Source organism: Cucumis melo, chromosome 5 (assembly GCF_025177605.1).
Source record: "Cucumis melo cultivar AY chromosome 5, USDA_Cmelo_AY_1.0, whole genome shotgun sequence".
NCBI lineage: Eukaryota > Viridiplantae > Streptophyta > Magnoliopsida > Cucurbitales > Cucurbitaceae > Cucumis > Cucumis melo.
In genome coordinates this window covers 26,085,651-26,364,490 of record NC_066861.1, presented here as the reverse complement: position 1 = coordinate 26,364,490, position 278,840 = coordinate 26,085,651, and the positions used below count along the sequence as shown (strand labels likewise).

The 278,840-nt window shown below is 32.1% G+C and overlaps 31 protein-coding genes, 4 long non-coding RNA genes and 8 other non-coding genes across 92 annotated transcripts; 18 read left to right on the top strand and 25 right to left on the bottom strand.

The window, feature by feature from the left end:
• Positions 1 to 8,105: 8,105 nt before the first annotated feature.
• LOC103494482 (probable protein phosphatase 2C 34) lies at positions 8,106 to 11,818 on the top strand. The gene is made up of 6 exons (XM_008455685.3): positions 8,106 to 8,409; positions 9,808 to 10,131; positions 10,213 to 10,515; positions 10,922 to 11,039; positions 11,122 to 11,345; positions 11,503 to 11,818. The coding sequence occupies exons 2-6, from the start codon at positions 9,880 to 9,882 to the stop codon at positions 11,707 to 11,709; spliced, it is 1,104 nt and encodes a 367-aa protein (XP_008453907.1). The 5' UTR covers positions 8,106 to 8,409; positions 9,808 to 9,879; the 3' UTR covers positions 11,710 to 11,818.
• Positions 11,819 to 20,437: 8,619 nt separating this feature from the next.
• LOC103494476 (topless-related protein 3-like) lies at positions 20,438 to 29,883 on the top strand. Its single transcript, XM_008455674.3, has 25 exons — positions 20,438 to 20,886; positions 21,559 to 21,738; positions 21,829 to 21,942; positions 22,148 to 22,306; positions 22,526 to 22,691; positions 22,776 to 22,905; positions 23,526 to 23,641; positions 24,080 to 24,215; positions 24,338 to 24,447; positions 24,595 to 24,664; positions 24,768 to 24,841; positions 24,931 to 25,026; positions 25,124 to 25,216; positions 25,381 to 25,508; positions 25,992 to 26,226; positions 26,314 to 26,478; positions 26,585 to 26,671; positions 26,989 to 27,141; positions 27,217 to 27,327; positions 27,495 to 27,674; positions 27,757 to 27,885; positions 28,194 to 28,289; positions 28,892 to 29,074; positions 29,157 to 29,332; positions 29,472 to 29,883. The coding sequence occupies exons 1-25, from the start codon at positions 20,807 to 20,809 to the stop codon at positions 29,686 to 29,688; spliced, it is 3,384 nt and encodes a 1,127-aa protein (XP_008453896.2). The 5' UTR covers positions 20,438 to 20,806; the 3' UTR covers positions 29,689 to 29,883.
• A 3,126-nt stretch (positions 29,884 to 33,009) lies between these two features.
• Positions 33,010 to 35,688, bottom strand: LOC127149411 (uncharacterized). Its single transcript, XR_007820971.1, has 2 exons — positions 35,516 to 35,688; positions 33,010 to 33,409 (listed from the first exon to the last, which is right to left on the bottom strand). It is a non-coding gene; the product is annotated as an uncharacterized LOC127149411 (long non-coding RNA).
• Positions 35,689 to 40,889: 5,201 nt separating this feature from the next.
• On the bottom strand, positions 40,890 to 44,357 carry LOC103494470 (pre-mRNA-splicing factor 38). The gene is made up of 6 exons (XM_008455666.3): positions 43,766 to 44,357; positions 43,157 to 43,278; positions 42,922 to 43,012; positions 42,543 to 42,672; positions 42,384 to 42,454; positions 40,890 to 41,565 (listed from the first exon to the last, which is right to left on the bottom strand). The coding sequence occupies exons 1-6, from the start codon at positions 44,053 to 44,055 to the stop codon at positions 41,076 to 41,078; spliced, it is 1,194 nt and encodes a 397-aa protein (XP_008453888.1). The 5' UTR covers positions 44,056 to 44,357; the 3' UTR covers positions 40,890 to 41,075.
• An 850-nt stretch (positions 44,358 to 45,207) lies between these two features.
• LOC103494462 (syntaxin-43) lies at positions 45,208 to 49,459 on the top strand. Its single transcript, XM_008455652.3, has 8 exons — positions 45,208 to 45,706; positions 46,784 to 47,060; positions 47,854 to 47,943; positions 48,105 to 48,185; positions 48,323 to 48,400; positions 48,509 to 48,574; positions 48,735 to 48,815; positions 48,937 to 49,459. Exons 1-8 carry the CDS (start codon positions 45,498 to 45,500, stop codon positions 49,042 to 49,044), a joined length of 990 nt encoding a protein of 329 aa, XP_008453874.1. The 5' UTR covers positions 45,208 to 45,497; the 3' UTR covers positions 49,045 to 49,459.
• An 889-nt stretch (positions 49,460 to 50,348) lies between these two features.
• LOC103494458 (importin subunit alpha-2) lies at positions 50,349 to 55,949 on the bottom strand. Its single transcript, XM_008455638.2, has 11 exons — positions 55,505 to 55,949; positions 54,667 to 54,763; positions 54,501 to 54,592; positions 54,282 to 54,413; positions 53,814 to 53,999; positions 53,406 to 53,569; positions 53,250 to 53,328; positions 51,572 to 51,700; positions 51,347 to 51,474; positions 50,882 to 51,258; positions 50,349 to 50,763 (listed from the first exon to the last, which is right to left on the bottom strand). Exons 1-10 carry the CDS (start codon positions 55,712 to 55,714, stop codon positions 50,886 to 50,888), a joined length of 1,590 nt encoding a protein of 529 aa, XP_008453860.1. The 5' UTR covers positions 55,715 to 55,949; the 3' UTR covers positions 50,349 to 50,763; positions 50,882 to 50,885.
• Positions 55,950 to 62,309: 6,360 nt separating this feature from the next.
• On the bottom strand, positions 62,310 to 65,484 carry LOC103494448 (uncharacterized). Its single transcript, XM_008455626.3, has 5 exons — positions 65,056 to 65,484; positions 64,883 to 64,970; positions 64,680 to 64,750; positions 62,779 to 62,835; positions 62,310 to 62,681 (listed from the first exon to the last, which is right to left on the bottom strand). Exons 1-5 carry the CDS (start codon positions 65,164 to 65,166, stop codon positions 62,523 to 62,525), a joined length of 486 nt encoding a protein of 161 aa, XP_008453848.1. The 5' UTR covers positions 65,167 to 65,484; the 3' UTR covers positions 62,310 to 62,522.
• Positions 65,485 to 67,313: 1,829 nt separating this feature from the next.
• On the bottom strand, positions 67,314 to 72,130 carry LOC103494415 (calmodulin-binding protein 60 B-like). Of its 6 annotated transcripts, none has more exons than XM_008455575.3 (9): positions 71,713 to 72,130; positions 70,984 to 71,063; positions 70,835 to 70,889; positions 70,155 to 70,207; positions 69,382 to 69,875; positions 69,075 to 69,235; positions 68,814 to 68,921; positions 68,458 to 68,614; positions 67,314 to 68,004 (listed from the first exon to the last, which is right to left on the bottom strand). In XM_008455575.3, the coding sequence occupies exons 1-9, from the start codon at positions 71,746 to 71,748 to the stop codon at positions 67,715 to 67,717; spliced, it is 1,434 nt and encodes a 477-aa protein (XP_008453797.2). In that variant the 5' UTR covers positions 71,749 to 72,130; the 3' UTR covers positions 67,314 to 67,714. The 6 variants fall into 6 exon arrangements, with proteins under 6 accessions (XP_008453797.2, XP_016902564.2, XP_008453812.2 ...); XM_017047075.2 differs by having other exon boundaries at positions 70,984 to 71,060; positions 71,876 to 72,130; XM_008455590.3 differs by having other exon boundaries at positions 71,876 to 72,129.
• Positions 72,131 to 77,372: 5,242 nt separating this feature from the next.
• LOC103494405 (ATP-dependent DNA helicase Q-like 1) lies at positions 77,373 to 87,366 on the top strand. Of its 3 annotated transcripts, XR_007820970.1 has the most exons (12): positions 77,375 to 77,563; positions 78,544 to 78,917; positions 79,199 to 79,459; positions 80,112 to 80,280; positions 80,574 to 80,662; positions 80,771 to 80,814; positions 82,062 to 82,176; positions 82,256 to 82,609; positions 83,152 to 83,376; positions 83,531 to 83,812; positions 86,825 to 86,895; positions 87,042 to 87,366. XR_007820970.1 is itself a non-coding variant. In XM_051084674.1 (10 exons), exons 1-10 carry the CDS (start codon positions 77,449 to 77,451, stop codon positions 83,639 to 83,641), a joined length of 1,806 nt encoding a protein of 601 aa, XP_050940631.1. In that variant the 5' UTR covers positions 77,373 to 77,448; the 3' UTR covers positions 83,642 to 84,046. The 3 variants fall into 3 exon arrangements, 2 of the variants coding, with proteins under 2 accessions (XP_050940631.1, XP_050940630.1); XM_051084674.1 differs by lacking the exons at positions 86,825 to 86,895; positions 87,042 to 87,366 and having other exon boundaries at positions 77,373 to 77,563; positions 83,203 to 83,376; positions 83,531 to 84,046; XM_051084673.1 differs by lacking the exons at positions 86,825 to 86,895; positions 87,042 to 87,366 and having other exon boundaries at positions 83,531 to 84,046.
• Positions 87,367 to 89,929: 2,563 nt separating this feature from the next.
• LOC103494396 (uncharacterized) lies at positions 89,930 to 94,881 on the top strand. 2 transcript variants are annotated; one of them, XM_008455535.3, is made up of 6 exons: positions 89,930 to 90,388; positions 90,952 to 91,073; positions 91,214 to 91,269; positions 91,351 to 93,087; positions 93,173 to 93,290; positions 93,953 to 94,881. In XM_008455535.3, exons 2-6 carry the CDS (start codon positions 90,971 to 90,973, stop codon positions 94,618 to 94,620), a joined length of 2,682 nt encoding a protein of 893 aa, XP_008453757.2. In that variant the 5' UTR covers positions 89,930 to 90,388; positions 90,952 to 90,970; the 3' UTR covers positions 94,621 to 94,881. The 2 variants fall into 2 exon arrangements, with proteins under 2 accessions (XP_008453757.2, XP_008453767.2); XM_008455545.3 differs by having other exon boundaries at positions 89,931 to 90,388; positions 93,179 to 93,290.
• A 5,927-nt stretch (positions 94,882 to 100,808) lies between these two features.
• LOC103494386 (uncharacterized) lies at positions 100,809 to 104,154 on the top strand. The gene has a single exon (XM_008455522.3). The coding sequence runs from the start codon at positions 100,897 to 100,899 to the stop codon at positions 102,112 to 102,114; it is 1,218 nt and encodes a 405-aa protein (XP_008453744.1). The 5' UTR covers positions 100,809 to 100,896; the 3' UTR covers positions 102,115 to 104,154.
• Positions 104,155 to 110,462: 6,308 nt separating this feature from the next.
• Positions 110,463 to 113,663, top strand: LOC103494358 (uncharacterized). 3 transcript variants are annotated; one of them, XM_008455502.3, is made up of 11 exons: positions 110,463 to 110,742; positions 110,893 to 110,965; positions 111,145 to 111,225; positions 111,339 to 111,363; positions 111,482 to 111,564; positions 112,200 to 112,232; positions 112,501 to 112,579; positions 112,678 to 112,730; positions 112,839 to 112,899; positions 113,098 to 113,180; positions 113,276 to 113,663. In XM_008455502.3, exons 2-11 carry the CDS (start codon positions 110,945 to 110,947, stop codon positions 113,363 to 113,365), a joined length of 609 nt encoding a protein of 202 aa, XP_008453724.1. In that variant the 5' UTR covers positions 110,463 to 110,742; positions 110,893 to 110,944; the 3' UTR covers positions 113,366 to 113,663. The 3 variants fall into 3 exon arrangements, with proteins under 3 accessions (XP_008453724.1, XP_008453709.1, XP_008453717.1); XM_008455487.3 differs by having other exon boundaries at positions 110,463 to 110,778; XM_008455495.3 differs by having other exon boundaries at positions 110,463 to 110,789.
• TRNAP-CGG (transfer RNA proline (anticodon CGG)) lies at positions 110,670 to 110,741 on the bottom strand. The gene has a single exon. It is a non-coding gene; the product is annotated as a tRNA-Pro (tRNA).
• Positions 113,664 to 118,207: 4,544 nt separating the features above from the next.
• Positions 118,208 to 138,005, top strand: LOC103494355 (uncharacterized). 3 transcript variants are annotated; one of them, XR_001763067.2, is made up of 5 exons: positions 118,218 to 118,417; positions 118,671 to 118,766; positions 119,415 to 119,514; positions 135,940 to 136,199; positions 137,015 to 138,005. It is a non-coding gene; the product is annotated as an uncharacterized LOC103494355 (long non-coding RNA). The 3 variants fall into 3 exon arrangements; XR_007820969.1 differs by having other exon boundaries at positions 118,219 to 118,417; positions 135,940 to 136,112; XR_538633.3 differs by lacking the exon at positions 137,015 to 138,005 and having other exon boundaries at positions 118,208 to 118,417; positions 135,940 to 136,921.
• A 1,145-nt stretch (positions 138,006 to 139,150) lies between these two features.
• Positions 139,151 to 141,595, top strand: LOC103494345 (pentatricopeptide repeat-containing protein At1g09190). Its single transcript, XM_008455478.3, has one exon. It carries the CDS (start codon positions 139,561 to 139,563, stop codon positions 141,013 to 141,015), a length of 1,455 nt encoding a protein of 484 aa, XP_008453700.2. The 5' UTR covers positions 139,151 to 139,560; the 3' UTR covers positions 141,016 to 141,595.
• A 53-nt stretch (positions 141,596 to 141,648) lies between these two features.
• Positions 141,649 to 141,721, bottom strand: TRNAA-AGC (transfer RNA alanine (anticodon AGC)). Its single transcript has one exon. It is a non-coding gene; the product is annotated as a tRNA-Ala (tRNA).
• Positions 141,722 to 141,998: 277 nt separating this feature from the next.
• On the bottom strand, positions 141,999 to 142,071 carry TRNAA-AGC (transfer RNA alanine (anticodon AGC)). Its single transcript has one exon. It is a non-coding gene; the product is annotated as a tRNA-Ala (tRNA).
• Positions 142,072 to 142,652: 581 nt separating this feature from the next.
• LOC103494335 (GTP-binding protein SAR1A) lies at positions 142,653 to 145,961 on the bottom strand. Its single transcript, XM_008455468.3, has 3 exons — positions 145,593 to 145,961; positions 145,106 to 145,237; positions 142,653 to 143,148 (listed from the first exon to the last, which is right to left on the bottom strand). The coding sequence occupies exons 1-3, from the start codon at positions 145,719 to 145,721 to the stop codon at positions 142,828 to 142,830; spliced, it is 582 nt and encodes a 193-aa protein (XP_008453690.1). The 5' UTR covers positions 145,722 to 145,961; the 3' UTR covers positions 142,653 to 142,827.
• LOC127149651 (small nucleolar RNA snoR83) lies at positions 143,500 to 143,620 on the bottom strand. The gene has a single exon (XR_007821352.1). It is a non-coding gene; the product is annotated as a small nucleolar RNA snoR83 (small nucleolar RNA).
• LOC127149650 (small nucleolar RNA snoR83) lies at positions 143,794 to 143,913 on the bottom strand. The gene has a single exon (XR_007821351.1). It is a non-coding gene; the product is annotated as a small nucleolar RNA snoR83 (small nucleolar RNA).
• LOC127149649 (small nucleolar RNA snoR83) lies at positions 144,133 to 144,252 on the bottom strand. Its single transcript, XR_007821350.1, has one exon. It is a non-coding gene; the product is annotated as a small nucleolar RNA snoR83 (small nucleolar RNA).
• Positions 144,331 to 144,452, bottom strand: LOC127149653 (small nucleolar RNA snoR83). The gene has a single exon (XR_007821354.1). It is a non-coding gene; the product is annotated as a small nucleolar RNA snoR83 (small nucleolar RNA).
• Positions 144,817 to 144,934, bottom strand: LOC127149652 (small nucleolar RNA snoR83). Its single transcript, XR_007821353.1, has one exon. It is a non-coding gene; the product is annotated as a small nucleolar RNA snoR83 (small nucleolar RNA).
• Positions 145,962 to 150,463: 4,502 nt separating the features above from the next.
• On the top strand, positions 150,464 to 152,076 carry LOC107991338 (universal stress protein A-like protein). Of its 2 annotated transcripts, XM_051084671.1 has the most exons (5): positions 150,464 to 150,749; positions 151,196 to 151,237; positions 151,349 to 151,455; positions 151,602 to 151,720; positions 151,839 to 152,076. In XM_051084671.1, the coding sequence occupies exons 1-5, from the start codon at positions 150,572 to 150,574 to the stop codon at positions 151,930 to 151,932; spliced, it is 540 nt and encodes a 179-aa protein (XP_050940628.1). In that variant the 5' UTR covers positions 150,464 to 150,571; the 3' UTR covers positions 151,933 to 152,076. The 2 variants fall into 2 exon arrangements, with proteins under 2 accessions (XP_050940628.1, XP_050940629.1); XM_051084672.1 differs by lacking the exon at positions 151,196 to 151,237 and having other exon boundaries at positions 150,467 to 150,749.
• A 2,491-nt stretch (positions 152,077 to 154,567) lies between these two features.
• Positions 154,568 to 157,963, bottom strand: LOC103494317 (calreticulin). The gene is made up of 13 exons (XM_008455449.3): positions 157,786 to 157,963; positions 157,070 to 157,177; positions 156,730 to 156,922; positions 156,362 to 156,620; positions 156,209 to 156,265; positions 156,061 to 156,108; positions 155,711 to 155,797; positions 155,551 to 155,608; positions 155,386 to 155,453; positions 155,209 to 155,304; positions 155,076 to 155,123; positions 154,958 to 154,987; positions 154,568 to 154,846 (listed from the first exon to the last, which is right to left on the bottom strand). Exons 1-13 carry the CDS (start codon positions 157,883 to 157,885, stop codon positions 154,739 to 154,741), a joined length of 1,260 nt encoding a protein of 419 aa, XP_008453671.1. The 5' UTR covers positions 157,886 to 157,963; the 3' UTR covers positions 154,568 to 154,738.
• A 3,772-nt stretch (positions 157,964 to 161,735) lies between these two features.
• LOC103494311 (pyrophosphate-energized vacuolar membrane proton pump 1-like) lies at positions 161,736 to 168,556 on the bottom strand. Its single transcript, XM_008455439.3, has 8 exons — positions 168,079 to 168,556; positions 166,373 to 166,947; positions 165,902 to 166,281; positions 165,731 to 165,817; positions 164,585 to 164,915; positions 163,868 to 164,278; positions 163,365 to 163,424; positions 161,736 to 162,081 (listed from the first exon to the last, which is right to left on the bottom strand). Exons 1-8 carry the CDS (start codon positions 168,305 to 168,307, stop codon positions 161,875 to 161,877), a joined length of 2,280 nt encoding a protein of 759 aa, XP_008453661.1. The 5' UTR covers positions 168,308 to 168,556; the 3' UTR covers positions 161,736 to 161,874.
• A 1,652-nt stretch (positions 168,557 to 170,208) lies between these two features.
• Positions 170,209 to 172,826, bottom strand: LOC103494301 (RNA pseudouridine synthase 1). The gene is made up of 2 exons (XM_008455429.3): positions 172,442 to 172,826; positions 170,209 to 171,480 (listed from the first exon to the last, which is right to left on the bottom strand). Exons 1-2 carry the CDS (start codon positions 172,713 to 172,715, stop codon positions 170,768 to 170,770), a joined length of 987 nt encoding a protein of 328 aa, XP_008453651.1. The 5' UTR covers positions 172,716 to 172,826; the 3' UTR covers positions 170,209 to 170,767.
• Positions 172,827 to 173,986: 1,160 nt separating this feature from the next.
• Positions 173,987 to 177,428, top strand: LOC103494285 (uncharacterized). Of its 9 annotated transcripts, none has more exons than XM_051084667.1 (6): positions 174,161 to 174,293; positions 174,397 to 174,468; positions 174,714 to 174,771; positions 175,078 to 175,222; positions 175,737 to 175,852; positions 176,686 to 177,428. In XM_051084667.1, the coding sequence occupies exons 4-6, from the start codon at positions 175,115 to 175,117 to the stop codon at positions 177,026 to 177,028; spliced, it is 567 nt and encodes a 188-aa protein (XP_050940624.1). In that variant the 5' UTR covers positions 174,161 to 174,293; positions 174,397 to 174,468; positions 174,714 to 174,771; positions 175,078 to 175,114; the 3' UTR covers positions 177,029 to 177,428. The 9 variants fall into 9 exon arrangements, with proteins under 9 accessions (XP_050940627.1, XP_050940626.1, XP_050940625.1 ...); XM_051084666.1 differs by having other exon boundaries at positions 174,706 to 174,771; XM_051084665.1 differs by having other exon boundaries at positions 174,182 to 174,259.
• An 844-nt stretch (positions 177,429 to 178,272) lies between these two features.
• On the bottom strand, positions 178,273 to 193,334 carry LOC103499387 (lon protease homolog 1, mitochondrial). 10 transcript variants are annotated; one of them, XM_051084655.1, is made up of 20 exons: positions 192,726 to 193,172; positions 192,246 to 192,311; positions 191,837 to 192,028; positions 191,673 to 191,738; positions 191,456 to 191,497; positions 191,249 to 191,371; positions 190,932 to 191,030; positions 190,641 to 190,706; positions 190,203 to 190,289; positions 190,031 to 190,070; positions 189,386 to 189,557; positions 189,151 to 189,275; positions 188,546 to 188,676; positions 188,361 to 188,465; positions 188,045 to 188,158; positions 187,727 to 187,894; positions 187,546 to 187,647; positions 187,091 to 187,345; positions 186,407 to 186,904; positions 178,273 to 178,699 (listed from the first exon to the last, which is right to left on the bottom strand). In XM_051084655.1, exons 1-20 carry the CDS (start codon positions 193,014 to 193,016, stop codon positions 178,523 to 178,525), a joined length of 2,919 nt encoding a protein of 972 aa, XP_050940612.1. In that variant the 5' UTR covers positions 193,017 to 193,172; the 3' UTR covers positions 178,273 to 178,522. The 10 variants fall into 10 exon arrangements, with proteins under 10 accessions (XP_050940612.1, XP_050940607.1, XP_050940613.1 ...); XM_051084650.1 differs by lacking the exon at positions 186,407 to 186,904 and adding an exon at positions 179,147 to 179,644; XM_051084656.1 differs by lacking the exons at positions 186,407 to 186,904; positions 187,091 to 187,345 and adding exons at positions 179,147 to 179,644; positions 179,834 to 180,088.
• On the bottom strand, positions 182,614 to 184,729 carry LOC103494267 (urease accessory protein F). Of its 4 annotated transcripts, none has more exons than XM_008455398.3 (2): positions 184,562 to 184,729; positions 182,614 to 183,569 (listed from the first exon to the last, which is right to left on the bottom strand). In XM_008455398.3, the coding sequence occupies exon 2, from the start codon at positions 183,541 to 183,543 to the stop codon at positions 182,857 to 182,859; it is 687 nt and encodes a 228-aa protein (XP_008453620.2). In that variant the 5' UTR covers positions 183,544 to 183,569; positions 184,562 to 184,729; the 3' UTR covers positions 182,614 to 182,856. The 4 variants fall into 4 exon arrangements, with proteins under 4 accessions (XP_008453620.2, XP_050940619.1, XP_050940618.1 ...); XM_051084662.1 differs by lacking the exon at positions 184,562 to 184,729 and adding an exon at positions 184,483 to 184,559; XM_051084661.1 differs by lacking the exon at positions 184,562 to 184,729 and adding an exon at positions 184,293 to 184,557.
• On the top strand, positions 187,806 to 188,404 carry LOC127149410 (uncharacterized). Its single transcript, XR_007820968.1, has 2 exons — positions 187,806 to 187,916; positions 188,011 to 188,404. It is a non-coding gene; the product is annotated as an uncharacterized LOC127149410 (long non-coding RNA).
• Positions 193,335 to 195,796: 2,462 nt separating the features above from the next.
• LOC103494244 (pentatricopeptide repeat-containing protein At1g09820) lies at positions 195,797 to 198,885 on the top strand. The gene is made up of 2 exons (XM_008455359.3): positions 195,797 to 197,959; positions 198,277 to 198,885. Exon 1 carries the CDS (start codon positions 196,018 to 196,020, stop codon positions 197,851 to 197,853), a length of 1,836 nt encoding a protein of 611 aa, XP_008453581.2. The 5' UTR covers positions 195,797 to 196,017; the 3' UTR covers positions 197,854 to 197,959; positions 198,277 to 198,885.
• Positions 198,570 to 201,603, top strand: LOC103494253 (uncharacterized). The gene is made up of 3 exons (XM_008455378.3): positions 198,570 to 198,718; positions 199,312 to 199,461; positions 200,674 to 201,603. The coding sequence occupies exons 2-3, from the start codon at positions 199,380 to 199,382 to the stop codon at positions 201,405 to 201,407; spliced, it is 816 nt and encodes a 271-aa protein (XP_008453600.1). The 5' UTR covers positions 198,570 to 198,718; positions 199,312 to 199,379; the 3' UTR covers positions 201,408 to 201,603.
• Positions 201,604 to 202,843: 1,240 nt separating this feature from the next.
• LOC103494196 (zinc finger BED domain-containing protein DAYSLEEPER) lies at positions 202,844 to 210,137 on the top strand. 11 transcript variants are annotated; one of them, XM_008455300.3, is made up of 6 exons: positions 202,844 to 203,424; positions 204,778 to 204,846; positions 205,421 to 205,667; positions 205,757 to 206,673; positions 207,579 to 208,522; positions 209,674 to 210,137. In XM_008455300.3, exons 2-5 carry the CDS (start codon positions 204,826 to 204,828, stop codon positions 208,491 to 208,493), a joined length of 2,100 nt encoding a protein of 699 aa, XP_008453522.2. In that variant the 5' UTR covers positions 202,844 to 203,424; positions 204,778 to 204,825; the 3' UTR covers positions 208,494 to 208,522; positions 209,674 to 210,137. The 11 variants fall into 11 exon arrangements, with proteins under 11 accessions (XP_008453522.2, XP_008453542.2, XP_008453506.2 ...); XM_051084649.1 differs by having other exon boundaries at positions 202,853 to 203,424; positions 205,446 to 205,667; positions 205,802 to 206,673; XM_008455320.3 differs by lacking the exon at positions 209,674 to 210,137 and having other exon boundaries at positions 202,845 to 203,424; positions 205,769 to 206,673; positions 207,579 to 208,772.
• Positions 210,138 to 212,729: 2,592 nt separating this feature from the next.
• LOC103494189 (nicotianamine synthase 1-like) lies at positions 212,730 to 213,601 on the top strand. Its single transcript, XM_008455272.3, has one exon. It carries the CDS (start codon positions 212,762 to 212,764, stop codon positions 213,599 to 213,601), a length of 840 nt encoding a protein of 279 aa, XP_008453494.1. The 5' UTR covers positions 212,730 to 212,761.
• A 9,552-nt stretch (positions 213,602 to 223,153) lies between these two features.
• On the top strand, positions 223,154 to 225,302 carry LOC103494174 (probable nicotianamine synthase 4). The gene is made up of 2 exons (XM_008455260.3): positions 223,154 to 223,703; positions 224,493 to 225,302. Exons 1-2 carry the CDS (start codon positions 223,229 to 223,231, stop codon positions 225,032 to 225,034), a joined length of 1,017 nt encoding a protein of 338 aa, XP_008453482.2. The 5' UTR covers positions 223,154 to 223,228; the 3' UTR covers positions 225,035 to 225,302.
• A 2,013-nt stretch (positions 225,303 to 227,315) lies between these two features.
• On the top strand, positions 227,316 to 237,886 carry LOC127149409 (uncharacterized). The gene is made up of 3 exons (XR_007820967.1): positions 227,316 to 227,432; positions 232,485 to 232,552; positions 237,717 to 237,886. It is a non-coding gene; the product is annotated as an uncharacterized LOC127149409 (long non-coding RNA).
• On the bottom strand, positions 227,610 to 231,453 carry LOC103494157 (histidine kinase CKI1). The gene is made up of 5 exons (XM_008455234.3): positions 230,739 to 231,453; positions 230,240 to 230,615; positions 229,578 to 230,158; positions 228,110 to 229,426; positions 227,610 to 227,930 (listed from the first exon to the last, which is right to left on the bottom strand). The coding sequence occupies exons 1-5, from the start codon at positions 231,447 to 231,449 to the stop codon at positions 227,721 to 227,723; spliced, it is 3,195 nt and encodes a 1,064-aa protein (XP_008453456.3). The 5' UTR covers positions 231,450 to 231,453; the 3' UTR covers positions 227,610 to 227,720.
• Positions 234,408 to 236,585, bottom strand: LOC103494147 (pentatricopeptide repeat-containing protein At3g62470, mitochondrial-like). The gene has a single exon (XM_008455223.3). It carries the CDS (start codon positions 236,397 to 236,399, stop codon positions 234,525 to 234,527), a length of 1,875 nt encoding a protein of 624 aa, XP_008453445.2. The 5' UTR covers positions 236,400 to 236,585; the 3' UTR covers positions 234,408 to 234,524.
• Positions 237,887 to 239,253: 1,367 nt separating the features above from the next.
• LOC103494133 (homeobox protein knotted-1-like 1) lies at positions 239,254 to 242,629 on the bottom strand. The gene is made up of 5 exons (XM_008455194.3): positions 242,296 to 242,629; positions 242,072 to 242,182; positions 240,907 to 241,060; positions 240,030 to 240,283; positions 239,254 to 239,679 (listed from the first exon to the last, which is right to left on the bottom strand). Exons 1-5 carry the CDS (start codon positions 242,539 to 242,541, stop codon positions 239,479 to 239,481), a joined length of 966 nt encoding a protein of 321 aa, XP_008453416.2. The 5' UTR covers positions 242,542 to 242,629; the 3' UTR covers positions 239,254 to 239,478.
• Positions 242,630 to 248,018: 5,389 nt separating this feature from the next.
• Positions 248,019 to 256,754, bottom strand: LOC103494111 (protein SEMI-ROLLED LEAF 2). Its single transcript, XM_008455163.3, has 21 exons — positions 256,514 to 256,754; positions 256,266 to 256,313; positions 255,438 to 255,575; positions 254,901 to 254,975; positions 254,665 to 254,780; positions 254,309 to 254,423; positions 253,633 to 253,761; positions 253,284 to 253,331; positions 252,657 to 252,853; positions 252,371 to 252,567; positions 251,998 to 252,281; positions 251,776 to 251,922; positions 250,815 to 251,216; positions 250,583 to 250,732; positions 250,274 to 250,352; positions 250,064 to 250,188; positions 249,722 to 249,913; positions 249,494 to 249,634; positions 249,168 to 249,302; positions 248,842 to 249,048; positions 248,019 to 248,650 (listed from the first exon to the last, which is right to left on the bottom strand). The coding sequence occupies exons 3-21, from the start codon at positions 255,570 to 255,572 to the stop codon at positions 248,534 to 248,536; spliced, it is 2,991 nt and encodes a 996-aa protein (XP_008453385.2). The 5' UTR covers positions 255,573 to 255,575; positions 256,266 to 256,313; positions 256,514 to 256,754; the 3' UTR covers positions 248,019 to 248,533.
• Positions 256,755 to 261,260: 4,506 nt separating this feature from the next.
• Positions 261,261 to 267,114, bottom strand: LOC103494093 (uncharacterized). Of its 7 annotated transcripts, none has more exons than XM_051084644.1 (12): positions 266,902 to 267,114; positions 266,392 to 266,490; positions 265,985 to 266,098; positions 265,750 to 265,874; positions 265,390 to 265,511; positions 265,230 to 265,312; positions 264,915 to 265,070; positions 264,137 to 264,280; positions 262,837 to 263,019; positions 262,526 to 262,620; positions 262,334 to 262,431; positions 261,261 to 261,505 (listed from the first exon to the last, which is right to left on the bottom strand). In XM_051084644.1, exons 1-12 carry the CDS (start codon positions 266,941 to 266,943, stop codon positions 261,402 to 261,404), a joined length of 1,365 nt encoding a protein of 454 aa, XP_050940601.1. In that variant the 5' UTR covers positions 266,944 to 267,114; the 3' UTR covers positions 261,261 to 261,401. The 7 variants fall into 7 exon arrangements, with proteins under 7 accessions (XP_050940601.1, XP_050940602.1, XP_008453348.3 ...); XM_051084645.1 differs by having other exon boundaries at positions 266,392 to 266,460; XM_008455126.3 differs by having other exon boundaries at positions 265,985 to 266,110; positions 266,902 to 267,113.
• Positions 267,115 to 270,366: 3,252 nt separating this feature from the next.
• LOC103494083 (acyl-CoA-binding domain-containing protein 4) lies at positions 270,367 to 274,946 on the bottom strand. Its single transcript, XM_008455114.3, has 9 exons — positions 273,647 to 274,946; positions 272,424 to 272,951; positions 272,272 to 272,337; positions 271,961 to 272,127; positions 271,707 to 271,863; positions 271,520 to 271,613; positions 271,043 to 271,434; positions 270,842 to 270,946; positions 270,367 to 270,750 (listed from the first exon to the last, which is right to left on the bottom strand). Exons 1-9 carry the CDS (start codon positions 273,737 to 273,739, stop codon positions 270,460 to 270,462), a joined length of 1,893 nt encoding a protein of 630 aa, XP_008453336.2. The 5' UTR covers positions 273,740 to 274,946; the 3' UTR covers positions 270,367 to 270,459.
• Between the last annotated feature and the right edge of the window lie 3,894 nt (positions 274,947 to 278,840).

Genomic DNA, 278,840 nt, shown 5'->3' with positions numbered 1-278,840 from the left:
CATATTTCAAATAATTTTTTTAAAGTTCAAACTTATCCCTCAATTACAACGATGGAAGTTCCATAATTTTATTTTGGATATAAAAAGATTAAAATTAAAAAAAAAAAAAAACTCTTAAAAATATTCAAAAATTTCATATTCTATTGATGATAGACCCCGTAATTATAAACAAAAATATTAATAATTAATTTCATTTTTAATTAAATTAATTTTATTTCAACCATGTGAATTTATTTCAAAATTTATAAAAAAATTTAGTATATGTTTATTTTCATTTAACAATCTAGCAATAAATATAATATTTGACTAAATTAGAAAAATCGTCCAAGATAACAAAATAAACAAATAATTTATATTTTATAACAAAATTAAATGTAATGAATTTTTTTTTGTCTTTTCAGTGATTTTTTTTGTCATAAGCCTAAATAGTTTGTATTTTTTATTATTTTTGAAAAAACCTAACAAAAAATTTAAAAATATTATATAAACAAAAATAATATTTCAATACAATAATTGTAATTGAAGAATAATGAAGTGATTGGAGTAACTTTTTATTTAATTTTTTTTATTTTCTAATTGATGTGACAATTAAAACAACAAACAAAAATTGAGACCCACATCCACATGTGTCTTTCTTTTAACTTTGTGGATGAAATTTTCTTTGCTTTTCAATCCTCTTTTCAGTCAAAATTTTCAATTATATTCCTAACTGGACCATCCATTCTCTGACACGTGTACCCTTATACACCCAAACATTTAACCCTAAACCTTTTCTTTTCCTCTCTCAATCAATACATATACATATACATATACATATATATCATCCTTAGATTTGGATAATATAATAACTTAACAACAAAGGAGAGGTTACACTTTTAGGGCTCCACGCACTATGTATTTATCAAAATTAATTAATAAGTTAGTATCGTGTTCTTATCTCATTTATTATTGAGTAGTTTAGAAGTTTACGAGATTTGTTACCATTATACTTTTGAACTTTTAATCTGATAAATTAGGTTATCGATTATTGTAATTTGTTACAGATTACCGTTATATCTCTAATAACAGTTAGCTTCTAGATGATGTGACTATTTTTTCTATAATTGCACAAATCGTTCTTAAACAATGAAGTTTATTACAATTACATTGCTATTGCTAAACTTTTAATTCAGGAGTGTTTCCCTCTAAATATTCTGCTACCCTATTATGTGCTTTTCTTTTGTTTTTCATTTCGAGTTGTGGAATCCCTTCATTGTCATATAATAACATGTATTACCTCTGAAATGACGAATGATGAAAAAGAAAATGGAGTGATTTGTGGGCACCGTATTAGTTGATGGCGACCCCCACTTTCCTTTTGGGGGCAATAATTATGAACGTCAAACTCCAATGGCATCCGCACCCTCGACGCGACTATCCCCCCTTTTCTTTTTTGCAACAAAACTGTTTATACTCTTTCTTTACATATAAATTCCTATCCATTTTTATTTTTTTTTAAACCATAACAATATTTTCATCAAATGTTGATATATTTTGTCCAAAACGAAAGAAAAAAAACTCAAATAAAGCTTTGCAATTAATTTTGTGTACCAAATATTCTACAATTTCAAAGTAAAATTCTTTCTCTCATGAATATATTACGATGCAAAAGAATTTTTTTTATTTATGAGACGTGTTTGTTGCGTTCTTTATTAGAAAGTAAGAAAACCATCCATTATTTTTTTCGAAAAAAAACTAGGAATCAACTAACTAAATTTTTCTTTTTGTAGTGATTGTTTATAGTGAAATTCAACATTATTGGACCAATTAATAGTGGAAAGATTAAAAAGAATATTACTTTATTTGTTATTCACAATTATGTTTAAACATCTTTAATGATTTAAGAAACGAATAAAATAAATTATCCAAATATAAACCTTTGGTATTGTTTTTAATTGAGGGAATCCGATCCTTTTAAAAGTGGCTTTAAATTTACTTTAATAATATAATTTTTGATCTCCACTTTCCATGGCCTAATAATATATATAAAATATAATATATATATATATATATATATATATATATATATATATATATATAAAAACCAATATATTTTCAATACCTTAGAATTCAAATCAACAATGAGAATTAATATATAGATATCCAAAAATAGAGCTTAGGAAATCTTGTGGACTTATCTCAAAAAAGAAAAGATCAAGAAAAGCAATCAAAATTGGGTTTTCTTTCCTTAAAAGAATTAACAAAAATAATTGGGTCCATTGTGTATATATAATTTTGATATTTTCTTTTCCAATAATAATAATAATAATCAAACCACTTTAAATGTTAATTAAAATTTGGTTACGTTGAAGGCATACTTTAGTCAATAATATATATATATATATATATATATATATATATATATATATATATATATATATATATATACATATATGCTTCTTCGACATCAGTTATTGATGTGATCACATTTTTAAAGATTATATAATTGCTTAGTTTTTTAAGAATACGTATGTTTGATCTCCAAATTGTTAAATCATATATTTTGTTGTTACTGAAAATTTTTACTTTTTATAATAACTTTATTTTGATTCTTTTAACTTTTTAGAATACATATTTTAGTATATGAATTTTTAGAAAATGGGTTTAGAAGTCCATACGATAAATTTGTGTTGTTATTTTTAAATCTAGGAAATAGTTTTTAGAAAGGCTATTTTTTTCAAAAAAAAAAAAAATGTAATAAATCGACAAAATATTTATAAATGTATAGTAATTTTGAAAATGGAAAAAACTCACGAGCCCACAAAGTAAAATAGCAAAATTATCCTAGTTAACACACGATAAATTGGCTACACGCGCGCGATACAAGATTGTATATTTTAGCTATTTTACATGTGTAGATTCAGTAAAATTTGAACCTGGATTGGAAAGGGTCAGTCAGAATAACCACTAAGCTAGCTATAAATATTAAAAAATTAAATAGTTTTCTTTATATATATTATATAAAGACAATAAAGTTGAGGGGGCTCGAGCCTCCTAGGTCTATGCTAAATCCGCTGGTGTGTAGATTTTGATATACGATCTCGAGCATACTATGCTTTAAGATGCTCTCTAGGATGAAAGAATTGATCTTCATTTAGTTATATATCGTATCTTGGGCCTTAGTAGCACCGAAATGACTTGGAATAAAAGAATTATGTTTTTATTTTATTCGATCTCAAGCATACATTGCTCCAAGATATCCCGGCATGAAAGGCTTATGCCTTTAATTATTCGATCTTGAACCTTAATTGCATTGAGATGAAAGAATTCTACCTTTATTTTATTCGTTCTCGACCATATATTACCTCGAGATATTTTGGGATGAAAGACTTCTGGCTTTAGTTATTCGATCCCGAACCTTAATTGCATCGAGATGAATTTTATTTAGGTGGTCTTATCATGATTTGAATCTTATTTATTTCAAATTTAAATGGCTAATGTTTTCTTTCTCTTTTTTGTAAAACACACATTTTGCTTGCCTTTCCTCTTGTATAAAGCATATATTATGTTATTGGAGCTTGATAGTTTTGTATCTTAATTTCCACAAACCAACATTATCAAAATGATTATAAGTTGGAAAAATGAAAAGAGAAAAAGTGTTCAATTATCTCTAATGAAATATACTTGTCCATCAACTATTGGCCCATGCAAAGATTTTTATTTTGTTATCAATAATATAGTACTTAATATATATATATATATATATATATATGTATATGTGTGTGTGTGTATAATCATTCTTATCTTTTACTTTATGTTTTGTTTGGTCTTTTAATATTTATGGAAAGTAGGATACAAAATTCAAACACTTCAAAATTTTGATTATTTTAAAAGAAAATTTTGCATTATCATTTTCTTAATAAATTTTAAATATAATTGTGTTCATTTTAAGTTATCTTTTTTACAAATAATAATAATAATTATTGTTGTTGTTATTAGTTCTTTCTCAAAAAATCTATTACGATGATATCAACGTTTATATAATGATATTTTTTTTTCAAGTAAAATTATTAAACTCATTAATATAATATGGATACAACCTTTTGAAATATTTAAAAAATATAACAAAATTATTTGATAAATATTTTGACTTATTTTAAAATATATTTATATATAAAAAAAAATATCTCACATTCCAATAAAAATTTGGTATAAAAAAGATTATGATTAGTATTTAATGTATCGAGAGGTGGAAGATTTGTTATTTAAAAAATCAAATAAATAAGTTTGCATGGTTTAATTTGGTGTAAGAAACCATATACAGGTTGGCATATTATGATTGGGTTGTCTTTGTTATCATACTAACAAACCAAAATTAAATCATTTATATTCTCTTTGTTACAAATATTTTATATTTTCTTAATCCTTCAAAGAACAATAATTATATGCTTAATTAATCAAAGTTATGAACCAAAATTCAAAGCATATATTAAATTGTGAAGATCTGGACGGTGCCGTTTTATTAGTGCCTGGTGAATAACCTGCCACGTGTAAAGTTGATTTCTTGGGAAAAGCATTTTTGGGTGTTTATATATTTAAATTATCGTCTACTTTTATGCTTCAAAGTTTTACTAAATTACAAAATTATTATAAAAAAAAAAAAAAAAAAAGCCTCAAAAAGCTCGAACTTAATTTAGGTGGACTTTTAAAAAATATAAAAAGGTGGGGAAGTATTAACAATTTCGAAAACAGAAAAAGTCTAAAATCATATCGTGTAAAATAGTAAAAATGTTCTGTCAATTACGCCGTCAATAATATGTACGTAATATATTTGCTACACGATCGTTTAGATTTGACAATTATTTAATTCATGATCGTTTAGATGAGGCTACAATTTATTTTTTCAATTATATCGTTTAATTTTGTCATACAATCATTTAATTTGGTTACGTTTAAATTTAGTTACATGACTATTTAGATTTGATCGTATCCAAATCTAAACGATTTTTTTCTTCAAAATTTGGTTACACGATCGTTTAGGTTTGGCTAAACGATTTTTTTTTTAAAAAAATCTTTTGCTATACAATTTAGTTTTGGCTAAACGATTTTTTTAATTCTTTTGGTACACGATCGTTTACATTTGTCTAGCTCATGATTTATTTTTTTTACACGACCATTTACATTTGGCTCCAATCTAAATGATCTTTTTTAAGATTCTTTATACACGATCTTTTAGATTTTGCTACTTTTTTGTACATAGTCGTTTAAATTTGGTTACGTAAATTTAAACGACGTAAAAAAGAGGAGGAAAAGAAGAAAGACGATGGAAAGAAATTGCAGCAGAAAAAAAAAAAGGAAAAGAAGAAAGACAATAGAAAGATTAAACGACGTAAAAAAAGAATTAGAAAAGAAGAAAGACGATGGAAAGAAATCGCTGCAGAAAAAAAGAGGAGGAAAATAAGAAAGACGATGAATCACAGCGAGGAGGAAGACGATGAAAGAATCGCAGCGAGAAAAAGAAAGAAAGGTGGAAGAGCAAACCTGAAATATTAAAAAAATGGCTAATTTCATGGTCTTTATTACACGAACCGTAAAATAGTTTGGTGTTTTGTTACATTTATGAAAGTTTCCCTTAATTTAAACTCATTATAATTATTTGAATATATATATATATAACATAAAATTAAAGAAAATATTTATAGAATATAACAAAAAAATATATGATCAAATGATACAAGTTTTTACCTTATCAAAGGGGTAAACACGATAGATCGAAAACCGAGCCGATTGACCAAACCAAAGTCGGTCGGTTAGAAAATAAGAAAGATCAATCTGGGTTAGTTTCGAAAAGTTTTAAATTGAGAATTTGTAAATATTATTTTTAAGTTTTAAATCGATCCAATCGATCCACCCTTACTCTTCGATGTTGAGGTTGATTTAATACTTTACCAAATCAACTTAGGTTCATTTTTGTCAAAAACCAACTTCGACCGACGATCACCCCTAACTTACAGGATATTTAAAATATATTTTTAAAATGTTTTATTTTAAAAAATCATTTTCTTTAAAATGACAAAATAAATTTTCTTCTCAAATATATTTTGTTTTACTCTAATCAATTTGGATTGAAGATTGAATTCTACAAGCTACTAATTTTTCTTTTTGGAGAGGAAAATGCTTTCTATAATCTGGATTTATATTCTTTCTTAAATAAATGTTGAGTTTTTTTTTTAATTATTTTGTAATATAATGTACTTTTTTTTTTTTAATATTACCTTTAATTTATTTGATCTTTTTAATTATTTTTATTTTCTTTAAAATATGGTGATGCGTTTTTAAATACATCAAAATTGAACTAAAATATTTACAAAATACTATGATATCAATATTATCTTCAAATGATAGAATCGAAAGTTTGTTAATCTTTATTATTTATTTTATTATTCGGATATTGATTAATCTTTATTTCAACCTTTAATTACATCGACAAAAGATTATACAATACATATTAAATTAAACGATGTAGTCTTAAAGTTGAAGAATACAAAATATAACTGTGTCACGGATTAATATATAACTTATCATTACGAAACACAATCACCGTCATTAATTATTACATATACTTTACTTAATTGGTCTCACAAATTACGTACTTCATTTTATAAATCAAGATAACTCAATTACGCATCTAAATTTCTTTAACATCATCGTTCAAATGATAGCATGCATCAATCTCAATAAGATATTGAATAATAGTTTAAGACGTTTTCAACTTTAAACTAATAAAATATTGCTGTTGTTTTTAATTATATGAAAAACATAATACAACTTCTTAGACACATATTATAAAAATAGTTTGACACATCCAAAGTTTTACTTAAAAAAATTGTTGCCCAAAGTTGACCCAACCCTAATCAATTGGAACACTGCACATTTTGAAGACATTATTTACTTTTAATAACATATATTCTCACAACTGAATTATTTCATGATTGTTTTTATATAAAATCTTCTTATTCTTTTAAGGGTTTATTTTAGTGACATTTCATATTTCTAAAATTAAATAGGTTTGTTAGACAATTATTTAGGTTTAATTTGTTGGGTTTTTTTCAATAAACATCTTAAAATTCTTACCAAAATTTTGGAAAAAAATTAACAATTTTTTTTAAAAAAATATTCACTAAATTTGACTCCAATTTTTTTTCTTCTAAAAGATGGATAAAAACATAATATTAAAAGAATGAAAAACTTAAATCGTAATCGTACGAGGGTCGTGACTCTTCTATTTTGGAAGATGTTGGGTATGACTTCCGACTTTTTTTAGTAAGGGTGAGCTTTGATTGATTGAAGTCGCTTTTTTTTACTAAATTATTACTGAACTCATGGTAGTCGGTTTAGTAAATGTTTAAACCAACTCCGACCACGACCATAAAGAAGCACAAATGATCAATGGTTGGTCAATTTAGAGTGTTGTCGATTTGGATTTTTTCCAAACCAACAATGACCAATTACCTCCTTATCTCCAACCGATAATCTTTGATTTTGTCAACTTAATTTTTCAATCTGTCATGCTCACTCACATCTTGGTAACTTATTATTTCCTTTACTTACATGAGTTGAGATTTAAAGAGATTTTTTTTTTCTTTTTCCAAGAGATCGTTATTGGAATTTTGGGACTTGTTAAAATGATATTGTATTTTTTTGAATATCTAAATTTAACTACCGTCGTCTCAATCAATCTAAAATATAATTTATACATCGGTCTTTATTCCATTTTTTACCCAAACAAATATACTACCTATTCGAGAAACATTAATACCATAAAAATTATTATAATTGTCTAACTAATTTTGAGAAAAGAAAAAGGAACTTTAAAATTTATTAAAGTGAAATAACCTGTTGTAGTATTTTAACTTTATCTACACTTTAAATCTTAAAAAGACCAAATTGAGAATCGACTAGAAACACAAAATACAAAATAAATAACGATAATAATTGTTATTATTATCATTATTTTGTGAATTTTTTATTATTAGAATATGATAATATTTTTAAAATTTTAAATTATAATATTTGGTTTTGATTTTATTTGTTTTTCCAAAGTGAGTAAGGAATAAAAATAGAGCACATTTTACATCACATATAACCACACCACTCGATTACAGTTTTTCGTCGTACGTCCACTTTCGGTTTTTTCTTCCATTTTCTTCCTCATAAAATCCACACCCAATTATCATATCAAACACTCCATCAATCTCGGATTCCTTCTTCTTTCTTTCTTTCTTTCTTTCTTATGGATTCTCATCAATTCCTCTCCTTCTTCACTCCCACTTCCGACCCACTTCGCCGGAATCCCCACCCTCGCTCTCTTTTCCGGTCATTTCTTTGGATTTCGGCTCTCTGACTTGCCTCTCTTCTGAGAAATCCAAGGTTGCTTTTCTCGGATTTTTTTTTTTTTTTACTTTTGTTTTTGTTTTTGAGTTTTGGGTTTTTAATGGCTTTGATTTTTGTTCTTTTTTGGTATGTGAACCTGTTGATAGAATCAAAGTTATGAAATCTGGATTTTGATTTTTTTGATTTTCTTTTTTGTCTTCTCCTCAAATTTTCCTTCCCCTGTTAGTTGTTTGGTGAGTGAGAAAATTTTGAAGTGATTTTCTTTTGTGGGGGTTTTTTTTTTGGTTGGAGTTGGGGGAGGGGGGATTGTTCTAAGGGATTCTGCAATTTGGAGTTCTGATTGGAGAGTTTTTTTTAAGTGTTTGTGAAGTATGTAAGGTTAAAACTTTGTTCTACAAATCAGAGCATATGTTTTTGTTTGGGAGCTGAGAAATTTTTCAAAATAGTAATAATGGGAAAGTTTCCTCACAGTGAAAGTTGGGAAAATTTTCTCATAGGCGAAAAAGCTTTTGAAAAGTTATATCGATTAACAACAGGAAAAAAATTTCTCACAGTGAGAGAGAATGAATAGCTTTTTCTGTTTGGGAGCCGAGAAAAGTTCTTTAAGAAATAACAATAGAAAAAGAATTTCTCACTGTGAAAGAGAGAATGAATTACCTTAGCTTTTCTGTTTGCAAGCTGAGAAAAGTTAAAAAAAAATATGAACAGGAAAATAAGTTCTCACAGTGGAAGAGAGAATGAATACTTTTCTGTTTGGGAGCTGAGAAAAGTTCAAAAGACAAACAACAGGAAAATTTTCCACAGTGAAAGACAGAATAGTTTCTCTTCTTGGAGGATGAGAAAAGTTCAAAAGATCTATAAACAACAGGAACATTTTCTCACAGTGGAAGAAAGAAAGAATAGACTTTCTTCTGAACTGAGATGATATGTTGTGTATAACAAAGTTTCCCTCCTTGAATATCAAACAAGTGGGTTGATTTTTTTATTGATCCTTAGGCAAGTTGAGGATAGAAAATTTGTTTAACTTTCCAGCATTCTTGTCCTTTTTGTCTTGCATTTCTTCTTTTTTCTTAGCAGACCTACTCTATATTTTTTACTATATTCTTTCGGGTTTCAGCTGTTTATTGAGAATTCATGTTTACAGGCTTTGCATATACATTATGATAATGTCCTTACAAATTCACTGTGACATGTCATTTCCTGTTATAAAAAGTATAAGATTCTTAACTTTCTGAGTCGGATCCTGTCTTTTACTCAATAAAACCATTCCTTTTGACTCTCATGTCTCATAAACAACTGTTGTAAGTTTTGAGGCTGTTTGGAAGCTGTTTTTGCCCAACAGCTCTCTTTTTAATCTTTTTCTAATCTACAGTTTCTTAGTGCACATGCACATGGAATTGGATTTAAACTGATTTTAAGCAATTTGATGGTCAGAAATTGATTCTTTAAAAGGAAGAACCAAAGTTTGGGATCAGTGGGGTTGTGAAAATTGGAATTGTTGAACTGATGGGGCATTTCTCCACCATGTTCAATGGGCTCGCAAGGTCATTTTCGTTCAAGAAAGGTAGAAATTCCGGAAGTCTCGATGACGGGGGAGGGCGAGAATCTGCAAAAGCCATGTTAAAGGATGCCAAAAGGAAAGACTCGATATTATGCACCTCCGGTGTCCTCAATTCAGAAGGTTCGGATACTTTTGCTTCAGTGTTTTCAAAGAAAGGCGAAAAAGGAGTAAACCAAGACTGCTGCATTGTATGGGAGGTAAGAGAATCAATTGAATAAAGTAAAGCTTGTGAGGGTTTCCTTGTGCTAATATAAAAATTGCTTGTTTATTTTGTTTAGGAATTTGGTTGCCAAGAAGACATGATATTCTGTGGGATTTTCGATGGGCATGGACCATGGGGTCATTTTGTTGCTAAGACGGTAAGAGAATCATTGCCACCTTCTTTGCTGTGCCATTGGCAGCAAGGACTTGCTCAAGCTTTTCTTGACCCAGAATTGGATTTAGAAAAGAAGCATCAACGATATGATATATGGAAGCATTCTTATTTAAGAACTTGTGCTGCCATCGATCGCGAACTCGAGCAGCACCGTAAAATCGATACATTTTACAGTGGAACAACTGCCCTGTCCATTGTTAAACAGGTAAAATGGAGTTTTCTTTTTTAGTTGCTGATTATTGATCCAATTTGGTTTTATGTTTCTTGAGTAGGAAGAGTATCATAATCATCTATTGAAATTCTACCAACTCTGCATCCAACTCTGCATCTCTAATGCTATTCCAATATGTAGTCCAAGGATCTAGAAGATGAATGTTGGAAGATTAATTGGTTTATGTTTCACTTGGCTGAGTTGAATGTTAAAATACAAATACATCCGTTACTTCTTCTTCCAGACCTGCATCGGTGATATGTTTAACTATGCAATCGAATTCTAAATTGATGTTTTAGTTGACTGAATTCATATACTTTTGGCTTTTGATCTTCTTGGCAAGTAAGGACATTGATGCTTTGTTGTTCTGAAAAAACCAATCATTGTTATTCTTTTCCAGGGCGAACTAGTCGTTTTGGCCAATGTAGGTGACTCCCGAGCAGTTTTAGCTACTACTTCAGATGATGGAAGTGTAGTAGCGGTTCAGCTCACAGTTGATTTCAAACCAAACCTACCTCGTGAGTCTCTCTCTTCTCTCTATCTGGAAAATAAATGAAGTAGTTCGACTTTGTTTACTTATTGATCTTTAACCGTCTCCAGAGGAGGCCGAACGGATAATTCAATGCAATGGGAGGGTGTTTTGTTTAAGTGACGAGCCAGGAGTTCATAGAGTTTGGCTTCCAAACGAGGAATCACCAGGATTGGCGATGTCGAGAGCCTTTGGTGATTATTGTATTAAAGACTTTGGACTCATTTCTGTGCCAGAAGTGACACATAGAAGTATAACAAGCAGAGACCAATTCATTATATTGGCCACTGATGGGGTAAGTAAGAAGAACCATTTGTTTTGCAGCCAAAGGACTTTGTGATGACTTTACAAGACACCACATTAGTGTCTTCATAACTCGAAAATGACATCCCGAAAATTCAAAAAACTATTGAGAATTACGTGATAAACATAACTTTATTTATTTTCTTTAGGTATGGGATGTTGTCACCAACCAAGAAGCAGTGGAAATTGTATCGTCGACACCAGATAGAGCAAAAGCGTCAAAACGTCTGGTCGAGTGTGCAGTTCGGGCATGGAAGCGGAAGAGACGAGGCATTGCAATGGATGATATCTCAGCTATTTGCCTCTTCTTCCACTCCTCATCAGAGCAAGAACATCACCTTGTATCCCCACTATAGGAGAAAAGAACCAATAAGCAAAACATATTGTTGCTCTCCTTATTCCAATTGTAATATCATCATTTTTAATAGTTCATTAGAAAATGTCCAATTTTTCTCTTTTTTGTTGTTCACATATTAGCATTTCAATAGTTTCTTTTTGAGAATTTAAAGCCTTTCTTGGAAGCCAAAATAGATTAAAATTTCAATGTTATACCATCTTTGGCTTGGCATGCCCAAAAAGCTAAGATAAAGAAAATCTTTGACACTCAAAATTTTAATCCAAAAATAGTTCTTATGATTTGATAAAATCGTCATATTTAGTCCCACAAAATTAAACATAACCCAAGTAATTTGAACTCAATGGTTTATTAACCCAAGTAGTTGGAACTCAATAGTTTATTTTGTTCGGTAATATTAAATTTTTTAGAAACCCTACATATTCCACCAATAAACAAAAATATATTAATGATCACAGAACAAAAAATTTCATGATTTCAATTGTGAAAAATGCATTGTTCATTTTCTCTTATTTTCTTTGTTTTTTCCCCCACCAAATTGGCCCTACAAATTTTATGTGTCCATGTGGAATTTCAACACTTGGAAGAGGAATATAAATTAAAGCAATTTGCTTTATGGCAAGTGGGAAAGGAAAGGACTTAGATTGATGGATAGCACACTAAACAAGAACATTAAATTATATTTAGTGAATGAGATTAATTTGGATTTTTTAATTTTAAAATTTTAAAAATTTAGTACAAGATTCTCAAATGCACACAAGAAGATGACATAGGCATGGAATGACAAAGAGAAAAATGAATAATAAAAATGCTACTTGATAGTGAATTTTGCAAGATTAGTTGCACTTAATCATTATAAATAATTATTCCCAATGTCACAAAGCTTCAAATTGGTCATGAAATCATATGATCGGTCTTCATATTTGAATTTTGTTCCTTCATTTTTGGCTTTTTGCTTCTTTTAATTATTTCTCTTTCTTTAATATAAATCTATATAGAGTAAGATTGTTTTTCTAAGTTTTAACATTTTGAGAAGAATCATGATAAAATAATTCAACCCCCTTTTGAAAAATATTTTTTTCTTTTCAGTTTTAAATATTAAAAAGATTAATTATCGTCGAAATCTTATAGAATTGATGCAATGATGTGACAGATGACGTGTTAAAATTGGCTATGTAAATAATATTAACGATGATGTTTTTTTAGATGAAATAAATCATAACAACTAATTGTAAATATGTCAATTTCTATCATTTATTTGAGTGATATTTTCAAAATTCATTAATGTTTTCAAAAAATAAATTTTAAAATTCAAGAATAAAATCGAAACTTTATAAGGTCTACACAAATAATTGGAACATATCTTAAAAGTTTTGGAATTTTGATTTAATTTAACCTTCGATATTACTAAAATCGAAAGCTTCGTGATCTATTTTAATAGTATTTATATTCTTTCAAAAGTTGTAATACTCTCTTTTGAGTTTTCATTAGCATTTGAAAACTCCCTTTTGGAGCAGAAAGTCATAAGAGCGTTGGAATAAAAATCGTCATCCGTCTTAAAATGTATGAAAAATTAAGGATGATTTTGCAATTTTCAGCTGAGATTAACGGATAACACTATAGAGTAAATGTTTATTAAATGAGGTCTTTTGTTTGCTCACTGTTCATTTAAACTTTTAATCTATTTTTGAAAAAGAGATGTGTAAAAAGAGTTATCGGAATTTAGAACCGAAACAATAAGTATGTCACTCAAACAATTTCTTGTTTCTAGCTTGTCGTTCTACCTTCTTGCTCATTTTTCTTGTTCCTCACCGTACACAACTTTATTTTTTTTTTTTCTTTGTTTAGCTTCTTGTTCTAGCTCCTCACTTCTTTCATCAGATATAATTATAAGGTTTTTTTCGATTTTTTGTTGAGCTTCTTCCTTTAGTTTTCCGTTCTAGCTTTTCACTCCCTCCTCTTGTTTTTCATCAAACGTAACTATAGTTTTTTTTTATATATATATACTTAATTAAACGAAACTATTGGACTTTTGCTCGCGTTATCAAGAAAATAAAATATTTGATTACTCATCATTAGGTCTCGTTGGATAATACATATTGCTATTGATTTCTCTTTCTTTATAAAATTTGGAATTTTTCAAAGCTATTCTTTTTTCAGATTTTGTTCAATAATTATTTGATTTTTTTGAAAATCTTTTAACATTTATTTTCATTTTCCCTTGAAAAAAATTGTTTTCACATCAAAATTTAAGAAATTAAAAAATATATATATTTTTTCAAAATTTGATATGAAATATGAAAACGTGTAGATTTTTGTGTAATATCTAAAAAAACAAATGATTATAACCAAACGAAAGCTTAGCCTTTAAACCTTGACTTAATTTTCTATAACAAATTTTCGAAAAGTGGATAATAAAAAAGAAAAGAAAACGCACAATACGTATAAGTAATATTTATAAATGTTTTTCAAAATCCTTTCAAAATCTTTTTATTGAAAACTAAAAACCAATGGATTATCAACCCAACCCTAAATCATTAACAAATAATCTTAAGTTTTTTTTAAAAAAAAAAAACTTGTCCATCCAATGAGCCCTACAAGAGACAAACATTTCAAAAATAGAATTAAGACCTCAAGATCATAAAATAGCCAATGGATCCCACCAAAGATTTGGTGATGTTATAGATATTGTTCGATAATCTTTTTTTATGTGCATAAAAAAGGAGACATCAAAATATCATTTTTATTTTTATTAATCGAACCATTTTTTTTACCTTTAATCTCATCGTATCAATATATATAGTTAAATCAAATAACATTGACGGTATAATATGACTCGATGTCAATTTTTTTTCTCTTTTGAATAATCATCACTCATATTTAATGCGATTAAATTAGATTTTATAGAGATATGATATAACATATTCATACTAATTTTTAAAATTTATTTAGCTTAATTATATTTGATTGTTTAATAGGGTAGGTTTGAAAACCATACGTTAAAACATCTTATGACATTTATTTCTCTTGCGATTCTATTCTCGTTATTTTACTTACAGCTCTATCGTAGGTTTGAAAATTGAATTATGAGTATTATATTATCGATTTAAATTATATTTGAATAGAGTTGAACCTTCATCGTTACGTATAATTTGTAGGTTTGAATTTCAAGAAGTTTGGTTAGGTTAGATCTCTCGTCAATTTTTCAATATATATATATATATATATATATATATATTTGTTTTGTTTATGTCATTATTTTATAATGCAATAATTAATTTGCATTACTTTGCAATTTCATGTGCATAAATGTCCAATCAATTTCAATAATAATCATAATGATAGATGCTTAAAATGAAAAGAGAATCCCAAATTTAGAATAAAAGCTAAATTGGAAATTGCTTAATGACCACACTCATTAAGGCAATATGCTTCCCAATAAATTTCTCTCTTTAGAATTTCAATTCATTTTTAAAATGGTAATTTTTGCTATTTATATTCCCCCTTTTTTTTCTTTTTTCTTTTTTGCCAAATGAGACAATGCAATCACCATCCATTTTGAAGAATAAATTCAATTGATTTTATCATCACATAAATCCTTTTTCAATTTGATTTTGTTTTTCTACAAATTTAGAATTTTACATAAAATAAGAAACGTTTGTTATTAGGTAACAATTAGGTTTTTGGTTTTCTATTTCTAAAAATTAAATTATAACATTCTTTCGACAATTTTTTTTAATTTATCTATTTTTTGTCGATATTTTTAAAAATCAAGTCGATTCTAAAAACTTAAAAAGGAAAAGTTAAATTGAAATATGTATAATTTAATATATTATAAAGTGTATATAACTCTAAACTAATAATTATACATTATCTAAAAGAAGGAAGGTTTATAAATGAATTAATTATAGTTTGCCTAAATATTATAAAGTATATTATCTCTTGAAAATAATTGTTTAGATTAAGATCAAATTTATGAACCTAGACTTAACACAAATACAAACATGTCTTTTTTTTTTTTTTTTAATATAACTTTGTAATCTCAAATTCAAAAATTAGCCAAAAACAAAAAGTTTATTTAAAATTTTTACACATATATATGTAAAGATACAACACTAAAATAAATAAGAAAATAAAAATTATTAAAATAGAAAATGTTAGAAATTTGAAATTTTCTGGAAATTTCAATTAATACATGTATCTTACGAAACTCACTAAACGGCAATGGCTAATTCAATAAGATGGATTACATAAACACTAAGTTTGGTATATTCGAGACATGTGACGATGCATAAATAGAGAGGGAGGAAACGACGGATAACATATTAACACTGAAATTGAATGATATTATTATCTAAAAATTTCAATTAATAAGTGTATCTTACAAAACTCACTAAACGACAATGGTCAATTTAATAAGGTGGATTACATAAACACTAAGTTTGGTATCTTCGAGACATGTGATGATGTATAAATAGAGAAGAAGGAAACGACGGATAACATATTAACAGTGAAATTTAATGATATTATTATCTGAAAATTTCATTTAATACATGTATCTTACAAAACTCGCTAAATGACAATGACCAATTTAATAAGGTGGATTACATAAACACTAAGTTAGGTATCTTCGAGACATGTGACGCTGCATAAATAGAGAGAGAGGAAACGAAAGATAACATACTAACACTGAAATTGAATGATATTATTATCTGAAAATTTCAATTAATAAGTGTATCTTACAAAACTTACTAAACGACAATGGCCAATTTAATAAGGTGAATTACGTATACTAAGTTTGGTATCTTCGAGACATGTGATTATGTGTAAATAGAGAAGGAGGAAACAACGGATAACATATTAACGGTGAAATTTAATGATATTATCATCTGAAAATTTCAATTAACAAGTGTATCTTACAAAACTCACTAAATGACAATGGCCAATTTAATAAGGTGGATTACATAAACACTAAGTTTGGTATCTTTGAGACATGTGACGATGCATAAATAGAGAGGGAGGAAACGACAGCTAACATATTAATACTGCAATTTAATGATATTATCTGAAAATTTCAATTAATAAGTGTATCTTACAAAACTCACTAAACGACAATGGTCAATTTAATAAGGTGGATTACATAAATACTAAGTTTGGTATCTTCGAGACATGTGACGATGCATAAATAGAGAGGGAGAAAACGACGGATAACATATTAACACTGAATTTTAATGATATTATCTGGAAATTTGAATTAATAAGTGTATCTTACAAAACTCACTAAACGACAATGACCAATTTAATAAGATGGATTACACAAACACTAAGTTTGGTATCTTCGAGACATGTGAGGGTGCATAAATAGAGAGGGAGAAAACGACGGATAACATATTAACACTGAAATTGAATGATATTATTATCTGAAAATCTCAATTAATAAGTGTATCTTACAAAACTCACTAAACGACAATGGACAATTTAAGAAAGTGGATTACATAAACCTAAGTTTGGTATCTTTCGAGATATGTGATGATGCATAAATAGAAAACGGAAGAAGAAGCAACGGATAACATATTAGCATTGAAATTTAATAATATAGTTATAATAAAATCCATTTGATGAATCATACAAAAAAAGCTCTAAAGTTCTCGAAATTACGAGAAGGATAAAATGGCGTATGAATCATCTCGCGAGAAATTAAAGAAAAAAGAATAGAAAAAGAGAAAAGCCTTTGTATTGGTGCCATCATGACGCAAACACAACGCGCGTAGCATGTGCTTTCCGCTTCACTAAATAAGACGAGCAGTTAAAGGAGCGTGAGGGGGTGGAGTTAAGGAAGTCCCACCACGTGGCAAATAAGTGTGGTCCCTAGAAATTTGTAGGCCCCTACTTGAAAGGACATGCAACTCGGGTTGAGTTGTTGCTTCCTTCTTCTTAAGCTTTTAAAAAGGGTTTTCTTTTTTCTTTTTTTTTTTTTTAAAAAAAATAATAATTATACTATATAATTAAATAATGAAATAATTAAAAATGAGAAAATGAAATTCCGCACCAACTACAACTAGAAACCTTATCTTTTTATATATAATGAGACAAATGATGTTTCATTATTTTGAACCAAATATTTAATGTAAAAACAATAAAAGAAAAAGCTGTCATTTTTTTTCTTCTTTCTATTTTATTTTATTATATACTTTAACATGTTGCTGTGTCGAGACGTGCTCAATGTTTTCAACAAAACGTGTGAGCATGACATTCCATTTCTTCTTTTAATTTCATTTTTTATAACAAAATTAGGAAATTTGTTACCGGTAAAAATAAATATTAAAAACTATTTACAAAATATAGCAAAATTCATTGGACTCTCGAAAATTCATTTAATTATTTTACAAAATATATCAATTTTTTTATTATTGAAAATATTATTAAATATATCAAAATTTCAGATTCTATAAATATTTATCGACTTAAACATATATTTATCTTTTAAAGATTTAATTACACGTTTTATATATGTGATTTGAAAAAAAGTTATAAATTTGGTATATATAGTTTAAAAGTTTTGAATTTAAGTTTCCATGATTTGATGAAATCATAAATAGCACTTATTATTTGTTTAATATTAAGAATTTTATATAGTTATATGGACTAAATTTTAATTATAAATTATGGGAAGTAAAAAATATGGATGAATACAAAGTGTGGTTGACCATCTTGTTCTATTCTTTGAACTTATAAATAAGAAAATTAATTATTATAATTAAATTTAAATTATATTTCGATTATTTTTTTTTTTTTTTATTTTTGTGAGTTTAGTAGGGATGAGGGTTATGTGATTAATTTTTCTAATTTACACTTAATCTAAAGATGAAGCACTTGATTTAAAATAAAGATTTGTGAAAAGAGAAGATGGTGAAGTGGAATTGTTTTATATTTATGGAGTTGAGATGATGACTACCACTTACCTTATTTATTCTTTACTAAATTATCTTAATTCTTATTTATTAAGATATCTCTAGGTACTAATTATATAATTTTATAACTTATGTTCAAATTGTAGCTTAAAAAAAATTTGAGGACACATTCATTTAGTTTGAAAGATGTTTTTTTTTTCTTTTTTAATAAAAAAGACAATTTGATTATAAAAATTTTTGAATTTTGAATTTTGTGTTGAATTGATCTTTGAACATTAATTAAAGTAAAATGCGTTTAGTAGACCATTCTTTAGATTTGTGTCCATAATAGAATTTTGCATCTTCAATTTGTATCCAACAATATATGAGTTTATCTTCAAAAAAGTTTCCGACAATAAAGTTTAAATTCGAAAAACTACAACGTATCTAATAAAAAACACAATACTTGTAACATAATGACACAAAACAACTAAAAAAATTGATATCAAATAATAACATTATAGACAACAGAAAAAACCTAGTTTGTTGCAATATTATCTACCTTTGGGGCTATTCGTTCGATGAAAATAAAGAGTTTAACAAGTGCAAAGAAATTATTATACGATAAAAACTGTTCTTTAGTTTTAGCTTAGATGTACTTCCTTTAAATTTTAGGTCATCTCTCACTTCCACACAAAAACGTTGTCTCTCAAAGCCTTTTATGAGATTCTCTTAATGCTATATAGATATGATTCCCTTGAGTGTGTGATTCTCCACTTTACAAGCAATCTTTTGTTAAGTAATTTTGATCGACATCTCTTCAATATACAGCATCAAGACTCTATCATAAAGTTCTTACTTACTCCATAAGTGGTTTTCTATTCTCACACCAACATGTTCAATTAAACTCCATTGGCATTTATAACAAACCCACGATTAAAAAAAAAGATAGAACTTTTTTTCAATAAATAAAGGTTAAAGCTTATACAAACTCTAAATTCAAAATTTCAAATACACACCGAAAAATAGTAACAATTCTTTTTAATGTACTAGTTGATAGACAACTTTCAAAATGTTAAGATCCTAAGAATCTACTAATTTGTTAGACAAAATTGAAAAATGGACAACTATAAAATATGAAAACTATTTTATGTTAACAAAAACACTAAATTTACGTTTGAAAACCGTTTGGATTCCACAAGAAAAGAGATTTAAGATAACATTTCTAATTTAAAATATTAAATAAATAATAAAATGTATTAACTTTTTAAATTTCTAACATTTAAAAATTTCCCATCATTTTTACAAATTATGGAAATGTACATTAAAATTTAATATTTTATGGAAATGATAAACACAAAATTTATCTAATTGGAAGTAAAAGAAAAAAAAAAGTAATAATAATAATAATAATAAATGAAAAATTTGAAGATGAATTAAAAAAAAGAGCAAAAGAAGAGGCATCAAGGTGGGACCCACAGTGAGAACTCAAATCCAATCCGTTAGGGAAAGCATCAATACCTCGCGAGTGAAGACTCTTTTTACTTTTTAGGAAAATTAGAAACAAAAAAACAAAAAGAAAAGTACCACAAAAACTCGGGAATAAATCGCGATAACTACGGCGATAATTAATTATGTAAAGCCGATTAATTCCAAAACCGAAAGCGACAGTACGAAAAGAGCTATGAGGATGAGAGAGAGAGAGAGGAGAGAGAGAGTAGGGTACGACTGGACGTGTGTCACGAATATTCACTAGATTTGAATTAGTGGTTCGAATCCGCAACACGGACTCTTAATTGCTCTTATCTCACATAACTCATAACTCACTCCACTTATCAATAAGCAGTATAACAGTTCTGATAAGTTATCGAAAATGGTTATCAAAGTTTTTTTTGTCACTGATAGGCATGTAGAAAAAGAGAGACCTCTGTACAACGCATCGAAGATAGCGAGACCAAGTCCTCTTCTCTCTCGTCTCTGCAGCCTTCTGAAACCCTAGAATTCCTTGGAATTCGCTCCCAGTGATGCTTCAAACCTTCATGATTCTTTGTGTTTTCAGGATTTCCAGTAAGTCTGACCATCGATTTGGTTGTTGCTTTTGATATTGGACTGGATTCGTTCGTCTTTGGTGTGAATTTGAACTCTCCGCTTCGAGGTTTGGTTTTTGGACGGTGAGGTTTTGCCTTCTGAGATTATTGGTTGGAAGAAATGTCGTCTTTAAGCAGAGAATTGGTGTTTCTTATACTTCAATTCCTTGAGGAGGAGAAGTTCAAGGAATCGGTGCATAGGTGAGTTTTTTCTTACTGTGTTCTTTGTTAATTCTGTGTTGGAGTCGTTGAATTTGGTTGTAATGGAATTAAATAGGATGAAAGGAAGTAGAATTTGTGAATCTGAATTATATGTTTGTTTGGTGTGTGTTGAATTTAATGTTGAAACGCATTACTTATTGTTGTTGCAGGCTGGTTTCTCATCTGGCTAGTATATGCTTAAAGCAGATTTGAATTAATTCTTTTAGCGCTTTTTTTCCTCTTTTTCTCTTTTTATTTATTATTTTTTTTATCGAGGATTTTGAATTAATTTTTACATTTGATGTCTGATTGTTGGGGAAAATAGTGGGGGAGGGGGGATTTTTATCTAGCTGACTTTGTATGTAGCATGTACCACTACAGAATGCTGACATTCTGTTTCGTAGTGAAAGATGTGAAAAGATATCCTGGATTTAGATTCTTAATGTTGGTTTCATTTTAAGCAAAAGTTTCTGTTGCTAGGAATCGGCGAAATGACAGTTAAAGACGTAATAGAACCAAAAGATTTCCTTTATGGCATGATGCTTTTCTTGTAATTATTATCATTACTTCAATTATTAGCATTATAGTTTAATTTGTGACATTTTTTCCCTCAAAGTGAATAGTTTGGAGTTTTGCTGATGTTTTGTTTGAGGAAGTATTTTTTATGTGTAGACTGGAGAAAGAATCTGGGTTTTACTTCAATATGAAGTACTTTGAGGATAAAGTTCAAGCTGGAGAATGGGAGGAAGTTGAAAAGTACTTATCTGGATATACTAAAGTCGATGATAACAGATACTCGATGAAGATATTTTTCGAGATAAGGAAGCAGAAGTATCTTGAAGCCCTTGACCGGTACTTAAGCTCTTTCTTCATAGTTCATACGTACAAGAATTTAACTCTCTTATAATGATATATAACTTGTCCTGTTTGATGATGTTGAAGGAGTGACAAAGCAAAGGCTGTGGAGATATTGGTAAGCGACTTGAAAGTTTTCTCAACATTTAATGAGGAGTTGTACAAAGAAATTACTCAGCTTTTGACTCTTACTAATTTTAGGTAAGTTATTGCGCGTACATTATTAATAAGCAACCTAAATTGATTGAATATCCTTCCTTGATATAGATGATATGGAGGAAATGTACATAGATTGCATATAAAAGAATGGCTTGATGAAATTATTCATAACGCTTGGGATGAATTTATCAATTTTTTGGGGTTTATTTACCGAGTCTTGCTACTTCTTTGAATAAACTATTACCAGGGAAAATGAGCAGCTTTCCAAGTATGGTGACACAAAAGCTGCTCGTAGTATAATGTTGATAGAGCTGAAAAAGCTTATAGAGGCAAATCCTCTTTTCAGAGACAAGCTCGTTTTCCCAGCCTTGAAGTCATCAAGATTACGAACACTTATCAATCAAAGGTTAGAATCCTAGTTGTTGATGAGAGTTTCAACCTTTGGCATTGAACCTTACTCCTTGATTTCACTAATTTATATTAATGTAAAAATTGCCTCCTTAGTAATTAAAATGCTAGTGATACAACACCGAATCATTAACGCATTAGTAGATGATAGTGGCTGTAGATGCTGAGGTACTTGTTCTTTTAATTCCATACCATTGATAATACTTGTTTTATGCAGCTTGAACTGGCAGCATCAGTTATGCAAGAACCCACGGCCAAATCCTGATATCAAGACTTTATTCATGGACCATACATGTTCGCCACCAAACGGTCCTCTGGCACCAACACCCGTCAATCTTCCTGTTGCAAAACCGGCACCTTATGCCCCACTAGGAGCCCACAGTGTATGGGTGTTACATATTCCTCTCCTTGGATGCATCTGAATATTAAGTTATTTCTAAATTCCTTTTTATGTTATTATCAAACAGCCGTTCCCACCAACTGGAGGTGCAGCTAATGCCAATGCTTTAGCTGGCTGGATGGCAAATGCTTCAGCTTCTTCGTCTGTCCAAGCAGCTGTGGTTACTGCATCATCCATTCCTGTTCCACAAAATCAAGGTTTGATCTCTTCTTCAATTTGCCTATTCCTCTCTCTGCTTCAACTTGAGTATATAAAGTATATAGGGAGCTGTAAAGCAATGTATTTAAAATGAAGAATTCTTTTGACAGTTGATCACAAGATAGGTAGAAAAAGGTATCCTCCCAACTTAAAAGCCAAAACGAGATTGTAAGGAAAGGTTGCAATTGGCCTGAATCGAGCACAGTAATCCCAGAGACCTTAGATAAGGAGTTCAATCCCAGATCGTGAAATAAAATATCCTCAATTCCAAAATTATACCAAGCCAAATAATTCAACAAGCTTCCATAGTAACATTAATGCGGAACAACTTATAGTTTTTCTTTCAAAAGATTAGCTTGTAAGAGTTTGTGCTAGAGGTTTTTTAATTGGAAGGCAGCACCACCTGAAATTTAAAATTTGCAACACTTCTATGAAACCTTTTAAAAAAAGAGGCATTCATATAAAATAATCACAATGTTTACAGGAAAATAGAGGCATTCATATAAAATATTTTGTTAGAACCCTCTTCTGTCACAGAACACACGCCTGGGTAAAGCAATTTTATAAATATATTGTCCTGAATCCGGACAATAACTTTCCATTATTGTTGCACATGCAGTCTCAATTTTGAAACATGCAAGAACACCTCCATCAAATCCAGGTATGGTTGATTATCAGAATCCTGAGCACGATCAATTAATGAAGCGATTGCGGTCTGCTCAATCTGTTGAGGAGGTAACTTTTTCCATAATCCTTATATTATTATGTAAATGCAGCTCTTTATCTTCTTTAATTTGGTCTTTGTGTGACTTTTGATGATTTAAGATTTCTTAATGTTCTTATTAAACTGCCAATTCATCCCAAAGCTTAAGTCGGTGGTTGAAGGTAAATTTAATTATATATCACTAACACTCCCCCTCACCTGTGGCTTGAAATATTTGAAAGACCCAACAAGTGGAAATCAATTTTGTGGGCTGAAATGTTTGAAAGGCTCAACAAGTGGAAATTAATTTTTAATTGGGGAGGAAACGACAATGCAGGGCTTGAACACAGGATCTTCCTGGACCACTTGCTCTGATACCATATTAAACTGCCAATTCACCCAAAAGCTTAAGCCGGTGGTTAAAGGCAAATTTAATTATATATCACCAACAATTCTCTATATTTTTTCAGGTCACATACCCAGCACCCCGACAGCAAGCTTCTTGGTCAATTGAAGACCTTCCGAGAACAGTAGCTTTGACATTGCACCAAGGGTCCACTGTCACTAGCATGGATTTCCATCCTACTCACCACACTTTACTTCTTGGTATGTTTATGTACCAAATGAACCAACTCGGATCTAAAGTTCTATGTCTGATTTCTTAGTCCAAGTTTTGAGATATTTTCTTCCTTTCTTGTTATACCTTACCTATTGGGTCTTCCGGGCAGTTGGTTCTAACAATGGTGAAGTTACACTTTGGGAGCTTGGTATACGGGAGAGATTGATTTCGAAGCCTTTCAAGCTTTGGGATTTATCATCTAGGTCATTGGCATTTCAGGTTTTGTTCTAATTTGGACCTTTTGGTAGTCTGATTTTATGTTAATATTCTCTTTGGGAACATCAAAGTTGTCCCGTTTTATGTTAATATGTGGAATTTATTTGAAGTCATGACCTGATATTACTGTCTTACTAAATATGCTTGCAGGCTGCCATTGTAAAAGACACTCCAATATCTGTCAGCCGAGTTACATGGAGTCCAGATGGGACTTTTGTTGGTACGTTCAGTTTGACTACGGGAAAATGTGTTGCTATATCTTAGTCATAGGTGGTAACCAATTATAGGTGCCCAATTGATTATCTCACTTCTTTTTGTTGCAGGGGTTGCATTTACCAAACATTTAGTTCACTTATACTCATATAATAGTTCAAATGAACTAAACCAACAAACGGAGGTGTGATTATACTTTTGTTTGTCTTCTACAGATTTAATACAATAACTTCATATTCTATTAACCTACCATTTCTTACCTTTCCTTTCCAGATTGATGCCCACATAGGTGGAGTGAATGACTTGGCTTTTGCCCATCCAAATAAACAGCTTTGTGTGGTAACTTGTGGAGAAGATAAGCTCATAAAGGTAGGGTGATCATCACTCTTACTTTAAGAAATCTTTATTTATGTGTAACTTTTTTAGGCGAACTTGGCTTTTGCTTATAATTTGAGAAATTGTGCAGGTCTGGGATATAAGTGGACGAAAACTGTTTACCTTTGAAGGGCATGAAGCATCGGTGTATTCCATATGTCCTCATCACAAGGAGAACATTCAAGTGAGTTCATGCTAGATATAAAAATGTTAATTGAACATGCTACCAGTTAGGGAAATCTATCGACTTTTTTTTGGATTCCTTTGAATCTATTGTGTATGATAAGTCATTCATTGGATATGATTCACTGGGAGCTTAATGTTCCATGTTGACTTGTTGCTTTGCAGTTCATATTTTCAACAGCTCTTGATGGAAAGATAAAGGCATGGCTCTATGATCATATGGGTTCAAGAGTTGATTATGAAGCCCCCGGGAAGTGGTGTACAACGATGCTTTATAGTGCGGATGGGAGTAGGTATGTTGTCATATTGATGCATGAAATGGGGAAAACTTGGCGCTATTACATTAGAATATCAACAAACTTATTATATTCAATTAATTTTCTTCTTATGTTTCAGATTGATTGTTGTTTCTAATTTCAATCACTTGCGTTAATTTTTATGACTCTGCAAAAAGGTGCTCACAGTCATGTGATTGTTTGTTTTGGCTATTAAGATTAATTGAACTATTGAGTTTTTGTCATCATGTCATCTCTTGATCCAATTCCCTTCTCCTATCATGTTTTACCATTTTTTCTCTCTTGCCTCATTCTATTTTTCCTCAAATCCCACATTGCTAGGTTCTGTATATCTCTGGACTATTACTATGAATCTATTAGTTTGTGTTCCAATTTTCATTCTCTATTTTGTTTGTCCATGTTTGTACTTCCTATTTTTCATTTCGACTATTCTTGAATATACCATAATTTTAATTATTATTTTTCTTTTCATTTTTTCAGATTATTTTCCTGTGGAACAAGTAAAGAGGGAGATTCTTATCTAGTTGAATGGAACGAGAGTGAGGGAGCAATAAAGAGGACATATCTTGGATTTAGGAAGAAATCAACTGGTGTTGTGCAGTTTGATACAACCCAGAATCACTTTTTGGCTGTGGGTGAAGATAGTCAAATTAAGTTCTGGGATATGGATAACGTCAATGTTCTCACTTATACTGATGCAGAAGGTGGACTTCCGGTTAGTATATTTTGTATTGTTTCGTTTATATCACATGTTTATTCTACTATCCTGGTCATCAATGAATTAAGATGTGTGCTTGTTCAGAGTCTTCCTCGTTTGAGGTTCAATAAGGAAGGGAATCTTCTTGCTGTTACAACGGATAATGGGTTTAAGATACTTGCCAATGCTGTGGGAATGAGATCATTAAAGGCAATTGAATCCACCACCCCTTTTGAAGCGTTGAGGTCGCCCATGGAATCTGCCTTGAAGGTTCATACCTACATTTACTCTGTTGTTGTTATAGGATTATTCTTTATTTGACCTTTTTTAAAAACTTCTGATTTGATCTTCAAAACTCACAAATATGCACGTTTAGGTCTCCGGCCCATCTGCCGTTACAAGCGTTAGTCCAGTTAATTGCAAAGTAGAAAGAAGTTCCCCAGCCAGACCTCCTTCAATTATCGTAAGTTGTGTTTGCCTCTGAAATTTTGTAGTTTTTTCTAGTAACATACTCCAATTTAGCAGTGACAAGTTGAGCGGTTATGAATTGGCTCCTTTCATAAGTCCTGTTTCTTTGGACCTTGCTTTTAATTTTATTCTCTTGTGGTGGAAGTTTTAGATATCATTGTCATTGGACAAATCTTTCTTCTGCAGGAAAAAGACACTTGTTGTTCAAGAATGTCATCCCTAATTTCTTCTATGCTTTTAATTTGTTTGTCATTTAGCGTATTTTGCTGCTAGAATTATTGACCATTTTAATTTATCAACCACTTTCTGAAGAATGGAGTCGAAGGTTTGGGGAGAAATTTGGACAAAGCAAGAACTGTAGAAGATGCAAATGATAAAGCCAAACCCTGGCAGTTGGCTGAAATTGTTGATCCAGCTAGTTGCCGGTTGGTCACCATGCCTGACAATGCGGATTCCTCCCACAAGGTTTGTTATCTGTTCAAATTCTTTGAGATCTTAGATAATATTTCCCACATGGCTCAATTCTTTCGTATCATTCAGGTCGTTAGACTTCTGTATACAAATTCCGGTGTTGGTCTTTTGGCCCTTGGGTCAAATGGAATCCAGAAGCTCTGGAAATGGACACGCAATGAACAGAATCCAAGTGGAAAGGTACTAGCTCGAACAGCTTTCGGCATACATATGCCAATTTCCTTTAGTTTCTTGAGATTCATTAGCAGATACACTAGTTTCTATCGGCATTCATAAATTTACATCTTTTCTTCACTCTTTTTTCTCATCCATTTTGAAGACAATTCTCTTAACCTTTGAGTTTTTAGGCCACCGCCAATGTTGTTCCGCAGCATTGGCAACCAAACAGTGGTCTTCTCATGACTAATGACGTCTTAGGTGTAAACCTTGAAGAAGCTGTCCCATGTATAGCACTATCGAAAAATGACTCGTACGTAATGTCAGCATCCGGTGGAAAGGTTTCATTATTTAACATGATGACATTCAAGGTATATTATCCAAAACGTACTAAATTCTTTTTAACCTATAGTTCTTTTTTTCCTGTTGGTGATGAATTGCTTTGATTTGTAGGTTATGACAACATTCATGCCTCCTCCCCCAGCTTCTACTTTCCTAGCTTTCCACCCTCAAGATAACAACATTATTGCCATAGGAATGGAGGATTCAACCATTCACATATACAATGTCAGAGTGGATGAGGTATTTCCCTTTGAAAGTTGCAGTGGAAAATTTTATACACCACGCGTAGTCCCTCCATTTATTGTGTCACATCAACATGTTTTAAAAATAGAGTGGATCCACTAATATTTATAAAAGCAATTTTACAGTGAGAAGCAGTCATAGTGCAAGAAATTTTCTTTAGTTGCTTCCATAGTCTTTTCTAGGGAGTTGGTTCTCAATATTCATGCATTATCCCTAAGCCTACCAGGTTTCGCAATATAGCTTTCATCCTATGTTAATTTTCTCTCTTATATGCATGAATGGCATTTTATGTCTTCCCTTTTCAGGTAAAATCAAAATTGAAGGGTCACCAGAAGCGGATAACAGGTCTAGCCTTCTCCACCAGTCTCAATATTTTGGTTTCTTCTGGTGCTGATGCTCAAGTGAGTGATTTTATTTTCTAGTCATTCTATTATCCTCTGTTAAGAAACAATTATAAAGTCAAACGTTTGTTCTTTTGCACTATCGTTTTTTATTTGGCTCATCGTAATCTGCAAGGTTCTGAGCTCTGCAAGAACAATGTTATACAACTTCACTGTCCTGGTGATTTAGTTAATCTTTACTTTCTCCCTTGGGGTTTTTATTATTTTCCTTCTCTTACGGCTTTACCATGCGTTTCTCAAAATTAGTTTTTTAATTTATTATATATATCCAACCTCGAAATTAGTATATTTATTATCATGTCTGCTCTTACCTTCAAACCACCACTCTTTTTTTTTTCTCTCTTAAGTTTATTTCCATCATTTAAAGCAGTATGATTTTCGTCCTTACGACTAGAAGCTTATTAAAAAGGGGAATAAAATAATGGTATCAGGTCAATTCTTTTGCCCAAATTCTTATAAATGTTTTGGTTCTACAAGATTGTGGTGTGTTGTGGCTTTTGGACGTTTATGTAATTTTTTCTTTACCTCCATGAATAAAAACATTGGTTCTTACTTCTTTCTTTTCTCCATCTTTTACCAATAATAATTCCTCAACTCTGCAGCTGTGTTTGTGGAGCATTGACACTTGGGAAAAGAGGAAATCCATAACAATTCAGCTCCCAGCAGGAAAGGCACCCATCGGTGATACTCGTGTCCAGTTCCATTCTGATCAGATACGCTTGTTGGTAGTCCACGAGACCCAGATAGCTATATATGATGCCTCGAAAATGGATCGTATTCGGCAGGTACAGATTTTTACCAACGTCATTGATTCCATGATATCAATAAGTATATGGTTGTTCCTAACTCTTAGGTTCTTCTCCTCAGTGGGTTCCACAAGACGCCCTTCCTGCTCCTATTTCCTACGCAGCATATTCGTGCAATAGCCAATTGGTCTATGCAACATTTTGCGATGGTAATATCGGAGTGTTTGATGCCGATACCCTTCGACTAAGATGTCGCATCGCCCCATCAGTGTACTTGCCACCTACAATGTTGAATTCGTAAGTAACTGAAATTTATGTTTTTGCAAAATGATTACAACACTAAAGCTTAAGATTTCTTTTTATCAAATTCTACCATTCCTCGTAATCGTTGTATGAGTGATATAACGTTTCTTTTTGTCGTTTCAAACTTATGTAGAAGCCAAGCTATATACCCGCTCGTCGTTGCCACACATCCATTAGATCCAAACCAATTAGCCATTGGGTTGTCGGACGGATCTGTTAAAGTAATCGAGCCAACAGAATCAGAAGGGAAATGGGGAGTAAGTCCGCCAATGGACAATGGAATCCTGAACGGTAGAACGGCTTCGTCGTCGACCACCAGCAACCACACACCGGATCAGATACAAAGATGAGATTTGTAGGTGTCTTTTGTAATTTTATGCCTATAGGTCACTTGAAAGTGTAGGTTCTCTTTGTTCTCTTCCATTTCATCCTTTGCTAAAAAAAAAAAATGTAAGTTTTTGGATATCGATTATATAAATGGTCAGGACATACATTCTTATATTCTTATTTATTGTAATTAACTCATAATTGAATATTCTACTCAACATCCCTCTCTACATCAAATATTTCCTCTCCCTATCCAATTACCTTTTTTTCTTTTTTTTTTTGTATTTATCCAAATATTTCATCTCTAAGATCAAATGTTTTTCTTTAAATTATTTTTACCTTATGTGATCTATTTATTTTGGATAAAAATGTGTAGGTCATGTATTTATTAAATAAATGTAATATAAAGGAAATACTAACTTGATGGAATTGAGAAAAAAATTGGGTAAGGGACGAAACAGTTTCATAGTTCATTTTGGGTGAAGTTAGATTTTTGTTAGTTAATTGAACATAAAATAATGGGGCAGAATTTATCCAAATATAAATCAAGTAGATAACTTAAAGACATTCATCCTCAATAAATAACTTTAGAAAAAGAAAAAGTACTTTTGGGAAAAGTCCGTTCTAAAGGTAAAAAAGTGAACTTATAAATATAACAAAATATAGATTTTATAATGTCTTTCATGGATAGACAAGAAAATATTTTTAATAATTTTGTCAATTTTTTGATATCGTTATTTTTTTTAATTATTTATTCAAACATTTTAAAAAGAAAACTTAAACGAGATTAAAAAAGAGAGAACAAGTCAAATATTTAATTGTCAATTATAACGATTTGAATTCGCTTCCCAAATGTTTAATACAATTTCTTTTTGCAACTTAGCGTAATAAAACTATAATTTTAATTTTTTTTTTGTCTTTTTTTTTTTTTTTTTTTTTTTTTTTGCACTTTCACTCACCCAATCGAACCCACCCTTGAAAGTTCTTTTTGACCCTATATCTACTTTTTAAGAATGGAAAAGTGAGTGAATGTGGGTCTCCCATTCTGATCATAAGCAACTTTATTTTATATTTAACTTTCTTTTCCCTTTTGTATGGTGCACTTAGTCAATTTTATATTCTACTTTGTTTTATAAGATGAGTCTTTGGAAATTGGACTGTCCTTTTTATAGGATCCCTCTCTTTCTTTTTCTTGGGCAAAGATTCCATCGTGAAATGGTTATAGCACTTGCCACTCCACTAGCCTTATGTGTGTGTACTACAAACCTTCTCCTAACATTATAATCTATATTTTAATTTCAACCAAATTTAACCTTTAGAATATATGTTTGGTCTATTAACTTCATACACACGTCCGTGTTAAGCAACTTTAACTTTAGTGAACATTATTGAAATTTGCACATTTATCCAATAACTTTATGTTCTTCTCTCTCTTTATTTTTTACATCTTTTGAAGAACTTCATCTTTCTTTTTTTATATATATTTATCGAGTAATTTCATCTTTTCATTTTTTTTCCGCTCTCTTCTTTTCATATTTATAAACAAAACTTCACTTTATAACTCTATACCTCAATAAAAACTTATTAACTCAACTTAGTAGGTAAAATGACGTCTTAGAGAGTGTTTGGTTTACCAACTTCCTTAAATAACTCAATTTTAAAAGTAAATACTTAATTCCACCTTAAAACTTTGCATTTCAAACACAAACTTCCTAACACCAACATATTAACTAACGTACTTTATCGATTAACTTCAGTGCTCCAAAGGGGTGTGTTTGACTTAAAATATCAGGAGATATTTCTTGTCGGACTTGATTTTTTTCTTTATGCACTTATGTATTATTTCATTCATCTCAATCAAAGTGTAGTTTCGATGAGACTAACCTTTGTGGTTGTGCAAAAGTAAATGTAACAATCCCTGTTTTCTGCAATTTAAGGGAAAGAGTAAAACAAAAGTTCGTACATCATTTTGCAATGCAACACTTGAACAATAAATGAGTAATAACATTTGGTGGAACACCAAAAGATCATGAACCATATTCCGAGTATCATTATTTCCAGAAAACAAAATTGCATACCTGAATCAAGAACAGGATGAAGATTTCATATTCTTCCATATGGCGTTCTTTTATTCACTACCATTTCTTATAATGTTGAACTAAACATTCTATTTTCATGGAAACGAGATAATTATCAAGCATGTGATACATAAACAAAAACTATACCATCAGGACCAATCATGTATTGTAAATTCCTTCTCATCACTGAGTGTTATATTCAGGTACAAGGAACCTTTTATAGAGCCTTTTTTGTAACTTACCTTGGACTAGTACTGGAGCTGAAGTGTCTATTCTCCCATTGTTTTGTTTGGAAGGATGTTTTATCCCTCACAACAACCTACTTTGAATATATATGTGGTGAAAAAAGAGGCCATACTGTTCAAGTTTGGTTTCAGATTATGACATGATTTTATATAAGCAGTCAAAAAGAGGTTCCTTTCTGCCTAAAAATAAAAGTTTATTTTATTTGAGATCCAAAATCAAGCGGAAAGCTCTAAAAGATTGCAACAATCTAATCCAACCGTGCGTTTTTTGAAGAATTCTAACTCTTCAAAAGAGTAAGTCACCCTTTTTCTTACCTCTTCCAGATGCATTGAAGACCCCAAGTGGACACCACCTAGGCAGATAGACACACCTTTTTAGACGAACTCTTTAACATGCATGATTGTATGGAATGCATGTCTAAGAGTCTAAAAATCTTTCATTAACACATATAAAATATTTTTTAAAGTGCTTGAAAAGTTATTCCAAACATACTTAAAATCCTATCGTCATTAAAAGATCGGCTGCTAAAATGTTTTACTGTGGAAGTGATGAATTGGACAAAGTGTCCGTTTAATAAGACTTCAAATTGTTGGTTGAAGATGCCAACAACCCTATTGTCATGATATGATATTGGATCTTTTATTTTTTATATTCATCCCCTAGCCACTATTTTTTCTCTCTCTCTTCGGGATATTTCTAGGCATATAACTTAATAGTTCATGCGTCAGGACCTAGCAAAATCTTTCTTTGCTTCATTTTAGTTTTGTTTAGTTGAATGCTTATTGGACTTGGAGTCCATTTAGAGCCTTTGCAATCACCCCTTTAGTATTGTTAAGAGCGAGCCGGAGTATCCATTGTCTCTTAGTTTTGAATTAACCCTCGCAAGTCAATAATGGAAAAAAAAAAGGCCAGGCCACCCTCTTTAAGTTTGGCCTTAGATTATCATAATAAGCGTTTTACCGTACCACCATACCACCTTAGACATCTAATATAATGTACATAATAATGAAGGGGAAAAAAGGGATAGAATTATAGAGCATGCATTAGCATTGAGCATCAAAACAAAATAGGGAATGAAAACCAAACAATGAAGTACATGGCAGGTAACAAAAAGTAATAAAAAAGCTTTCATCAACCAGTAAAATGAAAAACACACCACAAAAAAAGACTAAAAAGAACCAGCATATATCCCAGAAACTTATTTTAGTTTGGGGGGATCCATTGCAATTCAATTCCATATTTCCAGGTTTCAACTGAATCGCCAGGTTTAAAATTGACCACAGAAGTGTAAGCAGTGCACCCTCCAATTCTGACTCTTATCATGTGGGCAGTCATGGCTGAATCTTTCAAGTACGTACAGCAAAGGGTGTTCTTGCACCCACCTGATTCCTTAATTTTCTCCTCAAACTGCCTACAAGGGCTGTTTATTGAACAATTCAGGGGCGAGTTTATAAGATTATTTGAGCAATTTAGCAGCATGACAGTATTGTGCGTAGAAACATTGAAAGGCAAATTTTCATCTAGCCTTAAACCTCCTAAAGAGAGATCAGAAGAGAAACAACTCCCTTTCTGTATTTCGGGTGGGCTTATAATAAGCTTATAAGCATTAGGATCAATGGAATGAATATTATAGTAAAACCCTTCATTTGACTTGAACTGAAGAATATCACCATTGCAATAAACTTTGTACCTAGAGTCTCCACAGTTGTCATTTGTGCTAAGCGGATAAGGAACTTCAAGATTTCCACATTTAGAACAAGCCGAAAAAGCTATTGCTTTAGATAATTGAAAAAAGAGAGCAAATATAAAAAACATGGTCTTCTTGATATTCTTCGTTTAGGAAGGAGTGGAGAGATTCCAATAGAGAAATACAGTGTGCTCAGAGCCAAATGTCTATTTATAGAAAGCGAGAAGTTGCCTTATGCATAAATAATAGCAACATGGAGAATAACAAAAAAGTACGGAAACCAATGGACTGTGACATCCAATCTTAGTGGGTTCTCTTTTATGAAATATATAATTCTCTTTATAACACGCATCGGAAAACAAATGTCAGTGCACAAAGTAAACACATACAGCTTAATCATGAGGAGTTAAAAAATCAAACTTACCAAAAGATGCATCGAGTGGGAAGCTAAACACTAGTTTTTTAAACTAATCCACCTATTTGACCTAGAAGGAATTTTCCCCTCCTTACTCCTCTTCCTTCCTTCCTTCCCATCTTTATTACTATTTTTTTTTATGAAATCAAGAACTTTCCTTCCCATCTTTATTTTATTCTATTTTTTGTCCTAACATCAAAGAAAAGCGAGTAGCAAAGAGAAAACAAGAATTTTATAGCACCATGTTGAATATCACAATTATTTATAAGAAACAAAGTTTTCACTATTGAGATATATAAAAGGATATACAAGGGCATAAAGAAAACAAGTCCAAGAACAAAAAAGACTCCAATCCAACATAACAAAATCAAACTGATAATTCCAAAAGGCCATTAAGAAACGCCTAAAGCACCTGGTTGAATATATCATTATTCTATGGACATGCCTAGAATCTTATTCAAGGTACAGCTCAAAGATATCAGCACATAAACACAATAAAAAAAAACACAAAGATAATCTGATGAACAAGTCTCCAACGGATCAAGTCTTCTATTTTCACTTTTGAACCTTTTGCTTGATCTTTCATTCTTGATATCAGGTAGTTGTTGTACAAGGAAAAGTTATTGGAGCCGACAGCTGTCAAAAAAACTATGAACCGTATCCCACTTTCTTTTTTTAGACATCTTCGTGGTACAAAGTTGCCTTTTGAGTTTTGGGTGGCTCCAATTCTCCAAGTGGATGGCCTCCTCTATCTCTCCTCAGTTATTAAAGATCCCAATTATAAACATAATGCTTTTTCAATACCTTCCAGCTTCCACATATGGACTCTTTGTGATTAATAATAATACAAGCTTTCATGGTGGACAACTAACTGGCTAACAGCACTCACAACCAAATAAAGAAATAGCCAAAACGTTCCAAATGTCGGATGATAATGCGTACTAAGATTATTCTATTTCCCTGATGCTCAAATCTACAGGCGAACCAAATCAGGCTAACTTAAACAATATCTAGAATCTCATAAACATGTGTAGTCAGAAATGACGGTTATAATCTAAGATACTTCGAATCATAGAATAAATAACAACAAGAACCTCATGGATTTCAAGCAGGAATTAGAAAACACCAGTACTCGCTCTAGAAACTATAGTCAGTGAAGAAAAGGTGAACACGAACTCTCCCGATGATAAATATTCATACATTGATGATAATAGCTACACGAAAAGCATTTTTTCATCGATCAATCAAGAGCTGTAGTTCAACAGCAGCTACAAGACGATACACAGGAAAGGAAGGAGAACACCGGGAAAAGTCTAGATGCTTGGTGTGAAGCTCTACAATCGAACTCGTTTTTAAAATTTAAAAAAAAAAAAAGGAAAGGAAAAAAGAAAAAAAGCTTAGTGCAAGAGCGAAAAGCGCAATACCGAGAGGCTGAGACGCCGGACAGGACGGCGGAGGAGGACGGGGCCGGGGATGGTCCGTCGAATGGTACATCTACGTGCAAATGTTAATCCTGGATTGGTTGTGTTGTAGAAAAGCAGCATAAAATTGTTGGGCCATCAGCAAATTTTCAAGGTGGGTCCTATCCATTAAAACCAATTTCGAATATATTTTTTTAAAGTACATACTCAAAACTTTTTAGCTCATGTCAATATCATTCCATTAAATTAAATTTAGAGTCAAAAGAATCTTTTTTTTTTTTAAATAATGTATTTTCTTTAAAAGTAACTTCAAAAATAAGTAGAAGACAGATAATTTGGACGAAGTCGTTTCGCCCATAAAATATTTGAGCGTGGGTCCCACACTTTTGTAAGATATTTAATATTTAATATATATTACATTTTTAAATTTTCAAAAATATCTTTCGTATTAAATATTTTTCCAAATTCCAATTTTCAATTTTTAAAAATATCTATTCTTATTAAATATCTTTCCAAATTTCAAATTCCAATCTTCCATTTTTTCTAAATATATATATATATATATATATATATATATTATTATTAAATATTTAAATCTCCAAATTTCAATTTTCAAAAATATCTTTCCTTATTAAATATAGGAATTTTCTAAAAAATATAAAAAAAAAACGACAAAATATTTACCCTAAACAATTTCGAAAACGAAAAAAGAGCCCAAAGGCCTACCGTGTAAAATATCACAAATATCAAGTCAATCACGCCATCAATAACCCACGTGTAATATATTTGCGATCATTTAGATTTGGTTATTGTTTAATGCGTGATTGTTTAGATATGACTACAATTTATATGCAATCATCTAGACGCGATTGTTTAGATATAACTATAATTTATCTTTTCAATTCCATCGTTTAATTTTGTTACGTTTAAATTTGGTTACACAATCATTTAGATTTTTTTTTCAAAATTTGGTACACTATTTTTTCAATTATTTTGGTACACGATTGATTGTTTAGATTTTTTTACACGATGATTTACTTTTTTTACAGGATCGTTTACTTTTTTTTACACGATCGTTTACATTTTGCTACTCCAATCCAAATGATTTTTTTTAATTATTTACACACATCTTTTATTTTTTTTACACGATCATTTACTTTTTTTTATACGATCGTTTACATTTGGCTAGTCCAATCTAAATTATTTTACATTCAAGATTCTTTATACACGATCTTTTATTTTTTTACATTTATTAAGATTCTTTATACACGGTCTTTTATTTTTTTTACACGATAGTTAATATTTGGCAACTCCAATCTCAAGGTTCTTTATACACGATCTTTTAGATTTTGTTATTTTTTGTAGTAAAAAAAAGACTATGGAAAGAAATTGCAACGAAAAAAAAAAAAAGAAAAGTAGAAAGACGATGGAAAAGCGAAAAAAAAAAAAAACAATGGAAACATTAAACGACGTACATAAAGAATTGAAAAATAAGAAAGATGATGGAAAGAAATTGCAGAAAAAAATAGAAAAGAAGAAAGACGAAATCGCAAAAGAAATATGGTAGAGCAAACTTAAAATATTTAAAAAATGACTAACTTTATGGAATTTGTTATGGGGTTCGTAAATAGTTTGGTGTTTTGTTACATTTATGTAACTTTACCTTAAGTATATTTCCAAATTCCAATTTTCAATTTTAAAAAATATCTTTCCAAATTATATATTAACAAAATATGTTATTAAAAATATATATTAAACAAATATTTGCATTCCACCAATATTAACAAAATATATAATTTTTTTAGAATCAAAATGAAAAAAGTATGGCAAAAATAATTATAGAATTAGATATTATATTTTTTAATAACATAATTAATAAGATATTTAATGTGAAACTATTGTAAATGTAACAAAACACAAAACCCATAAAGTTAGCCATTTTTTAAATATTTCAGATTTTTCCTTCCATCTTTCTTTCTTCATCGCGATTTGTCTTCCTCCTCTATTTCGTCTTTGTTTTTCCCTTGCGATTTCGTCCTTCTTCTTTCCTCTTTTTCTTTTCTGCGATTTCTTTTCATCATCTTTCTTATTTTTCAATTCTTTTTTTACGTCATTTAATCTTTCCATTGTTTTTCTTCTTTTCCTCTTCTTTTTCTTTTTCACTTCGATTTCTTTCCATCGTCTTTCTATTTTTTCTATTTTTTTTCGCTGCGATTTCTTTCCATCGTCTTTCTTCTTTTCTTTTTTTACGCGTTTGTATTTGGGTAACAAAATCTAAACAATTTTGTATAAGACTGTATACAAAAAATAACAAAATCTAATGTGTATAGACTATGTACAAAAAAATAGCAAAATCTAAAAGAACGTATATAAAGAATGTTGAAAAAAAACCATTTAGATTAGAATAGCCAAATGTAATCGATCGTGTAAAAAAAGTAAACGATTATGTAAAAAAAATAAAAGATTGTGTATAAAGAATCTGGAGTAGCAAAATGTAAACGATTGTTAAAAAAAAAGTAAACGATTGTTTAAAAAAAGAGTAAATGATCGTGTCTATAAAAAATCTTGAAAAAAATCCATTTGAATTGGAATAGCCAAATATAAACGGTCGTGTAAAAAAAATAAATGACGTGTAAAGAAATCTAAACGATCGTGTAGCAAAAGAATTTAAAAAAATCGTGTACCAAATTTTTTTTAAAAAAAACCATTTAGATTTGGGTCTCCAAATCTAAACGATCTTGTATAAATTCTAGTCATATATAAATGATCGCGTATAAATTGTAGCCATATATAAACGATCGTGTATAAATTATAGTTATATCTAAACGATCGCGTATAAATTGAACCATATCTAAACGATCGCCTTGTAGTCATATCTAAACGATCACATATATATATTGAACCATATCTAAACGATCGCGTATAAATCGAAAATATAATACGCGCGCATTATTGACGGCGTGGTTGACCGGGCATTTTTTTGGTATTTTACACAGTGGACCTCTAGGCTCTTTTCGTTTTTGGAATTGTTGTAAATATTTTGCCACTTTTTTATTGAAAAGACCTCATATTTAATTTGGAAAAATATTTTTTAAAATTGAAAAATTGGAATTTGGAGATTTAAATATGTTTTAGAATCAAAATAAAAAATAGAAAAAGTATGGCAAGAATAATTTTGGAATTAGGTATTCTATTTTTCAATAACATATTTAACCAGATATCTAATTTGGAAAGATATTTTTGAAAATTGAAAATTGAAATTTGAAAATATCTTTTGAAGACTTAAATAGTTAATAATATATTTTGTTAATATATATATTTTTTAAAAAAATTGAAAATTGGAATTTGAATTTTGGAAATATATTTAATAAAGAAATATATTTTTGAAAATTGGAATTTAGAGATTCGAGTATTTAATATATAATTTAATATTAAATATATAAAGTGTGGGGTCCACGCATTGAAGTCGTGTACAGGGTACACGATTTTGCGCAAATTATTCTATTTTTGTCAATAGTTTGTCTTCTACTCTATTTTTGACATTACTATTAAAAAACACATTATTTAAAAAAAGATTTAGAGTCGAACATGTCAATATCATTAAATTAAATTTAGGGTCAAATAAGTTCGTGATTTAAAATTTCAAAATTTTATACTGATTTAAGGTGGAGTTTACTAGGAGAAAAAGGAAAGACTCAATGGATGTAATGAGATCGTCTATTTTTTTTTCTTTGCTTCTAGAAAGGTCGGAAGAATACATATTCGAGATCTTGAATTATTTAACCAAACCGTATTAGCAAACAAGTTAGGGAAAATTTGAAAAATCACCTCTGACTTGTGAGTGTGATATTTAATCGTTTCTATTGAAAAACCACCTCACTCTTGTTCAATATTAGATTCTATTGCTACTAGGTCAAGTTCACGTTTTTAGAAAATAATTGTGCTAATGCTAGAGCGACATTGGAATGGGAAGTGACTTACTTCAATTATCACATTTATCTTCCAATCTTTAGTTACCCTCAGAAATGGATGTGTCCTTTGCCGTAGGAAAGAAGAAACGGTTGAACATGCTATGTTCTCTTGTGTACGAGAGCTAAGGTAATTTGGGATACCCTATTCCCTAGTTTGCATGGAGGTAGTTACAAGTATCTAGACTCTCAAGAATTTTGGTTACTCCATTTCAATCTTGTCATAGCTTGTATTATAGTTTAGGATCTCAGGTAGTTTGAGATGATCGAAATAAAGTCATTAAAGATAGGTGCACCTGTTCTGTAGGAACTAGATGCGAACGGATTATAGAATATGATACCAATTTTACATTCAATCAAGCGAAGTGTCTATTAAACGACTCTTTTAAGACCCTTCTATCAACGTATCTGATCATCTAATCAAGATCGTAATTGAATTTGTTGGTGTTAATTGGACACAGTCTTGTCCCCTACTAGTATGGAAACTTTAGCAATTCATGAAGGTCTTTATTAGTAATTCAAATGAGGGAGGGCATAGTTGATAGTAATTCAAATGATGGTGGGGCATGGTTGATATTCCCAATGAAGCCGCTAATTTTGTTATTAATGTGGTTAAGATTACAATGTTTATGGTTAAGTAGTGTGCCTGAATGGTTGGCTTCTTTGTATTCTCAAGATACTTCTTAACTTGTAGCCAATGAGGCAAATTAAACCAAAATTTTCTTTTCAAAAAAATAATAACTAAAGGACAACTGAAATAATTATATTCAAATTTCATATTTAAAATCGTCCTAAAACATAACTACGGTCACTCCAAAACTCTTTTATACTTTTAACCACTAAGATTAATTCTAAATAATTAAAGCTATTTTTGAAAATGATTTCCAATGTTTCAAAACATATTAATTTTGGATTCAGACAAAAATATCATTTGTCTTGATTTTTACTTTTAATAAACTAAAAGAAAAACTAAATTTATGAAAGGAAGAAGTATATAGTAACAACCGAAAATAAATGGCAAAAAAAAAAAAAAACAAAAAACAAAATGGTCAATATATTGACTTTATTTCAAATTAAGTTATAATAAACTCCAAAATTAAATACTATATTTAAATTAAGTCAACTGACAGGATGCTCTTATTATGAATTTTGAAGGCACAATGCTTATAATGACAACTTCATAGTTTAAAATTCGATTCCCGACACCTTACAAATTAAAGAACTCCAAATGAAAATGTCAAAAAGCAAGTGTATGCTTCAGGACGAAGTGCTTCATGGTTCAAATTCCTCATCCCTAATATTTTTACTACTAAAAAAACGATATTGAAAATAACTACTCAAACCCATAAGTGTAAATTTAAATGAATTTTTAGAATCCCAGGTATAGGATAGGATAGAACAAGCAGGCATTTCCAAATATGATTTTATACTATCATTCAACATTGCAATAGCATAGCAGCAAACTAATATTATACAGAAATCAGAACCATAAAAGCCTCAAACTCAAAACTTTTATGAATAACAAGCTTTAACTTCAATACTTTATGAAACAGAATTCACTCACATATCATTGAAACTGAAGAAGAGAAAACCATCTACTTGAGAGGTGCCAGTCCAAGAGAAGCTCGAATCCTATTCCATTCTGCAATCTCTGGATCTTCCTCACCTGCCCCACCTTCCTTTTTCTCCTTCTTTTCTTTCTTCTTCTTCGGCTCCTCCCTATCCTCCACTCCATCCCTTCTTCTAGGACTAACACTGCTACGGCTGTGTCTCTTCCGGTACTCCCCATCTTCTCGGTCTTTACTCCTACTTCGGCTTCTTGAATGGCTCCTTCTTCTACCACGGTCTCTATCTCGTCTCTCCCGTTCCCTGCCTTCCCTTTCCCTATCTCGATCTCTACCATATTCCTTCTCATCCCTTAGGCGATAGCGATCCCTATCCCTATCCCTCTCTCTCTCTCTGTCTCTATCTCTGTCCCGTTCCCTGTCTCGATCCCTTTCTCGATCTCTATCTCTTTCCCTTCCACGTCCCCGATCTCTGTCATAGTCTCTGTCATAGTCTCGGTCTCTATCATAATCTCGGTCCCTGTCATTAAACAAAAGAAAATACGGTGCCAAAAGATCGATATTGTTCCCACTCAATAGAACATTGTAGAAAGAAAGCTCAAAAACACATCTAAGCAACACATAATCTTTTCATGCGATGGGAAAAGTAAAATTGAGAAAATGAGATCACTACGACAAATATGTGTACGATCCATCATACTTCTCAGCTGCACACTGTCAGTACAGAGAAACCTGGCAGGATCTTAAGAATTTATTGTAGGAAGCAGCAAGCAACCATTGGCTTGAAATACCATGGTTGTGACAGAAACATGTGAATGTTAATTGACAAGTCCGAATAGCAATCCAAGACTAACAGATTCCAACTGCTTCCAGCCACGTAATTAAAAAAAAATCAAAACAAAACAAAATCGGTCATGTTGTTATGACTTTCTTATCTATTTCCAAAACATGCTGATAACTTCATGCCATGCCACAATTTCCTCTCTCCTATTCATCTTCTAATTTTGTTCAATCAAATTTGTCAACGGCCACCATCACCAACTCTATTAAGAGAATCGCATCGGCAACAAAAAGACTCAAGTCAGAAATTTTGAGTCCAAATTTGTTGACATTGATCTTGAAAATTATTGTTCACATTCAACAACAAACAATAACAAGAAAAAAAAAAGTGATCTACGAATCAAAGGCAGCAAATAGACGGGGGATATCAAATAATGGCACTCTCCACAGGAGGAAATATTCACAAATTCAGAAAGAGCGTCAAAGTTTCATTGCATACATAAAAACCAAGAGGCGAGGGAGGGAGCATAAATGAATAAAACAAACAGGGGATAGAACCTGTGTCTATGACTATCACGCCTTCTGTCTCTGTCTCTCTCCCGCACCGGACTTCTCCCACGATAATAATTCTGCAGATGCAAGATATCAAGCAGGTTAGCAAGAATAAGAAAATGCAAACAAGATGCTATTACATCCAAACAGATAATGCGTTTATACCTTTTCATGAATATCATCTTCTAAAGAATCATTAATTGGCTCCGCCTCCTCCTTTTCTTCCTCCTCCTCAAAGTCATCTTCTAAAGCACTTTTCCTTGGAGGCAATGAACCAGAAGATTCAAGAGTCCATCTGTCATTACAAAGTGTGTCTTATATTTAGGTTACTTCAAAGGAAATATCACACCCAAACTGGACGCTAGAGACACATACAAGAGAGAGAAAACAGAACAGCAACATTTAGAACTTGTGATTCATGTACTTTACCAAACAATGAATAATGAATATTTCTCCTAATCCCCTGATTCTAATAATATACTATCAACTTCCACTCTAAAAATAACTGACTGGAAAATAGGCAAATGAGTAAACAGTACCATACCTCTTTTTGACACGCGGCAGAGCAATGTCACATGAATAATCTTTAGTAAGAAGTTCATCAATGACTTCATCCACGTGCGATAAAGAAAAACCTGATAAAAATAAGATTGAGCTCACAACTTCATTTTAGAGAGGAGATTATAACTAAAAATACATTATTCCAACCAGAATGTAAAATTAACAAGTTTTCACAATGACTAATTAAATAAAATTCAAAAATGGGCTCGGTAACTTACATCCATCAGATAATTTTCTCCTCAATTTCCGATAGTCGTTGTACAAAGGTTCCAGGTAACGATATACATCAACATCAGTCCCAGTGAGACGCAAGTAAAAGGCACCAAGAACCCGAACATATCTATGTCACAAAAAATATACATATAATTTCAGAAGTAGCATTCGCAGGAAATTACAAGAGAGAGTATTCACTAAGATAACGTACTTATTAACTGACAACGGATTTTGAAGACTACACAGTATAAAAAGCAAAGCAATCATCGCAAGCTAAGGCAAGTGAACTATCACTCTAAGAACCATAGAAAACCATGAGATAAAGAACGCATTTCAAATGTACTTAAGTTAGCTCAACCATAAGCGCCTGATAGTTCATCCATTTTTTATACTTATTAAATAACATTAACAAAGACAGGCAAATATAGAAATTCTAAGATCATTCGCTGATCAACTGCATATACTCTCTGACCTAGGAGTATTTAGTTTTCATAAATTTCGCAGTAACTTTGCAATTGCAATGTTCCTTTCAATTAACCCTACTCCTAAACGCTCTTAGGTAACAACAATCCAGAGTTCTGTTGAATAAGAAGTAAAATGACAATAACAATTACTTGTAGTCTTCATTCTTAATGAACTCGATCACGATTTCCTTCTCCGGCTGAATCTGGAGCATCTTCATGACAAGACACATGAACGGCGTGGGCTTGCGGTTGCCACCATATGTACCGCCGAGGTGGTCGAGCTCCATGGCTTTATCAACCAATGTCTCCGCCGTTAACCCAAAACATTGTTCCTTCCAGTAAGTGTTCTGGTAAATCTTGGAGCGAAGAATCTTCTCCACTAGGTTCTGCGGGTTCGTTCCCCTAATGCTTTTCGCAGCTGGGTCTGTCCGATTAGCCATAACTACCAGCTATAAAACAGCGAAATCCGTGTCGGAGGATATTGATTGATCGAAACCCTAATTCTGACGCCGGACGAGGAGAGGATGGCGAAATGAATCATACGAGTGGGGGGAAAGAACAAACATGATAATTTGGGGAAATGCTCCCTTTTGTATTTAATTTCATGCCCCAAAATTATATTTCATCATTTTAAATTATAAAAATTTAGATTATATTTTACTTTGAGTTCCAAATATTTTTCAAATTTTAAAACCATCAACTGCTCACGTGAATTCAATTTGCCACAAACAAAGGGTAATTCCTACGACAACAACGTTTTTCACAGACAAAAAAATTAGCAATATAGGGGAATCTAGACTATCAATTTTAGCTTCGTTCTAATTTCATACCAAGAAGTTATTTACAAATTAATTTTAGTTTGAGAAAGAAATATTCAAACCAAACATTTGGTAATATGGGATTTGTTGTATTTGAATTTGTTTGATTTTCAATTATTTTTGCATTTTTTTTGTTACATTTTTTAATTGTTAGTACCCATTTTATTTTTAACTGTTCACTTTTGCTAATTTAAAAATTAAATTATGGTCTATTCCTTATATATTTATATATACATATGAATTGAAATTTGATATTTTTTTTATGTTTTCTAGGCGCTTTTCTAAATAAAAAACATACATGCTCACTGATAATTAATATTTTTTCTAAACCACAAATAATTAAAATACTGAAGAACATGAATGTTCAATTTTATGGGTATATATACCAACCAAGATATCTAATTTTATACTAAGGACTAAACCAAACTATCAAATTGGTTTAGATTAGTTTAGGTTTTCGGTTTTTTCAAATTTTTACTCTACTCCTATCATTGACAAACAAACATTTGTAAGTGATAGACTCATATCGCCTATTGATTTCGAAAACCTTTAAACATTTTCAAAATATTATTGCATGCATTATTAATTTCAATCTAGAATAATTACGATAAGTAGCAGTATTAAGAATAATAATAAAATATACAACAATATTTTAAATATAACAAATCAGTTTGCATAGTCATCCATATCACGGCCCAAACCCAAACATCCAAATTAGGCCCATTTCACTAAGGCCCAAAACACGTCAACAAAGCTCACGCCGACGGAGTTCAATAGTCTTCGCGGGAGCTATCGGTTTCCGATTCTCTCCATTTCCATAACGTAACTTCAGCGGCAACTCTCCCATCGCCGGCCACGTGAACTTTCCTCCGGCCGCCGCATTCCCTTTTATTCGCCTTGATCTCCGATCACCTGACTGGAAATTCCCCTTTCCATCGAGTTTCTTTACCCGGCAATGAGACTTTGTACTTCAACAATTTCTAACAGATCCTTCCACTCCTCCCGAGTTTGAAGAGTTTTGGAATTCTTTCCAACGAGAATTCGAGCTCTTCTTCCTTCTCCCCATGGCGTCGAGAAACCGGACTTTGCTTTTTAAGAAATACAGGGACGCGTTGAGGAGTGTGAGGGTTCCTACCAGCTCTTCCCATGCTTCTGCATCGCCATCGACTAGCTCAGCTGCTGGTGGCCCGGTGATTGAATTGGTTAGCTCCTCGTTGTTGCATCCGAATCGATCGTATGCTCCATTAAGTACCGAGGATCCGGGTAATTCAAGGTCTATCTCTGTCTATATACATGTGTGTGATTGTATGCCAGTATATCTGGTTTATGTGGATTTGATCCAATTCTCTTTTTCGGCTTAATGTTGAGAATTTATTGTTCGGTTTTTCGTGGTTCGGTTGTAGAGATCGCTTGGTAAGATCTTGTCGAAATTGATAGTTAGTTACAGTTACCGCGTTCATGGTTGAAGGAGGTTAGAAATTTGGTTTCTTAGGTTATTATGGAGTAGAGAAATGAAGAAATGGAGTAGTGAAAAGTATCTAAGATAAGAAGGTGAGTGATCGCGCCATTTGCAGAGGCAGAGGAGGGCCAATAATGGCGGATAAACCAAGGGAAATATGAAAACTTGTTCCAAGTATTGAAGGAATTCATAACAATTAGAAAAATGTCTGGTTTCTTTCTATTCTTCTTTGGTTCGTTCACAAGTTTAGTCACTGCATCTGTCTGTTTAGACTTGAAATTTGGAAGTTTCAATTACATATTGACTCATTTAAATGTTATTCTTTGTGGTTCTTTCCAAATTAACATTTGTTCTTTGGGATGACTTGATCAACAAATCAAAATAAAAATGGAGAGTTGGACAAAAAAAGAGTAGTACAATCGTACTCCTCAGTAAAGGTAGTCTGAATAGATATTGTTGTTTGAAAGGTTATGAATCCAAATAGGCTTTCTATATATATGTATTGTCCTAACAATTTGTATCAGCGGTAGGAAAGAAAGAAACTTCACAGAAATAGAAATACCCTTCAATTTGAATTAGCAAAAGCAATAGTTCCTTACATAATCTGAATTCCAAACATACTTCCCTTGGTAAAATGAATTTGATATGTTGCATTCCATTTTATTTGTACCAACTAACTCCGTCTTTCTTCTCTGTTTTTAATGCCGTGACTAATCAGCCAAAATATTTATCAAATAAGCATGTCAAAATACTATTTAGTTAGCCATGTCTATATAGAGATTCAAACATCATTGTTTGGGAACCGAACCCATACTTCATTTTCTTTTCCTTTTTCCCTAGTTCTGTCCGTAATTAGATCATAATGAGTTATTTCTTTGTTTATCTATACAGTAAGGGTGCTCTTACCGTGGGTCTACCTCCGGCTTGGGTTGATGTATCCGAAGAAATAGCTGCAAATGTGCAACGTGCACGAGTGAAGATGATGGAGTTGGCTAAAGCTCATGCAAAAGCTTTAATGCCTTCATTTGGTGATGGTAAAGAGGATCAACGATTAATTGAATCTCTCACGCAGGACATAACTAATTTAATCAAGAAATCAGAGAAAGGACTCAAGAGACTCTTTGTAGCTGGACCTTCAGAAGACTCCAATATCAGAAAAAATGTTCAGGTATGGCTTGAAGTTGCAAATTGTTGTATGGAACATACATTGGTTAGTTAAGCTACTTCTCTTACATAGAGATGCTCTCTCTGTATTTCTTGTTCTCTCTGAACTTTCATACAAGGAGACAATGGCTTTGGCTTTTCACACCGTGCATTGTTCCTCTGTTCTGCCTCATTTGCATTGATGTTTTTCCCATTATCAGTTTTCTAGGCGACTCTTATATTTTTATGAGCCTAAGTCACGCCCCATCCCAATGCCTGTTAAGCCTTCAATTCCACTTAATGATACGTTCTATAGGTTGAACAATTGTGCCCTTGAGTTCTAAAAAATTGATTAACTTCTAGGTATTGGCACCCCCGTTACTTCTCAGCTTGCTTTTTCTTTGTCAGCTGGTTCGACAATAAACTCAATGGCTTTTTAGGACTATTTTCTTTTTAACAGCCTTGGTTCTTTAACAGTCTATTGCATGCATTATTTTCCAACTTATCTCTATGGTTCAACGTGGGACAATGGGCAGGTGGGAAGGTCAAATTTTTTGGTTCATAAAGAAATCCACAAGTTAAGACGTCTATTTCTTTTTAGGAGAAAAAAAGGGTAGTATTTTTACCATCTCATTGCCTCCATGTTCTTACTTGCATTCTAGAATTGTTGATTTAGTGCAAAAGAGAATTAGGTTACTTTCTTTTAATTGCAAGTGAACAAACAGATGGATGTCTTTTTAAGTCAACACATTGATGGAATCTCCCTTTAATATCGGCTTTCTATCCGAAACTTCATGTTATATGTTTCTATGACGCAGCGCTCTCTTGCCACCGATCTTCAGAACCTTTCCATGGAGCTTCGCAAGAAACAATCAACTTATTTAAAGCGCCTACGGCAACAAAAAGAGGTCCGGATGTTTAGACTTTTAATTCCACATTGCCGTCATCATAATTACTTTGCCTCAAATGAATTATGTAACCTCATATTGGACACTCAATTTCCAAATATATTAATCCCAGATCTCTTTATTTATTTTTTTATTTTTATTTTTATTTTTTTGTGAATTAGGAAGGTCAAGATGGGATTGACATAGAGATGAATCTAAATGGAAATCGATCGAGAATGGAGGACGATGATTTAGAACATATGGTACACCTCATCTTCTCCATCTTTTAATTCCCTCGAGTTCGAGTCAAAACTCACTATCATTGTCCTTGTATAAAGAGAAAGTGCGGTAATTGAGTCCTTTAAGCCTTACTTCCTTTTCTTGTCTAAACTATCTCTAGGTATTTAATGAGCATCAGATGGCTAAGCTGCGAAAGAGTGAAGCATTCACTGCCGAAAGAGAGAGAGAGATCAAACAAGTGAGTAAGAAGAGGGAAAGAAAAAAAGAAACACCCTCTCTCGCTACAACAATCTTCATTCCTCTATACATCTTTAATTCTTTGTTTAACCAATTCACTTGAATTCAGGTTGTAGAATCCGTGAACGAGCTTGCTCAGATCATGAAGGATCTATCTGTACTTGTCATAGACCAGGTTAGAGAAGCTTTCCATCCTAATCCTAAAGTTCTCATCTTTTTTCTACAATTTGTTGGGTGGAAGAATTGAACTACCTGCATAAGCTATGCTCTTTTTGGCTCATAGAATTCATCTGTGACATACTAATCATCGTACATTGTATTTTTCTTTTCAACAGGGTACCATTATTGATAGAATAGATTACAATATTCAAAATGTTGCGACGACAGTTGAAGAGGGCCTTAAGCAACTGCAGAAGGTCCATTTCTTTCAATTTTTTATAATTCTCAGAACGTCCCCTTAAAATAGGAGAATCAAAATTTCCATCTCATGATCATTGTTTCATGTTTGTATTTTCATCTCGTCGTTGTCTACTACAGGCAGAGAGAACACAGAAACAAGGAGGGATGGTGATGTGCGCGTCCGTGCTCATTATCATGTGCTTCGTCATGTTGGTTCTTTTGATCCTTAAAACCATACTATTTTGATCCTCAAGCATGTAATTCCGAGATAATGCATAGTTACTGCAACGTTTTTCAAAGACCTTTACTCGACAAAGCTCATGGCTTTTCCAGGCCAATCCGAGGTTCTTGAGCACATAGGACTCACTCGCTCTTCTGATCAGCGTTTTCCGGTCAGGGAAGGGGAAGGGATTTACCTTCTTGAATTATAGAGATACGGTGGACGGTACTATTTTGTATAGGGATTGATTTAGCATTGGAAACTTGCCATTGATATAATTCTTTTTCATTTTCACGAGTTCTTATAGAAGTTGATTCTTGGCCGTCCATCTTACTTGGAAGATCATTCAACACTTTCTTGTATGATGATCATGATTGATGTTTGTACTTTATACTTTTGTATTTCAGTGCAATAAAATTGACATCAAACCTTCCTCTCCAATTTTTGTACCATATATTTTTCAAAGATTTCTTCTTCCATTATATTGACTTAAAACGCTTTCTTAAATACTTAAAAATCAATTCAATTCAAATATGCTAAACTCGACAAACTTAGAGTAAAAAACCATTTTGGTCAATGAAGTTTGGAGCTCGAGTAGAATACCATTTTGGCCAATGAAATTCGGAGTTTATCCCAGTGTAGTTCTTAAATTCTAAACTTTAGTAATATGATTTTGGAGTTGAAATTTTAAACAAAAACTACTTATTATATTTTTTAAAAAAAAGATAGTGCTCCTTCAATGATAGTAACCACCATCTTCATCCTGATCGTTTCCGAGAGAATTAAAAGAATGTTCCATACTAGAAGGGGATGTTGGCCAAAAGAGTAATCCCACCACTATTTCGTGCCATATTAATTTATATACTACAACTTAAAGAGAGTTCAGAAGTTCACAATTCCACCAATTATCCCAAGCTATTTCCAAAAAGAGGCGTGTAAAAATTTATTATATTTTTATTCGAAACTTCTTTTTGGACAACCAAGATAACTTAAAGTCGAAAACTTGCTTGACTAATTTCAAAAACCAAGAAATTATCACAAACTCTAAACCACATAGACAACCCTACGAATCTAAAACAAGAGAATTAGAGATTTCACGAGAATGATCCAATTCAAGGTTCAACCTATTCTTTTTCCCAAAAAGCCTTCTCTCAGATTTGTGTAATGTATCAATACAACATTGTTAAAGAAAAAGGCAGTGGACTTTTGGTTAAGAGTGAAATATCAAGATTTTTTCAAGGCATGTAACAAAAAAGAGTAATCATCAATGAGAATAGTACCAAACTTCCTTGCATGTGTTGTTTAAAAGTAACAACATATAGAAGCCAGCTAGCCAAAATGGTATCTGCTATAAATCTAAAAGTTGCTCTATGGAAAAAACTATGAACAAAAAAAATATAGAAGCGTAATGACGTAAAAAGGGAGGGAACAAACAATGCTTAGACTCCATGTTTCTGACAAGTAGACCAACTAAGAAAAAACAATAAAAAATCACAGTTTGCCCAAACGAAATCGCTCTGATTTCTCAGATCTGTGGAAACTATATTACCAATTGATATAGTGTATATATATTCCACTGTCTCATCACCAGTCAATCCCAAACTCATGTAAAAAGCATTCAACCCAGTCAACCAACACGCTAAAATATAACTGAGACTGGGATAAGCAAAGGCAAACAACGACATAACACGCCTGACCTGACCCGATGTGACTGGAGATGTGGTCGAAATAGCCTCGGAGAAAGCCTGCAATTAGTAGGAGAGAGATGATTTTTTCTCGAACTTCAACCCAGGGTAAGAACACGAAATGAGAGTTGATCGACTCCAGTCTTGGAAGTATGCAAGAGAAGGAAAGAAAATGTACCTTCTCAGCCAAAGTTGAATCCCCCGGATGGTACGACGGGTCGATCGCCACCAAAATTGAATCCTCCTTGGGGAGCAGTACCCGGTGGCATAGTCTCATCTTCCTCTTCCAACCAGTAAGTCTCGAGGATCTTCACTGCCTTCTCATAAATTTCAGTGTTGTCATGACTCTGTAGATTCTCAATTTTCTCTAGCCCCTCAGCATCATCAATCAATTGAGCATAAAGATTAACTCCTCCTGTATCAGTTGTGTTCTTTTCAGCTTCTCCTACCTTCAAGATATTTTCGAGCCCTTCTAAACAAACCGTGACAATCCTAGGATCAGGGCAAATTAGAAGATCGCACAGAGGTTTGATACACCCTTGATTTACTAGGTACCTGACACCAGGAAGAACAATCGGTGAACCTAGCAACTCAAGCATACACTTTCTAATAGGTGGAAACTAGGGGGCAATAAACGCCATACTTTATCTGATCATGAGAGCCTCCAGATGTGGCATTTGAGATTGCCCATGCAGCCTCTTTCTTAATATCAAATTCGGCATTTTGGAGCAGATGAACAAGGGGAGCAACTATATTGGCATCTATAACAGCCTGGAGGAATAGAAAGAAAGATCATATAGCTGAAACCAATCCACTGCCCAATAAAAGATTTATCAGCAGGGATGTTCAGATGAATATGTGATTTTACCTGAATTTGCGCCTTGTTCCCAGCCGTTATATTAGATATAGTCCAGCAAGCTTCTTTCTTGATGCTCTTCTTATGATTATTAGTCAATAAATTTAGCAGGCAAGGTAGGGCATTATGTTGGATAATAACCTATGGAGGAAAAGAAGTTTTTATGAGTGGAGATTCAAATAGATTGACAAGTTGACTAACAAAAGCGGGCTTTAGTTGAATCATATGCACAAATCATGTTGAGTTGTAGGGAATCTATCGGATTTTTTTCTCTTTTAGTTTCTATAGTCTACCAAACTCAAAAGCTATAAACCTCTATAATTAAATTCAACTATTTCAACTTGTAATTTCTGCTTCCTTTTCAATAACTATAAGTAGTTCATATAGCCAAGCAACGGACTGAACAATAAAACAGAGCATAAGATCACAAACTTTCGGATGAGAGCCCAATGGAAAGCAGGCCTTAGTTAAGTCATAGTTTAGATGAGAAGTAATTCCTGAAATGGCATCGTCATGTGGACTATATCCATGACATAATGTCCAATGACAGCATTACAGCAATCGTTATTCTACTAACACTGAATAGATGAACAAATATAAACCAGTCTCCCAAGGATAATGTTTGAGATATATTAAGGTAATGTAAAAAACATTCTTAAGATACTAAAGGCAGTCATAATCTAAGGAGTACAGTAGTACGTGGTTAATTTCAATAGTTCGCACTTGATTCTCGTCAAGCAAGCTGAAGTTTCTCATGGTAGCAGATTATTTTATCCTATTTTCATGTTCTAAAACTAGAAGTTCTTGATATGACTAAATATTTCAATTCTCTGGTTACTATCAAATTGAAGTAGAGCAGTTTCATCTCGGAAATGGATTGGAATCTAGGAGAAATTGTTAGAACTAAAGAATGTAACGAAGGGTATGAAGAGAGAAATTGCAACAGGAGATGGAATACAAGGCTATCTGAAAAGGGTGAAGGCAGAGGGAGGCAGAGGGAAGCAATCTGAATTCATCCCAAGGGTCTGCCTATCAACAGCTATCTGATTGAACACCAACTCAAATAAATCTTAATCAATTGAAATGACCAAGGGCTATTACAAGTATTGGGTCTATCACCAAGAACAAAACAAGAACAAAGACAATTACAAAAGAACAAATGGAAACCCCTAGACAATAATCTCTGTCTTTCCTCACTCGAGGAATAAGCATTCTCCTCACACAATTTGCCTACCTTCACTCCCCGACTCCCTCACTATTTAGACCTTCTCCTTAACTGTGGGACCCAGCCTTGGTAGCTATACTTCCCATCACACGCGTGCTTCCTTTTCTTCCCCTCCTACTATACTGCAATATAATAGGTGGCCTAAAACTATTCATCCCCCAAATTGGATAATAAAAACCATATTTTATGCTCACTTTCTGGAAAAGCCAGAGCACCCAAAAGCAATTTCCACACGGTTCCCACAAAAGAATGTAAGTTACTTCCAAAACTAAGTTCAAAGAGGGAACACATACAAGAAAGCTCATTTGATCTTTCCTGAGGAGAATAAGATTAGAAGTAATGTCGGAAATTGTCTCGAAGGAAATAAAAGGAAATTATAACTTTCGACCAAAGTTACCAACTAAGGTTAAATGTCCGTAAAACATCTACCAATTACAGTGGCCAAGAAAATGAAATAGCTCATACCTGAGTTTGCAAATCATCACCAGTAACAATGTTTCCAACAGTTCGAAGGGCAGGAATAAGCACAGAAGGAGCAGGATGCCTGGAAGATAATGAATCATCTAATTCAGATCTCTAAAAGAAGAAAAATAAAGCATCTCCTAATGATTGTACACTTACATTAAGAGCTCGACGAGACGAGGGCAAACACCTGCCTCAATAACAGCTTGAATTTTGTCGTTTGTACCATCAGAAAGGTATGAAAGTGCCCAGCAAGCATCAGTCAAAACTTCTTCATCATTTGAATGTATAAGACGAGCAAGAGCTGGAAGTGCTGGTTTGACCTGTCAGAAAAATGGCATACAACTATTAGGAACTATAAGATCACTAGATGGATAAGACAAATTTAACACATTCTACTTTCTAATAACAGTCGGTGGATATCAACCAAGTCTTTGAGAACCTTCCAACATGCATAAATAAATGATAGGACAAAATTGTGTGCGTGTGTGTGTGCCAGATTTATCCAAAACCTAATTATGATCATATATCTGTTTCAAATCCCAAAATCCTAGAAAAATTACCCACCAGATCAAAAGCAGGTTGTGGCTTGCCCCTGCAGAAATTTGATAGTGTCCAGGTAGCATTTCTCAGCATAGAAAGCTTAGCTTGCTCGTTCAACTGTGCTAATAAAGGAAGCAATGCTCCATTACCTAAAACCAAATCACGACATCTTGAGGAGTCCCCAGCAACATTTCCTAATGCCCATACAGCCTGCAGATGGGAGGAGAAAATACTTGAACATTCCACATAACAAGTGCTTGCTTATCCAACAAAAAACTAGCAAATCAACTCATAAAATAACATCTCCAGGAAAGGAGGTCTGAATCTCCTCCTCTCCATTTCATAAGAATAAGAGAAAACCAATGCAACTCATTATTATGGAAGATGAGGAACGTCTTGATCTAAAAAAGGGATGGGGAAGAATATAATAATTTCAGAAGCGGGGAGAAGGCCCCATGAGCACCATCATGGAAATAAACTCAAAAAGCTTACCTGCTCCCGGACATCATCACTTGGAGAACCAAGAAGCTTAACAAATATTGGCACAGCACCATGATCGATGACCACCTTAGTGTTTTCTGATGTTCCCGAAGCAATATTCGTAAGAGCCCAAGCAGCTTCAAACTATATAAATATTGATGTAAAGAGCATTTATAACTTTGCGATGTCTTTCAAACCGTGTAATTGCATATAATCTAATCTGTATCAAACCTGAAGTTGTGGAAAATCCTCTCTCATTAGAAATTCAACAAAACGAGGAACAACTCCTGCCTGTATAACTTCTTCAATTGGGGGACTACGCTCTGAAGAAATGCTTTAAAGTTACTAACAACCCAAGAACAAACCCAACAACATTCAATGTTAAAAAGTTACTCACCAATCGAAAGAAGTTTCCTAAACTGAGTAGTGGATTCAAGTTGCAGACTACCATCATCAGACCAAACACCCGCAACCATGGAAGGAAGATGTTCCAACTGCATTTAGACAAATTCCACATTAACAAACATGATTCTCTAGTAACAAAAGTACTCGCTCAAAGTTCAAATTCAAACTGACTCTGCATAATGCATATTCAGCCCACAGATGTAGAAGGGGAAATAAAGGAAACCTTTACCGGACAGAAAATGCTACTCTTGACCAAAGCTGACATTTGAATAACAAACATAGAAGCTATCACATGGTTCATGTAAGAATCTCACTTCAACCACATTCAGCAACATGACCACAACTGATTTTAAAAAAAAAACCCAAGGAGGGTAAGAGAGAAAGACTTGTAGAGTGCAAAGCGAATATCAGTGCATAAAAATCGGAGAATGTAATACTGAAAAGATAAGTCATCCAATTTCAACTCTGTATGATCCAATTAACTATAAAGCTTACAAGTTATAACTCAGTGTCGAAGTTCAATTAGCAATTTCCCAAACGGCTACAATAGATCCCACTACCCCAGCAGCCGAAATGAAGAAGTCTTACCACAATTACACAAAACGAATTCAAGCAAACTCCCTTATAGTAAAAACAAAAATCAATTCTACTAAAAAAAACTCAATAAATAGCGAACCCAGCCAAGGTCACAAATAAAAAACCCTAAACAAAAACAAAAAAACAAACTTCAAACAGCAAAACCAAAACCTACAAAACGCAAATGAAAAAGGAAAAAGAAAGTAAACAAAGAATACAGAAACAGTTACAAACTAAACTAATTAAAAATTGACCTTCTTTTCTACTGCCGATGAGTGAGTGGAAGTTTGGAGTTGCTGGGCTTGAAGACCCTCACGCCTTTTCTTCTGCAGACTCTCCTCTCTTCGATTCTTCCGAATCTCAACCATATTATCCTCCCTTCTTCTCCGACCTTCATCAGCATCCACCGCAACCTTGTACCGGTTCCGCCGAACCTCAGCCCTCTCGTTGGGTCTAAGCGACATGATTTGAACTCAAACCCCTCCCCGATTAGTAGAGGAAATCTACGATGCTCCGATGAGGATTAAGGGATTTGGTTCGCCGGAGAAGAAGAGAGGGAGAAATTGGTACGAAGTTTTTTTTTCTTTTTTCTTTTTTCTTTTTTTTTTCTTTTTTTGAGTTTTGAGTTTCACAGTGGAAGAGAGAGAGAGAGAGAGAGAGAGAGAGAGACGATAGTGAACGTTGGAGGAACCCTACAAATGAATTTATATGGACAGCTCAAGAGCGGACTGTTGAAATGTAAATCGACTTCGATTTCTATATTATTACAAAATTGACACTTTGATTGTTTAGGTTAAATTTGCTTTTCTTTCCTTCTAAGGAATTTTAAAAATTCCAAAGTCAAAGATGATTCGGTTAAAAAGAGGAAAGATTTGAATTCAGGACCTCTTGTCCACAAGTACACCTAAATTAGTTGAGTCGAGTTCATGTTATCTAGACTATGTTTGTCGAATAGTAGTAAAATTTTATTGATGATTAATTGTAATGATCATGAATCGCAAACGTAATTGAATTTATTTTTTATCGCAATTACTTAAAGTTATAAATTTTGTCATTCTATGTATGTTGGCATTTCTACCTTTACTTTGGGGGGTCAATCAGTAAAGATAATGGTAATAGTAAATATGTCAGAGTTGATGATTTTTTAACAATAATGGTAGTCATAACCAGTGGTAGATCCAGAGATTTTATTGACGAGGGGTTTATATATTAGTAAAAATAATCCGAAAAAAAGAGGTTGAGAAACAATTTTACCACTATACTAACTTTTGAAATTTATATTAATTCAGTATATATATATATATATATATGTATATGTATGTAATATAAAGAGTATAAAGGTGAGAGGGAACTCGACCTTTGCTAGATTTACTGGTCATAATGATAACTATAACAACATCATTCTCAAGTGCAATCAAATTGCACACTCTCAATTCATCCATCAAGTTGCATTATTTAATTACATATTCGGGTTTGTACTCCTTCTACGTAACACAAGTAAACAACAACAAAAATAATAATATGGAACCCGTTTTTTTTTTTTTCTTTTCCTATTACATTTTCACAAGGGTAAATGTAGTTTTAGTTATAAATTTGTAATTTAGCACCATCTTTTTCTCTGGAGGTTGGACGTCTCGTTCTCGTGGTTGCTACACTAAATAAATTATACATAAAAGTATATTTCTTGTTCTTGAGTTTTGGGTTTCAAGACGTTAAATATTATGTATTTTAAGTTTTAAGTTTGATTTCAATTTAGTTTTATGATTTCAAAATGTTACAATTGTAACTTTGAGATCTAAATCTTGAAGATAGTCTATTGATTTTGATAGTTTTTACATTAATTAATTTTAAAAGACAGATTCAAACGTTAAATTAGACATACTATTCAAATCTATATCTAATAGACTAATTCATTTTTGAAATTTTTTGAAACTGTATATTAAGTGTAAAATTAAAAAATTTGATGACGGTATTAAACACAAAATACCTATTAACCTAAGTATTACTTCAATTTGAAATCCACTAAAAAAGGATGTCAATCTATAATCATAGTTGGCCAAATTAGACAAGGATTGCCAATTCGAATTTGGATGATTTAATTATCACTAAAAATAGTTGATCAAATATGTTTGTTAACATATCTTAAAATGATTCGTCACTTAAAAGTACACTTTTGGTTTTTATCGTTAGACATATTTCGTATATACCGCAGTCTTTTAAATGTTTTAATTTAGTCTGTATCATTTTGAGTTAGTTTTAATTCAATTTCGTATGATTTTAAATGTCTAGTTTAAATATAGTAACTTCAAATTAGTCTTTATGATTTGGTTAGTCTCACATCTGATTTATTTACTTCGAGCACTCAAATAACCTACATTTTATTATTATATTGTTTACTTAGCATTAAAAATGTAATGTAACTAACGAAACATAGCTAGATAGATATTTGGTCAGGTCATGATCTATTTGTGACTACTTGGTCTAAAATGTATTCGATAAATAGTCAAAAAATTTCATTTTTACCTAATAAGAATATGACCTATTAACATTTTTTTTTTTAAATTCAAAGATATATATTAGATACAACATGGAAATGTTGAAATTTTTATTATATAAAAATAAAATTTTCAATAGGTGATAAATTCTTAGCACAAAATAAAAAGTTACAAATAAAATAGTTACAATTTGTATCGAATTAAACATCTTTAAAAGTTAAGAAACCAAATAATAATAAAATTTAGAAGTAAAGAGACTAAACTTGTCATTCAACTACACACGCAAATATGAAATGACATTCACGCACGTGCTTGAAACTTTTTTGGATAAATTTGGAATGAGCATGTTTTATTGAGCTTATTGTAAATAACAAGATTATGTCAAGAGTGAAAGAAACAACAAAGCCATCAAGACTAAGGCGACATTTGGGATGACGGTTATACAAAACTATAATAATCACCTTCAGCTACGGTAAGTACTATTTAAAAATACTCAATTAGCTAAAGTAAAGCAAGCACTATTTCAAAGTCTCTCGTTTGCTACAGTATTTACTATTTGCTATGGTTTTTACTCTTTGACATTCATCGTTTATTTATTATTTGCTATAGTGTGTACTATCTTTTTTTCCAATTAAAAAAATTCACACCCCAAACACAAATTATTATAACTTAACTGTAATAACCCACAACTGTAATAACTCACTTCTTACCCTTTACGTCCCATAAAGGTTCGAAATAACAGTCCAAATAGACAATAACATTTTGTACGCATTCACTTGCATTACACACATAAGTACTCTTTGAACTCTCTATGGAGGTATTTGTTTGAAAAAAAAATTTACATAGATAGGGAGATTGGGACGCATAGTGGGCTTAGTATGCGGTTATTGTAGTCTACAAGTTAAACAAATTGTTATGTAGTCATAATATATGTTTGGAGTGTAATTTAGTTTGTGCCGATGTCACAATTTGAATTACAACCGTATGTAAAGTAAAATAGAATATTTAGACCACATATGATTTTGTGTATTATTATTCTTTATTATACAAGCGATCGTTTTTCCTTTTCTTTTTTTTCTTCTAGATTGTTTCTATTCATCTTTATCATTATACCGAAAAGTGATCAATTTTTACCCTACAGTTCTCTAACTAATTTGTTTATTAATTTGATGATGTTTTTCTTTACTAGGTTTTGAAATAAAATTTCATAGACTCTCGTCTCTTTCAAGTAATTTGAAAAAAATTGTGATCTTTTATTTTATCATTATATGCTAGTCTCAAACGTAAACAAACTATTATTTTAATCTTAAATTAAATATTGAAAATTTATAATTTTTTTATATAATTATATTCGAAAAATAAAAATGTCGTAAAATTTAAATATTTGCTTTTATTTGACCACTAAACTTTTTTCAACATTCTAACATTTACATTTAAGAGAAAATTCCAAGTACTCAAGCCAGTTAAATTGACCCAAAAAAAAAATTTTAAGTTATTAAACTAAATTAGGAATTTTTACGCATAAAGCCTAAAATGTAACCTTACTTATTTTTTCCAGTTCTTCATATATACATATTATGTATGTGAAGTTTCTTTTATATATATTTAGCATTATATACATACAAGTACTATCTATCAAAAGGAAAGAAACATTAATTTTAAACAAGAAATTGAAGGGAAGTAATTTTTAAAAGATAATCTAATTATAATAAATAAATAAATAAACTAAAAGAAACAAATAGAAAAATGAGAAAGTGTATTTTAAAAAAGTATATATTATTATAATTACACCGAAAGCATGTTTGGAATAACTTAGAAAAAAAAAAGTTTTCCGAAAATTCATTATAATAACCCCTCGAAACAAACACCATTTAAGGTTGAAGAATAGCAAGAGTGTGAGTTATTTGAAATCCTAATCCAAATCCTCAACTAAAACTAATCTTAACCCAAAAAAGAGTGAGTGAGCTATTATAATGCACCACTCCACTCTTAGACTCAAACATGGCCAAAGCCTATTTTATAAACCAACCTCTCTGAGATTAAATATGATGTAGGGCCTATTTGGATTTACCAGACAATTTTTTTTAAGAAAAATCATTTGTATTTAAACACTTTAATAAAAGCATTGGTGTATATGGCATCAATTTTTTTAAAAAATGTTTCTATATAAAAGTGTGTTCAATTTGTTTATATACTAAAAGTGAGTGACAACCATAAAATATTACGAACTGATAATTTAAAATAATGATTGTTGTTGGAGTTGATCGTTTGGGATGGTTTGTCACTAGAGTTGGTAATGGTGGTTGTTGGAGGTAACCGTTGAAGTTGGTTGCCTATGGTGGTTATCGAAGGTATTAACAAGAATAGATCGCTGGTGTAGGTTGTTGAAAGTTTCATCGATAGAGGGTGATGGTAGCTACAACACAATGAGAGTAAGATGTAGAGAATTAGTGAGCACATTTTGATGATCTTAAAAATTATACAAATTAGGGATTAACCATTGAACACTCAAACTAATTTTTCACAAACTCACTTTTTTCGAATAGCAAAACATTCCAATCTTTAATAACATGATTTTTTTTTCCTTTCAAAATTAAACTATTGAAAAGTTAAACCAAACACATCTTCCACATATGGGAGTAAAAGGAAAACTCACACTCGTACGTCGTACTAAAATAAAATATAAAAACTTAAAATAGATTACTCAAATACACTTCTTAGAGATTGACTCGACTAGAAAAAAGATACTTTATTTGAATATTTAATTTAATTTTATATATTAACGACGAGGAACAAGTATGTAAAGATAAAATAAGTAAATCAATTAAATGAAATGGATAAGTTTGTAGGATAAGAATGGTAAGATGATACTATGGATTATTAAAGTGATTAATTGGCTGGAGCAATAAGCTCCAATTTCATCCATAAATAAATAATACAAGACTCAATCGATTACTCGATCCAACGTCGAAACATTTTGTTTGGATTTGGTTGGTTTACTTATATAACTCTTTTGTTCTAAGAAAATGTTAAACGATTTTAGAGTTGTTGGAGACTATAAAAAAATAATAAAATCAAATCAAACAAAAATAAATTTATGTATATATAATTGTGTCATAAGTGACAAAAAAAACACAAGCATTCCAAAAGTTATTAGCAAATTCGAGTTGGTTTTTTCGAACCATTGAAATAGCTTAATGAAGAAAAAGAAAAGAAATATTTAGATAAATCATCTACTTTATAAATGATTTTACACAAATATCTCAAAATTTCATTTACTTTTTTAATTAAAATTTCATATTTATTAAATTTATTTTAACCTTTACATCAATTATAAATAAATTTGATTTTCGAAAATACATATAATATAATATCATAATTAAATTATATCATATTTATTAAATAAATTGATTTATATTTGTATTTAATATGAGAATATCATTTATTAAAAAAATAATTTTAATATGGTAATATTATAATAAATAATTTATACAAATTGATTTTATTCAATTTCACTTGCAACACAATAAAGATCTCTTTCAACTCATTTTTTCATATTTCCATTCTCACGTTTTATATTTTTCATATACCTACATAATATACTATATACTTTTCATAATAATATGTTATATATTTTCTCATGTTCTCTAATTTATTGATCGAAAAGTACATAATATATTATATATTTTTCATATACCCTAAAAACTTTTCAAAACATGAATTACATAATATTATATATTTTTCATATGCTCACGGAATAAGAGAAAAATGGACGGAAGGAGGGACCAAAAGTGAGAGAGATCGAACAAAATGAAGGATTTTTGAATAAAATCAACAAAAAAAATAATTATGAAATAATTTTCATTATAACATTACTTAATATAATCAATCATATACTATATTTAGATATCTAATAAATACAAATCTTAATGATTTTCCTTATTTTTTTATATATATTATTAATAATAAAGATAGATAATTTGATATTTTGAATTCGAAAAATTTGAGATCAGATTTATAATTAGATACCATATTTATACAAAAGAAAATCGTTCACTTGAACTCAAACCACACGAAATTGAATCGACTGATTTTTCGATTTTAAGAACTTACTTTAAAAAATAAATTTATTTTCCCATCATTCCAAATTTTCATTTTTCATCCGTACATTTTATCTCTTTCACTCCAAAAATATAATTTAAAATATTCAATTTAGGTAGGATTCCATAAAATGAAGGGAAAAAAACTCGTAACAGTGGTTACTACTTAAAAATAAAGAGACAATATAAGATGTTCTTTTAGAACGAAGAAAAATGCAAATATAATAATTTGAAATAAAGAAAAAGAAATCAGTTTTAAAAGGATCAAATAATGTTTCAGTGATCATGATATTTGAAATTCAAATCTCTCTGTCTTTGTTTGATATGATAAAATAACATCAAATTCACGTAAAAAAAAAAAGGACAAAAATATTATTCAATCCTACGTAACAAAACAAGAAAACACATTTTCCACGTAAATAAGATGCCGTGGAAGCAGAAAATGAGGTTGAAAGCCAATCAGAGAAGAGGGATGAGCTTATATAATTATTATTAATATAATAAAATAGAAAGAAAAAGCAAAGATTCCCTAGCAAGGAAAAGACAATAAAGCCCCTTGACCTTGCTCTAAATTACATTAAATTAAAAACCTACCGAATTGCCCTTCACAAACCCAGGAAATTTTCCACGTCAGCTAAGGATATTTTCGTCATTGTCCAATGGAAAATAAAAAGATCTTAGCGGCGAGAGGAGCTACGTTTGGGCGCGCTAGATCTGGAGCCGTTGGGACGTGGCCTCTTCGAGGCCGTTGGATTGTCGTTCATGTTGAACATTCCCACGCCATCTGAACCGACCATTTCCATAAACATCCTCTGGAGGTCCTCGAAGCTGTCACCCTTCAGAAACCAAAAGGACATTTGTGAGGTCAATAAAAGACAATGGATGGTTGAGTTTAATTTGCCAGGAAAATTTGAACGGTTGGGATTGTTTTACCTCCGGTTTGACGTTGTTCATCATCGTGATCATCTCTTGCATGAAATCGCAAAATTCCTGCACCACAGAGAGAAAGGACAGAGCATTTTTTTTCCCTCAAAAATATAGAAAAATTTATTATACCTTTTTTTTGTATCATTTATTAATTCTTTAAAGTATTTGTAAAATATAAACTCTTTTAGGTCCCAAGAGCCCCTAGAGGCTTCTCTAGAGAAGGGGAGATGAAAAGAAACGGCCCAATGAATACCAAAAGCAAACGCTACACGCGCAAGACGATGAGCATCGACCGCGGTCGCTACGATGCCTCGATCTCCAAAACTAAAGAAGACAAGATCCACTCCTAAGAAGTTCTTTATCATATGGGAAGGAAATTGAGATTTGAATATTCTCACTTCCATACATTTTCATTGGATTTCAGTGGTTCTATTTTTTTTTTTTCAGTTTCTATGATTGTTTGGGTTTTTTAATTCGAAAGATTAAACTTATAATAATAGTCATTCCACATATAGATTTATGTATTTCATAATCTATATCTAACAAATGTTTTTAAATTCCTAGCTATCTTCCAATTATACATTTAACTCAAAAATTATACGAACATATAAAAACCTCTCTTACTTATTGGGTTAAGTGCTTTCGTAATGAAGATTAAAAGAAAAATTGAAGAAATGGAAGTAAACAAAAGAGGGACTAAATTGACATCATAAAATAATAAAAATTGATTCACTTTTTCTACTTTAGAAAATAAATTGTATGATTAAATTGTTACAAAATCATTTTTATTTTGTAGAAACAACCGGGCTACCATTTTTGGTTATTATCTTATTTGGTATTTTTTAAAAAAATCGTTTCTTAGTAAATATAACTTTCTTCATTTTTTTGGAAATGGTAGGACTAGTTTTAAAAGGCAAAATCAAGAGAAATACCACTAAATTCTCACCTTTAATTGACAAGCATCAATACTATCACTTCCTTTTTATAAAGCACCTTGGAGTAAAATAATTTCTGAACAAAATTGAATCTTCAAATAACACATTAAAGGGCCCTTTTAAAAGAATATGAATATTTACAAAATGCTATATTATAACAAATATTCTCGAACTTTCTCATTTGTTAACAAATATACACCTTGCAATACTTCCATAGTTTCAAAACTACTTAAAATACAAATCCTTTGAAATTTCAAACAAGAATGGAAAATTTTAGACTGGGTGGTTGTGTACCAAAATTTTGTAATATTGCCACTTTTTTAAAGTATATTGAGTAACTTTTAAAAGAAATAGGAAAGCTGAAGACTATTTTTTAAAAATAATTTGAAAAAAAAAACAAAATGGTAATTACACAAACCCAACCTTCCAATTATAAAAATTAATCCTAAACAATTACAAATGTTAAAACTTAATCCTCGAGTTTACAACAATTCTAGAAGTTAGGACCCATTATCATAAAATTGAACCTACAAAATATTTTGAAGGTCCAATTTGATCCGATTTTAATTATTTAATGACTTGGTTATTAAAATTGAAAATTTAAGGGATGGTTTTTGCAATTTGTTCTAATATAGTTTTATCAAAATAGAAAATAATTCTATAAAAACTATGTAAGGAAGGAAGGGGAGAAAAAAGTAAGTCTGAAAGACGCCATTGGATGACAGCTTTTGAACGCAAAGAGAAATGATGAATAATAATCACGACGGCTAAAAAGATTAATTAAATAAATGAATAAAAAGATATTAATAGAGAATGATGAAAACGACGTCGTCTTTTTCGTGGATGCAATAATAACATTCCGAAAATATCTAAACCCATTGCCAAAGCAGGAGGAGGAAAAAAAAGGAAAAATAATTAAATAATATTTGAAAATAAAAACTAAAAAAAAAAAAAAAAAAAAACTATACGAACCTCATCGTCTTCTTCCGTCGGATCGTAAAGCCCGGCGTCGTAAACGGACCTCTTCGTCTGATCGGAGAGAACTGTGAGAGAGGAGGAGGCAGACGGAGCAACCTAACGCGCGTTAGTGCCATTTTCCTATAAACATTAACGGGGAATTCAACGGCGTTTACCAAATTGACAGGGATTAGGACCGGAATAACCGATGATCTCACCTGAATACGCTTCTTGTACTAATTGAAATTGCCGTTTCGCTTCTCCAGCCACCGCCGGATTCCGCATCCACCGGTCCGGATGCCATTTCTTTACAAAACAGTTCAGATTTCATAAATTCACTCTCAAATCAAACCAACAAAAAAAAAAAAAAAACAGAATTCAAATTCTATACCAGAGCAAGCTTGCGATAGGCAGTACGGATATCAGAGAGAGATGCATCCTTACGAATACCGAGAATAGTGTAATAACAAGCCCCGCCGTCGGATCCTCCTCCCCGATCCATCAAAAACTTGAATCAGCTTGAAACACAACCAGAAGACCGAAAAATAGAACTGAAAAACGACTTTCAGATCACCATAACAGCGTTGCGGAGTTGAAGAAGAAGAAGAAGAAGAAAAAGAAGAAGAAGAAGAATTTGAGAGTTGGTTGCGTTGGGTTTTTCAAGGATTGGCGTGTGGTGAATACGGAAGGGCGAATTGACGGTAGAAAGAGAAAAGAAGAGAAAGAGAGAGATGAAAATATCTTGCAGATGATATGTACAAGGAAAGTTCGAGAGATTTCTCTTTTTTCTTTCTTTATTTATTTATTTATCTTCATAATATTTTTCCCCTTCCACTGGCGATGGCAATCGAATACTTTGGGTTAGATATTTTGAGACGTATTAATTTGCCACTTGAGTTTTACATTATTTACCATGGTGCCACTCTCTTAGGGAATGAGAAAGGTGAGAATTATGAATTTACATTTTTGTCCTTTTAGGAAACTAAGGAAGAGATAAACAAAGTAGTAGAGAGAATTGAGAGATATTTGGTCTTTTTGAAACGGTGTCTATCTGCTCACCACTTATTTACTATGATTTTCATCTTTTTAATGGAAAACACTTTAGAATTCATTTTTAGTAATAGAAGCATCCTTAAAAAGTTTCGGTATCCTTAAGTCCTGTTTGTTAACTATTTTATTTTTCGCTTTATAAGATTAAATTTAAAAAAAGAACACTAGTTTCACCTCGAATTTTAATTTCTTTATTGTTTATATACTATCGATGGTATGAAAAACTAAGTTAAAATTTGAAAAGTAAAAAAGATAATTTTAAAAAATTATATTTGTTTTCGAATTTGACTATGAATTCAACTATCGTATTTAATAAAGATGTAAATCATTGTAAAATATAAAAAAGAAATAGATTTAATTTTTTTAAAATATTAAATAGTTACCAAAAGAGGTTATAAGAATATTCAACAATGTTGTGGATCAAACCCCAATCAATGTCTAAGCCCCGGAGAAAAATAGGCTATAAGAGAATAGGCTCTGTTAACATGAAAGGAAAAGTACCCAAATAACAAAATGAGTGTACCGTGCTCAAACTCGGACGCGTTGCATGATTGAGAAAATCATCGAGCAAAACTAATTGTCCCCGATGTTTGATTATCTTGACATCTCCACCCTTGACAATGTCAAAAAGTCCTCTAGTGTATGACAATTAGAGGTGGATAAGCAAGCAACTTCATCACCGTGGAACGTGTGAGCAACCATGACATCATATCTATGCAATTATTTGTTCAAGTCAGTCCTTCATATATACAATAACATAACTTTAGTAAGCATGATAGCAAAGTAATAAAATGTCTCCCTTACAAAAGAGAACGTGTTTACTTATTGAACATAATGAAAAGGAAAAAAAGAGACCAAATCTTGATAAATGGTTAAGAGGTCGTATGCTCAATCCATAGTGACCACCTATACCTAGGAATTAATATTCTGGTTCATGAGATTAGTAGAGGTGCACATAAAGTGTCCGAATACTCATATATCCAAAGCTCCTTTAGCAAACCCACTTAAAAAAAAGATAAGTGTTAGATAATTTAACTCCACTTTTTTATCTAAAAAAATGGTTCAACTTTATTAATTCCAATAGTGTTCGATAGCAAACTTCACACGTTTACATGGGAACTTCATTATCTATTCTTTCTCTCTTTTTCTTACCTATAACTCCACACAACCAACTCTACACTTCAAATACATACTTCATAACTCCAACACTTTAATTTCAAACTTCACAACTCAACTCAATGTCTCGAACAACAAAAGATTGGATTTCATTATCTTTTGGTATTGTTTCTTTCCTTCAATACATTTAGGAGGAGAATTGAAAAGAATAACTATAATTTCTTACCAATCAATGCTTTACTCAGATCTTCCCCCCAAATGTATAATTTAGAAACAAAAAATATATAATGTAGTTACCGTTAGTTTCTTTTCCTCTGGTAATCATCAAGTACTCGAAAACACGACCGTCTTCGTAGTACTCGAGAACGCTAGTTCTCCATGACGCTATATAAATTGAATCAAGAACATCATTGTATCATTGCATAGTGATCCAAGCCCTCGACCTTAGGCTGCTGGATGTAGGAACCTGTATTCTTTAACACGTTTATTGCAAAGAAAAAACTTTTCCTTTCTAATTGATTGTAAGTTAACAACAATTACAACTTGCAAAGCTGAAACAAAGATAAAAACGAGGAAGGACAGACTCTTTACAAAGACTATTTGGTAGTTGCTACACATTGGCCCCAAGGGAAAGCAAAAAAAATGCAGGGAAACACATGAGAGGTATCTACCAAAAAGAAAGAAAGAAAGAAAAAATCTTAAACAGATTAACGACCTGCAAATTTAGCAGAAACTTTTCTCCTTGGGTGTGTAGTAACTTGACGTTAAGACCACAAATAGACACTTCCAGAACCAAGCACAGCGAGATGGTATCTCAATTGGAATGGCTTAGCCTTTCTGGTTTGAAGATCCAACTGATATACTTTCATAGAACAACTTGAAACTTAATCTGCTCCATTTAAGATATTGGCCCCGAGATCCGGATAAGGGAAAATGCTACACCCCCCAGTCTCTGCTGCATAACTCGAAGAAGGAAGCAAATCATATCCATGCTGGCTTGGTGCTGGAGTGAAGTAAACTGGAGATTGTGGCAGAAAAGAACACTCTTCCTCAGTGTAATCAGGCTGTTGAGGAAAAGTTTGATTTATGTGATTGTTATAGATTTGGAAAATTGGAGGTCGTGCTCCATCATCTTCGCTGTTGTAAGTATTTGGAGCACAAATTTGCAGGTTTTCTGCTCAGAAAATAGAATTGATTTGCATTAGAGATTTATAAATTCTGTAGCACAAGACATGGGAAAGAAGATACTTGAACTCAAAACATAGTCTACACTCAGAGACTCATTAACTAATACAATCATGTGTCATAACCAAGAAGGAAACGGCACAAGGCAACTAATTAGGGAACCTTAAAGTAAGGAATTTTCCATGCTGAAAGGCTGAACAACCAAGAAATCTAACCAGATCAAACCGAGGGTTCAAGCACAGAATCTATTAGATGGATAGAAGCATGTAGAACCGCTTGGACTAAAGGCTTTGACCCCTTTTGTTGTCATTTACTTTCCAAAAAAAAAAGAGAAAAATTTACTTTGGTCGTGTACATTATTTATGAGGGGTAGGAAGATCATCAAACCAAACACTGAAAGGACAAAGAATATGATGTATATCGTTCATGACAGCTATTATACCTTGTGAATGTGTGATGCCAGGTCCCAGAGGTTGCGATCCTAGAGTTGAAGATATAGACGAAGGACCAGCTTCCTGGTAAGTCAACGACAGTATAGGGGTTGGTTGCTCATCAAATCTGTTCAGATATATTGGCTTATCCAGATGCCGAACCAATCCCTGCGATGAAAATGACAGGTACTAAGTTCCAGATCAAATATTTATATTAGAAGAGTGAAACATTATTGTAAGATGATAAAGATCATGATTCCTTTTTCCATATGTTTGCTTTTCTCCTTCAATACAGAAGATAAAGTCATAATTTACTAATTAGTAGAAACATGACAATTTTTGAGATGGAGCTGAACAGAATAATTACCTCATTCCATCCAAGTGAGCATCTAGGAACCGTGCAATCATCCATAATGCAAGTTTTTGCATGACCCAAAACTTTTCGCCATATCTTATCTGACATTCGTTCAAGTATCTGCAATTTCATCGTCAAAAAACAAAGTGTGAGTTATGAGATTATTCTTTTCAGAATCAGTCAGATGGATGAAGGAAACAAATGAAAAGGAACAACTAAACATAAACGATGCAGAACTATAGTTAACAGTCACAACCAGAGAAAATATCTTACACGGCGCAACTCGGGTTGATTTGTTTCATTCAACAAGAGAAAGTCATGGACCGTGAGAATTCCATGCGAAGAAAGCTGTTCGTGAAATTTACCATCTTTTCGTATTTTCTCCAAACGCCATACTTCATCTTGCAAGCTTGGAGGATAATGCTTTGTATACCCTGAAAAGTAACTAATCAGTTAGAAGCTTTAAGCTGTAAAACAAAACCATGATTTATCAGAAGTTGGTACCCAGAAAAAATCATAGGTCAATAAGGCACAAGAAGAAAGTGGTGTTCGTTCTAAATGTTGAGTTATCACAACTTACCCTCTCCACGGCTGTCTTTGACAGAAAAAGGACAGCTTATGGCTGGCTTAACTCTTTCTTCTCCAGAATTCTTTTGTTGAATTTTAGCTCCCAATATGAACATCTTGTTCGGTATCCAGCTGGAATTATCAGTGATGCTAAGATCATTGATTAATCCAACCCCGTTTTTCAAGACGATACTCTGAGGTCCTGCTAATAAAGGTCTTTTGCCATCTCTTTCACTTAAAATGTTGGCATTGAACTTCTCCTCAGTCCAGTCCTCTCTATCACTGGAAAATAATCCATAGATGACAACAATATCAACCTTCGCCGATGACAGTGGACCCGATTTCACAATAGTCTTGGAATTGGCATGGCATAGCTGAATTTTCAACGGTCTGCCGCCCTCAGCTTTCAGCGGATTGTTAGTGAATATTCTGTCAGGCAATTTGCTTTCAAACAGAAGCTGCAGACTATATCCCGCTGCTGATGTCTCAGATTCACTAACTGAGCTGCTGGAGAACCAAAAGGAAACTAAGATCAGATGGAGCACAAGGAGAGAGAACAAATACAATGATTGGTTAATTATCATACATCAAAAAATGCTGGTCAACAAACGCAAATGAATTTTACTAATTGATAAACCACTCGTGTCGACAGAAAATCAAAAGAGCAATCCTGGACATGATGCAGACAAACTTAGAGGATAAAAGCACTAAAAGGAGGAGAGACAGATCACAAGAGTTTGATCGGAAAAATAGAGCAATGACAGGTTAAAGACGTAAAGAATATACCTTGAAGATGAGGGGAAAAATTTGGAAATGGCACCTTCAGTCTCTTCTCTTACCTAATAACCAAAACACAGAAAACATAGAATAGAATATCAAACGTCTGAAATCAAAGTTTTGCTCTCATGTTTCCTCCTCAAAAAAGAAAAATAAATCAAAGAGAATAAAAGAAGAAGAACGAAATCAAAGGTTTGCCACTAACTATGGCTGCAGCTTGCTGAACATTTTAGCATGACAGTATAAGCCACATCGCCATATATTTATACTTGTTAAATAGATGTTAATTACTTGTCCCCAAATTTGAAATTTATACTTTCAAGTGGTGTTGGAGATTAGGTGGCCCGTAACTTTGTACAACTTCCTACACTATCTCAAGTGCTCGAGGGAGGTTTTTAAAAAAAAACTCTTTAACTTGATGGGAGACAAAAAAAATAGAGAAAAGACACAATGATCTGTAGCCAAATATTGAAATAATAATAATAATAATAATAAATAAATAAATAAAACAAAAGTGATTTCCATCGAGGCACCAGCATAGTTTCCTTTTATCTAAAACGACTGTAATTTTAATTGCTAACCTAAAAGGCAAAAGCTAAAAAGAAACAAGGTAGCCAAAGTAAATTCTAAAATCAAATGTAATTGATTCAGTTCAATTATAACCAAACATAAAAGCCCCGTTGTCTTACCACTTTCCGAATCAGAGGTTCAAGAAAAGCGAACGGGCTATCCTCCCCAACAGCACTGCAGAAACACAAATGAAAGCCACGTGTAAGAACATAAAAAAAAACTATGTACAGAAAACCAATGGTTCTTGGACTAACTATATCTAACTCACTTCTGAAACAAATTCATTCGTTTTGGCTCTTGATTCGAAGTTCCAAAATCACCACCGTGGTAGACATGAAAAGGCCTCTTCTGTACCATCAAATACCGAGAAATTAACTCAAGATAATCACAATCTCCAACGAACTACTCTCGAGATCAATATTTATAAGGAAATGGACATTGACAATAAATTGATTTCGGAAGGGAGGAGGAAGCTTCGATTCAACTTCAGAAGAGACGCGTTAATAGTCGAAGTCAATTTTATATTGTAAAATAAATATTGAGATCATCAAACATCATCTCTAGAGAAGAGCCTGACATTACCTAGATTTTGTCATGGAAAGTTGGTAGAAAATTCTCTAAGCTTTGGATAACTAAAAAAACGGCCATGTCCTTTGTCTATTAGAAGAAACAATCCAAATAAAATATCAACCACTACCCATTACGTGTTCTTATCTGACAATGACTAGGGAGTGAATTATGAATGAGAAATAAAAGAACATGGCCGATTAATCAAGAAAAAGCACAGAAATTACAGAGAAAAGTTCAGCCTCTAAACATCAAGTAGCTGAAACTACCTTCAAATTTCTGGGAAAATTCACAGTCGATTGAAAAACCCATACTCAGAAGATTAATGGGTAAACCATTTTCCTCGAGAACGACACGACCCACATTAAAACGACGAACGGAGACGGGAAAAAAACATAAAGATGTTTGAAAGCGAGACAAAAAAAATTACATGAAATGGACAAAACTGATCTCGTTGTCCCCACATTCAATTAAACAATTACATCAAACTGTAAAAAGGGGGAAAAGAACCCACGATGAATCAAAAGAGTTAGGGTTTATTTCGGGGAAATGGAGAGGAAATGATTGGTGTGTAGAGAGTTGTTTTACTTTACTTGAAATTTCCCCACTGTGTGGAACGACTACCGAAATTGGGAGTCAATGAGCCGATCGTACGTAGAACTTTTTGAAAATTTGACGGTGTGCAATTTCGTAGAGAAATTTGTAACCAGTGTTTTTCCTGGTTTCGAGCTTCCAGGAAGATGCAGATCTCTCTTTCGCCATTATCGGCTCTGTCTCCTCTCTTGGTCGGAGTCGGCGGCTCCATCGCTATCTCTATCGGCTTTTGATTCAGTTCTAAAACCCACTAGGAGAGGAAAGCCAATTCAAAAGTACTAATTTTTTTATTTAAATATTTATTTGTAAATACATTTTTAAATAGTATTTAAAATATATAACAAATTTTTTAATTTATAAATCCATAAATTTTTATTAATATCTAAAATTTTGCTAAAATATTTTATCAAATTTGTCATTTTTTATAATTTCTCTATTTGTAATATATATTTTTAATACATTCAATTTAGATCCTCTAGTTTGTAGTTAATTCCATTTGCATTCACATAGATGATTTTAAAGACTAGGCGTTGTTTTGAAGGTTGAAATGCAGTCATAATTTACCGAAAGAAAAAAATAATAGTGTTAAAATGTATGAGAAATGGAGGGACAAAACGGAGATGTAAATGTGCAATTTGTGGAATATGAATTATAAATTATATTACGTTATAAACTCATTCAATTAGTGTCATCCAAACCGTCCCTAATGATTGATTGACCGATGAAAAATATCTGATTAAAAAATAAACAATTTTTATTTAGACGAATAAAAACTATTAGAACAAGTTTAACAAATAAATATCTACCAAATTAAACCACGACGCTCTAAATTTATTTTACTTAGATCTATCTAGGTGGAGATTTTATTTTTACATATATCATATCGTTCAAGAACTTGTTTAATATTACGATTTTTATATATTTTTTACACTTTTGATGGTTTACTTTTTGCAATTAAAAGATTAAATGTGCCGTTGTTGCAAACATAATAATTTATTGTGCTTTTGGCAATTAGCATTTGTTAAGATCGTTTTGTTTTTTAATTGTTTTAAAATATAACGAGAATGTTTGAACTTTTGAACTATTAGCCAACAACGTTGTTATTGTTGTTGTATCGCATACGACATAATGCCTGATGGATCTTTTTATTAAAAAACATTTAAAATAAGAAAAAATTGGGTGTTTGTCAACTTTTTGTTCAATATTTTATATACAAGTCTATCTGGTTTGCAGTATAACAAAAACACTTGGACTAATGACAAATTACTATAGGTGATGCTTTTAAGATGCTGTAGGTTATTAACTTTAACCGATGGTACCTAGAGCTAGTCTTGGTGGATGGTCTCTGCTAGAGGTGGTTCTTTGAGTTGTCAGCACGACAGTAGTGAATGGAGGTGGTTCTTGGAGTTGGTTGATAACGGTGCTGATTGGTAAAGGGTGGTGGTAGCCACAACAATGGTGGATATCTTCCATAAATGTAACGCCCCAAAAATTTAGATAATTTTGGAGTCAGTTATCTTGATTTTTTTTTCTAGATTTAATTTATTGGACGTTATTTTGAATCCATTTAATGAGAATTATTTGATTTAAGTGGGAATTAAAATTAATTAAATATTTCTTGGATGAATATTTAATTAATTAGAGGTTTTGACACGTGGTGTTTGTTGAGTTTTTATTAAATGGTAGGTTAAGAGGATTAAGTAAAGTTGTGGATTTTAGTGTTGTTGAAGTTGAATTTAATTAAATAATTATGGACGTTATTTAATTAAACCATAGGGTGGAAAGTTTGTTGGATATTTGATAATTATATGTATACGTGGAAATATATATATAATTATTATGTTAAAGGAAAAGATAATTATATTTGTTGAAATATAATTATTTAAGGAAAAGATAGTTGTATTTTGGAGAAAGGATATTTATTAAAGGAGAAAAAGTAAAATAATTATATTTTGGGAAAATATAATTATTTGTAAAAGGATAATTATTTTGGAGAAAGATAAATAATAATTAATTATTGTGGAAGATAATTAATAATTATTTTGGAGAAAGATAAGTAATAATTAATTATTGTGGAAGATAATTAATAATTATTTTTGGAGAAAGATAAATAATAATTAATTATTGTGGAAGATAATTAATTATTTTTGGAGAAGATAAATAATAATTAATTATTGTGGAAGATAATTAATTATTTTGGAAGAAAGGTAAATAATAATTAATTATTGTGGATGATAATTAATTATTCTGTAGAAAGATAAATATTGTTTATGGAGTGAAGTTGTTATGGTTGAGTTAAGATAATTCATGTTGTATTTATTGGAAAAGATTTGATTGATTAAATTAATTGATAACTTAAGTTAATTTGAGATTTTGGAGGGAAAAGTTAGTTTTGGTGGAATTGTAATTAATTGAGTATATATATATGGATATATATATTTAATTAATAATTTGGAAAAGTGTAGTTAATTATATTATGGAATATGATTATATTTATTTGGAAAAGAAAATAATTCATGAAGAGAGAGATGATTGATTTTGATTGGACGAAAAAGATATATATTTATAAGAGAGAATAATGGTTTAAATAAACATATATTTATTGTAGATTTTGGTGAGAGAAAAATAATAATAATAAAGAAGTATTTTTATTATTATTAATGGTTATAAATGCCTAAGATTAAGGCATTTATTTAAGAAAGATAATAGGAATAAAGATATATGTATATTTTTTTGGTATTATATATATATATATATATCCTAAAAGGAAAAGGAAAAGGAAATAATAATAATAATTATTACTGTTATTATTTGAGTCTATAAATAGCATTGGAATGCTTAAGATGGAAATAAATGAAAAAGAAAAAGGTTCTTTATCTTCTTCTCTAAGATAACCCTCTCCTGTCGCCGCCTCAGTTGAAGTTAAGATTGGTCTCTTTGTAAGCTTGAGGATTTAAAGTGATGAATTTTTCATCAAGGATAAGAGGATTTTCCAACCTCCATCTGAGTAACCTTGGTAAGCCAATAAAATTAAATTAATATTTTATTAATTTAATTTTGGATCTATTTGGGTTTTCTGTAAAAGGTTCAATTGGCTAAACTTTTTAAGATCTAAATCTTGGATTTTTCCCAATCAAGGTTGAATTGGTTTCAACCCCAATTTTTAGAAAGTTAATTAATTTGGGAGGATTTTTGGATGTTAGCCAAATGCTAATTTCATTAATTAAGATACTAAGTGTTCCTTTTATGATTAGGATCAAGTTAATTGGAGAATTTTACTGTCAACTAGGGAGTACCTTTGTTTGGCTAAAATCTCCAGGTAAGAGATTCTCCTACTAGACCTTCGAACTGAATTCAAGAGACCGCATGTAATTATGATTATGCATTGATGGTAGCTAAAATGCATAACTTGATGCTACTGATAATGACTGTCATTGTATTGATGTTGATGATGATGACTGAGATTATTATGTTGATGATTGATGATGATGACTGATGTTATGTTAATGACCGGTAGTATGTTGTTGATGATTGTTAATGCATGATATATTAATCACATGATTAAGGACGTTAAAGATTAATACTCATGCCATGTTATGATGTTATGTTATGCTACATGCTATGGATAGGGTGTTCTGTTAACTTTGTCTATTAGAGTCGTACTTGCATGGGTGTCCTTCGGGATCACCACCTATTTAGGACTGTGTGGTCCGACGGGACGCCAGTCTAGCATGGATATAGATATGATTCGAGTGATTTGACGGGGTCCTCGCATCCCGATTGTCTTAGTGTTACCCCCGGGTTTACTACAGACCAGCATGTCCTAGGTGCTCCCTCGGGACACCGAAGACCAGATTTTCGTTCCTACGGGAGCGCATGTTGCACGTGTTCGGGAACGTGCCAGAGATTGGGTACCATTTTCAGGACTCTAATGGGAAGTTAACAGACACCTAGCGGGACTAGTAGTAGGTCCCTTACTGAGTATATGTTTATACTCACTCTTTTTATGTTTAACATTTCAGGCGAAGGTAAAGGTAGAGGAAAGCTGGCGAGCGACAGAGAAGGATCCGTGACATGCCATATGGGGACTCAGTTTTGCTTCCGCGTTTATGTTTCAGTGTTTTAATATTCCGTTTTTAATGAAAAATTTATTCTTCCCTCGTTTCAAAAAGTGTCCTTGTCATTGTTTCTTTTTAGTAACGACCTCAGCTTAGTATAAAGAGTTGGGTCGTTACAATAAAAGCCGAAACGAATATTTGGTCAAATAAAATTAAATTGGAATATGATCAAGAGTGAACCAAAAAGATATACCATATTGATGCACATATTGATAATCCTATAGTGGAAAAACAACTAGACCTTCATTATTTATAAGATAGATAAGCCATTTCTTCCATTGTCAAATGATTTTTATACAATACTTCTTACTACCAAATAGGAGATGTGAAATATATAATCACCTTTAGAGCGTGTTGACAATTTTGATCACTCAAATAATTTATCATCACCTAATTTGTTTCATAAACTCGTTTTTTAAAGACATATGTTGAGTGGTCACTAAACACTGTAAACGGTGAACTAATGAACCAAATGTAGGAGCAAAATTTTAATCAAGAAAACGTTTACTTACTATTTCAAAATTGGTGAGGTTGGCTTCTTTAAAATACGGTCACTTTGGGTTGTTTGTTTTCTGATACTCTTTAAACAAGAAAGGAACACTTATGACAACAAGTTAATCTTCGTTGTTACAGGTTATTATGGTTGAAATAAATTTTGTGTTTAGAATATTGATTCATTTAGTTTGAGTTATAACAGCGTGTATTTAAAGTAAAAGTTATTTGAGGGCATATATATAATAACCCCATCTTGCTAAAACAAAAACTAATTTGCAATTCCCAATTTGTTATGCTCTACATCGTTTCAAAACTCCCTATTTATTATAATTTTTACTATTTGCTATCGTTTTTATTATTTTATATTATTCACTACATTGTTTACTATTTTATTATTAAATTGAAATAGTTTACGTCTCAAATCCATATTATTATAGTCAAAATTAAAATAATTTACATATCGAAGATAAACTATTTCAAACACCCGTTTTGATTTGAGAAAAAAAAAACCAAACATCGTAACAAATAATAATAATAAAAAAAATCGAAGCTAAAGCAGTAAAAAGTATAACAAAAGGTAAATATGATAGCTAACCCGTAGTGAGATAATTATAATAGGTAGCAATTTTTAGAATAATTATTAAGTATGTAACAATATTTTAAAAGAATCGCAAATATAGCAAAGTCTATCATGATAGACTTCTATCGTTGATAAACTCTCTTATGGTTTATCAACGATAGACTATCATTTGCTACATGGTGTATGAATGATAGACTCCTATCATAGATAGATTTTGACGAATTTTGTTATATTTACAATTTCGCTATATACTTAAATATTTTAAATATAATGATTACATTTTCTAAGTATCCCATTCGAAAAAGTGTTCCAAAAAGAAAAGAACACGCTTTAAATCCAAATTGCGCGGGAGGAAGAAGCTTCCACAGAACTCAGCAAGATGGGCGGACACGACTTGGACTTGGAGAGAGCTCGGTTGTTAAGCTTGGCAGCGGAACTCGGTTTTGATGAAGAATCGGCTGAGGCTTGCTTGGACCGCATAATCAACCTATATGGTAATTTCTTCCATCTCCACCCCATTTCCGAACCCTAAAATTGCACTTTCAGTTTCATCTCTATAACTATTTTTCTTACTGGAACGAGGACAAAGGAATGGAACATCGTTTAATCTATATTTCCTTGATTCTGAGACTGTACTGCAGGAATATGTATTTGGAAACATCTTAAACTAGCTCCCTTTTTAACTTATGGATTGAGTAAAGGAAATGTAATTCTTCGTATTCGTTCAGTTTTTTTTTTCACACCGAATGCATGTCACAGGAATTGATGGATAGTTTGAGTGAGAATGTGGTTATATCGACATGACATTTAATGTATTTAGCCATTATTATGTTCGATGGATCATAGAATTCCTGTTGAAGCAATTGAATTAGTTTTAAATTTTGCTTGCATGGTATACGTTGAAGGTAATCTGATGGGTTAACGGGTTGGATAATGTTATTAGATTTAGATTGACCAGTAATAGTACACCTTCTTGGGGAAAACCTTCCACTTCTACTGCAAGAATAAACTGAAAAATATCAGAGAAATTAAAACAAAGCAACAAAAACTAGGAACACAAGAATTAATGTGAAAACTTCAAATTGGAGAAAAAATCACAGACCAGAAAAAATTCACTATGTGAAAGATTATTACAATCACACAAAATAATTATTTCTCCCGATCAAATTACAAAAGCACACTCTCAAAGCTTTTATACTACCCACACACTTTAATCTCACTCTCAAACTAGAAAATACAAAAGAGACTTTAACTAAAGTTAGCACATCTAAACGTAAAGTGTTTCTAATTTGGATGATTTGAAACCGAAGGCATGGACTCCTTTTATAGTTGGATCCCTTGACTTCCTTGTACTTCTTCGATGCGGAATAACTGCACTTCTAAAACCCAACAATTTCAACTCTAATAGTTGAGCTATTCAAGTAAAAAGTTGGCACTGTCAGTTATTTGTTTATGTATGCGCTTCCTTTATCAGGTGACGATGGGAGAGAATTTGTCTCTGTTGAGCATTGTGGAGATGATTTTTTGGCTGCTCTGGCAGAGTCCGCTCCGGACAATGAGGAATGGGATGATTTACAGGCAATGGAGTCAGAAGCTTGTGGAGCTTTGGATATGATTCTGGATGAAAGTGTCCAGGAAAAAGATGGAGTTCAAAATGTTCATAACAGAGAATGCCCAATCAATATAATAGAGGATTCATCTGAAGCTGAGGAAAATCCAAATTTGGTTAATCTCGACTCTTCCAGCGATAGTGATGAAGATGTAGACTTCAACGCTTCAAAGAAGAGAAATCTTGATTCTACCACCTCTTATTGTTCCGATCAGGCTACTTCTATACTCACTTCAAGGGTAAGCGTCTTCAGTTGTCACACCGATGACTGATTTTCGTTATAATTTCATGAAAATTTATAACATTTTAAATATGAAAGTAAATGGTCAAAACTTTTTACTCTAGTTGCTTTAACATAGTACTCTGAAGTAGGTAAATGCAGGCCTAAACACAATATTTTTGGCTATTTTATTTTAGATCAAGGCAAGTAATGTATGAAGACATTTTAACTTATTTGGTCCTTGGTGACAGTGAAACTTTTAGCTTATTTGAAATACTGATTTAATAAGTTATGTTGAAGGCTAGCAAAAACAGCACTACTTGGGGTTCAATTTATTCAAGTCCAAGCGAAAGACAGTACTCTAGAACATCGGGGGCTGGACGCAAGACTCTTACTTATGAAGAGTTACAAACTTTGGATGATTTTGAATTAGCAAATGTTGTTATTTTTGGAAACAAGGCATTCCGACCTCTGCAACACGAGGCTTGTAAAGCAGCTGCATCAAAGCAAGATTGTTTTATACTAATGCCAACTGGAGGAGGCAAAAGCTTATGTTACCAGGTCATTTTTCTCTTACTTTCCTACACAACTTTAAAGATCAAGCATAGAAATAGATGGTTAACCAAATGTGTGAATTACAGTACAGCTGAGGCGGAGGCATTCATAACCAGTCATATCGGTTACTCTTTATCGTCATGCCTTTATTTAAGTTTATAGTTCATTCACTTTCTCTTTTTATGTATATGAAGGCATGCTAGGGTTTAAGTTGTTAGGATTTCTTTATTCCTGATGACTTTTACCTATCTTATTTTTTGAAAATCCTTTCATCGAGGAAGCTCTATCTCAAAAGATAGAGTAACAGAATAGTCTATGAGATTTAACATATATCTATAATAAATGTTACAAATTTTGGCTACCACGATCCCTTAAATCATCTGGCTGCTACTTTGCTTCCTGAATTATCCAAGGCATCTATGCCTGTGGTGTGGAATGTTGTAGACTAATGTCATCCATCTTGAGTGCATTATCCAGTCATTTTTTGCTTTAAGTATATTATTAAATTCTTATAGACATTTTTAATTTTTTTTTTAAAAATTTTATGTGAGTTTTGAAAACTGAAGAGGAGTTTTGAACGTTTTTTTGTTGATCATATGCATGGCCTTCCGCTTTTTCCACCCGTTTCATATTTTTACATTTAATTCTCTCTGTACAGCTGCCTGCAACAGTTCAACCAGGTGTTACTGTTGTCATATCTCCCCTCCTTTCCCTAATTCAAGATCAGATAATCACATTAAACCTCAAGTTTGGAATTCCATCGACATTCTTAAATTCTCAACAAACTTCTTCTCAAGCAGCTGTTGTCCTACAAGAATTGAGGCAAGGTTTACTTCTTTCTCAAGGCATGATCTTTGGTAGTGTTTTAAATTTAGTAAATTTATGTCCACATTTCTATAATGTATATGATGTATAGTATTCAGAAAGCCATTTCTTATCTCAGGGAGAATTATATGCATACTACTCTACTTGGATACTTTTTTATTGTTTCCGGAGTTTTTAGGGTCAAGCCTCTTTGAGAAAACATGTTGCCGTGCTTTAAGTAATTATATGTGGAAAGCTTCAGACACTCCTTGTGCATATTTTCAATTTGCGTTTTCTTTTCTCATTTGTAGGAAAGATAAACCTTCATGCAAGCTCTTGTATGTGACTCCTGAGAGAATAGCGACTCACTCATTTTTGGAGATTCTTAGATTCATGCATATGAAGGTGACCTGTCAGAACTTGCTAAATTAATCTGAAGAAATATTTATTTCCAACGTAAGATTTCCAAAATATTCTCTTACAAATAATTTCAAGTTTAAAATGTAATGACAGAAACAACTTGCGGGTTTTGTTGTTGATGAAGCACACTGTGTAAGGTATGGCATGCTCTTTGTTTAATTTGTTAACTTTTTGATGAATTAGATTGCTTGTAAGTCTTGGAATATAGATGATACCCTAATTTAAGCAATGGGCACTCCATCAACTTTTATTTATTTATTATTGGTCTTTTTAATGTAGGACACAAGACAAATTGTCAAATTATAATCAATTGAAAGAGGAGAACACAGCCTAAAGGCCTTAAGGATGAGAGGTCGCTGAGGCTAAATCAAAGTTTTGAGAAAGGAAGATTGTCAATCTAAATTAATGAGATGACATTGTGTATAACAAAAAGAATAGCGTAAAGCACTAGACGTAGAGGCTGTTAACTGTACACTTTAAAGAAAAAAAAGAAGATTAAAGAAGATCATTTGAAGAGGACTTATCAAAGAACAACTGACTATTCTATTCGCACTGCACTTCAAAGTCCTAGCTTTCTCCTTAAACCACAAACTATAGAGAAACTCAAAAAAGCTAGCATTATCATCTTTGGTGTCGTCTTTGGATTCTATCCACAGTGTTGAGAATACTGTGAGCTAGGGACAATAAGAAAAATTTCACTTTCTTGGGGCTGTTTCCTTCCCAAAGCTGCACTCCATCCATTTTTGAAGAAGCACCAGTATCAACGAAGAACTAACACATACATCAATCTAATTGGTTATTTAGACCCCACTCTGTAGCCATTTTGTTTTTAGAAATTAAGCTTACAGACATTACTTCCACCTCTAACTTTCTTCCTTTGTGTCAACATTCTACTAACGGTTTAAAAAACCAAGTGAAAATTTGAAAACTAAAGAGAATGCTTTTTAAAAGTTGTTTTTGTTTTTAGAAGTTGGCTAAAAATTCAACCATTGTATTTAAGAAATATGCAGATCATTGTAAGACATAAAGAGGAAATAAACTGAATTTTCAAAAATCAAAAACAAAAGGTGAAATGATTACCAAATGAGGTCTTAGTGTTCCAATTTTAAGATCATCAGTAATCTGTTTACACGAGGAAGCATGATAATCTGTATAGTAGGTTTTTGCTAATTGTACATGTCTTCTGAAGTATTATATCAAATTGTTGGAGGTTGTGTTGTGTGAAACTGGAGTAGATAATTAGCAGATAAATGGGAGAGAACTTCTTAAATGGGTTTAGAATTTTAGTAAAAAGCTAAATGTGGTGGGATAGATAAATCAGGTTAGTCTTACCTTGATATGATAATTATGCCATAAACTGCTTTCTGTTTTTCCAATGATGCAGCCAGTGGGGACATGACTTTCGCCCAGATTATCGAAATCTAGGATGTCTTAAGCAAAATTTCCCTGATGTTCCAGTGATGGCCCTGACTGCAACAGCAACACACTCAGTTCGCGAGGTAACAAGGGATGCCTTAGACCTGACATTTTCTGTTTTGCTTGGAATTGTATTTTCTCATTTCAATCTATATGCTGCAGGATGTACTAAAAGCTTTAAGAATCCCTCACGCACTCATCCTTGAAAGAAGTTTTGACAGGCCTAACCTGAAGTACGAAGTAGTGTGTAAGACAAAAGAGCCTCTGGTGCAGCTTGGACAGTTCATACTGGAACGTTTCAAGAACCAGTGTGGAATTGTGTATTGTCTTTCAAAAAGTGAATGTGTAGAAGTATCAGAATCTCTAAATAAAAAATTTAAAATCAAGGCAGCATATTATCATGCTGGTTTAGCTGCTCGACAAAGAGTTTTGGTACAGAAGAAATGGCATGTGGGGGATATCCAGATTGTTTGTGCTACAATTGCCTTTGGCATGGGGATAGACAAGCCAGATGTTGTAAGTTCATTTTATTTGTCACCATCGTAATACGAATTTTAGAGTTTGGTTTTGACATTGCATGAATGAATGAATTACAATGACTTCCTTGGATATAGGTACTGTGTCAATGAACTTCTCTCTGTCTCTGTCTCTTTCTATAGCACTCCTACAAATTATTGGATTAAATACCACAGCTTTCTTTTTGTCCTGAAAGTTAGGAATTTGTTTCTTTTTTGGTGTTAATCTCTTCTGAAAAGTCGACTTGAAAGTGGTCTAAATGGTAGCTTTGGAAACTTGGCCGATTTCTTTCACGATGCTTGATGCCTACAAGTAAGGCTATGGTCCAAAATCTGCCTCTTTCGTATCCACCACCCTTCAAATTAATCATTGCTTTATGAATTTGTAGCTGCCCTCAATTGCTGTAAAACTTTTCCTATAGGCTTATCTTAGATCCAACTCTCATTTTTATGCTTAAGCATGTTCTATTACTTGCTATATGTATTCATTTGGTCATTATTACATTATTCATCACCCTTTCATTTCTTCATGTATTTGTCCAGCGGTTTGTTATTCACAATACAATGTCAAAATCAATTGAAAGCTATTATCAGGAATCAGGAAGAGCTGGAAGGGATGGTTACCCTGCTTCATGTATTGTCTTGTACCAAAAAAAGGATTTCAGCCGAGTGGTATGCATGTTACGCAATGCTCAAGGATTTAAAAGTGAAAGTTTTAAGATGTCAATGTCACAAGGAAAGAAAATGCAACAGTTCTGTGAACTCAAGGTTAGTAACTCCATTTCACCATCCAACAAATGCTTTTCCATTATCATCCTTAATTCATCACCATGACAATTCCTGCCCCATTAGCTTTAGTATTTTAAAACCTTGATTTGTTGATGCAAACTCATCTTCCTGAATTTGTGGCAAAATTTCACAGGATGAATGTCGGAGACAAATGTTGCTTCAGCATTTTGGAGAGTCATTTGATCGAAAAGCATGCAAATATGGCTCTAATCCATGTGATAACTGTCTTAAGAAGTCTTCCTGATAAGCATATGACATTATTAGCCGTTAAAGGCGATTGCAAACTGAAGACCATCTCACCTTAAATCATGGGACAACATTTCAGACCTATGTTATTGGGTCAAGGTGCCTTTTAGTGCAGGCTGGAAATTGATTCTTCTTGACTACAAACTTGCCTGTCCGCTTCACAATCCAGGTATTCTGCTAAATCCATTATTTTGATCACATTTGCTCTATCACTGGCATTATGATTTGTATTTGAGATAATAAAAAAAAATTTCCCCTCACTTAATCCTTATTATTTAGAGTAGTCAAGGGTTCGTACTTGTTTATTCAGTTCCCTTGCCTCAGCACATTTTCATACGGTTACTACAAGTCTTTCTTTGCAAATACTGTCTAGTTGTGAGTGAAACTCAATACACATTATTCTTTTGCTCCATTGTCCCTTTTTAGTAAAGCGAGCAATGAGTTGATTCCCAATAACAATAATGGGTAGTTTATACTTTTTTTTTTTTAACGAAAACGAGATCTTTTGTTGAAATAATGAAAAGAGACTAATCAAAATACAAATGTAGATACCAAATAAAATAAAACTTTGAACAAACGAGAAGCAAAACTAAATTTGAGCTGGTAAAAGAGTAATGCCAAATGTCTTGAATAGAATAATCTGCAAACAATGTGGAGAGAGAACACCATGAAGAAGCTTTAACTTGAGCTACTTCGTAACGAGCAAACCAAGATACAATCTTTTCTTGGTGGTCGATCATGGTGCTTCGTAACCTTTTGAAGAATATCAAATTTTGGTTCTAAAAAATAGGCCAATTGGGACAATAAAGTCCTGTGATTTACTTTTTGGAAAAATATCAGACTTCATTTCTAAAGGCTAGAGATTTTTTCTTTTGAGATAATACTGTTTGGAACCGATTAGAGAAATAGTCTCTGGAAAATAGTTAACCACATTTTTTTGTTTTGTTTTTGTTTTTGTTTTTATGATAAAATAAAATGAAAAACAATTTAGCCTGTTGATGGTTTGTTTTTTTTTTGTTTGTATATCTTTAATTTTTGAAAATTTTAGTTCATACAAGATTAAGAACTTAGATTTTTAAGGCACCTCAATTTCTAGAAGACATAAGAAGCATAGGGCGTTGATTTTCTTATTTCTTATTTTATGTTTATGTTTACGTTTATACGTACGTATGATTATTTTGGATATGCGCAAATATTTGTACTAGCTTTTGCACACATCGACTAGTAAGTATGTACATATAAATTTTTTTCGTTTCTTAAATTCATGTAGTCTTTCTTTTTCTGTGCTTTCTAAATTAGTCCATTTTAGTTTTATTTGGACAAAAATTCATCTACTAAAGAAATTAATTGAACCAAAACGTGACTGTAAAGTGTCTGCATATTTATCTTCATAAGTTCCAACTTGAAATTTTAGAGTACTCAACACGTTTGATTCTTTTAATATAAAAAGGGAATATATTTTTGTATTATTATAATAATGATAACTAAACATCTTTTCATTTTAAATCAAAATTTGAATGAATTAATTGCACCTATTCTATATATATATATATATATATATATATATATATATATATATATATATATATATATATATATATATATAAATCTCTATTAGTAACGTAAAAAGATAGTCATACCATTTGTACAAATGAGCATAATTATTTAAATGTTGGATAACATTTTAATTGATCTCGTATGCACTAGTTTTATACATTAATGTATAAGAGAATTGACAAAACATAATATGATTTCATATGAATTTATTTAGGTCGCGTGTTCGATTCAAATTGTTATTTCTAGTCATAACTTATTGAATCAATGGACCCCTCAATAATATTCAATATATAAGTAATAGCAAAAAGAAGTAAAAAATTATAGTAACTCAAATAATATCAATATATATATATATATATATATCGTATATGAAAGGTTGTGAACTACCATCATAATTTAGCTTGAAAATAAAAATAAAAAATAATAAAATACTTTGAATTTTACTAATTGAATTAGGGTAAATAACTACTTAATAATTATATTTTTATGTTAAAATATTATAGGATCAGAGAGATTATTTGGTGAGATTATGAAATGAGACGTAAATTAGTCTGGACCATAGGGGTGGATGGGAATGGACGTATAATATAATCCTTTTAAAATTGAAGTGGTACCAAATTGCATGTTAGTTTTGGCAAGAGGCCAATCATTGGCTCTACCGACTCTATTTGTTTGTCAAGAATCTATTTTTTATTTTTTCATCTCAAATTTGTATTGGATTATTATTATTATTAGAAATAAAATCTATGATCTTAGATTCCATAATTAAATACAATTTAAAGTGTTTTAGCGTAATTAAATACAACCTATAAAAGGAAGATTGGATATTTTGCAATTACTAATCATTGTACTACTAATTGATTGGATTCTTTTAAATGTTCGACCAAAATAAGTTACTTGATGGTTTGAAAATATTGTTGGTTCATTTTGATTCTTGTATTTTTTAGTAACTTTTATTCTTTATCGTCAATGTATTTATAAAATAGCTAATTAGTTAAACTGCGCAAAGAGTTAAACAAACCTTACAACATTACAAAGAACTGGAGGACATTATAGCTATCCTTGGGTTGGACGAATTATCCGAAGAGGATCGCTTAACCGTAGCACGAGCACGAAAAATTGAGCGTTTCTTATCACAACCTTTTTTCGTAGCAGAAGTATTTACCGGTTCTTCGAGTAAATACGTTGGCCTAGCAGAAACAATTAGAGGGTTTAAATTAATCCTTTCCGGAGAATTAGATGGTCTTCTCGAACAAGCCTTTTAATGTATTTGTTTTTAAAAGAAGTCCGTTCTTATGACTACATCGTAAGAAATCACATGATGAAAAATAAAGGAACCAAACTTATGAATCGATATTAGAGATGATAGTCGGTTCGATTTTGTATCACCCGAAACTGACATTAACTTTTTGAAAATACAACGTTTACAATAAACCAACATCAAACAGACGAAAGCAAAAGAAATTATTATACCGAAATGACTGTATTTCATCAATCGTTTACGTATTTACATCAATAAGTGGATGGTGAAACTCTATATCTAGGAATAATAGTTTACTCATTATCTCATTCAATTTATTTATTTGTTGGCATTAGTGTTTGACTTTGGAACAAATATTTATAGTTGCAAGAGCTAATGACTACACATTTCAAGAAGGAAAATGAGGAGTCCAAGTTTCTCTCTCATACTTGATGGTAATCTCTTCTAAATTTCTTCAGCCCTTTTACTACATTTTTAGCAAAGTATCTTTTAGGTTTTGATCCTTTCTTTGGTATTCTAACCTATTTCTATACCTCCTATCTATGGTATATTTTGGATGGGATGGTGCCTTTCGTGTTAGGATGGCTTTGCTCGTGATGCTTAGACTCATGTGAATAAGTGACATATCCAGAAATAAAGAATGTGACTTGAATATGGGTTTAGAGAGGATTGGATGACTATGGGCTAGCTACTAGTATTAGTATTATTTCAAGAGCATGAAGTTGAGGGGAGACCTATACTAAATTTGTCGATGATGTACATAAATCTTTTATTTTCGACGTTACTTGTATCATATTTTATTTGGTTTGTTTGATTATTTGTTTGGTATAGTTTAAATGATTAGATGCTCCTAGTGATTACTATTACCAATAATTTAAGGGACTCTAACTCATTAATCTTTTTTTCTTTGGATTTATTGAAACTTCCAATTTCTATAATATCTTGAATTTTAGCTTCATGACTTTGAATGTTCTTATGAACATATTATGGTAAAAGATGAGTCGAATTTATATGCTTTTTTGTCTCGAGACATTTCGCCTATGAGTTTAAAAACTCGTTGTGTTACTTAGAGTCTAAGAAGTTCGAACTTGAAAGTTCATAATTGAATTTTTTAAAATCAGAAATAAAACTTGTACCCAAAACCGAAGTTTAAATGTTATGTAAAATTTTGTTTTTTCTCCCTTTTGAACAATGAGAAAAAAAAAAGGTCAATTGAAATCTCTCACCAAATTTAATTTATAGAGCATCTAATTTCACCAGTTTAAATTATTTGTGGCTTTATGAATAATTTTGTTCATATTTTCTCAACCATTCTCTTAAAATTATTGTACCAAATAGGAAAGAAAAACTATTCTCAAATAATTGAAGCCAACAATAAATATATTAATTTCTCTTTTTGTTACCTAATTGAACTTACAAGTTATTACTCTAAATAGATTTGTTTCTGCTTTTAAAATTAGTAAGTACACATTTTTTTTAAGAAATAATGTTGTTATTATTAAATTTTGAAACATATAAATTAAACGTATCTTGGCTATCGATTTAAAGATTGGATTATCATTGTACTAAAAGAAAACCATAATTTCGTATTTTGAATTTTTATCGATGAATTTGTGACGAAAGTCTACCCAAAGGTGATAGAATTTAAAATTTAGTTTATTAAAAGTATTAATGAAAAATAAGTTATATATATCGATAGAATCTGAAATTTTGTTATATTTTATAAATATTTTAAATTATTTTTAAAAATTATAATTTAAGCAATAAATATAACATCAAAAACCAATTATTGTTGTTTTTGGTGAAAAGTTGAGAACTTCAATTATCCAAAAATATAAAATTGTTTGATCATCCCAAAATTTCCATCAACCAATAAGAAACCTTATTTGATTTATGTTTTGAAATTTGAAATGTTTATTATATGTAACCAAAGGAAAGAGAAAGAATGAAAGAGACAATAATTTAAACAAATTGGTAAAGTAATTCATTCCCTAAGCTTCTCTTCTTCATCATCAATATAGAAACCAACGGTCAAGATTTGATGTGTTCAAAAATGGACTTATCACATAGGGAGAGATTTAGAGTATTATTACACTTTCAAAATAGTTTTTTGGTTCTTTGTTAAGAGTTTGAATTCATGCAATTTTTTCGTCTATCAAGTTTAGGATATTTTGTGATTCTGTAATGTATTTCTTTTCGGATTGGTTTATTGTGAGAATATTTATTTATAATTTCGTATATGAGTTGTATCTGTTTTATTTTATTTTTAGTTTATTTTAAATTGTTATTGATGTTAATACTAAGATGCTACTTGTGATGCTGTTTTATTCTACTCAACGTTATTAGATTTTGCTTCAAGATTCTAGTTAAGAAAAAGAAAAAGGTAAATAGTGGAGGAGTCGAAGAGGGGATGTAAGAGATTTGAGTTTCGGAAGAAAAAAAAATTAGTTTTTTAGGTTTATTTGATAAACGTGTTGGTTTTAAATGTTGGCATAAAAGATATATGAAATAAATTAACAATATTTCTTAGTTATTTATGAATTAAAATAATATGATGAATCGATAACTTAATTATCTTAATATAAAAGTCACATCGTCATCAACCAGAGTTTAGCTCATCTGACAGTTGCACGTACATAAGGAAAAAGACAAGGGATCCATGTTCAAATTTCCTCGGCCCCAATCTATACTACAAAATGTTACACTCATCATTCATTTTTTTTAATAATTTTAAGTATTTAGTCCTTTAATGTTTCTTTTTTCTTTTCAAAATTGTAAATAAAAATGGTACGTTGGAAATCTCACATGCACTCATCCATGTGGATCTCTTGCAAGCTTGGATGTTGACTCACTCTCTTGGTATGATCTCATTTTCTAGGGTGTGTTTATTTGAAAGTTTCTCTCGCTAGTACAATGCCTAGCCGGACATATCTTGATCCTAAGTTAGTTGAATTGTGTTAAACTAATCTCATGGTTTTCATTGAGATATTACGTACTACTTTTTCTTTGAGTTGGTTGACAATACTATTTATAATACCCTCCCTTTAACACTTGTTTGTGATTATATGTAAATCCAGTGATGTTAGCTTATCCAGTAACGATCCTCAAGATAGTAGGTTGCTAGATTAAGTGCAACCCCATTCTTTCCGTGGAGCTCGACTTCACAGATAAAATACTAATAATTTTATTAAAAAAATATAATATATAAATACCATATATATATATATATATATATAAAAGTCAATAAACAAAATTTTATTAGAAAAACCTAACAATAAATTAAAAAGAAATTAAAGTGACAAAAGTTGCATTTGAGAATATAAAGAGTAAAAATTCAATAAACATGTATGTTGCACAAAAAAAATTCAAAATATATTAGTTTTAAAATTTAAAATTGTGTGTGTGTGTTTTTTTACTAAGGTGGGACCCATGTAGAAGTTTGGTTAGTCCCTTTGGTGTGGAAAGCAATATGGGCCAAAGCACAAAACCTTCTTGCTTCTCACATGGCAGTAGAGAGAGAAGGATTAGCATTCAAGTGAGAACTTCAGAGAGGGCACAGAGAGAAAGGAAAAAAAAAAGCACAGGGGAAGGAGGAGGAGCCTTCAATTCCTTAAATTTTTCCACCTCAAACACCGTTTTTTAAGCTTCCTCTCTCTTCTCTCTCTCTCTCTCTCTCTCTCTCTCATTCTGCCATTTTTAAATGCTCCATCTTCCAACCTGTCTTTTGCTTTCTCTTTCGTCTCCACTGCTTCACTACTGCCGATCTTCAGTTTCACCTTTTTTTTTTTTTTCTTTCCTAAACCACACCCTTTTGCTCAATTTTTGTACCCTTTTTCTTAGATCTGTGTTTCATGCTTTCTTTCATCACTTCTGCCCGTTTTTTGGTGGCAAACTTGCGGTTTTGAAATGGGATCTGTTTGCTGAGAGGTATGTGTTTTGTTTCCATTGCAATGACTTGAGTTTTTGGTTCTGTTTGTAATTTGAAAGAGTAACGGATTGGTGATTTTTTTCATGGATTGAGGATTATACAATTTGGGTTTGGAGAATGTGGCTTTAGTAGATTGTGGGTTTTTGGTGAAATTTGTCTTAGAACGGCGATGACACATTTTGATGAACTGTTGGTCTTTAGTGGTGTTTTTTCATTTGTTTTTACTTTGGCCAATTTGGGTTGCTTTATTATGAAGCTAAATGTTTTTTTTATTGGAGGATGATTTAGATTTCCCTAGCTTTACATCTCTTGTTGTAAGATTAGGGTTGTGTAGAAGGCTCATTGGACTGGAACAAGAAATGTGTATGTTTATAGTTGTTGCTTGTTCTCTCTTCTTCTTATTCTTCACACTTCTTACTGTTTAAATAGTTAAGTATCGGTTCAATCTCCTATGTTCTTTGATTATGCTGTTGGGATAATGTGTGAGATAAATCCTGAGAAATTTATGGTTATGGATTCTGTTTTTGTTTTCCCTGTTGTGAAAATAATGGCTGTTGTCCAGGCCTTTTGCTGATTAGAAGATGGAGGTTGAGAAGAAACGCTCGAAAGGAGGCTTTCTTAACTTATTTGATTGGAATGGAAAATCTAGGAAGAGGTTGTTCTCAAGCAGCAATGAGTTATCTGGTACATAATATTTTTTGGCTTATGTTATTTCAAGGTTCTTTGCTTGTTTTATCCTTATAGTGGAATGAATCAAATGAGTGTTGAAGAGACTCTTTGCTTTGTTTATTTCATTTTTTGATCCTTTTGTTTTGCCAAAAAAGGACTGAAGCAAGGAAAAGAAAATGTCGATAATTTGTCAAAGTCACGGCTCTTTCAGGTGAGAACTGCCACCAAGATGCGTTTTTTCTTCTGCTTTCATTTTCATTACCGTCTTTATTGGATGATTCCCTATCTGCAGTTAGAGGCAAGCGAAGATGGAGCAAGTTCTAGCTATAAATTAAATGGTGATTGGGATTTTTCTTTGACCAAAACCAGTGAAGAAAAATGTGGGGGCCGAGTCCCCAGTGTAGTTGCTAGACTTATGGGGTTAGATTCATTGCCGTCTAGTGTACCTGAGCCTTGTTCTACCCCGTTCTTAGAATCCCACTCTGTCAGGGCATCATCTCATCATGATAACAGTAATGGGTTATGGAACAGTCATTCTATGGAATATATAGATATGCCTAACAAACTGGAGAGGTTTTCTGGGAATCTCTTAGACTTTAGGGCGCAAAAAGTACCGAAGAGTCCGATTGAGAGATTTCAAACTGAAGTATTGCCTCCCAAGTCTGCTAAATCTATACCTATAACTCATCATAAGTTGTTATCTCCTATCAAGAGCCCTGGGTTTACTCCAACGATGAACACAGGGTACTTAATGGAGGCAGCTACCAAGATAATTGAGGCAAGTCCAAGGAAAACTGTGAAGAGTAAAATGACACCAATTACCAATTCATCAATGCCGTTGAGAATACGGGATTTGAAAGAGAAATTGGAAACTGCACGCAAGTCATCAGGGATTGAAAAATCAACAGAAAATTATATTGGCAAGTATAGAAAAGGGAAGGCGGCTAGTGAACGGAATTATAGTGGATCAGAACATCTTTTAGTGTCGAGGACAGAATCTACTGGAGGTGATAGAAGTAATACCAACACTTCAAAAGATAAAGGAAAACCAGTTTCCCTATCAGTTCAAACTAGGGGCAATCTTCAGAATAGAGGGGACTCTACTTCTTGTACTGACAGGAGTTCAATGGATAGGAAAGAACATACTGAAGTAAAATCAAGCCAACTTTTCAAGAGCCAGCCTGGCATTCAGAAAACTGTGCAGAAGAGAACCATGAAGAGGAATAACAATGTTCTTGCACAAAACAATCAAAAGCAGAATTCTGTACCGAACAAAGAAAAATTGCCTACAAAACCTCCAGTCTTGAATCAGCCTGTCAAAAGGACTCAGTCTTCTAATTCTCACCTAGGTTCTAGGAGAAATGTAAATAAGGTTGGTACAAACTCGGAAGTTGAATCGAAAATCACACGCACAAGAGAAACAGATGCTAAAAAAGATTTTGCATCTTCCAAGAAAAATGCTGCCTCACGGAAGAAAAGATCTGTCAGTCAGGATGTTAGCAGTGAAGGGACTTCTGTATCCAATGCTTTGATCCACGACAGTGAGAGATCTGTCAAATATAATATTGCTGTTGATGGTTCAACAAACGGTGATGAAAACAGGAAGCTGGGAATGGACATTGTTTCTTTTACGTTCACATCCCCTCTGAAGAAGTCTATATCTGAACCTCACTCAGAGGAGGATGTGAAAATTAACCACAGTTTGGTCTTTGACTCGTGTAGTGAGAACAATTATTTGCAGAATCTACCATCAATTTCACCCAATTTAAACGTCTTAAATGGCGATGCTTTAAGTGTTCTGTTGGAGCGAAAACTTCAGGAATTAACATGTAGGGTTGAGTCCTCTCAATCATACATGGCCAGAGAAGGCATTTTTGCTTGTTCCGAGTCCAATTCACAAGACGTTTTTTCCACTTCAGAATGTTCTAAAAAAGAGAATGACGTAAGCTGCAGATATTCGGATAGCGCCCATGATTGTGAACACTTGTCAAATGATAGCAACAAACTGATAGCCGATAAATGGCAGCAGGTACTGAAAATTGAGTTATGGTCATTTGAGTTGTGAATTATCAATTGTTCCTCGACACCTCTTTCTATATACTAAACTCTTCCAGTTCCAGGGAGTAAAAGAAATGAAAGAACCCGAAGATAGCAACAACACTGAAACAGTTACCATGAGTGGATCTTCAGTTGAGTATGAATTTTCCCCGGATGATGGAAATAGTATCCATGGTAAATCTCTCTCTTTCTCTCCCGGAAAATTGAGTCGTGTAGTACATCCTCCGAATCAGAAACAAATTTCACTGCAAAATTTCTCATGAAAACTGCAATTTTTAATTTGGGATAAAAGCAACAACTTACGTTGAGAAAAACAAGATCCTAGGTACAAGAATGGACTGTAGCTAGCTATAAAAAATTAAGAATTGATAAAAAAGAGAGAATATACAGGCACACAACAAAACCAGCCCACAAAACACAATGTCCAACTATTAGCAAACTGCATAATGAGTTTCGCATGCAATTTAAATGGAAATTGAAGTTCATTTCTAGATTTATTTAGTATTATTTTTTATTAACACAACTTCTTGAAAAGATATTAGAAATTTGCATCAAACTGAAGGGAATATAGGAACAATTATTGAAAGTCGCTACCAAGATATGGCTATTCCTTCTTACATTTGGTTCATTTTGGTCAAAACATAATTTTGAACCTCCTGTGCATTTAATGGCATAAAATCATCAGCTATATTTTTAGAGTTTCCTTGTATTATTTCTTGAAAAGAAGAAACATTGCAAAGTTAGTGAATATGAGTAGGGAAAAGAAAAAAAAGGAATACTGCCCAAGTTTGTGAAAATCTGCTGGTATTGACCCTTTTTTTCTGGGTTGTCTTCAGTTCAACATGGTGATAAAATCAAGTTAGACCCAACAAATCTCTACCCAAGAATTCTTGGCGAGACACCAATATTTGACTCCGCGTCAAGCATTGACGAGGGAGACAAGTATGGAACTCTGTCGCCTACAATGACAACTCCAATAAACTACAACATCTATAGATCAGATGATTGGGAACTGCAGTATGTGAGAGATGTTCTAACCAAAGCCGAGCTAGCATTTGAAAACTTCACATTAGGTGTTACCCCGACGGTGATTGCTTCTAGTCTCTACAACAATCTAGAGACTGATGAAAACATCAAGAACAGTGATGAACCAGAACATTTCAAGCTTGAACGGAAGGTTCTGTTCGACTGTGTCAATGAATGTCTGGAACTAAAGCTCAAACAAGTAGTAGTTGGAAGTTCCGAAACATGGGTTCCATGGACAAAACTGTTTGAAAATGATTGTCTGGGAGATGAATTATGGAAAGAGATAGAGAGTTGGAAATGTATGGAAGAATGGATGGTAGATGAACTTGTGGACAAGGATATGAGTACCCAACATGGGAAATGGCTAAACTTTGAACAAGAAGCATCTGAAGAGGGAGTTTTGATTGAGAGAGGGATATTAACTTCTTTAGTTGATGAATTGGTCAGTGATTTGCTGATCATTGGAGGAAATGCTTAATCCTTTTTTTTTTTTTTTTTGTTAACTTGTTGATGATGTAAAGTGGTCAGATGGTGAGTCTCTGTTATGATTTTTTTTCCTTCTTGGAAAAGAAAACTTGTCATAGTGATTGTCCTCCTTGCTGTAGTGTAGAGATGGTGGTGGTGGTACTGATGGATTTCCAGAAAAATATTGCAGAGGAAGCTCTGATATCTGGTTTCAAGTACTTTCCATCTTCATTAACATTGTTTTTTTTTTTTATAACAATATTTCTTTTTACAATTCTTACTCTTACTCTAGGAAAATTGTAGGATTGTCGTTCTCTTCAAACTCAAAGGTGGGAGATGGGGAATTTTGTTTTTCAGGATGGAGACGAAAAGGTGACACCTCACATCTTTTATAGGGTCAGTTTAGATTAACCAGAGGAAAATTCATAACAATGATGAAATATTACTTGAGTCATTATATATATATATATATATATTTTGTTTAATTTTGTGGGGATCGGGATTTCTTTAAATTCAAACAAACTTTTTAACTAATGGTTATGTAATTTAATTATTTAATTTATCATAAATAAATTAAACGATAAATAATAATATAATAATTAAAAGGAAGGATGCATTATGCTGCGAATTTCTAGCTTTTTAATGTATATATCTTAATTAGTAAAAAGTTAATTATCTGAATATTTTTATAAACATTTTATTTTGTATATAGAGATTTATTAACTAAAGAAAACTACTCATTCGTCTTTTTTAGTTCATTTTTTAAAAATATTTTCTTATATAAAGTTATAGATTAAAAGATGATAGTTGTAAATATAGTAATACGGTGTATAGTCTAAGTAAATAAACTCTGATAGTTGATAGATTTTATTATAATTCTAATTATTTAAAGTATTGCTATACAAAGTATTAACTCTAAAAATGATAATTAAAATACGACAACTCTGACATGAAGTGTAAGTTAAAAACTAAAATAAAAATATGCTTGAAAGTTCAAAGAATTAAAAGACGTATTTTGTAATATTTAATTTAACAACCAATAGAAAAATAAAGGGAAACTTCCCTAATTCTTTTCCTTTCTTTCTTTCTACCTTAAGCTCCCAATTTTCTCAAAATTTTCTGTTACGAAAGGGAGATCGAAAAAATATAATATTATAATAAACAAAATAATATATAATATAAATAAGAAAGAAAATTTGTTAGGAATAGAAAAAAAAATGAAATTATTTGTAAAATATAACCATTTTCAAATATGAATTTTGTTATATTTTGTAAGTTTTAATATTCTGCTATTTTTAAAATATCCTTATAAGTAAATTAAGAAAATTAAAGAAAATAAAATATCTGCGCTAACTCCAATTTATTTGAAATTTTAGCCAATATATATCACTTACAAACTCACTAAAAACATCTGTTTATAGGCAACATTACACGTAAGTGGTGGTGGTGGCAAATGATGAACACTAATGGTGTGTCATATTGAGAAAAGTGGATTACAAATGAAATAATTATAAACTGTCACTTGGCAATAGATACCAAAGATATACATCTATTCGACACATATTTATCATACTATTTATAATAATATCGATTTTTTATTTTTTATTTTTATTTTTGTCAAGATTTTCATATCAATCTTTTTGAGTATTTGAGTATATACTCTCTTCTTCAACGTCGACAAATTTAGAAGTTGTTTAGTAGCTTGTAATGGGATGAATTATTTGTATCATAATGTAATCCAAAATTCATATTCAAATTGAGCAATCCAAACTCGATTTACATTACAAAGCTCCTTATTTGTTACAAACCGTTTTTAATTTGATCTTCTTCTTTTTTATTGTTTTCATCCTTCATAATATCATTTTCGCTTCATTATCATTCACGCTTTCCAGTACTCTTATTTCCAGTGATCTTAATTACCTTCCTTCCATCCGAATAATCTTTTAAAGTGAAAATAATTCATGTAGGAGGTGATGTTTGACTTTGGAATATTTCATTATATATTAATGTATTATAATTAATGTAGACAAATGGAATTACTTTGGTTTGATTATGAATTTTAAGTAAATTTTAAAGATATGATCAATTCACATGTATTACATTTGACCCTATATTCTTTTTTTTTTTTTTATCATATTTTGAAATTAAATAATATTTTACAACCTAGTTGCTTTTTTTAAAATGTTTTTTTCTTTGGTTATTTAATTATATTCGAAGATCGGAATCCAATCTATATGATAACCACAGTTTATTAATACTATAATTTTAAATTTCCACAAAAAAAAAATGATAATTTTGAATTTTTATTTTAACAATTAAGTTACTTTAAATTAAATATTTCCCCTATAAACTTTTAAATTTACATTTATTCCATTTTTTCAAGGTATAATTTTATATTCTAAATTTTGATATATTTAAAAATTTATAGATATAAAAATACATAAATTAAAATTTTGGACAACTATTAATTTTAAAATTGAAATTTACATTTAGAAGTTCACTTAATTCTTAAATATTTATATACAAAATTAAAATTTATTAAATACAAAAATCAAAACATTAAATACTTGAAAGTTTTCGAATTTAAACATTCAGAGACTAAACTCGTGATTAGTATAAGTTTAACTATTAAATTATTTAATTTGACAATATTTATAATATGGGTTTCCTTAATATTTATATATTTAAAAATAAAAGTCGAAATGGTAGTCACATACAGATTTTATATATCACTGTATTCTTTTTAATTGACAAAATTTTGATTTGGAATCAAATACGTTTGTCAAAGTCAATCACAATGCGAATATATACACACACCACACTTAAACTTAAAATTCGACTGGATTGAGTTGGAAACCGTGTTCGAGTGTTCTAAATAGATTAGTTAATCAACCAAATTTTTAGGCTAATCTAACGAATTTACTCAACCTACAATTAGTATATACCCTTTATGTTGTACCATTTATATTCAAATTTAATATGAGTATATAGCTCAAAATGTAGGTAGATTTAATGCCCCCAAGTTTAGTTGCAACCTTAATAGTATAAAATCAATCATAAATGCAAATCTCTCTTTGTTATTTTTAAATATTTAACTTTTAAATGACATGTATCTTAATTAAGTTGGTAAATTATGCATCATAGAAAAAACTAAAATGAAATGAAATATATATTTTTTTTAAAAAAATACTAAAAATAGATTATTAATATAACGAATAATATAACGTCACCATCAAAACCTTAGGATACTTTATATAATTTACCTTACATATTTCAAATGGTTAAACTATAAAAATAACATCGTTTAAAAAGCAATTCAACTAACATACAAATATATTGAATCACTGTACTTTATGCTAAAGATAGATGATCGTGACCCTCCAAATTTTTAATTGAGATGGCGATCGTGACCGTCCAAATTTTTAATTGAGATAGTGATGATTTTAGTTTCCAATTTTTATTTACATTAAAAAGAATAATTTGAAAATATAAGGTAAGATGGAAGAGTATTATTTGTTTGTGATGTATATAGGCTAATCCAAATATATATCTTTTGGTTTTTTTTTGGATTTGTAACCCATAAAAAGGGGAAAGTATTGGAGGGTTGTTTGGGTGCCAATATTCTTCTTTTATTGGGAAGAGAGCAAATAAATAAAATGATTAAAAATGAATTATGGTAACTTAGATGCAATTTTGAGATTACATTAATTCCATATTCTGATTAATCTCACTAATTTAATCAAACAATAGATGGGTTTCATCATTTGATTATTGATTGAAATTTGTGTCTTTAGGTTCGGATTCCGAGCCTTAGCTTCGGCGAATCTCCCTTTTTACTCTAACCTTAGAATCCTATGTGCTACCCCACTCCTTAATTCTCCAATTTTATTTTTTTTTTCATTCATTTGGTCACCCTACATTTTCACTATATTAACCCCTAGATCGAACTAGGGTTTAAAACTTTTTCATTCTTTGAAGTACTCGCTTAGTGATAATCGACATGATTCTTTATATTATAGGTAGACGAGGTTTGATCTCTCACGTGTTTAGTGTAACTTTTCAAGTGTTTAGTTTTAAGAATAGGTGGATTTTGAAAAAAATTGAAACGTATGGTAACTGGTAAGAGTAATTTTTTAAACAATTATATGGTTTATTTTAAATAAAATTTTTTCGGTATGAAAAGAGTTTGAATATAAATATTTTTATAATCAATCCAAAAAAACCATCAATTGAATGTGTCGATTTAATTATTTAATTCGTACTAAATGGTGTTTTCGATATATATATTTTTTTTTCATGAAGTGAAATTGAAAATTAACCGATTGATTTGATTTAGATAAGTATTGGTTTTGATTAGTATGATAATTGATTATGGTTAGTTTGTGTATTTGATTTTAGTGTAGATTTGCTTTATATATGTTTGGCAATGATTAGGTTGCACACCTATATAATGCATTGTGTGTTTTTTTTTGCATTATAGTACATAATAATAATAATAATAATAATAATTTACTTTTTAAAAAAGACAATAATAATAGGATTGTTTTTAAATATACGGTAAAATGGAACAACTTTTTTACAAATATATCAAAACGTTGATGAACAGTGATAGATATATATTTCGATAAACTATGATAGATGTGTATCGAAAGTGAGAGAAAATTTGTTTTTTTTTTTTTTTAATATGTGCGTTTATAAGCATTTTCTAAACTTCAAGAAATACTGTAACTTTCTATTGGTTTAAAGAGTATTTTTGTTGTTTTAAAAGTTGCAACATCATCTTTAATCTTTTGCAAAGTATTTTAATAATACTCTTTAGATTATTATTTGATGGGAATCTACAATTTTCGAGAAACGATAGCTTAGAATACTCTACTTTATAATAATTTAATAGATGCTATATATATTAACGTATCCTAGGGATACCCATACTTATGGTCTTTTGATACCTATATGATGTATGACTTTCTAATATTTCCATGTCGAGGCAATCACGTCTTAATGCTTTTGCCATTCTTACCTTTTTTTTTCTTTAAATAAGATTTCTTTAAATCATTTTTATCTATCAAACAACTTTTAGTTTATAATTAAAATAAAATGGTCGTTCTCTGATTAACAATTCAATGAAACAAACTATTACTATATGTTTCATTAAATAATAATAATAATAAAATAAACTCATTTAAATTATATAATAGATAATTTACTTTCCATTAGTTTTAAAGTAGATATTTATTCAACTCAATGTAATTGATATGATCTTTTATTATCAGAGTGAAAAGTTTAGTTCTCCAAACTCCGATCGTTGTAAAATAAAATAAAATAATATATATATATATATATAGTTATACTAAAATTTCAATTTTGATTATTCAATATTAAAAAAACCAAAAAAAAAAATAATGTAAATGAATTTTCTATATAAAATTAAGAGAAATTGCATTAGATAATAAAAAAATTTAGAAAAAACAGCTTCTAGCACTTCTTTATGTATTAGATTTGTTAGAATGCAAGGATATACGTCTTATTATCATTTTTTTTTTTTGCTATTTTTGCATCCATCCCTAAAATTAATGTAAATTAAAATGGATAAAAATAAGAGAATAAGTAATATATTTAAAAATAAATGACAAAGTGGGGAGTTTTTCTAAAATTAACATAATGCATGTCTTTATATATATATATATTAATTTAGGCACGAAAAATCAAATTGTTATATTTGAAATGAGAAATGATATGGTGAAATTAGTTATACAATATTGTTTTTATACATCTTACTATCAATGAAACATATATTCTGGATGAAAAAGTTAGATATTCAAAATAGATGGTGAAATAAAAAGCAATAATGAAGCATGACACATATATTTATAAAATATGATATAAATAGGCCAATGAAAAAAATGTCATATCAAATAATAAATGGGGCCTTCCCTTTACATGTAAGGAATTAATATTTTTCTATTAATATGTTGATACTCACACCACTAATTTAATAAAAAGCAAAATACATTTTTGTCAATTTAATAATTATTTGTTCTTTTTAAAATCAACAAATAATAAATATAAAAACGAAAAAAAAAAAAAAAAAAAAAGAGAGGACAGAGATCTAGGGGTGTTTTAGAGAAATCATAAAATATTAATGGTTGTAGGTGTAATAAATGGAAAACTTTGAGGGCCTTTTTGCAAACCCATCCAGAAATTATTAAGTTTGCAATAACGCTTCCCTTTCATTTCTTGAGAGCTTCTTCTTCTTATTCTTCGTCTTCTCCGTTTTGGCGTTGAACTGATGAGCAGAGCAATGGAGCTCCAAACCAGCAACAATGGCGGCGAAGATTTGGATTCGTGTATCAAAACGGAGTTTCAAGAACCCATTAATGGTGGACCTCATGGTGCTTATGAGCCACAGTCTGTTTTTGAAGACGATAGCGCTTGTTCCACTCCTTATGTTAGTGCTCCTTCGAGTCCCGGACGTGGTCCTGTTGGTGGATTCTATTACAGTGCTCCGGCTAGTCCAATGCATTTTGCTATAACTAAGTCTTCGAACTCTTCCTCTCAGTTTTCGTCGTCGAAGGACAGTCATTCGTTTTCGTTCGAGTTTGAGTTTTCCGGGAGGTTTGGGTCTAATGGGTCGGGTTCAGTAGGGTCTATGAGCTCAGCGGATGAGTTGTTTTTGAACGGAAAGATCAGGCCGATGAAACTCTCGACTCACTTGGAGCAGCCGCAGGTTTTGGCGCCATTGTTGGATCTGGAAGGAGAAGATGAAGATGATGAAGGGGGTGAAATTGTTGGGTATGTAAGAGGGAGAGATCTGCGGCTTCGGGATAAATCTCTCCGGCGAAGAACCAGATCTATGTCGCCGTTGAGAAATACGCCGGTGGAATGGACTGAAAATGACGATGAGGATTTGAATGCAGAGGGGTTTCTTGAAAACGATTCAGAAGAAGGGAAAACGGTGAAGAAGAGTGAAGAAGAAGGGTTTATGAGTTCAGAAACGACGACTCCTTCAGTTTCAGCTTCGTCGTCAAGATCTTCATCAGCAGGAAGAAACTCGAAGAGATGGGTTTTTTTGAAGGATTTTCTATACAGAAGCAAAAGTGAAGGAAGAAGCAGTAATCACAAATTCTGGTCCAACATTTCTTTTTCTTCAGCAAAAGAGAAAAAACCAACAACAAATCAAGCAGCATCCACTTCCACTTCTTCTTCCACTTCTTCAACGAAGCAAAAAGCTACGAAACCATCAGCACAGAAGGTGAAAGGGGGAAGTGGGCAAGTTCCGGCGAAGAAACCGGCGACCGGAAAACCTACGAACGGTGTCGGGAAACGGCGCATTCCGCCGTCGCCTCATGAGCTGCACTACACAAAAAACAGAGCACAAGCAGAGGAGTTGAGGAAGAAGACATTCTTGCCTTACAGACCCTTGCTTGGCTGCTTGGGGTTCAGCTCAAAGGGTTATGGAGCTATGAATGGCTTTGCAAGAGCCTTGAACTCTGTCTCTTCCAGGTAAAAAAAATGAAAAAAGAAAAAAAAAAGATAAATAAGATCAATCAGATATAGCTAGCTTTTTTCATTTCAAAGAAAATTGTATAGCAATTTTTCCTTTTTCTTTTCCTTAAACTTGCTCTATGCTAAGATGATGATTATATTAATGTATTCTTGTTATTGATTTGATCCTCTTTTTTTCACTCCAAGAGATCTAAGTTTCTGAGACCCAATCTCTAAGAGGGTCTTTGTAGAATCTATAAATTAATGGGGTGTTTTCTTTTTTAACTCCCCAATATGGCTTTTGTGTTAAGTTACTGTTCATTCCAGCATTGTAATATATACCCATTTTCTCCATGAATCTGTGTCTTAGATGAGCCTTACTTGGCTTGTTTAAGTTATGATAATGGAAGTAAGAACAACTTCACTTGTACTAACATCTTTTATTCAAATGTTTCTCTAATGGAGTTGATCTGTTGAATTTTTGTAGCCTTTTTCTCTGATTTATTGATTTTTTTCCTTTTTAGAACTATGATCAAATAACTAGTAAAGAAATCCATAACTTTGCAAACGTTTTTAGTTGTACTAATTTATAAACATAGGACGGAGGAACTTCCAAGAGAGATGTTATCCAGATTAAAAGAAAGTAAGTCTAAAAAAACAATCATCCAAATGTATTTGATTGAGTTTTGTTCTAAAAAGTTAGAATCCTTGTTTTTTCTTTTTCTTTTCCTTTTAATAACTTGGGTATCAAAGAATACACTCCTTGCATTATGCTCATGGCCCACCTCTACTGATCTCCAAAGAGGTTCCACCCACCCTAAAGCCAGATCCAAGAGACAACAAGGATTTTAGATTCTTAAATTTTTCACTTGTGACACTAGACTTTATAGAATATATCCAAATGTCTCCAAGTCCTAACCTCCATAGCCATCATAAGCTATTTTCTATAAGCAACTTGGGAACAACTTCTTAGATTTCCCACTACCTTTTCCACTTTTGCCAAAAAATAAAAGTGCATCCAAGAAAAAAAAAAAGAAAGAAAAAAAAAAGATTGTAATGTGTTCGAATCTGTTACATTTTATTATGGTTGTGCGATGATGAGTGATTTATTAGTGACTTTTACGGGGGTTGTGTTGAAAGATGAAAACCTAAACTAAAAAGTGATGATGATTGATGATGATGAGAGAGAATTTTGATTTTGGTTAGTGAGAAATGAGAGCAATTATAGGGCTATGGCTCACATGTTGATGGGACATTGCTGTGTGAGGGCAACAGAAGAAGGCCCCATGTTAACCTACGGATCCGCAAGGGGATGACTCATTTACAGACAAATAGCAAGAGATAACTTTATGTTCTCTTGGTGCCATTCTTATCTTTTGTGGCCCAGCCAACCTCTTTTTCTACCTCCCACACGTTGTTGCCTGGATGCTTGAAAGAGATTTTAGGTAAATTTCTTTCCCTTTTTTCTTTATAACTTTCGATTATCGGGTAAAAGGCAGTGTTTTACAAAGTCCTCTCAAGTGTTCTCCTAGATGCACTAAGGCGCTAGCCGCAGCTAGTGCCTTGCCTAGTCAAGGTGACGCTCACAAAATAAGGTATGGATAGGCACACGTCTTTTAAGAAGATACAGCATGCTAGGCGTGAGACGCTGGTTCAGGACAGGTTTATTTTTCATATTTTTACTTCAACTATGGTTTCTTGTATTTATGTAGTCTACCTTTATATACACTGCTTCTCAAAAGAAACAAAGATGCTAATTTTTCTCGCTGCTTGCGCTTAAGCCGTAGAAGACTATTGCGCTTGACCCTACTCTCCTTATATGCTATGCATGTCCCTGTCCCATAATCTACGGGGAGGTTTTGCCCACCCCAAAACCAACCCTGAGAGACAACAGTTTCACATTATTAGGGTTTTGGTTCGAACTATGCATTTGGGTGGATGAGGGTGTATGGAAATCTTCTATGGTTGCTCTAGCCCCTAGTACATGTTCCCTTTATTATTGTTGAATCATATGATCAATAGATCTATTATTTTATAGAGTAGGGTATACACTGTTAATTTATTTTAGTTGTTGAAGGAAATTTTTCTAGGAGGTCTTTTCTAAGATCTAAACATTACGAAGTTCTAGTTGCCACTGTAATATTTTCATTTTTGAAACAAAAGTAAATTTCTTTTGTTTCAAAAAGTGTTGTGGGGATAAAGGTAAACTTTTGAGAAAAGTTAGGAGTTTGATTTTGTTTTTGCCTGAATTATGAAAGTTAAAATAATTGGGAATAGAGTGGAAACGGATATGGATATGTCGTGTTCCCATGAATTAACCCCAGTGGATTTTGTTCCTAATCTCTCTCTGGCCATGATGTTTCCTTGATGTTAGCATAAAGGAGAAAGAGATGGGTGGTGGGTGAGTGACGGAAACGTTTGACTTTGACTGTTTTTACATGTTAAGCTTTAGGGTCAGTTTGCATATACCTTAATAGACCTTATAGGACCACAACTTGATCCTTTTGTGTCAAAAATAAAACTTGTGGTGGAGAGGGAGATCTAAACCAATGTGATTTTGATCTTTCTTGGTGAACTCGGTTTTTCTAAGGGTGCTTTGATTGCTCGATCTCACTCGATCAAGACCTGATTCTCTGCGACTTTTGATGTTGGAAACTTCGTGCTGTGGTGGAGGAGAGGGAGGTCTGAACCAATGCTATTGATTTTGATCTTTCTTGGTGAACTTGAGTTTTTTAGGTGTACTTCGATTGATCGAGCTCACTTGATCGAAACTTGTTCATCAACAACATTTGGGGGGTGTTTTGACCCACCAGTAACTCAATTCCACCAACTTCTGCCGTGTTTGCTATTGAAATTTGTAGATTTATTGAAGAATTTTGTCTTCCCCTCATTCTCTCTCCCTCCATTATGTTTCTTAATTTTCAGACCAATTAACTTTCGCACCCAAAACAATGACGTCCTAACTCTGATCAGACAACACTGCACCCAAAACATAGATTCCCTAGCTCCAACATATTAATTCGAGACTTTAGAAATGGTCCCAAACACTCCCTGTTGTTAAGATTATTTTTTAGAGTGAGTTCTAACTTGATGTTGTTGATTTTCACATTTGGGGGCGAATTGCAAATAATAACTTTAGAAGTATGGGAACCTCCACTGGTCTCACAGGACCACAACTACGATCTTGCAATATCTGAACCGATGTTGTCGATTTTGATCTTTAGGGATGAAACTGAGGTCGAGGGCGGGAAAATACCTACTTTCTACAGCTAGTAGATGTCTACCTTGTGAAAGGGTGGAAGTGGGAAGAAGTTAAAAAAAGTATTTGTTTCTTTCTTTTCATACACATCTGAAATGACCAACTTTCCTAGACATTTCTTACTCTAATGCTTCAGTTCCCACAAGTTGAAGGTAGGTTTTCTCAGATGCTCACATGGGGCTGCCTTCAACAAACAATATCAATCATTGTGATTTCTTGTAGCATCCTATTGCCTTCTCTTGCTTCATTTCCTAGTTTTATATTTCCTGTTAGTGTTAACTTCTCACCTCATAGGGCCCCAAGGATCTGTTCTTAATCATGGAACCTGTGGTGTTCATTGAATATTTTGCTGGTGAGTTGTGTGAGATATCTTAAAGTTGAGGCTGTTAATGCACTAATTATCTGTATTTCGTAATGTCTTTTCCAATCTAAATCAAAATTCTTACAAAAATTTGGAAGGTTAAATTACCTCGAGTTTGTATGTTTATGTCAATTCGTTCTTTCTTTTTAAATGCTTTATAGGTTTCCAACTAAGTTTGATCTATTAGATATAAATTTAAATTCTCTAATAGAACTATAGTTTTTCGATCTTGTATCCAATAAATTTGTAGATTTAAAAAAATAATATTTAAAATTTCTGTATTAAATGTAATTTTGAACGTATATAAACAACTAATTAGAAACAAAACTCAAAATTAAAAGGTAATCAGTTGTAATTTAAACAAGTTTTATGTAGTTAAGAATATTCAAATAGACGTTATTAGTTGGTTTTGTTAGATTTATTTGTCACATCTACTACACATTTGTTGCATGTATGAATAATCATGTTAGAGTTGCTAACAGGGATATTTAGTCTTAAAAGAAGTTTAGCTCAATTGTGTTTGACATGTTTTTTCTTATTCGATATTAGAGATTCAATTCTCAATCATCATAATTATTGTATTTAAAAAAAAATTAAAAAAAGTTTATAGAAGTTAATTGAATCTTATAATTATCATAATGGAAAGTCTTAGAGGATAAGTCAAAATACATGTTAGTTGTCAAAACAATCATGCTAATTAAAGCAAAAAAAGACGAAAGTATCCAACAACTGAAATGTTCATAAGTTGGCCTCATTATTCGTAAAAACTACTCTATAAACAACACGTCTCAAAGATTAAAGTTACATCAGCAAAAGAATACAACATCGTCAAACGGAGATATTCTTTAACATCTATCAATGTATATATATATATATATTTTATTTCACCATCCGTAAGGAAAAAGATGATGGGTGATGGTGATGGTGATGGAGAGATTATTTAGGGCATGAGAAACAAATCCCCCATGGTCCAAAACCATCATTTTCTTTCATGCCAAACAAAAACCCCATCGAACAAGAAGTACGAAAGAAAGTCTCTTTCAATGTCAACCTCTTATCAAACCCATACCCCACACTAACAGCTTCACCTGTCTATCAAATGGACATAGAGCCCATCTCTTTTTCTCACCCTTTTTGGGCCTTCGCTTTAGCCCATATGCGTTTTTGTGCCTTCTGTGGGCTTGTGTTTGCAGCCCACAAAAGGGTTGGATTGGTGTTCGTGTACTGATTGTGAGGTGATTTTATAAAGAATTCCAATGACCAACCAGAAAAATAGCATAATAGAAATTTATTTTGGATAATCGATGAATTTTTATTTAAATTGATAAAACAGTAGAATCAGAAAATATGAAAAATTAATTACTCGAATAATGTCTTAAATGCTCTATCTAACTAAAAAAATTGAATCCTAAATACAATTATTCAATAAACTGTAAATATCCTATAATTAAAATCAAACTCACAACACATACGATTATAAGATTAATGGTTTCTTCGTGATTGTTTTCCAATATAACAAACTAAACCAAATTATTTACAAATACAACAATATATCACAGTCCATTATTGATAGACACATATGTTAGACGTATATAAATAATACATATAATTAAAGTGTGAGTTATGAATGTGAATTAATAATTTATTACATTTTGGTTATTTTATCAAATTAGATATATTGTGTGATCTATTTAATTAAGGCTCAAAATTCTTAATTGAGTATGAACTAAATGGGTACAAGTCTATTCGTAGATTAACTAGTAGTTAATAGAAACCTTAATTAAACTAGTATATGAAGAAACCTAGGGTTATGGTCTCCAATATATCAAAACACTCCGTCTTTCTTGTTTTCCAATCGAAAGAAAGATTTAGACATTCAAATTCAAAGCTTTGGTTGAGGAAGATAATAACCATTTTATAGTAATTTTGGATATGTAATTTATTATTGACAATCTGACATAAATGATATTGGATTCATCTATTATACAGGTTTAAAGTATTTATGCTAATAACATATAACAGTGTAAATATTTTTAGGTGTTTTATTCTTTAAAACTATAATAAATGACAATTTAAGAATATGAGATTTGAAGTATGTTATACACTTTATCTTTTCATTTTGCATATATAAGTATCTAACTGTATATCAGTACTTAATATGGTATTTTAATAGTGTAACAATGTATATTAGGTTTATTCATACAATTTTTTTTTTCATAGACAAAAATAAATAAATGTATAGATTAAATCTAATTTTTAAAATTTATTTCGCCAAATATTCAACAAACAGTAAATTAAATTTTTTTAAATAAGGGACAAAATAATTATTTTAAAGTAATCAAAATCAAGCAAAATTAAAACTATATTAACCTAAGGTCCCGTCTTGAAGAAGGAAAGGAAAATGAGAGGAAAGGACTAAGACTATAGTCCTTTTCATGTTTGGGACAAGGCATAAGAAGAGGAAAAGGAATATATTTAATCCTCCTTTATTCCTTCTTAATTCTCTCAATTATCTCTTATTCCTTCTCTCTTTTTTCCAAAAATGTGATATTATTATTATTATTATTATTATTATTTTAAATTAAAAATTTATTATTAATAATATTGTTATTATTTTAATAATATATTTCAAAATAGAGTTGTACGATGTAATTGACGTTCGTCGTTTAACTGTATTCGAAAAGAAAAACATTTGTTTCTTATATTTCATTTCGTTTCAATGCTATTATGTTGGTTGTCGTTTTTTTAAATTGATTGTTAACAATACACAATTTTCGATATTGTATTTACAACATCAATTTAAAGAAAATACATGTAATTTCTTTCACAAGTAACGCACTAATTAATTTTTTGGCACGAAAAACTTGCGTACAAAATGTTCAAAATTAACATCGTATTTACAAAAGCTAATGAAATATGTTTTTTAATAAAAATTCTAAATTTTGGTAAATAAAATATGAATAGTTGTATATTGAATTTAAAATACGAATTAAAAGAATACATTTGTAAGAATTAAAAAAATAATAATTAAAATTTTTAAATCGATGGTTAACAATACACAATTTTTCGATATTGCACTTACAACATCAATTTAAAGAAAATACATATAATTTTTTTCTCACGTAGTGCATCAATTAATTTTTTGGCGCGGAAAGCTTACGTACAAAACGTTCAAAATTAATACCGTATTTATAAAAGTTAATGAAATATGTTTTTCAATAAAATTTTCAAATGTTGGTAAATAAAATATGAACATTTGTGTATTTTATTTACGATACGAATTTAAAAAATATACATTTGTATGAATTAAAAAAATAATAAAGTTTTTAAAATCCATTGTTAACAATACACAATTTTTCGATATTGAACTTACAACATCAATCTAAAAAAAAACATAGAATTTTTTTCACATGTAACACATCAATTAATTTATGGCACAAAAAACTTGTGTACAAAATGTTCAAAATTGACATCATATTTATGGAAGCTAATGGAACATGTTTTTCAATTAAAAAAATACAAATTTTGGTAAATAAAATATGAATATTTGTATATTAGATTTACGATATGAATTTTTTTAAAAATACATTTGTACTAAGGGTCTTTTAAAAAATATAAAAAAACAACAAATATTTACACAATATAAAACAATTCAAAAAACAGAAAAAGCCCAGGGACCCACCACATAAAATACTAAAAAATGTCCCGTCAACTACGTCGTCAATAACGCGCGCGTAATATATTTGCGATCGTTTAGATATGATTTAATATATATGCGATTGTTTAAATATGACTACAACGCGACCTTATAGATATGCTACAATTTATCTTTTCAATTCTATCGTTTAATTTTGTTACACAATCGCTAAATGATTCATTTTAAAAAAATTTGGTATACGATTTTTTTAATTCTCTTGGTACATGATCATTTAAATTTCTTTATACGATCGTCTACTTTTTTTACACGATCATTTACATTTGGTTACTCCAATCCAAATGATTTTTTTCAATATTTTTTATACACGATAATTTATTTTTTTTACACGATCGTTAACTTTTTTTAAACCGATCGTTTACATTCGGTTATTTCAATCTAAATGATTTATTTTCAAGATTTTTTATACACAGTTTTTTATTTTTTTTACACGATCATTTACATTTGGCTATTTCAATATAAATGATTTTTTTTAAGATTCTTTATACACGATATTTTAGATTTTGCTATTTTGTTGTATACAATTGTTTAGATTTTGTTACTCAAATGTAAACGCATAAATTGCAAGACGATGGAAAAAAATTGCAGCGAAAAAAAGAAGAGGGAAAGTATAAAGACGATGAAAAAAAATCGAAGCGAAAAAAAAACGATTGAAATATTAAACGATGTAAATAAAGAATTGAAAAATAAGGAAGATGATGAAAAGAAATCGAAAAAAAAAAAGAGAAAAGAAGAAAGATGAAATCGTAGGAAAAGATGACGAAGACGAAATAACAAGAGGAGGAACGAATGAAGAAAAGAAATATGAAAATACAAACCTGAAACATTTTTGCAGTTTTGTTACATTTATGTAAATTTCGCTCTATACTAATTAAAAAAAGAAAATAAAAAAAAATTATCATATTCCTTTCCACGTTTTCCTTTTTCAAACAAAAATTATAAATAATAATCTTTCAACTTATTCCTTCGTCTCAACAAGAATTATTATAATTCTTTCATTTTCCTAATCTCTCGTTTTTCTTATTGCTTTCCCCTAAGACCCTTTAACCCTTTTCTTTTAGGAAAACCAAAATTTGGTGAGGTTGTCATCTTCATAAAATTCAAGCAAAAGAAAAGGAAAGAGAAAAAAGAAAAAAAAAAAGAAACGAAAAAATCAGGGTCGAACCTCTGCCGTCGCACTAGTGAAATTGCAGGGAGCAAAAAAGGAAACTGAAAACGCCGCCGTCTGGCGACCGGCGATTGGGGGCGTTGCGAGAATCGAACTCACGACCTCTCGCACCCGAAGCGAGAATCATACCACTAGACCAAACGCCCTGTGTGTCTCAGTCACCTTATTTTCCTACCTTAACATGTGATTTCACGGTTTCATCACCTTCTCTCATTTGCTGTTCTTCTGTTTTCGCATCAATTGATGTTGCTTTCTTATCTTTCTTATTGGATTTTTTCTGGGATTGGTTTTTTTCAGAAGAATCCCATCTGAGTTTCGGTAGTTAGGTCAAGGTTTTTTTTGGGCAGTGATGGCTCATACCAGCAATACTGTAAGTTATAGTCTCGTCTTTCGTTTTGAACCCTAAGTTACTGATATTCTATTCAAACATATTCCTCTGAGAAAAATAATTAAGAATGATCAATAATCTTTGCCTCTCTTTTTTTTTTTTTTTTTGGATTTTGGTGAGGTTTGTACTTGGAAGTAATTTGGTCGATTTCTTGTATGTAGGCAGCTGGAGTTGATAACACCTTTAGAAGGAAATTTGATCGGGAGGAGTATTTGGAACGAGCTCGTGAGCGTGAAAAACAGGTTGGGGCTTTTGGAAATTCTCGTTTTCATCGTCATCTTAATGCGTATTTATATGAGTATTCCTCAAATGTTTCAAATTTTTCTGATTGTGATGTCTTTTACCTGTATTTCAGGAGGTTGAGAGGGTTAAGTCGAAATGTAAGTGTTTCTTTTCTTCAAGTTTCTGTTGAGGAACTGCTTGTGTTCACGTGTAGCTATAGAAACTAGATTATGTAGATTTGGGTTCAGAAGGATTTAATTTGCCAACTTTCTTCAGTGAAAGGTCCACCAGTGCAACGAAAACCATTGAAACATAGAGATTACGAGGTCGACCTCGAGTCCCGATTGGGAAAGACCCAGGTTAGTCTGCCATTTTTCTGTCTGTCTTGAATTCATGTGTATTTTAGACACCTTGATGTTGAAACTGTATTTTGCACTTCTCTTTTGTATTTCCGTGGTGAAGTTAAGGCTGTCTTGTGTTGTTAATTGTTCGTTTTTTTCGTTAACTTTCAAAATCTTTAGCATATTAACTTTTAGGTTATCAGATTTCGCCTGTGGCCTCTGGACGGATGCTCCTGTAGATTCAAGTTCTCTGTGGCATCATTTTTTGACATATAAGACTTATTTCTTATTACCTGTAATGCACGTAGTGAATTGGCCAGCATGTTAGATTTTCTCTGCAAGGCATATTTGTGATGATGGGGAAATACTATTTTGTATATTCACTTTATAGTTTGTCTAACCGCTAATAGTGATGGAAAAAACATATAAAAGGTTATATCCGTTAGTTCTGTCTTGATGAACTCATATATGAATTGGGGAATCACACTTGATTAAAGGCAATCAACTATCACCTCACTGTGAACAAGATTTTCTTTGTACGTCTTGCACATGTCAATATAATTTTCTCAACCTTAGGTTTTAGTTGATGTGCTCAATGTCTTATGATTCTGACCTGTTTCATTCTTTTTTGATCTTTAATTCATCTTCTACAGGTTGTCACTCCAGTTGCACCTCTAAGCCAGCAGGTATCACATTTGACCATCTTTTCTCTTGGAATTGCTGGAGTTAAATCTTGAATAACAATTTAGTAATTTCAACTTTAACAGAGTGTGTAACTTATTGACTTGAAAAGAAAAACTGGAGGATAAATGAGAGTGGCTTTGCATGTATGGTTTTGGTTAATGTGCTCTTGAATTGAGTATCCCCCATTGGATGCTTTGCAATGAAATATGAATTGCACTTGATATCTTATTGCTTTTTTTTTCTTCTTTATATCAATGAATTCTTTTTCAGGCTGGATATTACTGTTCTGTTTGTGAATGTGTCGTCAAGGATTCTGCAAATTACTTGGATCACATCAATGGAAAGAAACGTATGCTATCCCTTCTCCCACAACTTTAGCCAATTAAGTGGGTGAAATATTCAGGTTTTCTGTTTTTTTTACCTTCTTTTCTATTGACTGTGTTGTAGATCAGAGGGCCTTGGGTATGTCCATGCGGGTAGAACGGGCATCTCTGGAACAGGTACCACCCTAAATAGTCAGAAAAATGAAATTATTTCTCATCTCTATTATTGTAGATATTTGTGAAATCTCAGTGTTCAAGGGGGCTGAGTAGCTTTATGTGAAATAGGTGCAAGAGCGGTTTGAAGTTCTTAAAAAGAGAAAAACGCCAGGAAGCTTCACAGAGCAAGGTAAAGCTTAAGAATTCAGAGTTAGTTTTAATGGGGGGAAAAAGATAGGATTTCCCTCCCAATACTAATTTCATTGATGGATGGCACTATGACGCCATGCTTTTAACTGCAAAAATATACTAGCATCAACGATTATCACTATTCTGTGTTTCATGTTTTAGGATTATGTTAATGATGCTATCTTCTGTTTTTCCTTAGATCTTGAGGAGCGTATACTAAAGCAACAACAAGAAGAAGAACAACGGAAGCGCGAGCGTCGAGAAAGAAAGAAAGAAAAGAAGGTTAGTACTATAATAACCTCACGATTTTGGCAACAATTTCTATCGTGAAAAGAGGGGATCACATTTTACACTTTTGTTATTCTCCTGGAATGTAGAAAGAGAAGGCTGCAGAAGAGGAACCTGAAGTAGATCCTGATGTTGCAGCAATGATGGGATTTGGAGGCTTCCGTTCTTCCAAGAAGTGACAAGTATACAGGTTCATCCTTTACGACCTTACTTGAACAAAATTTGTTCCATAGGTCGAACAACTGTCTGCTTGAGTTCTAAAAACTTTACGGGTTCATCTTCTTCAACTCGAGGCTTGAGCTTTGCCCTTGTGATCCATGTGGAGTTTCTAAAATTTGAACTGATGTGCATGGGAAGATGAACTTGGGCTTCCCAGCTTCTTGGACTTGTGTAAGCTGTATCTTTTATAAAGATAATCTGGCCTTTTTCTGTAACATTAAATTAATATGTTATTAATATACAATGTTTCTTGATGTCTGGAGATGAAGTTTGTTGCTGAGGCAGATTTTAGATGAACTTAGTCCAAAAAATGAAAGAAAATATATACATTTTTTTTAGGTTTTTCAAATATTGGCTGTGAACACCCCTGCGAGGTTGGGTGAGGTGCACAAAGTGAATGACGTTCAAGAAAATTTTCTATACGTATGTCTTTTAGTATAAATAATGAGATTTGGAGTATTGAAAGTTAGCGTAACTCAATAGTACAGTACCCTTCAAATTCAATTGATTTAGAATTGAAAAAAAATATATTTTTTTTAAAATTTCAACTAATTTAAAATATATTTAAAAAACTATTTTGAGTAGCTTTCAAACATTCTAATTTTCTTCTCATAATGACGTATCTTTAAAATCAAATGTTCGAAAATGTAATCATAATATATCATTAATTATGGAATATTCAATTTTATGGAGCAAAGGGTTTTGACATCGATATTTAATATTATGGATATCTCAAACTTTATATATATAAAGGTCGGTAAAACATAAAAGCGGTCCTTTATTCGGTCTTAAATCAATAGAAATACTATTAACAACATCCATTAGAGAGTTTTATTAGTTTTGCCACTCGTAGAAATATTTGTTAATATTTATATTTTATTGATATATTCGTATAACTGAAATATCAATATCATTTTCGACAACATTCATCCAACCTATCTAAGATAGAGTACGGGCAAGTAAAGATTCTAAAATGTCGTTTTTTTCTTTAGGATTTAGGATTCTAAGGGTTTAGGATTTAAGGTTTTCTTCTTCAATTTAGAATTTGCTGAAAAGTGTACTTCAAGGGGAAAAATGGATTCAGAAATGATGAACATAAAGAGTTGTAATTGGAATGGGCCTATATCGAGTTGATAGAATTCTTGACCTGGATAATGAAATTATCACAAGTGAATGAAAAAAAATACGGTGACAAGAGACTAGGAATGACCAACAAAGTTAATATTGTATAAGTTTTTAATATTGTGCAAGTTTTTCGAGTATGCAGTAAAACTATGACTTTCTTTTCTACAATAATTTAAATAGGTTGGATAATAAAAAATGTAGTAGATTGATCTAATGCAACAAAACCTCTTCATTCTATTTTGATGTTTAACTAATCCAACTCTGATTTATTTTTTATTTCTCTTTGTATATATAAAATTTATAAGAAAATTGCATCATATGACAAAAAAGTTTAGAAAAAAAGCAATCCATAGCTTTTTTTTTTTTTTTTTTTTGCATTTTGCAAATATGACAAGTAATTAAATATATTATATGACTATCATAAGACTATCAAAGGGCTGTAAGAGAGCTATCAACTTTTAAATTTACTATTTTTGCCTTATTAAAATTTAGTGACATTAGCCCTATTATTATAAATTTTTTTGCTATTTTTGCAAACGCTCCAAATTTATATGAGAAATTATAAAACATAGAATATTTGACAAAATATTTACGCTAATTTTTTTCTTTTAGTAGATTTGGTATATAGAACGTAAATGATTTGTCAAATTTTTCTATTTTTGAAAAGAAAAACCCCAACTATATTTTAGGTTAGAGTTCATCAAGTGCTTGATACTCCTATGAGAAAGTTTAAGTAAAATGTACTTTTTTACTTCAAATTTTGCTTTATAAAGAAAACGAAGTCGCTTTCCCTCTCTCACCAGCAGATGAAGACATCACAAAAATTGCTTCTACTCTTTTTCCATCTTCACCTTTATTTCAATCCATTGTCATTTTGGAAATATATAGTCTAAATACTTAAAAATCACAGTTTAGAGATTCAATTATTATATTACATTTATTGTGATTCAACTCAGTTTATTTAAATAATGTTATTTTAATGAGTATTATAAAAAATAGGGTAGGAGAAAAATTATTCAGAAAAATAGAATAGTAAAACTGTGAACGAGATCCATTACTAGGTTAAGTCGTATACACAGTCCATGACTTTGACGTGATAAGGGACGGACTTTGACATGACAAGGGACTGAAGTCGTGGACCAGATCCACGAGTGAGTTGTCCACGACCAAGTCCATCTCTCTTCGTTGTTTGTTTCTGGTTTCCTTGGGTTTTGGATTTGGAATAATAATAAAAATAGTTTAAAATATCATTCTACTCCTAGTTTAAATTTTTGGTTTCGTATGATTTTACTCGATGCGCTTTTAATAATTTTTATAAATTGTTCTTGCTATTTATTTAGGGTTGATTTTAGTTGATGTACTCTCAGTAAAACCTACATAAAAACTATGTACTTTATTATTTCTTAATAAGTATTTCAAGTTTTTTTATCTTTTAAATAGTATTACACTCTTTTTTTGTTAAGAAGAAATTTACAGTCGTGTGTGTCCACACGAGATTTCAGGAGAAATTTAATTCGTGGAATCGAACTTTGTATTGATTTATGTATTGCGGATACAATCTCTAATATTTACTCCTTTGATTCTTTATCTCGAATACAAAAAGTAAAATTTAAAACTTCGTGGTCTTCGATATTCAAGAAGTTGTAACTACAAGTCAATTCAAGCTTCAATCTTCTGGAATTCAAGGAAAGTTTGATCTTCCAAGTCTTCGATCTTTCAGAAGGTTGATTTTGAGGTTGATGATAACTTGCGCGTCTTGAGAGTCTTCAGAAGTTTTTGTCTTCAATTCTCCAGAGCTTCGATTCTTCTCTTCCATCCAAGGTCCCCCCAAGATGAATGAGAAGGTCTCTATTTATAGAGAATCTCGATGGGCTTTAGGTGGGCTTGGGCCCATTTGCTTGTTGGGCGGGCTTAGGCCTGGGCCCATCTGCTTGTTGGGTTTGGGCTTGGACCCATCTGCTTGTTGGGCTTGAGCTTGTACCTGTTTTCTCGACAGGCTTAGGCTCGGACCGATTTGCTCGATCGGTTTGGGCTTGGATCCATTTGCTTGGTGGGCTCGAACTCGACCCACTTATTTGCACAAAGCTCGGGTCCATTATTTCTTTGGCCCAATTTTTTTTAGGGCCTTGAACTAGGTTGGGTATGAGAAAACTTGACTACCTAAATCCAATCAAATTATAATTATCTCAATTTTGCTGTGATGACGTGGCGTGATTTAATTGGTCAAAATTTCCTGTTCAACAAATGCCCCCTTTTCGAGATTTGTACACGTGTATGGGTGGATGAATCTCGAAAATGATAAGCTGAAACAAAAAATACAAGTGATCTTGTTCTTGACTTTTGCTCCAGTTAATATGTCGAATTAATCAAACTATGCGTTTGGACATAAGTTTGATTAAAAATGAAGTTTTGATACAGCCCAATATCAAATTTGTAGTGAATTTTGATTTTAATTCACAATTTATTTATTTATTTTGGAATATAGCCAAAACTTGAATGAAATTGAACTTTTTCTTTTTTACCAATGAATTTAATGGAAGGATTGAGACTTAACATTTATAAAATTGGAATATTGCCAATTCATCGAAATATGAATTTAAGTCAAAGTTTTTTTTTTTTTTTTTTTTTTTTTTTTTTTTTTTTTTTTTTTGCATATTCTCTTAATTTGAATTTTTGGCGAATTGGGATAAAATTTGAAAAGTTTGTCTTTTTTTTTTACTTCATTTCAAATCCATTTATGATTTGGGATAAAATTTAAACATTTTTTTTAATAGATGAGAAAAGAAAATCGGGGGATTTTTTTTTTTCCAAGATTTGAGGTTTTTTTTTTTTAAGGTTTAATTATGAAGAGGATATGGGAGGGATAAGACTTGAAATTTTTTTAACGCTTTTAAAAAAACAGAATGTCATTTTTTTTTCTTAATTAATCTTTAAAAAAAAAAGAGGAGGTTTTTTTTTTATTATTATTTAATAAAGGAAAAGAATAGAGGAGGTTAGGAATTCTCTCCTATAATCTCACCTAATCTAACTATTTGTTAAGAAGATTTTTATTTAGTTTGTTGAGAAAAGATTTGATTTGCTAACTTCCATCCTTTATAAATAGGGAAGAAGCTTGCAAACAAAATTCACACCAATTCATCTTCTCTAACTTTTTTTTCATTGCATATGTGTTTGATCCTCTAATTCTTTTTCTTTATTTGGGAGAGAAAAAAAATCCAATATTCGTAGTTTTCAAATAAATTTGATCATTAATAATTAGTCTACTGGTTTACTAGTATTAAAAAATAAAAGAAATCTTAAAAGTATTTTTCATGGATCAAATTGGTATAAATCGTAAAGTGTATGAATTAAGACTTAGACTTTAAACCATTATCATTTTGGACTAAATCGTTAAAAATCAAAATTTAGAGATTAAATTATTATTTTACATTTATTGTGATTAGATTATTTCGTGTGTTTAGATATGAAAAATTTGAAGAATACGTTTGTTGATTTTAGTAACTCATTTAATTTTGTTTTGTATTTCTTATTACGGAAAAATTAAAATAATAAAAGGAAGAAGAAATAAAATGAAACAAATGAAAATCAAAATAATCTAAAAAAATTAAATAAATTAAAATAAGTAGTCGTTGGTCAACGTGGTCAAACAAATAGCGTTGTTCATCCGCTGTCACTCATCTCCCTTTTATTGTTTAACTTCAGCCCCTTTGGTAGAACAAAACCCTAAGCGCTCGCTTCACTCTCTTCTAGTTCTCTCCAATCTTCAACGTTCGGCCCCTCCCCTCCGATCAGACGACGCCGGTGACCGCCGCTCAACCTCTCCTACGGCGACTGTAACTCCGATCAGACCAGCCGCACTCGCCCTTCGTTTTGGTCTCGGTTTAAAGGTTTTTGCTTTTTTGTTTTCATTCTTTTTTGATAACTTTGCATTTTCCTAGTACCTTAATATTTCCTTGCTTCTCTAACTGAAGCTTGGATTGCACAAGAGAACTGTCTTCTTTCCGATGCTTGTAAATTTGAAAGTGTTCGACTCCTTAAGATGGAAACTTTTCGGTTCTTGTTTGATAACGCTAATGGATTCTTAAGTTTCATTCGTCTCTATTATTACTTATGATTACTTATTCAATAATTTCCTTGTAGGAAGTGCTAAGACTCCTATTGAACGCGCTTGTTGGTTAGTTAAGGTAGTTCTGTGGACTGGGGGTAGAATACTTTCTATGACACACCTTCCTTCAGGTAACAACTTCACAATTATTTTAATATTTAGCAATTCAGATAACATGACAAAATTTGCTCTTTCTTTTCGTTTTCAACCTTTATTCTTTTGTCATTTTAATATTTGTATTTTCTCCCTTGCTAAGAATAGATGTTCTAAGAATCTAACATACTTTCCACCTGCATAGCTGTATATGTTCCATCCCATCCCCAAGCTACTATAATGCTTATCTCATCTCTTCAACTCCTTTACCTAAACATTGTTGTCCCTTAATTTTATCCTTTTTTATTCCCAAATTTCCTCAGCTATGCCCTTGCACATCAGCTTATTATTATCTTTCCATCACCTCGAAAGGGAATATGTAAACCTTAGTGGAGGGATCCTAGCATGGTCATTTCTAATCACCATGTTGTCAAATAATTACATGATTTCGAACATCATTGTTGAAGTTATAGCTTTGTTGTGTTCTCAAAATGATGTTTACTTTGACATACTTTTCTAGTTATTTCTTTATCTGAGCATAATTGAATTGGTTAACAAATAGACTTATAAAGTCAAATTCTCACCCATGTTCAACTTAAAAAAGTTTACCATTAAGAAAATATTATTTAACTGTGTCAACATATGTAACAGAGGAGGTTGACCTTATTTTATCTTTGTGAGTGCAGGGATACAGTGGCTCCAGGGCAAGATTGAAATCAATGGTTATGAAGAATACAGTTGTGTAGACCGAGCGGCTGGATGTATCGAGGAATATAGCATCATTGAGTAAATTCTCAAACCCATGCTTGAATAATCTCAATACTTCATTCTGAATATTAACTCGTAATACAAATGTCTATGTTTGTTGACAAGTGAAATAATTGGTAAATGTTTGTTAAACTTTATGAGGAGTGTTCGTTTATAGAATTTAATAAATTGAGAACCGTATACTTGAGTGGTATAACTTATACATTTTTAAAAGTAGAATAGGAAATTACTCCCAAAAGCTAAACAAACATCAATAGTCAAAGCTATGTAAATGTTCAAATTAGCTTTTGTTTTGTTTTTCTTTTATAATGAAATCCTAGCTTTCATTTGAATACAAAGTAAACATAAGAAAAAACCAAAAAGGGGTCCGAATAATCAACAAAGAGGACCCTAAAGGGTAATTAAAAGACACTTTTATATAACTTTTTTTAGAGAGGAAAAAGAACTTTTCATTGATAAAACGAAAAGAGACTAAGGTTTAAAATTACTAGAAAATGATAATAATAAGAAAAAATAAAGACCACAATAGTTACTGTAACCCAATACAAAAAAAAGATCAACCATGAGAGAAAATCTCCCAATTCAGACAATAGAGTAGCCAACTAGGTTATGTTTAATATAATGTATGCAGAGATTTGCCTTGGACAATAAAAGAATTTTGCCTCGGTGCGCGAATTGGACTTCTAGTATTCCATTGAAGATATTTTGTCACTCTTTAGATAAAAGATTATCAATGTGAATTAAGTGCTTAAATAACATTAAGTGATATGTTTTCATTCTTTGGATAAGGGGAGATAACATTAGATCAAAGCGTGAATTTGGATTACAAGTTTATCAAAGAAATATTCTCATTCTTTGGATAAATGATTAGCCAATCGGACAAAGTGTTGAGATAGTCTATTAAGTGATTTGTCATGAACATGAATATGAGAGGATAACAAAAGACCACGCAACTGAACTAGGAAAAGGACACACGAAGGACTATTAGGTAGAATAATGCATATAGTGAGGAAGGAAGATAAGTCGAGATACATGAATTTTGGATCGAGGAGTGAGATTGGACTACAAGTTTTTGATTTAAGAAGTCATTTCATTCTTTGGAAAAAAGATTAGCCAATTGAGTTAAGTGTTAATATAAGGTGCGAAGGGATCTGCATCGGTCATGAATTTGGGTAAAGAATATGGTTTATGGAAATAAAATTGAAAAAAGGGTCATTGAGACCTATTAAATGGAAGAAACATAAGTTAGGAACAAGAATTTTGGATTAAAGTTGACATTTGACTTTAAGTTTTCGATTTAAAAACTTTTTCCATTCTTTAGGTATGATTAATAGGGTAGAGTAAGTGTGATTAAGCGATAGGTCATGGATTTGGATATGGAAATATAACACCAGACTGCATAAGTTAAATAGAAAATAGACACATGGAGGACTATTGGGTTGAATACACATAATAAGAAAAAAAAAAAGACTATCTTAACATACATGTTTATGTCTATGTATGTTGCGAGGAAGGAAGATGAATTAGGATACAAGAATTTTTGGATTAAAGGCTAAAATTAGGGAATTGGATTAAGTGTTTATTACAAGAGATGAAATGATTTGCCGCAGACATGGATATGTGATAAAAAAGTTTGGTTATAGAAATGAAATTGTTGAAAGACATGGAGTACTATTGATTGCACAAAAATAAGAAGTTTTTACTTGAGGGATATTAGTCAATTGGATAGTGCACTAAGAGTGAAATTAGCTAATTAAATTAAGTTTTTACTTAAGAGATTAGGTAAGATTCCATTGACATGTTTATAAGAAAAAAAGTTAGACTATGCAAATATAATTGGAAAAAGACACATGAACGACTATAAACGACACAACGATAAAAGTAAGGGTCATGTGAGTTTTGGATGGAAGTGTGACATTGGATTTCATGTTTTGGATTAAAGAATTCTTGCCATTGTTTGGAAAAAGAATTATAAAATTGGATTAAGTATTAGGATGATGCACTATATAAGAGTGAAATTAGCTAATTGGATTAAGTTTTTACTTAAAGAGGTTAAATGAGATTCTAGGAACATGATTATAGGAAAAAAGTTTGGCCATGCTAATATAATTGGAAAAAGAGATGTGAAAGACTGAAAGACTGTAGACGACACAAAATGAAAAGTTAGGATATGAAAATTTTGGATTCAAGTATGGTAATGTACGTCAAGTTTACATTTGAGTAGCTCTTGCCATTGTATGTAGAAATGATTATCAAATTAGATTTTGTGTCAATATAGTGCACTAATAGTGATATTAGCCAATTGGATTAAGTTTTTATTTAACGGATGAGGTTATTTACCGTAGACATGGATAGAGAAAAAAAAGTTCGAGTATACAAATGACATTGAAAAAATACACATTAATGACTATAGAAAGGATTATTAAACAGGATTAAATGTTGCGACAGTAGGAAAGTAAGAAAAGAGAGTGGAAATGGAAAATACCAAAGTAGGAAAGTGGAAAAAGAAAATACCAAAACAAAAGATAAAAAAATTACAAGAAAAAAGTGAGAAAGTTGTGATGTTTATTGATTTGGTTTTTAGGAGAGGATGATACAAAAAAGTCTTTATTACCCATCATTATCCTAGAGCCGGACTAGAGTAATGATGGGGAGTAAATACTTCTTGGTACCATCATTTTCTGAAAACCAAAGCAATAATCATCAACGCCTTCTCAATTTTCTTATTTTTTTCTTGTCTTGTATTTTGATATTTTTTTCCACTTTCTTGCTGTGATTAAGAGTGAGTTTAGTCAATTGGACTAGGTTTTTATTTAAAGGATGACATAATTTGTTGGAGCCAAGTATATAATAAAAAAGTTTGGCTATACAAATGAAATTGAAGAAAAACAAATGTTTGGAAAAAGGATTATTCAATTTAATTAAAGAACTCTTCCCATTGTTTGGAAAAAAGATTATTCAATTTAATTAAGTGTCGAGAGTAATATTTTGGCTATTGGATTAAGTTTTTATTTGAGATATGAGATGAATTGGCGTGGACATTGATATAGGAAAAAACGTCTGGATATACAAATGAAATTGGAAATAGACACATGGAGGACTACAAACAGCACAAAAAGAATAGTAAGAATATATGACTTTTGGATGAAAGTGTGACATTGGACTTTATGTTTTGGATTAAAAGAACTCTTGACATTGTTTGAAAAAATGATTATCAAATTGGATTAAGTGTTGAGATGGTGCATTAAGAGTGAGATTAACCAATTAGATTAAGTTTTTACTGAAGGGATCCCATGGATGTGGTTATGGAAAAAAAAGATTGCTATCCAAATATAATTGGAAAAAGAGACATGAAAGATTGTAAATGACACAAGCAGAAAAATTAGGATATGAGTGTTTTGGATTCAAGTATGGTATTGGATGTCAAGTTTACAATAAAGTAACTCTTGCCGTTATTTGTAGAAAGAATTATCAAATTGGATTCAATGTTGATATAGTGCACTAAGAGTAATAGCTAATTAGATTAAGTTTTTATTTAACAGATGAAGTTATTTACCATGGACATGGATATAGGAAGAAAAGTTTGGGTATACAAATGTCATTGTAAAATTATACATTAAGGACTATAGACAAAAAAAAAAAAAAATGAATATAGGAGTTTCAAATTGAAATGTGGCATTGGAGTTCAAGTTTAGGATTAAATAATTTTTTCCATTGTTTAGAGAAAAAATTATTAAATTTGATTAAGTGTTGAGATAGTGCACTAAAAGTGAGATAAACCTACTAGATCAAGTTTTTATTCTAGAAATGGGGTGTTTTTCCATGAAAATGATTATAGGAAAAATGTTCGGTTATGCAAATGAAATTGGAAAAAGATCTAATGGAGGACTATAGGCGGCACAAAAAGAAAAGTGAATATAAGTTTTGAATTGAAGTGTGGTATTGGACTAAAAGTTTTGGATTAAAGAACTATTGTCGTTGAGAGAATGGTTTATTAAGTTGGACAATTCTTAAAATAAGGTATTATGAGTTAGTTTAGTCATTTGAATTAAGTTTTTCGTTGAGATAGTATTGTGATTTGTTGAGATAGTATTGAGATAGTGCACTATAAGAGTAACATATAATAATTGGATTATGATTTTGTGTATGAGATTAGGTGATTTTCTATGGACACGATTATTGGAAAAAAAGGATGGGCTATGCGACTTTAATTGGTAATTAAAAAGACACATGGGACTATAAATGACACATAAAGAAAAGTAAGGATCTATGAGTTTTTGATTAAAGTGGCATTAGACTTCAAATTTTGGATTAAAGAACTCTATGAGTCAATCTAACAATTTGGATCAAGTTGTTCTTAAAGGGACGATGTGATTTGCTTTGGACATGAATATAGCAAAAGAAGTTTGGCAAAAACATTGTGAATAGACAAATGGAGAACTATAGAGGACACAAAAAGGAAAGTTAGGATATGAGAGTTTTGGAATGCAACGTGACATTGGACTTAAAGTTTAAGTAACTCTTGCAGTTGTTTGGAGAAATAATTATTCAAATTGATTAATTTTTTCGATAATTAGTTGAATTAAGTTTTTATTTAAGGGATGATGTGATTTGTCAATGACAAATATAAGGTAAAAGAACGGCTAGGCAAATGAAATTGGAGAAAACTAATTGAGGATTATAAACAAGGATATGCGAATTTTGGATTAGAGAACTCTTGCCATTGTTTAGAGAGGATTATTCAATTTGATTGATTAGAGAACTCTTGCCATTGTTTAGAGAGGATTATTCAATTTGATTGATTAGAGAACTCTTGCCATTGTTTAGAGAGGATTATTTAATTTGATTAATGGTTGAGATAGTGCACTAAGAATGAGGTTTGTTTACTAGATTACGTTTTTATTTGAGGGATGAGGTGAATTGTTGTGGACATGAATATAAGAAAAAAACGTTTGCATATACAAATGAAATTGGAAAAATACACGTGAATGACTATAGATGACACAAAATGAAAAGTTAATATATGAGACTTATGGATTGAAATTTGACATTGAACCTTAAGTTTAACATAAAATAAGTTCTTGCTATTGTTTGGAGAAAGAGTTATCAAATTGGTTTAAGTATTGAGATAATGAACTAAAAGTGAAATTGAAAAAAGACATATAGAGGACAGTACGCGACCCAAAAAGAAAAGTATGGATTGAGGTGTGGCACTGGACTTCAAGTCTTGGATTAAAGAACTCTTGCAATTGTCTGGATAAAAGATTATCAAATTGGATTAGGTGTTGAGATAGTGCACCAAAAGTTAGGTTAGCCTATTGGATTAAGTTTTGATTTATTGAATGAGATCATTTGCTTTGGACATGATTATAGAAAAAACGTTGGACTATGTAAATAAAATTGGAAAAAAACACATGAGTGACTATAGACGACACGTAAAGGAAGCTTTGGATATGAGAGCTTTTGATTGATACAACATGAGACTATAGATTTGGTATTAAAGAACTCTTACTATTGTTTGGAGAAAGGATTATCAAATTAGATTAGTGCTCTAAAAGTGTGATTAGCCAATTAGATCAAGATTTTATTGAATGGATAAGGTGATTTATCGTGGAGTTGGATATAGGACTTCAAGTTTTGATTAAGGATGAACTCATGTCATTGTTTGGAGAAAGGATTATCAAACTCGATTAATTGTTAATAGTAAGAGTGGGACTAACTAATTTGATTAAGTTTTATTTAAGAGTTGAGGTGATTTGTCGTGGTCATGAATATTAATAAAAGTTTAGCTATACAAATGAGATTGAAAAAAAGACACGTGGAGAACTATAGGCGACACATAAAGCAAAGTTAGCATATGTGTGTTTTGGATTGAAGTGTTGCAATATAGTTTAAGTTTTTATTTAAATAACTCTTGCCATTGTTTAGTGAAAGAATTATCAAATTGGATTAAGTTTCTGTGTATGAAATTTCCCATAGACAGGATTATTGAAAAAAAGTTGTCTATGCAACTGTAATTGGTAAAGACACATGCAGAACTATAAACGACATATAAAGAAAAGTAAGGATACATGAGTTTTTATTGAAGTGTGACATTGAACTTCAAGTGTTGGATTAAAGAACTCTTGCCGTTTGGAGAAAGGATAAAGGTTAAGATTTTGCACTATGAGTTAGTTTAGGCTATGTGATTTTTTAATTAAAGTGTGACGTTTGGCTACGAGTTTTGGATTATAGAACTATTGCCATTATTTGTTGAAAAAATTATAAAATTGAATTAGGTGTTGAGATAGTTTACTAGGTGTGAGATTAGTCTATTGGATTAAGTTTTTATTTGAGAGATTAGGTTTTGGCCGTGGATGTGGATATAGGAAAAGGCGTTTGGCTATACAAGTGACATTGGAAAAAGACACGCGGAGGATTATAGATAACACAAAAAGATAATTTAGCATATGGAAGTTTTGGATTGAAGCGTGACATTTTATTTTAAGTTTTGGATGAAAGAACTTTTGCCATCTTTTAACGAAAAAATTATCATTTGGTATTAGTGGTGAGATAATGCACTATAAGATTGAGATTAGATATAATTCAATTAAGTTTTTATTTTAGGGGATTTCCCATGGAAATGGTCTAAGAAAGAAAAGGTCTGGTATCGCAATGTAGTTGATAAAAAGACACATGAAGGACTGTAAACGACACTAGAAGAAACGTAAATATATTCGAGTTTCGGATTGAAGTGTGACAACTAGTTTTATGTTTTGGGTTAGAGAACTCTCGCCAATGTTTGGAGGAAGGATTATTCAATTTGTTTAACTGTTGAGATAGTGCACTAAGAGTGAGATTCGCCAATTGGATTAAGTTTTTATTAAAGTGACGAGTTTTGGACGTGGATATAGGAAAAAAAGTTTTGCTATATAAATGAAATTGGGAAAAGAAACAAAGATGATTACCAGCGACACGAAAGAGGATAAGTCAGCATATGTGAGTTTTGGATTGGAGTGTGACATTAGGCTTTAAGTTTAAAATTAAACATCATTTGCAATTGTTGGGAGAAAGGATTATCCAAGTTAATTAGTGTTTAAGTGATTATTAAAATTGATTAATGTTGATATAGTGCACCAAGTGTAAAATTAGCCAATTGAATTATGTTTTTATTTAAGGGCGATCGTGATTTGCTTTGGACATTAATCTAGAAAAAAAATATTTTGTTAAACAAATTACATTGGAAAAAGACACATGAAGGACTATAGACGAGACAAAAAAAAAGTTAAGATATTTGACTTTTGTATTGAAGTGTGACATTGAACTTCAAGTTTAAAATTAAGTATATGTTGCGATTATTTGGAGAAAAGATTGTGAAATTGGATTAGTGATGTGATAGTGAACTAAAAAAGAGTTGTCAATTGGTTTAAGATATTTTGAAGGGATGAAGTGTTTTGCTTGTTTGCTACACAAATATCATAGGAATAGGACACATGGAGGACTCATAGTTTGGATTGAAGTGTAGCTTGGACTCTTAGTTTAGAATCAAATGACTCTTGCTATTGTTTTTTCTTTTTTGAAACGTGTGGAGTGGCATTGGCATTGAACTCTTAATTTAAGATTAAAGTCTCTAAAAGCTTAAGTAGCTATTGCACTAAGAGCAAAGGAATTAGGAGAATACAAACTAAATTGAAAACTTAGGTAACAACGAGAAGAAACCCAAACAAATGTAACAAATAGAAAAAGTTTTTTCAAGACGAAACGGTCGTAGAAAGCTAAAAACATAGCAAAAACTTGACAACTCTCTCAAGTAGCATTTTGACATTGGACTTAAAGTTTTTCGTGTGGAGTGTGACATTGGCATTGAACTCCTAGTTTAGGATTAAATTCTCTTTTTTAATGATAGTATATGAAACTTAAAGCTAAAAGTACAAGAGTATTGTATTAAGAGCAGCAGAACTAGGGGAATACAAATTAAAGTGAAAACTTAGGTAACAAGAAGAAGAAAGCCTAGACAAACGAAGTCAAATAGAAACGTAACAAACAGAATAAAGCCTTTTCAAGATGAAACAATCATAGAAACCTAAAAACATAACTAAATTTTGACAACTCTCTCAATTGGCATTGACATTGGCATTGGACTTAAAAGATCTTAGTCAAGTGTGACATTGGCACTGGACTCTTAGTTTAGGATCAACACTCTTTTTTAATGATAATATTTGTGACTTATTAGCTCAAAGTACTAGAATATTGTACTAACAACAAAGGAACTAGGGGAATACAAACTAAAGTGCAAACTTACATAACAACAAGAAGAAAGGCTAAACAAACGTGTTAGAGAGAAACGTAACAAACAAAATAACCTTTTTAAGACGAAACAACGGTAGAAAGTTTAAAATATAACCAAAACTTTACTACTGTCTCGAGTGCTATTGACATTGACATTGACTTAAAGCTCTTAGTGAAGTGTGGCATTAACAGAACACTTAGTTTAGGATTAAAGCTTTTTTTTTTAATGATAATATATGAAAATTAAAGCTTAAAATACAAGAGTGTTGTACTAAGAGGAAAGAAACTAGGAAAATACAAACTAAACAAACGAAGTCAAAGAGAAATGTAGCAAATGGAATAAATCCTTTTCAAGAAGAAACAACGGTAGGAAGCTAAAAACATAGAAAAAAATTTGATAACTCTTTCAAATCTTCAATATGACTTACTCACTCAAATCTTCAAATATGAGAGGAGAACAAGAAGTGCTAAGGAGAAGCTTCTGGCTACTTCAAAACTTTTCTTGTTAGTGTCATCCACAACCCAAAGGAACTCGGATAAGTTTTCCAAAACAAACAAAAATTGATTCTAAAAGATCTCCGAAAAAAAGAAAAAACTCTCCCTTTGGCAAGCCATATTAAGCAAGCTACCATAAACAACAAGGTTGAAATTTTGTCGATCCACGCAAGAAAAAATTGGATTAAATAATTCTTGCCATTATTTTGAGAAAATATCATCAAACTGGATTTAGTTTTTATTTAAAGGATTGATGATTTTTCATGGACATGGATATAGGAAAAAAGTTTTGGCTATGCAGATGAAATTAAAAAAGACACATGGGGGACTATAGACGACCCAAAAAGAAAAGTTAGGCTATGTGGTTTTTGGATTAAAGTAACATTTCACTACAAGTTTTGTATTTCAGAACTTTTGCCATTGTTTGTCGAAAGAATTATAAAATTGGATTAGGTATCAAGATAGTGCATTAGGAGTGAGATTAGCCTAAATTTGTTTGGAGAAAGAAATATCAAATTGGATTAAGTATTGAGATAGTTCACTAAGAGTGATATTAGCCAAAATATTTAGTTTTTATTTAACGAATGAGGTTATTTACCGTGGACATGGATATAGGAAAAAAAGTGGGGCTATACAAATGACATTGGAAAAATACATATTAATGACTATAGACGACATAAAAATGAAGAATATGAGAGTTTCGAATTGAAACATGACATTAGAGTTCAAGTTCAAGATTAAATAATTTTTGTCATTTTCTGTCATTTTTTGGAGAAATGATTATTAAATTTGATTAAGTTTTGATATATTGCAGTAAGTGATAAAGTTTTTATTTGAGAAATGAGGTCTTTTGCCATGGAGATGGTTATAGGAAAAGTTGTTTAGCTATACAAATGAAAATGGAAAAAGACACATGAAGGATTATAGGCGCCACCAAAAAGAAAAGTCAGAATATAAGTGTTTTTAATTGAAGTGTTTCAACATAATTCAAGTTTTGGTGAAAGGATTATCAAATTAGATTAGTGCTGAGATAGTGCATTATAAGTGTGACATAAGATAATTTGATTGAGTGTATGGGATTAGGTGATTTTCCATGGACATGATTATTGGAAAAAAAAAGTTGGCTATGCAACTGCAAGTAGTAAAAAGACACATGAGTTTTGGATTGAAATATGATATTGGACTTTAAGTTTTGGGTTAAAGAACTCTTGTCGTTTGGAGAAACGATTATTAAAGTGGATAAGTAATAAGATGGTGTACTACGAGTCAGTTTAAGCCATCTGGATTAAGTTTTTCTTCGAGGGATGAGGTGATTTGCTTTGGACTTGGATGTAGTAAAAAACGTTTGGCAATAACATCAAGAAAAGACACAATTATTTAGATGATAAAAAGGAAAGTTAGGATATGAGAGTTTTGGTGACATTGGACTTAAAGTTTAAGATTCCATGACTCTGCCATTGTTTGGAGAAACAATTATTTAAATTGATTAATTGTTGAGATATTACACTACGATGAAATTTGTCTATTGGATTAAGTTTCTAGTTGAAAGATGAGGTGATTTGCTATGGTCATGAATGTAGGAAAAGACATTGGTTGTACAAAAATAATTGGAAAGATATAGAAGATTCTAGACAATGCGAAAGGAAAAGTTAGGTTGTGAGAGTTTTGGATTGAAAGATGACATTTTACTTCAAGTTTCGGAATCAACTAGTTGCCATCTTTTGGAGAAAAGATTATCAAACTGGATTAAGTGTTAAGGCAATAAGAAAGGGGAAAAAGGGAAACATACCAAAGTAAGAAAGTGGAAAGATAAAATACCAAAAGAAAAGACAAAAAATAACAAGAAAAAGAAAAGAAAAGTGAGAAGATGGTGATTATTATAGATTTGGTTTTTAGAAGAGGATGATACCAAATAGTATGTATTACCTATCATTACCCTAGAGCCGGACTAGGGTAATGATGGGTAATAAATATTTCTTGGTAACATCCTTTTCTAGATACCAAATCAATAATAATCACCATCTTCTCACTTTTCTTTTCTTTTTTCTTGTTTTTTTTTCTTTTCCACTTTGTTACTATGACTAAGAGTGAGTTTACAAATTTGATTAAGTTTTTACTTAAAGGATATGTGAGTTTTGGATTAAAGTGTGACATTAGATTTCATGTTTTGGATTAAAAAACTATTGTCATTGTTTGGAGAAAGGATTATTCAATTTGATTAAGTGTTGAGATAGTAGACCAAGAGAGAAATTTGATTATTGGATTAAGTTTTTATTTGAGGGATTCGATGAATTGCCGTGGACATGGGTATAAGAAAAAAATGTTTGGCTATACAAATGATGTTGTAAACAAACACATGAATGACTAAAGACGGCACAAAATGAAACATTAGTATATGAGAGTTTTGATTTGAAGTTTGGCATTGGAATTCAATTTTAGCATAAAATAAGTTCTTGTAAATGTTTGGAGAAAGGATTATCAAATTAGATGAAGTACTAAGATAATACATTAAAAGTGAGATTATCCAATTGAACTAAGTTTTTATGTTATTTAAGGGATGTTGAAATGGAAAAAGGCACTGAGGACAATAGATGACACAAAAAGAAAAGGATGGATTGAGGTGTGGTATTGGAGTCTTGGATTAAAGAACACTCGCAATTGATTGGATAAAGGATTATCAAATTGGATTCTACAATTGCGTCGAGAAACAAATTCAGATGGAGGCATCTCAGACAACTAGAGAACATTGAACTTCCACATCTTCCATGTGAAATCGTTTATTATCCAACCAAACACAAAATGCCAATGAAGTATCATTAAATGTTGATAGACTGTAGTGGGCTCCAGAGAAAAAACGGGAAGTGAGGTTGGAGAATAGAAGAGGAAAGGAAGAGACGTCGGAGAAATGACCGGAAAGGTGTGGAAATTCAAAAGAGAAGGTGACGGAAAAAGGAGAGAGGAGACAAGATATTATTGCTTAGGTCTATTGATTACATAACCAACTTTCTCATTCAAAGTTAACTCTTGTTATTGTTTGGAGAAAAGATTATTAAATATGATCAAGTGTTGAGAAAGTGCACTAAGAGTGACATTATTAAATAGATTGAGTATTTTTTTTAGAGAATAGGTGATTTGCTGCGAATATTGATATAAGAAAAAACGTTAAGCTATAGAAATGACATTGGAAAAAGATGCATGGAGGACTATACATAGCACAAAAAGAAAGTTAGGATATGAGAGTTTTGAATTGAAGTGTGACATTTGGACTTCAAGTTTTGAATTTAAGAAAATGTTGAGATAGTGCACTAAGAGTGACATTAGCATTGAGATGGTGGACTATAAGAGTGAGATTAACTAATTTGTTTAACATTTTTTATAGGGGATTAGGTGATTTCCCATGTGGTTATAGGAAAAAAATTTTTTTGCTATACAAATGTAATTGGTAAAGACACATAGAAGACTATGAATGATAGAAAGAGGAAATTTAGAATATTTGAGTTTTGAATTGAAGTGTGACATTAAACTTCAAATTTTGGAATGAAGAACTCTCGCCAATGTTTGGATTAAGTGTTAAGATAGTGCACTAAGAGTAAGATTAGCCAATTGGATTAAGTTTTTCTCAAGTGTCGTGGTGATTTGTCGTAGACATGGATATAGGAAAACCTATGTAGATAAAATTAGTAAAAGACACATGTAGTCATAGACAACGTGAAAAGAAAAATTAGGATATGAGAGTCTTGGATTTAAGTGTGTCATTTTACTTCAAGGTTTGAATTAGTGAGCTCTTGCCATTGTTTATCTTGATTAATTTTTTATTTAATGAATTTGGTGATTTCCCATGGACATAGTTATTGACTATACTAATGTAATTGATAAAAAGGACATGGATGACTATAAACAGCTCAAATAGAGAAGTAAGGATATTCGAGTTTTGGATTGAAGTGTGGTATTAGACTTTAACTTTTGGAATGAAGAGCCAATGTTTGGAGAAACGATTATCACAATGGATTAAATGTTAAGATAGTGTGCTAAGAGTAAAGATTAACCAATATTCAATAGTTTTTATTTAAGGGATGAATTGCTTTGCCGTGGACAAGATATTGGAAAAAACGTTTAGCTATACAAGTAACATTGGAAAAAGACACATAGAGGACTATATACGACACAAAAAGAAAAGTTAGAATATGAGAGTTTTGTACTGAAGTGTGGTTTTGCAATTCAAGTTTTGGATTAAAGAGCTTTAGCTAATTATTTGGATTAGTGTTGAGTTAATGCACTAAAATTGAGAATAATCAATTTGATTTAGTTTTCTAGGATGTCGTGATTTGCCGTGGACATGAATACATGAAAAAAAGTCTAGCTATGTAGTTGAAATTGGTAAAAGACACATTTAGGTCAAAAAGAAAGTATATTAGAGTTTTGAATTGAAGTGTGCATTTTACTTAAGGTTTGGATTAATGAACTATTGTCATTGTTTAGTGAAAAGATAATCAAATTGGATTTATGTTGAGATTGTGCACCATAAGAGTGAAATTAGCTAATTGGATTAAGTTTTTATTTGAAAAATTTAGCGATTTTCTGTAGACATGGTTGTTGGAAAAGAAGGTTGGCTATACTAATGTAATTGGTAAAAAGACACATGAAGAACTATAAACAACACAAATAGAGATGTAAAGATACTCGAGTTTTGGATTGAATGGTGGCATTGGACTTTAAGTTTTGGAATGAAGAGCATTGGAGAAAAGATTATCACAATAGATTAAGTGTTAGATAGTCCCTTAAGAGTAAAATTGGCAAATAGGATTAAGTTTTTGTTTAAGGGATAAGGTGATTTTTCATGGACATGGATATAGGAAAAAACGTTGGCTATGCAAGTAACATTGGAAAAAGACACATGGAGGACTATAGATGGCACAAAAAGGAAAGTTAGGATATGAGAGTTTTGGATTAAGTTTTTGTGAGATCTCTCCTTTTTGGGTGCTCCATTGAGCCTGAAGTGAGTTATTGACTAACTTTTGATGCACTTCTATATTCTGTCTAGATTGACCTTGATGTGTTCAATATTGATCGTATCACAAATCTTATGGCAATTGTGCTGGCTATTACCCATAGGTTTAAAGCTGATTATGAATGAGAGCTTATGGCAATTGTCCCGGGTGTTCAAAAGTGGTAGTCGTATCTATTGGGTAAGCCTTTTGAAATTTCTTCTTGAGCAACGAGTTATTGGGGGAGAATACCACGGATGGATAAATAAAATTAGGGTATGGTTTTGTGATCCAATACAAGAAGGAATTGGAAAACAAAGCAGCCAATGTCTTGTCTAGATTACTGCCGGTATTCGAATTTGGTCTTCTAAGTGTTCTGGGCGAGCTCAATCCTTCAGTTTTCATTGTTCAAGTGGCTGAGAATGAATCGCTTAATAGTATTTTGTTATCTATGATCAATGGCCAGCAAGCCCCAGCGAATATTCGTTACAATGGGAGGTTCTGTGTTGTCACGGTCGTTTGGTTCTTCTGAAGGACTCACCTACTATTCCTTTATTATTGGCTGATGTCCAGTAAGGGGACATTATGGCGCGTTGAAAACATATCAGAGGCTAGCAAGGGAGATCTATTGGTGCGGTATGAAAGGACGTATTCGTACATATGTTGCTGAATGCTCGGTTTGTCAGCAGGCCAAATATTTGTATTTGACTCCGGCCAGACTCCTTCAATCGTTACCCATTTTAAAACGTGTATGGGAAGGATATTAGTACGGACTGTATAGAGGGCCTCTCTAAATCCGAGGGTTATAATGCCATATTTGGGGTTATGGATCGTCTTTGCAAGTAAGCACATCTAATTCCTCTGATGCATCCATTTAGTGCAAAAGTTGTGACTGCAGTTTTTATAGGTGAGATTATTTGTTTGCATGGATGCAACGAAGTATAGTATCAGATCATGACTGCATTTTCACAAGCTTGTTTTGGGCTGAGTTTTGCGTTTGTTGGGTACTCAATTGAGACAAAGCACCACTTACCCTCCTAAACGGATGGCAAACCAAATTTGTTAATCACGGGGTGGAAACGTATCTGCGATGTTTTGCTATGAACATGCCAATGGGCTAGCATGGCCTGAATTGAGCTATAATACAATTGTCCATACAACCACATTAATGACCCCCTTCGAGGCTCTCTAAGATCGGCCACCTCCCTCTATATTACCTTATACGAAAGGATCGAGTCTTGTGAATGAAGTCGACCATTTGATGAAGGAAAGAGATCAAGGCCAATTTGTTGAAAGCACAGCAGCAAATGGTCAAATATGCCAATGCCAACGGGAGGTGTAATTTGAGGTACATGATCGAGTTTATGTGAAGTTGCACCCATACCAGTAGTCCTCTTTAAGCCGTTTTAAGCACCATAGATTGGCCGCTAGATTGTATATTGGTTGGTTGTATATTGCTTGGCTTTTCCCAAGGAATCGCTTTTTCGCTCGATTTTTCATGTTTCTGTTCCTTGCAAGGCAGTGGGTTCAAATAGACCACTCTTCCCAATTCCAAAAGATTTGGCTACTAATTTATCTATGCAATTGTCTCCTATAGAAGTGTTGCGGTTCGCAAAACGGGAGAAAAGAAGGACAACTTAGAAGTGTTGATTCGTTGGGGTGATGGGAATAGGCCACTCTTTTTTAAGAACAATTTCTTGAATTTCACCTCGTTGACAAGGTGGCTCCTTAGGGAGCAGGTAATGATAGACACCACCCCATAGTAAAGGTGTAGTAGGAAGAAGAAAGAAGGATTGAGAGTAAGTAATTTTCCAATTGTGTGGGCGCTTAGGTGTGTGTTTGTTAGAGTGGGACCAAGTCTTCTGTTAATTTATCTTTAGTATTTGCCTATTTTGGTGCAGAATTCTCATTTCTCGATAGAGAAATGTGGATAGGTTGGGAAGCTCTCAAATCCTTCTTTGATTGTTGATAAATAAAATTGAGGTTGAGACCTAACAACTTCCTCATTGTTTAAACTAAATGAAGAATCAAAATCTGAATTGCACTTCTTCTCAAACTAATGGAACGGAGTTTGACTAGGAGCCTCAGGAAATTGACCTTTGGGTTGGTTAAAGAAAAAACTGAGTAGTTAAAAAGGATAGCTAGAACTCTGAGGCTCTGACCTTTTTAGGTGCTCTATTGTTCCTGAGGTGAGTTGTTGACTAATTTTTTCTGCACTTCTATATTCTGTTTAGATTAACCTTGATGTCTTCATTACTGATCATATCACAAATCTAGTTGGTTCTTGTTCTCCTATGTGTGTAGGGAGGGATTACATGAGTGGATGTTGGTAGGCGAACTTTTGAATGTTTGGAGAAATTGCATCATTGTTGTGATTTTTTTCTTTTTTTAATTTTGGAGATCATTTTGCTTAAAACCTAGACTCTTTTTTGAAAATCAGAGAACGGAGAGGAGAAATTTGAGGAAAAGGAGAATATTTTCTTATATTGCTCTTTGTCTTGAAGGATCTTTAAAAATGGGCAAGCAACAAATAGCTATAGCTACTAGCAAACCACCACACCCGTGGCATACAGTCATTGATTTGACATATAACAGCAAGAATGACAATCAGATTTAAACATTAAGCTCAATAAGGCAGAGTAGAAACTTTAGCACTCTTACTGTGCTGGCTTAACATCACTTTATATTTATGCAGGAGCTTTCTCTTTGCTAGGGCTGTAAAACTAAGGTTGGCTTGAGGAAACATAATTTGCTCCATCCAAAAAGAACAGAAAGGTCAGTGGAAAATGCTCTTGAAAATAGAAGAAAAACCTACTCCATACTTGAAGGTTTGCTGGAACAAATGGTGTGGTGAGGATGAGTCAGACTGTAAGTTCCTATTTATTTCACAGATGCTCTCAAACACCTTGGAAAATGTAGATAGAATATACAAAAAGGGAGAACCTCAGTTCTAAAGTAAGTTACATTAAACTTTCCAATTACAGAAAAGTTTGTCGGACTATAATTTATGAAATGCCCAAAGAAGCCGAACAGATTCTCTAATTCTTCCTTGAAAGGATGGGTCAACAATTGATAGGAAAACATCCATATTGAGCTTCTCCTTTTTGTATTCAACAATCTGAGTTTTCCAAACTTACACTTCAAAAAAAAAAAAATCACTGCCCTTTTTTCTGGCCTTACTCGTTACTGTTTTACTTAACATTAACTTCTTGAATTTTCCAACCTTCCATGGCAAATATCCTGCCTTGAAAATATTTTAAATGACAATGTGGCGTATTTATAATCACTTACATGTTGGTTTGTGTTGAAATTTATGAAAAGATGAAGTTGGGTTTGGGTAGGCAGAATTTCGAAGATTAGTTCCATTGGAGAGAGATAGCTCTCTTTAAATTTTATACTAGTATATTTTTTCAGTTTTTCTTTTTTATTATCATACAATTCCCGTATTTAATTTTCTTATCCCCAACCCTAAGATTGGGATCCTTAGCTTCTGTTTACTTAAATATGAGACCGTCATCTATGCTATTCTATTACCGTTTGGATATGGTATTTGTCAAGTTTAACTATGCCTGTAGCTTCAAAGGTTTTTGAACTTTGATCTTGCATTGTGTAATTCTAACACTCAAGTTCTAGCAATATAACTGAATTTTCAGCCGCTTTGACTTCTGATTGATGAACTAGTGTATGTTGCTTCCATTTACTTCCCATTTGCTCTGGTTAGCCAAGCATTTAAGTCGGTTTAAACAAGCCACGTAAATAACTTTTTGTAGTATATGGCCCCAAGATGATCGAAGCGGCAAGAATGTAGGAATGCTTTGTAAGTCCTCCTTAAACAGTCTCAATAACTAAATTACTTTTGCAGTTTTTGGAATACGTTTGTAAAAAAAATGCTTCTCAAGATAAGTTACTTTTGTTAGAATAACTCTTGAATGTGAATGTAGACCCTTAAAACTTGAGTGGTACAAGTTCTTGCAGGGTTCTTTTTGACATGTGAATTATGGATGAATCATTTGGCTGAATATGGAATATAAAAATCCCAAGCTGATTTAAGTCATTTACACTTCTTTTTCCACGTGGAATTGATAACAATAGAAGTATAGTTACATAGAAAATTAGACAAACTGCTCCATTACGGTGTTGGTCAACTTTCTTTTAAATCAGTGCCTTCTCCTAAAACAAATCTATCTGCATTGATTTCTTTCAAACTATAACCCTACATAGATTCTTTGATTGCATTAACCTTTGTAAAAATGATTTTATTTTTTGTTTCCTATTTCTCAAAAGTATACAGTATACTTCCTTTCTGATCATTTCTTTATCACTCTCTTTTTAAAATTTCTCAAAGAACACCCTCAAAATTTTGGTTAGGAATTGTAATTATCCATAAATAAGTTCATTATCTTTGTCAAAGCAGAATGATGAGGTTTGTATAGTAATATCCTAGAACAATTAGATTGCTTTCTTGTTTGAGTTTTGTATCAAGTCTGATTGGTTACATTTTGCCTGCTCTCTCTTGTTATAGCTGATTTTGCCAGCTTCATTGTTCATCGTTTTCTTCTTTCGTTTTGTCATATATTCATGAACCTTCCCTTACATTTTAACTTTGAAATGGATGGTGTCTTTATTGCGTTTGCCCGCAGCATTTGATACCAATTTTGGTTATAGATGTTAGCAATAGAGTGTGTATATATATACAAGTGATGCTATTAGAGATGTATGACTTCGAACTCCAAAATAATGTTTATATCAAATTTGTCTGTATACTAATTTTTTTGATTCAGTTAATTTAGATAATTGATTGTGATTTACAATTTCTCAAAATAAAACTATTCTTATCTCAATTTTTGTTCAGAGAATAAAAATTAGCTTGTATTCTTTTCAAATAACTAAAGGAAAATAGTGGAGTATGAGAAGATGAAAAATATCTTATATTATTAAAAGATTGGTAGTATCTATTTAATTTTCATTATTTTATAATATCATTTCCATTCTTACACTTTTACACGTAGATATTATGTATTAGTAATTATTGTCTAAGCTATAACGACCATATTTTGTTATTGTAAATGTTATTTTAAACTCTCATATTTGCTACAATCTTTACTATTTGATCGTTATCAATTTTTTTTATTTTCCATGACGTTGATTATTATAATTTAAACTAGAACAATTTAAGCTTCAAAATAAAATTATTATAATTCAACTACAATAACCTACTCCTAATCTCTAACGTTCTTAATGTCAGTAAACTTTACATGTTGCTTATTTTGTGTTTAAAGTTGCTTATCGAAGAATGAGATTTTGTTTTTTTTCATAAACCTCAAAAATAATTAAAATAATAAATTATCTTGTCGTTAATAATAAACTATTTTATTGATTTTATATTTCTCATAAATTATTGTCATAAAGGGTGTTTTATTGTATATGGTAAAAAACTTTTTTAAAAAATGAATTGAGTTACCATATCGTTAACTATTTTGTTTTTAAAAAATTATGCATATATATACCCTTCAAATTCCAAATGCATATTATCATAATATTTTCTATCATTGTCATTATTCCAAATGCATACTATCATAACATACATATTATACTAGAGACATGTACTATCATAACATTACACATCAGACTCCTATAATACTATCGAACTCTTTTTTTTCTTTTGTTTGCCTTGAAACTCTTTTTTTTCTTTCGTTTGCCTTGAAAGAAACTTCATTAAACCTATAAAGGAAGAGAATAAAGGAGAAGGGTCACATCAATAACATTTACCAGTGGGAAGAAAAAAACAAAACAGCAATATAACAATCTGTTTTTGAGTACATGAATAGAAAAAGAAAATGACATTTTCAAACGATTGCCTCTAAATCTTTGAACTTGATAGGTCAAACATGAAATAATTAGACTTGATAATTCATTTCTACTTAACTAAACTCAAATGTCATTCAACTTTAAATAAGATGAAATTAGAGTGGACTAAACTCAAATGTCATTCAATGAAGGTTTAAAATCCTTTAACTAAAATGGGATGAAAATTCATTGAAATAGTTTTTCCAAAGTTCGATTCATTTCAGCCCATTGAGATTTAAATAAAAGAAATCCAAACTTTTCATATCATCAAATGTGTTAAGACTTGCAAATTGTGAAAAGAATTAACATCGAGATTTTATGCGTTTGAACCTTCTCGGTGAAATGTCGCAAATGATTAATATCAAAATCCTATATATTTCAAACAATTTCACTCCCCGCCAATTTTCATTCTTTGTCGTTCACTTCTTCTTCTTCTTCTTCTTCGGCTTCTTCTTCTCTCCTCAATAACATGAGCAAGAACTGTATGGAGATCGAGCGGAGAATCCTCCGCCTTCTTCACGGCCACAAATCTCGAACCCATCTCACTCAAATTCACGCCCACTTCCTCCGCCATGGTCTCCATCAATCCAACCAAGTCCTCGCCCATTTCATCTCCGTTTGCGGCTCTTTCAACCGCATTGGCTATGCCGATCGCCTCTTTTCCCAATCCCACAACCCTAACATCTTTCTATTCAATTCAATCATCAAAGCCCACTCCCTCTCCCCTCCCTTCCATCAATCCCTTCTCCTGTTTTCCTTAATGAAGAATCACCGGATTGTTCCTGATCAGTACACTTTTGCGCCGTTGCTGAAATCCTGTGCCAATCTCTGTGAGTATAGTCTTGGTCAATGTGTGATTTCTGAAGTTTTGCATCGTGGGTTTTACTGCTTTGGGTCTATTCGTATTGGGGTTGTTGAGTTGTATGTTTGTTGTGAGAAGATGGAGGATGCATGGAAGGCGTTTGATGAAATGTCTCACAGGGACGTGGTTGTTTGGAACTTGATGATTCGTGGGTTTTGCAAGATGGGAAATGTTGATTTTGGGTTGTGTCTCTTTAGACAAATGAGTGAACGTAGTCTTGTTTCTTGGAACACTATTATTTCCTGTTTAGCTCAAAATAGGCGTGATGTTGAAGCTTTGGAACTCTTTCAACAAATGGAAGAACATGGGTTTAAACCAGATGAGGTTACTGTGGTCACAATGTTGCCTGTATGTTCTCGTTTGGGAGCTCTTGAAGTTGGACAAAGAATCCATTCTTATACAAGTTCTAAGGGAAATTTGGTAGGTACTACGATGGTTGGGAATTCGCTCATCGATTTTTACTGTAAATGTGGGAACATAGAAAGCGCTTACAACATATTTCAGAAAATGACTTGCAAAAGCGTTGTCTCTTGGAATACAATTATTTTGGGCTTTGCTTTAAATGGGAAGGGGGAGTTTGCTATTGACCTTTTTATGGAGATGCGAAAAGAAGACGTGAAGCCTAATGATGCAACATTTGTAGCTGTCTTGACTGCTTGTGTTCATTCGGGACTGTTAGAGAAGGGTCGAGAGCTATTTTCTTCAATGGCCGAGGATTACGAAATCCAGCCAAAACTCGAACATTTTGGTTGTATGGTTGATCTTTTGGGACGTGGTGGGTGTGTGGAGGAGGCTCATAACTTGATTAAAAGCATGCCAATGCAACCAAATGCCACTTTATGGGGTGCTTTGCTTGGCGCTTGCCGAACCCATGGCAACTTGAAACTTGCAGAAATGGCAGTGAAAGAGCTCATCAGTCTTGAACCATGGAACTCTGGTAATTATGTATTGTTGTCAAATATGTTGGCAGAAGAAGGAAGATGGGAAGAAGTTGAGAATGTCAGACAGTGGATGAGAGAAAAGAGCGTCAAGAAAGCACCTGGGCAGAGTGCGAGTGGATAGCTGTTAATATTGTGTGAGGAGTTACCTCATCATTAGGTTGTACGTACAGGCTTCGAGTCTGGTTCAAGGCATATTGTTGAGAATATCTGTTGAAATGAAATGGAGTTCAGCCATCTCAACGTGCTCTGACGTGATTAACTCTATCGAAACTAGTCGCCGACTGTGGCCCTCGGCTGAAATCAAACTGAAGAGGATGGAAATTGGAATGCCATATCTAGTCCATGTGTAAGTATGTTAAACTAAATAGGCATGGTGCAATTTCCCTAGAATGAAGTTTCTACTGCTGTGTCGTGCTGAGTACAAAACTTTACCTTCAAGATCCATTGGATTGTTCTCTGTAGTCTAAAGAAGATTTGATCTCAGAGGTTCAAGAGTCGATAAGAACAAGGAAGAAGTGAATGGGAACGAACATGTTCTTACATATAAAGACCAAAGTTTCCTCATCGAAACGTCAAACTTTGAGCCACAATGTAATCCTTTCTACTTTTTATTAATATTCATTTTTCTCCGACTATGTAAATTTTGACACAGACCACATAATTTATCTTTTGTATATATATATCATATATATTTCTTTTGATTTTTGGATCAGTCCTGATGAAGAACGAAGTTGACCACAAAAACAAAGAAAAATGGAGATGCGGGGTATCGATCCCCGTACCTCTCGCATGCTAAGCGAGCGCTCTACCATCTGAGCTACATCCCCACCTTCGGTAATGAAAATCTCCACTCACATTTTATCTCAATTTGTTGCAAATAACATAGTTTTTTCTTATATTTGGGTCAGTCATGATGGTGAAGTGATAACAAAAAAGAATTGTTTTTGAAGATGTAGGGTATTGAACCATATTCCTCGCATGCTAAGCCCACGTTCTACCATATGGGCTACATCCCATTTTACCTCGAACAAAAGTAAAAACTTTCATCTAATTTCAAGACAAATAACATAATTTACCTCAATAAAAAATAAAAAAAACATAACTTGGAGATGCGGGGTATCGATCCCCGTACCTCTCGCATGCTAAGCGAGCGCTCTACCATCTGAGCTACATCCCCTTGATGTTTAAAATGTGTTGCTCCAAACAACTAAAAGATGAATTGGTTGCCATATTCATCGTAAATCTCTGAAATAAAAAGATAAATAACCAATACAGCAATTTTATCGATTAATATTTGAATATTTATATATAATACAAGTAGATAAGTAAATTATTACCTCGTGGAATGACAACCATCAACTTTTAAAATAGCACTACTAAAATGACAAGTATGAAAAGTAGTGCTTTGTAGATTTACAAGACAACCATCGAACTTTAAAACGATAGTGGCTTAAAGAATGTCAAGGTCAATAATACTACTTTATGTCTAGTTAAAGTATACATCAAGACAAACAATCAACTAAAATAGATCTCGCTCAAATTAATTCATACAAAATTTTGAAGAATATCATCCTGAACATAATAATACTGAATAAAATATCACCATCTCTCAAAGGAGGATGGTTCAATTTGAGATGGTTCAATTTGAGATGGTTCAATTTCTGAATTAGCAAGATTTTAAATCAAAATAAAGGAAAATTGCACAGATGATAGAGAGAGAGAATTGTCGACAGATCACAAGTGTATGGAGAGAAGTAATGAAGAATAGAGTAGTCAGTTCACTACAGCATTTATAATCAAATTTTGGTGTGGGAGTTTCAATTGGAAATGAAAAAGGTAAAAAACAGATCTTACCCTCATAGATTCATACCAACAGAATGACAGGTAAAAGGTTGAACAAATAATTTGTTTCTCAGCACAAAGAAAATAAAATCTATTTAATGTACTGAGAAAGCCATTTGAAACCATCCCCATAACCCATTTTCCTCACAATGCTACACATGAAAACCTCCAGAGGACGAACGTTCGAGTCTCCCAGGTTTACCTTGCCTTTACCAGTGGTGAAGTTTGTTAGGCCCAAGTTGTACCGTAACTCGTCTTCTGATGCAGCATATGGAATATCAATCTTATTGCCCAGAATCAGAAATGGAACGTCCGCTAATGCTTCATCAGAGAGGAGAGCGTCCAACTCTTTTTTTGACTCTGTAAATCTTTCCTTGTCATATGCGTCAACCAGATAAACTACTGCATCCACCTTCATACAACAATGGCAACACTTTAGTAAAAAACTTAAACACGATAAAGCATTAGGCCTAGACGAAACCAGATACAAATCGGAGCGGCATGAAGCTAGACAAGACCAGCTAATGGCATATAAGATCATAGATGGTAGAAAATAAACAGCTGAAAACAGATGAATTTGAAACTTGTTAAAGACCACATCTTATAGCCACAGTTTCAAAACGGTAGATGAATTTAATATATACGTTAAACCATAGTAAGCCATTACAACAATCAAGTAATTTGGGATCTCAAATAAGTTAAATAAAATATAAGATACCAGAAGGGATAGTTTATAGTTGAAGAATGTTTTTAGTGACAAGAAAAATCTGCGGTTACATACTAAAAGCAGACCCTTTCAGTGAGAAGATATGCTATCAGCGAATAACCATGTTAATTTCTGCCTCCCATGAATCAGAAAAACACAAAAAAGGTTTGGCTGGGATTATGAAGGCAGGGAAAACATTATTTAAAATCACGAGAATGTTAAAGAATTAAAATAGAACTCTCAATCTCTCAAAATTTCAGAACGTGGGATCTTAGATATGGAAAATGTCAAACAAAATATCAGCATATAGTTTACAGTAATAGTTTCCAAGAACGGTTCCATTGATGAATAAAATGTATGGTTATGTACTAAAAGCAAACCCTTTCGAGTAGAAGATGTACTATCAGCGAATAACCATGTGATCTCTGCCTCCCATGAATCAGAAAAACACAAAAGTAGTTTGTCTGGGATTATGAAGGCAGGATAATGTTATGAAAGCACTAAGATGGTTCAAGGCTCACAAAACTGCGAAAGACTAAACGGTGTATGATAAATGCAAGTAAAATTCAGTCCTTTCCACAGAGAAGGCAATGCTGTCATTAAGTACGTTGTACCTCAACTATGGCAAATGTCTTTGGAAAAAATCAGTGGGTACAATTAATAGTTCAAGAATAGTTTCAATGACAAGAGAAATGTACGATTACTTACTAAAAGCAGACCCTTACTAAGAAGAAGGTATGCTATCAGCGAATAACCATATAATTTCTGCCTCCCATGAATCAGAAAAACACAAAGAGGTTTTTCTGGGATTATGAAGGCAGGAGGAACAATTTGAAGAATGCTAGATGGTTGAAAGTTAACAAATGGTGAGTCCAATAACTAAGCAAAAAATGTATGGTTATGTACTAAAAGCAGACACTTTCAATTAGAAGATATGCTATCAGCGAATAGCCATATTATAATTTATGCCTCCCATGAATCAGAAAAACAAAAGAAGGTTAGTCCGGGATTATGAAGGCAGGGAAACATTTTGAACATGAGAGATGGCTTAGAGTTCACATAACGATGATGGTAGGCGAAATCAATGTACATTGACATCGTAGTTAAAATTTTGAAACAAACGTTTCAATCACTCCATGACCAAAGATGCAAGTACATGAGATTTCAAAACTGGTAAATGAGGTACATCATATTAAGGCAATATGACTTGCAATTTAATGGATTGAATGATGAAACATTGTATGGTTATGAACTATAATCAGACATTTCAAGGAGGCAAAACGGCAATGAAGTACATGAGATTTCAAATCTGGTGAATGAGGTACATCTTATTCAGTCAATATGACTTGCAATTTATTTGATTGAATGATGAAACAATGTACGGTTATGAACTATAAGCAGACCTTTTCAAGGAGAAGATATGCTATCAGCGAATAACCATGTAGTTTCTGCCTCCCATGAATCAGAAAAATACAAAAAGTTTGTCTGGGATTGTGAAGGCAAGAAAACATTTTGAAAATGTAAGAAAATACATTTAGAGGAGCATAATGTGTTGAAACCATAGTTAGCCTTTGGAAGCAAAGATGTGATCTTTCCTTGAAAGCCTTTGGATGTAACACGTCCAGAATTAGGAATATCAAATAAAGAGGTGAACAAAATATACCTTAGCATAGTAATCTTTCCAAACTCGTCGAGCAATCTGATGCCCTCCTAGGTCAAAGGCCTTGAACTTGATCTTACCAATACTCAACTCTTCCGAAGTTGGATGCTGGGTCGGCTGATGTTGAACTAATCTCTGCAATATGATAACAAGTTAACCAAAAGAACTCTTCAATAAGCCTTTTACTAAATCTAAGCAACAAATCAGATTCAAAAACAATCGAGAAATTAACGAAAAGCAACCATTTTACGCTTTCTGAATTCTAAATCCAAACATCTATTTCCCTCGCGGAAAGCATTTCCATACATTCCATCCATTTGGGTAATGATTCGGAACTAAAACATAATATAAAAACAGCAATAAATCAAGATTTAAGGTTTGTTATATTGCTGTCTCGCCATGGAATGCATTTCATCGATTTCCAATCTTGTACACAGATTGAACAAAACGAATTAAGAAATTAAACTAAAAGAATCATAAAGAAATGCACCTCGTCTTTCAACATATGAAGCAAGGTGGTTTTGCCAGCATTGTCAAGCCCTAAGAAAAGGATCTTGGCCTCCTTTTGCCACAACCCAAGAGATGCAAGAACTCCATAGAACCAATCGACCAAAAACATTTTGTAACTTCCGACAAAATGGAAGCCGAAAAGGACCTCGAAAAGCTGCAAAATTTAACCGTAAACCCACCAGATCGAGCCCCCTAAAATCCCCAAAAACCAGAGCAGCTAAGCAGTTCTGGAGATTTAGAATAATACAAATAAAAAGAAAATGAATCTGGAAAACGTAGATATTAACATAATAAGTAGGTAAGAATAGAGGAGATGGAGGAGAGAACTGTGGCCGCCATTACAGTTGGAAGCTTGGGGAAATGAAGCCCTAGACAGGCCCATATGGAGATTTAATGGGCCAATTAATGAGGCCCACAATGAAGTGAATTAACAATCCTCTAAACTTCAAATTTTCAAATTACTTAACATTCATCATAACTTAATCATAAATAAACCAATCTTTACTTTAAGTAATTTAAGGTAATTATAATTCAAGATAATTAAATTATATATATTTATATATATACCTTAAATTTGGGTTGTAACATGTGTATATATATAAATATTTTTTAAACCTCGAACTAAAGTGTCACTTTTGAAACCTCAAGGATTCACATCTGAATTAACTACATACAAGTAATATTGATCTTGTTAATGTGAGCTTAGCTCAATGAAAATGTGAATGACCTAATTCCTTAAAAGTTAGAGGTTTGATTCTCCATTCCTTCTCTAATTGTCCAATTCTTTAACCTAATCAACTTTCATTTGATGTTTAGATGGGACTTGAAGATCAAATAGTTAAAAATAGAAAAGGTAATTTGTCATATCCTCGAAATTGTATGTTGTTTTGGTTAAAAAAGAATTATCTTCTACATGTGTCGTATCTTCTAATACAAATATTATCCTTTAAAAGATTATGATTGGAGTGAAAATATAACTTGTAATAAGTAAGGGAATTTTATAAAGAGTGGATTTGAGCTAAGTGTAGGCCAAATCTAACACAAACCAAACCTATGTTTAGAAAAGAGTATAAAACTAATGTCACAATCTCCTTTTTCTTTTTATTAAACAAAATAAATATGACATTGGTTAGTGAATGGTACATTAATTACCACTTTTAACATCAATTGTTCAAATCTCATGACAAAAAGTGATCATCTCTTTTTATCACAGATAACAATCAATTCAAGTTAAAGACACGACAAATGTTATGGATTGTAATGTTAAGGATAGCAACCAAATGTATAACAACATTTTAAACAAATTGCAAATTATGTAGTAAAGTCTATCACACTAATAAACTCTTTTGGTCTACCAATGATAAACCATCAAGGATTTAGTCTATTGCTAATAGACCCTGATAATTTATCTATGAGAGAAGTCAGACCCTGATAATTTATCTATGAGAGAAGTCTATTGTCGATAGATTTTGATATATTTATTATTCTTTTAAATGTTACTGTATATACTAAAATTTTGAATCTGATTGTTATAATTGTAATTGTTCCTAAACTACAATATTTCAAACATTTAATCGTTTCAAAATCAACTAATATACGAATCCGCAGTCATATCCTTGACTATGTTCGATTGAAATTGATTTGGATTAAACATATTTCAACAAAAAAATAAATAATAACCGTAGGGCAAAAGTGATTTTAAAAAACTTAGAGCATATTCTTAAATTAGCTACAATTCAAGGCTCTTACTTTATAATTTTAAAATCTTTGTATATAATATTAAATTAGAAGAAGTTTAGTGTCATATTCTTAACTTAGTGATTTGTTTATGGCAAAAATGTTAGAGATCCCCACCTTTTATTATTCTCCATTAATTTTATGGTTTCTTCTGAAACTTTATGATATAAAATATACACAAACTATCTTTTTCTAATAAATAAATAAATAAATAATGCTAAAGAAATTCTAACCTTCATGATTAAATAAAATTAATCTATAAGAGAAGATTAGAAAAGAAAATTGCTCAAGGTGTGTCATTTCATTTAACAATTTGTATTTGTATTAAACAATTACCAATTTTATCTTAAGTTTATAAACTATTTACATTTCGTAAAACAAAATTATTAAAAAACAAAATGTTAAATGTTATATTTTTAAATATAACAAAGTAGACCAAATTATTACAAAATATAGCAGCCTATCTACAATAAATTACGATAGATCAAGATAGACATAAATAATAATTTATCTTGATCTATTGCGGTCTATCACAAATAGATTATTATGGTGTATTATATTTATAACTATTTTTAGAAGTTGTATCATTTAAAATAATTTTCTAGACTTAAGAGTTATTAATTTTGCGATGTCCAATGTCCAGGATTTAGAATATGGAGTTGGTAATTGATGGTTCTAATTAATGGTCTCAACATTCCTCTATGACCTGACAACGTCATCTTTGCCTATCGTAAAGGCTTATTACTGTGGATCTTTTCAACATGTTTTGTTCTCATTTACATGCATGCTAGAAAAATTTTTAGACGATCACCCAACAAATAATGTTTTGAGTCAACTACACTTAACTTTGAAGTTCCTATAATTTCAGCCACGAAAAAGAATGGGGTGCTGTAGTAAATTTCAATTCTTTAAAACCTTTCCTAGCATTGCTTTCATGTTCTTAGGAATTTTTTCATATTCAAATGTGATATCAGTTCATTCATATCTCCTACAACTTTGTTACAATTTTGTTATTAAATATTATTTAACAAATGATGCTAAAAAGTGCAATTGTCTATTAACATAATTGAGATAAGGGTTGCCACATATCTTCATCTAGTTGAAACAAATACATGATGGGTAGGTAGTTTGAAAATTTAAAATTTAGAGATTTATAACCTTTTGAAACTATACAAGGTCCCGTTTGGTAATTATTTTGTATATTTTTTTTAAATTAAGCCTGTATACATAATTTCTACTTCGAATCAACCGAAAGATGAAAAAACCAAGTCAAATTTTGAAAACTAAAAAACCTTTCAAAAAGTTGTTTTTGTTTTTTTAAATTCAGAATTCAACCATTGCGTTCAATAAAATTGAAAATCATTATAAGACATAAAAATGTAATAGATTTAAATGAAAAAAGCGAAATGACTATTAGACAACCTAAATCAACCAAATTATCTTAATAATATACAGGTGAAATTACAAAAAAAATACTCACAAACTTTGTAATTTGCGTAAAAAATATTTAAACTTTCAAGTTTCAAAAATATCAAAAATTGTTAAAAAAAATACACTTACCCATTAATTTTGGATAAAAATCATTAAAATTTTCTTTAAAAACCTATGAACTTTAAAAAAAAAAATTCATAAATACTCTTAAACTTAAAGAAAATAAAAAAAAATCTCGTTAATTTAATTTTTCCACTAAATCTTTTAGTAACTAAAACAAAAATAAAAAATTTAAAGTTAAAACCATAGCTTTAGATTTCTATCGATACTCTCACATTTCTACAAGTTCGAACTACATAATTCAAAAGTACTTATGAAAAATTTTCAATAATATATTTGACATAAAATTTGAATCAATGAAAATAATTGATAAAATTTTTAAATAAATAAGAATATTTTTGAACTTTTTCTAGAAAAAAATTCAATAGTTTAGTGTATTTTTTAAATAAAAATTCATCAATTTACCTCCCGGACTAAAGGTAAAAATATTTTAGGATCCTCTTTAACATAGTAAATATGAAGGGAGGGGTATTGGGTGGACACGTGGCAAAATAAAAAATAAACCATTTTGCTTATAGAGATAAAGAGATAGATAAGGTTGAAAATTGAATTTGATGCAAAAGAATATAAATCAAAGTGGGCTCCACTTCTATATTCCCAAACCTATCTTCCAATGTTTATTACATTATTATCTAAATATCTCTTCATTTTCATACATAACCCTTTTTATATATATATATATATATATATATATATATATATATATATAAAGGAAAATAAAAAACCAAAATAATACTAAAATACAAAAAGAGAAAAAAAAAAATGAAATATTACTGTTTTAGTTTCCCCAGCTTTAAAGAATGTGTTTGTTTGGCTTTTTAATTTTAAAAATATGACTTTTTAGTTTTTAGATTTATTAGACTATATATCTTTGTAGTCACTCTCTTTTTTCTTAAAATTAATTTAAAATTTCTGAAATACCATATCTTCCTCTTAAACTTCTTTTTTTCTTTTCCAATTTAAATATCTTGTAATTATTTATTTTAAAAATACTCCATTTCCTTTTAATCCATTTTTTAAAACTTATTATGACTTTGAAAACTGAAAAATATATTTTAAAACAATGTTTTTTTAAAGAAAAATATAACAAACCGATAAAATATTTACACCAACAATTTTAAAAAGAGAAAAATTTTAAAAATATTTCATTAACGTACTGTTAATAATATGTAATATATTTAATACGCGATTGTTTAAATTTGGCTATTTTTTAATATACGATTATTTATATTTGACTATCGAAAAACAAACCGTAAAGAAAGAAGAGAATAAAAACGTGAAAAGGGAAGGACAAAAATATTTAAAATATGGACTAAAAATTTATTCGATTCGTAAATATTTTATCAATTTATTATATCTATAAAAGAATTTATGTTTAGAATTCTAAAAAAAATAATTTTTCAGAAAAGAAAAAAGAAGAAAAAGAAAAATGACCCACAGACTTATCTGTCTTCGCACCTAAAAACCGGAACCCGAAAACCGAAAACCGCCAATGGTTTTTTTTTTTTTTTTTTTTGCTCTTTTAATGTTTGCTTTAAAAAAATAAAAAGAAATTATAATCTGATTTTCTGAGCTATAAATATGGGCGGTGGTTTGAACGCTATGATTACCAAACAAACAGCCTACGACGCTGAGAATTAGGAACCGTTGATCGGAGATAGGATCCATCAGATGGGTGAAGTGTCGGAACGTGAGAGGAAGATCGTTGTGGCGGTGGATGAAGGGGAGGAGAGCCTGTACGCTCTGTCATGGTGTTTGAAGAATGTAATCTTTGAAAATTCCAAAGATACCCTCATCCTTCTCTACGCTCGCCCACCTCGTCCCATTTACACCGCCATGGATGGCACAGGTTCCTTTTCTTTTACTTCATATAATACTTCATCAACTTACTCTTTACTAATTACGGGTGTCGGTTTTCAAAAGAAAAATACATGTCGGTCGGTTTCTCAGACAATGAATTACACCTTTCTACCGACAATTTTGTTTTTTTGCTTTTATTTTTTAAAAATCTAAGCTTATTTCTTTTCCTTTCCATAATGCATTTTTAGTCTAATTTTGAAAACAAATGCAAGCTTTGAAAAGGGTTGCTTTCCTTAGTTTTCAAAATGTGGTTTAGTTTCTTAAAATAGATAACAAAGACAGGATTAGTTTTAAAAAGGGTTATGAAATGCTTTTTATGATAAGAATTAAATCATTGTAAAAAAGTAGAATTTATTATAAATTTTTGGGATTAGATAATTAACTAATTAAAGGTTACATAGAATAAATTGTTAATTTTTTTCAAATAATTATTAGATGGCGAATTTCAAACCTTGCATCCAACAGAAGAACTACCAGGTTCTTTTTTTTTTTTTTTTTTTTTTTTTTTTTTTTTATAATTAATTTATTTTTTTTGTCATTTAAGGGTTGTTTTGGTAATTTAACTTTTTTTATTAATTTGACACGTAGGGTATTTGTTTTCGGCGGATATAATGGCCACGTTGGATAGGTATAGTTATGACGTGGCAGAGGCCGTGGTGGAGAAGGCCAAGAGGCTTTGCAAGCATCTAAACAATGTCTGTCTCTTCTCTTCTCTTTTCTTTGTCTTTCTTCCCTGATTTATTTATTTTTTTTTAATTTATAATAAATACATTGTGATATTTTGAGGAATTTAAAGAAGTGTTATTGAAAAAGGGGTTGTGAATGAATGTGATGAGAACAGGTGAAGGTGGAGACAAGAGTAGAAAGTGGAGACGCAAGGGATGTGATATGTCAAATGGTGGAGAAATTGGGTGCTGACATCTTGGTTATGGGTAGCCATGGCTATGGTCCAATCAAAAGGTCACTATCAAATTCCCTTTCCCTTTCTTCTTTACCTCCAAAGTTTAAAAGTATATTGAATGTGATTAAAAGCTAATTAGCACTAATACAATATGTTTTAAATTGTAAAATTTTGTAGGGCATTTATTGGGAGTGTGAGCAACCATTGTGCAAAGAGTGTGAAATGCCCTGTTTTGATTGTAAAGAAGCCTAAAAACTCATCACATACTTAATTTTTCTTTCCCCTTATCATTTTGTATAAACTTTTCTTCTTCTTCTTCTTCTTCTTTTTTCTGTTTAAATTATGATATTATATGTAAAGTGTTTGTAATTATAAATTATCTTACCTTTAATTCATATTTTCGTATATTTTATTATATTTATATTGTTAAAATACCATCTTTGTTTTTAGTATTTTGAGTTTTATTATTATTATCTTGGTTGTTCTCTGATTTATTTATAATTTAATTAACTTCTGTTATTTATTTGACACAAAAATCTGTTTTACAAAAAATGTACTTTTTTTTTGTATTCTTGGTGGCTTTTATTTTCATTCGATTCGACTCTTTTGGACTCTACTTTGGAATTTCATAATGAGATAAGGATAGATTATTGCAATTATTGACATCTAACAAACAAAGTAACTATAAAAGCAAGTTTTGAAAAGAAAAAGAAATTCAATAATTAGTAGGAATAAATAATTGACTTACTTTGTCTACATCTTTTCTCACTAGCAATTTGCCACATCTTTTGAGTACAATAGACTTAGTTTATTTTTAATTTTTTTAGCTTTAAAGAAAAACCTCTAAGTAGGCTTTTGTTAAAGCAAAAGATTTCAATTTTAATTTTATCGATTTAAATTATTTATAGAATAGATTAATGATTCCATGAAAGAACTAAGAATTTGAGAATGATGGTAAAAGATAGGATGAATGAGAGAGAAGCAATTCAAGTTCCAATGATAGAAAAGAAAGGGACAAAAGAGGGAGTTCACAAAGTTCTTTCCCTCTCGTTATTGTTTCGATCCGTTACTCTTTGAATTGTTCAAGAAGTTTGATTGCAATGATCCGAAACTCTGGAACCCTTTGTTGCAACGAAAAGAATCTGAACTTTTGTAATTGAACACATTCTTAAACTATCTATATTTTGTTTGACAATTCATCCCAAACATACCATTATATTCGATCGATTTCTCGATAGATTCACTCATTATAACTTTATTTTCAATATTTTGCTTATCCAAGGATGGCTTGATAACTTCTTTTTTGATTGAAGAGCATAGAGATTATTTTGATTATTATCTAATCAAGAGATGACTTTAAAAAGGTTTTGGTAAAAAATGTCTTGTTTTCGCTCCCTGATCAAACCAATTATGCATCCACTTGTCTATTTTAAATGTTCTAAAAAAACAAAATAAAAAGGATGTATTTGGAGCCAGAAATGAATTATTATAATCTTAGGTTATAGTAGTTTAATAAACTATTCTAATTTGACAAGGATGGAAAGGTAGTAAAAATATATTGAAAAGTAAAAATTATAGTTTTTAATAGTATTTATGGTAACAAAATGTATCATCCCATAATTGTTATAAAAAATGTATCCCATAATTGTTATAATAACACAAAGTTAAGCTTTTAGCCTTAATCTCCGTTGATAGTTCGAATCTCAACATTTGTTTCTGGACATCTTCCTTACTTCCATGTGCCTTTTATAGTTCTGGTACTTGTTAGTCATTACATTTCATTAGTGGAAACGGCCTTTGCCTTAAACAACATTCAATACACTTTTTGTATTCTTTGTTTGTTTGGGTACTTGAGTTGGCTAGATAGATGACCCAAAAATTGGGCCAAAATGACTTTGACATTTAAAAAAAAAAAAAGAGTTAAATTGGAGTGAAATTACAAAACCTACATGCAGAAGGGAAAAAGGAATCACAATCTTGCTTTAAGAGGGGGCGGGAAAGAAAAAGCGCAACAGTGTAACTTCATTTAATTTATCATTGTGTAGACCTTTACGATGAATTTTATGGAAAATTAATTATGGGTAACTCCCCAATCCTAACTTCTAACTTCTGACAAACTTATGGATATCTATACTAAACCCGGTACAAGGAAATGCAACATAAAATTTAATTATCCAATTTAAGTGAGGGCGACAATGACAACCTCTTGTACCCACGCCATCATTAGAAAGTCTAAAATCTTTCCCTCTTAGGATAGGATAACACTAAAGTAGACTTCAATCAAACTTTTCTTTTTCTTTCAAGCTGTGTTTGATACCTACTTTGTTAGCAAAACATTCTGACAAACAGTTTAATTGAAAACAATATCAATGAAAAATATCAAACGTCCTTGGAATGAATATTCCCAAACAAGCATATGACCTGTTTCGCATATCCTATATTAGGCTTGGGTACCCTTCTAAAACGTTTTTCCTCGCCGGTTACATTCCTTCCCCTCTTTCATACTCTCCTCATTAATTTCAAAGAATAGAGGTTGAGAAATATTTTAAACGCTTCCTTTTTCCATTGCCTTTTTCAAACTCTTCAAAAAAAGAAGAAGAAGAGAACATGGCACAAAAAGTAGTTTTGTTAAAATAAATTGGCTAAAGAAAACAAAAAGTGCTTTTAAACTGCAGATAACACAGATACTCAACTCAGCAAGTCCAGTCCAATTATGATGATAATATTGAGAGATGAAATTTATAAATTTGGGATCCAAATAAGAGTAAAAAAGATTGAATTCTTCTATGTAAGAGAATTCAATTTAAAATCCAGCATAGGAAGGGGAACCCCATTCATTTGATTCATCAAATTGTTCCTAATTCTTTCTTAATCTCTTTTCCTAATGGCTCAAACTCAAACTGAAATTTAAGCAAATCCAGTCATTCATTCATGCGTAAAATGCAAATCAAGAAGACTGTTTCTTTTTCTCCAACGGATAATACTACTACACCTAGAAAAATAATAAAAAACAAAAAACAAAAGGTGGAAAAAAAGGGGAAAATTTTCTTCTAACGAAACTCCACCTCTTCTCCCTCTTACAGTTCATCATGTTTGTCGTCTTCTTCCGCATCCTTTTTGTCCAAATCTGCCTCTGCGTCGGAGTCATCTGCATCGTCTGATTTGTCTTCGTCTTCGTCCTCAACCTAGTAGAAAGAAAGAATGCATCGTCAGAATATTACAACACTGCGAAGAAATCATCATTCTCAAAAGCTGTAATTTTCAACATGGAAGCGCTTCTCTTTATGATTACTTACATCTGAGTCAACTGGATCATTCTTGGCTTCCTGATGAATGAACAAAACCAACAGTTAAAATGGGCATTCAAAAATGCCAATTAAGGACAGGTTGGACAGTTTGAAACAAGTAAGTTACCTCCTCTTCTCTTTTCTTCTCTGCCTCCTCGAATGCAGCTTTCTCCACCTTAAAGGATACATGAAATTCAATCAGTACTAAGTAGATCAAAGACAGGGAAAGAAAGGCGACTGCAAGAAAGTTTATAATGTACCTCCTTGTTCTTGCCCCATGTTTCTTCGGCGACCTGCTTGGCGTATTCTGGATCGTCGGTGATCAAGACATTGTCAAACAAGGTGCCTGATTTCACCTGATGTCGAATGATTTTGACCATCAATGTACGAAAGAGATACAGAAATGGTTCACAAAGAAACAGAGAGGGAAGTTGTACCTGCCACAACTCAATACCAACATATTTCAATTTGGGGAAAACATAGAGCTCGGGGTCATCCTTAAAGTCTGCAAAGAGATGAAGTGAATCAGCAACAAAGATAATAAGCAGAACTAATGATTGTTGAAACACAACTGAGATTTGATAACATCAATAGAAAACAACCTGGGTTGTCAATCAATGGTGCCTTCCATTTTCCCTTGTAGTTAGGGTTCTTAATTTTCTGAAAAGAACAAAAATAATGTTTAAAATCTTCCAACAGAAATAGAAGGGTGATGATACTAATATCATGGACTAGCGTAAAGAAAAAACATCATAAACCAACCTTAGGTTCCCATGGGCCTTTGTATTCAGGGTTGGGAATGGTTGGGGCGACCCATTCACCATCTTCTTCATCATCCCAGTCTTGGGGCTGAAACAAGTAGGTTTGGCTCGTTAGTAACAAGAGTTTCTTCTTAAAGAGATCACTGATATATGTACGCAGGGATTTAGTAACAGAAAGCTTGTGCGTTGATAAGAAGCTAACTGTGTCGCAAGAAGACCTGTGTATAATTAATCTATGCCCTCAAAACGAAATGTCCAACCATTTAAATGAAGGTATAGACATTAGATACCACGGGCAATAGTTTCTCCTTAAAGAAAAGATGGCTAAAAGAGAAAATTTCAAATAGCTACCTTGGTGGCATCTGGATCAGTTATCTCTTTAGCGATGTCATCATATCCCTGTTTACATAAAACAAGTGAATTTAAGAATACATGTAATCATAATATATGATACAAATTTATATACCAAGCAGGATGTAGATAACTAGGGCATCATTACCTCTGGCTTCTTATCTTCTGGATCAGGAATGTACTCTTTGTCATCCCAATCCGCAGGCTGCATGTAATCAACATAGGGACATCAATAAAGATCCACAACATCAAATATCACTCTAAAATGGCCTCCTCATTAGTGTGCTTGTAGTGTTCTTACCTTCTTGGCTTCAGGATCCTTGATCTTCTTTGGAGGAAGGAGGCTCCAGTCACTGTACAAACTACCTGTTTGCTTCTCTACATTGTCGATGAGGATGCTGTAAGTGGCATCAGGACGAATGATGAAGGTGTAAACATGAGTGAGTTGGTCAGTTTCACAGGGAACTTCCTTCTTGATCAAGTGGTTAGTGTTATTATAGGTGAGAATAGCATGCACTTTCTTGGTACTGTAGCCACAGATATCTGGGCCAAACATGATGCTGCAGGCAACAAAAAACACATAATCATAAAGAAAGTCAAGAGGTAATTAGTCATAAATAATAAAAAATAAATGAATTAAAATTGACACTTCTCGGGTTCAGTATTAACCTGTAAGGAGTTTCACCACCGAATTTTTTCTGATCAACGTCACCACTAAGCAACTTCATGTATCCACCTCCACAATCAAGCTTCTGTTCGTGCTTGACGGAAAATTGGAAAACAAGAATGTTGTCTTTGTTGCTGAATTCAGGGAACTCGGCCGAAATAGCGTAGAATCTATAGTCTTCGCTAGTTTGGATACCTAAGTCACCAAAATAACAGAATAATTCAATATTGCTCGAAACCATTTAAACATAAGTATGCACCCCGCCAGTACATACGGGAAGCCTCAATAATACGGAAAACTAAAACTAATAATGTTAAGCAATTGACTCAACTAGAGCTTTACCTTTGTCATTGGCATCTCCGTGCCATTTTCCAGAGGTGTAGTTCCATTCTCCCGCTAAACTTTCGTCTCTTTTCCAGTCGGATTTAACCCATCTCTTGTCCCATCCATCTTCAGTATTACCAAACGCAGTCAGAATTGGAAATCAAACCAAACAAAACAGCAATGGATGATAAAACGATATGGACATAACGCAAGACAGTTCGACATATCAAGTTCAACACCAAATTCATATTCTAAAACCTTCGAAAACGTATCAGCGAATAACGATCAAAACAATTTAAATCGACAATATACCATAACAAAAGTTTGGCGTCTAATCGACCTAAGAAAATAGCAATGCAACAATATATCGAAAGCCTTAATCAAACAGCACCAATATTTTTCAACGTACATCATCAAAGAAAAAAAAATAACAACAAAAATATTTCATGATTCTAAAACGAAAAAACACAAATAAGCAAAACAGATCTACACTGAACAGTCTACATTGTGAACTTAATATCAATTTTCCACACACACTGAACAGTCTACATTTAGATCAGTAACTGATGGAGCAAAACAACCGATCCACCACAATCAAACAAATTCAACTTCAACAATCTAAACACACGTTCTATATTCATCCACGTCTAAAAATGCACGTAAATTACAGAACCAAAAAACAATGGATCTGAAAATTACACAAAACAAAGCGGTGAAAGAGAGTGATATCATACCATCAAAACGCTCCTCGAAAAACACCTTAGCCGAAGCGATAGCAAGGAGAGATAGAAGGATCAAGGAAAGTAAATTAGGGTTCCGAACCCTAAACGCCATGGCTTCAAGCTTAGAAAGCTAGAGAGAGAGTTGGGAAAGGAGAAACGAAATGGCGAAGTTGGGGGAACGAAACGAGAAGCACTGGGGACTATATAGGGAGTCGACGTCATATATTTCACGATGGGATCGTGAAAGTTAATTAAAAAAGAAAATATATTCCGACGTGGAGATACTAGCCAATAGGAAGATACCAATTAGACGGTTGTTATACGTGGCGTCGTTTTATTGGTAACTACACGAATTGTTAGGGGTTTTTATTGGAAGTTACACGTGTGTAGAGTTGGAATTGATTTTATTGGACAGATCTACATGACCTGGTAAAGGGTTGCGGGTCAGCCACGTGGGCATATTTTATTGGATGACTGTAAAGGAAATGTGTAGTGGTGTTGCAGTGGATCTGTGCTCGGATTTTCCACATTTGAAATTTTGTGAATTTTGTTGGATGGAATTATCCAGAGGACAAAATGAATGCCGCTTTAATAATTTATTATATGAGAAGGTTGTTTTGTTTAATTAAATTTAAGAAAGAGATAAATGTTTAGATTCCCCTAAATGGTGACGGATTTTCTTTTTTAATTTGCTAATTATTTTGGAAAAAAATGGAAAATTGTCAGAAGATTACAAAATATTTACAAAAAAAAAAAAAAAAAAAATCAGTATAATTAATTTTGTCCGAAGTTTTGTTCTGTAAATAGTATGTTATTTTTATTTTTTATTTTATTTTTTTGAAAAAATCTCTTATAAAATTATATTAGAGAGTAAATATATTTTATATTTAGGTCATGCTTATTTTAGCTCAATAAAAATAAATAGATGGTAACTTAAAATGAATTGGAATTTGATTATGATTACGTTAAAAGCCTATGAATTTTGCAAAATCTATGGTGTAGGTAAATACAATCAAATGCAAATAAATGATATTTTCAATAGCAAATCATATCGATCTACAAATGAAATTTAGTTATAAATGGATAAGCATGGATTTAGTTTATATTTGCTTGGGTTATTTTTAAATTTTACCTTTTATCCTTAAAATTTAGGTTTAGTTTCTATTACCCATTTTTATATTTTTTCATTTTTATTTTTAAATAATTAATTCTTTGTTAACTCTATATGGATTTTTTAATTAATTTAAATCATAAACCCAAATATTTTCTTTTTAAAAATTTGTTATAGTTATTGTAAATTAATTAATAGAAAATTAATCTAAAAATTCTATTTGATTTAGTGGAAAATGATGAAGTTGAATCAAATAAAATCCGAAATAAAAAATGTAAAATTATAGCGAAAGTTAGGATTAAATGGAAGTTAAGTCTAAATATAATAAAGTTATAACATCTTGAAAATATTGAACAAGTGAATAACTTTGTTAACCTGTTTTTAATTTTTTCTATCATTCTTGATAGTTTAATTTTCCTTTCAAAAACTTTTACTAAACATAGGTTTAATTCTGAATTTAAATCGGAAGGTATTAAACAAATATTGATTTGATATGGTCGGTAGATTTTAAAGTAACATAACTCAAATCTCGCAAATCTAAAACTAATTCATAGACTGAGATATCATATAGGAGTTTGTCATTATAAAAAATGAAATCAAAACAACCTATGAGTTTAGAATTCAAATAAACATATATATATATATATTATATGTATGTATAATCATTAACAAGTAACTAAAATTAACGATGGGTAAACGACAATAACAATCGTGATAGTTGCAGTTATATATCTTCAGTTTTCTAATGTAAAAGTTGGACCTTTTAAACTTTTAATATTAAAAATAGTCACTCGAACTTATATAATTATTATATTTTCTACCGTTATTTAAGTTTGAATATCCAATTTTAACATTTGTATTAGTACGAGGTTATAATTACGCCTACGTTTTTGTCATTTGAGAAAAAAAAAAGTAGAAGGAAAGAAAGATGAAGGCATCTTTGCAATACAAATTGTTTATATATACATGTAATTAAATAATAAGAAAAGCCTTTTAAAAAAAGGAAAATAGAATGCATGTAGTTAGGGTCTTTATTAAATATATAATCCAATTTGAAAATTGTTTAATGGTGAGATCATGGAAAATATATTATTAGAGTTGTTACTCATTCGTATGAATCATATCACATCCTTTTACATCTTTTAGATGCTTGAATTGAAAGTCAATCAAAGATTATTTTTTTTCGGATCAATTGCAAATATAGCAATTAGATTCAAAATATTGATTTAATAATAATTTAAAATTTTGTATACATAATAAAATTTGTTCGAGAGTCAACAATAAACAACAGAAGTAATCTATAAGAAAATAGATTTTGCTATATTTGCACTTCTTTTAAATGTTGCTATTTGTTTAGTTATTATATATTACTAAAATTTCTATCTTATGATTACCCATTTCTTTAAATTTTTTTTTTGCCAAAAAACTATATGTTTGAGTGATTTTTAAATATCATATTAGATTATGTTTGTTGAATGGGAAACTAATTGGGTTTAATTAGTCAAAACAGTAACAATTATTGTTTGGATTCTTTTCTATTTTAAGCTTCCTTTACAACAGTGTTGTAGCTTAATTATTAATCTGTGAAAAGAAATAGAACAGTGTTTGGTAAATTTATTATAGTGTTTGACAAACAAATATGAAAACATCTTATTTTTCATAGAATAACTAAAGTAAAATTTTATTATTTTTTTTTAATTTAAAATTTAAAACTTTAATAAAATTTGTTTGTTATAGATTAATTTTTTTAAATATTAACTGAAATAGTTTATTTTAAAAAAAATCAACATTGTATACTTTTTTGAAAAAAAAAAAAAAGAATCTATTTAACTCATGGAAAATAGAAAATATATTTAGGTATGTGAAAAATTGATAAATATATTAAATAAAAAAATAAAATGTAAAAGTAAATATTAACTATAAATTTTAAGAGAATTTAAAAGGTAGAATCAACTTAAATCACTTTTACCAAATGCAAAAAACAGTTAAAAGATTTTTTTTTTCAAAATGGCACCAACGTGATGCCAAACGTACCTTTGTCTTTATGTTTTCAATTGTCCAACTTTATTTTTATATTTATTCATTGTGTTGACAACAAATCTTAAATTTCGGTCTTTTAAAATTAATCATTACCAAAGTTGATTAAATATTAACAATAAAATCGGTTCAATTAAAGACGGTGGGATGCATACGGGAAGCAAATGTTCGTGAAACCTTAGTTAGGATGCATGGAGGAGTGATACTCCCATCCCTAATTTCAAAATCACTCCCTTCAAAAACTTTCGCTACTTACACTCTTTTTCACTCAAAAATCAAAAGATACAAAAGGAAATTTAGTTTGGGTCAATAACGAAAGGTTAGAGTGTATTGGATTAAAACATTTATAAATAGTGGGGTGGGCTCCTTTTATAGACTCGGAGATCCACCTTCCAACAAAATAACCAAGGTGGAATTTTGAATTTCCACATCTTGCTAAATCCAACAAAAAATAGTAAGAACTTACGACATATATATGTGCTAGTAAATTGTAACTTAAATAGGGTAAGAATCAGTCTCGCAACATAATTTAATCATCAACCTAACAAGTAATCCAACCTATATAGTATATACTTTTGCTTCCCTCTTCCGCCTTACCTCACCAAAGGAAAAGAAAAAGAAGTAATAACGAACACTATCCCAAACAAAACTACTAAGAAAAAGTCTAATTACAAATTGGTTTCCTTGACGTAGAAAAAGTTAGAATTTAGTTTTATAATTCTATAAAAACTCATAGGTTAAAAAAAAACATCATACATAATCTCCACGGTAGGGATTGTTTAGAAGAATTCCAACAAAATAATCCGTAACCACATTCAACTCTCTAAACCATAGGGATTAAATTATAACTTTTTCCTTTCAAAGGGTCAAGACAAAATGAATTTATAATTTAACCGAAAGATGGAAATATACAAGGTATGATGAAGGCAAAAAGTATGGGAATGGTTGTTTGTTTAAATATGTTTGAAGATGATGCCACCATGGGCAGCAAAAAAAGGGGCAAAAACTAAAGACTCAACGGCCATAAGCTTGATGAGAATATTGAGAGATGGACCAGAAGTGTCTTTGAGAGGATCCCCAACGGTGTCACCTATCACAGCTGCCTTGTGAGCATCTGACCCTTTGGGACCAAGTGCTTTGGCATGTTCGCTTCTTCCTGCCTGCATTTTATTTGTTTGAAATTGTTATATCGTACCGAATCCGTCTTAGAAAAAGTGTGTTTGGGAGTGGTTTTGAATTAAACGGTTAGTGATAAAGTATTTATAGCCGATTAAGGAGAGATTTGTTCCATTTTTGTCATCGTACAATTTTAAAATAATCTTCCAAAGAAGGGATAGGTAAGATCTTGTTAACTCCGTTTGGTAACCATTTTGTTTTTGAAAATTAAGTTTATAAACTCAACTTTCACCTCTGAATTTCTTCATTTGTTATTTATTTCAAACCAATGATTTTAAAAATCAAGCCAATTTTGAAAATTTAAAAAAGTAGCTTTCAAAAACTTATTTTTGTTTTAGGAATTTGATTAGTAGTTTAATAATTGCACTTAAGAAATATGCAAATCATTGCAAGAGATAAGAAGAAAATAGGATTAAATTTTAAAAAAAGAAACAAAAATCAATTCAAACAAGGTGTTAGTTTTTTGTTTTTTTTTTTAAATTAAGTCTATAAAAACGAATTCTTGTTTTTTTCTACATTTTAGGGGTTTTTTAAAAGTCAAGCAAAATTTTGAAATTTTAAAAAATATATATACAGTTTTCAAAAACTTTATTTTTTAATTCGACCATAGTTTAAATGTAATAAGAAATATGAAAATCATGATGAAGAAAATGTGAAAAAAACCAATACAATTCTTAAAAACTAAATGATTACCTAACCTAAAAAAATGGTTATAATAAAAAAATGAAAAAATTTTAGATGACTTTTAAGGACGGTCTAAGATGTTGAATTGATTATTATAGTAAGTGGTTTTATAGTTTTTGAGTTATAATAGTTTGAGTTTGGAATGCTGACTATTTTAGCCTGTATTACAAATGAGTAGAAAGGATGATTACAAAATAGTAAGCAAGGTAGACAATGAAGACTTTCAAATAGTTTTATTATAACAAAGTGTGGATTACAAGAATCGGGAATTCCCAACAGTTCAACTATTATAATAAGATGTCCAAACATTAGATGGATTTTAAATTATTATAGTCCACTCCACCTAAGTGAATTCGAAATTTTCAAAAACATTTTTCAATATACACATGGTCAACAACAACAAACATTTAAGAACACGGGCAATTTTAAACGTTTGGTTTAACACTTTAAAAAAATTTATTTTTAGACATTTGAAAAATCATTCAAAACCTCGAGAAGAACACTTCCAAACACATTCAAAGGTAATGACAAGGCAAAGTATTTAGAAAAAGATAATGTTAAGAAGTGGTGAAAGAAGTCTAACCTCAATGTACTTTTTTGCATTATCCCAAGCCCCACCTGTGTTTGAAGCAGAGATAGCAACCTAAGAAAATTGAACAACTTGAGCCATTCAATAATGGTATTAAAGCTGACAATCATGATGATTGCCACCAAACAAAGCTTATTTTTCAAGCAACAAGGTTAAAGCATGCTAAAAGAAATATCAAAATGTTACTACTATAATCATAGAACTATTCTCTATAATTCAACATCATGTATATCCATCTTGTTTAATTCGGGTTGGGACATGAAACGAGGTACGAATGATAAATACGTCTACATTATCGTATAAAAAAGTGTCAGGGGACCATTGGGGAATTGTGAGGATACTAAAATTGGAGGTACAAGTGTATATACCTGTACCTTTGTTATGAAATCAACACAAATCAAAGAAACAAATCAACACAAAAATATTATGAAATTTCTCAAAAAGAAAAAGAAAAATGGAAAGATTTGTTGTGGATGGAAGGAAAATGATGTATATACCTGCACTCCAGAAACAAGAGAACCAGCCAAAAGGCCAGCAAGAGTTTCAACTCCAAAGAATGTTCCAGCAATGAGTGGTGTTACCAAAACAAGACCACCGGGTGGGATCATCTCTTTAAGTGAAGCATCGGTTGATATCTTCACACAATTTGCATAGTCCGGCTTCGTCCTGCCTTCCATCAGCCCAGGGATAGAGTTGAATTGTCGTCGAACTTCCTCGACCATCTTCAGTGCTGCACTGCCAACACTCTTCATTGTCATGGCTGAAAACCAGTATGGAAGCATTGCACCCACTATCAATCCTATGAAAACTTTTGGGTTCATGACGTTGACTGTTTCGATGTCTGCTCGGCTTACGAAGGCGCCGAACAAGGCGAGGGAAACAAGAGCAGCTGATCCAATGGCAAAGCCCTGCCCCATTATAAGAAAACAATAAGAAGTTTTGAAGCAACATAATGTTATGAAATTGAAAAATGAAGATAGCAGAAAAACATAGACAGTAGAGAATTGTTCCAAGATATATGTGTTAACTAACAGTGTATTAACTACGTCAACTACGTCCACTGATAGAGAGAAAGCAGTTAATTTAGATTACGGATCAAAAAGAACCTCTTCTTTAGACTCTAGGAAAACCATTCCACATGACATAACAGAGCTCTTAGAATATTAAGAGAACAAAGAAAATGATTGATTGATTAATTGTTGAAGAATTGGCACCTTTCCTATGGCTGCAGTCGTGTTTCCTGCAGCGTCTAAAGCATCGGTTCTCTCGCGTATTTCGTGGCTCATTCCAGCCATTTCGGCTATTCCACCTGCATTGTCACTTATTGGACCATAAGCATCAATGGCTAGTCCAGTGGCAATGGTGCTAAGCATTCCCAAAGCAGCCATTGCAATACCATACATAGCCCCCAAGCGGAAGCTCACATAAATGGATAAGGCAATGGAAAATATGGGAATGATGACGGACTTGTATCCAAGAGCTAATCCAAATATTACATTTGTTGCGGCACCAGTTCTGCAAGAATCAGCCACATCCTGCACTGGACTGCACAAATGATTTCACCTTAAGTATCAAATTTCTCAGGCTATAAACACAGCTCATATCAGATTGCATATCAATGCTTCTCTGTAAGCTTGCAACACTTCCAGTTTAAAGAATACATTGCTAATCTACTGCCATAGCTAAGAGTTTAAACAGTCATGTTGAAAATATTTATTGTTTTAAATATGTTTATTTATAACACTACCTCCTACCCATTGGCTCGAAAATTATTCTGAGATTAAACACAAGACAATCAATATCAACTAGAGAGAAAATGGCCAACAGAAATAATGATATTTAGTTAAAAATATTGCCAAACTACTACTGTACCTACAAGTTTAAGTTGTTAGGAGAGGAAGTATTTCTTCTTTTAAATATACCTTAAACACTCTCTCTTATACATTAGCTCGAGAATTATCTTGAGTTCTACAAATGATAGTCAATGTGAACTATAGAAGAAATAAAATTACAGAAGTTCTAATATCATGTCAGACTACTAAATCCAAAGCATCAGTTGATAGGTACTGAGTATTTTTATTTATTTATTTATTTTCTGTATGTATCAAAGAATACGTTTAATATCATATCAATGCTCTAATACTCTCCTTCACTTGTGGGCTTGAAATATGTAGAAGACCCAACAAGTAGATATCAATTTTAATCGTGGATGAAACTCAAATAATATTGCTGCAGTTTGAGTACATAACCTCTTGGACCTCGAGCTTTGATACCGTTTCATTGATTGATCCAAAAGGTTAAGCTGATAGGTAAAGGTAAAATTAATATCATATTAACACTCTAACAGTATGTTATTTTACCTGTAAGCATTGCTAGTGTAATACTCAGTTGTATATCCAATAACAAGTCCTGCCCATAATCCTGTCACAACACAGAAGAAAATGTGCCTGCATTTGGATGTAATTTTAGTCAGCATAAAAGACTTGTGTTTATGAGGGAAGGAAAAAATCTTGTAATTGATGAAGTCGTACCAGTTCTTTACGACCTTGTCGTTGCCGAAATCATAAAGAGTGAACTTTGAAGGTAAAGCAACAAAGCTGACTAGAGCTACTCCTACTGTCATCAAAACAGTGGAGATAAGAAGTTGTCGCTTTAATGATGGTTCGATATCGCTCACTTTCTTAATCTCAATGAGGTCAGTTGCAAAAAGTGTAGTTATTAAGCAAATTACAATTCCCATTGAGCTTATAAGTAGAGGGTAGGACATGGCTGCATAGTTATGTGTAGAGCCAAAGGACGATATTGATGCCACGAAAAGCGCGGCACAGGTTGATTCTGCATAAGATCCAAATAAGTCAGATCCCATTCCTGCAATATCTCCGACATTGTCTCCCACATTGTCCGCTATGACCTGAGAAATAAACAATATAAGATCAGTTTGAATGGCTTAAGATTCTCACACAGAAATCCATTTGAAAACAGGAAGAATATATAGAAAGTACAGCAGGATTTCTTGGATCATCCTCAGGAATATTCTTTTCAATTTTTCCTACAAGATCAGCTCCAACATCCGCCGCTTTTGTGTATATACCACCCCCAACTCTTCCAAACAATGCCATTGAAGAACCTCCAAGACCGTAACCTGTGATGGATTCGTACAATCCTTCCCAATCATCGCCATAATACAGTTTAAACAGATTGATGGAGGCATACAACACAAGGAGACCATTGGCAGCTAGAAGGAATCCCATCACCGCACCAGAGCGAAAAGCAATAACGAATGCTCTTCCAATGCCTCTCCGTGCTTCTAGACTCGTTCGTGCATTCGCATAAGTTGCAATCTTCATTCCAAGAAAACCAGATAGCACTGAGGTGAGAGCACCTAGCAAGAAGGCAATTGTGCTAAAAATGGCATTGGCTAGAGCTGGTTTACACATTTGTCCTTTGTTGTATGTGCAAGGTTCACTTTTGGTGCTGAAGCTCTTAACAGAACCAAGGAATAAGAAAATGATGGCTCCAAATGCTCCCATAAAGACAACAAGGTATTTATACTGTGTGAATAAAAATGAGGTTGCTCCTGAAAAGCAAAAGGCAAAAAATTCAAATCAATGTACTACTATAGCTTTTACAATATTTGGGAAATGTCAAATTTTTAATTCATCTTATACACTTGCAACAACAATCTTCTATCCCATATTTTTGGAACATACCATACATTGCATCAAAGCAAAAAAATACTGACTTTGGAATTAACTGAAAAACATTATGACATTAGGATTGAATTCCAATGGAGCTGTACAATGTTACAGAAGTGGTTAAGAAATCGACAAATAAAGATGTAGAGAAACATAAAGCAATAAAGAATCGATAGATTCACATGGTTTACTAATAGTGTGTCAACTATCTCCATTGACAGAGGGAGAGCAATTCATCATTATAGAGATTAATACAAAATATAGAGTAAGATGTACCTTTAGGGTTAGAGAGTTTATACATCACACTTCTCTAAACTCTATTGTAAATAACGTAAATTATATAAATATGAAAAATACAAATACAACTTAGGCAAGTTGATGTTAAAGTTCAAACTTGTCATGATTTGAGTTAGAGAGTTTATATAGCGCATTTCTCTACTTGATCGTTTGAGGCTAGATATTAGATTCAAGGCATTCAACAAGTGTTAGAAGTGCACCAAAGTCCTGTTTTGGCCAGGAAGGAAGAGATCTTAGGAGCACAAACATAATTCCACATTGGCTAGAAAGGAAAAGATCTATGGAATATAAGTAAGGACGATTATCATTATTGGTATGAGGCATTTTCGTTGAAAGTAAAGGAAAAGCCATGAAGGCTTATGCCCAAATTAGACAATATCATATCAGCATGGAATATGTGGAGCATCCATTGTTCTTATCAACCGGTGAAAGGCGTAAGTTGTTTCTACCATGAATGTCTTTTGATAAAGCTAAACTTTTTCTGTGGGGTAGTTTTGCATTAATTCATGCTCACTTTTTTCTGTTCTTGCATCTTTAAATGTTCGTTTGAAAGACAAAGGACGTCCTGTCATCGGACCAACTTTAATGATCTCATGATAGTTGATATCCAACTTCTTCAAATGAAATAAGCATACACCTTTTAAAAAGTGGATAGAACAGATCCTAATTGAAAGAAAAACAAGAAATTTTCAAGACGAAGAAAGAGGCTTGCTCACCAACAGAAATTGCCTTCTGGATTTCGGCACACTTTGCAACAACCTCGACGTCATCAATACCTTCCTCTTGTCCTCCTTCAATCAAGTTGTTTTCTTGGCTTTCATCATCAGGGTAGCTATAAACCTTAACTCTTGAAACCAAAAGCCATTGAAGAAGAGCAAATCCAATACCAAGAAGAGCAGCTGCAGGTATCAGCAACTGTGTTAGACCCTCACTCAAACCTCCCATTTTCAAAGATCAAAATGGTTTTTGAGGTTCCTTGGCCTATATATCAAGAACCAATCTCCAAGCTTTGATGAGCATAAAAGTATATAAGCTAAATTAGCAGGTTTGACCAGAATACTGCGGTTGACCTTTTAGGATTCATCATAAGTTTTTGTGTAAATAAGTAGATGAAGAAATGGAAATTTATGGTTGAATATATCTCAATGAAACAGTAGAAGTGCATAAAGTGAGAATTAATTCACTATTTAATATTGATTAGAATAGAAAGTGGTAAAAGATAGCTCTTTATTTGCTTTTGTGGAAAAGCCACCATTATGAAGTAATATTAAATAAAAGTCTTTATTTTCCATGGAAAAGGTTATGAGTTGACTAAATTAATAACTATGGAAAAAGCAATTTGGTTAGGTTACTTGTTGCACTAACCTTATTCTGTTGACTCACATTACAAAGTTGGAATTCTTTAAGTTTGAGAATGAGAGAAACTAAGGGTTACTTGGTTCCTTCATTCTAAAGTTCTCTCTTTGGTGGGTTTCATAGAAATGGATCTAAATCTTGAAAAGTATGAAGTTAGAGATGGCTTGAAATTGAATGAAGTCTGGATGAAATAAAGAATTGTGGTTTCACATCACAAGTATCTGTTGTTGCCTAATTTAGACAAGACGACAATGAAAAGATATATCAGAAGACAGAAAAAAGGGGAAAAAAGGGAAAATGAATGGTCAAATTTTTGTAACTTTCAAAACCAAATCATGTTGAATTTAAGAAATATTATTTAAGGAAAAAAAATAACCATGAAAAGGAAAGGCCGAAGGTTCAATGACTTCCGTTCCTTAACGTGTAAGGTTCATTTGGCCAAGTCAAACATATATTAAATAGATATAACTCTCTAATCCTTAATTACATTTAAGGCGATTAAAGTAAAGCAAATGATTGTGTACTTATTTCTTTGTGGGTAAAGGTTCAAATCTTGTACTTAAATATATAGATTTAAGGTTAAAAAAAACAACATAGAGAATCAATATTCAGTACCAATTATTTTATAAGATACATATTTAATACGTGATTTGTTGTGTTTATTTCTTTTAAATATCGGATATCAAGTTTTCCTTCTAAGTAACCTATTTAAAAAGTTTATTGTCTTGAACAAAATTTTAAAGAAAAATTAAAAAACATTCTAGAATCACATAACTTTCCTCTTTACGTTAGACCCATCACAAAGTCATGTAAAAAACAAGCCACTTAATTATTTTCTTATCCTAAACAATTCGACGAAGAATTTTTTTGCACTTCATCTAATTTTAGTCTTCTTTGATTGACCTGACTTTGATGTGCTTACAACTTTTTATATTGTATTTCGAAATATCTAATATTGCCTTATTTTATGTCTGTATTGTATTTCATGTTGTTGCTATTAACTTTCACATTTTATGTTAAATTTACGCATGTATATATATATATATTATATGTATTTGTATCCTATAGAAAATGGATACAAATACATTCTATTGTATATGTTTCTTGCATTTGTACTTATAAGCCTCTACATTGATACGAAAATAATGAATTAGTTTCTAAACTTTAATACCTACAATTTGATCGACGGTATTTTTAAAAGATGTAACAATTTGCATATGTAAAAATATAGTTCTTATCGCTTGAACTTTATACTTTAGGATAGTAATTAATATCTTATCCATTAGTTATCACCAAATTCTATTAAACACAGTTGATCTCTAAGTAGATCCATAAAAACGACATTTTTATGGCAGGGACTAAATTATAAGGTAGACCTGTATCTTTTCTTTTCATCTCTATTCTTTCAACCTTTTATCTCACGTGATAAAGAACCAGCAGTCAAGTTTCATTCTTTAACTATTTGAAACACCTATCAATAAAAATGTACATAAACCACAACATGTTTCTCATTCTTCTATTTATAATTCATAGCCGCATAAACACCATAACAAATTGTTCATATTTTGATGACAAAGTTGCACAAATGGATGGAAGGGGAGTCGGATAGCAATTGAGCCTCAATATAAATCAACATGCCAACCACAGAATTTGGCTGTTTTAGCACCGTACATCAATTTTATCGATAAAACCACTGCAGAAGAACCATTTCCAAAGGGCTTTGCACAAATTTATCAGCCTTTGACACACATGATTCTTCGGTCATTTCCAGAATCCATTTCGAGCTCAAATTTTCAAGAACTCGGATGGTTTCTTGGTTTGCGACTGCTGATATTTTTGTAGACACTGTCGTGCAAACAAGAGCTCATTCAATAGATGAAAAATTGCAGACATCAACTTGACAGTACGAAAACTGTCTGCAGTCGCACTTTATGAATTTGATTGAAGATCGCTCCATTTTGCTTCAGCGACATTCTTCAACACCGAATCTCCTTGTATAATAAGGGATATATTTGGTTCTCACTTAACTGTATTGCGCCAATGATTTTCTTAAGGCATAGTTTTGAAGGACTGTGGAGAATTCACTTCTTGTTGTTGGGGCTGCAACGCTTGGCTGGCCCATGATGGTAAAGGAGCTTGTAGTTTGAGAGGAATACCTGTAATAGGATGCACAAAGTACAAGCTTTCAGCATGAAGCTCATGGCTATCGTAAGTTTTCCCATTCCACTCTGTAACACCCTCATATTTCACATCCCCTCTTATAGGAATTCCAAGATATTGGCAGTGCAGTCGGATTTGATGAGTTCTTCCACTGCGAGGTCTTGCTCTTATCAAGACCTCGTCCTTCTGACTATCAATGTCCACCAAAGATTTTGTATGGACTACAATAGTTTCTTCTTCCTCTTTCCTGAATTTTTGTAATTCCTCCATGGTGTTTTTTCCATTTACAGACAGTACTTCAAAATATGTTTCCATATCTCTGACTATGGAACCGCCAGGTAAGGAACGACCCACATCAGCTGCAGCATAGACACGCCAGACCCCAAACTTTGACCTTCCATGACCAGATTTGACGTGGATTTTTTTCCATTTTGGAGATGTGCCAACACAGAAGGCGATATATGATTTTGAAACCGTGTGGTCGGTAAATGCCTTCACTAATTTAGAAGCAACTTTATGTGACTTCGTTATAACCATAACCCCACTTGTGTCACGATCAAGGCGGTTAGCAAGATGAAGCTCTGGCAAATTGGTTTTGATCCCTGCATATGAAGAATTCGAGCTAAGAACACTCCCAACAAATTGATAATGATTGAATTAGCAAAAGATGTAATTACATGGCATTGTTTTGGACAATCGTTAAAACACTTCAGAAACATTCAAGCACCCTTCTCTCTTCAACAACCAGGATACATCTAAAACATTTATATCAACTATCTAACAATCAGCAACATTGCTAGGCTATGTAGATTGTAGGAAAAGAATCAGAAATCAGTTACTCGCCCTTGCTTCTTCTGTAAACGTATTATTTTCTTTTAGAAACACCGGCCTTTATTGGAAAAAAAAAGAAAAAATACACCGGCATAAAAATAAAAGCACAGCCCAGAAAAAAGGCGCCTCTCCCTATATGAAGAGACTCCAACTATGCAAAATAACACCTACATAATAATTACAAGAAGATAGTTACAGATGAGGAAATAGAACTTGAGAATTGCATTTTTAATCAGCTTAAATCAATAGAAAATCACTCGTTCTAAACAAATTTGATGAAAGATCAAATCCTACCCAAAAGCTTGGCAATACGAATCAATTATTACTCCAAACTTCAAATTTTCAACAAATTGGACCGTACACATAGATAAGCATTACAATTTTAAACTTCTGTTAAACTTTCATCGCATTCGCCCATTACTTTCAGCTAACTTTCAACAAAAACCAAGTTACATTATCAATATACAAAAGTTTGATCTAGAAAATCAATGCAAATGACCTATATGGAACAAAATCTTTCAAAACCCGTCAATTTTAACGAAAACTCAGTTCTAACATCTTTCGTTATCCACGGGAAGTCCATGATTATACATACCCTTTCCACAAATCGTCAAACGAAAGCAAGTTAAAAGTTGCAAACCCACCATTACCATTCGATTAGAAAATCCAAAATGTAGTAAAAAGTTGAATTCGTCTGAAAAAAAAAACGCTTTCACAGTAAGATTCACAAACCAGCGTTAGCCGAATCACAAAGAAGACGAGGAACAGCAGCCAAAACATTTTCACAGTAGATTCCTTGAGGTTTATTGACGGCAATGAGCCACTCGTCTTCGTATATAACATCGTTTGCCGATAAAGCAAAGAGGCTGGATTTAGAGGAGGCAGCCATGGCTCTGGCGAGCTCTAAGTTCTTGGATATGGCCGGCAGTGGAGGCGATAAGGGGACCGGGTAATTCTCTCCGGTTGATGGGCAGTTTCCGGTCACCGGTTCCGATGAGTCCGTCATGCTATTGCTGACGGATTTGAATCTGTGGAAACAGAAGGGTTTTGTGAATGGGAATTTGGCGAAGGTTTTGGGGAAAATTGAGAAATTGGGATGAAGTGAGATGAAGAGGGCCATTTTTGTAATTGAAATTAGAAAAAGTTTGGTCCTAAAGGACTAAAAGAGTAAAGAGTTTTGGAAATAATTGCGTAAATGACTCTGTTTAAAGGTTCAAAATGGCAAATTACATGGTTTTTTGAAAAATGTCAAATGTCCCTTTGCATGTTATAACAAGTTACAATGTTACCTTTTTTTCCATTTATTTAGAGGGTGTTTGGAGTCGAAAATAAATTATTATAGTCCTGGAATATTATAGATCGTTTATAATATTTTGTGTTTATGATGTAGATTATTTTAATTTGAAAAAAAAAACAAACAATAATAAAACTAAATATTGTAGCAAATTGGGGGTATGAAAAAATGTAATTTAAGATTTTTAAATAGCATTTACTGTAGCTAAATAAAGTTATTATAGTTTTCCATGACCTTCACCCCAAATGGACCCTTTGGATATATTATAAATGTGTGAAGTTACGATGTTACCATTTTTTATTCATTTAGGGGTGTTTGGGATTAGAAGTGAGATATTATAATCCTAGAATATTATAGTTGAATTATAATAATTTATGTTTATAGTCTAGGTTATTTTTGTTTAGGTTATATTAGTATATGTTTATGATATAGATTATTTTAATTTGGAAAGGAAATAGAAAACTTTGTAGCAAATAATAAAAAAAAAAAATGATGAATGTCAATGTTATAGCAAATTGGAGGTTTGAAAAAGTGTTTAATTTAGCTAATTGAAGATTTTTAAATAATATTTACCGTAGCTAGAGGTGATTATTATAGTTTTGCATAACCCACCATAAACGGCCTCCTAATGTTCTCTGCTTTTTCTTCCTGACATCTTCTTCTTCGGTTTCATCCTCTTCTCCGACATGATAAGTCAATGCCAACAAGTAGCTTCGACGTGACTTCCAATGAATGAGAGCAAATGAGTGATTTGGTTTTGCAACGAGACTATAATAAAATGGGTGTTGGGGGCGAGAGCGACACCACGACACCATGTTTGAGCGAAAGTGACACCAATTTGAATGAAAGTGGGCAAGAGCAACATTGAAATTGAGCAAGAGAGTAGTGATTTGTGAGTTAGAAAAGTGGGAGTGATATTGCTTTTTTCTGCACGTGCACGAGTATATGTTGATAATTTCACTTGAATTTGACATAAACAAAGGATCGTTCGTACATTTCGTTTTTTCTTTAAAATCGGGTTATTTGATATTTTCTCCCTAATTTTTGAATCATTTGTCTATCGGACTCAAAGTATTGAAAGGAAAATCCTCTTTTTTAAGTATGGTTTTTTCTTGGCTTCTTCTTTGTATTTTAAAACAGTACCCTTCTATTAAGTTTAATCAATTTTTGATTAAAACAAACTTTGACACTGTAGAGTATGGTAGACTCCCAGTCGGCCTATTTGTTGTGGTTAAAGGATTGTGTGGTCTAATGGGGTGGTTTAGATTTAGCCCCTACCTTCCTTCCTTTGTACAGAGCTTATTAATACTTTGAATCATTTAGTTGTGAAATTATCTGAGATTTCGAATTCTGTTGAGTTTATACTGTATTCAACTTCCTCCTTCTGGTGTAGGCTTTTCTATGGTGTCTACTACATGCTGCGAGTGGGTTGGCCTATCGTTTGACGTCGACGGTATGATTCATGGTAATTAGGGTTTTCAAATGAATTCATTTCTATTTTATAAAATTTAAAGAAAGACACACTCACACACACACTTTAAAGCCAGTGGGTAATATGATAATTTAACTGGAAAATTAGCAAAAATTAAGAAAAGTGTGCTACTTTCCCTAATTTCCAATTTAACCCTATGATTTTAACGAATAAATAATGAAAAAAATTCTTCACCCTTACGCGCGGAATATGTGTATGCATATCTTTGAGGACCCGAGATAGAAGAGAGAAATAGAGAAGAAGAAGAAGCTCTGATCGGAATAAACCAACGAGCAGGTGCGAAAGATCTGTTTCATTCTGAAATCACATTGAAAGTTTTGAAATAATCCATTCACTTCAATCGTTTACAACACTTCTATAAGATTTCCATCTCTTCTATTCGCTTTTCCGTGTTTGTTTTCGATCGAATATTTCGATTCTGCAGCGAACTTTTCCTTTTTTGAAACATTTGAAATCATGGGGTTTGATGATTATGTCTGTTCTTTTCTGGGTATGGAACGAAAAGATTACAGTTTTGAAGAATTTGGGTTGTTATTTTGAACTTCTTTTTCTGAATTTTTCTGTTATGTTTGTGGTTTTAAGACTGAAAATAGGAAGAAGAATTTGAAGACAAAGATTCATGAGTTCTTCTTCAGTAATAACTCCAGAAGACGTTCTGGAGTCGTTGATGAATGATGGCACTATTGATTCTCTCAGGTTGAAGATCATTAACCAGCTCAAAGCCAATGTCAGTATCGCTCCTTATCCACAATCCTATCTTGTTTTCTTCGAGTTTTAAATTGGTTCTATTGATCTAACTATGTAGTGCCCTGTTTAGAATGACTTCCCAAGTGTTTGGTTTTCAGCCTTTGGAAAGTCATTCCAAACATATCCATAATACCTAGCTCGTAATGAAGAAAGATACACAAGGATGTTTCACCCGTGGTTCACTTTAATTCAACAAAATTTTACGGCAGAAATTTGAACTTCTAATTAAAGGAAATATTTCTTAGCGAATTGAGATGAAGTTGGTTGTTTGACTTGCGGGTTTAGTAAGTCTAGGTCGAAAAGTTTGGTTGAAATAAGTTGGTTATGATGTAGAAGGCCAAGATAAATCTTATAACGTGAGTTTATGTAGTTGGTCGGATTAACAAACTTGTAGTCTAAGCAAATTCACATGCCTAACATAGTATGGTCTTTGAGCCTGTCTTTTCTGGCTTGGTGTTGAAAATCTCTCTTAATGTGTATTTCTCTTGTTGCAGGAGGAGCTTAAGAATACCACCATTAAAATGGTAGAACAAAGCAAAGTCCTCAATACTCCTGGGGCAGAGAAACAGACCAAAAGGGAGCTATTTGATGCTCTTCGACAGGAACTCGAGTTAGTATTACTTCTACTTCACTGTTTAATTTCTCTTACCTCCCCATTCTTCCCTCTTCTTTGTTCACTATTATTTGAACTGACTGCAGCACGAGGAGACACTATAAATTTCATTACCCCATATCTTTTGTTGTAAGGATTGCACACTTACAACTGAAACAAATGCCTTTGTTTTTGTGTTTTCTGTGTTTGAAAATTGTGTTAGTTTTCTCACACTTTCTTTACTATGGTTTCACCTCACTTGAAGAAATATTTAAATTCTTCGCCAAATTTTAAATTCCAAAAACGTCTTTTGTAATATATATGTGTATATTTGAGTTAAACAAAGAAACTATAAGTGAAAGTAAGTATTTATAAGCTTAATTTTCAAAAGCCAATTGAGTATCAAAATGGACTCTGACCTTTTTTGTTTTTCCTTCTTTTGAGGTCTGGTTGGAGCATACTCAGGTTCCTATGGATTACATATATTTGAATTAGCACGAGTTGTTTGTTTCCATCAGGAACTAAAACTTCATTAACAACAAATTTTTGTGAAATAGTTACTTACAAAATAGTTGAAGATCAGCATCCTGAAGCCTAACAAAAAAAAAAAAAAAAAAAAAGGATTATGCATCCTCTTATGTGTTCATAGTTTCATAATGTTGTACCACATCTGGAACTGGACGGTGATTGTTTGAGAGAATTCCTCTCTCTCTCTTTCTCCTGTTTTTCCTTTTATCTTGTTCTACTGAATTGTGCATCTGTTTGAACGCTTTGCTGAAGATGTAAGTGAACAAATGACTTTATACATGTTTAAGTTCCTGACAATTAAATTACTCTTGGACGTCATGCAGAGCACCAGTACTGGAGAAAGCCTCTAAATCTGTTTGGGAATTAATTTTGGACAACAATGGATTAGGCAAAGAAATAAACGACACGGTTGAAAAAGTATTTTGTCGATTGAGTGGCAAGGAACCTCCATTGTTTCTTCCTCAAAATGGGGATATGCCACCAGTAAAAGAAACTGAGCTCGAGAAAGGCAAGGGAAAAGAACCTGAAGATAATTATCACAAGGAAAAATCACAACCTGTTAGGAAAAGGAGTTTCAATGACATGAATGGCAAAGAGGAAAACGCTGTTGCTGATGGAGCTGGAGAAAGTCTAGCTGTACCTGAAGAACATAGTAGGTCACCTTAGTTGAGTTTGAAGACAAAAATCTAATGAACCATGCTCTATAACGACAGATCTCCCAGTTGTAGAATGTGATCATTAGTTCGAGCTCTTTCAACTTAATCTGATGTGCATGGCCTGTGTTGAACACAAACAAAATTTGACACTGCACGGTGCACACCCCATTGATTGGAGTTCAAAATTTTGTTTGTGTTGATGTAGGCGAACACTTCTGTGAACTTTAATGTTCCACATAACTTTATGGTTAGGAAATAGGATGGTTAGTCGTAAAAGACTAGCTTTTGTTTGTAATCTAATCTATCTACCCATGTGAATGCTGTGAAAAGCCACATAAATACTGATTGGCCTTGTTGTGCAGTACTCAGAAGACTAACTAGATGAAGCTTTCAAGAACTTTCTTTGTTCATTTTTGGAATGTGGTGTGCTACTCTGATTTTTGTTGAACTAGATTTGAATTTAGTTTATAGGTGAAGAGGCAAATTTTACTTGGAGTCAGGTGCCTTGTGCAAGCTCTTCTGTCTACACTGAAAATCATTATTTTAGATCCTTCAAATTTGGATAATTGGCTAATGTAGGACAAATTTAGGTGGGTTGAAGAGATTTAGGCTCTTTATTTTATAGATTAATAAGACTTTAAGGGTGTGAAATGACAGTTTTGTCCTCGAAAGTAAAATAGTAACCCCAATTTTCTTTTTTCATTTTACTCTTTCTTTTCTGTATTTTCTCTTAAATCTCTCTATCAAGCTCAACTTCTTTCAAGTTCTAGCCTCTCTCCATTCAAATACTCTAAAATTTATAACATTTCAAGCTAAAATGGATTGAAGTATGGTTTATATTTTTGTTAGAGATTTGGATTTCTCTTACTTAAGGTGGGAGAATTTTTCTATCAGCCAATTTTAAGATAAACTGTTTTTCATGTGCTCGAGAAGATGCTAGGCAGATGTTTGATCTTTTCTAAATCATATTCTAATCATGTAAAAGAAAAATAACATATAGTTGATTGTTGCACACTTAAGTTGGACAACTAAGTCCCATGTGAATCACCACTACTGTTGTGTCTAAAAATCCTTAACGAATGTTGACATTATCAAATATGAACATTCAATAAGATAAAAAAAGTTTCTATGTTGCTACTATGCTCAACTAAGAAATCAGAAGAACATAGAATAAGTAGAGAAAAAGTGAAGAAATTCAAGAAGGAATATGCCTAAACAACCAAACTAATAGTCAGAGCAGAGAACAAGTCCAAATATCCAAGGGAGAAAAAGATTGATCTATATTTATTTAAAATAATGTTCATAAATATTACACTGAAACGAGAGGAATAGGTGAAAAAAATGGGTGATGTTAAAAATCAAAGCCTCCCTCCATCAAATGAGACATTTAAACAATAATAAATATACTAGGTAGTTCTCAAAATAAAGTCGTGAAGAAACCCAGACAGATGGATGATAAATCCAGAAGTATATGATCATCAAATGTCAAAACTTTATGTTTTTTTCACTCTGATTTGTCCTCAAATGCAAGGTTGAATATCTGGCTGTACTCATCAACAAAATGAACATCAAGACCTTCTTTCACATTGGAAGCAAGCTCATCGAAGTCCCTCCTGTTTGCAGAAGGGAAAATTATTGTCTTTACTTCACTTCTTCTTGCAGCTATGGTTTTCTCCTTCACCTGAAAAAACAATAAAAGAGAAGCAATTTTCATAATATGTTGAATGAGTGAACCGATGCGATAAAGACTAGAAACCAAATCAAAGTTGAGAAAATCTGATGGACTGTTTTTCAGTTTTATGATTTAGAATATCAAATCAACTAAGTCTGCTTCAACCAGCCAATCAGTCATTTTTGTCCATTTTACTAGAGTTTTTTTTTTTCTTTTTTGACAATGATTAGATGCAACTTAGACCGCACATAATCCCATACAGCCCACTTTTGTTACACAATAAAAATGTAAAAGCAATTCCATCTTTTAAAGAAACATCTAGCCACATGACAAATTTTAATTGGATGCTTGCAACTCGAACAGTATCTAAGGATTTTTTTCCCTTCAAATCCAGCACACTCAAATTTTCATATAAAAGAAAGATTATAGCAAATGCTAAAAATTCTTTTAACTTACCCCACCAATTGGAAGAATTTTTCCAGTCAAGGTTACTTCACCAGTCATGGCTAGATCCTTTTTGACAGGTTTCTTCATGGCAAGTGACAATAGAGATGTCATCATGGTGCAACCAGCACTTGGCCCATCTTTTGGCGTTGCTCCAGCAGGAACGTGAAGATGAAGCTTGGTATTCGCAAAGAAAGGATTGTCTGGCTCTTTTTCAAGCAATATCGCTCGGGCAAGAGTGTGAGCGATTTGAGCACTTTCTTTCATAACATCTCCAAGCTGACCGGTTATATGGAGAGCACCTTTACCCTCTCCTTGCTCAACTTGAGTTGTTTCTATGTAGAGAGTGGAACCTCCCATGGCGGTCCAAGCAAGCCCCATCACAACTCCTACTGGTGTCTGATTGTAAATGCGCTCTGCATGGAAAACTGGTTTTCCCACATAATCAGCTAGATTTGTCGAGTCAACGATCACTTTCTCAACTTTGTTCGTGACATCTGATTCATCATCCTGCCAAAGCCATGAAAATTTCAGGGCATGAATCAGACTTGGTGCAAGGAAACAACTTCGATGGTGACACTGCACAAGTCACTCCGGTTTTGCATATATTTGAGAATCGAGTTATATTTCACTCTCCTATGCAGAGGGAGGAATTCCAGCTAGATTTACATGGATAATGCACTTATATTTCTTAAATACCTTGGCATCCACAAGTTGATTGGGAAGAGAATCATCAGCTAAAAGATCACTAGATATCTTCTCAGCTTCAGCAGAGGATTCAACTTTTTGATCTTGGCTACTTTCATCGATCAATTCACCATCACTTTGACTCTCGCTTCCGCTACTGCTTTTACTTGATTCATCTACTATATCTACCTTTTCTTCATTAGATTCAACAATCTCTGCCAGTTCAGTTTCATTTGATGCTCCTTTTCTTACAAGATGAAGAGCAATCTACCACATTACAAATAAAATTACATGGTGAGGTTCTTTATTCTTTGATCCATGCAACAGCTCCAAGATATTTCACCAAAAATTCATACAAGTACCATGGGAATAGCAAAGAAAATATCTTATGACTTGTCAAAACCCTAATAGTTCTCGTTACCAAATAAATCCCAAGATAAATCCAAAAAACTGAGCACTTTACAAACCTTGCGATAGATCTTTTCAATGTGCTTCTGGAGATTTCTAACCCCAGCTTCTCGGCAGTAGTTTTCTATGAGACCAAGAAGGGCAGCATCAGTCACTTCGACCTGAAATTAATTGAAATTCAATTTTCATGGTATCATCCAGAAACAGGTTCCTCAGCTAGGGAGTAAGAAAGAGGGAGACCTGTTCGGGTTTAATCCCACACGCCTCGCGTGTAGCTTTCTCCAAGTAGTCCCTTGCTATGTGCATCTTCTCATCAGTAATATATCCGGCAATGGCAATAACTTCCATTCGGTCAAGAAGAGGATTGGGTATCATTTCAATAACGTTCGCCGTGCAGACAAAAAGAACCTGTAATAGACATTTCCAAACGCTAAACCACTTATAATAGAATCTGAGCCCCAATTTCAAGTGCTAACTTCCATTTAAAAGAATTCTACAAAATGATTCAATCTTGTGACCAACAGAGAAACTTATCACCTCAGCGGCTCACCCACTCACCTTTGAAAGGTCAATTGGGACATCAAGATAATGGTCCAAAAAGTTAGCATTCTGCTCAGGATCAAGAAGCTCCAACAAAGCACTAGCAGGATCTCCAGCATGACCTCTTCCAAGCTGCATGAAAAAAGATTGAATACTTAAATTATCAAGTCTTTCAGATAAAAGTGTAGCGAAAGATTTATTTGCCTTAAATCATACTATAGACTTCACATGAATGAGGTTAGTTCAGGTTCATTCCCATGTGATAGTTCGTAATATGTGCATGAGAGAGAGACAGGGAGATGTTAAAATCAATCAGACCATCCAGCCACCATTTACCTTGTCTATCTCATCAATCAAGACAAGAGGATTAGCGGTTCCAACATTTTTAAGACACTGCACCATCTTTCCTGGCATTGCACCAATATAGGTTCGCCGATGGCCCTGGATGCAGTTTTGCAGTTAGCATATATGCAAACTTTATGGCTGTAAAAGGATACACATGAAGACATATGCTTAAGTACCTTAATTTCAGCAACATCAACTAGTCCTCCAACAGAAAATCGGAAGAACTTACGATTCAACGCCCGAGCTATTGAACGACCAATGCTAGTTTTTCCCACTCCAGGTGGACCAGAGAGACAAATGATTTTTCCTGCCATGTAGCAAACTCCTTGGTTGGCAAATTAACAAATTTAAAATATAATTATCTTTTTCTTTAAGAAGAAACCAACAAGAATTGCTAGAAGAATAAGATAAAAAATAATAGTTGATCGTCATTTTAAACACATTGCGATACATGTCACAAAAAATTAAGCAAATTTTGTTTGTTTCAGCATTGCCTAAAATAAAAGAATAATACTCTATCATGACTCTAGCACATTGTTCATCTACATACCACCAAGCATATCAAAGAAACAATGCAGATTTCATTGGACATCTAACTCTACAAATGATAAGGTTATAAAAAAGAAAATACAGTGCAGGAAAACAATCAAGATATAGTTGTCTGGAAAAACATCAGCAGGCCAGCGAAAAGATAAAAAGAAAGTCAAGGAGCTTCTTTATCAATTATCATCATAGTATATTATTTTAACCACAATAAAAAAAAGAGAAGGCACAGAAAACCTTGTGAACTTCCTCTAAGCTTTCCAACAGCAATAAATTCGAGGATTCTTTCTTTGACATCAGTTAATCCATAATGATCTTCATCAAGAATTTTTTGGGCACCGAGGACATCAAAATTCTCATCACTGCAGTAGTAATGTAAAATAAGTGACAAACATCACATTCCCCATCATTGCATCAGCAAGTTGCAAATATCAAATTTATACCGCAGGTGTAGCGGTTGAGATTCACAGACCTGTAAACTCCCCAAGGAAGTACAGTAACCCCAATTTTCTTTTTTCATTTTACTCTTTCTTTTCTGTACATTCTCTTAAATCTCTCTATCAAGATCAACTTCTTTCAAGTTCTAGCATCTCTCCATTCAAATACTCTAAAATTTATAAACATTTCAAGCTAAAATGGATCGAAGTATGGTTTATATTTTTGTTAGAGATTTGGATTTCTCTTACTTAAGGTGGGAGAAATTTTCTATCAGCCAATGTTAAGATGTTAAACTGTTTTTCATGTGCTCGAGAAGATGCTAGACAAATGTTTGATCTTTTCTTCATGACAAGCTTAAGGTAGGAAAATATTTTGGCATGAGAAAATTGTCCACGAAACTACGTGCCACATGAATGAAAAGAATTGTGTATTTAGAGTAAAGAAATCCATAAAGAAAGTATTTTATGTTGCATGGACCGATAAGAATTGAAAGGATCAGAATAATCAAGATTTCGAAGTACTTAAAAAACTCTATTTACATTTACTTGATATTGAATCATGGCCATAGACAAACAAAGTCTTCGATGGAACAAAAACATGGAGTGCCATACAAAATGAAATGCATATATGTGAGTAAGAGAATTTCAACATTGCCACTATTATCTCATAATCCACAACCATTTTCAAGCAGAGAACATGAAAGAAGGGGACTCCAATACCCAAAATCAAAAGAAAGATGCAGTTTTCACTTGAAAAACTTTTCAAGAACAAAACATTCTAGAAAACAGGTACGAATGGCATCCCTGTACCGTCTCTAACAAAGGAACCGCTTGGCAAGCTTCTTCAACAGGACGGTTCATCCATCTCTTCAATACGTTTTCAGCAACTTGTGCAAGCTGATGTTGCAACACAGCTGCACCCAAAGGTCCTACTAAATTCAATCTCGTTGCAGCAGAAATAACATCTCTCAAGGTAATAAAGAGATATGCTCTTTGTGACATTGTGCCATCCCATCCAAGTAGACCGCAGATTAGCCCGAAGATAGGAGCATGGTGGAACGACACAGTCCCAGTCCCGTACAAGTGCTCCCTCATTGCTTTCAGAGATGAGATTTCGGAAAACACAATTGCTGAAACTCTCATGAGTGCTGACCCTTGCGTAACAGATGCCTTTCGACTAACTTCATTAGTTAATATTGCATCCAATAACCTGTCGTTTTTCTTCCAGGTTTCAAAATCAGGTGATAGTGTGGCTGAATAAACAAAGGGAAGAAACAAACTTCCAGTGTTGTCCAATAAATGGATCACAAAAGTTTTGAGATCTTCTGGACTTGAGACGATTTGAGCTTGTATTGCAGCCTCAAGGCCGAATGAATGAGCGAAGCCACCAGTTGGAAGGATAGAATCGAGCAGTTGCCATTGGCTCCAGTGACAATGTTTGTCATCCATGTCAAGTTTGTACTATTGCATAGATTCTGCAAAACAGAAACAAGAGAACACAAATGCATTCAAGTTACCTATCTAGAAAATGGATAGAACAGATTCGGAGTTTTAAGTAGCTAACTTCAAATTTATCTAACAAGTGATAACAAAGGGCTCACCAAGAAATGCTATACATATACAAAGGGTCACCAAGAAATGCTTTATATATACACGAAGGGTTCATCAAGAATCAATAAATTACACATCTCTACTCGAGGTCAAAACAATCTGAATCCACAATCGTTTCTTTTTTGTTTAAGAAATTTGATTTTCATTCAGAAAAGAGAGAAGAAAAAATACACAAACATACAAAATGGTAAAGCCACGAAAAGGAAGTTAACTACAAGACGAAGGTCCAATCAAGTAAAAAAAAACCTAACGAATAATTTCAAAACGCCTAAAAACCGAAGCACAAAGAAAAACGGAGAAAGTCAACTACAAGACGGAAGTCCAATCATCAAGTAAAATGAAACCTAACGAATAATTTCAAAAGCCCTTAAAACTGAAGTCCAAAGAGAAATAGAGAATCCAACAAGGTTTTGAGACTGAACTCCAGAGTAACCAAAACTAATCTAACCAACCATGCATTTCCTGTTTGATTAAAACCAACTCAAAAACCTGATCAAAGTCAAGATTTCAAAAACACAAGAGTTATTTAACTGTTTCTTAAACCAAGACCAAGACGATCAACATTGTAATGGGCAACCACTAAAAACATCATCTCGCGAAAGGAGAAGCAAAAACGTTGAACAATGCTCGTGGTACATTGACATCAGGATAGCATATTAGCGCGAGAGAATTGAGTGTTGGAACTATAACTGAATATGCAAGAATCGAAATGAAATTGGATGAATGACAATGAAAACAAAAGTAGTAACGTTAACAGCCAAGAATCAAGATAAGAACCCTAGAGCATAGCACAGCTTTCTTTCACAAAGAAGAAGAACAAAACGAACAAAAATGTGAAGAATGGAAACGAATTAACCTTAATGGGAATGAAAATTGAAATCCGCCATTTCCATATGATGTGAGGAAGCTCCTTAATTTTGCAATTTTCTTATTTAACCATCCAAAATTCGACAAAGCAAGTCAATGAGAGAGAGCTGAGTACTAACATGGGTGCATAATAAGACGATTCTATAGTATCGATTCAACAAAATGTTATAAAACTAAAGTTTTAATTCAATTCACACATCACGGTGAATAAGGCCCCTTGTGGTGCAAAAAAAAAAGTTTGAATATCGAAACTTTTACTTTCAATTTTGATTCACTTTAGTATCTGTACTATTAAAATATATATTTCATTTTTATTTTATTTCATTGTTAAGGCATAATGGTCATCTTCTAAAGTATCAGAATCGAAATGAACCAAAGTTGATAGACCGGTCAAAATGAATATTTTAGAAGTAGAAGGAAAATTTGAAAATATAAGAACCAAAACATTTTATGAGTATATAGACAATTTCGAACCAAAATTAAATATATAATAGTCAAGATAAACATATTTGAAAATACACAAATCAAATTGATTCCTGTTTTTGCACCGCGGGTCGTTATACTGGGTGCTAAAGTATGACTGTTTTGTATCCATTAACTAAGAAAAAGAAAAGTTCCACTCAACAATGCGAAGTGTTGCTCTCATATATATATAAACATTGCTTTTCATGACATATTCTAATCATGTAAAAGAAAAATAACATATAGTTGATTGTTGCACACTTAAGTTGGACAACTAAGCCCCATGTGAATCATCACTACTGTTGTGTCTAAAAATCCTTAACGAATGTGACATTATCAAATATGAACATTCAATAAGATAAAAAAAGTTTCTATGTTGCTACTATGCTCAACTAAGAAATCAGAAGAACATAGAATAAGTAGAGAAAAAGTGAAGAAATTAAAGAAGGAATATGCCTAAACAACCAAACTAAAAGTCAGAGCAGAGAACGAGTCCAAATATCCAAGGGAGAAAAAGATTGATCTATATTTATTTAAAATAATGTTCATAAATATTACACTGAGACGAGAGGAATAGGTGAAAAAAATGGGTGATGTTAAAAATCAAAGCCTCCCTCCATCAAATGAGACATTTAAACAATAATAAATATACTAGGTAGTTCTCAAAATAAAGTCGTGAAGAAACCCAGACAGATGGATGATAAATCCAGAAGTATATGATCATCAAATGTCAAAACTTTATGTTTTTTTCACTCTGATTTGTCCTCAAATGCAAGGTTGAATATCTGGCTGTACTCATCAACAAAATGAACATCAAGACCTTCTTTCACATTGGAAGCAAGCTCATCGAAGTCCCTCCTGTTTGCAGAAGGGAAAATTATTGTCTTTACTTCACTTCTTCTTGCAGCTATGGTTTTCTCCTTCACCTGAAAAAACAATAAAAGAGAAGCAATTTTCATAATATGTTGAATGAGTGAACCAATGCGATAAAGACTAGAAACCAAATCAAAGTTGAGAAAATCTGATGGACTGTTTTTCAGTTTTATGATTTAGAATATCAAATCAACTAAGTCTGCTTCCACCAGCCAATCAGTCATTTTTGTCCATTTTACTAGAGTTTTTTTTTTCTTTTTTGACAATGATTAGATGCAACTTAGACCGCACATAATCCCATACAGCCCACTTTTGTTACACAATAAAAATGTAAAAGCAATTCCATCTTTTAAAGAAACATCTAGCCACATGACAAATTTTAATTGGATGCTTGCAACTCGAACAGTATCTAAGGATTTTTTTCCCTTCAAATCCAGCACACTCAAATTTTCATATAAAAGAAAGATTATAGCAAATGCTAAAAATTCTTTTAACTTACCCCACCAATTGGAAGAATTTTTCCAGTCAAGGTTACTTCACCAGTCATGGCTAGATCCTTTTTGACAGGTTTCTTCATGGCAAGTGACAATAGAGATGTCATCATGGTGCAACCAGCACTTGGCCCATCTTTTGGCGTTGCTCCAGCAGGAACGTGAAGATGAAGCTTGGTATTCGCAAAGAAAGGATTGTCTGGCTCTTTTTCAAGCAATATCGCTCGGGCAAGAGTGTGAGCGATTTGAGCACTTTCTTTCATAACATCTCCAAGCTGACCAGTTATATGGAGAGCACCTTTACCCTCTCCTTGCTCAACTTGAGTTGTTTCTATGTAGAGAGTGGAACCTCCCATGGCGGTCCAAGCAAGCCCCATCACAACTCCTACTGGTGTCTGGTTGTAAATGCGCTCTGCATGGAAAACTGGTTTTCCCACATAATCAGCTAGATTTGTCGAATCAACGATCACTTTCTCAACTTTGTTCATGACATCTGATTCATCATCCTGCCAAAGCCATGAAAATTTCAGGGCATGAATCAGACTTGGTGCAAGGAAACAACTTCGATGGTGATGCACAAGTCACTCCGGTTTTGCATATATTTGAGAATCGAGTTATATTTCACTCTCCTATGCAGAGGGAGGAATTCCAGCTAGATTTACATGGATAATGCACTTATATTTCTTAAATACCTTGGCATCCACAGGTTGATTGGGAAGAGAATCATCAGCTAAAAGATCACTAGATATCTTCTCAGCTTCAGCAGAGGATTCAACTTTTTGATCTTGGCTACTTTCATCGATCAATTCACCATCACTTTGACTCTCGCTTCCGCTACTGCTTTTACTTGATTCATCTACTATATCTACCTTTTCTTCATTAGATTCAACAATCTCTGCCAGTTCAGTTTCATTTGATGCTCCTTTTCTTACAAGATGAAGAGCAATCTACCACATTACAAATAAAATTACATGGTAAGGTTCTTTATTCTTTGATCCATGCAACAGCTCCAAGATATTTCACCAAAAATTCATACAAGTACCATGGGAATAGCAAAGAAAATATCTTATGACTTGTCAAAACCCTAATAGTTCTCGTTACCAAATAAATCCCAAGATAAATCCAAAAAACTGAGCACTTTACAAACCTTGCGATAGATCTTTTCAATGTGCTTCTGGAGATTTCTAACCCCAGCTTCTCGGCAGTAGTTTTCTATGAGACCAAGAAGGGCAGCATCAGTCACTTCGACCTGAAATTAATTGAAATTCAATTTTCATGGTATCATCCAGAAACAGGTTCCTCAGCTAGGGAGTAAGAAAGAGGGATACCTGTTCGGGTTTAATCCCACACGCCTCGCGTGTAGCTTTCTCCAAGTAGTCCCTTGCTATGTGCATCTTCTCATCAGTTATATATCCGGCAATGGCAATAACTTCCATTCGGTCAAGAAGAGGATTGGGTATCATTTCAATAACGTTCGCCGTGCAGACAAAAAGAACCTGTAATAGACATTTCCAAACGGTAAACCACTTATAATAGAATCTGAGCCCCAATTTCAAGTGCTAACTTCCATTTAAAAGAATTCTTCAAAATGATTCAATCTTGTGACCAACAGAGAAACTTATCACCTCACCGGCTCACCCACTCACCTTTGAAAGGTCAATTGGGACATCAAGATAATGGTCCAAAAAGTTAGCATTCTGCTCAGGATCAAGAAGCTCCAACAAAGCACTAGCAGGATCTCCAGCATGACCTCTTCCAAGCTGCATGAAAAAAGATTGAATACTTAAATTATCAAGTCTTTCAGATAAAATTGTAGCGAAAGATTTATTTGCCTTAAATCATACTATAGACTTCACATGAATGAGGTTAGTTCAGGTTCATTCCCATGTGATAGTTCGTAATATGTGCATGAGAGAGACAGAGAGATGTTAAAATCAATCAGACCATCCGGCCACCATTTACCTTGTCTATCTCATCAATCAAGACAAGAGGATTAGCAGTTCCAACATTTTTAAGACACTGCACCATCTTTCCTGGCATTGCACCAATATAGGTTCGCCGATGGCCCTGGATGCAGTTTTGCAGTTAGCATATATGCAAACTTTATGGCTGTACAAGGATACACATGAAGACATATGCTTAAGTACCTTAATTTCAGCAACATCAACTAGTCCTCCAACAGAAAATCGGAAGAACTTACGATTTAAAGCCCGAGCTATTGAACGACCAATGCTAGTTTTTCCCACTCCAGGTGGACCAGAGAGACAAATGATTTTTCCTGCCATGTAGCAAACTCCTTGGTTGGCAAATTAACAAATTTAAAATATAATTATCTTTTTCTTTAAGAAGAAACCAACAAGAATTGCTAGAAGAATAAGATAAAAAATAATAGTCGATCATCATTTTAAACATATTGCGATACATGTCACAAAAAATTAAGCAAATTTCGTTTGTTTCTGCATTGCCTAAAATAAAAGAATAATACTCTATCATGACTCTAGCACATTGTTCATCTACATACCACCAAGCATATCAAAGAAACAATGCAGATTTCATTGGACATCTAACTCTACAAATGACAAGGTTATAAAAAAGAAAATACAGTGCAGGAAAACAATCAAGATATAGTTGTCTGGAAAAACATCAGCAGGCCAGCGAAAAGAAAAAAAAAAAGTCAAGGAGCTTCTTTATCAATTATCATCATAGTATATTATTTTAACCACAATAAAAAAAAAGAGAAGGCACAGAAAACCTTGTGAACTTCCTCTAAGCTTTCCAACAGCAATAAATTCGAGGATTCTTTCTTTGACATCAGTTAATCCATAATGATCTTCATCAAGAATTTTTTGGGCACCGAGGACATCAAAATTCTCATCACTGCAGTAGTAATGTAAAATAAGTGACAAACATCACATTCCCCATCATTGCATCAGCAAGTTGCAAATATCAAATTTATACCGCAGGTGTAGCGGTTGAGATTCACAGACCTGTAAACTCCCCAAGGAAGTACAGTCAACCAATCCAGATAGTTCCTTGTAACATTAAACTCACTCGAACTGGCCTCTAATAACTGCAGTTTCGCAAGCTCTTCTTCTATAACTTGTGCCACATGTGGTGGACATTTGTCTTTCACTGGTTCAAGTCTTTCCCTAAACTTTGCTGCAGCAGATGTAAAGCATTAGTATAATTTTAACAGATGAAAAGAATAAACGAAAAGCAAAGTCTAACATTGTCTACGTAGGCTACCAAAAATCACCACCATAACTGACTAGCTTCTCATCACTTATTAGATAAAGAAATTAGAAATAAAAACGAGCGGTCACCACCATAACATTTTCAAGGATGGAGAGTACATCTGAATTCATTATTAAGCATGTTCCCACAAACTCAGGGAGTTCTCTATGATAATAAATGGAGAATTAAGAATATATCATTTTTCATTTATTCAAATCTTCAACATACAAATTCTTTTGTGAGACCTTATAATGCACTTCAAGTCCAGGGTCATCTATCCATTGTATACATTTTCTTAATGGTTAATTCAATTAAATACCAAGTTAGTTCGCAGGAATTCCCTATGCAATAATCATCACTGGCAAGTTTTACCATGGGCTCACAGAAAAGAGGCTCACCCGAAAGAGCTGTTTTGTCATCTGTCTCAAGACCCAGCTCCTGAACATAGACAAATCCAATAAAGTGTCAAAAGTTTGAAACAAGAGGAAAGCCTTGCCAGTAACAAGTTACTAGGTAGTCGAGTCGACTATATCAGTTTGATAACAATGTGGAGACCAAAGTAGTACAAACCTTCTTAATAGCTTTAAGTTGCTCATTCAGTAAGTAACGACGTTGCTCGCCACTTATCTTCTCCTCAATTGCCTTCGCTATAGATTCCTATTTCAACCATTTAAAGGATAATATCAGTAAGCCTAATCACCTTCAATATATTAAAAGGAGGAATATTTGTGAATCGAATTGAACATCTCCAAACATGTATCCCCTTCTTTCAACCACTCTTAGCACATTGATAAATGGCACCAATAAATGAAGTTAACAGAAAATGGATTGGTAATGAGATCACGAGGTTTTGTTTTTCATTATTGTCCATGTGGTTGGAACCAATGTTGTTATAACTTATAATGAAAATTAAACTCACTAAAAGCATGTGCACATGGTAATTGACTAGTCTTATTAATTACAAATTGTTCAAAAATATGAAATATCAATACAAAATTAACAACATACCTGAATTCTGTTTATTTCCATCTCCTTCTTCAACAATTCTAGTGTAAATTTTAATCGTTTATCTACCTAATCCAGAGGGAAACAAAGAGTAAGAAAGCAAACAGAATCAATGAAATAAGCTGCAAAGTCAATTAATGGCAGTCCGCAATGAGTTAAATCTGCAATCATATTTATGAAGATGATTTATCTTTTTGCCTTAAAAACGTATAAAAACCAATCTTCCCGTGGATGCCAACTAAACCCAACATATAAACCAAAATTTTTAAAAGAGTTGGTCAAATATCTGCTTACATCTAATTCTTCAAGCACTTGCTGGCATTCTAATTTATTTGCTCCAGATATTGCTGCCCCAAAATCTGCTAATCTTGGAAAATTGAAATCACCAATATGCTGCACATCACAGGGAAGAAATCACAATCAAAATAGAAGTATCGTGAAGAATCTGAACAGCCATGCCAACTACTGAGAAGTAAAAGGAGTCTGTCAAGTCTGCTTACATCTACTTGTTTGAGATGCTTGAATTCTATTTTATTTTTTTTATGTCTGGGATTTTTCCTTCCTTTGATTTTATTTAATTTTCTTTGTTTCTTTCTCTCTAAAAGGTGTACCTGGGTGTATGTTTGAACATGATCCCTCCAAAGTGAACTGGTCTTCAAAACATCCCTAAGGGTAGATATTACCTCAAATGAAGTTGCCTTTATAACATCAGCATCTTTGTTATAAGGTTTATCCTGAAGAAAAACAACATAGAATGAAATGCGTTCTCAAAGGAAACCTTATAAAATGATTCAAATGAGAAACGTACAACCACATACCTTGAGATGATCAACTTTCACAGTTAGGGGATCCTCACTAACCTATACAGAAACCGTTAGTATTATCAGCTCAGTAATTCACATGATCACATAAATGCATGACTCAAAATCATTTAAGTATCATCAGCTCAAGTAGGTATCTTTTAGGGGTAGGATAACATATGGTCAGGCAAGAGAAAGGGCAGAATGGCTATGTATTAAATTATTCATGTTATACCATCTCTGTAATTCGAAGTCTTCTATGGCCAATAAGCACCACCTGGTCTCCTTGGATACTTGAAATCTGAAATAACAATTCAGAGCACATAAAATCAACTCATTATGAAATAGACGTAAGAGCTTCATCCTGCTAAAGAAAGGGGCAAAAATTAACAACAGTACCTGGGCAAGTGTGCCAACTTCATGAAGCCTATCATATAACTCCTTGCCTGACAAATCACTGGTATTTTTTTCTGCCTCAGATCCAGATACTACATTAGAATCAGTTCCTGGTTCATCCTTAAGAAGGAAGGCACCAGCATATGGAGCATGCCTTCTTCTGCTTTCTTGCAGAGCGGCCAATAGTTTAGGATCCTGCAATATAACATCACACATCTCAAGTCACTTCCCTGTAAAAAAGTCGAAGTCCCCAAAATATTTGTTCAACTAGCAGCTAAGACTTGAGTAAAATTCAAATATAAACAACATGACACCAACATCACAAAAGGGAACTAAAAGATCAAAATACATGGCAGCTCCCCAGCTCAAATGCAAGGCAATGTAGTCCAATCATGTCAAGTACTTACGATACCTTTACATAAATTGGCATGTAGAATCCAGGAAATAATGGCCTGTGCGGCAATGGCAACGCCAAAACCTGTCCAAAGAAAACAAAATAATAATAAACCTTATGGATCAGTCAAAAAAAAAATTAAAAAAAAAAAAAAAAAAAAAAAAAAAAAAAAACCGAAGAGACAGAATTTTTATGGCATAAATCTAATTGGTTTAGTTCCCAAGCTCAAATTTTTATAGGGATAAAGAAGTGCCCTTTTTTATTCTTCTTTTTTTCTCTTTAACCCTTCGGACAAGTTAACCACCAATTAGAACACCAAATTCAATCCACACAGAACAAAACATCACTAGTATTTCAAATTTTCCTACTTCCCACTTCCTTCTTGGTTCGGCTTTTCCCAATTAAACAGAAAAACCAATACAATGAAACGCTCTTCTCTCCTTTTCCCTCGTTTTCTTCATCCACACCTCAAATACAAAATCAAAAATCAATACCAACCGTCAAATAATCCTCCGGTCGAGGATTCGTCGGAACGATAGCAGACGAAGATTTCACCTCAACATCCTCCTCCTTCACCTTAGCCTCAATTTCAGCCACCCGTGACGACGCATCATTGGCATCGGAGCAGAAAAACGCACGACAAGTCAACCTCGTGCTTCTCCCGCCCAACCCTCTGAGAGAGCCAAGAACCCTAAGTAGAGGCGATTCCGACTCGGTCGCCGGGCGGAGACTCGGAGCCAGGTTGTGGAGGCGGCTCCGGAAACATGAAGAGTTCACAGCCTTCAACATTGAATGATTCCTGATGAGATTCTGAAAATGGGTCTTGGTCCGGTACTAATGGGGACGGTGGTTCCGTTCGGCAACAACCGCCATAGACGGAGGAAAGAGCTCTGCCGAAAAAAGGAACAGAAATAAGTAGTAATGTTTAAACCCTTCGTAAACCCTCGGTCAGTGAGTGATTTGACGGAATTACCCCTTAATAATTTCATGTTTCTTTTATTAAAAATTAAATTGAGATTTAAACCACAAACTTCGAATTCCCGAGACATAATGTTACATTTTTATTAGCTATTTCATATTGATTTTAGTGATTATAAAACTAGTTTTAAACCATTTTATGGCATGACAACTAGATGTTTCTTTTATAAAAAAAATTGTTTATAAAATGATAGATATTCTAGAATCTTCCACTCGTATGTCGGATCTAGTGAGTTTTCTCAAGAGTACTTCATCAAGTTGGAAGTTCAAACCGTTATCTAGAACCTCGATAACTTCCTTTCTTTAGATACTTGCTTTCCTTCATTTTATGGATAAATTTGAGACTATGGAGATGTTGGATCAATAAACAATTGTTCGTGAAACTTTACTGAAGTGAAGAGTACACTCGATGAGATTAATAGCTTGGCTAAGTGATTGGAATATGTCTCTTTCTAATTTTGTCCTCGTGATAGGAATCAAGTTACTCATTGTCTGACGTTATGCTATCGACTCTTTTTTACCTTTTTATTTTTTTCTAATTTGAAAAATTGTAGGGGAAAAAAAAAAGTTAGTTGCTAATTTTCTTCAACTAAGTTTGTCATTGAGAACACTTCTCTAATATTTAGGGTTGATTACTGGATGTTATTATTGATGTCTTTTTTTTTTTTTTTAATTCCCCCTTAAATTTAGGGTTTTATGAAGTTTGTTTCTTTAGGGGAAAAAACGTATTTTAAAACAATTTAATTACAATTAATTCTCCTTAACATTATTTGTAACAGAGCATTAAATTTTAAATTCTTTTAATATTTTACTATAGAATACATCATTATAAGTTCTTTTTATGACTTATTTCTACTTTCAAAATTAATCAAAACACAACAAAAAAAAAATCAACATTTGTGAAAAAAAAAAGTTAACTAAAAAAAAAAAGAATTGTGGAGACAAAGAAAAATTAGGAGGGAAATAAAATATTTAAGAGAGAGCAAAAAAAAAAGAAATAGAGGAAAAAATGTTGGAGCCATAAAGTTTAGTAGTGGGACAAAATGATAATAAAAGAAAAAGTAAGATGTATAGATATGTGACTTTAGCAAGAAATTTTAGTATAGTGACAAAGAAAAAGTTCAGTGGAAGTGACATCAAAGTTTTAAGAGATAAAAAGAAATTAGATTTGAGAAAAAATTATTGGGGACAAAATTTAGTGAGAAAATATATAAATATTTGAGAGAGATAATAAAGTTGTAAGTAAAGTATGTCTACCATGTATTAATTCAAAGATTCATTTAAAATAAAGTTGTATTTAATATTTTAAATTTGTGTGGATAGTAAATTTGAAAATTAAATTTCAATTTAAACAATAATTGAAATTATGCTTTATAATATATATATATATATATACACTAATAGTTGGGAACATGTTTCAACGTTGAAGGTTCTAATATGGGAAATTTCATTTTTTTTTCCTTTGCGAAAGTGAAGAATAAATGAATGAGAATCCAAACAGATGTGAAGAAGAAAGAGAGATGGAAGAGAGAAAAATTGTTGACGACTTATGATCATGATCAGGCTACGTTTGGTGACCTCTTGATAATTTTCCTAGAATATATACGAGTGAGGATAAAACATGCTGAAAATATCCATGTTAGTTTACAGGAATAATTTTCAATTTATTAGGCATCTAAGACAAGCAAAATAATCTTTCCAGATTGTATAGAGGATGTAAGGGAATGTGGGGCCGTCGATTGTTGAATTTGGATTTTGAATCTTGGGCCTGGGACATAAAAATGGTAACATAGACGAAATCTCTCCCCATAAGATGTTGTTTGGGGATGAACCAAGCAGATGCTGGTGGCATGAGTAAATTAATATCATATTTGAATGAGAGAGATCTTGGCCTCTGAAAACATAAAGTAAGGTTAAGAAAGACTCAAAAGAATTGAAAGTTACTACCTATATCAACAAGATATACACTTCTATTCGGTTGTTTAATTATAATAACTCAAAAGTTAAAAGTGTTTAGCTTAGAACAATTATATGTTGGATGACTTCACGAGACTTTTACTAGGATACATGTGAGTGAGAACAAAACATCATGAAATGACTCGTATTAGTTTGTCACAAATTTCAAATCTTGAGCTTGGGGTATTACAATAATCATGCGGAAGACAACGTAACCATAACCATAACTCAAGGTAACTCTACCTAACTTTCTTTCGCTTTTACATGATGCTTATTTTAAAACCTATTAGACATATTTTAGTGTTACTTTCATAAACACGATTCAACTTATTATATTTTAGGAATGATTTGTAATATTTATAATCATACTATTTATTTTAATGCAATTTTATAATCAAATTATTGTTATCGTATATTAAAAATTTTTATTTTTACATTATTGTGATGAAAAATCAATAGAGTTAAAGAAATTAAATTAGAAGCACAAAATATGAAAAAATAAAAATAAAAATATGATATATGATAAACGGAGGTTGTGAGATTCATTAAAAAAAATTATATAAACTTAAATATTCAAAACCACACCCAAATACAGCATTAGAAATCCAAATTCTCAAATTCTCCACCAAAACACAGACTCAGAATGCCATCAAATAACCTACCTGCATTCAATTTTCGAAAATTCCAAACCCCCCTTAAATTGAACCAAAAGCTTCAAGTTAGCGGTGAATACTGATTTAATTACGTATCATTAAAATGAGAAAAGGAACAATATGGCAAAAACTTAACACTTGGCCCTAACCTTTTTCTCTTCGTTTTCTGAGAAATTCCAGTCGATGTCTTCCGAGTGAAAAACATGAACGTCATTATTCGCCTCTCATCGGCGTCGAGAATTTTCCCGGTGAAAATTGATCGGAACTACATTTTTTCGACGACCCATCTTCCGTTCTGCACTTACAATTCAACCTGTACGGCTCCCACATCGAACGATTTCGACCCACTAATCATCTCAGACCTTATTTCCAGGCAACGATGGTCAATCCTCAAATCCCATGTCAAATTCAAAAGTCCCATCGATTTTCTTCACCAATTGATGTGTTCGGGAGCCGTCGACCCATTGCTTGTTCTCAGGTACTTCAATTGGTCCCGGAGAGAGCTTAAAGTTAATTACAGCATTGAACTCATCTGCAGGCTATTACATTTATTGGCCAATGTTAAATATTACCCCAAAATCCGTTCAGTTCTTGATTCTTTTGTAAAGGGTGAAACAAACTGCTCGATTTCTTTGATTTTTCACTCGCTTTCGGTGTGTAGTGATCAATTTTGTGCTAATTCGATAATTGCTGATATGTTGGTGTTAGCCTATGTGCAAAATTCGAAAACAGTTTTGGGATTGGAGGCGTTTAAGAGAGCTGGTGATTATAGGTATAAGTTATCTGTGTTATCTTGTAACCCACTGTTGAGTGCCTTGGTGAAGGAGAGTGAAGTTGGGGATGTGGAATTTGTGTATAAAGAGATGATTAGAAGAAAAATTAGTCCTAATTTGATTACATTTAACATTGTGATTAATGGGTTATGTAAGGTTGGGAAATTGAATAAAGCTGGAGATGTTATTGATGATATGAAAGTATGGGGATTCTGGCCCAATGCGGTTACCTATAACACTCTCATTGATGGATACTGTAAAATGGGTAGGGTTGGGAAGATGTATAAAGCTGATGCTATTTTGAAGGAAATGGTGGGAAATAAAGTTAGCCCAAATATTGTAACATTTAATGTATTGATTGATGGGTTTTGTAAAGATGAAAATGTATCGGGGGCGTTGAAGGTGTTTGAGGAAATGCAGAGTCAGGGTCTGAAGCCTACTGTAGTAACATACAATTCGTTAATTAATGGTATGTGTAATGAAGGAAAACTGAATGAGGCTAAAGTTCTTCTTGATGAAATGTTGAGTTCAAACTTGAAGCCTAATGTTATTACTTATAATGCTCTGATTAATGGGTATTGTAAGAAGAAGAAGTTGGAGGAAGCTAGGGAGTTGTTTGATAATATTGGAAAACAAGGGTTGACTCCCAATGTTATCACATTCAATACATTACTTGATGGATATTGCAAGTGTGGGAAGATGGAGGAGGCATTTTTGCTCCAGAAGGTAATGTTAGAGAAAGGGTTTCTCCCTGATGTCTCAACCTACAATTGCCTTATCGTTGGTTTTTGTCGGGAGGGAAAAATGGAGGAAGTCAAGAATCTTTTAAATGAAATGGAATGTAGAGGTGTGAAAGCTGATACAGTGACGTATAATATTTTGATAAGTGCATGGTGTGAGAAAAAGGAGCCAAAAAAGGCAGCACGACTTATTGATGAGATGCTCGACAGGGGATTAAAACCAAGTCATTTGACATATAACATTTTGTTGAATGGCTATTGCATGGAAGGAAACTTAAGGGCTGCTTTGAATTTGAGGAAGCAAATGGAGAAAGAAAGAATATGGGCAAATGTGGTAACGTATAATGTGTTGATTCTAGGTTATTGTAGAAAGGGGAAATTGGAAGATGCAAATGGACTTCTTAATGAGATGCTGGAGAAGGGATTAATACCCAATCGAACTACTTATGAGATAATTAAAGTGGAAATGATGGAGAAAGGATTTCTTCCTGATATAGAAGGTCATCTTTATCACGCCTCCCACTAGAAGTTGAATGGAGCGACTTTACAACTGTACCGGTGGAATAAAACTGTACATGAACTTATAAGTCGTTGATCTGGCCAACATGATCAGAGCTAGAGGACATTTCAAGGTAACTAATATATCCAATGACCTTACTTGAACAGGATCAATTCTAAAAATTAGCCACCCGGGAGTGGAACAAACACCATCTTTAGCATTTGAGAGCTTGTGATGCGATGTTCCGTGTCTTTAAATCATACAGATGGTATACAATTCAATCAATCATGTTAATTTAGTAGTCAATTCTCATGCTGACGCTGATATACCTTCTCCATTGTTTACAGAAGAATGCTCGATGTAGCATCATAACATGCAGTTACTTTACTACTCACACGTTTTATGTGCTTGATGTGTATAAATATTATTATATTTTCATCGTTGTTGAAGGCTGCAGGATTGGTGTTCGGCTATAATCCCAACTTGGGATGAACATCTACAACCATTGGATTTACAACGATCAATCTTTGCTTCCAATGATGTCAATTGGCTATTCGAGCTTTAAGCTAGTTGATCGACTCCTCACTGTAGAAAGAAGCAACAGCAGGTATATTATCATGAGAAACAAGATCCGAATGTAATGCAATCTTGATGGTTGCATTTTGCTGATTCCCTTCCTTGCTTCATGTTGGTCTTTGGGTCTATAAGAAATGGCATCAACTGACAAGTTATGGTACTCAGTAGTTTCCTGTATCCCGATCATTGTCTTCAAGTCAGAAACAAAGTGTATCTTCCACCGATCAGGTAGACATGGGAGTATGACATGGACGTCGTTGCGAAAGGGTTGGTCAATAGCACAGCTCCTTGCCTCCTTGGATCTCTTTGTCGTTCTGTACGTTTCCAACTTTTCAAGTTTGGAATTTTATGTATACTGCTATTCAATTGATCCAAGTATTATCAATAAGAGGTGGAATTTTCACTCTACCCTTCTTTTGAACTCAAAAGAGAATGAAAAACAATAAAAACTCTAATTGAAAGCTTAGTATTTATTTTTGTTTCCATTTGGTTTTTACATTTCCTGATTTATACTCTGAACTTTTAATTTAATTTTGATTTCTATATTTTGAAACTTTGTTACTTCAAAGGATTAAAATACCCAAATAAACATTTTTATGTATAAAAATTAAAATAAACTTGGGAAAATTATTTTAAACTATACAAACGTCAAAAATATTTATCAAAGTTGGATGATTTGAAAACAAAATCAAAGTTCAACTATAAATTAAAAATAAAACAAAATCAAAGTTCAAATATAAATAAATAAAAAAAAACAACGGCAACGGGTCAAAGAAGCAAATCACATTCATTATTTTAACGAGTCTTCCACACTCTCGTCTTTCGAACCTTCTTCCATTTCTTATTTCTCTTCCACATGTTTGGGATTCTCGTGTCAAATTCCTATCAAACTACTATTTTCTTACCCAGATTCGAATTGGGTCGAGAGATTTCCCGTTGTTAGAGCCTAATTCTACTCGTGGGCTTCAAATTTTTCCATGGATTTCGAGTTCGATTTCGCGAAGAAGCGCATCCAGTTACTGGTGTTCATAATCGGCACCATCGTCCTCAGTTTCACCGGTACGTTTAATTTGGATCGAAACTCTGATGTAAATATGTTGAAGACCATAGTTGAATCAAGAATTTTTGTTGCGTTTTGTAATTTTTGATTGCTCTGTTCCTTTTTCTTTGATGGGTATTTGATTTTGTTTGTTTCCTGAGAATTTTGAGAGTGAGCGAAAATCTTCGTGTTTCTTTGTTGGGTTGCAGGTGTGTTGAAGAAGTGGAAATAGTAGTTGTAATCTTGTTTCATTAAAAATTCTTGAAATTAGAATGTGAAACTGTGTGGAGTTGTGAAAATGAAAATTTTTGTGGAATTGAATTCTTCTGGTGATTTTTCTTGATCTTCTTGCTTGAGTTTCTCCCATAGTTACAGATTAGTGATGCGTGTTGAAGAAGGCACATCTTAAAGCCATTTTATGGTCAATTTCTGTTGTTTATTTGGTGAAGTATTACATCTAGAACATGTTGTTCCGACTGTTCCTTTGTTCTTTTTCACACTCTCCCAATAAACATCTCAAGATGTACAGAAGAAAGAACCAAAATTTTAATCATGCTTCAAATTAGAGCGCTTTATGAAAGAAAACTTGTAGAGTGTTTTTGACGTGAGTGATTGTTTTGGAAACAGTTTAAAAATGTAGAACTAAACATCCAAATGATTTCATCAACCCTTTTCAATGAAGTGCTTTAATCCAATTATTTTTGGTAAAAGTTAATTATTTTAGAAGCACTCTCAGCTGCACCTATATGCCTATAAACTTTCAATTTTGAGATTAAAGGGGAAATTAGAGGGAAAAGTTTAAAATCTCAATTTTGTGTTGCATATTTTTTGAATCTAAGACAAACTAACATCCCCTTTTTTGTCGGTGGCTCTACTTTGGTGAGTTTACTTTGATTATTGTATTCTCCAAGTACTAATGTACTGTAATGTTGATCTTGACAAGAGGAATTTTACTGGTGATAGGTGATGGAAGGACTTTAAAGTATTTTGTTAAGAAACAAAAATTATGTATGAACATGATTAAAGTTTTTATGCATTGGATGTTGGTTTTGTTTTGTAGACTGAATTTTACTATGTGTTTATATTCTGGATTTACAATATTTGAAGGGTTATCATAAAGGAACATCTTTTGGTCATATCATATCAATACATGTATGTTTGTTCCTCATTTTTTGACACATTTATTTGGTATTTACTGTTTTTGTTTTTCATTTTTTAAAAACTTTTTATAGCGGAGAAATGTCGCCATCTGGTTGGAGAGGAAGCTTCATCCCAGAGTGGAAAGTTCACATTCTTGAATTGTTTTGACATGGGTTCTGGGTCTGTTGCTTGTGGTGTGAAGGAGGGGGTAAAACTCTACTTTTATAACATCCAATCCGCCCATGTTGAGAGAGTACGGCACACAGCACTCGAGACCGCATTGGCCGATGCAATTACTCAGGGAATGTCTGCAAAGGAAGCAGCAAAACACGCACAGAAAGAGGGAGTGAAGGCAGCAAAGCTGGCAAAACGACAAGCAAAACGTATCATAGGACCGATCATCTCTTCTGGATGGGATTTTTTCGAAGCTATATACTATGGCGGTACTGTCACAGAAGGCTTCCTTAGGGGCTCAGGGACTCTTTTTGGCGCATACGCTGGAGGTTTCATTGGCGAACAAAGACTTGGGAGGTTCGGGTACCTAATAGGAAGTCATTTAGGTAGTTGGGTTGGAGGTAGAATAGGACTTATGGTATATGATGTTGTCAATGGAGTGCATTTCTTGCTCAATTTTGTTCAAGGTGAAGAAGAAAGTGAAGTCCATGAAAAGGAGGCAGCCTATGTCGAAAATGAAGCTTCCTCTGACGGCTCACATGTTTACGATGCTCCTATATACAACAACTTGGAAGATTTTGAAGAATCATACCACTATGAATCATCGCCGTCGGATGAATCTGTAGATCATGAGAACTCCGAGTTTAGATGATGTATACTTGTGACTTTTCTTGGATGCTTTGTTGAGTTAGATTCAAGAGATTTAAGGGTTTCGAAGGGAACAATATTTTAGGTTAGATTTTGTTGGGGTTCATGGGTGTAGAAAACCTTTATCATTTTTAAAACTGTTTTGTTCCATGGAATTGGAGGTGATAGAAATATTGAATTGAAAAAGGCATTTGATGGCATTTGGAGTATTAGTTGGAAGCTTTGATGAATGTTTGGTAGTGGATTTGAAGCATTTTCAAGTGACGCTGCTACTGTGATTAATTTTGACAGCAAAGTAATCTTTTTAATTAAAAAGTAAATTTGCACTTGGTTTTGCAATATGTGCCATTGAATAAATAAACATTTTTAAAATTTCACATTAGATTTAACAAATGAAATTTACTTAAATGCATGATTAAATTGATTTATTGTTATCCATTTAGAAAAGTATGCATTAAATCGATCCATTTAAAAAAAGTTTAAGAATTAAATTGCTACGATATAAGTTTCACCTAAAGATTGAAATTTAGGGGCATATATTATTGTTCTCTCTTTGTGATAGGAGAGAGAAAAACCTTTTTGGTTTATAGATTATAAATTTAATTTCTATTTAAACTATAGTTTTTAAGATTAAAAGTGCTTGAAACAAAATTTTCAAAAAAATTATAACATTTTGAAATTTAAGATTAAATTAAAACTAACTTTAAAATTTAGCACCAAGGCCAAGTTTACCAAACAACTATAAAAATTAATGTAATCGGATTGAAATTTCATTATGAATGGATTACAATAATCCTAAATCATAAACACAATTGGATTGTTTTTTAAGATGTTTGCTTAAAATTACGAACATGTCATATTTTATTGTTATCGTTATTATTACTGTTCGACCCTAACATCAACAATAAACGTGACAAATCTGTAGCAATAACGATAAAGATAGTGTGTCTCATATAATTTTAAACTTTTATTCGATCGAACACCTTTTATTCCTTGATCAGATTAAAGATTGGATTACAAATTATAAAAGAAAGACAAAAAGAAAAAGAATGGGTATAATAAAGCGGACATAATATATTTAGTAACATGCATAATATATTTAGAGCCAAATCTAAATGACTTTTTTTTTTTTTTCACTTTTAGATTTGACTACGATAAAAATAAATTTTGTTACTTAAATTTAAATAAAAAAAGAAAGATGGAAAAATTGTATTTAAAAAAAAAAGTAAAAGAGAAAGATGATAAAAAAATCAAATGAAAAGACAAATTTGAAATATTTAAAACATGCTTAGTTTATTATATGTATGAAAGTTTTGTAAAAAAAAAAAAAAAAAAAAAAAGGTATTTTTACAAAATATATAAAAGAAAGAGAAAATTGAATTTTGAAGGAAAGAAACGGGGGAGGAGCACGCGCGAAGATGGATAGAGCTCAGCTGGCTATGGCTAGAACGAACTATTGACGAAGTGGCGAGCACGCGCCATTACGCCAACGCCAAAGCCAATATAGCTGCTGGCTTTACAAATTGAAAGCGAAACGAAAACAAGAACCCCAAAACAAGAATCCCCAAATTCGTAGCCGAGCCAAATCCCGATTCCCAAATCCAACCAAACCCTTCTTTCCTCTCTTTCTCCTTAAGCTAGCGGCTCTGCTCAAAGCCCGCCCCTCTTGTTTGCTTTTCAACTCTACCTCTTTCTCTCTCTGACTTTCTCTCTCTCGGCTTTGATCCGGCTCAGATCCATCTTGCGCCGCTCCTCCCCTTCCCTCCGTCCTGATCATAACCATTTTCAGGTTTCCGACGAGCCCATATCGTCGAATTTCTCATTGAATCTTCCTCGTTCATTTACTAGCTCTTTGGACTCTTCCAAGTGGAGGGTTTGGGTTCTTGTTCGAGTTGGGAGATGGGGTTCTGTTTCTTTGGCTGTCTTCTTGGAGGACCCTTTATTGAGGTCGTTTTTTTGACAATTGGGTTCTCGTTGGAATAAGGGGTGGGAGTCTTTGTGTTCGTTCCATGTATTTCTAGGTAATTCAGTTAATTTTAGCTGCTGAAATGTTTTTTTTTAATGTTCATTTTTAGTTTTCTCTCATTTGGATTGTAGCTTGAATGCTTGTTGAGATAGAGTGAGTGTTGATGATGTTAGTATTTTGTAGCTTGATCATAAGTCAATGAGCGTGCAATTGCTCTGCAGTTTTAGTTGAAATCACCAACTGATCGAATGGGGTTGTTTAAAATGTCAAATGAAATCATATGTTTCCTCCTTAAAAAATAGGGAGATTATGTGCCGTGAAATTTTTAATGGTCTTGACTGAAAATTGTGCTATACTCTTCGTAGTGAATCCTTTCCTGCAGAAGTACTTTCTTGCTCGAAAAAGCTAAAGTGCCTGACTTTGGTTGTTTCATCTATGCTCCACTTCAGATTGTATACCATTTATAAGTGTGTTCCAAACAAATTAGAAGAAAAGAGACAACCAATTCTTTATGCTTATATGAGTAGCCTCGTTGCTTACGAAGATGGCGTATTTTCAGATTTTCAATTGGCCTTCAAATGGATATTTAAGCTTGTTGGATGGGAACTGGGAAGTTTAAGCCTTTTACATTTTAAATTAATTTTCTGTTTGTGTCTCTGACAGTTAGTTGATTAGAAAACTGTTTATTTTCTAAGCTTTTCCAGCCGTTGCAAAGTTGAATAAAAGGCTGTTATGGACTCAAATGCTCTGATAGTACTTGGAATTAGACTGTATGATACATTATGATCAATAAAATGTTGTTTTGCCTTGGTGTTTATATTAGAAATGTCTTCCCAACAAGTTCCTCCAATAAAGAAAGAACAGGTAAAAAACATATTTGGTAGTTGGTACTGTTCTATCGGTTCTTACTGGAAATAAATCTACAGTTACGAGCTATCAAAGAGTAAAAACAATCAAACATATTCAAACCTACTAATTAGAGAAAGATGGGAAACTAATGAACAAGAAAGCAAGAACTTAAAGCAACATAAAGAAAGAGCAAAAAACATGAGAATCATTCTATATCACAAAACATGCGAAATCAAGATTTTTGAATTAAAATAGCTAACAAGAGCATATGATGCTTAAAATTGAACTGGAAATAAACAGCCTTCTAACCAGTTTCTAACGGCTAGAAACACTAATGTAGTTAATTTAAAAAGTACTAAATAATAAAAGGCTTAAAATTCCCAGTCAAAAAACCCAAATAACCTTTAGAGGGTAATTGACAATCTGAAATTACATCAGAAGTCAAGATTATCTACCAGATTCATGCACTAATAAGTGAATCTTTTGATCGAAAATGGGCTGATGCTTAACTCTTCTATTTATCCTTCCATTTTCTGAATCTGTTTTTGCTGTTAGACAGGGACTGTTAGTGGGAAAGCCAAAAACCAAATGGAATGGAGTGTGAATAATGCATTTAAAACATCCAAAGGTAATTGTATACTTACGTATGTTTAACAGTTTTTTTTCATCTGCTCCAAATTTGATGGTTTTTCTGTATTAAGGCGCAGATATAATGGTTTGATGAGGATTAATCCTAGCTCTTAAGAGTTTATAAAAATAAAACAAACACACATAAACTTGATCACACTGAGTGTGTTCTTTGGCACTCAGTCATGAAGTAATTAACAGTGATTTGTACCATTCAGAATACCTTTTGTGTGTTAAAAATTATTCCACAACTGATCTAAGTTAAGTTCACTTACAATATATTTCCTTACAGGAAACTATTCAGTCTTCATTGTAGTTAAAATTAATGCTAAGGGCATTTTTTAATCACCCATGAAAAAAATGGGGCTCAATTTTTTTTTTGCAGTGGACCTGGTTTTTAGATTCCTACTAGTGTGGTTAGAATGTGGAAACGTTGTCTGTGGTGTTTCATGTGTGTACGTGTTCCTTGGAAGAGTAGTTGTGATTTGCTCAATGGTTTTATTTGTGTATTGCTTCTTTGAATGTTGGTCCTGTGCAATCTGCGAAGATCAGATAGTTTATTTTAATGAATTTAGCCTTTGCTTTTGTTCCTACAAGTAGATTTGGAACCCAAGTCCGTGATGGATGTGGCACTGATACCACACATTGACCCAATTGATATCGATTTGGGCTCTTCTGACAAGGGGAGTCCTAATACTTCAGCAAAGCCAAGAAAAAAGACGATGACATCAGTTTATCTCAAATATTTTGAGACCGCTGCTGATGGAAAAAGCAGAAGATGCAAGTTTTGTGGACAGAGCTATTCCATTGCAACTGCTACTGGTAACTTTGATGCTATTTCTTGATTGATTACTTGTATGTAACTGCTTGGAATTGAAGGATAAAACAAAATGCTTTAAATAACATTATAGTTATTCTGCAAGGAGAAATAGACACCGAGATTTTCATTGGTACAGGAAATTTGGGAAGACACCTAAGTAATCGGCATCCAGGTTATGATAAGTCTGGTGATATTGTCAGTAATCCAGCACGACAGCCTACCAGCATAATCAAGAAATCTCAACCTCAGGGGAAACCGCAACAGATTGACTATGATCATTTGAATTGGTTGATAGTTAAGTGGCTTATATTGTCTTCTCTCCCTCCTTCAACCCTGGAAGAAAAATGGCTGGCCAACTCCTATAAGTTTCTCAATCCATCTATTCAACTGTGGTCTACTGAAAAGTATAAAGCAGTTTTCCGGGAAGTTTTCAGAAGCATGCAGGAAGATGTAAAAGCCTCTTTGGAACACGTTTCATCTAAGATCTCGGTCACTCTTGATTTCTGGAATTCCTACGATCAAATTTCTTTTATGAGTGTAACGTGCCAGTGGATTGATGAAAGCTGGTCCTTCCAGAAGGTGCTGCTCGACATCACTCACATACCTTATCCCTGTGGGGGTCTAGAGATCTTTCACTCTATTGTGAAAGTTCTTAAGATGTATAACATAGAAAGTAGAATTCTTTCATGTACCCATGATAATAGCCAAGACGCTGTGCATGCCTGTCATGCTTTGAAAGAGCATTTGGATGGTCAGAAAGTTGGGCCATTCTGTTATATTCCTTGTGCTGCTCGTACTCTAAATCTGATTATAGATGATGGGTTAAGGCCTACAAAATCAATCATTGCAAAAGTTCGGGAGTTTGTACTAGAATTAAATGCCTGTTTGGATATCTCTGAGGACTTCGTTCAATTTACTACAGTTTATCAAGAAGGTAACTGGAAATTTCCGCTTGATGCTTCAGTAAGGTGGAGTGGAAATTATCAGATGCTCGATATAGTACGGAAGGTAATTTCTCTTATATCTAGATTTTTTCATCATGCTGAAATAATTTCCACGATTTGTAGTTTTTTTCTTAACCTTTTCTAGGCTTTTGTACATAGTAAATCTCTGAGTTGAAGAGAGGGAGATGAAGAATAACCATCTTCTCTCTGAGTATATCCATTCTGAACAGAAACAAAGAGAACTAAGAATCTGCATTTTCTGGTTTTTGGAATAAATAAAAGAAGCTGTACTAGTGTCTGTGTTTTTACTTTGTGTCCTTATAAAACCTCTCATTTCATGATTGAGCATGCCTCATGAAACTTTGGTTACATTCAGTTCCTTTATGGAAGATGGATAAATTTTCAATTTTGGTTTAATAGTACATCCAAATTCAGAACGACCATACTCGTTCAATTCGTCTCTTTTAATTCCTTAGGTAAGGATTTGGAAAATACTGGATCTCTGCCTTTACAATAAAATTGCCGATAAAACTTTGAGATGAAATTTTCTTTTGATCCAATTAATTTCTCTCCTTATGGGGTAGTAATTCTAATTATGGTAGGAAATATTGCATGTTTGATACTGGATAAAGAAATTCTTGGACGAGCTGTAAAATTGAATGTTTTCCTACGAGCCATGTGTCTGAATGTGACCATGCCCATCAAGTGCCCTTATGACTTTGAAATTTGCGCAAACTTGAGAGTCAAGAACTTACTGCTTTCTAATATGTGGGCACCTAAGATGGATATCTTAGAACCACGAATTGATATGAACTGCCGTAGGCTCCCACAAAAGACTACTATTAGCTATAATGTTTGCCTTATTAGACATCAATAGAATGTCTATCGCTCTTTTTCGTTTTCTTTCCTCTGGTCATGTTTTATAATGTTTGGTCAACTAAGCTTACGTGAAGTCTTTATACAATGCAGGCAGGGAAATCCATGGAAGCTGTTATCAGGAAGTATGAGGAAACACTTGGCAGCAAGATGCTTCTGAACTCTGCTGAGAAGAACGTAGTTAATATTGTGCATCAATATTTAGAACCTTTCTACAAAACCACGAACAATATATGCACAAATAAGGTAGCAACTGTTGGTTTAGTTCTGTTCTTCATGGATCACATTTCTGAGACTGTTGCTGCCTGTCGAGATTCTCGGCACAACCCTGACTGGCTAAAGAGTGCTGCAGAAGACATGGCCAAGAAAGCAAAGAATTATAGTAATCAGGTTTGCAACATTTTCACATATATGACTGCAATTCTTGATCCTCGAATCAAAGGAGAGTTGATTCCAGAGAATCTTAACTCAGGGAATCACTTGGAAGAAGCCAGATCTCATTTCATGAGATATTATTCTTCCAACCATTTTCCATCAGTGACCAGTGGGTATAGTGCTCAGGAGATTGAGGATGGAGGAAGTGTTTCTTTCGCTGAGGAAATTGCTCGAAAGAAGCGAAGGGCGAGCATGAGCAATGCAACGGATGAGCTAACACAATATTTATCAGAGCCTCCAGCTCCAATACCAACGGATGTTCTAGAGTGGTGGAAGGTTAACAACACACGCTATCCACGACTCTCTGTTATGGCTCGAGACTTCTTGGCTGTGCAGGCAACTTCGCTGGCTCCCGAAGAACTGTTTTGCGGGAGAGGTGATGACATAGATAAACAAAGATACTGCATGCCTCATGATAGCACACCAGCTCTCCTTTGTATCAAATCATGGATTCAAAGTGGTTTCAAGTTGAAATACAAGTCTAGTGAGATTGACTATGAGAGGTTAATGGAACTATCTGCCACATCAACTGTTGATAGTAGTACTGCTGGTTCTGATAAGAAATCCAAATGATTGCAAAAAAACCATGTCGGAGCTTGGAGGTCAGTTCAAACTTAGAACACATAAAAGATCGATTTCTTAAGAATCAAAATTTAGTGAATCCTGGCTTCTTGTACCCTTTGGTTTAAGTGTAGAGTTAATAGATCTTGTTGTATTGTATGCTTCTTGTTCCACATATTCGATGAATTTCATATAGTGTACAACATATGTTTATGGCAATGCTAAATGCTAACCAAGTAGACAGATTAGTGTCTTATGATGATGATAATATTAGAAATTATTTAATCTTTATGATACTGTTGTGCTCTACAATATTGAGTACTTCGTCTTTTTATTTTCTGATTTCTCTTTTCTCTCTTGGAAGGTTATTTGGATAAGTAATGTCTTAAAAACTAAAGGGACCAGTTTAACTTTTAATTCTGAACATTGGCGGTAAAATAGCAATGGTTCTAATTATCATAACAAACAATGTATCAACATTTATATGTTTTAAGAACATGGCCAGTTACATTGTTTTTCTAACCATTGATTCTGAATTCTCTGCCTTTTGAATATTCTCTTAGTGGTATCAAGGCATAAGCCTCAAGATGTGTTTTTTGAGCCTGAAAAACCTTTTGAAACACTTTATTAACACACCTTTAATCCATTTCAATTTAACGTCTCTAGGGGAGAAAAAACATTGTAACTACTCTCGTACATAAATGAAGTGCTGGTTTCAAATCTCTTACTTGACATATTCTTGAACTAAGAAAAATGATATGCTAATTCCAAATAGAAATAAAGAAGATATGCAAAACTAGAGCCTGAACCTAGGAGTTCTTAATGGAAGATCCGGAAGTTTCTACTAGAATTCTTGATATGAAATTCTTGTCATAATAGAAGTAAAACTGGAGATATTAATGGTGCTCAAGTCTAGTTACTGAGTTAAAATCCTATAGAGGATATGGCAGATGCCAAATCTATGAATCTTCATGTAGGGTATAAACAATTAGTTATTTCTTGCAAACAAGGAAACCGAGTTAAGGAGTGAAGTGTCTTATTCCAAGATCAATGGTTATTATTTTATGGGATGTACCTTGACCAGCTACTTAAGAGAGTGAATCCATGTAAGGAAGTTACTAGATGGGTTTGTTGGTTGTCTGGACTTTGATTGTAGTGAAGATTTTGATTAAATATCTCTTTTGACATGCAGATAGTATTATCTATGATTGAGACTAAATAAGTTACGGCCGCGACCACAGATGACAGATGCAATAAAGCTAGTTACTTTCAGGACCTTGTACACTAGGAAATCCAACTGACAGGCTTATAACTTATGGAATCAATGCTCTTTACAAAGTTCGAACTTGCTCTGGGCTTAAATAGAAAGGTACACCGACATTGGTTTAATCACGAGGTGGAGAGTCTTGCATCTTATTTTAGTTAGTTTCAATACTATGAGTACGAGATAAAGGACCCAAAGAATGGGGGATCATAAAAAAGTCAAGGGTTGTGTGCAGCTCATTAACCTTAAAAACATATGTTGATTTGAGCCATTTCAGATTTTAGCAGATAGTTGTAACCATAACTATTTTGTTCAACTTACTTCTATGAAAAAACATGTGCTGGCTGGAGGTTGAGGGTCGAGTCCAGCAAAAGTTTCAGCCCGTTTGTGCAGATACATTTGTTTTTGTGTCTCTCCCAATTTTCTTCTCCCAAGCTTAAGTCAATGGAGCCTAACGAAGCAAAATGAAACATCCAAAAACATAATATCTCGAAAGTTTGTTTTGAGACATTGCGATTTTTAGTAGTAAGATGTTGTAATCCATTATTATTCAATTCAAATGAGAAAGACCTATAGCCAAGAATTCAACCATTTACACATTGATCTTTTCGAAACAAAGACACGTTTGGAGAGGATAAAGAAGCAAAAAGAAACTATAGGAATTGCATATGATGATCAAGGCCTATCTTTTTGGTGGCATGGGAATGACACACAGGTAAGAGCAGCAGGGAAGAAGCAAGACATGCAAGAATGTGTGGTGGGCACATGGTGCCATGCTATACCCACACTTTGATTTATAAATCACTTCCCACTTTGGATTTGAATGGCTAATGGCCTTTCAAAATGGCAAAGGATTCATCTTCAAAGAAGGATGATTGTATAATTGTGTCTTTATATAACACTTTTTGATCAGATCATACAACAGTGATCAAAGAGGAGGAAAATGGAACCCTTACTTTGCTTCCACCATCAATTAAAAGCTATGATTGGATCACATTGTAAATAATGATTAGAAGTATTATATTTTGACTCCAACATTAGTCCTTCATTATTATAAGAAAGTTTTGGCTTCATTTGTTGCATTTTTTTTTTTTTTTTATGGTTTACATAATATTTTTGTATAGGTTTAAATATCTAGACGTTGTAAAAAAGAACATAACTCGCTAAAATAAAGTTTGTATTACAAATCTCGTGATTAAAGACTCAATTTTTTCATTGAACATATTGTCAAAAGAAATAAAAGATGATGAAAATAAACCTCGAAGGTTATTGAGAATATATGTATGCAAAAGAATAATCATAACTAAGAGATTGAGATTGTTGTCAACACTTATCATTCAAATTTTCCACTTCTATAGTAGAAAGAGATTCATATTGTCAAGAAAAAAGAAAACTAAGAGATTGTTGGATAATGTTTTTTATTCTAGTTTTTTGTTTTCTCTTTTAATTCATTCATTTTTATTTACAAAAAGTTAAAAAATTATAGAGAAATATGTTTGCAACAAAGTTAGCTTAATTTAATAATAATTTTTCTCACCTTCTTCTCTATGGTCGAAGATTTGATCTTCCTATACCAATAAAAAAAAGGAATATTTTCAAATATATAAAAAATTGAATTATTTACAAAAAAAAAATATATAGTAAAATTAATCAAATTCTTTTTAGCATATTTTAGTTTTTTTGATATATTTTCGTAAATAGTTTCAAATTTTTTTTATATCCATAAGAATTTGTCAAAAGAAAAAAAAATTGTTCTTATATATGGTTCTTAAATATACAATGACTTACCCATAAATGATTGAGGCAATTTGTTTAATTATATTGTAAAAAGAGGAAATAATAACTGTTGGAAAATCATTGGAGAATGAAAAGCCAAGTTGTTATATATTTAAGCAAGAAAAAAGTTTAATTGAAAGTTATATATATTTGGACAAATCATGATTTAATAATAATGTTTCTAAGCCAATGATTTTGCATAACATACACCTAATTAACCAAAATAAAATCTAATTAGGAAATAGTGAATGTGTCGACATAACACACTCCACACTATTCATAAATTTATGTCTTTTCAATATACATACCAATGCAATCAATTATATAATATGCTCTAACATTCTAGAAAAGCTATATCTATATATATATATATATATATATATATATATATATATACACATTATTTTAAATGATAAATTTTTTGAAAATATATATAAATATAGAAAAATATCACAATTTATTTGTGATGATAGACTAAGATAAACTATTGTGTCCATCATGATATAGATAGATAAAAATAGTTGATTATTTTGATATATTAAGGCCTTTTAAAGATAAATTATGATATTTTGATATATTTTATCAATATTTTGATTCATTTTATTATATTTGAAAATAATTCGTTTAGTAAACAGTGGACTGTTTAATCAAATTTTCAAAATCTGTAATTTTTCTTAAAAAAAGAAAGAAACAAAAGAAAAGAAAAAAAAAAAAATTAAAACAGCTCTAATGCAATTGTAATTTTTTTGAAACCATTTTGTCAATTTCATATCCTATTCAATTTATATGATTGATTAAATGATAAATAAGAAAGTCTTTTAATAAATATTAAAGAGAAAATTTATTAAAGGGTTAAAAATTACAACACTTTTTCACAAAAGTTAAAATTGCAATAGTTACCATATTTTAATTTGTGTTTATAGAGTTGAAATGTTAACACTTACCAAAAACTTTGATGATGATTTAATGAAACTAAAATATAAGTTTTACTCTAAAATTATACAACTTTTTCAAGTTTAATGATGATAAAATTGACTTTTCCCCCCCTAAAAAGAGAATCAAATATTAAAACCCCATAAACCTCATAAACCCTTTTCATCACCTATAAAAAGGAACTCCATTCTTGAATAATAATCTACCAAATAATTAATCACAATTGTGTTCTTGATCTTCTTTTTCTTCCAAAACCCTATTTGTAATATTTTCTTGGCTCTTTCAAACTATCATCATCATCATCATCATGTGTTGCCAAAGTCTTCTTTTGGTCCAAAAAATCTCAGAGCTTTACCACAAGATCTCCACTCTTGAGAGCCTCAAACCCTCTAAACATGTCAACTCCCTCTTCTCTCAACTTGTACTCCTCATTTGCACTCCCCCGATGGCCTCCTCTTCTCCCTCGTCCATCGACGTCTCGTCGCTCTGCTCCTCCATCCAAACCATGAGATCCAATCTCATCAAGCTCTGCGGCGAGGCCGAGTCCCTTCTCGAGCATCACTACTCCACCATTTTATCTTCCCACCAAAACCCTCTCGACCATCTCTCCCTTTTCCCTTATTACTCCAACTACCTCAAACTAACTCACTTAGAATTCTCCATTTTGAACCACCACATTACGCCGCCTCCCTCTAAAGTGGCATTTGTTGGCTCCGGTGCACTTCCCTTCTCGTCTATCATCATGGCCTTGAAGTACCTCCCGAAAACCGAGTTTCACAACTTCGATCTCGACCCATCTGCCAATGCCAAAGCATCGATGCTGGTAGCAGGCGACGTGGAGCTGTCGAGGCGAATGGTGTTCCACACGACCGACATCATGGAGGTTGGGTCGGAAGAGTTGAGGGAGTTCGAGGTGGTGTTTTTGGCGGCGTTGGTGGGAATGGAGAGAGAAGAGAAGGCGAAGGTGATCGAGCATTTAAGGAAGAATATGAGGGGTGGGGCGTTGTTGATGTTGAGGAGCGCATATGGTGCACGGGCCTTTCTTTATCCGGTGGTGGAAGCTTGTGATCTTCGGGGGTTCGAGATTCTTACGGTGTTTCATCCAACGGATGAAGTTATTAATTCGATTGTGTTGGCACGATTATAATTACTAATAATGTGTTTAATTAAGAATTAAGCTAAGTAATCTCTCTACTTAATTAAACATATGTATGGTATTTTCTTGATTTTGTGATAGCCCAATAAAATTGGAATCAATGAATGAAAGAAAGAAAGAAATTTGATTATTTTGATTTCTCTTTTTAACGATTTTATATTGGAAAAAAAAAAAAAAACATGTTTTTCTAACATTTATAGTTTCTTGTCCTCAAAATAAAAATATGAAAAACTAACATAAAATAATTAAGTGATTTTTAGGTCCTACATTTATTTTTATTTTAAAATTTAAATTTTAGAAGTAAAAAAAAAATGATAAAAGCAATAGTTTAACTTAATGTTTTTGAATAGAAATAGATTTTGAAACTAGAAATAAAGAATAAGAATGAAAGTTATTATATATGACAAAACTAGTTTAAAATATTTACAAAATATAGCATAATTTCAGTTTGTATCGCTATAGTAAGTTTGCCGTATTTTGTATAAATATTTTGATTTATTTTGATGTAAAAATGTTTGGAAAATAACTTAGAATTTTGTTTTTATTGTTTCTAAAATACAAATTTTGAAATGTTTCTTAAAATTATAATGAAAAAGAAGAAATATGGAACACTTTTATTTCTTAAAAACTAAAAACATAAACTAGAACTAAAAATTAAAACATTATTTGTACTTTAGATTTCAATTATATTTTTACCATTTTTTTTTGTCTATGAATTATCTATTACAAAAAACACGAAACAAAAGAAAAAAGAAGTTCAAGAAGATGGAGAAGAAAAGCACAATCCTCAATTAATTCCATGCTAGTTTTGAGTCATTGAGGCCTCTTGAATTCTTTCATTATTCCCTCAAATTTACAATTCTTTGTTATATCTATGAATTAATTATATATATATATATATATATATATATATATATATATATATATTTATAAACATATCAAACATTATTTACCGAAAAACATTCAAAACTAATGTTGGATTTTCTATCGATACGAGCATAGTCATTCAACGACCGACATAAAGTTCACGATCAAAATTAATTCGATTATTTCTCTCACGTTATACTATAAAGAATGCTTGATTTCTATCTTCCGAAAAAAGATTAGGATTATTATCTAGAGAAAAATTTAGAAAATTAAATTATTCTTTTTCATGACAAACTTTATTTTGTTAGATAGCATAAGGTTCCATCTCAAAATCAATTCATAGTAGGACGAGTAGTCCATCTATTTATAAAATAGTGTGAGTCCTCTAGATTTTTCCAACGTGAGACTCTGAACCGCTAACATTTTTTCGCCTCTTCTGCCACACAAAATAAAATTGCAAAAATTGCAAATTTTTAAGACATTTATATTTAATTAAAATTTCCCTAATCTTATAGACATTTATTTGTCGTTGGGCCAATGGTAAATGGGCTTCAATTTGGACCATTAACATATGACATATCCAAATTCATCAAATTAAGTCATGTCTCTAGAATTTTTGTTTACAACTTATTAATAATAATAACAATAGTAATAATAATAATAATAAATAAATAAATAAATAAAATATAAAAGGACTACTTAATGAGATTGAGAAGATAAATCTCGAGAGTTGTCTTCACGAAGATTTCTCCCATCAAAGTTTTTAATTACGAAATTATCTATTATTTAATTATCACGACAAAATAGTAGGCTTAAAAGATAAAATAGCAGAGATTGAAAAAAAAAATGATATTATTGACCCATCTTGAAGGTTCAAATGACAAATGCCTCACTTTTTAGAAATCATTGCTAATTGATCTTCTGTTGACAATCATGCATATGTGAAATTATCGATTTTCCCTTCCATTTTTTCTTCAAAAATTGCGTGTGCACAAAAAATGGCTAATCTCTCTACTTGCTCACTCGTTCCCTTTCTTTCTCTCATATGGATCACTCTCTTCTATCTCGTTGTCTTGCTCTCCTTTCTTTTGCTTTTCGACATTTATTTCGTTCTACAACATTGTTAAATTTGGCCATAATTTCGCTTGTCCTCAAAGGAGGAGGAACAGAAGAAGAAGAAGAGGAAACGTAGAAGAAAAAGAACAAGAGAGAAGAAGAAAAAAGAAAAATAAAACAAAACGAAAAAAAAAAATTCAAAATAAGGATAAGTTGGTAAAATTTTCTTAAAGATGATGTAAGCAAGAAGGTGAGTTTGAAGTAAGATTATCAAAAGTTATAATAACCACCTTTTGTTGCAGAAAATTACATACGTATTTCAACTAACATACAAACCTTATAATTAATAGATATGAAAAAAATGGATCGAAAATGTCACTATAATATGTTATATATATAAAAGACAACGACAATTTTGGATGGATTGAGTTTTTGGATGGAAAAAATATACGTAATGGTCTAACTCAAACCAAATCCCTATATCCCATCGTTCTCAATTCTTTTAGGCCACATTATCATGGTGTGGAGTGTGGCATTCACACACCCATTGGGACAAGTGGGAGGGTTTTTTTTTTTTTTTTTTTTTTTTTTTTTTGCTTAAATTTCACTTTCATTTTTGGCCAATCAATTAACTTATAAAACAATATAATATCATTGTTTTAAACTTTTTCATTATCCTTCATATGGCCCATATAATTTCAATCTCTTTTATCTTCTATCTTTTTTGTTTGAGATCATGACTTAATCATGCAATGAGGACATATGTATATTTGTCTTTTAAGAGTTCTTTATATCATGAATATTGGTCAAATGAAGACAACCATCTCTTGTGGTGGCTTTCATCACAATTTGTTTAATTTTAAATCTTCCCCCACAAAATTTATGGTTAGTATGCGTATACACATACGAAGATCAAATAATAAATATGACGTGTCTGAATAGAGAAACAACATAAAAATATACTTTGACATTATAAGGAAATAAGAAATATGTTAAAAGATGGTTTTCTATGTTTCAAATGTTTTTTATTTATTTCAAAAAAGTCTTTGATATATATTATATACAGACAAACTCGTAAGACATGAAATTGAAATAATGTCAGGGCTTATATATACGTAAACACTACAAACAAAAAATTGACGTGTAGGCCAAGTTAGAGTTACTAAACACAAAATTAAAGATTTAATAATTTACAAGACGAAGTTGAAATCTATGTTTATACTAAACTTTGAGGCATGCCTCTAACCATATCTAATGAAACTAGAAAAATTCAAAATAAGGAATAAAATTAATAAAGAATAAGTATGAACAAAAGATATTCTTATAACCTTCCCTATAATTCTCTCTTTTTATTATTTATAAAATTCTAAAATTCTCAGATTCAAATAAATATAAATTTGAAAACTATTTAATTTCCTAATAAGTTATGGCTAAGATTTATTTATTTATTTAATTGAAATAATCTTTTGAATCAATAATCCAAATTCAAGAAAATAAGAGAACTTTATTTATTTAATTAAAATAATGGTTGAATTTTTGTTTCCATAGATTAAAATGTTCATTTTTAGTTTTTATTTTTACTTTTAATAAGTATATATAGTTATTGTGACAGATCTAAAAAGATCGTTGATGGAGCTTTATAGATTCGTACAAATAATTACCTACATCTAAAAGAATTGGGAGATAGTTTTTCCATTCTTGGACGAGCTTTTAGAATGGATATAATTCCAGTTTATATATATGTATGTATATAAATAAAGAATATAAAGTTGAGAAGTCTCGGACCTATACTAAATTTGTAGATGGTTATTGGATATTAGTTTAACTAAAATTAGTTAATTAATAGGGTTCTTTTCAAATATAAACAAAATAACAAAAATATTTAAAAAAATATTGTAAAATATCCCAATTTATCTATGATGGATCGTTAGGGACCAAAAATAGACTTTTATATGCGTTAATCTCTTAACTTAGTTTATCATAAATAAATTATGATATTTTATTATGTTCGTAATATCGAAGTTTTGACTTTTAAAATAAATTTTATAACTAATAACCATAATTGTTTCAATACAATAAAAATAGTAAAAGACCTAATTGATAATAACTTATATTTTTTTAAGAAATATAATAAACTAATTTCGCTCTACTCGACAAATTACTTATTCAATTTCGATTTGAGTTATATATCTTTTACTTCTTCAACATCATATTTTTGAGAGGAAAAGCAATAGTAAAAACTAAATTTAAGATTTATTAAAAATATAATAACTAAAAGAGAACATTTCGAATATTCACTATAATTAAGAATTTTTCTTTTTACCTGCAAAATAAAAGTTGGTCAAAGTTCGAATAACATCAGGATAAGTTATGTCAACGAAACTTTTTGCATTGGTGAGATTGTTATTGTGTCCGTGTGAGGAGATGTAATTGCCCACAAAATTGAATTTCGTTAGCATAAACCTTTTTATCAACATAATACCTTGTGTCGGCATAAAAGTTTTTCCCACAACAATACACCTTTTATTGGGATAACCGTTCTTCCAAATAAGGTCAAAAACATATGTATGTCGATGTCATTTTTGCTGGCATAAGTGGTTTACAATAATACCTAATTATGCACAAACAAAAATTAATCGACAATCAAATCAACCAAGAAACAAATATAACAAAAAACTTATATATTAAAAATAAAACTAATATTCAATACAACAATGTGACATTAACTCTATATATATAGTTACATTGAAGAATTGCTAAGTTTTCACAAATCTCATGTACAAAAAGAGCTTGTCATTCCTTAAGCCTCCTACACAAAAAAAAAATGTTTGTCATTCTAAATTTTCACGAACCTCCTATACAAAAAATGTTTGTCATTCTCCAGATCAAAATATATCCTAACCCAAAATAAGTAATCATCTTAAAATCTTATTGCAATCTCCAAAAACCGATGTTTCAAAATTTACATGTATAACGTGAAGTACAAAACACAATACAAGTGACAAAGTGACAAAGTAACCACAAAAATGACCCAAGTGGCAATATAAAGTGACGAAGTGACAAAGTAGATACAAATGACAAAGTAAGAAAATAGCAACGAGGGACATAAAACACATTCATAAGACTCCTATAAATACACAAGAAAACAAATTCCTTTTTAGTGCACAAATTTAAGCTCAAAGTAATGTAAAAAGACAATTAGACGAAAAGAATACGTCAAGATAAAAAACCTCGAAACAACAAAAAAAAATTCTTATAATGACTAAATAGGATATATCGAACTTGCAATAACTAAATTCCGATATTTTTTATACAAAAATTTCAAAATACAAAACCACAAATTAATTAATATTTTTTAACTTTTTTATTTTCATCTCATCCTAAAATTAATTTATTTGTAAATCATTAACACAAACAAATGATATATGGAAGCCAAAATAAATTTGGTATATTATGAAATAATCTTATATAGTGTGAAAGAAAGAAGGTCAAAGAGATTCTTCCAACCATTTCCATCAATAATTAACTAACCTTCCAAGGCATTCCTATCTTTACATATTTTTATACATCCAAAACCCTTAATTAATTAATTTTTTTTTTATCAAAATTTCTATAAAACCAAAAAGTATTGATTTAATTCAAAGAAAAGAAGTATTAACTAAATTTCTAAATTAATGGGATGTGACATGTAGCTAAATATAATCAAGTGAGCCACATAAACTTTGGCAATATAGTTAGCTTAGATTATAATTTTTCTCATTATAGTATTTTGAAATTTTATATATACATGAATTAAAGGTTTTGAATTATATTTTGTAAATTTAATAAAATAAAATAAAAAACAAATATTAACACGACACCCAATTGAATAAAAGTAATATACAATCGCAATCATTTAAATGAAGTATGTAAAAAAATAAATAGACTAGTGATATTATTTTAAGAGTAAAGTAGATATTTTGAAGCAGTCAATTGAACAATTAAAAGACTAATTAAAGTGGCATGAAATTGTACCTTTTTTTTTCTTTTTGTTCATATTTTATATATATTATTATTTTCAAAGATTAATATGAACATTATCATTGTCAAATTGAAATTTAAATTAAAGTAAAGGATTAATTAACGATGATTATATGGTCTATTAATTAATATTTGGATCATTTGTTAATTATGTTATAAGTGTTAACCAATTATAATCCTCAAATGAAACTAAATAAAACTAATCACTATATTATTGAACATAATAATATCATTAATGAGTTATTTTTAAATTTTGATATATTGTGAATTCTTCTTTAATGAATGTAATTTAGGAGAAATAAGGATATATCAATTTCGACCCTAAATTTTTATTAAATTGAAATCTAAACTCAAACAAGTGGGAAAATTGTTACAATAAAAAAAATATATAATTCTAATGTTATTTTTCTTTAAGTTTTTTTTTATAGAGATTATTTTCAAATATAGCAAAATAAACTATAATATTTATAAAATAAAAACATTTAAAATCTATCAAAATGTCTATTAATGACATTGAATGACGTTGATATATTCTTAAATTTTACTATATTTATAATTATTTTTTATTGTTTTATTATTTACCTTCATTTTTCATAGATATATGTATATTTATTTATACATATTTCAAATGGAATTTGATGATATCGAAAGTTTCAAATTAAAATTGGTATAATATCACATAAATAATCTTATGGGTCAAAGTTGAATTTTGTTTTCATAATTAACTATTTTGATGATTTATAGGTTAGGTCACATCAAATGTAATTATTTTTAAAAATGAAGTTATCAATAACTTGTGGTTTTAAAATTTGCTTGTTAAATTATAAATAGAATGTTTCTTTTTTCCTATTTAATTAATTTGGCAACAAATTCCAATATTGAAAAGAATCCACAAAATAGTGCATGGAACATGCATTATTTTTTAGATATATAAAAAGTAATTATTTTAAGTATTATCTTTGTAATTATAAACATTGAAAACCCCTTCTTCTTTTTTTTTTTTTTTTTTTTTCTTTTTCTTGTGAGGTAAAAAGTTCTTGAAAAGAAGTTGAGGTTTAGCAAAGTTAAAAATAATCATGAAAAAGAAAAAAAGAAAAAAGAAACAAGAATTATCTTAAACATGAAAAGAGACGAGTCCACCCATCAATTTAAGTTGATAATCGATCAAACTTGAATCAAATGAATAACTTTTAAGTCTAAGCCGAATTATGGTTACAAATATATTATACTAATGATATATATATGTTCGTTAGTAAAAATTCAACTAATTAAAAAAATTAGTCTATACACATATTTACGAAAAAAAAAATAGATTTATTATTCTAAGGATAATTTTCATAAATGTAATAAACCACCAAACTATTTAAGGTCACAAAAATTAGTCTATCATCTTTCTTCTTTTTTTTATGTCGTTTAAATTTAGGTAACAAAATCTAAATGACTGTGTACAAAAGATAAAAAAAAATCTAAAATATCGTGTATAAAGAATCTTGAAAAAAATCATTTAGATTGGAGCAGCCAAATGTAAAAAAGTAAATGATTGTGTAAAAAAAATAAGTCTGTAGACAAATCTAAATCATCGTGTACCAAAAGAATTAAAAAAATTGTTTAGCCAAATCTAAACAATCGTGTACTAAAAATCTTGAAAATATAGTGTAAATAAAATAAACGATTGTGTATCAAAAGAATTAAAAAAATCGTTTAGCCAAATCTAAACGATCGTGTAGCATATTTACGATCGTGTAACAAAATTAAACAATAGAATTGAAAAAATAAATTGCAACCAAATCTAAATGACCAAATCTAAACGATCGTGTCCTAAATAATAACCAAATCTAAACAATCTTGTACCAAATATATTACGCGTGTAGTTGACGGGGCATTTTTGATATTTTCCACGGTGGGTCTATGAGCTTTTTCCGTTTTTAGAATTGTTCTATACAGTGTAAATACTTTGCCGCTTTGTATTATTTTTTAATAGACCCCTTATTTTAAACATGAAAATTGTTAAAATTATTTTTATCTATAACAAAATGTTATTGTTTAATTATTATCGATAACATTTTTTTATATTTATAAATAAGTTGGGCTCATTTTCAAATAAATCCGAATTAATACTTTTCTATATTTATAAATAAATCCAAATAAAAAAAAGTTGTTTTCAAATATATAACAAAATAAACTAAAATACTTATAAAATATAGTAAAATATCACTCTATTTATGATGGATCGCGATAGACCAAGATATCCTACTATTTGTATCCAACATGATAGACACAAATAAATACAAATACTAGTCCATAGATAAATTACGATATTTTACTTTATTTGTAAATATTATTTGAAATTATAATTTAAAATAAATTTAAAAGAGGAATCCTTTTACAAAATATCGGAATAAATGATAAGGAAAGAAAAATTAGATCGTAGAATTTTGAGGCAAAGGAAAGTTATTGGCTCACACGTGTTATAAGCCAATAACAACCTAGCTCACACGTGTACAATAAAAATATAGCTCAAGAGGCAAATGTATTTAGATTTTGAACAACTTTGAAATCAGCAAAAAAAAAAAAAAAAAAGAAATAGAAAAAAGTTTATTTTTGCTACCTATTAATTATTGTAGATCTAAACAATAACTATATAACCCTTAGGCAATTATATTTGTTAAAATAAATAAATTTGTCATTTCATTTTTTTTCTTTTCCAATACAAGAAAATGTGTGTATTGTAGAATTTATTATTATTATTTTGACTTTTGATAAAATTTAAACATTTGATTTGATTGACATGAAACATAGATACTATATATTAATTACGGTTGAGGTTAGTTGGTATTGTCAATTAATTTATGAAAAACAAAGATAATAATAAAAATTAAAATAATTATTTGCTTACAAATAAGCATTACTTATTTTTAAAAGTTTAAATATTAACATGAAACCCAAACGTTTAAAGGGTTACGTTTTAAATAGATCTGAAAATCTTAAAAATCAAATAAGTCATTGCGCTTTTAATTTTGTATTTTTAATGTACGATTCTTAATAACTTTCGCGATAATAAGGAAAACAATAATGTACATAATGAGAATGCATACCAATGCAGGTCAAGATGAACAGTTGACAGAATCAAACAAACGACCCAAATCAAAAATTCAATTTTTTTTTTTTTTTTGCTATAAACTCAATTCAATTCAAGTTTAAAATAATAAGAAAATTAAGATATATTTACAATAATAACTCGAAGTAAACTAGTTTAGTTCAGATCAATTTTGTTTGATATATATTCAATAAAATTTATGGGTTGGTTCTATTTGACTACAGAAAACCGAATTTAACCTATCAACAATGTGTTAACAAGTCAGTGAAATGAAAATTAAACTAAAATTCATAGATTCATAATACAAAGCACACCCTCCCATACAAAACCAAATAAAACCCTAATTAATAATGAACATAATATTATCAAATAACATACACAATTATTATTATTATTAATTTTCTTTTTGAAAGAAGAAAAAAAGAAAAAGAAAAAGAAAAACAAAAGTGTGGGACCCTAGAAATGGGCATAAATAATGTAGAACCTCTAAGGATGTTGTCATAGTGTGTAAAGAAAGAAAAAAACCCACCAATATCCTTTCACCAAAAGAAGAAAAACTCCCCCACTTTGGCTTAGCCATGGAATTTGAACAACAACAACAAGAACAACAGGAAGCACTTCTGTTGCAAAAAGTTTGTGCCCTTTACAACCAAATCTCAAGCCTTTCTAGCCTTAAGCCTTGTAAAAATGTCGACACTCTTTTCACTCAACTCGTCCTCACGTGCTCACAGCAGCCACCAGCTGCCCCAATTGGCTTTGATGTAGCTTCTTTGTCTCAGCCACTTCAAGCCATGAGAGCTCATCTCATTCAACTTTGTGCTAAAGCTGAGGCTCTTCTTGAACTTCATTTCTCTTCCCTTTTGGCTTCTTCTTTTCATCATCCTATTTCTAATTTGTCTATCTTCCCTTACTACTCTAACTACTTGAAGCTTTCCCTTCTCGAGTTTGATATTCTTCGATCCCATTCTCGTCGTCTCCCCAATAAAGTTGCCTTCGTTGGCTCCGGTCCCCTCCCCCTCTCCTCCATTGTCTTGGCGTCTATTCATCTTAAGGGTAACCGTTAGTTCCTGAATTAGTTACTAACAATATATACTGAGAAAGGTTGTTTTATGGTCATGGTTGAATTTTATTATTGCTAGCTTTGATGCCATGTTGAAAGTACTATTGAAATTATTAGATAAACACATGATGATGACTCATTTTAAAGTTATTTAATAATGAAAGGAGTAGTTCGTGTATCTTCTAAACATTGCGAGGTTGGTTTCTCCATCTTTTTAATACGAGATCGTCAGTATGTCCTGAAAATGATTTTTTTTTTACCATTATTCTTATGGGCCATTTTTGTTTTGAATTAAATATTTATTTGAATTTTATTGACAAAGTTACCCTGTTAGAAAAACATGAAGTTCCAATTCAAACTCAATTGATAACATTGAGATGAGTAACTCATGTATATTATGAGATCTCTCCTATCTTTTTATCGTAAGGTTTAGGTTTAATGGTATATTTTGTCAATTGATTTGTGGATATTTCATTTGTGATGACAATATAGAGATTTCGAATATATATACAAACCTTATTTTGCTAGTGTTTAAGGTGGGGTAGTTAATATTTTAAGTTTACTTCTTGTTTGGTTTAAAAAGTTTTTAAACTAACAGTTGCCCACAACTTATTAACATCAATTCTATGACTCCTTGTATCGTAAATTCAAAAAGTTTTTAACTTCTTGCATGATATGCCAAACAATGATCAAACTAAACAACTCCGACTAAACAATTTCACTCTGTGTTCGATAATCGTAAATTGTTTTAATTACTTTCATGTTCACATCTATCTGAATAGGTACTATTTTCCACAACTTTGACATTGATCCAACAGCAAACACTATGGCAAGTCAATTGGTTTGCTCTGACCCAGACTTATCACAAAGAATGATATTTCACACAAAAGATGTAATGGAAGTAACAAAGGGATTAAAAGATTATGAAGTAGTGTTCTTAGCAGCATTAGTTGGATTAGAAGAGGAAGAAAAAGGAAGAGTTTTAAAGCATTTGGGGAAACATATGGCAGCTGGTTCATATTTGATGCTAAGAAGTGCTCATGGAGCAAGAGCATTTTTGTACCCTGTTGTTGATATTTGTACTGTTGAAGCTTCTGGATTTGAGATTTTGTCTGTGTTCCATCCCACCGATGAAGTTATTAACTCTGTTGTTATTGCAAGGAAGAAAGTCGTGTTCGATCAAAGCTCGGTCGAGGACGAGGACGAGGACGAGGAGGAGGAGGAGAAGCCAGGTATTTTAGTCGATACTTCTTCTATTGTGTTGGCTGAGAAATGCTCTGGGTTTAATGGCTTTACTCCCATCATTGAAGAGCAACTTTCTTGAAGTTGTGATTGTTGTATTTGCATTTGGTTTTCATTCACCTACTCTAAATCTATATGTTTCTACGACAAGTTCTTTGTGGAAAAGTTTTTACTTTCTTATGTTTACGTGACTATAGATTAAATTATCAAAGTGAGTTTGACTTAGTGGTATTGACATATACTTTGTCTCTAGAAGTCAAAGGTCAATCTTTTATCTCACAGTTGTTGTACTAAACAAAAACTATATATCAAATTGTTTCAATAAAATGAAAAGGGAAAAGATTATAACACATTTTTTTTATCTTAAAAGATATGGGGTTGAAAAGTATGTATGGGATAATAAACTTTTCACAATTAATGTGGTTCACTAATATTATGTTACTCTGTCTCATTCCATATAAGATTCTCCTGTTTGGTCGTTTCGTACATCAGATAACAAGTTCAAGATATTTCGATATAAATCATAAGAATCTATCATCGTCATGCATCTCGTTCAATCCCAAAAAAGAAAAATAACTAGTGATTAAATCATAGTTAGGTAAGTTGTACAAAGATAGATGCAATCTATCCCGTAATTTTTATTTATTTAATCAAATTAAGGATGAATTTGTTTGGGAAGTGTGTAACATAACATTGTAAATTGTGGAAGAGAAAAAAAGAGAGTGAGATTTTGAAAGAGGGTGAAGAAAGAAAAACAAAGAGTTGGTGTAGCACCCCAAGTAATTGTAGGGATGTGTAGATGTATATGTGACAATTACAAAGGATGGACTTGGACTTGGACTTGTGTTTTGGCTCATTCCAAAACCTTATCTTCTACCATTTTTGGTTTCAACAACTTTTGCCTTTTGTTATTGAATCAATAAATTCATTGGAAGGAGGAACAGAGTAATATGTTAGAACAAAAAAAAAAAAAAAAAACTGTTTTCTTTTGTTTTATTCTTTTTAAATATAGTAATAAATTTAAAATACAGTAAAAACGTATCTATAAATAGATAATGATATTTGTCACTGACAGATGTTTATCATTGATCTATTAGTGATAAAGACTAAACTAGTAACATTTGTCTTTGATAGATATTAATATATTTCAACATATTACAACATTTTGTTACATTTGAAAATATTTTCACCGATATTTCCATTTAAAAACAATTTTTTCTTCTCTTTGTTTTTTCCTTCAAATTATTACATTTTACTTTATATTGAGGTACTTGGATGATTATTGAACTCTTGTGAAAAATGATTATTGAATATTCGTTTTGGTGGTAAAAGATAATTAATTTTAATTTTTTTTTCAATTAATAGTACGCATAAAGATTTGAATTAGAGTGGTAAATAAGATAATTACAGTTTACTATTTAAATATCTACGTGTTTACGTTTAGGTTGAAATTTTAGAAAAAGGCATTTCAAAAGATAAAACTTTTGAAAATATAAATGAGCCCATAAATCAAAAAAAACTATTGTTCGTTAAAATATAAATCTTGGAAAAGTCTCAGACATTCTCAGCCAGACAAGATTGCATCAAAATGCCACAAGATTAAGATTTTGCATGCCTTCTATGTGTTAATATTGATCAAATATTGGAGAAAATTGGCTCCAAGATTACCCTGTAAAATACATGTGAAACTTATCTGATCTCAACACTACTTCAACGAAGCTCGAGGCCAAGTCATAAATCTCGAGATTCATCATCTGCAAAGACGAAGATTCATGAAAAAGTCGAGATTCTTCAGAAGAGTTCACGAAAAACTATAAAATTAGCCCATATTAACTCAACTATAACTAAATCAAAGCAACAGGACTTAAAAATGTATTTTGATTTTTACCAACGAGATAAATAAAAATAAAAAAAAATTTAAAGTTATATTTATATTTTAAAGTTTTTATTTTAATTTATTTTTCAACTAATTCCATATAATTTACCCATCATCTAATATGTCCACGTGAGTATTTAACTTTCTAGTAAGCATTCTAAAGTTAGAATCATTTGAAAGTTAACCAACGTGGGAACCGAAGTATCTATTTTAAAACTTAACATAAACTTCAAAACTCAAGGATCAAAAATGCATTATATCATAAAATAATTATTTTATTTATAATTAGTTAAGATTTGATATAAGATTTTTTCTCAATTTTTAAATTTTCTAAAACAAAAGTAGTTAAGATTTAAAAAATTGTTATACTTCGGTAGATTCGTTATCCTATAAATATGTTAACATGAATTCAACTTAATTGATACATGTACCAACTATACTTTTTTAAAAAAGAAAAATTCAAATTCAAAATTCATATTATTTAAGAATTAGATATCATTTTTTTCATTCCCGTCGCTGCCGTACCAACGATCACCGCCGGCTTCCCTTGACCGGTCGACGGACATGGAAAACGAAGCGACTATCTTCTCCTCTCCAAGTAAAGGTAAGGCCTAAAAACAAAACTATCAAAGACAATGTATGAATCTGATTGACAGATCTAAAAGGATCTAATTAAGTAATATCATCATGTTAATAGATATTCAACGTGTTTGTAATTGCCTGTTTTGAATTTCTATCACAGCAAATAGAAAGATTTAAGATTAGGTTGGATTGGATTGGATTGGATTGGAAAGAAGGAAATGCCCTTGAGATGATAGAGTTGAACATATACTACATTGTATCATATGAATGGCTGAAATTTTGTTTTAATCTGCATAAAGAAAGTAAAACATTATTTGCTATGAATACATGTAATGGCTTCTAGTAGCTTCTCTTTTCTGAGTGGTTTGCCTAAATGCACATCCATTCCAGCTTCAATTGTTTTTCCTGCTTCTTCTCCTGTTGTATGGGCTGTTAGTGCAATGATTGGAATGTGTGTGTTGTAATATCTCTCTACCTTCCTTATCTCTCTTGTTGCTTCATATCCATCCATTATTGGCATCTACCAAATGGGAATTAGTATGAACATAAGTTATTGCAGGAAGGTAAAGACTTAAGCAGTTGCATACATGTTCAAGTTGAAAGTAGGAAACAAAAACGAAATTACATTATAGTTTTAACTGGGTTGATGTTTGTTTTTCTAACAATTGCATAAATGTTGTTGGGTACAGTAATTCTTACCTCACAGTCCATTAGGATGTAATCGTAAGGAAGAGTATTTGAAGCACCATATTTCCGTTGATTGCCTAAGCCATTGCAAACAAGCTCTAAAGCTTCCTTTCCATTTTCACATATCTCTGTAGTTGCGCCAAGTCTTTCGAGGTTCAATCTAGCTAGTTTTTGCAACACTAAATTGTCCTCAGCAACCAAGACTTTTTTGCCACATAGAGGTTTTTCGCCACTCGAGTGTTTATATTTCTCTTCTCTAATTTCTTGGTGTAAACTTTTTTGTTCAACAATGGGTGAACTTCGAGTCTTTGATCCTATACATGAATGAATTTGATTCATGGACAAATTCTTTGGGGAGGTCCAACTTCTTGAGGTTGTTTCTTTTTGTACTCTCGTTTCAATGTGGCCTCTAAAAATTGGTGAATTTCCTTCCTTGCACTTACTTTGACATTGATACGCCGATGAACTTGGATCTTTAGAAACATTCCCACTCCAATATGATGTACTACTTTCCCCGGTTTCTAATGTGCCTCCAAACTCTGGAAGCAATCTTATCACTTCATACAAACGAGAACCATGAAAAGGTCTAGATATAAAAACATCGTTCAACTTGTCAATGTTTGAGTCTATCCCCTTGTCATTGCTAATGCGTGACATTTGCTTCTCTAGTAACCAAACAACCTTACAATAGGCGCCTTGAAGCCCCCTTCGAAAATTAGCTACCATATTACATATTTCCTTGAATGGTCCTGCACTGGCATCAATTACAATCAAGATGAAGCTATTTCCACCTCTGAGATTAGTCTTTTTGAAAACAGAAAGAAAGTAATTTGTCTCATCTTTCCTTGCACCCGAAGAAACATGCATGTTCAACCCATTTCCAGAGTCATCGGATGTTGATTTGCTTAGGCAGTCACTTGGTGAACTATTACCTGACCTTCCTCTTGAGTTATGCTTAGAATGGCTCTGTTTATCCAATATTTTCTGTAGAGTGGTCAGGAGTTGCTCCCATTCTTTCATTGCCAATACTTTTACACCAAGACTTTCCAGGAATTTCTTGCATATCAGTCTTCGTTGATCATTTTGAATTAAGAGAATGACACGAGATGTTTCAGTTTTTGAACTGGTGGTTCGGATTGCTCTTGGGGAATGGAGACTTGTACTAGGGGCCCAAAAAGTAAGTCTTGAGGTAGGCGATGGTTGACGTGTGTCATCACCAGTGTGAACATTGTCCTCTAAGACAATAAGAAGAACACTGAACCTAAAACATGTTCCTTTTTCTCCAATCTCTTTGTCTAAAATTGCTATATCTCCTCCCATCAAGCGTACCTTCAATAATACAAACAAATGCACTTGAAATTTATTTTATCCAAATAATGAGATAAGCTTCAACATGAACTTTTGGTTGCAAGTTTAGCAGGATTTGTTAAAAAAAAAAAAAAAGATAGACTAATTTATCTTTAAAAGTAAAGTTACATACCAGAGATTGAACAATGCCAAGTCCCAAGCCAGTTCCTCCTTGTCCAAAAGCTGTTTCTTTTACTTGAACATAGTTCTCGAAAACTAATTTACGCTTCTCTTTCGGAATGCCTTTCCCTGTGTCATCTATTTCAAATGTAAATTCCATACAGGCAGGATTCAAATTAACTCCATTATCCATGGCTTGTTGTTCTTGAAACGTGTTTGTGTTGCATACTAGGAATGAGAAATGCTTCAATATTTCATCATTGTGATTCGAAGAAATCATATTGTTCTGCATAGTAGGTAAATTTTTTACCCAAGCTCGAACAGTTACTTGCCCTTCAGAAGTGAATTTAACAGCATTGCTCAGTAAATTGCACAAAATTTGTTTAAGCTTTCCTCTGTCACCTTTAACTTGTGAAAACTTGATAATTGAGCCATCATAAGGATCTAACACTACGTCTATTCCTTTCTTCACACCCACTGGATGATACAAATCTACCACATCCTCTAGAAGTTGACCCAAATGAAACTCTTCTTCCTCGAGTTGTATTTTCCCTGCTTCGATCTTGCTTGTATCCAGAATAGAGTTCAATATGCCTGAGACGGATTATAACCGAATTTTTATGTTTGACAACTAATGAGAGAGATTAGAGCATTCAAGTTTTGAATGTTAATTACCTAGAAGATCTTTTGTACAACCATCCATCTGTTTTAGGCTTATGTCTAACTCTGAACCTGGGGTAGATTCATTGTGGCATATCTCAATCAAACCAATAATCCCAGCCAAAGAAGCGCGAATGTCGTGGCTCGCTCTAGTGAAAGCAACACTCTTGTTCATACTCTTCCTCTCTGCCTGTTGAGTTGCTTCCATTTGTTGAATGAGCTTGGCACATAAATGCATTTCTCTTTTTGTTGCTCTGATGACTATGAACACAAAAACCAAAACAGTGATAATTGTGATGGCCATTATTAGTATAAGAAGAATTAGTCCCATTCTGCTACTCTTGTAGACAAGGCTAGCTAACTCTTTCTGAGGCAATACTAATGAATAGACCTGCAATAAGAACAGAAGTAAGAGATTAACATAATGTATATATGCATTTGGACCTAACATAGTCAATTAAATGATGAGATTAAGATATTTTTAAAATGTTATTGTTACAGTAAGATGACTTACCAATTGCACACCCAATATCTCAAGTGGGTAGCAATATATGATATAGTCTGTACCCAAAAGATTAAAGAAAGAATCCTTTGGATCAGAATCTTCTTTCCTAGCCCGGCATGAGATGTTCCCGAGTCGAGCAATTTCACCACCATTTGGATTTAAAAACTGAAATGTTGCTGAACCATTAGCAAGGACCATCTTAATGTCCTGAGACCCTCGGACAAGAATTTCTCCTTCATTAGTTGCAAGGTACAATCTCCCTCCTTGACGTTCGATGCTCGTGAAAAGGAGATCGATAAATGTTTTGAACGAAAATCCAAAGGAAACAACTCCATTACTTCCATTAACTCGAACCGTGTTGAGGAACAAACGCTCATGATTTGAGCTCCATTTTGTCCCTATGGATGCACATCCCTGGTTACTATTCAAGGCATCTCGAAACCAACTCGTGTTGCTAGTGACCAGTGGGAGTATCTCAGTCATATTCCCGTATAATTCTCCTGTGGTAGAGTTTGCCGATTGGGTCAACCAACTATACTCTCTTCTTGGATTAGGATAGAATTTGGCAGTGAAGGTAGAGTTAGCATAGACTGCAAAAGTTTGGTTTTTGTCAGTGTAGTATGAGAAGAAGAGACCATCCATCCCAATATAGGATATTTGGGTTAGGTATGGAATGATTGAAAATCCTTGAAATAAGATTGGAGCAATCTGAAAGATCATAAACACTATACATTAACAGTTGTGTATGCAGTCAAGTTGCTAGTTACTACTTACTAAGCTTCAAACATGGTTAATTTGTTAGATGACTGACAAATGATATAAAAAAGTAAATTGTTCATTTATAAAAGACATCCGATGTAACTATTTGAAAATACAATCTATTCATCGTGTTATAACAACTAAAATTACGTTGTCTTAATAGCATGTGACTTCATCATCAAAGTTAAGAGTAGAGACTACATAGAATCATAACTTGAATGTTTAAAAGGTATAATTACCAACTTCAATATGACTCAAATAGTTAAGACATTATGTTTTGTATTAGACTTGGAAAGATGGGATAGTAGCTAACCTTAGAGTTGAGTTCAAAGAATGAAACTTGAGTTCCATTGAAATATGAGTCGAGAAGTTTAGCAAAATTTGTCGTCGACACATATATTGGTTGAATTGAGCTAGATATCTCCTCGATCTCATGTGGCATTTGAGAGGTAGCATTGTAGTTGTTGAAGAGATAATGAGATTGAATATGTTTGATCATACCATACCAACATGGAATCAACAAGCTTGGAAGTATGAGAAGAACAACTGCCTGCAATAGAGGAGGTTAATCCTGTTATTTCATTTTGCTATCCAACAATATAATACATACATACACACACACATATATAATAAAATTATTGATTTGAATGAGATATATTACCAGGAAGATGGAGAAAGAAATTGGCCTGGAAATAATCAACAATCTCAGCTTCATTGTTCTTCTTTTCTGCTACTTGTGATTTTTCCAAAACTCTAACATTTACCTAAACAAAAATTAAGACTATTCTTTTCGTTAATCTCCAATTATTTTAGATCTTATAAATTGTATGGGATCTTTCAAAAGAAAAAAGGAATCAATACATTCCTTTTTAGAATCTACACATAAGGTAGTTGTTGACTACTAATTTTATGTTATATTCTTTTAACATTAATATGAGCAAAGATATATATATATATATATATACTTCAACTCATATTCTTGAACTTCATTTTTAGGGACACATTGTTGTTATTCAAAATAGAGATAAGGGCCTTCGGAATCAGCTAAAACAAAAGGAACTCTTGTAAGTATAAATTAGTATTAAGGATAAATGTTGGTAGCTTGATCTATTTTATTTGTTAATTATAATTTATTTTATTTTAATGAACATATGTAAGTATAAATTAGATAGAAATATTTGTGAAAAAGGAAACAAAGAGACATATATAAGGAAAAATGTTGTAAAATAATTTTAACAATAAGGCTATTAAATACTATTAATCTCAAATTGGTAAGTCTTAATATTGAGATTGACCCTATAAACACTGAGACTAAATAATATTAATCCAAAAGATATGATTATATTTTACCAAAAGAGAAAAATTCAACCATAGTCCGACTAGAACCCAATAGAAATATAGTTTGACCAACGTTACCTTTTCTTAAAAGTCTCTCTAACTTTTTATTTATTTATTTATTTATTTTTAAAATAAAATCATATTTAATGGCTAAAGTTCATGTCTGTCTCATCAAATTGTAATAATAATTTTTTTTTGTTTAAAAAAGTAATCCTAAACATAGAAAATAATAAAATCTCAAGCAAATTTTTGGAATCTACAAAAGTAAATACATAAATGATTTACATTCCATCACCATTAAACTTTCCTTAAATAAAAAGATCAATTACATTAAGAAAAGGATTTCAGTCTGATTATTTCCTTTTTAATTTTAAATAATAAATTAAATGAATATCACAAGAACATGAATGAATATGATATTCTTCTACTTTTTCGTAAACCTATGTTGTCGATTACTAAATCAATGAACCAAACCAATCAGATGTTAAAATTTTCATGTTGTTATTCAATAAGTTCATACATTTTAAAAGATATCGACAGACAAAGTTTTGGAAGTATAAACTTATTTAACAAAAACAGAACTTTATCTTTTCATTCTTAAGAGAAAAGAATAATTTTCACAACAGATTCATAATAATAATAACAACAACAGAGAGATAGGGAGAGACCTTTGAAGAAAAAAAATGGTGGTGTTGGTGTTTTTGTGACCAAAATTTGAACTTTTCTCTAACTTTCTTCAACCTTCGTTTATGTTTTTCTTTTCTTTAGGATGTTCTTAGTGCGTAAGTTATATATGGAATTGAGCCAAGAAGGAAAGAGGGAAAAATTAAAGATATAAATATATGTATATACATTTTAATTTACCATTAAAGAGAATTGACATTTTAATTTACCAGTTTGGTTTATTCCATAGATTATTTTTTTTAATAATCATACGCAAGTATTAATTAGAGAATATATGTGTCAAATTAACTATTGATATAGTATTAAAGTATGTAAATTAAAATGTACTAATGACATATATAAAGTTATTTTAAACGCACCCATGTGAGCTTTCACAAATTAGTAATTTATTCATTATTATTATTGTTGTGATCATTAATAAATTGATTTTAGGGTTATTTTTTAATGAAATAAAATGAATCACAATATACATATTTTATCGATCATTCTATGTGTTTATTTATATCATGATAGATATAGATTATAATCTATATTGGTATATCATATATCGACTTTTATATTTATAAATATTTTTAAAATTTTTGATGTTTAAAATAGTTTCGTGTGGTGGTTAGTAATATTTAAATTTAATATTAGAAATTATGAAATATCTCATTTAAAAAATGGTTAGAGTAATGGTTTGGGAATTCCCCACCACTCCAATCTAAATCCCCATAGAGAACTTCATGGGATGGGAAATCCCTATCTCGCCTTGTGGACATCTTTTCATCTTTACTAAGAACTAAACTCATAAACTTCACTAATATTCTAATATCACATAAAAGGGAATTAATAAGAGGACAAGAAGAGATGAGAGTTTTTTTTCCAACTCAGAAGCACTAAAATATCAAACTAACGTGGACGAAATCTAAGCTAAAATTCTAATAAAATATACAATCTAATGTTAAAATACAGTAATAAATAGTATAGAACAGAATGGATTAAGTGAAAAATGGTGTTTAATTAAATGAGATTCTAAGGGCTATGGTCACCATTAGTAAAGTTTGTAGGATTTCTTCTCTTAACCCTCTTCCTCATCATCTCAGCCCACCTTGCAATCACACTGGAAGCTTCAAATTTACCAGAAAATTTCATCTTTTGAGCCAATTCTTCAAGAATATCAGGTCTCCCAGCTCTAGAGAAATCAGCAGCAAATTTGTTGTAATCAAGCTGAGGAGCTTTCATTCCTTTCTCAATCATCTCCTCTAGATACTTTCCAGCTTCGACACAACGTCCCAGACTTATAAGCCCCCCTATAAACACAGTATACGAGTTATCGTCGGGGCAACACCCTTTTCGCTTCATCTCATTCCAAGCAGCAACACCCATTTCGTAATTCCTTGTTTGAAAGTAGGATTTCATCATCATGCTGTACGTGTGGATTGTTGGTTCAAAGCCATTCTCGATCATCTTCTTGTATATCCGAACTGCATCATCGGGCATCCGCTTATTCGTCATCAACTTGATTAGAGCATTATAAGTCTTCCCATCAGGCGGGCAACCGTTTGCTCTCATTTCTTTCAGTAGCCCATAAACCATGTCCATCCTTTTCTGATTCCCAAACCCTGTGATCAAACAAGTGTAGATTGCAACATCAGGTCGACATCCCGCTCCTTGCATTTCTTCAAAATACTCAACCGCTTCTTTCATCTTGGCTTGTTTGCAGAATTCCCGAACCAAAATAGTGTAGCTTTTGACATCAGGAGATGGTCCCTTGGTTTTCATAACCTCAAACAACTTGATAGCATCTGACCTCTTCTTACACCTCAACAAGCCTTCAAGCATGGTATTATGAGCAACAATATCAGGCTTAAAACCTTCATCAATCATCTGATTCCATATCTTCCCAGCTTCCATTAGATTCCTCACTCGACACCAACCATTCAACAAAACCGTGTATGTTTGTAAATTCGGCGTAAACCTACCGTGTAACTTCTCAAAAATTGTTAGAGCTTCTTTACCAAGCTTTGCTCTCCCTAAACTATCAAGCAAGCAGTTTATAGTTTCTACACCCACTTTATACTTATACTTCTTCATCAACTCAAAGACTCCAACAGCTTTCTTCCTCTCTTTTGCAGCTGCAAATGCTTTGAAACAAATGGTGAAAGTTTCCATTGTCAAAAGCTCTTTTTCAGCCATTTCTTCAAGCAAGGAAACCATTGTTTCAAACTGCCTTGTCTTCCCCAAAATTGTCATCATCATATTGTAAGTTTTGGAGTCATGGGCAAATCCTGGCTTCTGAGCAGCCCAACAGAAGAATCGAAATGCCGGTTTTCGAGCTCGTTTGAACCTTGCTAAGACCTCCAAAACCAGATCATGAGATAATTTTACTCCACATTCATCAAGAACTGCCTCCATGTTCCTATCTAAGGCAAACAATTCGTCGATCACCTTGCATACGCGATCGACTTCAGTCGAATCCACCCTCGAATCACACTCACGATCATCATCCTCACTCTTCTCACATTCAATTTCAGAATCAGAATCAGAATTATTCAAATCGCAATAGCCTCTAGCTAATAAATCAAGACTAGGGAAGAGGGGATTTCTGAAATCAATCGTTCTTGAAGGTGGAACAGTCAACAATTTTTCTTGAGGAACAGAGAATGAAGAGGCGTATGGCAAAATAAATGGAATTTGACAATGAGAAGAATGAAAACTACGATGAGAACGAGAATCAAACATACTAAACAAGGGCACAGAGCTACAACCAGGAAGTCGCATTTTCCATCTGAATCTTCGTCCTTGTCGTCCCATCGTTCGTTGAATCCGGTATCCGGCATTGTAAATGCCTGCCGTGAAATCGGAGAAATTTGAAGCTCTACGGAGGGTTATTAGAGATAGAGACATCGGAGTGCCATGAATTTGATGAAGGAGGAGTTGATGGAATGCGTGGGAGAGTCTAAAATCGCCGGAGGTTACGGCGGTGGAAAATTCGAGTGGCAATGGCGGAGGGATTCAGATTCACTGTGTAGTGATGTTGTTGGCGGAAGTTGCTAGTCATAATATCTTACCCTCAAGAGATCAAATCTTCACTACGGCAATTCTTTTCCTATTTATATTATTGCTTTTATATATATATATAAATTATCAAAAATAAAATATTCGATAAAAAATTCCATATAAAATTAAAGTGTAATAAATTTTATCTTTTAGGAGTTTTGTTCGGTAAATAGTTTGTCAAACTTTTATAATTATTTCGTTTTTTTATTTTTATGTTTATTTTTTTAGAATTAAGACTAAACAATATTTTTATATCAAAATTTTTATCATCGTTGTCTACTTTTCTTCGGTGATTTGAAAAGCTTAGCAAAAATTTGAAGAAAAAAACTTTGGCCTTGTTAAACCTTTTTTTCTTTTTTAACTACATCTATTTTCTTTCTTGTATCTTACGCATGATGTGCATTTTCTTTTTTTTGTTAAATGTGGTTGAATTATTACTCAAATTCTAAAAATAAAAGCTACTTTTTTTTAGTTTTCAAATTTTGATTTAATTTTTTAAATCACGTAGATAACCATAGAAGAAAATTGGTAGTTAAAAGCGTGTTTATAGCTAGAATTTTAGAAAATAAAATGGTTATCTAATAGAATTTTTAACTTTTAAAAACATGTTTTATATTTTTTAAATTTCAACACTTATATCGAAGAAAAATGCAAATTATTATAAGAGAATCGGGAGAAATAAACTTTATTTTTTAAAATAAAAAAAAATGAAATGGTTACCGAACAAGACCTTAGTTATTGGTTTTTAGTTTTTGAAAATTAAAACATTTAAAGTTCATTTTCACGTATAACGCTTTTTCGCTTTGTTATTTACTTTACCAATACTTCTTTATGAAAAGAAATGTCTACTACAAATTATTAGACACAAACTAACAAACTAATTTAGTATATATTTTTTAAAGTTCAAGAACTAACTACATACGATATAAACTGAGAACTTAATTGATTAAAATTTTACACTTACGTAAAGTCGTGTTCCCTAACATGAAAATTTAGATCAACCATTGTTTAGTATTCTACCTTGTTATGTTTGCTTTGGTAATATTACATTATTTGAGCATCATATCATATCGATGCATCTAAAATTATACTTATATGAACTTGCACTCGTACATTAAATCTTGTATCCCCACTGCTTTTGCTAATATATATCTTAAAAAGAAGAAAGACGAAAGAAGTCAGGGCATGTGAGTCAAAATTACCTCTGTTGGTGCAACACTTCTGCTTCGAATCTGAGTATGAAATGCTTAGAGAAGGAAGGAGAGAGGTGGTGAAGAGCAGCAGAAGGAGAAGCAGATAGGGACCTCCATGGTTGCATGCAAAGAGGAGGATGAGGAGGATGAGGCTTATAGGTTTAGAAGTTCCTTTTTTTTAACTTTGTTTGTCTCAAAAGTCTTTTCTCCCCCAACAAATCTCCTATTTTTGTTAATTTCCCATATAACTTTTGCTAATATCATAAGCACTTTTTTTATATTATTTTTTTCATTCTTTTTCGAGTTCTCGTTCACTCTTCTAGCTCTCGTTCTGTTTTGTCCAACAAGCTCATTTCTAGCCCTTGCCCTAGCTAGTCTTTCTCGGTTTTTGTTTTGGTTTAGAGCACTTTTCTTTTTGCTCTTATTCTCTACACTTAATTCATTTGGTGTATAAAAGAATTTTATTTTCTATTATTGACCATTACACGTTGTTGGCATAAGAAGAAACAATTCAATTTGTTATTATTCTTGCATATAGGCGAGATGTAGGTAACAATTGATTGTCGTTTTCTGAGTTTTATGTTTAATCGGCTTTGGTGATTGTCAACTTAATCATAATTCTAAGTATACAGCATGATCAACAAAAGTTGATTAGCAATATAAAATTGTAAGCCACGTTTGATAACTATTATTTAATTTTTAAATATTAAACTTGTAAGAATTACTTTTAAAGTGATTTTTTTTTAGGAACTTGTTTTTTTTATTCTATGAAAAATAAAAATAAAAAATCTTTTAAGATAATTGAAATTTACAATAAAGAAATTGAAAGAAAACAAACACAATTTTTAAAAATGTGTATATAGAAAGACGTAAATAACTAAAAATGAAATCGTTATCAAACAAAACCTTAATTATCTTAATTGTAAAATTAGTTTACTTCATACTCTATAACTAACAACAAGTCATGTGACATTAGATGGTGATAAATAGACTTATTAAATAGGTAATAAATAGATCGAGAACCTGTTTGAGTTTACAAATAATGCATTATAGACTAAATTAATTCTTAGGGGTACAACTTTGAACCTCTCATAAATTATATATAAATTTTTCAAGATCTGTGTTAATGGTAATTTCAAAGAAATGTTTATTTTCTAGAATATTACAACGTTGCAAATAAAGAAGTATAATATAGATCTTAGAAGAGTATTATTTCAAAGTTTTGATCATCATCCATGAGAAACATCCAAAAGAATTTGTACTCAAATGCCCTAAACTTCATAATTTATTTCAAAACTATCTTTCAACTTTCAACGATCCCCTACAAAGACATTACCATTAGTATGTAAAATTAGTTTTATTTAATACAAAAGATAAAAGGGCCGTAGGATTTAAACATCTCACTTCTAGAATGAAACATCATGTCAAGTACCGTTGAGCTTAAACTTACGAAAACAGTCAATACCTCCTCAAAAAAATACTTTTTATGTAGGTATATGAGCAAAAAATTGATAGTAACTCATTATACATATTCCTCAAATTTGATAATAATCGTTTGTCATTGGCACATAAACAAAAGTAATTTCTATATACTCGTGTTTTTGTCTAACTCAGAAAGCGATTCCAAGTCTATAACCAAAGAAGGGGAAAAAAAGGAAGAAGAGAAAATGTACACAAAGAAACTCGAAAGCAGCTAAAATTTGTGAAACTAGACAAGAACCTAAATCAATATGTCAAATTACATGGCTTCCAGTTTCTCCATTGTCATAAAAATTTGATCCTTTCATGCATTCCCCGGCCCCGACTCCGTCCATGAGCACGAATCGCATGTCTTCGGGCGGCTTCCAATGTCGCTTTCTCTGGTTTATGAACCAGTTATTAATTTGCTTTTGGTCTAGACCAGTAGCAACAGATAGTTTTGATTTTTCCTCTTCCTGTCAAACCAATCATAACACCGAACAATTGAAAATATAACAATTAGTTTTAAAATATTTACAAAAAAAAGCATAACATAAAAGAATTTATAAATATAGTAAAATTTGGATTAAACTTTAAGAATCTATCAAACTAAAAGTGATAGACAAAGACTATCCACCATATGATTTGCTATATTTGCATTTCTTAGGAAAAAAAATGTACTATATACATGTGATTGTTAGTCCTAAAAGTACTGTCCATTGCACTGCAATTACCCATAAAGAAACAAATAGAAGAAGTTATCAAATTGTTTTTATTTTCTTTTTTGATTATGCAATGTTTTGAATTGAGAAGAGAGGAAATTTACTGTAGGATAAGGCCATTTGTAATGAGTATTCCACCAGTCAAGTAAAGCCATTCTTGCATCTTTTGGTAGCTTCTCTTTCTTTCTTTTCTTCAAGAATTCCTTTTTCAAACTGCTGAGATAGCCACTGTATTTCTTCAGCAGCATTTCTTTGAGGTCTTGGTTTGTTTTTCGTGTGCAGAACGGCTCGTGATTCCTCGGCATTTCCACCTCCTCGTAGCTGCTCGGTTCTTCCTCTGGAGTCCCAGATACTTCGTCTACAAACACGTGGATCAGAAGAGAGACAGTGAGGAAGAACAGGAGGAGAATGAAGAATATAGAGGGAAGTTGGGAACAGTTATATCACATTCATAGACAACTTTTGGTATCAAAATGTTTATAAATGACTGTCAAAGCTTGAGGAACAAATTCCAAACAACTTTCTGCTATGGCTTTGCTTCAACTTTGAGGTGTTCTTGATATCTACTCAAAAAAAGATATCGAACACTCCTTCGATTCATTATATTAATATATTGAATTCTTACAAACTACTCTTTTCCTTAGGCCTATTGCATTGTCATTCTGTTTTTCGTTAAGAAAATAAAGACATAGGCACTACTCTCATCTACCATTTTCTTTATGCATTTCGTAAACGTTTTTTAATGAAAAAAAAATCGAATTCGGAGAAGTAGAAAAAGAAAAGTAGTTTTAAGAACTTGGATTTGTTTTGCACATTTGGTTTATAATTCAAATACATTATGAATAAAGGTAAAAAACTTAACAAAAAGATTTGATATACTGTAACCAGCATAAATTTCAAAAACAGAAACCGAAAATGAAATCGTTATCAGATGGGACACTGATTGCAAAGTAGAAATAAATAAATGGAAAAAGAAAGTACCATTCATGGCAGAGCGAGAATCCAACATCATGGTAAAGGATCCTTTACACAAATTGCTTAGCTCCAATTCAATGTTGGTCAAGAACATTGTTGCTTCATCAAATGGTTTGGATAGCTCATTCTTATATTGATGAAGAACCTCACAATACGATTCCTTCAGAAGAAAACATAAAATAAGGAGAATGTCAGAAATAACTCAATTTTCAAACAAAGAGAAACAGAAAACAAGAATATATGATTTCCATTCTTCAAACTTCAAACAAGTTCAGCTTTCCGTACATAAATTAATCATAAGAACCATAATGGAAATGAACATGAAAACTGCAACAATATATCACTGACAAAGACAATAGCAAGTGTAATGATTCGAATCTCTTGCAGTTTTCACCACCATTAGTCTTTGTCAATTAAGGTTCTCCATATTGAACTAAGGTCTAGCTATTGACGGTTTTTAACCGTCATTACTACTGTAAGAATATCATAACCACCCTAATGAAAACTACAACATTAGATCATTAACATAGACAATTGATAGTGCAATAATTCGAATTGGTTTCACCACCGATTGTCTTTGCCGATTAAGCTGTCCCATATCAAACTAGAGTCAAGTCGTAGGCAGTTTGTAACTGTTGTTAGTCTTGTAGTATCAGCTTAAGTACCCCAAAAAACTGCAGCATATATTAGATCATTAACAAAGATAACTGATAGTTCAATGATCCCAATCTCTTGACAGTTTTTGCCCCCATTTGTCTTTGTTAATTTAAGATGTCCTGTGTTAAACTAAGGTCGAGCCGTTGACGGTTATCAGAAGTACCCTAATGAAAACAGCAACATTAGAACATTAACAAAAACAAATGATAGTGCAATTATTCAAATCCCTTAACAGTTTCCGCCATCATAGTCTTTGTCAACTAAGCTGTTTGGTATCGAACTAAACTCGAGCTGTTGACGGTTTTTAACTGTCATTAGTCTTGTAAGTGGAAAAGCAACATTAATTTAGTAGGGATGAAAGGGAATCACCCGAGTTTAGAAACTAAAATAAAAGGTAGCCCCCAACTTGCAGATCTAAAGTACAAGTTGTTTTTTGATTTACTTGTCAAGAATGTTTCTAAAGACCCAGAAAATTACAACAGGAAATTAAAGCAAGCGAACAAACAAAAGGTACCATGAAGTTGTCTAGTTGAGGATCAGCTCCCAACTCAATAGAGGATCTAGAAGGGTGATTTTCACGACCAATTTCTTCAAGAAGAGAAGCCACTTGTGGTGGAGCTCCAACCTTAAAAAACAGATCAAAATTAAAAAAACATAACAACCTCAAACACAGCTAAAAACATATGATTCACAAAGAGATAGGTAAAAACAAGAAAGAAAGCAAGAAAATTTACAAACTTTTTGGCATTCAATGTAAGCAGATACAAGTTTGGGATAAAGGGGATGGTTGACAATTTGAGTTTTGATCATGTCAGACATGTTCAAACCAGTTGTAACCTCAGCTTCAAGCTGAAGCATATCATCATCCACCATTAAAGCTTCATGAATCTCTCCACAGCTTGTACTTGCAATGGCTTCACTTCCAACAACACCATTAGAATATGAGGTTATAACAGGGTTGTTAAGCCTGTAAAACTCTTCCATTTCCTCAAAATTCCAAAGCTTGGAAAGGTTGAATTTTTCTGTCTTAAACTTCAAAAAACCCCTAGAGAGAAACTGGAATCATGACTGTTAAGTGAGAGGAAAGTTTAGGTTATAAAAAGGAAAAGGAAAAAAAGAAAAAAAGAAAAAGAAGATACTGATATAATAATGATGATACTAAGAAATATTGTTATCAGCCAGCTAAATTTAAGGGGGGGATTCCATTTTTGTCATAATTCTCATTCTGAACTTAACATGGAGTGTTTGTAGGCTTCTTTTTGTTGAATATTTAACAAACCCTTTTGCTGAAAAAAAAAATACATATATATATATATCATGCTATCTTCATTCATCGTGTAACATAACAAAAACATTTAGAAGGTTATAGAGTTCAAAAAATAAGATGGTATGTAAACGAATGATGTGTCTAATACTGGATGGTAAAAGTACGACTGTGGTAGTAGTAGAAAATTTTCAACTTTTGTTTGTTATAATCTAACAAGTGGAACTCATCTGTAATAGAGATTCTTATAAAAACGACTCGATCTTATATTCATGTGAAGTGACTCAATGTTAAAATCTAATAAAAACTTTCTGTTTACGTCGTAGAGAATTTTACTGCCTTGTCATTTATTTTAAATCTCATTGTGACGTTACATACTATGTTATGATTTCGCAAGATACCCTCATCAAGGCTCCACTATAGTATCACGGTGTGAGCGCACCTATAACACCAATCAGCAAGTTTTTATTAAAAGTAAACGTGATTGAAGTGAACACTACGCTAAGACTTTTCAAAATGGGAGAGACGTCCATGTTGCGAGAAAGAATTTTGGACAGTAGAGTGCTTTAGTTAGAAACACTTCCACGATTTAATCATGTGTACATAAACCTCTATTTGTATATACTAATACTAATACTAACTTTACAGCAGACGAGTTCGTATAAGAGAAAAGAGATAAGAAAATAGAAAAAAGAGTTTTTGAGAAGTGTGGATGAAAGAACAGTTGATAGAAGGATTTGACAAGGCTAAGCTCTAGCCTGTATTAGTAGAGGTCATATAGCTCTGTCTTCTCCAACTCTGAAATGACATTCCTCCACTTTTCATGATCTCATTGGCTGACTCACTGCTTACTATCTTTCATTTCTTTCTACTTTAAATTACTGTTGCATTTCTCTCTCTATTTCTCTATTTTTATCCTTAGCATTAACAAGAAAAATAAGCCTTTCCAGTCATGGCAAAAGATTAAAACATAAAGATGCCTTCGAGTTTTTTGTTCACACTCATCTAGCTGAGTTGCTGCTTGTTGATTTGTCTCTTAGTTTTTTGGTTTGGCACATTCATATATATGAGAGATTGAGATGAAACAAACTTCATGTTCATTGTAAAGAACTTTATTGCAATTTAATAATGAAAAACCTAACTTCTTTATAAAGTTAGTTCTTGTTGCATGAAAATGGGATATGTTCTGTCTTTAAAGTTACGCAGAAACTGTTTGCTAAAGAAAACATACTTCTATGTCTTTGCAACAAACATTGTGTTAATATGTATATGCACTTAAAAAGAATCATAATATACTTGTTGGTGTCTTCTAGGAAAAGTCATGTCACATATGGGAATATCATTTCTCATCAATTAGAAGTGGGGAAGATTGATCTTCAGTAAAAAGATTGTAAAACCCTTTTGAGTAGAAAATTAAAAAACAAAAAGACGAGGACTTAAGTTTGAGTAGCCAATATCTATACAAAAATATACAAAACTTGAGCTATCATGAGTTAGCCTAGCAATCGATGAGAATTATAGATTTAGTCTTATGATCATGTATCTGGCATAATATCTCAAGAGTGTGTTTGGTCTTCTAACTTCGTACATCGGTGTTCAATAACTTAGTTCGACCCACTTCATTAGTGTTCACTATTGAAGTTTTCTTCTCTCTTTCTCGTTTTCTCTCTCTCTAATGTTTTATAGCTCTAAGCTTCAGAACTCGACTCACAATGCTCCAAACATACCTCGAGAGTTTTCTTAACTTCTAAATGGTACAAAGTCAAGCTAATTGTTTCACTTAGTCGAGGAAGTTGGCTTCAACACTCACATATTAAAAAAAACCATATTATAGCAAAAGGAAAGAAGAAAAGTTAACAGAAAGTTTCTTTACAGATGAATAATGGTAGAGTTAGTTAAAAGTATATTTTGAGTCACTCATCATAAACATTATGCTAAGATATGAAAACTATATATTATTAGAATAATAATCAATTAAGTTGAATAAAGTTAATTAATGAACCAAATCTTTGACTCAACACAAAAATGGTTTAACTTTGTAATGAACAGATGAGGTTTGTTGATTCCCCTTTTTTCATAACAGTTAGATTTGCTGTTTTTTTCTTTTCAAAATAAGAATGAGTCAAAAGTTAGAACTGATTGCTACTTTCTTTTTATTTGGGGGATAAAAAGTTCTCATTATCTCAACTTAATTTACTAAAATATCATACTGTTTGAGATTCCAATCAGGTGTTAATTATTTTTTTGTTGTCTGCTAGCTACCACTAACATATGGAAGCTCCCTTTTGGTTTAGCACATCATGTTTTGCCAACACAACCACAATAATAACTTCTTTTTTTTTTGGTATCTATAGAAATTTAAGTTCTCATTTTTCTGTTTTGGGAAACAATTTCATATCAGTTGGATTTTTTGAAAGATCACTTGCACATTTAGAGGAAGATTTGTAGTATATAAGTCAAAGAGTTCTTCATTCCTCCCACCACAATTCCTCGTTATTCTTTTGTTAAATTTCAAACGGAATTATTTTTAAATATAGTAAACTATCACAATCTGTCTACGATGATAGATACCGATAAACGAAGATAGACTACTATCTACGTTTATTTGTATCTTTCGTAGGTCTATCACAATTACAGATAAATTGTGATGTTTTGTAAATATTTTTAGAAGTTTTGTCGTTTAAAATAATTTTCCTATTATATCATCGTTAGGAGAAAACAGAATTTAGTTCTTATGATTTGATAAAACAGTCGTAAATAGCCTATACGATAGGGTTTTTATCAAATGATAATTTATAATTTCCAAAATTATAAGACTAAATTCTAGCTTTTTCTAAACTACAAGGACCAAATTTGTAATTGGAAAATTGCATTGGATGACAAAAAAATTTAGAAAAAACAGCTCATAACACAGATATGATAGATATGACAAGTAATTAAATATATCAAAGGGCTATCTGTTTTTAAATTTACTACTTTTGCAATTTAAAAAATGTAGTGTCCTGAGTTCTAGTATCATAGAAAAAATTTGCTATTTTTGCGAACTCTCCTTTGTAATTTGCTCTTATTTTCGAACCCTAAACTTCGGAAGTAATCTCTTAAAACATCCGAGAAATAATTGTATCAATTATAACCTAACTTTCTCATATGTTCATTAATATTCATTTTAAAACCATGTGAATGCATAATTATGTATGGTATAGACTTAATATGGTTTGATAGGAATGATGCAATCAAAATGGGTAAGAGATAACATAATTGTGTATAGTAGAGATTGTAAGAGATTGACATCTATCGTAGACACTAATAAATGTCTATCCGACTTATCAATGATAAAAAAAATAAATTTTGTTATGTTTGTAAATATCTCTAACAATTTTATTATTTAAAAAAAAAATTCATATAAAAATAAATTGTGTTTTTTATAATTTCTGAGGCTATGTTTACTTAATGAAAATGAGAATAAAAGAAGATAATAATGGAAAAGTTATGGAATGAGAATACAACTTTGAAAGTTGTTTTCACTAATTATAAAATGTTTTGAAATCAAAACCAAAATGATTAGAATTATTGTTAATAGTATATGTCCTCATAAGAATCAACTTCAAATAAATCTTGGAAAAAAAGTAACTAGAAAAATTAAGGTTTAAAATTTAAATTACATCTTAGTCCAACACATTTTAGTTTATTTTTAAATGTTTGTTTGGATCTTCGACGTCTCGTTCGATAACCATTTTTTAAAAGATTAAAGTCTATAAACCTTCATTCGATCTCTAATTTTCTTTATTTTGTTATATACATATTATTGCTATTAATTAAAGTTAAGAACTTAAATCTTTTGCATAAAAAGATGAAAGCTATGATAATAAATTGGGAAAAATAGTTCTAAAAATTCAAATGGTTACCCAATAGAGAAATTTTTTTTTAAAAAAAAATTAAATTTTGATTTGTAAGCTAAATCTTCAAACGTCTATTTTCCCCCTAAACTAAAAATAAATATAAAATAATACATTTTTGTCCTATGTTTACTTTTCTATCTTAAATCTACGTTTTTTTGTGTTCATCTCTAACTTATTTTGTTTTAAAATCATTTTCTTATAACATAATATTACACATACTAAAAAAGGTATATCATTAATTTGTTAATGCTCAACAACTAACATAGACCGTTATAAAAGTTTGGAGATTAAAATAGGAAAAAAAAGATTTAAAGACTAAAATAGACGTTCTAAAAGTTCATCAAGAAAAATAGATAAATTTAAAAGTCCATAGTCCAATAAGAAAATTATGAAGCTTATCTAAATGAATAATAAAAATTGGCTTTCCTCACTCTATCTAAAGGTCTCTAAGAGAAAAAGAGAAAAAAAAACAAAAAAAAGTCTTAATCTTGGTATAGATCTAACAAATGAAATCTTGGATAAAGTTAGCAAACCATAAGAGTAAAAATGAAAGGCTAAACTCTTTTGACTTCTTCCTTTACAATATAAGGTAAAAAACCGAACCGTCAATTCTTTAGATGATAGATTCATTCTTTTCTTAAAATAAGTGTTCTTTTTATAGTAAACACAACTTTTAATTTTAGTATATACTCACTTTGTGTTGTTAGTTTATATAGTCATATGATAATTTCATAGTTGAATGGTGATTGCACATGAGGATATCTAAGATAGTACAAAATTTATTTGTTACGTTAGAAAAGAAAAAGGAAGCTTTGCTTTTTCCTTTCTTTTTTCCTTTTGTTTTTAATGAAGAAAAAAGTTTCACCTCCAAAACACTCACGAACTCACAAATCACATCTAAATAGTCTCGAATAATTGAGACTTGAATAATAATAAAAAAAATAAAAACATCAGCCAATATAAGCCATCTCAAACTACATTTGGAAATACAACCAACCAAAAATGGTTAAAAAGATACAAGATTTTTCAGCTTTGAAAGAAAATTCAAATTTCATTCTTCTTCCCACCAAGCATACCTAAACTATGTAAAGATTCATACTTATTTAACCCAATTATAGATCCAACTTAAAAAAACGTCTGTACAAAGTTCGTATTTATCATTAAATAAGTATGTACTACTGTAACTAGAAATTTTTTCATATAATGGGTCGAAGAAATGACCCAACCACATAATTTCCTCAAAAAGTATTTACGGAGAACCGACCTACTGACATGTGCATTGTATCAATAAACCATCATAAACAAAAGAACACCCATCTATTCAAAGGTCTATCAACAAGCCAATAGAGAGTGACAAAACATAACATAAAGCCAAAGCTAGAAAGAGGATAGACCATGACTAGAAGAAGCCACAAAGAGGGGTTAAGAATCATTCATCAGCATGAGTACTAAAAGTTAGCCTCTACCTACGGATCTTAGAGGAATAGTACACAATTACCACCTGATCTATACCAGACACTGCGCTCCTTTGAGTGATTCCAAGCCTAATGTCTCTTGTTTTGCAGTTGTGTGAGGTCCCCATCAGATATTGCTATCAAAAGAATGGAAAGATTCTTCTTCTCTCACCCCTTTTGATAAGAAAGGAAAACAGTGAATGGTACAATGCAGGTAAGCTAGCAATTCTAAAGTTAAGGAGGTTAATCCTAACTCTACTTAAGCTAATGATCCTAAGAGAATTAACAGTGGTTATCTACTAATCCTAATAACCGATTTCTTCTATGCGAGTCGAGGACGTGGTTTATGTACTTTCGAGTTAACAACCAGCTGCCTTGAGGAAGTTGTCAAAGGGACTAGCAGGAGGAAGCCTCATTCCCATCCATCGGTCTGCTTGCAATCCAACTCCTTGAAGTTGCCTTCCGTCTGCCATTATCTGCGTGGAAGAAGTGACTCGATCAGTTTATTAACATGACTTCCGTCTTATGTTGTCGTCCAAAGGAATATTGATAATCAAGAAAGACTATAGCATGTACTGTTTCAGAGATGGATTCAATCAAAAAATCAAATGATCTTCAGTTATCATCTCTGGATCTATGATAAATCATAGTAGGTAATGAAGCAAACCTTTTCAACTGCAGAGTGGCCACTCACAGGAAATGAAGGACAGTATCCATCAGCTGCTCTGGTATGTTGATTCTCATGTGCCAACCAATTGGAGAGTTTCTTCCTAGTGCCAGTACCAAGGGCTTCACACTGGCTCGCCATGGCATTGTATGGGAGAGGCGATGTAGAAACCGATGTTCCGACCACTTGACCAGCTACCTCAAGTGCCTGAAAATGCAACGTCCATGAGTTCAAAGTAGCATATGTTGGTGATGAAGAGCTCAGAATGTTTTGAGTTCTTTTTCAAGAAGAATGCACTGCATATACACAGGGAAGGCGAAAGGTACCGATTCAAGAAGCTGACCAATGCCCATTATGTGAGATACCGAAGGTGAAGGAGGTACTCTAGGAATGAACCGAGCAATATCGGCAACAGAGGCTTCACTTGTCACTTCATCCTCAACCAGAAAATTTGAAAGATCCTGCAGAGCAACAACATCGGATTTCACATTTGCTGCATATATTTAGTAGAATGGAGAGTTTAAGAGCTTAAACAGAAGGTTTCAGCATTGAAAGATCATTTTAAAAGTGGTATGATGTGCCAGAAAGCAATAAGCTGTAGTCAAGTCATCTAGAAAATTTGAACACATAAGAATCAAGCAATAAGCTTTACCCCATCAAATGATAATGATTCCTTGGAATGAGTAACAGATTGATTTTTGCGGAAATCAAGCATCGATCGTGGGCCATATAGAAATGGATCATCTGGTGTAAATGCCTCAAATATCAGCTTAGCTAGTTCACTTTTGTCCAGCTAAACCAACAGAAGAGAACTTTTAAGAGTCAGGTAGCAAATCAAACGAAAATCTAAATATGTTTCAACCAATAACGTTTTACTTACCTCAGTTATTACAGATAAGTTTTGAGCTAAAATATCCATAATGACATTGTCCGCTTCATATACTTTGTTCCGCAGGTCAGAGAGAAAAGACTGAGCCAGCTCATTATCAGTAACAGATCCATATTCTCTGAGGTCTGCCTGAGACTTCAAATAAATGTGAAGATCTTCACCAATTACGAGATATGGATCCGCCTAAACATGCAAACATGTAGTGATTAAGCTATCAATAAGCTGATGTGCATGACAAAAAGAACATAATGTAGCTGTTTGAAGACTTCATTTTTCTTTGTAGACTGATAAAGAGTATTAAATTCCATAGAATAGAAGACAGGATGAACTAACATCACAAGCCACTAATGACTTCACAAGATGATTCAAATGAGGTATGTGATAGAGCTTAGCAGCGAACAGCAGCATGCCCATAGATAAAATAAACACCGACCTCTGCGACGATGGGCTTAAGGTACCTATCAATCAATAAGAGAATTATCACTATTTTTGCTCATAAGTCATTGTCGCGATTGAGAAACTAATTTAGATTTTGCAGATCACCATGGTTGGGCTCCAGGGATACATTTCTCAGAGACAGTGGAAGTTGGAAGAAACGGACTGTCAGATTGTCCTGCTGACTCTGTAACAAGTCAGACCAAGTAATTTCAGAGTTAAATGCATTCATGATAAAGAAGGGTGTAGGAATCAAAATGTAAGCAGGAAAATCCTCATGAAAAGTCATTGAGAAATCAAAAACATCATTCAAAGAGTGACCCTTTTAATCTTATCTTATCAGGAACAAAAGGAAAAAAAAAACAACAGATAAACATGTTTAGACTTTAAAATCATCTAATTGTATCTAGGTTGCACCTTTAGGCGAGCCGATATTAATGTCAAGACAAAAGAATTGGCAATGGCTTCAATATTTGAGGGCAAATTATCTGGAAGATTAGCTTGTATCCAGAATGCAGACAACAATTGTGATAATTGATCCTCACTAAATTTCATGATACGCAATTCCTGAAATACGATATCAAATACTCAGTTCAATAAATAACTAGGGGAAATGAATAACTAATTTCTCATATACAAGTTGGCTTACTTCTTCGGTGGAACTCGAAAATTTAGCTTTCCTGTCAATGATTGACTGAATTTTGTGAAAAGTAGGATAATTTCTGTGGTACCGTCTCTGCTTCCAGTCTTCTTCTAATTTTAGATTATCATGAACATGTTCAGTTTTTTCTTCTTTCGAGCCATCCTTTTCTCTTCGAAGTTTATCCAGTAAAGCAGTAATAGAAGCTGATGTTGATGTAGATGCTGCATTCGAATGCCATGCAGTTGGCTTGTAAGGTGAACTAGATTGCATAATAGAAGTTCCGTGTTCATGGGAATTAGAACTGGGAAAGACAAGAACAGAGAACATTTGATGAGCTCCAATGCGGGTTTCAATATCAGGATGCAACATTGCTTTCAGGATTTGAACAAGAAGAGCTTCTGGGAATGCCTATATAATACAGGTACTATAATAGTGAGTGAGCAAGTAATTACGGCATTGGGTGAGAAAACTGATAAATTATGAAGTTCAACCTCAAATGGATCTGATTGTAAACAAAGCTAAAATAAATAAAAATCAAACCACAGAACTCAGCTGACTATGCAAAATCAAAAGCATATTAAAGCCTTTCGACAAATGAGTTAATTATAAGAGAAATGTTTCTTAAGTTTCTAGCAAAAACTAATAAAGTGCACACGTGGCTTCTAGCCCATATATCCTTGATTTGACAATATGGTTGTTCCCATCCCATCAACATTTTTCTAAAAAGGAAACACAAGAAGAATCTCATCTAGTTCAATATCGAACACTTCCTACCCTGTGCAAAATATAGCTTCATACTTAAACAAGATAATCCACCACTACATCAAAAGCTTCCTGTTGAAAAACACCCTAACGGTAATAGTAACCTCATGTATTAACACTACTGCAAGATAGTCATAATTTAATCAAGGAGAAGATTCTTAAGCATGAAAAAACTCACAGCAGTCCACAGTTAACACTTACGTACCTGTTGTGAATCTGAAGAAATTGGTGCCAAGGAAATCATATGAGCAAGCACCATCAAGGATCCAATGGTGGCTCTTGCAACGACTCCAGAAGTCAAATTCTCAAGAAATATAGCCATCAAATCGTACAAAGGACGTGCATCACCAATCTAACAAAACCAAATTAAGTTCAATTGACCATCAAAATTAAATATTGAACAATGTTATAAATACTTCACCCATACCCCTTTTGCAATTTCAAGTAAGCAGTCTTCAATAGAATTTTGAAGTGAAATATTCAAATCTAATTCTTGTTGCCCAACTGAATCAACTGTGACTTGAAGACTCTTCCTAAGATGCCTGCACAAGTCAGAGACAGATCCAATATCTGCCAGCACAGCTCCCGATCTAATTTGTCTGGCTAAATTTGAGGCAACTTGAATGACACATGATTTTAGCTGAGGATCATGTGAAATGTTTTTGTGGTCCAAATGACGTATTACAGAGGCCAAAACTAAATGCTGATCACCTGAGGAACAAAATTGAAGTAAATATCTCCCTGTCTGCAATAGTTATTCTTGAAGTCCCTAGTCTACTACAAAAGGGAGTGAAGAACACCTGAGCTCTCCATGAAGTATAATATATCAGACAAAACCATCAAAGCAAGCCCTTGCTGTGGAACCCAGTGCCTTCCAGAATCGAAGTAGACAAGCATTGGATCCAACACCCGTCGCATTGTTGTACTCTCCTTGGCCAAATCAACCATTCGCTGCAAACATATCTGAGACCACACTCTTGGTGCCTCAACCTCTTCCCTGAAGAAAAAGCAAAAGACTTGTAAGCTACAAACCCCTATAGTTTATTTGGCCGGGACTTATAGAGAATAGGATCCGAAGAACAATACCTAGTGAGTAAAGCAGGATCCTTCTTCTCTGGTCTTGGCCTGATGATTGTGCAGGAACCACTAGCATCACCACCCACTGTACCACATCTGCCTTCAGATCTGACAACTTCATTAAGCCAATTATGATGTGGCTCCGAACTATCACCAGAGTTACCATCACGAGCAGGGTCATAGTTTTCAAGGCTCACACGAACCATCTGATATTTTAATAGTAGTTATGTGATGAAAATAAATAAAATGTCAAGCATGGAAAGCTTTTCAATTACATAATGCATTTTTCAATTCTTTTAATTTTAATGGTATAGCCAGACATTTTGCACAAGATATATCCAAATCAAGTGCATAATAATTGAATTAATGAAGTAAGAACATGATGCAAGCTTCATAACAGAAAACACATTAGTTGTTATTATAAGTAACTTCTGGTTAACTAGCAGACTTGTTAACCATTAGCATGTGTCTTCTCGTCTTCTTTGTGATAAGAGATGAGCTGTTAGCATGTGATGTGGCTACTACTTAACAGTTTGTGTTATGTCGGCCTTAATAGAAGAACTGTAAGAAACTCACTGAAGGGCAAATACAAAAGGCACAGCTTAACCATAGCTGTTAGGAGAAAGTGAAATTTACCTCATCAAAGTCGGGAAAAATGTGCGAATACTCAGTCATGAACCAGACCTGGCAAAAAAGAGGATGAGAGATTGGGTCCACATGAATTATATTGGGTTGACAATGCAATAATCTACTAGAACTAAAGCACAAAATGCAGAAAAGTGAACGTATCTTTTTTGAAAGTACACAATACAAGAATAATGATAACTTTATATATGAAAAGGCATGGCATTAATGTATTATAAATAAGAACAATAAAGAACTAAGAAAGGATGGCATTTAAGGAATTTTTTTAAAGAGAAAAGACTATTTTCTCAAATGTTGGATAGACCACAAAATAAAGCATGAAAGGGAAACAGTGTATAACCATGGCAGAAATGCATTGTAGACTTGATGCCCGCAAGCACTGCTTTTTGTGGTCGTCCCCTCTTTCCAGTGCCAGCATACAAACTTTTGGTACCAAGTTCTCAACATTGTGCATGTAAGTGCTATCTGCCTGTCCATCATAAATGGGTAAAAAAAAAAGAATAATTAGAAAAAAAGAAGAAAAAAAAGCTAATCGAAGAGAAAAGAACTAGAAAGGGGTATCAAAGACTACCCAGCATGCGTACATGGATGCTATAGTAATCAGAGGATAAATGTTCATTCAGAAGAAGAAAAGTAGGAAGCTAAATAAGACAATAAAATGGCCAAATACATGAAATCGTGTACTAAAAGAAAACTCTCATCCATTTTAAGCTTGAATCTTGATCGTTGCCAGTTTTACAAAAAACAAAATGGGTATATTAGTTCAATAAAATGTGGGACAAAGAAAAAATACCAGGCACATATATATTTGAGTCTAGAATGCAAATATGAATGTGAAAGCTAAATCCCTGTTGCTTGATGAGTTAATACGTCGCCCAATTTGTTCCGCACAGATACATAGATAAAAGTATGCATCGGAAACAAGAACAACAGCATACATAAATGACAAAAAACTAATCTGCCAAGTAAAATCAGTGTTCTTCCCTTATATATAAGGCCATGAGAACTAAAATCACCTGATTATGTATGAAGTTTGTCAAGGTTTGGCACCCAAGTATTCGCAAATCATCGTGCTTAGCGTTGTCTAAAAGTTCAACAATGACTTTCAGTAGACTACCAGCAAAGTATGCCCTTCAAAAGTGGAAAGATAGACTCAGTGACTAATGGTTGTAATGCTCAGTCACATCCAAAAGATTAAACTATACTCTCAAATAGATTTCAAGTCAAAGCAACTAGAACTTTGTAGGGTCTTGAAACAAAAACGAAAACCACAACTAAGAAACTAGACAGAAGCAAATGCCTAAGCAGAAGAATCCACGAATCAAATATGCAATTCAACGCCACAAACAGAAGATGAAAGGTTACCACTTACATCTGGTTCTTACAGAGGGAAAGCAACTTATTGTACGCATCTGCAATTATAGTAATGCATTTGACTTGCTCATTTCGAAGTTCTTTACAGCACCTGTCTTCAAGATATTTTACAATCTAGGGACAGGGGACCATAAAAGGAAAGATCAGTACCCCAGCAATGAAACACATACTTTTGAATTAATCAACCCTTTTAACTTCAAGGATTATGAAACCATATAGCAATAGCATTAATACCTTTGGAATGCGGAAAGGATTTTTTGCAGCATATTCACATAGCTTGATTATTTTCCTCTCACTTTGAGGGCCATCCTGCAAAGGGTTTCACCATTCAACGCAACTATTGATTCATAAAACTAATAGTAACACCAAAGCATGCAGGCTCGTTTTGTTCATTTAAAAGTTTTATCTTCTCCAAATTTAGAAATAAAAAAAGAATTACAATATGGTTTGTTTTCTGATACAGCTAGAAGAAAGGAAACTCAAGTCATCATCCGTTCCATTCCATTAACACAGTCAAAATACAACACCAAACTTGAACAGATCAACAAAACATTCAAAATTCCACACATCAACGAAGGCAAACAAATCTGGTCCTGACAGCTAAATTATTGACAAAAAATTAAGGAACATCAAGTCATCCCTAATTCCAATCACAGTCAAATTACAACATAAAATTAAAACAAGCAGATCAACAAACGATTCCAAAACTTCAGACACCAATAATCCTACACTACTGATAATTAGGCATAAAAAGGACTAGCAAATGCTTACAAGCGATTTAGGAAATATGTCTGCAAGCAATTTCTTGTATCGCTTAACTGGCTGCCGGGATCTTGACCTCAAAGCAGGGCAGCAAATGCACATGTTCCCGCATGCTGGGAAGATTTTTCTGGAGATGACACCCATTTACTGCAACAAAGGAAAACACCAGATATCTTGAGCCTTCTTTCCATCAAGATTTCCACTCCATACTTATAAGAGCAGGAGAAAAAAGGGATAAAATGTACTGAAATATCATCTGGAGCCCATTTAACAAGGAAACACAACCATTTCGAGAAGAGGGAAAAAAAAAACACTCCTGACTCGTTTACTAGTTGAGGGAAAAATAATATCCATCTTGCAACGAAGGAGAATAATGGGCAGCGTTCAGAGAAGAAAAGAAGGTGATACTGATATGCATACATCAAAGCTAATGCAAAACAGTAAAGTTGAAATGAGGAGCTAGACAACAACCTTGAAATCAAGGAAAACTTTTATAGTTCAAGACAAAGTACAAAAGTGAACAAAGACCGAAGGAAACAAAAATCCACCTAGAAGAAGCTAAGAATCTGCACTGTAAGGCCACATAACAAGAAAAATCAAAGTTGGAGAACCATCCTAACAATACATTGCAGCAGAACACCAAATCCTCACCACAAACAAAGCTATATCAGAAACTAAAAACAGTTAAAAAAAAAAAAAAAAAAAAAAAAACAAAACCCATTTCACAGAAAAGCCCAAAACTAAATGAAAAAACACAAAATGGAAGAACTTCAAACAACCCCATTACACCCTTTTGAGAGATAAACACAAGAACAACGTTGTGAAGAGCAAAAGTACCTGGCCAACACCCAGAACCCAGATCCAGGAAACGAAACTTCCTCTGTTCTAAGTAAATACAATGAAAAGAAGAATCAAACGGTAACAATAGAAATGGAAATCAAGTAGAATAGAGTAGAATGCGCATGAATTAAGCTAAAAAGGACATGAGACATTTTTGAGAAGAGAGAAAGCACGTGAAAGTGTCAGCGTATTCACACCGAAGAAAGTGGATTGGTGGCTTAAATGTCAGAAATTGGAATACTAACCTCCTCCGTCTCTGCTTTTTGGTGTTGGGCAAAGGCTAAGAGAGACACTAGGCGGATTCCCTTTTGGTAAAATCAGTCTCTTGGCTTAAAAAAAAAAAAAAAACTGCTTTAATTTGAACTTCCTTTTACATGGTTCTCTCTTCAATTCAACCCTTTTTGTTTCATTCAAATTAGATCACTCTCAAACGCTTTTTGCTGAGAAATGTTGATCCGAATGTTTCTAACGAAGTGCTTTTGTGAGTTATGGATGAAATGGAAACCGTAGTTTGATGGGATTAAAGAAGGGTATTGATCAAAATCTTTAATTGGTTTATTAAATGCATTTGAAGTTTTCTTATGTTAATAATTTCAAGCTTCATCATTTAATTTAGTATCTTCGATTTTACTACTTTGTATTTACATTATTTCTAAAGTGTCAATGTTAAAATTAGTAGAATAATTCAAACTTAGTCATGTGTGATATCCATTTGTTTTTATTTTTTATTGTTGTAAACTTGTAAGTCAAGTATACTACTGGTTTTTTTTAATACTAAGTTAATTTTTAAAAGTTAACAAAAAGGAATTTTCATGAAATTATTTTTCTTTTTTAAATTTGAGTAAGAATTTAAAACTTTTTAAATAAAAATTTGAAAATTTTATTGAGTATGTTACAAGGAAACCAACATAAATTTCAAAAATCAGAACTAAACGGTCGTTGTAATTTTTTTACGTGTAAGATTTTTTTTGTATGAATGGTTAGAATTTTAACGTTTACAATGTAGAAGTGATTAAAAAACTATTAAAAAAAATTATTTCTTTCTTTATTTTCTTTTGTTGAAGATAATTTTTAATTTAGACATAAAGTGTGCCTAGAAAGGGTTAAGATATCAAAGTTATATATATAGATAGATATATACACATACATAAGTTTGTGAAAGAGACAAAAGACAAAGCTTCCCAACATTAAAAACTCAACAACATCCCATCCTTTTCCAAGATGGCCTTTTCACTTATTTTTATGGGTCATCATTTCTTGCCAATATATGAAATAAGAAAAAGAGAGTATTGAAATTTCCCTTTTTCATTGGAAGATCATTTTAAATAATAATTTTAAAAAATATTTACAATTATAGTAAAATATCACAGACACAATAGTAGTTTATCTTGAACTATTACGACGCAAATAGTAGTCTATTGCGACCTTTTGTAGATAGACAATAATATTTTGTTATATTTTGTAAAAAAAAATTATTCTTTTTGCTATATTTAAGAATGATTCTTTTAATTTTTAAAAATGACCCTTTTTCTGGTTTCTTTTATATTCTCTCCAAAAGTTGTTTGATATTAGTGAACAATCTTCTATTATTTTTTAGTATAAATCGAGGGTGGCGTGGTTGAACACAAGAACAAAATCTCTTGGTCCTCAACGCATACAAATAACAAACAAGCAAAGCTTTTATTGACACGAAAAATAACATTCATTTATCATTTACTTTTGTTGTAAAAAAAGCATTTAAAAACGGTATACTGCCCATAAAATTAAATGATGCATCATTTAATGACGTGTGAAATGTGGAATGAAAGAATATGTGTTGTTATAATTTTACAACTTGATGAACTATACAATTAATTAATTATACAATTATCTTTAAACCTTGAGGTATTTGTTGTTCTCGACTCTAGTATATAAAGCATTGTCCCTACTCCTCCACTTTGAAATATGATCCAAAAGACATACAACGTGAGAGTTTTTAACAAGAAAAATAAGACGAAAACTAAACCGACACAATAACTAATACGACTTGAAAGACACTTTGTGATATAATTTATAACATCATTCACATAAACCAACATAACAATCGATGCATGCAAAATTACTATGTAAATGATTTTACATGAAAAAGAAAATTAAGAACAATTTCATTTACAAATTTCAAAATTCAAAGATAAAAAAAAAAAGAAAAATTTAGAAGCATAGAAACATGAATAAAAGCAACTCTAAAGTTTTAAGGATAATTTCAATAATTTAACCTAAAATGAGTTATCCATAAGATTCAACCACTGGAACTTTTTAGTACTACAAAAGTGGTTGGAATTGAAGATCAGAAAAAGGAGAGAAAAAAAGTGCTTTTAAAGATAGAAAAATGGATGAATGAAAAGTTAGGCATTAAATACAAATGGTCAGCTGACCACTAGGGTAAAATTGAATATTATTTGGAGTATCTTTGCAGCAAAAGTATATGGTGCATTTAATCATATAGGGAACCCATTAAGTTAATGCTATTCTAAGTTTGTCCAAATATGAATCATATGTTATGGAATTTAATGCCAATTTTTTTTCATTAAAAAGAAACTATTTTTGTAGAAATTATTTATGGAAAGGACCAATAAAAAGGTCCCACTTATGGTTGTGTTTAAAGCAAAGAATCTATCAAATTGAATCACCTAAGCTATGAGACTTTAGGATAATTTATCATTTTATTATTATTTTTTCTTTGTACACATTTTTTGAAAAGGAAATAAAAATTGGAACTTTTTTATTTTCTTATAATATATTTTATTTATCATACTTGCTGGTCAACAACTATTGAGGGTTGGAAATGGAATCTCAAAGTCAATGATGATGTAAATATGCTTAATGCCATTTTTGTTTTGTTTTTTTCCCTAAATATGGACAATATTAATCATAAATTATCATCATTAATAATTATATATATATATATATATATATACATTTATCAAGAAATATCGAAAAAAAAAAAAAAGAAATGACTGTCTAACGTTGATTAGAAAAGTATTTACAAAATAAAATAAATCTATATTCTATTAGTGATATACATTGTCAATGTTTATCAAACTTACTGATAAATATTGGATTATCTGTATCTATTATTAATATAATATAAAATTTTGTTATATTTTATAGATATTTTTCATTATATTTTAATTTATCGATTTGAAATTTTGTTACATTTTATAAATAGATTTTTAACAATTTTGACATTTAAGATAATTTTTTTATTTTTATTTTTCCATTTCTCTTGTTTTTTCTTAATCCAATATTGTTATGGTAAGAATTTTATTTCTAAATTTTGTCATGCAACAATTTTTTTTTATTCCATAGCTAACAATTTATTCTATTTTAACGATTCTTAATGATTCAAATGAGTTTTGTTCAAGTAGCATTTATACTATCAACTTCGAAATCAAGGATTTGATTCTCCAAACTCGTATATATATTGTTACTCGACATTATTAAAAAAAATAGAGAAATCAGAATCCAAAAATCATATAATGTAAAATCAAGCATAAATGTAACAATTGACCCTTTGATGTAACTTATAAATAGATTGGTAAATGTATTTATAAATCAAATTTTAGCAACATTTAGTAGTAAAACTATAATTTTTTCTTTGTTTTAAGTTTTGGATCGGAACTTATGATTTCATCAAAATACATTTTCGATTGTTTAATTTAAAAATAAGTCATTTTAGAAAAAAAAAAATTAAAGTATTTGTCATTCACTCAAAACAGTTTTTTCTTAAATCAATTTAATAGAACTCTTAATTGTATCGTTATAATGTATTTTAATTTTACATTATACAATTAAAAACCATGAACGTTATAATCCTGTGGTTTAAAAATCTTCAATAGCTCATTGCACAAATTTAGGTTAAGAGAGTTGTAACATTAGTCATCTTCTCCAAAGATAAACATATCACAATGTACACAAGGGTTGAAAGATTATTGTTCATAACGTTCGTGTTATTACACAGAACTTCTTCAAATTACTATACATAAAAAAGAAAAAAATATTTTAAATAACAAAATTAATTCAAAAAATATTAACAAATATAATCAAATATTAATAAATCCTAATAGACTACTATCTATGTATATAATACAAATAAACATAGATAATAATCTATCTTAACCTATCACGATTCATCGTAGAGAAACAGTAATATTTTATCATATTTTGTAAATATTTTTTATTAGTTTTGTTATATTAAAAAATAGTCCTGAAAATTAATAATTCATAGTATTTTTTTATCCTTTATATTAAAATAAATATAGTACAGAATTCTAACCTCTAATGCCACATTGCAAACTTTATCTAAGTTAATACTCATTTTTGGTCATTTGATCACTTATATAAAGAAGTCTTAAAACATCAAATACATATCGACATGACGAAGATAGAGAGAGAGGGTCAACAAAAATAAGTACTCATAAAGTTATAACAAGCAAAAAGATGGACTGAAAGCAATGTGGACACCCATATATCATAGAATTGCAAAATAGGACATATGATTTGTCTCAGGCCATTTTAAACTCTGGACCCCAACTAGATTGTGATGCAACAGCATATCTTAAGTACCAATGAAAAATGCAAAACCTACACATTCACATAAAGACTTTTGAGTTCAGGATGGTCCAGTAGCAAGGACCATTCGATTATCTTCCTGCATGTGGCAGTGCACTAAAACAACACACATGATAGCGCAACTCAGCCCTCCAAGGGCCCTACTACCTTAGTGGTCAATATACTAATCTTAGAACTCAAGGAAGGAGTTGTATAACCTATAGAATAAGTCCAGCAAGGTCGTATACTTGTAGAAAGTTAGAAACCAGTTACCTTATTCTTCTTTTGATGCAAGCTTTTGTGATCATAAGTTTGGAAATGTCGAGAATTCAAGCCCGAGACTTCTACCGAGCAAGTTCTAATGATTTTCTAGCATGTGGAAGAGGGTAGAAAAGAAGACACTTTTCGTAACATTTAACTTCATTGCGTGAGTTAGATATGTCAACATGCCAAATTATGATCCCAAAAACAGAATAATTGGATACTTTACACTGAAGATAAGCAGCTGGGTTGGCTTTAGAGAGGCAGCTAAAGAAACGTCTGTCATTGTTTAAGAAAGTACTTTGAACGCAAGCTGTCGAGCATTTCTGCATACTCAATTGGAACAGCCTCATCACAAAATACTTCATCCCAAATCTTGAGGAGATCTGTTTCACAAAGCGCTTTAAAATTAGTACGAATAAACAAAACATTTTGCTATGATAAGCCCTTAGATTCCCTGCTGTTATTTGGGTAGACAATCCAGATATACATTTCAGTTCCTAACAAAATATAAGGTCTTCAAGTCGGAACTCAAAGTCCAGCTGAAACATCAGGAAGATTTATAAAATCCAAGTTCCTCTATAAATTTATCCATTAAAATATGAATTATAGCATTTTGTATTCACCTCCTCAACGGTGAATATTTTTCATGCTTACCATCTTCACCCTATATTTAAATTTGGTTTTAAATAGAGATAGAAGCTAGAACTCAGACATGTAGATAACTTCTTCAAGATCAGGATACTGGCTGATGACAAGACAATAAAGGGGTATTCTTAATTCCCAGCTCAAATATGACTCAATAAGTCTGCTGCACATGTTCGTTCTGAAGCATCCCCGTGCTACACAGGATATTGTTTTTCTTTTTCTTATTTGAGAAAATGATTATGAAAAGAAAAAAAGAAAATAAAAGGAAAGGAAAAAAAGAGGAAAATAAAGGAAAGAAAGAAACAAACGCAAAAGAAAGGAGTCCACCCACGAAGGTATAAACAATATCAAATTGACATACATCAGAGAAGGAGTAAATTGACCAGAAGGCTTCAGAGTGAATGCCTATGTCGTTTAAGGACATAGTAAGTACAATACATTCAATTAATCTTAGCCAATTTTTTTACCTAACAAATTTGGTTGCAAATGTTGATGCTAAACTTTCAATCAAGAAGGTTAGAAACATAGGAAAAAAGTAAATACTAAATGAAGGTTCTACAACTTACCGAACTTTTCAGAGGATGAAAGACACATCATCAGTATGCTGAACCTCGGGACTTTGACTAAATTTTCTAAAAAACTGATGGCCAAAGCCGGTTCTTCACTGCAAAATGATCATCCAGTACAGTCTATTAACCATGGATGTTTTAAATCATAATCTAAATGTTCCTAGGACAAGTTAGAAATTTTCAACTTACGTGAAAAATGTAGCCACACACTTGACAATGTCTATTAAAATTGGAGCGGTTAATGCATTTTTGAATATCTGAGGCAACTTGGCTGGAGAGATGGTCTAATAAGAAAAAAAAATTCCGTTAAAATTATAAAACAAATAAAAATGGCAGCAAGCTTCTAATATTTATCAAACAATTTTTATATATAGCCAACTACATATGTTTATATTATCTTTGAGCAACTACATATGTTTATATTATCTTGGATGGACAAATGAACACAGCAGACAGCACCAGGAACAGCATAGTCTGTCTGCCTATATTAGATTAGATACCTTTAAAAGACAAGCCTGCAATGCTTGATCATCAGAGAATCCTCTCCAAGAAACTTCGAATTGATAGGCAGTAGTTGGGGCTATAATGTTTTTTGCAGCTTCAACCATGCTTCTGGAAGCTGCTTGAGAAGCAAGTTCTTGCACTGATGCCTTCAGTTCCGGCTTTCTCGGAAGATGATCTCTCTGTAAAAAATATTGGCAGGAGAGTGGATACGTATGAAAACAAAAGGATTTAGACATCATTGTATCAGAAAGAATTAGTGGCAGAGATACATAGGGAATAGGCTATGGTATCCTTGTGCATGAGCTGACAACATGGTTCACAAATTAAGCCTTTTACCTCCCTATGATTTAAGGTCCCTACTTTGGAACTTTAGAACTTTGGATGGATGGGCTTCAATTCAACTAATTATGAAGGTGATCTTTTGGCTTTTGGGTCTTTCTTGAACAAGGCTTGAGCTTCTTCATAAGTTGTCCGTAGAGATTACCTTTAAAATAATCCCTCAAAGAAAGCTGAAAAGGACCACTCTTATTCCTAGTCCTCGTTCCTAAGTGTACGGTTGACAATGAGTCTCATTTGCATAGCTTGTGACAGAATCAAGTATATGATATATCTGGCCTACATCAGCTGATTTTAGAGCTAGAAGTTTCCTACTCAGTGAATAGATAGGCTTGATAGAGCTCTTTGGTTTAGAGTTTAAGGTTTAGGGTTTCAAGCCTACCAATCGAGGGCCTTACTTAAGTCACCCTTTAATAATCAACCCAAGTCTCTTCAGAACTCAAGGACACGATTGTACAATTTATAGAACATTTCTTGTTCAAGCAAGGTCAAAATCGACCTAAGCCTCTTCAAGGACTCGAACAACAATAGTCTAATTCTCTATTCAAACATGCCTTGAAAAAAAATTGAAGATCAGAATGTGAACTCGTTAAGATATTGAACCTCTCATCAAATATCACAGGCTTATTTATAAAAGGTCAATATAATCATGATAACTTCTTCGACCTTTTCATTTATGAGTAGAGAATGTTTAAAGCAAGAGTTATAGAATGAGCTGCAGAAGCACAGGATGTGAAGGGAATAGCCTAAATAGGAACTTAGGCAAGCTTCTATTTGATTTCAATGACATTTTAAAGATGAATTCTGCAATTGTTAACAAAGAAGAAACTATTGCAGCATCTTGCTTGTGTTTCTTTGGAACAAAAAATGGTATATACTTAACTAACATAAAAATGGGAACCATCAATAAAAAGGCAGTGTACAACGCAGAAAATAGAGTTCAAATGGATCTTAAGAGACCTCCAATGCCCACAAATATGAACTTGAGTCTTTGTGAAAACCATTTGTTGCTACTTTTTTGCAAGCGATTTCAGCTCTTGTACTTATGTCCTCATTTTCTTCTACACGTGCTGATGTCTTGACAGCATTTTCCCCACCATTTTCCTAAGAACAGAATCCAAAAGCCTCAAACACCATAAGGCTGACACCCAGCTTCAGAATAAGAAATATCATCTTTAAATTCATTACCAGGGGGTGGGGGTAAACATGCACTACAATTCTCTACAGGAAATCTTGGGTGGGAGGTGGGGGTTGCCCCATCGTATTCAGCCAATTTAAGGGAAGAAACTTAATACAAATACAGAAAAGGACACCACGGTCAAGATATAAGCAGTAAAAGTAATTAATTATCAGCAAATTTTCTCCCCAGTGAGTACTTCAACAAACAAATAGACTACACTACACAGTCCTACAAAAAGGAACAGAACAAGGGGGCTATAAATTAAGTAGCAATACATTAGTATTGTTTTATACTATAGCAAAATATAGTTTTTAGAAAACTTGAGAAACGAGAGAGAGAGAGAGAGAGAGAGAGAGAGAGAGAGAGATCTGTTGAATAAATTATTAAGAGTATAGACCGGTTGGATCTTCACTGAAAAGTTACAGGACATCATTTTCATTTGTCTGTCTGTTTTGATCCATTTAGAAGCACCTCATTCACATGGGCAACTACCCTACTAAATTTGTTTTAAAAGAAAATACAGGATACCATGGGCATTAAAAAATTAGAAACCTCTACCTCAACACGTTCTCGAGCTGCCAATAATCCAGTCCTTGATGTGCTGCTAGAGACAGGAGGGATGTCCTGAATTTTTGCATCAGAGTCTGATTTTTTAAGCATCTTCTTATCTTTGGGGGAGCTTCTTGAAGCACCAGATGCCTTCTCAAGAATTGCCTGCGATATGTATACATGTACAAGAAGGATTAAAGAAATCGTATTGCAAACGGAACACATTTGAAATATCATAACTTTGTCTCCCACATTCACCTGTAAATAGTTCAAGAGAGATCCAGATTTAACAAAAATCATCTTAAATATTAATGCTAAACTTACCTTCCCAACAAAAGCTCTGAGATCAGCATGCTGCTTCTTGATCTCCTGGTTGTTAGGCTCCAATCTCTGGGCAAATTCAGCATCTGCAATCAGTCAAATACATCAGTCAAATAAAAATCACAAAAAGATCCACATGCAATTGAAGTGATTAATTTTGTACCCTCCAAGGCCTCTTTAGCCTTCCCAAGTTCCTTTCTAGCTGTTGCTCTGCGCGAGTATGCTTTGATGTACCGATCATCTAAATTTAAGGCCTCTGTACAGTCATCCTCAGCCTCCTGAAATCTGACTCAAGGAAGGTGGAAACAAGAGGATAACAAAGAAATCACATTTAATAGTCATCGACTCATAGCTTGCCTTATCAAGAGCACTATTTAGAGACATAGGTGTATTAATTCATTTCAAGAAATGTAAGTGACAGAAAGCGAGAAGCAAAGACCTATTTTCAAGGAACATCATAAACAGATCCCATACATATCCATCTAAATGAAGGAAAGCTTAGAATCTATGGACTGAAACTTGCCTCCTGATTTTTAGGTAGGCCATAGCCCTATTTGCAAAGGCTACAGCTGTTGGGGACAAAGCAATACTTCTTGAATAGCAGTCAATGGCTTCTTTGAACTTCTTTTGCTTAAAATACTCATTACCCTGGAATACGAAGATATATCATACACACATGCAGTCAGGAGTCGAGGCCTTTCATGGCTACACCAATTATCTCTCCATCATATAAACATGAGCAAAAGAACACAATCTACCTGTTCTTTCTCTGAAGCAGCATCAACAAAACTCTGTTCAGTCTGAAAATTTCTTGATAGACGGTTAACCGCATCATATTGCTTCAAGTAATCAGCTGCTGAAGCTTTTTCTGTCTGCCTTCTATCCTGGTTAGCTATGACATTACTTAAGGTGACCCTCAAATAATACTAATATTATTTATCAAAAAATGTAACAACACTATTCTCCAGAACATCTCTATCATGCACAAAGCCAACTTCAATAAGAGAGTATAAAAGTTATTATCAATGCATGCACAATTGAAAAATTAGCACCAGGTTTTTCTTCAAAACATAAACCACTGTAAATAATGGCATCCGAGACAGTAGTTTCTTGTTTTTAAAATGTGCAGTTCACTGTGCAACGGAAAATTTGATAGAGTTAATACCTCCTTTTCTTTTCCAATGGCCTGTGGCTTCAGTTTCTTGTCTTTTCCCTTAAATGAGACTTCCCAATCCTGCAAGTCATTCAAAAATCCCTGGAAATCCTGGAGAAAAAGAATGCGTCCAAAACACATACAACTCAATAAGAAAAGCCAACAAACACAGCCAGCATCTAACTTAACTTAACACACCAACAACAATGATTTCAGATATCAATTTCTAATCCCTATTTCAATACATTCACCCCATTAATCACTTCAATGCAGGTGAACAGAACTTTACATCGTCAAACCCCACCGAATTCCAACATCCAGTAAACACGAGGAAATAGACAGGGGAGTTGCATACATCGCCAGCCCGCTTCATTTCCACAAACAATGAAAAATACACAAAAATTGGAAACTCGACTCAAAGCTACAAACTATATATTTCTCCTCGTTTTTCAAGCAACGGGGTAAGAAAGTGTTCAATGTCTGAACTACACTAGAGAGCAGGTTGAGAGAAAATGGGAATACCAGAGGGTGATCGCGGCCGTGCTTGCCGGAGGAATCGGCCATGGAAGAGCAGAAGAAAGAAAGAGTAGAGACGAATAAAGGGAAAATGGAAAATAGTAGCAGATGGTCTTCGAAAGAGCTTCTGGAAGCGTCCAGAGGTGTTCGCCGGTCGGAGTGACCGCCGAGGATTCAAAGTCCGTAGAAATCCTAACCGATTGGGCCAAAGCGAAAAATAGCATAGCCCACAAACATAACATACGACGTTTTGGACTTTTTCTCTTTCATTTACTTCGAAAATCTTCCTACCAACGTAGATGCCAATTTTAATCAAAATAATTAAATATATAATAACATTTTAAAAAATCGTAAATATAACCAAGTTTATCGAAATCTATCAATGATGGGAGACTATCACCGATAGATCATGTAGTAAATGTTGATATATCACTGATAAACCATAAGAATTAAATTTTGCTATATTTGCAATTTTTTAAAAATATTGTTACATATTCAATAATTATTCTAAAAATTGTTATCTACTATAATTACCTTAAAATTAAATAGTGTAAAATACTTCTTCGTTCTTGAAATTAGTGTCAATTTGATCTACTTTTATCTCCATATTTTTCTAGATTGTCTTTATAATTAGTTTGACTAAGAAAAATGATATAGAATCTGAATTAAAAAATATTCAAAAATAAAATTAGTGAAATTCTCCGCCCCATTTCAAATTTATAGTAACATCATGCTACGTCATTCTTCTTTCGGTTAACTATTAAAACTAACTCCAATGACCCGTTAAAACCATTTTCAAAACTTCAGAGAACTAAAGTATATTCTTCTCAAATCTGAGGGACCAAATAAATACTCTTCATTGGTCAAGAGTGTATTTTGTCTAATAAAATTAAATAATTTCAATTCACCATTTGATCTTCTTTTCTCTTCGGTTATAGTTAATTAATAATTATTCTCGTTTTATTTTTCTATATTATTATTTTTTAAATCAAGTTACTTATGAATGCAAGGCCATTGTGATATTTTAATGATTCAAAATCTATTTAATTAAGTAAGAGATTTTAAACTATTTATAAGTTATAAATGAAATCATTGTCAATTAGTTTGAGGTAGAATTCTTTTTCAACTATAGCATCAAAATCCATAGGCCGATCCAATAAAATTTACAAAGTCTACTATATGAAATATTATTTTCTTACTCACAACTATTTAATCCTACTCTCAGAATTTTTGTTCTACTCACACCACTATAAGTATGGGACATCGTTTGGCTCGCACCGCAGTTGCCAGAGGTAATTGGATAGAGTTTTTTTATGGCCAACTCTTCTCCTTGCTTTGAAGATGTAGTTGGGCTTCGTTGTATTATTCTCGACTCGTTCTCCTTTGCATTTATCGAAGAGGTTTGTGTTGATGAGATTAGTTATTCAAAATACATTCCATATTTTACCTCTACATATCATATTCTCGATCAACTAATATTACGTATGATAACATAAACTCAATTACGAATCTAATAATTTTATTACAAAAGTGAGTTTAACTAACGTTAATTGACATAACAACTTCCTTCATGTCAAGAGTAAGTTCGATCTTCCATCGTCTAAAAAAAGAAAAAAAAAATCAAATTATGAACATTGGAAAGTTTTAAATTAGTTATGTCTTTTAGTCTTAGAGTTCTCAATAAAAGGCGTAAAACGTCTCTATGTGGACAAATAATTAAAAGTAACGGGTTTGTGTCAAAATTTGATTTTTTTTGTTTAATATTTATCCTCTATAGAAAAAATTATTAAAAGATAAAATCTAATATGATTAATTTTTGAATGTTTTAATATTTTATTTTTGGATAATTTTGCCTGCAGAGTAAGCCAGGTGAAAAGTGAAAAAAGGAAATTAATTTTTCCTTAAACTAAACTAACCTCGAAGCCTTTGGTCTCTCAAATTAGAATGTAGGTATAATTTTTTATTTGATGCAGTTAAATATATAGGGAGATTTAGTTATTATATATATATTGAAATGGGAATGAAATAAAAAGTAATGGAAAAGGAGGGGGGGGGGGGGGGGAGTAAGAGCGTAAGAAGAGGGGGAGTAGTCCGTAAATAAGTGAGATAAGGAAAGCGTACGAAAATATAGTGAAAGAGAAAGGGATAGGTGGATGACGAAATGGAAATGCGATGGGGAAGGTCAGGTGTCACTTCCACATAAACTTTGAAACGACCGGTGACTTTCCAAACCCCCATCATTTCACACCACTCTCTCTCCCCCTCCTTTTCTTCTTCTTACCACAAATCAATCACTCCCTGACGTGGCACACACATCACACAGCTCTCTGACACTGACCCCCCCCCCCTCCCTTTCCTTCATTTTTATAATTCCCACTTTCATTTACTATAATCTTTTTAATTACTATTTAATATTATTATTATTATGATCGCAATTTTCTTTTTTCTTTTTTAAAACTTTCTACTACTACTAACCCCTTTCTTTAGTTAATCTATTTTAAAATTTAGAACCAAACTTGAGCCTTAATTTATTTTATTAACCAACGTTTGTAACCAAAATCCATGGAATTAAAAAATAATAAATAAAAAAACAAAACAAAATGGAACCTTTTTTTTTAATAAAATAAATAATAATAATAATAATAATAATAGAAAAGTTTTCTTGTTATGACACATCGACAGTATCGCGCGCGATGCGCGGGAGGCTTGTGGGGCCCATGTCCTTCTCGTTCTTTTTATTATTATTATTATGATTACTTTTTTTTTTTACTTTAAAAAAAAAAAAAAGAAAAAGAAAAAAGAAAAACCTTAACTAATATTCATCTATTTTAATTTATTTGTTCTATTTGAGTTGTGGGTCCCAATCTTAACTAATAGTGAATAAACGTCCTATTCCTATGTCCTAACAACACATCACCACTTCCTACTTTGTTTGCTTCTTTTTGTTTCTTTTCCTCTTTTTCTTCTTTCTTTTAAACTATTTTAAATTTCATTTTATTTATTTAACAATGCTCATCTGTTCTTGTTACAAACATTATTTATATTTCCCCTTTTTGTTTTCAAAATATCCAAAATATTGTTTGAGAATGTCCTTGTAAAAAACCTCATTATTTGACGATTAACTAAATTCAAAATCTCAATCACAATGGACTAGGCTTATTTCGAATAAGGTCACGTCGATGGGTTATGATTCATTTTCAAGTTACATGCTTTTGAGTGGAGGCATCTATGACTATATTTTTAGTTCAACAATACTAAATTAACTAGAGATTGATCAAACCACTAACGATAGTGACTATTTAAAACTCATTTTGTTTTATTTGTTTTGAAATAGAAACAAAATTGAGTGAATGATCGATAGAAATAAAAGGATTCAATTTTTTCGATCGAAGTATGAAAACTACCGAATTGATCTTTTTTTTTTTTAATCTAAATGCGGGGATCCCTAAAATTTCAAGATACAAAACTGTGTTTACAAACATTTTTTTTTTCTCATTTTTTTCCCCATTTTTTTTCCTTTCTTCTTCCAACATATGTCTTTACACATTTTGATTGTTCTCGTTCTTAAGCAGAGCCATTTCCAGGTCCTCCTAATGTTAAAAACACACCCTGAAGATCATCCCTAAGCTTAACTGGCAATGAAGATGGAGTTGGTTTTATGATTGGAACAGGAGGAGGACTGATCAGTTGAGCTTGCCTGAAGCTCTGACCTGACGACTCAGGTACCAGAACTGACGGTCGTTGCTGCAAACTCTTTGACCGTTCTACGTGGTTTGAGTTCGAGTTCGGGAGTGTGTTTGTAGGAAGAGGTGAACTTTCGGTAACAATGCTGGCCCTTGAGAAGACCCCGGGTCCCTGATTCAACACAAGAAAGGTTTGCGTTGGTTTTAACTATTTGAATAAGTGAGGAAGAGGAAGAAATTTCGAGTGTTCGGGGACTGCTTACGGGTGTGAACAGGACGCCTCTATATACTTTCCCATTGACAGTAGCAGTCATTAGGAAGCCAGAGTCAAAGGCACCGTCAACTCTTCCTCGAACCTCAGATCCAATCTGAAACAAATACGAGGATATAAGTACTAAAATGTGATGAAGATGTATAAGAAGCAATGTTGCTTTTGATGATTTGTGTGTTTTGGTTTAAGCTACCATGTTTTGAATGAGGCCAGTCTCCAAGGACTTGTGTTCTTTCACTGGACGAACAACGTGGAGAAGCTGCTGCTGTTCGGTCTTTAGCGGATTCTGGTGTCCGAAATATGAAAGATCTTGCTGTGCAGCAGTTTGGACAACATTTCGGAACTCAGGTTGGATTCTAGAAATGCTGTAAGGTTCGCTTGTTGAGCTATGATTCACATGCTTGAGAAGTCTTAATCCTTGGGAGCTTGTTACTGAATCAGAGACTTTTCGAACTGGGGTCTGTTCTTGATCGGATTGTGATGGAGATGAATGCTGGGACAACGACAAAGAATGTTCCTCTTGCTCGGATTCAACCTCCCACACTTTTGGATTCATGGTTCTCCTCCGTTTTGGATGTAATGTCTCTAGAAAACATAATGAAAGCTAGATTGTTCAAGTACATCTCGTAATCAAGAAAAATGACTCAACTCGAGAGGTAAATATACTGACCTGACATGAACTGAGTAGAGTGTTTTGTCTCCAATTTCTGTCCATGATCTTCCTTTCTAACTAGCTCTATGTTGTTCCCCATAAGCTTAGTCTTCTGCTTCAAAGAAAAAAAACTAAACAATGTTACAATTACAACTTAATGACAAGGCAATTAAATCTTCAGCATTCAAGCCATCGTGTTTCATACCATGCTGCTCTGATCTTCTCGTAAAGAATTCCTTGTTTGATTATTCCAGTGTTTTCCAAAAATTTTGCACATCGAAACATTGTACCGGCCATTCGGATGCTCTGCTCCGAGTTGCAGGACCAACAAATCATTGAGAGGTCGTTCATCCTCCCCACAACTATGAATTCCAAAGAAAAAACCACAGAAAACAAATTAATCAAGGAACCAAAACCAGGACTGTTGCTCGATGTCGATAAAGTTTTGCGCTAAACTACCCTCCATATATGGCAATGTCTGAGTCTGCAACCACAGCTGTGTGAGAAAATCTCCCTTGAGGTTGCTGACCACACGTATCGAGTTGAGTCCATGAGCAAGTACATAAATCAAGCACCCAAGCATCATTGTAGTATTGTCTATCTCCAACCCCACCAAGAATGTACACCTGCAAATTTGAAAAATCAGTCAAATGCCTTGAAATGAAAGCAACAGACGACGTTGTTTTAAGATTCTGATCGTATTTTAGTGTTGTGTTCGTCGTTTCTGTCTTTTCAGTAACAATATTATTAACCACAGCATAATGACTTGCCTTTGTTGCAATATTGACCGCAGCATGACCTGCCCGAACACCAGGTGAAGATCCTTGAACTGATAACTATTGACAAAAGGAAGAGAAGATCCATTAAGACACTAATCATTTGTCAATTTCCAAAACCATATAGTTGAAAGAAAGGTTAATACTTTAGACCAAGTTAACGAATGCACGTCAAGCATATCAACACCCCCTTGATAACGGTCTCCACAGTCCCCACCGTAAACAAACAGCTTGTGACCAACTGCTGTAGCAGAGTGACTATCCCTTGGGACTGGAATATCACCCCTCACCTCAATATTCATCCACACCATAAACTTGAGGTCTAGAATGTGTAGATCATTCAAGTAATTCGATTCGCCCTCTCCACTTCCTCCGAAAATAACTAGTTTGTCATCTCCAACAAGCGTGGCCGTGTGACTTTCTCGAGGTGATGGTGGATTCCCTTTGCATTCAGGTTGTACCCATTCCTTAGTACTAAGATCCAAAATGTGGAGATCATTTACCTTCTTAGAGCCATTTGTACCACCAAAAACTATCATCTGGTTACCAACAATTAAGGCGCCGTGGCTGTCTCTTGGGCCTGGACCCTGACCGGTAGTTACCAAGTTGGTCCAGATCATGGTATCAAGATTTAGTACAAGAACATCACTGAAATGCAATCCTCCACAGCATCCCTAGTTTGAAGTATTGGAAGAAACACATCACAAAAACAGCATATAGCAATACATATAGAAAGCACAAAACATTTCACAGTGAAGCATAACTCAAAAGCATTCCCCTCATACACAACATCGGATTTTCAATTTTCTATATAAATCTAAAACTTAATACAAACAATGCCAGAGATTTTACAATATCCCCTTTTGCAAGAGCAATGCAAAGTACGGGGGGTTGTATAGTGCGTGTTTAAGAACATTAAAAGCTATTGAACCAGCTACTTGAAGAACGAGTGTCATTAAAAGCTTTAACAGAATATATCAATAAGAGAGAGATAAAGGGAACCAAGATGAGAAAATCAAGGGAGTTAGAGAAGAATTTCCCAAACAGCAGTTTAACTGTCTGTACTAATTTGAGTAACTAAAACTAAAACCAGAGAAAGTTAAGTCTGTTTTAGTCAAAGATAGCCATTCAGCTTAACAGAAAAAGAACAAAAACAAAAACAAGAGAGAGAAAAGAGCAGAGCATCCATTTACTAGTAGAATTGATGAAGGCATATAGCTTAAACAGCACAACAGATATATCACAGACAGCTCAATTGGAGACTTCCAAACAACCTCAAAGAAAAACAAACTAAGAAAAAAAATAACAAAAGACCAAAGAATTAAAAGTTTTGAAGGGAAGAAAGGAAGGAAAAGAAAAAAGAACATACCCCAAAAACATAGACATTTCCCTGGTAATAACAAGCAGAATGCCCCCATCTCTCAGAAGGAGTGAAGCCCATGACCTTAGGATAGAGCCACATTGCCTTTTTCTTAGAAGTTTCTCCTCCCCCCCCCTCCTCCTCCAACTACTACAGAAGAATCCATTTGGTTTCTCTCTCAAATTTTCCTCTCTTTCAGAAGCAAAGATATTTGAATACTTTTACTTCAACACGGTGCTTGACGAGGAATAAGGTGAGAGAAAAAGAAGGCAAAGAGAGAAGAGAAATAGGGAGTCAAAAGACGACATGAACAAGCCAAGTGATGTATCAACTATCAGTGTCAATAGACATGAAAAGATGGGAGCTTTCAAGTCTAAATCACTGTGGCACCCAACAACAACAGAAGCTTGTGATGAGAACAACATTTTTTTTCTATCTACATAAGAAAAAAAAAAGAAAAAGAAACCTTTTTTTTCACCTAGGCATTATATCAAACAGCTGATAGGCAAATGTGTTGGAGAGTTGAGTAGACATATAAATACACATTAGAATTCAAACATAGGGTGTTAATAACAAGTAAGTGATGTAATGTCATTGAGAAGGTACCTGTAGATAGAGAAAGAGACAGATATCCAAACAGAAAGATCACAATACTTTATTGTCTTTTTATTAAAAAAAAAATTACTTTTCACTAATTTTCTATCTGAAAATGATGAAGAAAGTGGGGGGGGGGGGGGGGGGGGGGGGGGGGCATCGGGTCGTGGGAAATGATGAAGAGGGTATTTTGGGTTTTGGGGTTATTTCAGAGAAAGAAGAAGCTTTTTGCAAAAAATTTCCCCCTTCTTTTCTCTCCTTTTGTTGAAGGTGAGAAAAAAAAATGGTCACATGGTTTTCTTTCTTTCTCAGTTAGTATATTATGATATAGGGATTGATGGGAATGGGAAAGAAAACTCTTTCAATCTCTCTCTTTCTCTGTAAACTAAGAACAAAGACATGGACACCATAACCAAAAACTCAATTTTCAAGGTGGGCATTGATGTGAATCTAGAAATATCTTTTCTCAAGAGTGTTTTTTGGGGTAAACATGGAGCATTGGGCTTTGTAAGAGAGAAAAATGAAATTCTTTATATTTCTAGTTTCGGGAAAAGAGAGGGTGTTTTGATCAGTTTTGATTACATCAACTCCCACAAAACCCAAAGGAAAGTTTTATTTGTTTATTTTTTCTTTATGTAAGGTAATCTCCAAGTGTTAGTGTCAGCTCTTGAATTTCTTCATTGATGGTTGGGTTTTGTGAAACTTGTTCTTGGAGTTTCCACCTTCAATTCACTTTCAAATCCTCTTTTCTCCACTAATAAAATCATAATTCATATTAATTCTTTTAAGCATTCAACACTCAACCTCTAAATTTAAATTCGGGTGGATTGTTGTTAAATCATATTGACTTTAACTTTTTGGTTGATATATGAAAACTTGCATTAGTAAATTTGATGAGTTCAATAGAATGAAGTTATATAACAAGCTCTAGAATCAATCGATGGTCGCCACTAAGTTGCAACTTACAAGTTTTTTTTTTTTAGGGAAAAGTTAAGTTGGAATTACTTTTCAATGTGTTTTAAAAAAATAGTTTTTACCTACTCAAAAAGTCATTAGGAAAAAGGTTTAAGTTTGTCCTTCAAATCCATTGAGTCTCTAACCACATTATATTCCTCTTTATCTAAAATAAAGAAAAATTCACATTTTGTGGTTTTTAGTTATAGATATTGCGTTAAGATACCATCTATTTAAGAGATAAAACCAATCCAAGGTTTTGTATCATTTAACGGCATGACCAAGTGCTAAAGTAGGGGATTACAGTTGTTTCCAGTTCAAATCAAAGTGTCAACCTCATCAACAAACAAAAGAATCAAAATGGTATTCTTTTTTGTTTTGTTGCGTAAAAGAAAATAAATTTTTATTCAAAATTTAAGAACACGTAAACATAGTTTTATTGACCTAAAAGTGAACCGTAAAAAAAAATCAATAATAATCAAAAAGAAAATAACGCTCTAGTTTTTTAAAATACAATATCTTGAACTATTCTAATTTGACCCCAATTAGATGGATAAATATAGTACATAACTAATATGAAAATGGTTTTTTTTTTATTATTATTATTAAATAAGAAAAATAAAAGCTGTTGAATTATAGAAACAAAAGTTGATTTAAGGAAAAGAAAAGAGAAAGTAATGAAAATAGGGATTATAATAAAAATTATTTATTTTTTTAAGAAAAAGAAAAAGAGTAAAAAACGAAATCCATCCAAGTGTAACCCCAAAATGGATCAAACGACAAAATATTCATAATTCATTCCAAACTTTGAGAAAGAAAGAATCCTCTTTTTCTCTCTTTTTTTTTTTTAATTATTCATTTATGTAATAAAATATTAAATAAATAAAGCATTTTATTTAATTTTAATTTGAATTTAAAAAAAAAAACAAGAAATTAAAAAAAAAATATTCTTACAAAAGGTCAAATGTCAAAGTGTGGTGAAAGAAAGAAAGAAAGAAAGAAAGATGTAGAGAGAGAGAGAAAGGGGAGAATGCACGCGACAAACACGGGAGCATTTTTGGTATCTGAAATGACGCTTATGCCCTCTACCTCTTTCACGTGATTTCCCCTTTTTCTCTTTTCCCCCCTTGTAACTTGAAATTCCTCTTCCTCCCTCCTCCTCTTCTTCTTCTTTCTTTCTTTCTTTCTTACTTATTTATTACCCCCAACTCTTTCTTTCTTTATTATTTTCTTTTAAAGTCACCCTTTACTTTGAATTAGATTCATTTTCATCACGTTTATCTAAAATTAAATTATACGAAGTTTTTTAATTTACTCTTAGACGTTATACTTATATTTACTTCTAAAACAAAAACAGTAAGTAACCGTAGATGTTTTTTAAAATTCATGATTTTCCCTCTCTAAAATAGTATAATAATAAATAATAACTATTACCATAATCATGACAATAATGATAATAATAGATGTAGAACACAAGTAAATGTAATCAAATGAGGTCCACTTTTTTAATTACCATCTAATTATGGTAAATTCGGTCTTAGTTCATATGCTTTCAATTTTATAAACGCTTAAGCCAAACCATACATGTACTAATTTATGCATTAATGTGCTAAAGTGCGCTTACCTCTCAAAGGTAATTGACATGGTTTTTCCACTTAGATGTTGAATGTTTGATCTATCATCTTAGTTGTTGTTGTACTAAACAAAAATTAAGTTGGAATTTATCTGATCAACACCCATATTAGTGAAAGTACTTCTCTTTGTGGGTCTACTTGAACAGAACTCTTGAACTAAAGAGATCACTCTCGACAAGGAGAAAATAGCTCGGTGAAATATACACACACTAATAATATTAATCAAAAAGGAATAACAATGTACGAATTAAAAATCAATATTCATGAGCCCACAAGAGACTAGAGGCTAAAATCTCTCGCATCAACATGTTACTCAACTGAAAAGAAAAAAAAAACTAAAATACCTTTGATATTAATTTATATACTGGTACACTTTGATTTTAGAATGTCTTTCGAATATTATTACATGTATTAGATGAAAAAATTAACAATCATAAACATAGTCAACATTAGAAAAAGAAAAAAGGAATTAAATACTAAAGTAATGATTTAGAAGTTTAAGGAAAAAAGTGGAAGAAACTTGACATAGAGTTTATCTATATATATATATCCTATAAATAACAATGGGAATTTAATATATCACGAAATAGTAACATAATCACATGTATATCAACAAAAGATATAAAGTTTTATGTATAAAAATTTGTTCTTGAAAAGACCCTTAGTCTAACTTTGACAGCTTCACTATATTAATCATTCCCAATGCATTTCCCCCCTTACTATATATATATATATATATATATATATATACACACACATCTCCAATATTAATTTAATAATCTTCTCCTTTTCTTTCTTGAAGTAAATAATAAAATGGAAGAAATTAAAAAAATTTCTAAAGGGGCATAACTTTTCATTTCTTACTTCATATGTATACACTATAGTTTAATAAAGCATTTCAAAACTTTGAAATTAGGAGTGTCACAATTTTTCTTTCTTATATTTGAAAAAATTCATTGTTTCTTTTACTTGATAGAACTTTTTTTATAAATATTAGTCAAATTTCAAAAGTAAAACGAATATTTATATATTTAACTTTAAAAAAATCGATAAACAAGTTCATAGGTATAAGTTTTTGTTTAATTTTTCATTATAGGTTAAAGCTTATGGTAGATCAATAATATATATTATCTTATTAAGATTCACAATGTAAAATAAAGATTTGAGTTAATTAGAATATATCAATAAAAAATTAAAATAAATTATTAGTTATAGATCATTCCAGTCAAGAGTTTAAGATTGATAAATAAAATGTTAATTATCAAAAATGTCAATAACGTAATCTTTTAAAAATTTTCGAGTCTTGATTTTCAAAGGAAAGTAAATATGCAAATCAATCAAAGTCGGGGTGAAAATCTTATAAAAAAAATTTAAATACTACGTTATATTATAAAAAATCGATACTATCGTAGTACAAAAAAACTTTTATTTTTTCTTTTAGAATTTTGCTACTATATTTTAGATAGATACACACGATTTTATTTAAAAGGAAGGTTGTGAAAAGATTTACTTTAGTAAACAACCAAGCAATTAGGGTAAGACACCACCATAGCATCAACTCATAATTGCAACATACGTGTGTATATGACATCAACAATTCTACTAGTCAGCAGATGAGTATTAACTCGATAGTTACACAAGATGTGCGTAACAGAAATTATGTCAATTGCAAATAAAACTTTTACGTGAACCATGTAGATAAAAATTATACGCATCGTAAATTTGACGGTATAAATAGATAGGAATCTCTAATCAAAAAGAAAAAAAAAAAAGAAGAAAAAAGGAAATGGAAAAAAGGTGCACGTGTACGTGCACGTGAGTAGATGGGTGGGACGTTGTAGGCTTACGAGGTCAGGTGCTGCGTGGCCTCTACGAGCCGCTGCCGGCTGCCCAACGGCCAATGCACGCACTTACCTTCACACAAAGATTTCAACTTCTTGGCTCTTGTGCTTTGGATTTCTAAAACCATCAATTTCCATTCAAATCTCTCCAATGTTTCATCAATAAATTAAAGAGAGAAA

What these genes read in the sequence shown, in the direction of transcription:
- LOC103494482 (XM_008455685.3), top strand. Translation starts at nt 9,880, where the DNA reads ATGGGGCATTTCTCCACCATGTTCAATGGGCTCGCAAGGTCATTTTCG. An exon ending in ACTGCTGCATTGTATGGGAG is followed by an intron (nt 10,132 to 10,212) that starts GTAAGAGAATCA and finishes TATTTTGTTTAG; the next exon opens with GAATTTGGTTGCCAAGAAGA. An exon ending in CCCTGTCCATTGTTAAACAG is followed by an intron (nt 10,516 to 10,921) that starts GTAAAATGGAGT and finishes ATTCTTTTCCAG; the next exon opens with GGCGAACTAGTCGTTTTGGC.
- LOC103494476 (XM_008455674.3), top strand. Translation starts at nt 20,807, where the DNA reads ATGTCGTCTTTAAGCAGAGAATTGGTGTTTCTTATACTTCAATTCCTT. An exon ending in CTAGGTCATTGGCATTTCAG is followed by an intron (nt 24,448 to 24,594) that starts GTTTTGTTCTAA and finishes ATATGCTTGCAG; the next exon opens with GCTGCCATTGTAAAAGACAC. An exon ending in CCAGACCTCCTTCAATTATC is followed by an intron (nt 26,672 to 26,988) that starts GTAAGTTGTGTT and finishes CACTTTCTGAAG; the next exon opens with AATGGAGTCGAAGGTTTGGG.
- LOC103494470 (XM_008455666.3), bottom strand. Translation starts at nt 44,055, where the DNA reads ATGGCTAATCGGACAGACCCAGCTGCGAAAAGCATTAGGGGAACGAAC. An exon ending in GAGAAAATTATCTGATGGAT is followed by an intron (nt 43,013 to 43,156) that starts GTAAGTTACCGA and finishes TATTTTTATCAG; the next exon opens with GTTTTTCTTTATCGCACGTG. An exon ending in CTGCCGCGTGTCAAAAAGAG is followed by an intron (nt 42,673 to 42,921) that starts GTATGGTACTGT and finishes TTGTAATGACAG; the next exon opens with ATGGACTCTTGAATCTTCTG.
- LOC103494462 (XM_008455652.3), top strand. Translation starts at nt 45,498, where the DNA reads ATGGCGTCGAGAAACCGGACTTTGCTTTTTAAGAAATACAGGGACGCG. An exon ending in GAGGATCCGGGTAATTCAAG is followed by an intron (nt 45,707 to 46,783) that starts GTCTATCTCTGT and finishes TTATCTATACAG; the next exon opens with TAAGGGTGCTCTTACCGTGG. An exon ending in GCCTTAAGCAACTGCAGAAG is followed by an intron (nt 48,816 to 48,936) that starts GTCCATTTCTTT and finishes TGTCTACTACAG; the next exon opens with GCAGAGAGAACACAGAAACA.
- LOC103494458 (XM_008455638.2), bottom strand. Translation starts at nt 55,714, where the DNA reads ATGTCGCTTAGACCCAACGAGAGGGCTGAGGTTCGGCGGAACCGGTAC. An exon ending in GTGATGATGTCCGGGAGCAG is followed by an intron (nt 54,000 to 54,281) that starts GTAAGCTTTTTG and finishes TCCCATCTGCAG; the next exon opens with GCTGTATGGGCATTAGGAAA. An exon ending in CGTCTCGTCGAGCTCTTAAT is followed by an intron (nt 53,329 to 53,405) that starts GTAAGTGTACAA and finishes ATTATCTTCCAG; the next exon opens with GCATCCTGCTCCTTCTGTGC.
- LOC103494448 (XM_008455626.3), bottom strand. Translation starts at nt 65,166, where the DNA reads ATGGATCGGGGAGGAGGATCCGACGGCGGGGCTTGTTATTACACTATT. An exon ending in CCTATCGCAAGCTTGCTCTG is followed by an intron (nt 64,971 to 65,055) that starts GTATAGAATTTG and finishes TGTTTTGTAAAG; the next exon opens with AAATGGCATCCGGACCGGTG. An exon ending in CGACGGAAGAAGACGATGAG is followed by an intron (nt 62,836 to 64,679) that starts GTTCGTATAGTT and finishes TCTGTGGTGCAG; the next exon opens with GAATTTTGCGATTTCATGCA.
- LOC103494415 (XM_008455575.3), bottom strand. Translation starts at nt 71,748, where the DNA reads ATGTGGGGACAACGAGATCAGTTTTGTCCATTTCAT. An exon ending in ATCAACCCGAGTTGCGCCGT is followed by an intron (nt 68,922 to 69,074) that starts GTAAGATATTTT and finishes ATGAAATTGCAG; the next exon opens with ATACTTGAACGAATGTCAGA. An exon ending in GCTCACTTGGATGGAATGAG is followed by an intron (nt 68,615 to 68,813) that starts GTAATTATTCTG and finishes TTTTCATCGCAG; the next exon opens with GGATTGGTTCGGCATCTGGA.
- LOC103494405 (XM_051084673.1), top strand. Translation starts at nt 77,449, where the DNA reads ATGGGCGGACACGACTTGGACTTGGAGAGAGCTCGGTTGTTAAGCTTG. An exon ending in CCGCATAATCAACCTATATG is followed by an intron (nt 77,564 to 78,543) that starts GTAATTTCTTCC and finishes TTCCTTTATCAG; the next exon opens with GTGACGATGGGAGAGAATTT. An exon ending in CAACACACTCAGTTCGCGAG is followed by an intron (nt 82,177 to 82,255) that starts GTAACAAGGGAT and finishes TATATGCTGCAG; the next exon opens with GATGTACTAAAAGCTTTAAG.
- LOC103494396 (XM_008455535.3), top strand. Translation starts at nt 90,971, where the DNA reads ATGGAGGTTGAGAAGAAACGCTCGAAAGGAGGCTTTCTTAACTTATTT. An exon ending in TAGCCGATAAATGGCAGCAG is followed by an intron (nt 93,088 to 93,172) that starts GTACTGAAAATT and finishes AAACTCTTCCAG; the next exon opens with TTCCAGGGAGTAAAAGAAAT. An exon ending in TGATGGAAATAGTATCCATG is followed by an intron (nt 93,291 to 93,952) that starts GTAAATCTCTCT and finishes GGTTGTCTTCAG; the next exon opens with TTCAACATGGTGATAAAATC.
- LOC103494386 (XM_008455522.3), top strand. Translation starts at nt 100,897, where the DNA reads ATGAGCAGAGCAATGGAGCTCCAAACCAGCAACAATGGCGGCGAAGAT.
- LOC103494358 (XM_008455502.3), top strand. Translation starts at nt 110,945, where the DNA reads ATGGCTCATACCAGCAATACT. An exon ending in TGGCTCATACCAGCAATACT is followed by an intron (nt 110,966 to 111,144) that starts GTAAGTTATAGT and finishes TCTTGTATGTAG; the next exon opens with GCAGCTGGAGTTGATAACAC. An exon ending in TGAGAGGGTTAAGTCGAAAT is followed by an intron (nt 111,364 to 111,481) that starts GTAAGTGTTTCT and finishes AACTTTCTTCAG; the next exon opens with TGAAAGGTCCACCAGTGCAA.
- LOC103494345 (XM_008455478.3), top strand. Translation starts at nt 139,561, where the DNA reads ATGAGCAAGAACTGTATGGAGATCGAGCGGAGAATCCTCCGCCTTCTT.
- LOC103494335 (XM_008455468.3), bottom strand. Translation starts at nt 145,721, where the DNA reads ATGTTTTTGGTCGATTGGTTCTATGGAGTTCTTGCATCTCTTGGGTTG. An exon ending in TTCATATGTTGAAAGACGAG is followed by an intron (nt 145,238 to 145,592) that starts GTGCATTTCTTT and finishes ATCATATTGCAG; the next exon opens with AGATTAGTTCAACATCAGCC. An exon ending in GGAAAGATTACTATGCTAAG is followed by an intron (nt 143,149 to 145,105) that starts GTATATTTTGTT and finishes TGTTGTATGAAG; the next exon opens with GTGGATGCAGTAGTTTATCT.
- LOC107991338 (XM_051084671.1), top strand. Translation starts at nt 150,572, where the DNA reads ATGGGTGAAGTGTCGGAACGTGAGAGGAAGATCGTTGTGGCGGTGGAT. An exon ending in CACCGCCATGGATGGCACAG is followed by an intron (nt 150,750 to 151,195) that starts GTTCCTTTTCTT and finishes AATAATTATTAG; the next exon opens with ATGGCGAATTTCAAACCTTG. An exon ending in TCCAACAGAAGAACTACCAG is followed by an intron (nt 151,238 to 151,348) that starts GTTCTTTTTTTT and finishes TTTGACACGTAG; the next exon opens with GGTATTTGTTTTCGGCGGAT.
- LOC103494317 (XM_008455449.3), bottom strand. Translation starts at nt 157,885, where the DNA reads ATGGCGTTTAGGGTTCGGAACCCTAATTTACTTTCCTTGATCCTTCTA. An exon ending in CAGAAGATAAGAAGCCAGAG is followed by an intron (nt 156,109 to 156,208) that starts GTAATGATGCCC and finishes TTATGTAAACAG; the next exon opens with GGATATGATGACATCGCTAA. An exon ending in TTGGTATTGAGTTGTGGCAG is followed by an intron (nt 155,305 to 155,385) that starts GTACAACTTCCC and finishes ATTCGACATCAG; the next exon opens with GTGAAATCAGGCACCTTGTT.
- LOC103494311 (XM_008455439.3), bottom strand. Translation starts at nt 168,307, where the DNA reads ATGGGAGGTTTGAGTGAGGGTCTAACACAGTTGCTGATACCTGCAGCT. An exon ending in CTCTTGTTTCTGGAGTGCAG is followed by an intron (nt 163,425 to 163,867) that starts GTATATACATCA and finishes CAATTTTCTTAG; the next exon opens with GTTGCTATCTCTGCTTCAAA. An exon ending in ATGCAAAAAAGTACATTGAG is followed by an intron (nt 162,082 to 163,364) that starts GTTAGACTTCTT and finishes AATAAAATGCAG; the next exon opens with GCAGGAAGAAGCGAACATGC.
- LOC103494301 (XM_008455429.3), bottom strand. Translation starts at nt 172,715, where the DNA reads ATGACGGACTCATCGGAACCGGTGACCGGAAACTGCCCATCAACCGGA. An exon ending in TTGTGATTCGGCTAACGCTG is followed by an intron (nt 171,481 to 172,441) that starts GTTTGTGAATCT and finishes CTTCATATGCAG; the next exon opens with GGATCAAAACCAATTTGCCA.
- LOC103494285 (XM_051084670.1), top strand. Translation starts at nt 175,115, where the DNA reads ATGAGTTCTTCTTCAGTAATAACTCCAGAAGACGTTCTGGAGTCGTTG. An exon ending in TTAACCAGCTCAAAGCCAAT is followed by an intron (nt 175,223 to 175,736) that starts GTCAGTATCGCT and finishes CTCTTGTTGCAG; the next exon opens with GAGGAGCTTAAGAATACCAC. An exon ending in GCTCTTCGACAGGAACTCGA is followed by an intron (nt 175,853 to 176,685) that starts GTTAGTATTACT and finishes GACGTCATGCAG; the next exon opens with AGCACCAGTACTGGAGAAAG.
- LOC103494267 (XM_008455398.3), bottom strand. Translation starts at nt 183,543, where the DNA reads ATGGATGACAAACATTGTCACTGGAGCCAATGGCAACTGCTCGATTCT.
- LOC103499387 (XM_051084657.1), bottom strand. Translation starts at nt 193,016, where the DNA reads ATGTTGAAGGCTGTGAACTCTTCATGTTTCCGGAGCCGCCTCCACAAC. An exon ending in AAGTGCTTGAAGAATTAGAT is followed by an intron (nt 190,707 to 190,931) that starts GTAAGCAGATAT and finishes CCTCTGGATTAG; the next exon opens with GTAGATAAACGATTAAAATT. An exon ending in TGATTGATGAGATAGACAAG is followed by an intron (nt 188,159 to 188,360) that starts GTAAATGGTGGC and finishes TTTTTCATGCAG; the next exon opens with CTTGGAAGAGGTCATGCTGG.
- LOC103494244 (XM_008455359.3), top strand. Translation starts at nt 196,018, where the DNA reads ATGAACGTCATTATTCGCCTCTCATCGGCGTCGAGAATTTTCCCGGTG.
- LOC103494253 (XM_008455378.3), top strand. Translation starts at nt 199,380, where the DNA reads ATGGATTTCGAGTTCGATTTCGCGAAGAAGCGCATCCAGTTACTGGTG. An exon ending in CATCGTCCTCAGTTTCACCG is followed by an intron (nt 199,462 to 200,673) that starts GTACGTTTAATT and finishes AACTTTTTATAG; the next exon opens with CGGAGAAATGTCGCCATCTG.
- LOC103494196 (XM_008455300.3), top strand. Translation starts at nt 204,826, where the DNA reads ATGCATTTAAAACATCCAAAG. An exon ending in TTCCATTGCAACTGCTACTG is followed by an intron (nt 205,668 to 205,756) that starts GTAACTTTGATG and finishes ATAACATTATAG; the next exon opens with TTATTCTGCAAGGAGAAATA. An exon ending in TGCTCGATATAGTACGGAAG is followed by an intron (nt 206,674 to 207,578) that starts GTAATTTCTCTT and finishes TATACAATGCAG; the next exon opens with GCAGGGAAATCCATGGAAGC.
- LOC103494189 (XM_008455272.3), top strand. Translation starts at nt 212,762, where the DNA reads ATGTGTTGCCAAAGTCTTCTTTTGGTCCAAAAAATCTCAGAGCTTTAC.
- LOC103494174 (XM_008455260.3), top strand. Translation starts at nt 223,229, where the DNA reads ATGGAATTTGAACAACAACAACAAGAACAACAGGAAGCACTTCTGTTG. An exon ending in GGCGTCTATTCATCTTAAGG is followed by an intron (nt 223,704 to 224,492) that starts GTAACCGTTAGT and finishes CTATCTGAATAG; the next exon opens with GTACTATTTTCCACAACTTT.
- LOC103494157 (XM_008455234.3), bottom strand. Translation starts at nt 231,449, where the DNA reads ATGATCTTTCAGATTGCTCCAATCTTATTTCAAGGATTTTCAATCATT. An exon ending in AGATATTGGGTGTGCAATTG is followed by an intron (nt 230,616 to 230,738) that starts GTAAGTCATCTT and finishes TTCTTATTGCAG; the next exon opens with GTCTATTCATTAGTATTGCC. An exon ending in ACATCCTAATGGACTGTGAG is followed by an intron (nt 227,931 to 228,109) that starts GTAAGAATTACT and finishes CCCATTTGGTAG; the next exon opens with ATGCCAATAATGGATGGATA.
- LOC103494147 (XM_008455223.3), bottom strand. Translation starts at nt 236,399, where the DNA reads ATGTCTCTATCTCTAATAACCCTCCGTAGAGCTTCAAATTTCTCCGAT.
- LOC103494133 (XM_008455194.3), bottom strand. Translation starts at nt 242,541, where the DNA reads ATGGAAGAGTTTTACAGGCTTAACAACCCTGTTATAACCTCATATTCT. An exon ending in CTTACATTGAATGCCAAAAA is followed by an intron (nt 242,183 to 242,295) that starts GTTTGTAAATTT and finishes CTGTTTTTTAAG; the next exon opens with GTTGGAGCTCCACCACAAGT. An exon ending in CTCAACTAGACAACTTCATG is followed by an intron (nt 241,061 to 242,071) that starts GTACCTTTTGTT and finishes TTTCTTCTGAAG; the next exon opens with GAATCGTATTGTGAGGTTCT.
- LOC103494111 (XM_008455163.3), bottom strand. Translation starts at nt 255,572, where the DNA reads ATGGGTGTCATCTCCAGAAAAATCTTCCCAGCATGCGGGAACATGTGC. An exon ending in ATCCTTTCCGCATTCCAAAG is followed by an intron (nt 254,781 to 254,900) that starts GTATTAATGCTA and finishes CCCTGTCCCTAG; the next exon opens with ATTGTAAAATATCTTGAAGA. An exon ending in TTTTTCCCGACTTTGATGAG is followed by an intron (nt 252,854 to 253,283) that starts GTAAATTTCACT and finishes TTAAAATATCAG; the next exon opens with ATGGTTCGTGTGAGCCTTGA.
- LOC103494093 (XM_008455126.3), bottom strand. Translation starts at nt 266,943, where the DNA reads ATGGCCGATTCCTCCGGCAAGCACGGCCGCGATCACCCTCTG. An exon ending in TCAGAGCTTTTGTTGGGAAG is followed by an intron (nt 265,071 to 265,229) that starts GTAAGTTTAGCA and finishes TACATATCGCAG; the next exon opens with GCAATTCTTGAGAAGGCATC. An exon ending in TGCAGGCTTGTCTTTTAAAG is followed by an intron (nt 262,621 to 262,836) that starts GTATCTAATCTA and finishes TTTTCTTATTAG; the next exon opens with ACCATCTCTCCAGCCAAGTT.
- LOC103494083 (XM_008455114.3), bottom strand. Translation starts at nt 273,739, where the DNA reads ATGTGGCTCTATCCTAAGGTCATGGGCTTCACTCCTTCTGAGAGATGG. An exon ending in CGGTCAATATTGCAACAAAG is followed by an intron (nt 272,128 to 272,271) that starts GCAAGTCATTAT and finishes TCAAATTTGCAG; the next exon opens with GTGTACATTCTTGGTGGGGT. An exon ending in GAGGCGTCCTGTTCACACCC is followed by an intron (nt 270,751 to 270,841) that starts GTAAGCAGTCCC and finishes GTGTTGAATCAG; the next exon opens with GGACCCGGGGTCTTCTCAAG.